At 45.9% G+C, this 263,530-nt stretch overlaps 3 protein-coding genes across 3 annotated transcripts; 1 reads left to right on the top strand and 2 right to left on the bottom strand.

Annotated features, from left to right (window-relative positions):
- Positions 1-2,521: 2,521 nt before the first annotated feature.
- On the bottom strand, positions 2,522-14,890 carry NSA2 (NSA2 ribosome biogenesis factor). The gene is made up of 6 exons (XM_082243778.1): positions 14,729-14,890; positions 8,672-8,859; positions 5,573-5,723; positions 5,180-5,359; positions 2,844-3,036; positions 2,522-2,733 (listed from the first exon to the last, which is right to left on the bottom strand). The coding sequence occupies exons 1-6, from the start codon at positions 14,729-14,731 to the stop codon at positions 2,666-2,668; spliced, it is 783 nt and encodes a 260-aa protein (XP_082099904.1). The 5' UTR covers positions 14,732-14,890; the 3' UTR covers positions 2,522-2,665.
- A 3,368-nt stretch (positions 14,891-18,258) lies between these two features.
- GFM2 (GTP dependent ribosome recycling factor mitochondrial 2) lies at positions 18,259-76,656 on the top strand. The gene is made up of 20 exons (XM_082243324.1): positions 18,259-18,368; positions 21,581-21,662; positions 22,091-22,136; positions 25,971-26,068; positions 26,275-26,400; positions 28,237-28,325; positions 30,636-30,724; positions 36,678-36,738; positions 39,595-39,780; positions 44,834-44,914; positions 53,133-53,281; positions 54,920-55,060; positions 56,486-56,585; positions 58,993-59,173; positions 59,286-59,362; positions 59,613-59,751; positions 60,149-60,322; positions 61,501-61,616; positions 71,420-71,602; positions 76,450-76,656. The coding sequence occupies exons 1-20, from the start codon at positions 18,306-18,308 to the stop codon at positions 76,573-76,575; spliced, it is 2,307 nt and encodes a 768-aa protein (XP_082099450.1). The 5' UTR covers positions 18,259-18,305; the 3' UTR covers positions 76,576-76,656.
- A 37,778-nt stretch (positions 76,657-114,434) lies between these two features.
- LOC309555456 (beta-hexosaminidase subunit beta-like) lies at positions 114,435-233,560 on the bottom strand. The gene is made up of 14 exons (XM_082257481.1): positions 233,250-233,560; positions 190,718-190,866; positions 188,525-188,590; positions 173,538-173,584; positions 171,033-171,143; positions 162,419-162,520; positions 161,285-161,417; positions 154,262-154,442; positions 151,093-151,179; positions 147,120-147,192; positions 143,541-143,715; positions 126,643-126,733; positions 124,135-124,239; positions 114,435-114,550 (listed from the first exon to the last, which is right to left on the bottom strand). Exons 1-14 carry the CDS (start codon positions 233,522-233,524, stop codon positions 114,490-114,492), a joined length of 1,656 nt encoding a protein of 551 aa, XP_082113607.1. The 5' UTR covers positions 233,525-233,560; the 3' UTR covers positions 114,435-114,489.
- Between the last annotated feature and the right edge of the window lie 29,970 nt (positions 233,561-263,530).

Below are 263,530 nucleotides of genomic sequence, written 5' to 3' on the forward strand. Positions count from 1 at the left end.
AAACATGCTCTGGCGCTAGCTTTGACAGAGTCTGGCCCCCTTCAGCCCACAAATCAATGGGTCTGGCTCCCTTCAGACCCCCTGTTGCGGTGTGGGAAGTTGGCACTGGGAGTTGTTTACTAAATACTCTCCCTTGTTCAGGAGTATGGTACATCCTTGGATTTTCACTCTCTTTAGAAGAAGCCCCAATTTACAGTGTAGATTGGAAACCGTTCCTACTACTCCTTTTCTTAACAAGGACTTGATCCCGATTTCATTTGGAAGCATCTGCTACTTCTCATAGTTCTAGACCTTTTGCCTTCCCTAGTTTCTTTGCCTAGCATTCCCATAGCTTAGATGAACTTTCTTAAAGAGGATCACCTTTCTGGACCCTTGTAATCAGAACACTTGTGAGGGGCCTTAAGCCTGCATGTTTTGTTCTAGAGGTTGTTTAGTGCTGGAAGTTATCAGTCACAGACGAGTGCAATTGGACTCCTTAGCTTTTAGGGACATTCCCCCTTCCTCAGAGCATCTGGGATATTGAGGAAACTCCCTTCTTATGGTCTCACCTACTATCGTCGATGCTCAGTCTTCTCCAACATCTGGGAGCCTGGTTTTCAGGTGTGCCAACGCCACACCCCCCGAGATCCGATATTACAAAATACTTCCAATTGTATTTTTAACAGACTAAAAAGGGAGTACTAAGAGTTCATAGTTCGGGTTTACATACACTTTAATGCAAACTTGGTGGATTTACTTTCAATTAGCTCATGCATATAAAAGTACTGTGAAATTAGTTGTAAGTGGGCCCCATGGCAGCCAATTTGTACATTTAGGTAATTATACCATCCAGGTCCTCTTCTCTGATAAGAGTTTCCAAGCAATAGACTTATTTTTCCCTATTGGTTGCTTATCATTTCTCATTGGCACTAGAATTATAATAATATACCATTACCAGTAGCTCTAGTCAATACTGCTACGCTGCAGCTTTGATCCCAATCATAATGGTGGATATTAGACGTTGAAAATGTAGTACAATGTAAGGATTGTACTGGTAACTGTTAAACCTAGTTTTAAACCCATGTGATTTATAATGTGTCATACAAATGGGATTACACTAATCCCCTTGAGTCTGAGTAGGGAGCAAAATTTGAGGCTACTACTGTATTAAAACGGCTTTGGCACATGCCTAAATACTTTTTCACAATAGTCAAACTATGAATTTTGTAATGTAGAGTTTTGTTCAAGCAGTAGAGCTTTCTTTTGGTGGTAATTTGATCACCACTGCGTTTTTTTGGGGGGGGGGAAAAAAAAAAAAAAAAAACATTTCTGCTGTAACACTTATCCAATAAAAAAAAAAAAAAAAAAAAAACATTTCTTCATAAATTTGCTACATTTTTGATTTAAAAAAATTCCCAATAAGTGTATCTTGATTGGGTTTACGTAAACTGTATAGCATCTACAAACTGCTGGAAATATACTGGGAGGGTTTTTTTTTTAAAAAAAAATATTAGTAATGGCGGCGATCAGGGACTTTTAGTGGGACTGTGTTATTGCAGCAGACAATCAGACACTTTATGGGAACCAGTGACACCAATACAGTGATGAGTGCTAAAAAAATATGCACTGTCACTGTACTAATGACACTGGCTGAGAAGGGGTTAAACATCTAGGGCACTCAAGGTTAGCTGTGTGCCAAGCCAGTGTTTGTGTTTACAATGTGTGCTGCTTTTACTAGGTGAAAAGATGAATTTAAAGCCCCGTACACACGCACAGATCGTCGTCATACAAATGTTCGTCTTTTCTCCCTGGGATGTCGGTGTCTGTTGAAAAGTGCAAAGACAGCACAAGGACAGCACAAGAATTTTGTCCGCAGACTTCAGAAGTGATGTCATGTAATGGTTAACTTTCCCTGTGTTTTTTATTTTCTGAGCATGCCCAGTCTTGCAAATCTGCGGTCTGTCGGCTGATTTCTGTACTGACAGGCGAACAATCGTCCGTTCTGGTGTCCGCAGACAAAAATTTTCATGTTTGCAAGAAAGACTCTTGTCCGCGGATTGTGTGCAGACAGCTGTCGGAGGCACCATACTAACACGCGTACAATCGGCAGATCTTTCGTCCGCCGACGTTTGTATGACGACGATCTGTGCGTGTGTACGGGGCTTTAGTCTCTGCAGGAACACAGAATCCATTCCTTCTCCCCTGTCAGAATGGAACTCTGCTTTGTATACACAGGCAGAGCTCTGCCCGACGATCGGTAGGTGCCAGCGGACATAGAGTGCCTGGCCCCTACAGAAGCGGCGTGCACGCCCCCTAAATGTGTAAGTGTGAGATCATGTACACACACACACACACACACACACACACACACAGTTCTGGCACACAGCTGCAGCCGTGTAGCAGTAAAGCTGCTTTAGGGCGGTCAGCAAGTGGTTAAGTTATTTAACAATTATCACAAATGTGACAAAACTCAGACCTAATGTAAAATAGATGTGGTACATATTTTACCTGGATTTGCATAATTAAGTCCTAGAAAACAAACTCAAACAGAAGTTCATTTTATTGTTCATACCAAATATTTCTGTATTCAACATAAAAATATAACAAAAAAGACATTCTCCCAATATGGGTAAATTTTTATTTTTTGTAAATTCAAGTCTCTCATACGGGTCATCAAAATGTATTATTATACAAGCAAAACGGCGTTGATGCATCCATCATTTTCTGGATTGTTTGTGACCTGTGCATATTTTCCTGTGAGAAGAAAAGAGTAGAACTTAGTATACAGGGTGCCTCTTATTGGTGGCGCACTACAAGTTTCACACACAGAAACTTTATTGTTAAAAAAAAAAAATCAAACTTACCCCAGATAACTTTGCCACCTTGCGTGACAAGACCCAGCTCACTGACGTTCACCTCAATCACTGTGCCTTTTGTTATGACACCTAAGCTTGTATAAAGTGGAGAGGAAGGATTCTTCTTTACTCCGAGGATAGGGAGACAAAATGTGGCTTTTAACTCTGGATGGGTCACGTGTGCCTTTTTAAAACGCAGGCCCTGTAACACAACAAATTTTAAGAAGGTATATTCACAAAATTATGATTAGCCTGACTGGACAATCAACTGATGTCCCAACCACCTTCTATACCCCCTATATGGTAAAGTTGAAATGTGATAATGTACAATATCACTGTGATTTTACATCAAAATATTAGTACTTGCAGGTTGGATTCACATCCATGCAATTCATACCACATGCACTTCCCCTGAAATAAATGATAATGTAATGTGAAGTGCATTGCAGCACTCATCTTCATTCATTTTTTAATGGAAATTGCCTAATGCCTTAGAGGAGAAGTACAACCAAATCTCGTTTGGCTGTACTTTCCCTGTGGATCACAGGATTGCAGTTCATTCTGGTGATTAGTTTATCACATCTTTGCGCTCTTGAAAAGTTATGGGTGCTGCTGGTAGAAAATTCTCCCATGTACTTGATTTTTTTGTTTAATTAATTTTTATAAAAAATTTGCAGAGTAACAATGAAACACATTTAAAGTAATCAACAGAAAAGCATAGTGATTGTACATACGGTACAATAACAGGCAGAAACTAAGAAATCACAGTCATCTAGCCGTCATATCAAACTAAGATAGTATGTGTTTGGGCAAGCATGGGGTTTCGAAGAGTATGAGCCTATAGAGGGGGGTATGGGGCGAGAATTAGATGTGACAGTGAGCAACCATAGAAAAGGAAACAGAGAACAGCAAAAAGTAGAGAGAGAGGAGGGGAGAGGAAAAGAGATCATAGTGTCAGAAAGAAAGGAAAGAGGAAGGGGGTGGGGAAAAGGAAATGGGAACACACCCTGGCCCTGGGTAAACGAGCATAAGTATGCATAGATACCTCAAGTAACAATAGTAGGGTACATTAATTGCGCATAATCAGGGGAGTAGGTAAAAGCGATCCAACAGGCCCACACCTTGTTTACTAAGTTCGACAGACCGCGGTGAGAAAGGGTGAGGTGATCCACATTGTGTAGCCAACGTTGGATAGAGGGCACTGTGGATTGAGACCAATATAGAGGGATGAGAGATTTGGCCGCATTTAAAAAAGGTGAGGCGTGATGGATCGCTTATAGACCAATGTACTTGATAACCTGTCCTTCGCTGTGCTATGAGATTCCCCCCACCAGCTGCTATGTCACTATAAGACACAGTAGTGACGTTGCAGCCAGTAGGAGGAACTCGAGAGCACAGCAGGAGACAGGGTATCCAACACACATGGAAATGTCGGATACCAGTGGCATCTGTAACCTGTCAATAGAGCGAAGATGTATAAAATGTGTTCTTTACCAGGGTGCATGCAAGTTAAATTCTTTACTCTAGTGATAAAGTTACTTTAAAAAAAAAAGGTAACTAAAAAGGCAAAAAAATTCATTTTGAATAGAAGAAGGGAGGGTTAAAACTGCAGTACCAGAAACCCCAAAAGTCAGCATAAGTATCCCCCCCCCCCCCACTATTTTATTTTACTTACCTGAGCCATCATTTGATCCAGCACAGTGCATGCCTGCAACTCCTCTCCCCTCACCTCCTGATCTCACTGGCTTTACTGTCAATCAAAGCTAGTGAGGGAACAGGGGGTGGGGGGCCGCTGTCTATGTCAATAGATGTAGACAGAGACACACATGAGTGCCCACAAAGGAATTAGCCTGCTATGGGGGCACTTAATAGGGAAGGGGAGGCCAGGAGAACCGGCGGGTGTCAAGAAGAGGGAGGTTCAGGGCTGCTCTGTGCAATTCCATCAAGGAAGTATAAACTGATTATCGAAAATGTTTTAATTTACAATCACTTTAATACTCAAAAAAAAAAAAAAAAAAATTATATATCTTGATGGATTTCTTAAAATTAATTTGCTAACAAATATTTAGAAAACAACAAGGAAATATGTTCCTTCAAGGAACTTTTCTGAACACCTTTGTGGGATGGAATGGAGGTCGATTTGAGGTAACCAGCACTCATCCAGACCTAGAATTGTTATAGTTTAAAGATTGCTTCTTTAGCTTGTGACATTTATGAAATTAAAAAAGAAAATCCAGTTCGGCTTTAACATGACTGGTTTGGTTTTAAACCCACCATTAGAAAGAAAGAGCATCCATACATTTCAACCTAGGAAGTACTTTCTGCATTAGAACTGTAACACTCACCATTGGTCTAATAAATCTTTCATACTTCGGTGGTTTTCGGGTGAACCCATCGCCAACAAAGCAGACTTTGGTGACCATTCTTTTCCAGGCCTTCTTCTTCCTCTTTCCTGTGCGGATAACTTTAAGCACTTCAGTTTCTCCCTGAGCACGCACTTTGGGCAAAGGAACTTCCCACTTGCCCTAAGAAGGAAAGCACAGTCTGAAAATGCTGGACAGTTTATATAAATATATATATCATCTCAAAGCTGGATTCCAGGAATTCAGCCATTATGTAAAAAGTGAAGGCAGACTATGAGTTAAGTCCAAGGAAGTGCATGCCATCTCTTGGACTTATCTATTTTTTATATCTGACAGGTTTATGGAGTTCAGCTTTAACAGCAAAAGTTTACTTACTGCTTTTTCTTTTCGCTTTTGCTTGATCATATTGGAGAGAACTTTGGCACGGCTTTGCCCCTCTCTGTCCAGCAAGTAAGCTGGAACAGCTCCTTCTGGTGTCTTCTCGTCATTCTTCTGTTTGGTGTTCCTCTTTTCATGCATCTTAATACTGAACACAAAGAAGAAGAAGCATAAACAAAGTCAAAACACAATTTTCACATTAATGTAAATTTAAGGCTAATTTCCAGACAGAAAAAAGACACAAATTAATCTCTGTATTCAATAATATATTCCTAAATGTAGATTTTTAAATGAAAGCATTGCAACTACTGAATTTGATCCAGTATCAAACATTTGCAGTCTCTGCATTCAGACTAGAAGAAGTGGAAGAAGCAAAGCAAGGAGCCAATCAATTGCACGCTGTGCTCACATATAAGAAGCTGAAAAGAGGAATTGTGACAATAAGGATAAACCTTTCCATCCATTTCTACATTTACAGATTGGGAAACAGCCAAGACCTGGAAGTGTAACAACTACCAAAAGGAAAAATATGATCTTCTGCCCTGCCATACAGGACTGTATGGTGTGGCAGAGCTGTGTAAATTTCAGGCCTGATTTGACAGAAGTGTTAATCCTTTGGCTAGTAAAACAGCTTCTATATATGTATTTCATCTGTGTATTTAGCCGTTTGCCTGGAGTTTAGCTTTAAACACTGCTTGCACCCTCCTATAGAGAAAGGAGTTACTACAATGTCTGTTACAAAGACACTGCGACTTTAAATTTTAACCACTGTCAAGAGGAGAACTCAACAGATATCCCTAGCATGGAAGGCTTTCGGAAAGAAACCATTAGCAACTAGCTACGAAAAGGCCACCCAGCCAATGAGCTCTGTCCTCTGAAAAGGCTCAGACATGGACTGTATGTTAAGGAAAAGTAGTGCCCACATATGTGAACCTCCCCCAATGCAACAGAGTCAATAATCAGAGAGGGAGAATATTCCCAGATTTCCATAGGCAGCATTGGACATGCCCAGGCTATGTTGTAAATCCCTCTGAGTATGATCCTAATTTTACCAACAGCTTCCAGTCCTCAAAATAACAGTAAACAATATCTTCAAGTAGTTATATATATATATATATACACACACACACACACACACACACAGGGTTCGACAATCCCCGGGCGCATTTGCAACTAGAATTAGCGACCTGGCGCCTGGGGTGCACTGCAGGAGATGTCCTGTTGCTTTGCGCCCCCCCCCCCCCTCCGAGCGCTCGAACTACAGCATCATCCAAAAATTGAGGCCCCGGCTTTTGGGCCTTCTTCACGGAGATGCTGCCAATGGGGAACTGGCGGCCTCTTGTGGTGGCCGGGAGTATTACAACACGCAGTAACTAGCAATGCAAGGATTTTCTACTGTTTGTTTTCAATGCCCACCCTTCTCCTTCCCAAGAGGTGGAGAGACAGAAGTTTTTGCAGTCTTCATCTGGCGCCTTTTTGTTAAAGGTAAGTGTGCAGGGAGTGTGGGTATTATTTGATTTTATTTTTAAATCCCATTTTACACCGCTCTCTCCTGGAAGTTCAAGGATAATGTGTTTTATATATTTATGCACTTCTGCAAAAGAGTGTTAGGGCTCTTTCACACGGGCGTTCTGATCAGATCCGCCTGTCAGTTTTTTAGGCGGATTTGATCGGATGCCCCATTCAGCCCTATGGAGCAGCGGATGTCAGCGGTGACATGTCCGCTGACACCTGCTGCCATCCGCATCCGATCCTGTCCGTGATATCCGGACAGATGGAAACCTATTTTCCATCCATCCTGGGGATCGGATGAGAGCGGACACCCATAGAGAGCAGCGGGGCTCTGACACCTCCCTCTCCGCCCTCTCCGCACACAGAGCGAAGACGGAGCTGTCATCCGCCGGCTCAGTGGGGATCGGCGGATCAATCCCCGCTGAGCAGAGCACGGTCCGCAACGGAACGCGGACTGTGTGAAAGGGGCCTTACTTTAAAAATTGCATTTTGTAATCTCCTTGCAATGTGTTGATCTTTTGTTTTGTATTAAAATCCCTTATTCACAATCAGAATCTTTTATGGAAAAAAATAAAATAAATTATTTTTCATCTCCCTGCCCTGCCACACAGCCGATGGCCCCTTTCACACTGGCTTTCTGATCAGGTCCGCCTGTCAGTTTTTGAGGCGAACCTGATCGGACCCTTTAGTCTCTATGGAGTGGCAAGCCGCCGCCATTCGATCCTGTCCGTCAAAAACAGACGGATTGTGGTTCTATTTACCATCCGTCCAGTGAATCGGATTGGAAGGCATTGGATGGAAACAGACGGTCTGTTTCCATCTGATTGCCCCATAGAGGAGAATGGGCTGTGTCTGCATAGCAGAGCGGACCTGTCATCCGCCTGCTCAGTGGGGATCAGCAGAGAGATCCCCACTGAGCATGCGGATTCTGCTTAGTGTAGGCACCCGTGTGAAAGGGGCCTAAGGTGGCATATGTTACTCTTGGTCACTGGATCTCCTATCGCCCCAACCTTGCTGCACTGTTTAAATTTAAGATCGGTTATTTTCGTCATTGAAAATAAAGCTTTGTTAAAAAAAAAAAAAACTGGCTTCTAACTTTTTTAGCTGGCTCTTAGATTCCAAACAAATTTGTCAAGCTGTATATATGTGTATTATACATACCAGCTCTGTGCAATGTTATTGTATAGAGCGGCCCCAAACCTCCTTTTCAAGGGTTCCTCTGCTAGCGCTGTTCACTCCTCTTCTGTGTCTGCACCCATAGCAAACCATTTGCTGGGGAAGAAGTGCAGGCTCACTCCCGAGCTGGGCTGTGTGCGTCCATAGACTCATACATGGCAGCATGGCTCTGCCCCCCCCTTCACAGGATTTTTTTGACAGCAGCAGGAGCCAAGGGCTCCCACTGCTGCCTCTGACTTGTGAGGAGAGGAACCGCCACTGCAGATGGGCACAGAGCTGGATTAAGATAGGTCTCCTAAGTCTATAGGTGGGCGAGGAGGTGACATGCTGGGACATTTTTTTCCCTGCATTAAGGTAAAAATTGTTCTGCCTTTAGAGCTACTTTAAGCTGTAAACTCAAGCACTTACGTTTTCTTCATCTGTATTTTCTCGGCATGGCGCTGCTTGTGGTACAGTTTGGCCTTCAGTCCGATGAGTTTCTTTGCTTTCTGTGACCTCTCATGAGCCTCACGGCTCTCCTTCTTCCTCTTCTTTTCATGGTAGTCCAAGCGATAACCGTACCGCTTACGGTGCAATTCAATGTGCTCGTTCTGAGGCTATTAAAAAGAAAAAAGAAAATAATCAGAATTTCTTTCACATAAGCAACTATAGTCTACAGCAGTGGTTCTTAAACTTTGAGTCATGAACCCCTTTAGGAATCTGATGAAAGTTATGGACCCCTTCCCCAGAAATGTTCATATGAACACAACTCTGCATGCAATAAATACTTGTACTAAGTTTGATTGAAATGTGATGGCCTCATACAGATCCGATTTACACAAATTTAGAAAAAATTAAATAATCATAAAAATACATCTCACACCTTTTCCTGCATGTATAGTGAATGTTATTTTTTTGTATGATTCTTGTAAATCCCCTGAAACCCATCCATGAACTACTTAGGTTAAGAACTCCTGGCCTAGATTTTGGTATAAATACAATTTTTAAGTGTTTTTCTTTTTTTTAAATATGCAAGTGGAATTGATCTCAGAGTAGACAGCTGCTTTGTTATAGGGAACATTATAAGCATAAGCAGTACCCTGAAAATGTACCTTTCTGGAAATCCTTTTACAAAACAAAAGTGCCCTTCCAAGTATGTGAGCGTGCCTAGGCACTCCTCAATAGGAGGCTCCTCCCTCCTGGCTGTATATCTGCAGTGTGAGATCTAAGGCACTGCTGCCCCTGACTGCTAGTCTCAGGAGGTGTATTTGAGGTCTCTGCTTACTGCATGGTAAATCAATAATGGGAAAAGATCAGCTGTAGGGAGACCACCAGCAATACTGGTGACAAGTTTGTTGCCCTCTGCTTGCCTTTTCATACACAGCTTTATGAGCTAAGGCCTGGATTACACTAAGTCCAATTTCAGATGTGACTTTAGTCGCATGACAATGGAAGTCACATTGTTTTCAATGGTGCCCGTTCACATCAATGCAACTCAGCACAGCGTCATTTTGAAAAGTTTGCCAGGAAGAGCTTTTATGGCAGAAGAGACCCTTTCAGTCCCTTGTGTCATAAGTGCTTCTCCCTACCTGTCAGTGTTAAAGGAGTTGTAAAGTCTCAAGGCTTTTCATCTTAACGCATTAAGGTGAAAAACCTTCTTAGTCACAGCTGTCCCCCAGACCCCTGGGTATTCTTACCTGAACCCAAACATTGGAGTGATGAGCACAAGCCCAGCGGCCCCAGCCGGTGTCTCAGGTCCTCATTGAATAAACTGATAGCAGCGGGACCCATTGGCTGCTGTCAATCAAATCCAGTGACACGGGAGCGGGGTCGAGTCCCAATGTCAATGGATGCAGCAGCGGGACCCGTGAGCGTGCCCGCACGTGTGTCCCCATAGAAAGCGGCTCTCCGTGGGGGCACCCAATGAAGAGGAGGACCCAGGAGTGCAGCTGGGGCACCCCAAAAAAAGGAGGATCAGGGCTGCTCTGTGTAAAACCCTTGTACAGAGCAGGTATGGATAACCTGTTTTTATTCATTATTAAAAATAAACTAACCTTTCCAATCACTCAGCCACACATGTGCAGCTCAGTGTACATTTCTGGCACTGCTCTTCTCTGTGATGCAATGTTATCATGGACAGGCCTAAGTCTGAAAGCAAGAGCAGGAGAAGGAAGTGTCTATGACCAGTGGGAGTGATGACAGCACAGCACTGGAGGGGATAGTTTTACAGCTCTGCCATAATAAAGGTAGGTAAGGGAAGACGCGGCTAAATTTGAGACTTCTTTTAACACTGCAGGAATTCCACACATGCACAGGTGTGCCACAGGGCAAACCATGACCCCATGCCTTGCGGCACAACTACATGCACACACACACAATTTCTGGTGGCAGAAAAATCATGCTGTCTTAGGCAATGGTGTACAGATGGATATATGCATACAGCCTTCCTGTTCCTTGTGTGTGTATATCAGAGCTCAACAAATCCCAGGCGCCATGGCGACTAGAAATTGTGTCCTGACGCCTGGGCTTTTGTCAGCCTATTCACTGTTTCAGGGATGCATAGTTTGTATTGCCTGATGCCCGGGACATGCAGTTCCAGGTACCAGGCAAGTAGTTTGTTTTCCACATTTAGCCCTGCTGTGGGCAAGAAGCAAGGCTCACTTGTCCGGTAGAAGCATTCGGGCAGCTGCGCTGCCGCCCGATTGCTTCCACACATGCGAGTAAAGTGCCCACGCCATGTATCCCTGGCTCCGCTTGCTCATATGCAGAGATGTATAGTAACGAAGTAGAACTACTTAAGTACTGTACTTAAGTACCGAAATGCGGTATCTGTACTTTCCTAGAGTAGAATTTTTTTCTCCTACTTCTACTTTTACTTCACTACATTTTTTCGATGATTTCGATACTTCTACTCAAGTATTTTTTTTTTGTGCTGCATAGTTACTCATTACTTTTAAAAAAATTACCAGTGCCAGAACAGTAGATGGCAGGTTGCATAAAGCTCAAAAAAATGTGTATAATGTCATTTGTAAATCAGCGCATACGAAAATAAAGGCTGTGTATAATAAAAGCTGCTATACCAAATCTTTCCAATAAAAAGAAAATATGAAGCAAACAAATAAATGGTGCTACAGCACTTAAAGTGCATCAAGAAACTACTAACAAACACAGGTTAATCATTTAAATAAATCATTTGAAATAATAAAAACAATATGATGTTCAAACTTTTGACTTATTTCTTTAATAACTACATAACACAGTACTTGTACTTCTACTTTCAGTACTTGAGTAGAATTTTTTTTTCAAAACTACTGGTACTTTTTACTTTTAGTACTTAAGTAGCAAATTTTTTGAAAAAACTACTTGCAATACTTAAGTAAAAAAAATGTTGAATACTTTAGTACTTCTACTTAAGTAACTTTTTCTGCGAGCACTTCCACTTCTACTCAAGTAATTTTTTGATCGAGCACTTGTACTTTTACTCAAGTAGAAATTTCGAGTACTTTATACAAGTCTGCTCATATGCGGACCCGGGACCAGGATAACAGGCGCCACAGGGTAGAGGGGAGGGAGGAGAGCAGACACACATCCGCTCTCCTCCCCATCTTGTTCTTGACCTGGAAACAACAGGTCTCCGTTGAGTTTCCCTGGCGATCTGCACTGCATTACAGTCAGTGGAACACAGGGGAGACCCTGCATGTCTCATTACCAATTTAGCCTCGGATGGTTTACCCCCCCCCCCTTCATGACTAGGCCATTTTTTGCGATATAGTACCGCATTACTTTAACTGAAAATTGCGCGCTTGTGTGACGCTGTACCCAAATAAAGTTGATGTCCTTTTTTCCCCCCCACAAATAGAGCTTTCTTGTGGTGATATTTGATCACCTCACCTGCGGTTTTTATTTTTTGTGCTATAAACAAAAAAAGACCAACAATTTTGAAAAAAAAATATAAATATACATATTTTTTACTTTCTGCTATAAAACATACCCAATAAAAAAAAATTAAAAAAATCTAATTTCTTCATCCACTTAGGCCAATATGTATTCCGCTAAATGTTTCTGGTAAAAAAAAAAAATCCCAATTAAAGTATATTGATTGGTTTGCACAAAGGTTATTGTGTCTACAAACTATGGGGTAGATTTGATAGAATTTTTTTTTTTTTTTTACATTTTTTCTTCTTAGTATTAGCGGTGATCAGCGATTTTTAGTGGGATTGCGGCAGAGAAATCCAACACTAAGTGACACTTTTTGGGGACCAGTGGCACTAACATAGTGATCAGTGCTAACAATATGCACTGTCACTGTACCAATGACACTGGCAAGAAAGGGGTTTACATCAGGGGCAATCAAAGGGTTAAACATGCTCCCTGGAAGTGCTTGCTAACTGTGTGGGGGATGGTCTGACCGGGGAAAGACAGAGCTGTATTCCTGCTTAGCAGAACCACGACATCTCCATCTTCCCCTCTCACAGAACTGCGGTCCTGTTTACATAGGCAGACCACCGTTCTACCACTCTCATTAACGAGTGCCAGCGAGCATCGGGTCCGCTGGACCCGCTGATTGGCTCCCGCTGTGTCCAATCACAGTGGGAGCATTTCACTGGTGGTGCGCGCCCCAGTGCACGAAATGACGCACAGGTATGTCATTAGCGCAGGAGGGCTGCCCTGCCACAGTTTATGTGGGTGGGGTGGTCCAGAACTGGTTAAAGAGAACCTGTCACCAAAAAACCATGAGATAAGGAACAAAGTCTATGAAATTTTTTTAATTGTATAAAATTAAAGTTAACACCCACCTCCCCTCCCCTTATACGAATGTACAAACGTAAACACCCGTGCTGGGGCGCCTACATATGAAAACGTTGATACTCATACACATTATATATCACCACGTATATAATGGCTTTTAACTTTTTTTTTAGCTGGCTCTTCGATTCAAAGCAAAATTAGTCAAGCCTGGTGCATGGAGAATGCTAACTTGGCGGTCCACAAAGCCCAGTAACCGCACTGTCCCTGTTTACAATCCGGAGCCAGCGGGGCTGCCAATCCCCGTCATCCCAGTACAGGGGTCCCCGGGTTACAAACATCCGACTTACATATAACACCTACATACAAACGAAGGAGACAACAGGAAGTGAGAGGAAATCTCCCCCTAGGAAGGGAAATTCACTCCTGGAAGAGTTCTTATGGGAAAAGGTTTCTCCACTGAAGTTTTATCACCAATCCTTGTTTCCACAACAACCCAAAATTCTCAAAATCCAATTGTCACAGGGACAGAAAGTAAGGTGAAATCTTCTGAACAGGGGTACAGACAGCAAAACAAATGTTACAGGGGTGTTAACCCTTCCCTATGCTATCCAAAAACATTTTATTTTGGCTGGGGCTACACTTAAGAAAAAAAAAATGTACCTGTTCCAACTTACAAACAAATTTGACTTAAAGCGAAGTTCCGGCCTCAAAATCGAAAAAAAAAAAAAAAAAAACGATTTTAGGCTATCCGCTTGCTAAGGGCCACCTGAAAAAGAAATGGATGCTCCCAATTTATTTTTTTGGTCACTTACCTTGATATAGAAGAAAATATACTCACCTTCCTTCCACTTCCTCCCTCGGCAGCCGCGGCCTGCGCCGTCACTTCCGGCTTACGATGACTCCTGGGAGCTGAACGTCATCGCTCCCAGGAGTCAATGCGCCTGCACCGGCCCTGCTCGTCACTTCCGGTGCAGGCGCAGCATTCCCTGCTAAACAACTTCTGGGCATGCCTAGAAGCTGTGCAGGGATGACGCGCCTGCCCCAAGAAGTGACGAGCGGGGTCGGTGCAGTGCATTGTGGGACTCCGACATCACCGAAGAGGCCGCGCTGGCTTCAGCTGCCCACACCTGAGATGGCAGCCCTGGAGAAGAACTTTTCAAGGTAAGTATTTCTTCTAAAAGGTAAGTGCAACCCGGGACAGATCAGAGGCTATCCATTGTAGAATGTACTAGCCCTGACTGTCCCGGGGAGATTTTTGTCTAAATTTGACCCCCAAGGCCGGAACTCCGCTTTAAGAACAAACCTACAGACCCGATCTTGTTTGTAACCCGGGGACCGCCTGTACTGGGAAGCCCATGTAATGCCTCCAGTGTTATGGAAGGAAGGATATATATATATATATATATAGATATATATATATATATATATATATATATATATCTATATATATCAGTACTGCCTCTTGTGGTACCACCAGAAGTGTGACAACACAAAAGAACAATTTAGGAGTGTTGTCACCCTGTCCCAGGTAGTCCTCTGATGGCAGGGTGAGTAGGAATTATAACTACGAGTGAGGCAGGCAAGTTGTGAAATGACTTTTAGAAGTAAAGACCTTCCCCAGCACACATCAGAAGATAGGGTCAGTCCCAGCACTGGCTGTACCCAGAACACACAGGGCCCTATGAAGGAGCAGACATGTCCGGACAGGCCTGCCATGTGTCTAGGCCCGACACTCACCATGATGTCTGTTTCTTGGACCCCTCACTCTCACTTCCAGCCTGTAGCCTCTGACTCGGCCTCCTCTCTCAGCAGATGGTAAATAAAAGCCCAGAGACCGACCGGGCCGCCGCCACCGAGCGACGATGGTATCAGAAAAGGAAAGCTCCGCCCACCCAGAAGCCATGACATCACTTCCTGTTCACCTCCAGGCCCCTCATTCCTTCTCATTACAGCAAAACCACCGTCATTTCTTATGGAAAAAATTTATTTTTCCTCCTCAAATCATTCCGCTGAAATTATTGGGCTTCTCCGCGATAATACGGGAGACTCAGGAACATTTCTATTTGGGTACATGTTTGCGGTAGGAGTGTTTTTCTAGTTGCACCCCAGGAGGCGATGTGCATTCTGGGAAGAAGGGCGGAAGTGTGTGGAAGGGGAAGATCACGTGCGGGAAGGGGTGGAGCTGGCTGTCATGGTGGAGGTCACATGTGGAGCCAGAGACATGGAGAGCCCAGCTATGGTAGTGCATTCTCCTCTGCTCTCATAGTCTGCATTGGAAGACCTTACAGGTGTACTGCTGCAGGTTGCTGATTTGTGAATGGTGTCTGCTGTGTGAGGAGGATGCTGGATACATGAGGAGTAGTGATTACAATGTAAGTGTTGTAATGGAAGCTGTGCTCATTAGACTTGTTTTGGATGGATGCATCCCTTGCTGTCACAAACTAAAGTATATGTCAACCCAGAAACTGAGAACTTCTGTCATTTAAAGTGGAACTAAAGTTCCAACATCACAGATTGTGTGCAGGCAGGCTTTTTATTGAAGGAAGAAACCATGCAATGTCTGTTAGGGGTGCTGAATATTAGGGATGCACCGAAATGAAATTCTTGGCCGAAGCCGAATAATAATAAAATGTTTGGCCGAAGGCCGAATACCGAATGCGGTGTTTCGCATTTTTTCCATTTATTTTGCCAATTTTTTGTCCTCTCTCTTGTCCTCTCGGGTGTCTCTCTCTCTTGTCCTCTCACTCTCTCTCTCTTGTCCTCTCCTGTCTCTCTCTCTCTCTTTCTTGTCCTCTCATGTCTCTCTCTCTCTCTCTCTCTCTCTCTCTCTTGTCCTGTCATGTCTCTCTCTCTCCCTAAATGTTACTGTAGGGAATGGGATTCAGTGCACACTGCAGCCTTGTACCATAGGGTTAATGTTAGTGACACTGTAGGGATTGGGAAGGATGCTGGGAATGGAAATCAGGAAGCATGCAGGCAGCCTTGTAAATTTTAATTGCAGATACAGGGCACTGGGCAGGTCAGGGTTAATGTGGTAACATCAATTACTCAGTGACAGTCAGTCAGTGTCAGTGTGGACTCGATCAGATTATAGTGACAGACAGTCTCTCATAGTGGTGGTAGTAGGAGGCTGGAGGTGGACTAGTAGGAGCCTGGAAAGGAGCACAGCCGCATACATACATTACTCACTCGTGCACTGCAGCCCGCCCCACACATTCAGTGAGTCTTACTCTCCTCCCTAGTTTTTTCAATGGCACATTCAGGAAGCCAATCACGCCGTGAGTAGCGGCACAGCGGAACCAATCAGGTGTGCAGGCACGCGTGATTGGTTCGCTGTGCAGCTAATCACGGCGTGATTGGCTTCCTGAATGTGCCATTGAAAAAACTAGGGAGGAGAGTAAGACTCACTGAATGTGTGGGGCGGGCTGCAGTGCACGAATGAGTAATGGATGTATGCTCACCGCTGAAGTGTCCCGACTTCACGGAAGTCTGTGAGTCCTCCTCCGAGTCCCTTCCCCCTGTAAATATCGTGACCTCGGCGATATGAATATCGCCTACGGCCACAGAACGATAGTCAATATCATATCGACTATCGTTCAGCCCTATTGTTCGGCACAAAATTATTCAGCCTTTTGACTTATTCGGCCGAATACCGAAAGTGCCATTTTTTTCTATTTTCGGCCAAATAATGTTCGGCCGCCGAATATTCGGTGCATCCCTACTGAATATAATCGTAGAATCGATGCATCGCGATTCACCTATCCGCAATTCTGCATCAATGCTATGAATGGCTTAATCAATTGGCGGATGACCGCATTATATGCCTTTATATAATGCCTCACAGCATTATATAACTATAGCTTGAATATGTTTTGGTAAATACCTGAAAAAATCCAAAATTGTGCCTGTGTTCAAATATATATATGGACATAACTGTACATCTTTCTGATGACAGGTTAGTAAGCATAGTTATTAGCAGGTGGGAGGGGAGAGTTTTAGGAGTTATTTAGGGATATTCTGGAATTCCACTTTAAAGCGGAGTTCCACCCTAAAATTATACTTACCTCCATCTTCATGCCTGGGGTCACCTGAAAAACAAATGGATAATCACAATTTTTTTTTTTTTACTTACCTGGTTTAGAAGAAAATATACTTGCCTTACTTCCTCTTCCTCCCCTCGGCGGCCACGGCGATTCGTCATTTCCTGGCTTGCAATGATTCCTGGGAGCTGAACGTCATCGCTCCCAGGAATCAATGCGCCTGCACCGGCCCCGACGTCAGTTCCGGTGCAGGCGCCGTCATACCTTGCTAAATAGCTTCTGGGCATGCCCAGAAGCTGTGCAGGGATGACGCTGCGGCACCAGAAGTGACGGCGGGGCCGGTGTTCCGTGAGAATTACCTACCCCCGTCACTTCCGGTTCACGGCAGTCTGTGTAACGCGAGCAGTTACATTAAAACAGCTGTGCTGCACTATGAGTCATCTCCACTCCTATCCCGGTCACTTCCCTGCTCTCGGCTACTAAATATAAAAGCGGCGGCGGCTGTATGAAAAGATAAATCACGGAGCCGCCAGCCGCTTTTATATTTACTAGCCAAGATCAGGGAAGTGACCGGGACAGGAGCGGAGATGACTCATAGTGCAGCACAGCTATTTTATGTCACCGCCGCGTCGGTAGGTTTTTTTAACGGACACCGAGATCGTTTCAGACTAGTGCGCATGCGCACTAGTCTGATCCTCAGCTCTTCCATTAGGTATCCGGGGCTGTGAGCATGCGCACTGCTGCGCTGCTCAGCTGTTCCTGGCCGGAAGTGACGAGGGGTAGGTTTTTCTCACGGGGTAGGTAATTCTCACGTTACACCGGTGCAGTGCATCGTGGGACCGAAGAAGACAGAAGAGGACGCAGAAGAGGATCGCGCTGGCTTCAAGCTGCCCACACCTGAGATGGCAGCGCTGGAGAATACATTTTCAAGGTAAGTATTTCTTCTAAAAGGTAAGTGCAACCCGGGACAGATCAGAGGCTAGCCATTGTGGAATGTACTAGCCCTGACTGTCCCAGGGGTATTTTTATTAAAAAAAGTATTCCCAGGGTGGAACTCCGCTTTAAGTGGCTGTGTGTATCATCAAAGTATGGTCAACATGGAAGGGTGTTTATACTCCACAGCACCATTGCTGAACATTTCCTTATCTTAATTGTTTGTTTGTGTAAAGTATTTACTTTAAAGAAACATTTTTGTAATCTTATATATTTTTTTTTTTTACGATGTAGGATATTTTGAACCGTTTATAAAATCCGGAGAGCATAGCAGAGTAAAGATGTGGGCAGTGCTGAAGCTTTTGCCTGGGAAGTTCTCTGGTTCCCATTATGTGTACACAGAGGTGAGTGTTGATCTTTACAGTCTGCATGGCATAACGGACCCACTGTTTAGCATGTGAAAATATGCCTTACTTATTGGTACATTTAAAGAAATGTTAAGCTGGTCATACACAGTAGAATTTTAGTTCGTAATTTTTTGTTTTGATAGTGTTAGTTTTTAATGGCACCTACAAGGAAATTTGAAGGAGCAGGATAGAATGAATTTTCAACAGTGTTTGTGGGCTTGTTATTTATATTAAAATGTTAAAGGCAAATAATGGGGTTTTTGACTTACCATAAAATCCATTTCTCTGATGTTCATTGACGGACACAGCTCCTAATAATCCTCACCATTGGTTTATACTGCCCCCTACAGGAGTAGGACACTAGGCAGAAACGAATTCTGTCTACGCCCATGGGTAGTCCCAGGGGGTATACTGCCTCTCTCTGCTATAGCCACTCTGTTTTGTTAAAAGCAGTGTCAGGAGAATTATAACTCCATAGAGGGGTGGACTGCCCATGGGTGTAGACAGAATTATTTTCTGCCTAGTGTCCTACTCCTGTAGGGGGCAGTATAACCCAATGGTTATGACTATCAGGAGCTGTGTTCATCAATGAATGAAAGAGAAATGTATTATTTATCATTCGTCAAGTTATTAAATGTAGTGAGAATTTTCATATGAATATCTCCTAGCGTATGATAAAATCCAACTCCATCTTAAAACCCCCCCCCCCCCCCCCCTCTGTTTTTTTCTTTTCTTCTTCAATCAATACACTTCTCTACATTTCTGCTAGAGCTTGTCTCCTAAATTTTAGCCATCCAGCATGGCTGTGATCAGTCTGGCTTTTGGAGTGCTGCGTCTGGACCCTGCTGGATTGGACGTTGCAGGGTACCCTGGAAGAGACTTTTGGGTGTTGGATTCCATGTACCAGACTCCATACTGGTAAAATTTAGCCACAGAGCGTTTCCACTGAGCCCTTCTGGACCAAGGTGTCATCCCAGTTTCTGTGGCAGAGGGATTTCAGGGATTTTATGTCAACCTGTTCAGCATTCCAAACACCCAAAGAAGCATCCATCCTCAAGGCTCTTCATATCTCCATTCAAGCCCATAAATTTTGCATGGTTGCTGAACCAGTTCATGGCCCAGCCTTTTAGGAAGACTGATTCTTTTTTTTGTAATCTTGTAAGGTGGCACCATTCCTGAACAGACCATTAGAGATTGGCTCAGGTGTGTTCGGGATCCTAGTCCCAACCCACCTGCCCGATCCCACCAGGAAGCCGACACTGCACATCGCTCATCACAGGCAGTGAGACATTTCCCAGGCTTTGTAGCTGCAGACCGGGAAATGTCTCACTGCCTGTGATAAACTTTGTATAATGTTGGCTTCCTGGCGTGATCGGGCAGGTGGGTTGGGACTAGGATCTCGAACACCCCTAAGCCCATCTCTACTGACTATCATCCAAGCTTATTATTTCAAGGATTAAGTTTCATTCTTTCCTGTCCAGGCACACTTACTAAATCTTGAGAACTTTTTTTTCAGCATCAAGCAACTTTATTCAAGATTTGCAAATCTGTCTTTTGCTCATCTGCTGCCAGCCTCGGCATAAGGATCTTTTGGGTGGCTCTTTGAACTACAGGCATTCCTAGTTCTCTATTGATTTTCTGAGCCTGTTGGCATTTGTTGCCCACCGCTCAGTTATATGGTCCTAAGGTTAAAGTCTTCCTGTGTTCCTAAATGGGACGAGAAAGGAAAAAAAAAAAGGATTTTTGTACTTGCCATGAGGTCCTTTTCTAAGAGTGACTGCTGCCCACAAAAGCAATGGACACTGATAGGGAGAGCCTTGGGGAAATCTAAGATGGAAAAGGATCTGGGGGTCCTAGTAGATGACAAGCTCAGCAATGTCAAGCTGCTGCAAGCAAAGCCAACAGAATATTGGCATATATTAAAAAGGGGATTCACTCCAGAGATAAAACAATAAATCTCCCACTCTACCAGATTCTGATCCGGACGCATCTGGAGTATGCCATGCAGTTCTGGGCGCCGGTCCTCAGGAAGGATGTGCTGGAACTGGAGAGAGTCCAGAGAAGGGCAACAAAGCTATTAAAGGGACTGGAGGATCTCCGCTATGAGGAAAGACTACAAGCATTGAACCTATTCTCTCTGGGGAAGAGAAACTTGAGAGGGGATATGATATCAATGTACCAATACCGTACAGGTGACCCTAACATAGGGAACAAACTATTCAGTGAAAGGGGAATATAAAATGACTCACGGCCATTCGCTAAAATTAGAAGAGAAGCAGTTTAGCCTTAAACTGCGTAAAGGGTTCTATACCATCAGAGCGGTAAGGATGTGGAACTCTCTTCCACAAGCAGTGTTATCAGCGAGGAGCATCGATTGTTTCAAAAAACTATTCGATGGGCACCTTAATGACCACAACATACAGGTGTATTTGAGGTACTATTGACATAAACACACACAAACTCATCATAGGTTGAACTGGATGGACTGGTGTCTTTTTTCAACCTCACTAACAATGTAACTATGATAGACAAAAAAAGTAAAAAATCCAGCAGGCCAGCTCAGGATAACCCTTCGCATTACCAGGATACCTAGGTTTTGTAGCAAAGCAGTACTGATAACCTGATCAAAAGCAAAGAGGGAGTGGGACTTGTGTTCCTAAATGATATTTTTTTATAGTGAATACAAAAATCCAATTTTTTTTGATATATTCACTTTCAATCCATAGATTTCTCCTGCAGTACTTTTTCTGCCAATAGATGTCCTAGATGCCCACATCATTCACACTCCTTTCCTCTGAGTCCAGGTTGTCATGCACCCACCGCTAGCCTGTGACTGGATAGTAAAAGGAGAAGTAGTACAGTGCTGATCTCATCACTCTGCTTTCTCCTCCTGTCGGCAGGCCGTTTTGTCAGCACATAAACCTGGCTTCTTGTACCCTCCAGCCCTGCTGTACAGGGACTGTATGAGTCTGGTGCCAGCTCATATTCAGGTACTTGCACTGCGTGTATTTAAAAATATATATAATGATGCATTATGTGTGTCTGGTATATGTGCCTAGAGTTCAGCTGTAAAATCTCTAATCTGGTCCCTTGTGTCTGCATCTAAATTGAAAAATTTGCTCTCAGTGGCTTAATAATTTAAGGCACTTGTGTGCAATATGTATGAAATTGTATAGAATGGCTTATGACTCCTCTTATCTCCTACACAGTGCATATGGTGCTGCAAAAGACAACTCACCCTTCATGGACGTGGAAGAACTCTCAGTGTCAGAACTTACAGCATGCCATCAGGTATCATTTTACTATTATGACGTGTGCTTATATTTACCAAATTGATTACACTGGCAGCAATTGCATTCATATGAAACCTTATTTATTTATTTTTTACCATGTGATCCATTTTGAATTGCTCAGGTTCTAAAAGGTTCATTAGCTGACTTCAAAATAAAAGTTGCTTGACCACTACGCTAACCCCCGTTTTTTCAATAATTGGAGTCACTTATCTAGTACAAGTATAGAGATCAGGAATGTTGGCGAAAAGAATGAAGTCCTGATGTGAATATTTGTTCTAGGTCAGTGACTGTTAAATGAAGAAGTCAGTATGCTACAGTTTTGTAAAGAAGTCCTATAATTGATCAATAAAGGTGATTTTCCTTGTTTATCCTTATTGGGAATGTAATAGATTGGAATCTTTGTTATAAGATAATATTTTCTTTCAGGTGACATCAAGTCTTTACGGAGCATCATCAGTCCTCCAACATCCAAGTGAGTCCTATTTGGGTATTCTATGAGAAAATTATACATTATTTTGTCTTTACAAAACTATCCTGAAATGTTTACAGATTGCCAGTTAGTAAAAGTGCATTCAGATAAAAAATACAGAGATTATAAAGTTTGTAGTTGTGTTCATATTGCTGTAAAGAACATATAGATATATTAAAGTAATAGAATAGAACTATTAAATCCCCGGTCACACCGGTGTGACTTGTCATGTGGTTTGATAATTTCAAATCGCATGACAAGTCGTACCCTATTGTCCACAATTGAATCAGTAGTTTGGTATTTGCACAGCACTTTTATATGAGATGGTGATTAGTGCCTGCAGCTTCATATTGTTATTGAACTATCCATAGTAGCTTGCAGGACCCCTTGTTGTTTGTACCGGTCAAATAGGTGCTACTTTGACTCCTTAGGAGTCGCACCGGTTTTGAAAGTAATTCCTGCACTATTGCAGGTTCAGGTGCGACTTGCATTGACATCTGTGCATAAAGTCGCACAGATGTCTTCCAAGTCACACTGATATGTGACTTTGAATTAGTGCGGCTTCAAGTGAAGTTGCATGATTTCAAAGTCAGATTGAGTTTGACCAAAGACTAAAGCGGGCCTAAACACAAAAACGGTGATGTATATTGGAGCTCCACAGTCTTTAGCTGTGGTGGCTACATTATTTGACTTTATTTGATTTGAAGTGCAAGGAAATCCCTGCAAATTAAAGTGGTTGTAAACCTCAGACATAAAATATGAACAAAGCATATCCCTCTATAGTGTGTATTTGTCTCAGTTAAGAGCACGAAGTGTCATTTATGTCTTCTGCTTCCTTCCTATCCGCATCACTTCTGACTCCAGGAGAAAAATGGTCATGGTAGAGAGCTCCAGCAGACTGAGAGCCTCAGCTCTTTTCCTATTCCTGTGAGCTGTGTGGAGGGGGGTGTGTCTCTTCCCTCCAATCAGCTCTCAGAGCTCTCCTCACTGAGCTCTGCAGAGTGTAACCACAGCTCTCCACCCATTTTTTTTAGAAACCCTCAGACAAGCTGTAAATTCTGGACTTTGAATGGATGTAGAGAAGATAAGACTGCAGATACATGGATACAACTGATGGAGGATGATTTGTTTAATCTCTGTGTATCCCTTAAGGCCATTAAATTCACTAGGCATAAATGATGGTTAACAGCCACTTTAAGGGAATTCCTTGGGGACCCCCAGATCACCAGAACTTGTGTCTCCATTGGAAGATTTCCCCTCTATTACTTTTCTGGGGACAACCTAAAATTTGGGATTTTCCTTTTCTTTCACTTTCAATGATAATTGTAAACAGCACAAGTAGGGAGGGTGAATCTCCTTAACGGGGACACAGGCAGCAAAAAAGCTGGCAAGTGTTGTAATCCATCTTTACTCTATCCAAAACTTAAAAAAAAAAAAAAAAAAAGTTTTGCCTTTTAGTTATAGTTTAAGCTCTTAGGAAAAGTGACAAGGACACTACATTTCTGGCAAGGTATAGGTATATTCTGTACTTGTTAAAATGTGCCTGTTACCCATAGACCGGGAGTGGGACTGCAAATTTCACCCTATTTTCTCTGAACAAGCCATGTGCCTTATTCCCATCAATCTGATGGTTGCCAATGCTAAAATATGCTCACAGGTGCCTGAGCCAGTGCAAGGCAAATTCTGGTGTATTCCTCACCCAGAATGCTCAGGTGTCGCGCACATCCGTAATGGCTGTTTGTGACAATACTCTTGTATTTGCCGGTAATTGATTGCTTTGCTTTTTTTTCCCCCTCCTTTTGAGCTATTTGAATGTTTACATGAGCACCTATTCAGGTCTATGGGCAGCTGTACGCAACATCTGGGTGGGTGGGGGGGTACCCTAATATATACTTTGCACAGGCTACGGCACCCATGTGTAAAACTATAGATCTCTGCTACACATGTTGTGGTGGTATACAAAACTTGTCCAATATTGGAACAAACTCTTGATAGAATATTCCTAGTGACTTAAGATCACGTGTGTTAGAATATCTGGAAAACCTGGATGCGCTATTTACACTGGAATTCCCATGACTCTGTTTAACCACTTCTGGGCCAAAAGGTTTTACACACTTAATGACCAGACTACTGACATTGCTACAGTAATCAATGCTAAAAATATCCACTGTTACTGTACTAATGACATTGGCATGGAAGGGGTTAACCTAGGGGCGATCAAAGGTTAAATGTGTCCCTAGGGGGTGCTTTCTCCCTAGGGGGTGCTTTCTAACTGTGTGGGTGATGGGTTTGCTGAATTATCAGAAACCTGTGTTCCTAAATGGGAGGAACACAGGATCCCTGTGTTCACTACTGACAGAACAGCTGTTGTCGCACCCACTGATTGGATCCCCTTGTAGCCAATCAGTGCACGCCCCCACTAGCGGTCCTGTGAAATGATGCACAGCTATGTCGTTTCGCTGGTCGGCAAGTGGTTAAAAAAGGAACGGGTAAATCACCCTTACAGTTCTAGAGATCTATAAACGTTCATCATTTTAAAATCTGGGAACAATGATTGAATAGACCTAGACTCGAAACACTGGACCTTGTTAGTTCGCATCTGTTAGTGTTAAATAAAAGCATTGGCTATGATTTCCGATCACTTATCTGGTAATGTAATGCATCAGGTTTTTCTAGATTGCATTTTCAATATATAGAAAAGTTGTTTGCTTGCTGTATTGTAGCTATATGGTCATCATTCTTCAAAACTGTCCCAGACTAGCTTTCGGGCCCGTTCACACCACATACAGTCCAGTGCAGTTTTTTTTCTGCATCAAAAACGCATGGATAGTCGGTTATATGGTTTTTAATGACATAGTTCACACTAGTGCGGTCAGTTCCAATGCGTTCCAGGTCGTGATTTATCTTTGTCTCATTTTTTTACATCACAGAAACCTGACACTTTAACAGGGTGGTGCTTGCCGATCGCCCCATGTATATGTACTGCGGGGTGGTGGCTCCTACAGGCAAAATCACGTACCTGTGCGTCTTCTTTATATCCAGGTTTTCTACGTGCCGCCGAGCGACCAGCTCCTGCTGGGATTGGACACAACAGAAGCCAATCAGTGGGTCCGGCGTACCTGATGTCCGCTGGGACCCACCGACTGTTCCCAACAAGGCAGATAGCCATTCTGTGACAAGGGAAGACAGAGATCCTGTGTTTCTGCTAAGCAGGAACACAGATCTGTCTTCCCACAGTGAAAGCACTCCTTAGGGACACATTTAACCCTTTGATTGCCCCAATGTTAACCCCTTCCATGCCAGTGTCATTAGTACAGTGCTTATTTTTTTTAGCACTGATCACTGTGGTGGTGTCCCTGATCCTCAAAAAGTGTCAGTGTCTGATTTGTCCGCAACAATGCTGTAGTCCTGCTATAAATCCCTGATCACCGCCATTGCTGGTAAAAAAAAAAATGAATAAAAATTCCATAAAAATATCCCATAATTTGTAGATGCAATGACTTTTGCACAAACCAATCCATATACGCTTATTGGGATTTTCTTTTACCAAAAACATGTAGCAGAATACATATTGGCCTAAACTTAAGAAGTTTGATTTTTTTTTTACATTTTTTTTGAGTGTGTTTTATAGCAGAAAGTAAAAAATATTGTATTTTTTTTATTTTTTTTCAAAATTGTCTGTCATTTTTTGTTCTTTATAGTGCAAAAAAAAAAAAAAACCCTGCAGGGTTGAAGTGGATAAATATACCTTTAAAAAAATAGTTTCACTTCATAAAATGTTTTTATCGTTCAAGCATGACAGGTGAACTTTTATATTTTTAATCCTTCCGTTTATAGAATTAGAAACATTGGAATTATGGCTCATATTGATGCCGGAAAAACCACAACCACTGAGAGAATGTTGTATTATTCTGGATACATCCGGGCACTGGGAGGTGAGAGAAATTTATTGTCAGATGCTTTAAATTGTTGATGCTTCAAATAGTATTTTAGCTTTAAATTAGTATTTTTGCCTAAAGTTCTGTCTTATTTACATCAATATTACATTTTTTTTTTTTTTTTTTTTTTACAAAGGCTTGTTTTGTAGTTTTGTTGAATGCTGGAAAATGACTAGTAGATTCATTGGGTTGTGTTGTTGTAGATGTTGATGATGGGGATACGGTGACAGATTATATGGCACAGGAAAGAGAGCGTGGGATCACAATTCAATCGGCAGCTGTCACATTTGACTGGAATGAACACCGGATCAATCTGATTGATACTCCAGGTAAACTTCAGGGAGTCTTAAGGCTGGATTCATGCCATGTGCATTGTGTTTAGTGTGTTGATGCTTAAGCGCCCGTTTAGACTGGCGCGACACGACTTGCTGGGGCGACCTGTGAAGTCGCGGTGCACAGCATGCACCGCGACCTCTGCGCGATTTGCAGGGACTTCATATAATTGAAGTCAATGCAAGTCGCCTCCAGGTCGCCCGAAAGTAGTACAGGACCCTTTTTCTAAGTCAGAGCGACTTGTGTCGCTCCTATTAGAACGGGTCCTTTACTATTCAATGGCGAGCGACCGACCGCGACTTGTCAGGCGACCAAGTCGCCTGACAAGTCGCGCTAGTGTGAATGGACCATGAGTTGACGTGTGCTGACGTCGTTGTTTTCACTACGTTGTGTTGCATTGTGTGTTTTTTATTTATTTTTTTTTTTTTTTTTCATTTTTTGTTTTCTTACATAGCCAGAGCCAAAATACTTTTTTTTTAATTCTTATTTTTTTTCAAAACACATTGTAGTGCATTCCAGCACATTGTGTTGCATTTTAAATTCAGCATTTATTTTCACCCAGTGCACACTAGGGATCGACCGATTATCGTCAAAGCCGATATATCGAGGGCCGATATGCACTTTCCCTGATATATCGGAATCGGCCACCAAGGTGGCCGATATTACCGATATTTCGGAAAGTGCTTGTACCGGAGTGATGCCTGCAGCTAGAGGCATCACCCCGGTACTGGTGTCCATAGTCATTACCAGACAGTCGGTTGTCTTGTAATGACAACTGATGCGGCTAAGAAGCCGCTCGGCTGTCATTACAAGGAGCGGGAGGGGATTCCCACTGCCTTCCGCGGCTCGCCCGGGTCTCCCGTCCCACCGGGATACCTGGGCAACCAGCCTGTACAGACGCTGAAGACCCGATCATTCGGCTCCCATCGGGTCTCCATGCAAAAACCCGGAAGTGATGTCGTTACATCACTTCCGGGTACTGGCACCAGATTAAAAAAAATGACCGCATTCAAAACAGCCAAACTTGGGGTTTTGAATACTTTTAAGTGCAGAGGAGGGGTTTGGGGTCTTTTAGACCCCCAGATCCCTCCACAAGAGTACCTGTCAAGTAATAAAAATAAAAAATATATATATTTTTTTAAAATGTACAAAAATATCGGCCGATATGGATATGCATTGGCCAAAATATTGGGATCGGCAAAGAAAAACCAATATCGGTTGATCACTAGTGCACACCCACACAACACATTGGTATTAACTAGGTCTATTGGAAACAATGGATCATTGCATCGGGCTTGCATTGAGCAAAGTAGTTCAATGGACCTGGTATGAACCAGTCCTGCATCCATGAGGCAAGCATGACTATGCTATGCTCTCTGTTACGGTGGGAAAAATAAATACTATGCATGCCTACTCTAATATAGTGCTATGCATTTCCCCAAAATGTAGAAGCACAGGTTAAAAATGATATATGGATTTAATACATGAATAAATCCAATAGGGAAACAGAAGCCTGTCACAAGAGAAATATAGTGACTGCCATTGCTGGCCCCCTTTTTTGAAAATGCAAGTTGCCATGCAATCTCTGGCTGTAATAGTTCTTGAGTTTCTGATCAGAGGAACTAGTATGACATTATGAAAAATGTAGCAAAGTCAAAACTGCTGTTTATATTCTGCATATTTATACAGAGTTGATGACTTAGAAAGTACTGAAACCATTGGATCAGCATGATTTAGAAATTCTTAAAAGGAGAGACCAGTTGCAGAAGCCTATATGCTTCTGTAAGTACTTTTGTTTCCCTTGTCTAAATTCTTTCTTTGACTTCTTGCAGGACATGTGGATTTCACTGTAGAGGTGGAGCGTTCGCTGAGGGTGCTGGACGGGGCAGTTGCTGTGTTTGATGCTTCAGCTGGTGTAGAGGTAACAGAAGTGATTACATTTACCAGTTCTGTTTTTTTTAACTTCACATCCACTTAGAGCAAAGGTGCCCTTTTTGTCTGTTTTGAGCAATCTTAAAATCACAATTTTCCATATCGACTACCAATGTAGATTAGGAAATAAATCCCCATACCTATTAGGGCATAAAAGATGAAAGGCTATCTTGGGTGAGGCTCCCTACTGTTTTGGGGGCTATCCCCTGCACTTACTAGATGGTGATCACCTTATGTTCTCTTATAGTACAAAGGTTTGTCTACCTTTCTCATGACTTAACCCTAGATGTTATAAGCGCATTGATGGCTGGGTACCCACCTAACAATGATGACCTACATTTTTCAACCATTATTTGTTGTAAAATAGCTTTCATTATTGTACCACTTCCATTGTTATTTGTCTTTGTTATTCTCTAATAAAAATTTATTGAAACGAAAAGATGAAAGGCTTCTCCACACCCAATCTCCTTAGTGTTTCTTGTCAGAGCAGAAGAAAGCTTGCCAGTGTTTACTTTTTGTTTCTTGTTCACTTAGGTAGGATTACCCGAAGATTGTAAGCCATATTGTTTGGCTCCATGAATTCGCCTTTTAGACTGAGGTCTCCAATTTGAAGGCAGGCAATGTCTAAGATCAGATCTTGAAGTGTTGGTGATGCTGGTTTTTTAGAAGCCAAGAATTCCATGGGGATTGTAATTTAGTTTCAGGTTCTCCTGAGGCTGCAGCAGCCTCCATATTCTCTAGGTGAGGTGGTAATTATGCATGAGCAAGTGCAAGTAGTGGCCATCCTTTTCTCAGTATCCATACTTCTACTTAATTTACAAGTTGCAAGCAAGGAGTGGGCAAAATTGTGTTGCTTAATTGCATTCGAGAACATTAAGACCATCGACCTGGCTGTGCCACCTTGATTGCAAGGCTAGTTTAACAGAATTACAAATCCTTTGGCTATGAAAAAGTGTACACACATTATACAAATTGTACACATCATTTAGCTTGTGAAATAGCTACAGTTAGCTACTCCGGTATGGTCCTTGAGTAATTCAAAATTTCCAGTGTTAACATGTGGTCACACTCATAGGCGTGTGAAAGGGAATGCCAGGTGTGCACACCCTAATCCCTGGGTTGGCAACCCGTCAATCGCAATCTACCCATGCATTGCGGCCAGATGACAGGTAAACAGTGATCCTTCCTTGCCGACCCCCAGAACCTAGACAGGAGAGGCAGCCGGGGTGGAATTTAGTGGAACTGATCTGTATTTTTTCCTGCAGAAGCTGAAAGTAGGCTTCTCCTCCTTTCACCGACATTTAGCTGCCACAGGAGGAGAATCTGTACCAATATATGCCACCACCCCTCCTGTCCCTGTCCCTTTTCTTTCTGCTGCCGGGTCCTCCTCTGTGCTCCCTTGCCCCCCCCCCCCCCACATTGTTTCAGAATGGAGAGCGGGGAAGTGGCAAAAAATATGTCACACACGCCTGAGGTGCACACCCTAGTGCAACAGGCTGCGCACACCTATGGTCACACTCCTTTAGCACCTGATAGATTATGTACAGTAATGTATGTTCGCCATTTGGATTTAAGCAAGGCTTTATCTTATTTCTTTTGCATAGTGCAGGTCCGTGACCAGACCTGAGTCTGTAGCTCTCCTTCTGTGTCTATTTGACCCATATTAGCCCTATATCCACTGAAGTAAGCTACAGGCAAGTAAGTATTTTGTGGCATAGGGACTGACCAAAGAGGGATTACTTTAATGCATTTGCCCAGCTTGAACATATATTGCAATGTATGTGAAACAAAAAATCCCTGTTTTTATGCAAACTTTGCAAGAAAGGATGTATAGCATTGTGCAGAGAGCTCAGTCAGAATTTTCAGTGTTAACCTGCAGTCACACTCCTTTAGCACCTGATGGGTTACACATATGTGTTAGCTATTTGGATTGGAGCACAAAATTATCTTCTTTCTATTGCATTGATATCTACAACTCGCCACGGTGGCAGATAGGACTTGTAGTGTTCCATTTATAGACCGTTTTAATAGATCTGTGAATGGTTGATGCAGGTGTGCGGGCAGAGCCACACTGAATTTAAAAAAAAATAAAAAAACATTGCATACACGCTTGATGTCTTGATATTATTTTCATGAAGAGATCTTGTTGCACTACAAGCAATTTGTAACCGATAGGTATTCTGGTCTTTTTCTGCAGGTTAAGCTAGTCCATGTTTGGATTGTAGGAATTGTCATCAAAGCTGCAATAGGTGCAATTTCTATAGACCCTTTATATTAAACTTTTTTTTTTTTCTTGCAGGCTCAAACCCTGACGGTGTGGCGACAAGCAGACACACATTCTGTACCAAGAATATGTTTTTTGAACAAGATGGACAAATCTGATGCCAGGTACTTGCATAGATTCAAATGTGTGTGTGTGTGTGTGTGTGTGCATGCTGGCAGCTGGATTGTATTTTTATCTTTTTTAAATGTTGTTGCATAGGTCATGTAAGACACCTTCACTGTGAAAGCCGGTCAAAGCAGTAATAAACTCAAAGCCAAAAATGAAATATATTGCAGCTTACCAATCATTAGATGTGTTGGCTGCATTTGTTTTTCTTCTTCTTTTTCCTTTTGGGATAAATGTTTTATTTGAATAAAAAAAAAAAAAAAAAGATCATTATAGGCACTCCTGCCAGTGTTAAATGGTTTGTCTCATACTTGTAAACTAACAGAAGAAAGCCGCTGCTTCTACATATTTACTTTTCCTATGCCCACATCACTCTGTTTAATTAAGCTGGCATTACAGTGAACCTGTTGCTTTTCTCTGTGTGCATAAAACTCCGGTTCACTTTCAGGTCCCTGCCGCAATTAACCACTTGGCGCCCGCGCTATAGCTGAAAGACGGCTACAGCGCGGGCTTAAAATGCCGGAAGGGCGTCCATGGAAGTCCTCCCATTCTCGCGCTGCCCACGTGCCCTGGTCTGTGATCGCCAAGTCCTTGGGACTCAGCTGATCACAGCTGAGGGTAAGGATCAATGGACCCTTTACCACGTGATCAGCATTGCCATCTGCCAGTGCCCATTAGTGCCTCATCATCTGTGTCATCCATCAGTGCCACCTAATCTGTGCCCATCAGTGCAGCCTATCAGTGCCCATCAGCTCAGCCTCATCAGCACACATCAGTGAAGGAGAGAAATCACCTGTTTGCAAAATTTTATAACCAATTTAAAAACTTTTTTTTTTTTTCTGCCTTTTTTTGTTTGTTTAGCAAAAAATAAAAACCCAGTGGTGATTAAATACCACCAAAAGAAATCTCTATTTGTGTGAAAAAATTATAAAAATTTTATATGGGTACGGTGTTGCATGACCTCGCAATTGTCATTCAAAATGTGACAGCATTGAAAGCTGAAAATTGGCCTTGGCAGAAAGTGGTATAAGTGCTCAGTAAGCAAGTGGTTAATTCTGAAGTAATTGGCATCAATCACAACCTAGAGCTGCCCAGTCTTTCATGTTTCAAGGTTAGTTTTTTTATAAAGTGTTGTAACTTTACCTGTAAATTTATCAAGCCCTCTCATGTAACTTATAACCAAGAAAGTGCTGCGCCAGATCATAAATATGTGCAAAATATATCTCAAATCAAAAGAATATATGACTCAAACAATCACATAGAAATGAAAGTGCTATGAAAAATAATATATTAAATAATCAAAGTCCAAGTGAAGGGTGATGCTGAGGTCCCAATAAATCACTATCCAAATCCCCACCTCCGTGACCGTGCTCCAATCCACCACCACCACCGCTAAATTAACCACTTCCATACAGGGCAGTTACACCCTCTTCCTGCCCAGTCCAATTTTCAGCTTTTAGCGCTGTTGCATTTTGAATAACAATTGCGCGGTCATGCAACACTGTACCTAAACCGAATTTATGTCCATTTTTTTCCCCCACAAATAGAGCTTTATTTTGGTGGTATTTGATCACCGCAAGGTTTTTTCTTTTTTGGTACACAAATAAAAAAAGACCGAAAAAGTTTGAAAAAAAAAAAACGTTTTTTGTTTGTTATAAAATTTTTTGTAAATAGATACGTTTTTTTCCTGCACTGATGAGGCCGTAATGACAGGCACTGATGAGGTGGCACTGATGGGGTGGCACTGATGGGGTGGCACTGATGGGCGGCACTGGTGGGCACTGATAAGCTGCACTGATGGGCAATAATGGGCACTGGTGGGCGGCACTGATAGATGGCAATGATGGGCACTGGTGGGCAGCACTGATAGATGGCAATGGTGGGCAGCACTGATAGAGAGTGCATCACTGGCAGGCTCCCTGAGCCCTGATTGCCATCCCTGGTGGCTCTAGTGGCACCCCCCAGGGTCTGTACTCGTAATCAATGTTCTGATTACCAGCACAGACCCCCCCCCCCCCCCCCCCTCGTGATCAGTGAGTAATTAGCAAAAAAATGCTTCAAACTCACTGATTCCTCTGGCTGCAGCACAGATCATCTCTTCTTCTCCTCACTGACAGGATCTGTGTGATGAGAAGAAGAGATCAAAGCCGTTACAGTTTACATTACATGACGGCTGGACACAGCCGTCATGTAATCAGGAGGGCCAATCACAGGGCCCTCCTGCCAAAACTTGTTGCTATGTGTCCGAGGGACGCAGGCACATCGAGATTGCACCGCTCCTTCTGCAGGACGTTCGGGAACGTCTAATCAGAAGGACAAGACTCCCACCCGGCCAGTGATGTATCTTGGCCAAGGCCAACAAGGCCCAGGCCTAGGGCGGCACTTTGCAGGGGGGGCAGCAAAAAAGCAAAGTAAAAAAAAAAACAGCCTCCTCCCGGCTTCCACACGAAAAGGGTCCCCGCTGGCTTGCGCTACACTTATAGTATAGTGCAAGTCTTATGAGGTGAATCGGGCCGGAGGGCAAGGTCCAGGAGGCAAATCAATCTGGCACTCCCATAATGTAGTCACACTGCTACCTGTCAGATTGATAATACCAGCGGGTGAGGACATTCGGACAGACCGCAGGCCGCCAACCACACTTAATACAACTGGCCCGACGGCCGCCAGTGTGGCACTGCATCCTAATGCTTCGCCTACCCTCCTCCGCCCCCAGGTATGACAGGCATCATGTCAATAATATAATTCCATTTCTTTAAACATCCTTGTCCTTGAGCGAGAATACTGAATTGCATCATATACAATTAACACTTTTATTGTGTATGATGGCAATAATATTTTGGACCTGCTCACCTACATATGTTCTATTGCAATATGTCACTGGATTAGTAAGATTACTCTTTTCTTTTAGGATATTTGAACTTGTGTTTGCTGCCACTGATTATTTCACTTATTTGTATAATGACTCTGGACTTCCTAGTCATTATACAAATAAGTGAAATAATCCTATGATTACAATCAGTGGCAGCAAACACAAGTCCAAATATCTTAAAAGAAAGGAGTAATCTTACTTATCCAGTGACATACAACTGTACTGATGGCCACTGATGAGGTGGCACTGATAAGCTGCACTGAAGGGGCTGCACTGAAGGGGCTGCACTGATGGGCACTAATGAGGCTGCACTGATAAGGCAGCACTGACATGCGGCACTGATGAGACTGCACTTATAGGGAAGGAGGCGGCACTGATAAGCTTCACTGATGGGGCTGCACTGATATGCTGCCCTGATGGGCACTGATATGTTGCATTGATGGGCACTAATAGGCTGCACTAATGGCCACAGATGAGGCTGCGCTGATGGCCACTGATGAGGTGGCAGTGATAAGCTGCACTGGTGGGGTTGCATTGATAAGGCAGCACAGATGGGCACTGATATGATGCACTGATAGGCTGAACAGGTGGCCACTGATGGGGCTGTACTGATGGCCACTGATGAGGCCGCACTGATATGCTGCACTGATGCGGCTGCACTGATGGGCAGTAATGAGACTGAACTGATAAGGCTGCACTGATAAGGCTGAATATATGGGAACTGATGAGGCTATGCTGATGGGCACTGATAGACTGTGGTTGTGGTCTGTGGTTTACAGATGATCGGGTGGGTCATAAACAGGAAGGGGTGGGTCATATTTCAATTAGAGGGTGCACACGTTTAGTCAGGCCTAGGGCAGCACAAAATCTAAATAAACCAGTGCACCCGGCTGTATATGTACAGTGGCCGGGTGGGAGGTGGTTAAAGCCTCTCGCCTTAATTTCTGACCCAGGAATCACCCAAGGTCAGATGCAGCTGTCCCCCTTAGGGGATAAAAGATGGTTAGCAGGATCTCACCAAGGGGACATCCGTGATCCGATTACATTTACCCACACACAAATTGGCCAGGTAGGAAGAGAAGGATAAAAAAAATCAAATGCTCTCCGCTTGGCTGATTTTAAATAGCTTAATAAGGTAGATAAACTTACAAACAAAAGCACTCGATAGTGCATGTAAACAGCGGTTCCATAGTAATCCAGAGAGGATATGACGTCTGCAGATAGGCTCCGCCCCTATACGCATTAGGTCGGCGCGTGAGGCGATGACTTCTTCAGCACAAAAGGTGCTTTGGGGCTGTTTCTCTGCTAAAGGTAAAGGCCTATTTTGCCGCATTGAGGGGCCAATGGATGGAGCCATGTATTGTAAAATCTTGGCTGAGAACCTTCTTCCCTCAACCAGAACACTGAAGATGGGCCGTGTGTCTTTCAGCATGACATTGACCCAAAACATACTGCCAAGGCAACAAAGAAGTGGCTCAAGAAGAAGCACATTAAGGTCATTGATCGGCCTAGCCAGCCTCTAGACCTTAATCCTATAGAACATTTATGGAGGGAGCTAAAACTTTGAGTTGCTAAGCAACAGCCAAAAAACTTTAAAGTGGATGTAAACCCTCTCCTATACCCAGTAAAGTTATTAGCCTCAGATGATGCACAGAAATGATGCACAGAAATGAAACCAATCTCCCTATATAATTTTTATTTGTATATCTGCTGTCTTCAGCTGTATAAACTGTTTAGAAAGAAACTATACATCGTGTTAGATTTTTTTTTTTCTTCCTGTTTCAGCTGTGAGAGTGTAGTCTTGGCATACACTGTGTGACAGCTGATTGGAGGAAAAGCACACACCCCCACTCCACATAGGCAGAGGAAGGAAGGAATGTGCTCAGCTGTGCTGTGAATAGACCAGCTTTCTGCTAATCTATAGCATCCACCCGACACAAATTTTCAGTTGCTTTTATCTCCCATCTTGGAGAACTTGGCAGACGTTATCATGCTGATCACAGAACGGAGCAGCATAAAGACACGGGACTTAGATGTGTAAACCCTACAGATATATGTGCCCAGGTCAACTCCGGTTTACATCCACTTTTCAGATTTAGAGAGGATCTGTAAAGAAGAGTGAACCAAAATCCCTCCTGAGATGTGTGCAAACCTTGTAACCAACTACAAGAAACATCTTACCTCTGTCCTTTCCAACAAGGGTTTCTCCACCAAGTACTAAGTCATGTTTTGCTTGGGGATCAGATATTTATTTAACTCACTGAACTGCAACTCCATTTAAAACATTTGTATCGTGTTTTTTCTGGATTTTTAGTTGATGATCTGTCTATCATTTAAAATACACCTCTGATAAAAATAATAGACCCTTCATGTCTTTTTAAGTGGGCAAAATCTGCAGTTGATCAATTAATTATTTTCCCCACTGTAAGCCTGCTTTCACACGGATGTTTCTTTTCAGCATTTTTACCTTGCTAAAAAAGCAATAAATATATTTCCTTTTAAATTCTATCAGACTCTTCGCGCCACTGCGTTGCAGGTGCAGCACATTTTTTAACACTGCACCAAAAACACAGCTCAACAATAGAAAACACACTAAAAATGTGTAAAAAAAAAAAAAAAAAAACACACTACGGTTGCGTTTTTGGTGCATTTTTTGAGTCCTATGTCCATGTTTCACAGGTGCATGCTGAGAGTCAGGTGCTTGAGGTATTTTCACACTGCTTTGTTGAAAACAAAATAGAAAAAGAAAAATCATATGCATTTTCAATACCTTTCTGGTGCGTTTTTTTTGGATGCCTGACTCCCAGCATATTTAATATGCATTTGTCTTGCATTTTTAGCAAGGTAAAAAATGCATCAGTGTGAAAGCAGCCTAAATATAAATCATTTCTTGTATATTGTTTCCTTTCAGTTTAAATTGCTTATTATATACCACCAAAGTGTTAGCACGAGCCTGCTTGAAAACAATTCAGTATTCGCTTATATAGGAGAACTTTGTTTTTCATTTTAAATTACTTTGTGGATTTCTCCATTGCTACAATGAAAGTTGACCTAAGTGGTTGAAATATATATTTCTTTTCTAGTTTTTCATATTCTGTTGAAAGCATCAAAGAAAAGTTGAAAGCCAACCCTTTGCTCTTACAGGTAAATTGGTAGCACATAATTTCTCTGATATGGAGTAGGTTATGATATTGCTTTGCCAAATTATTCTTGCATAATTCCTTTTAAAGGTGCTTCACATTCATCTTTGTTCTTAGATTCATCCAGTTTTACCCCTCTTAGTTCTCACCTTCTGACTTTAAATGGTTATTGATTTTGACAGTATTACACTGGTGGTAGGACTTGTATGGAACAGTTTCCCATACATACTGCCTTAAAGCAGACCTTACCCTCACCGTTTGCCCATGTTCTAATCCTAGCCCTTCTCCCTCCTATTTACAGATTTGGAAGTTGTTTTTTTTCATTTTTTTTTTTTGGGTGGGGGCCTGTTACCTTCTTAATACTACTTCCTCATTTTTAACCTAGGTGAGGATGACTTGGGTCCACTTCATGCCCTCCTGCAGCCTCTAGGGAAACATGTCACACATCCCCAAGAAGATTTGGGACAGTTTCCACTAGTCAGTACATCTTGCTCATGCACAGTACTTGGCAGGCTGTGGCTGATCAGGCTCCAAAATCCCAGATGGCAGCATGAGACTAAGGACCTATATTTTTATCAAAAAGTACACTAAAATTAATTTTAATGCACAGACAGACAAAATACCCAATTGTTATTAAAGTATAAAAGAAGGGGTTGCGTCACCTAATTAAAAACTACCAAACATGTGCAAGCCTTAATTTTTTTTCTAATTTTACTGTGTAAGGGAGGCTCCTTATTTGTTTTTTCAGATGCCTGTTTAACCACTCTTCAGATCTTAGAGAAATGCAAAAAGAGGTTACCCCAGCTCCACTGCTAATATACAAGTCCAGAGACTGGAGTCCGGTGCTCAAGCCAGGGTGTTCAACTCCCATAGATAAATACTCTGAACAGAAGGGCTGGCAACTCGGCGTACTCTTGAATAAAAGTACTTTATTAATGCAAGGTGCAGAGTATATGCTGACTAGCTTTGGCTATAGAGCCTTCATTGTACCATGCTTTGATGAAGGCTCTGTAGCCGAAACACGTCAACATATACTCTGTACCTTGCATTAAAAAAGTACTTTTATCAAGGGCATACCTAGTCGCCAGGCCTTCTGTTCAGACTCTTCAGATCTTGCCCAGGACTTTGCTACTAAAGTGAAAGCACTAAAAAAAAAAAATGAATCCTTGTTCATCTCTCAAGCTATAGGCATTGCAAGTTCACAACAAGGACATTAAAAACACAGCTATTTTTCTATTACTTTCTATTGCGCCAGAATCTTGGCAGATTTGCCTGCTTTCTAATGTAGACAGTCACATCAAATGAAACCCAAATTTAGAGTCTTTGTTTTAATTTTTGAGAATCTTTGAGAGTGAACAAGTTCACAGTACAATCAGACGTCCGGAATGGCTTGTTTTGAAAGCTCTTTTACCATGTAAAAAATATAAATGCCAAAATACCCTCAATGTCAATCTGGGCACAAGTACAGTATACTTTAACCTCCCTGGCGGTATTCCCGATTGTGGCTCGGGGTTAATTTTCAGTACCAAAAGCGGTAACCCCGAGCCACACTCGGGATTACCCCAGAATGTTATTCACCTTCCATGCGCTCCCCCGCCATCCTCACAGTCTCTCCCCGCTCTGTGCACGGCCGATTGCCGGCACTTTCCTTACGGCTCCCTCCCTGCGAGCGTAGCGTCGCAGGGGGGTGGAACCGGCGGCAAATTCAAAAGTGTAAAAAAACACTAAATGTCATGATACAAAGCTGTGATCCTAACGGATTACACTGTATCATGCTATTTCAGCACAGGATTGCACCTGGTGACTTTTCCAGTGCCCTGCCTGTGTTTTTCCACTGCTTTGTGCCTGGAAAATTGTGAACGACCATGGTGTCCAAAAAGCGTTTTTTTTTTTTTTTAATGCGCAAAATCGCTTTTAGACGAACTGGAAAACAGCGACAGCGAAACTGAGTTACTTGAAGAACTGAGCGATAGCGTTTCGTGGGGAAAACTGGTCATCAGGTACGGAAAGTGACGATAGCGACGATGCTGATGTCTCTTTCTGGCACATAGCTTGTGGAATTCGGGAAGTATATCAAATGATTCTTCACAATTTCAAATGGTGCTATGTGCCAGAAAGAGACATCAGAAACGTCGCTGTCGTCCCTTTCCGTACCTGATGACGAATTTTCCCACGAATCGCTATCGCTCAGTTCTTCAAGTAACTCCGTTTTGCTGTCTCTGTTTTCCAATTCGTCTAAAAGTGCTTTGCACAAAAATGCTTTTTGGATGCCATGGTCATTCTCTATTTTCCAGGCACAAAAAAATGGAAAAGCACAGGCAGGGCACTGGAAAAGTCACCAAGTGCAATCCTGTGGTGAAATGGCATGATACAGTGCAATCCATTAGGATCACAACTTTATATCATGTCATTTAGTGTATTTACACTTTTGAATTTTTCCGCCGGTTCCACCCCCCTGCGTTGCAACGCTCGCAGGGAAGGGAACCGGAAGACAGGTGCTGGCATCGGCCGAGCACATGCGGGAGGAAGACGGGGGATCGCAGGGGAAGGTGATTTTTAAAATTGAAAACAGATTTCTATGCAAAACAATGTACCACTTTCAGCACCTAGAATCTGAAATAATCATACCACCAGGGAGGTTAAGATCTGTTTGTCCATAGTTTGCAGTGTTTTAACACTTCTGCACATATTCTGTTTTTAAAAAGAAGACAACTGTAAACATTACTTTCTATCCCTCATTAATAAAAGTATGTAAAACAATAGGATTCATGCTAATTTTTTTAGGTATGCCACTATTTACTTTAGTTCAGTGTCTGGTAATCTTTTCAGTATGTAATGATCATCTCTATCTTGTGCTAAGATTCCTATAGGGGAGGGCAAATCATTTCAAGGTCTGGTTGATTTATTGAGTATGCAGTCGATCTGCTGGAGTGCGCGATCCAGTGAGGATGGTGGAAGAACATTTGAGAGGAAACCCCTGAAAGAAATAAAGGACCGGGATCTGCTGAACTCTGCCATTGAAGCAAGAAATGCCTTACTAGAACAAGTAAAGTTTTAAAGTAAATATTCAACAGAAGATAGGAATGATAGGTGTGAGCGTTTTAGTACTTCTTAGAATGTTTGATACACAAGATAATAAAACAAGAGCCCGTGTAGAATGTGATGTTACACATTCTTTAAAATTCAGTATATTCACTGAAAATGTTTTTCTTTTTCCAGGTAGTAACACATCGGCTTCTTGCTTAACATTTTTTGTAGTTTGAAAATGTATTTGCTGTGTTTTGCATTTTATAAACCTTACCCCCACTGGAACATTTTTTGTTTTCGAAGTATGATCAAAAGAACAAACAGGGCAAAGAGATCACCAATAGTACAAATGCATTACATTTAGTAGTTGGTAAAGCATAGTACAAAAAGGTCCACAACATTTTGTGAATTTGAAATGAATGTTTTTAAAGCGTATCTAAAATGTAATATATTACCAGTTCTTAACTTTTGCCTCCCATGTAAAGCATATGTGCATCAGCAAAGAGTATTGGCTTCAACTCCCACACGCCTCACATACAGTGGGGAAAATAAATATTTAGTCCCCTGCAGATTTTGTAAGTTTGCCCACTTACAAAAAAATTAAGGGTCTATCATTTTTATCATAGTTGTATTTTAACCACTTAAGCCCCAGCCCTATTTCGGACACTTTTTGTTTACAAGTTAAAACCAGTATTTTTTCCTAGAAAACTACTTAGAACCCCCAAACATTATATATATATATATATATATATATATATATATATATATATATATAATAATTTTTTAGCAAAGACTCTGGAGAATAAATTGTCGGTCATTGCAATATTTTTTGTCACGCGGTATTTGCGCAGCGGTCTTTAAAACGCCATTTTTTTGGAAAAATTTAGAAAAATCACATTTCACTGCATTTAAAAAATAGTAAACAGTAAAGTTAGCCCATTTTTTCTATATTGTGAAAGATGATGTCACGCCGAGTAAATAGATACCCAACATATTACGGTTTAAAATTTCGCCTCCCCGTGGGATGGCGACAAACTACTGTCAATAGAGATCTCAATAGGCGACGCTTTAAATTTATTTAACGGTTACCAGTTTAGAGGTTGAGTGTAGCTCTTTTTTTTTTAATTATTGCCCACGCTCTGGCGATCGCAGTGATACCTCACATGTGTGGTTTGAACAGCGATTTCATTTGCGGCTCGATTTCCGTATACGTTTTTTTTTTTGTGTGTGAGCTAACGGTGACGGGGGCGGCTAAAAATGTTTTTTTTTTTTTTTTTTATCCTATTTATTTTATTTTTTTTAACTTTATTACAGGTTTTTTAAAAAAAAAAAATATCTGATCACTTTTATTGCTGTCACAAGCAATGTAAACATTCCTTGTGACACCAATATGCAGTGACAGGTACTCTTTATGGAGGGATCGAGGGTCTTAAAGACCCTAGACCCCTCCACTACACTTCCATGTATGCAAAACGCCAAAAACGGCGTTTTTGCATACAGCTGTTTTTTAAATTTGCCGCCTTTTGCAGCACAGTAACCCGGAAGTGACGTCATGGATGCCGCCTCCGGGGTTACGTCATCGGCGACCCGATCAAAGCCGTTTCCGGCTTTGATCGGGACTCCATCCAGCCGGCGGACGTGCCGGCTGGGTGCTCGGGGCTCCCGGTGGGACGGGAGCCCCGAGCAAAGTCGCGGGAGGGGGGGGGGGACGTCCCCTCCCGCTTACCTGGGTGAGCGACGGAAAGCCGACCGTTGGCTCTAAACCACGGTACTGGGATGGTGTCTCTAGCTAGAGGCATCATTGTGGTATACTACCGCAAAGTTTGCCGACGTAGGGCTACGTCACTTTGCGGTAAGTGGTTAAATGATGGAGACAGAATATCAACCAAAAATCCAGAAAAAAAAACGCATTAAAACGAATGCTATAAGTTGCAGTTCAGTGAGTAAAATAAGTATTTGATTCCCAAGCTAAACATGACTTAGTACTCGGTGGAGAAACCCTTGTTGGCAAGCACAGAGGTAAGATGTTTCTTGTAGTTTTTGACCAGGTGTGTACACATCTCGGGAGAGATTTTGTTTCACTCTTCTTTACAGATCTTCTCCAAATCCTTAAGGTTTCTTGGCTGTCTCTTGGCAACTCGAAGTTTCAGGTCCCTCCATAAATTTTTTTAAAGATTAAGGACTGGAGACTGACTAGGCCACTCCATGACCTTAATGTACATATACACAACGTTTGACCTGCGCCAGTGAAAGAGTCAAGTACATTCGATCTTATGAAAAAAGTTTCAACTGTGGCAGTAGGTAGTCTTTTTAGGAGGTATGCAGGATAGTTCAATCCCTGGGGTTAGTGGAGATGGATGGTGGAGGTGGCTGCAGGCTTCATACAGAGCTAGAGGGACTCTGCATCGCCTGAGGAAGGAGCACGCATGCTCCGAACGCGAGAACCCCCCTGCCACTATTGGATGTAAGCCTGGATACTGAATGCTGCCATAACCACAGGAAGTGTCGGACTCCACCGGCACAGCCAGGACCACGGCCGCCACAGTGTACTTCCCGAACATCCCTGCAGTTTTGCAGATGAACCATCACCATTTGCTAATCAACGATTTCCTCTGTGTGAGTTACTACATTGTTTTTATGTAATAAATAACATTTTGAGGTGGCGCTGCTTTTCTTCTCCTACCCCTTCATGACCTTAATGTGCTTCTTGAGCCACTCTTTTGATGCCTTGGCGGTATGTTTTGGGTCACTGTCATGCTGGAAGACCCATCCATGACCCATCTTCAGTGTTATGGCTGAGGGAAGAAGGTTCTCATCTAAGATTTTACAATCCATGGCCCCATCTATTGGCCCCTCAGTGCAGCAAAGTCGGTTTGTACCTTTAGCAGAGAAACATCCCCAAAACATAATGTTACCACCTCCGTGCTTGACTGTAGGGATGGTGTACTTAGGGTTAAAGACAGCATTGTTCTTCCTCCAAACACGATGAGTCAAGTTAATTCCAAAGAGCTGAATTTTGGTTTCATTTGACCACAGCACTTTCACCCAATCCTTCTCTGAATCATTTGGATGTTCATTTGCATGATGGTACATGTGCCTTCTTGAGGAGGGTGACTCGCCATGTTTGGAGGAAGAAAAATGCTGACTATGACCTTAAGAACACTATCCCTACAGTCAAGCACGGAGGTGGAAACAATTATGCTTTGGGGCTGTTTCTCTGCTAACGGTACAGACGGACTTTGCCGCATTGAGGGGGCAATGGATGGGGCTATGTATTGTAAAGTCTTGGATGAGAACCTTCTTCAGAACACTGAAGATGGGTCATGGATGGGTCTTCCAGCATGACAGGGACCCAAAACTTACCGCCAAGGCACCAAAGGATGGACTCCAGAAGAATCCCATTAAGGTCATGGAGACCGGACCTTCATCCTTTAGAAAATTTATGGAGGGAGCGGAAACCTCGAGTTGCCAAGAGACAGCCAAGAAACCTTAAGGTTTTAGAGAAGTTCTGTAAAAAAGAGTGGACCAAAATCCCCCTTGAGATGTGTGCAAACCTGGTCACTAAATACAAGAAACATCTTACCTCTGTCCTTTCCAATAAGGGTTTCTCCACCAAGTACTAAGTCATGTTTTGTTTGGGAAGCAAATACTTATTTTACTCACTGAACTGCAATTCAATTTATGACATTTGTATCATGTGTTTTGGTTAATATTCTGTCTGTCATTTAAAATATACCTATGATGAAAATCATAGACCCTTCATTTCTTTGTAAGTGGGCAAACTTACAAAATCTGTAGGGGATGAAATAATTATTTTCCCCACTGTACAGTATGAGTCCCTGGATGACGACAGGATTTTTGTGCTGAGTGCGTGCTCAGTGTGCACTCCTAGCACAGACACCAATTTGTCAAAGATCGCTCCTGGTCTCTAAGAATGATTAGGAGCCAGTGCTCCTGATCATGTGACCATTGTTAGTCAATCACAGCTGTCATGTGATGACGCAGACCTTCCTGCTCACCGAGCATAACCCAGTTAAAGGGATGTCTAGCAGGAAGGGGTTAAATACAGTGGGTGCATTTGTTCCAGCAAGTTATCCTGCAAATACCACACTTATTTCTCCACTGAATCTATAGGAGAAGCCATGGTTGCCATACAGGCTGGACTTCAAACCTGTCTGCCTATGTTTATTTCAGTTGCAAGGTGGATTGATGGAATTAGAAGCCTACACAAGAAAGAAGTTTTTTTTTTTTTTTCTTTCCTTTCAGCTGACAGGAAGTCACAAAGGCACCACATTTTTAGCAAAATCAATGGGCATTGTATTTACTTGCTGAAATGTCTTAGCATGGAAAAAAAAAACTAAAGCAGCCACCATATCAAAGGACCGGTAAGCTGCAACATATTACATTTTTATTTTGGGGTTTGTATTTTTAGTGCGTTACTTTTTTTTTTCTATTTGTTAACAGCTCACTGGATGGATGAACAACATTTCTTTACACTGAATACCAGTAGCGTTTTATTAAGCAGGATAATTCGACAGTGTGGTTGTATAGAAGCCAATGTACCAATCGATTTTTTTTTGTTCAAAATCCCTGGCCGTACATGGATCAAAATTTGTCTGGTCCCTGCTGAACCGGCTGAATGTTGATCCATGTATGGCCGGCTTGAGATGGAAAAGCAAGGATCAGTTTATCAGAAACACTTAGAAGTGTCCATGTGTAGAAGTCCCTTATTTTATTATCTCGATTGTTTATCAACTTTTAGATTTATCTATTCTTGCGGTGTCTTTATATTAAGGTACATGGCTCAACAGCTGTAAAGAGAGAACATTTGTGTTTTTTCTTTAAAGATGCTATTTATTCAGTTTTCTAGTTATACAATGTACAAATACAGTAGCAAAAACAAGAACCGTAAAGTTCCTATAACCCTTCAGAGCCCATGTCCTGTGTAGCTCAAGGTGCACATTCATCACATAATGAAGCCTGAATATTTGTATTATACATTTTTCTTTATGGACATTTACAATACAATCCAATACTCAAATTGGACATTTTTTTTTTTTTTTAATATGCAGATTGCTGATCTGGATGACGAGTTTGCTTCACTAATGCTGGAAGATTACAGTGGGGATTTTAATCTTATACCTCTGGAAAAGGTACTTTGTATTGATTTTATTATGCTGCCATCTATGCTTCACTAACTATTGATGCAATCCCTTCAAAGATTGGCAAGATCCTTTCAACGACAAGTATAGCTTTTAAAAAGCAAACAATCATACTTGCCTATATTGCTGCAACACCGATTCCAGCTGCAGCTGTCCCCTGCTGCCTCCTAGACTGAGAACTGAACGATGAATCACCACTGATTGCTTAGTGTTCAGTCTTCAGCCTACAGAGAGATGGTGACTGTTAGTCACCGGCTCTTTGCTTTGCCCCTCCAGTGCTCACTTGAGGGCTGGGGTATGAAAGGGGTGGGAGCAGCTGGTTTAAGTATAATACACACTACTCCTTCTTCTTTTTTTTTTTTTTTTTTCTTCTTCTTTCATTCAACTCCGCGTGTTGAAGGAAAAATAAATGACAGCTCCGGTCATCGCCGCTGTATTAACTATTCAATTTCAGTATGACAAAAAATGTGGGATATCCCACACTACCTTATAGGTAATAATATATGGCTTGTCTTGTGATGGGTGGCTGCATACAACCTAATTGTGTTTCCACAATGTGATCAAATAAGGAGTGTGTGTAGTTGGCCTAATGCCCTTAGTAGTGTCAGTAAAAGAATTGTGTTGTAAGGTGCAAACAATGTCTAATGTCTTCTTCCTTAGTGTCCTTTGGTAAAAAGTAAGTGGGTCATATATAAACATCGATATCATAAAATCAAACACTAGTTCCTAGGTAAACTCTTATACAGTGATTCTAAATGTGAAACACAAATATGTACTGAAAAAAAAAACACAACTGAATGGGGTGATCGCAAAATCACAATATCGCAATATAATCGCAAAAACAAAAAAACCCTTACAAATGCAACATGTGTATGCAATTTATTAGTGAATTCATATTAGAGATCGACCGATTATCGGCAAAGCCGATTCTATCGAGAGCCGATCTGCACTTTCCCCGATATATCGGAATCGGCCATCAAGGTGGCCGATATTACCGATTTCTCTATCGCTCATTGACAGACGTAGTCTTCTTGATTCTCAAGAGCTGGGTTATGTTGTCTCCGCAGGAGTAGGACTAGGCAGAATGACAAAAACGTTCTGGCTCCACCCTAGGGGCAGTCCCTGAGGGTATATCCTCCCTCTCTCTGCTACAGGGAATCAGTTTTTTTCTGTCTAGTCAGGAGTAAGGACCTAAGTTCCTTGCTGGGATCTTTTGGTCCTGGCAAGACTTTTTTTCTTTAAGAAAAAGACATTTTTTAGGTAGTTTTCTCCAGTGTTTTTTTCCTGTAAGATCTTCAAGCAAAAATGCCGGACTGGGCGACACTTGTGGTCACCCCAGCCGGCCTACGAGCGCGCGCAGACCATGGCATTGCGCTTGGTCGGCCGCGACATATTCAAGTAAGTATGCGGGGCCGGGCGACGGGCTGGATGTTGAGATCCAGTGGTCACCCCGGTTTCTGCCTAAGAGCGCGTGCAGACCAGTGCGCTGAGTCGGCCGCGACGGAGTCCCAGCAAAGGGACTGACTTTGCGAGTTAAAAGCTCGCTTGGACGCCAGGTACCAGAGAGTCGAGGCGTCCACAAACCCCCACCCCGGTGGAGAGGGTATGGTGAAGAGAGGGTGCCTGTCGGTTCGGTATGGTGAGTAAACGTTCCCTTTTTTCCTCATTATGAGGCAGTATATATTTTGGGCCCCTCCATATATGGTCAGTATATATCTGATACTTACAAGTCCCCCTTGTAATACAGCATGTGTTTGTGGGAAGTGGACTTGGTTCAAGAGCTAACACTCTACCCAGCAGACTGTAAATTACAGCAGACATAGGAGGTATAATCCTACCTTATGTGCAGTGTATCTCTGTAGATCCATATGTCACCTCTTAGCAGAGTGCAGGTGGATGTGCTGGGAAGACGATATCGGCGGTCCGCCGCCATTTTGCCGTAGACCGAATGCATGTATGTCCTCAGGTCACGCCGGCCGCCATGTTTTTGGAGTCTTATGTCTCTTCTATGGGGGCGGCCATGTTTTGTGAGCCCAGCTACCTCGTGGAGGGCTGGGAACGCCGGAAGGCGTACACAGGGGGCGGAGCCACGCCTTCTGCCCGGGAAAAAAAGCAAACCGCTCCTTCCAGTCTGTGTAAGACAGACGCTGACTGCAGTTTGTTGGAAACTGCACTGCATCGGTTGGTGAGCCTTGGGGGTCCCTCTCTCTCTCTCTGGGATCGAGAAGCAGGTACTCTGAGGGGCGCTATTGCGCTAGGGGGAGACACACAAAAAAAAAAAAAAAAAGAAAAAGTTTTTTTGTTTTTGCTGGCAAAGGTGTCCTGTATTAACATGGACCCTGCCACTCATGTATCTCCTCCGGATCCCCTCGAGGGGTCTGCGGGATCCTCCAGCACCCCATTGACAATTGAATCTTTGTCAGCTATTATGGAAACTTTTGTGTCCCGGGTGGAAGTGGCTTGTCAGGGACAGGGCGCAAGAAAGCGACCCCCGCCTAACCCCTTATTATCTGAAACTTCGGATTCAGACTCTGAGCCTATTTCTGCAGTTTCAGGTACTTCATCTGGTATTGGTGTCTCGGGTCCTGTCTCTTCAGACAGTGAGGAGGATGTTTCGGCATCCGCCATAGCCCGAGAGGAAGCGTTGGTAAACGCACTCATTGTATCTGTTCAAGAGACTTTAAGGTTACAGGGTACTCCATCGGAAATAGCTGAAACTGAGATCCCTTTTGGGACTAAAAAGCGCATCAAAGTGGCGAAGGTTTTTCCATTGCCCAAATGTTTTGGCAATCCAATCGAAGAAGAATGGCGTCTGCCAAAACGCACTTTTAATATTTCTAAACGCATTGACAGGCGTTATCCGTTTGAGGAAACCCTTATTAAGAAATGGACAGAACCACCTGTGGTGGATTCACCTATTGCTAGATTGAATAAAGCCACGGTTATTCCTTTAGAAGACGCTCCGTCTTTTAAAGATCCAGTGGATCGCAAGATAGAAGCTATGTCTCGCACCATGTTTTCCTTGATTGGATCAGCTTTCAGACCAATAATTGCTATTGGTCTGGTTTCGCAGGCTGTAACTGAATGGACCAAGTGGTTACGCCGGGACTTAGAAGAAGTCCCTCAGGCGGTATCAGATTTGTTGGAACAAATGATACAGGGGTTACAGTTTGTATGTGATGCGGCGTTAGACGCCACTCCATTAATGGCGCGAGCATCAGTCTCAGCAGTGGTTCTCAGGCGTACACTGTGGCTAAAAGGTTGGTTAGCCGACCAAGGTTCCAAAAAAGCATTGGCTAATATCCCCTTTTCAGGAGAGCGTCTATTTGGAGCCAACTTAGATGAGATCATTAAGGATCTCACCGGTGGAAAAAGCACCTTTTTACCGCAAAATTTTAAAGGTAGAGGAACTCGTCAAAGACGAGGGCCTTCTTTTTCTGCTCACAAGAGGTTTTTTCGTCCAGCGGGTGAAAAAACTAAGTCCTCCAAAGCTCCTACAGGAGGCGTCAGGGGTCGTTGGTCGGGCAAGCAAAAGCCCGCCCCCTCCAGACCTGAAGATAAACCATCCTAAGCCTGAAGGTGCGCCCCCACCCATAACTGGGGTGGGGGGACGTCTTCGCCGGTTCCCGGATCCATGGCTTTCCAGAATCCCGGACAATTGGGTTTGCGAAGTCATAAGGTCAGGGTACAAGATCGAGTTTCGATCTCTCCCACCGGCGCGATTCTTCCCTTCCAATATCCGTCTATCCGCAGATCGTTTAGAAGATCTGAGGAGAGCAGTCACAGATTTACTACAACAAGGAGTGGTAGTCCACGTTCCTTGGACAGAACGGTTTCAAGGGTTTTATTCAAACCTGTTTACAATACCCAGGAAAGAGGGCAAAGTGCGTCCAATTCTGGACTTAAGAGCACTCAATTCTTTCGTCAACATAAGAAGATTCAGAATGGAGTCCATTCGCACGGTAGCAGCCTTCCTGCATCCAGGGGATGTCCTAGCGTCCATAGACATCAAGGACGCCTATCTTCACATTCCCATTTTCGCAGGACATCAGCGTTTTCTACGCTTTTCCGTAGAGGAGAACCACTATCAGTTTGTGGCGTTACCTTTCGGTCTCGCCACGGCTCCGCGGGTCTTCACAAAGGTGTTGGCCCCAATGTTGGCACTTCTGCGCCAAAGAGGTATATCGATTCTAGGTTACCTAGACGATCTTCTGCTTCATGCAGAGTCTCCTCAGACCTTGCTACAAAACATAGAAATTACTATGATTTCTTTACAGGAATTCGGGTGGCTGGTGAACCAGCAAAAGTCATTTCTGGTTCCCACCCAGAGGCTCGAATATCTGGGTCTAATTCTAGACACAGTCAGGACGAGAGTTTTCCTTCCGGTAGGGAAACTTCGAAAGATTCAATCAGCAGTCCAGTTGTTACTGTCCAACAGCTGGTCTTCCCTTCGGACGTGCATGAGGGTTCTGGGGTTGATGGTGGCTTCATTCGAAGCAGTCCCATTTGCCCAGTCCCATACCCGAATTCTTCAGCAAGAGATTCTTCTCAGATGGAATCGGAATCCGGAATCCCTGGACAATCAGATACGATTGAGCAAACAGACCAGAGAGTCTCTGGTTTGGTGGCTTCGGTCTCCAATGCTCAGCCAGGGAAAGTCATTTCTGCCAATATATTGGACGATAGTGACCACGGATGCCAGTCTATCCGGATGGGGAGGAATTCTTGGTCAGTTATCTGTCCAGGGACTTTGGTCCCCGGAAGAATCCAGGTTACCGATAAATGTATTGGAACTGAGAGCGATCAGACTTTGTCTGATTCACTGGACCGAGCAGCTCCAGGGCAGCCCGGTTCGGATCCAGTTGGACAATGCCACGGCCGTGGCTTATGTCAATCATCAGGGGGGCAACAAGAGTGTCCGAGCGGCCAAAGAAGTGGCTTGCATTCTTCGCTGGGCGGAACGATTTGTTCCAACAATCTCTGCGGTGTTCATTCCGGGGGTGGAGAATTGGCAGGCAGATTATCTCAGCCGTCAGACCCTGGATCAGGGGGAATGGTCCCTCCATCCAGACGTTTTCCACCAGTTGTGCCTACGGTGGGGCACCCCGGATGTGGATCTGTTGGCATCACGATTCAACAGGAAAGTTCAGAGATTCGTGGCTCGCTCCCGCGATCCTCTAGCAGAAACCGCAGACGCACTGATCGCCCCGTGGGGGCAATACCAGCTAATATATGCCTTCCCTCCTCTCGCGTTACTGCCAAGACTTCTTCGCAGGGTAGAGGAGGAAGGAATCCCAGTAATCCTGGTAGCTCCGGACTGGCCTCGTCGAGCTTGGTACGCCGACATGGTCAGACTGGTGGCGGACGTCCCATGGAGACTTCCTCTCAGGGAGGATCTACTGTCTCAGGGACCGATCTTCCATCCTGCTTTACGATCGCTGGCTTTAACGGCCTGGCTATTGAGACCCAGGTGCTGAAGGACAAAGGTTTGTCAGCTTCAGTTATTCCTACTCTAGTTGAAGCAAGGAAAGTGACTTCCAGAAAGATTTATCATCGCACATGGAAGTCCTACATTGCATGGTGTGAACCTTTGGGGTTCCGTCCTCGGTCTTATTCGATTAGTCGAATATTGGCTTTTCTGCAACAAGGGGTTGAGCAGAAACTGGCCTTGAGTACTATCAAGGGTCAGGTCTCAGCATTAGCCATCTTCTTTCAGAAGCCTTTGGCTACTCATTCCTTGGTGCGGAATTTCATCCAGGGGGTGCGACATCTGGCTCCGCCAGTGCACGCGCCGTTACCCCCCTGGGATCTTAATCTAGTGTTGTCGGTTCTTCAGAAACCTCCCTTTGAAGATATTAGGGAGATTCCTCTACCCACGTTGTCCCAGAAGGTGGCCTTCTTGGTGGCTATTACTTCTGCACGCAGGGTGTCAGAACTGGCCGCATTATCTTGTCGTTCACCATATCTGGTGGTTCATAGAGATAAGGTGGTTCTTCTTCCGAATCCATCCTTCCTACCAAAAGTGGTTTCAGAATTTCATCTGAATGAAGAAATTGTATTACCTTCCCTGTGTCCTAAGCCCAGTCATCCTCGGGAATTTGCTTTGCACTCCTTGGATGTGGTCCGGGCGATCAGGGTATACTTGAAAACGACAGTCTCGTTTCGCAAGACGGATTCACTTTTTGTGATCCCAGATGGACCCAAAAAGGGGTTGCCTGCATCTGCCGCGACCATTTCCAGATGGATCAGACAGACGGTAGTGCAGGCTTATTCTATTAAGGGTCGGGAGCCCCCGTTCCCTGTTAAGGCGCACTCCACTCGGGCACTTAGTGCGTCATGGGCCTTTCGCCATCAGGCGTCAGTGGTCCAGGTGTGCAAGGCGGCTACCTGGTCGTCGGTGCATACCTTCTCTAAACATTATAAAGTTGATGTAATGGCATCGTCTGATGCCTCATTTGGCCGCAAGGTTTTGCAGGCCGCAATTTGAGGAGACCAATGGTCTACCTCGAGGGTTTTTTTCCGTTGGAAAAATTTTTCTTTAGCCTCATTCTTTGTTTATAATGAGCCTTTAAAACTTCTAGTTTGGCACCGGTTGGGCCTTCTAGATTGGATTTGATTTTGTCAATCCCACCCCTCATTTGTGGCACTGCTTCTGGATGTCCCAGCTCTTGAGAATCAAGAAGACTACGTCTGTCAATGAGCGATAGAGAAAAATGGATTTTTGTAAGAACTTACCGTAAAATCCTTTTCTCTTAAGCTCATTGACAGACGTAGTACCCGCCCCTCTATCATTGAGTTGGGTTGGGTTAAATTCTCTGTACTGCTTTAAACAGAACTGATTCCCTGTAGCAGAGAGAGGGAGGATATACCCTCAGGGACTGCCCCTAGGGTGGAGCCAGAACGTTTTTGTCATTCTGCCTAGTCCTACTCCTGCGGAGACAACATAACCCAGCTCTTGAGAATCAAGAAGACTACGTCTGTCAATGAGCTTAAGAGAAAAGGATTTTACGGTAAGTTCTTACAAAAATCCATTTATTTCGGAAAGCGCTTGTACCGGAACAATGCCTACAGCTAGTGGCATCACCCCGATACCGGTGTCCATAGCCGACGGTCTGCTGTCTTGTAATGACAACCGATGCGGCTGAGAAGCCGCTCGGCTGTCCTTACAAGGAGCGGGAGGGGACGCCTTCCGCAGCTTGCCCGGGTCTCCTGTCCCACCAGGAGAGCCAGGCAACCAGCCTGCACGGCCGCCGAAGTCCCGATCAAAGCCGTATTTGACTCTGATCGGGTCTCCATGCAAAAACCTGGAACCAGATTAAAAAAAAATTGGCGTTTCGAATGCTTTTAAGTGCAGAGAAAGGGTTTGGGGTCTTTTAGACCCCCAGATCCCTCCACAAGAGTACCTGTCAAGAAAAAAAAAAACAATATTTTTAAATGTACAAAAATATCGGCCAATACCGATATGCATTGGCCGAAATATTGGTATCGGCAATGAAAAACCGATATCGGTCGATCACTAGTCTCCTGGGGCAACCAGCCTGCACGGCCGCGAAGACCCGATCAAAGCCGCATTCGGCTCTGATCGGGTCTCCATGCAAAAACCCGGAAATGTCATGACATCACTTCCGGGTACTGGCGCCAGATTTAAAAAAATGACAGCATTCAAAACAGCCAAACTTGGCGTTTTGAATGCTTTTAAGTGCAGAGGAGGGGTTTGGGGTCTTTACATGATGACCAAAATATCTGTATCGGCAATGAAAAAACAATATTGGTCGATCTCTAATCTATATTCTTACCAAAAACAAGTGCAACCAAAGTCTGAAATTGCCCAGCCAACTGATTAAAATTGGGTTCACACTGTGTGCGGACGCGGCTCACAGCAGGGGGTTCGGTGGCTCCCAACTCTGCATTTCAGGGATGAACGGGCCTGAATTCGGACCTGAAACGGAGCCAAAGACACACAGGACCCTTGTGCAATCTGCTCCATGGCCACCCCGGAGATGTGTGAACTGGCTACATTGAAAGCCGGTCACCATCTTCTGTCATGCGAATTGGAATACGGGGAAACCCCCATCCAATTAGCATCAGTGTAAACCCAGCCTTAATGTTTGTGGATCTTTTTATGTTTTAATCAGTCTTCACAGTGATGTTTAGAAATAGTATAATTTGTACATTAGTACCTTAGCTAACACCCAGTGTGTTTGTATAGTTACAGTCTGCAGTACGGAGAATCACTCTAGCTCGCTTTGCGGTTCCTGTGCTTTGTGGCAGCTCCTTAAAGAATAAAGGAGTTCAACCCCTTCTGGATGCAATCACTTTATATTTACCATCTCCAGATGACTGCCCTCATGACTTCATGTATGTATTAATTAAGTTAGATTCTTGGTTCACTGTAAATTGCATTTGCAACAGTAGACTTGGCAGCTTGAAATGGCCTTGTGATTGTTTGAACTTTAACAGACTGAGCACATCCTAAAAAGAAGCCATTGGTTAGCATTGCAATAGTTGCAGAATCAAGTGAAAATTAAGACATGTCTTTTAGGTTTGGTCTAAAAAAGGTTGAGTGTGAAGCCAACAGATGTAGCGGTAGTTATTCAAATTCACGAGATTTTTATGCCCTGGGGATGTAGGTGCTCCGGCCAAGAGTGCAGCCCACCCAAGTAACAGCAATTTCAAGATAATGGTGACACGCTTCTTCATAATGTTGAATAAACACAAATTTGGGCTCTCTGTGAGGGGTTACCATCTTTGTTAAGATGTTAAAGAAAAGAGTGAAAACACAAGCTACCACAATAAAATCCTGGCCCGTCAATATCTGAGAGGGATATAAAGCTGGTACAGAGGGCTCTCTTCAAAAGTTTTAACACAATAAAAGCCTTTCTCAACCTTTTTCCTACAGTGGAACTATTGAAATAAGTTATAGGCCTTGGGAACCCCTTGCCAATAATTATTATATCTACACTTCACGGTATGGTAATGTAGAGAGAATGTTTCTCACATTAATAGTCATAGGCAAAAATGTCCCCCTTACAAATGTCTAAAACATATCATTGGTGGAGCTTCAAATGACACTACGTTCAAGTGTGGACCAGCACAATTAAAAACCATGGGATTTTGAATGTTGAGCTGTTTGGAACTTTGAGCTACAAAATGCTCAGGTGTGATTTGGGCCTTAGTGCTGTAGTTTTAGTGGACAAGCACTTCTAGCTATAACCTTTAAAGCGGTAGTATACCGCTTTTTTTTACTTTTAACTACAGGTAAGCCTATAATAAGGCTTACCTGTAGGTACAATTAATATCTCCTAAACCTGCACGGCTTAGGAGATACTACCACTGCATGCAGCCGCTGACGAGTGCGGCGCATGCGCTCTGAAGGTCCGGCGGACCTTCAGAGTTCCTTGCCAGGAAATGCCGGAAAATTACTCCTGCGCGCATGTGCGGGAGTGACGTCATCGCGGCTCCGGCCACTCACAGCGCCGGAGCCGCGGAACCCGGAAGAGACGCCGTGGGATCATGTCCGCTCCCACGGCGGTGTCCAGGGGTCCGTGTCGGGGCTTCTAAGGTAAGTAATTCATAATGAGCTAGTTTGCGATGCATACTAGCTCATTATGCCTTTGTCTTGCAGGGTTTTTTTTTCTTTTTGTCATCAGTTTACTACCGCTTTAACAGAGGCATAGGGACCTGGGGAGTGGGGGCAAATGTGAGCCATATTATTAAAACTGCAATGAGTACAATAAAAATGTAGGAAATTGTGTAAAAAAAATTACTTAGATGTTGTTTTCATCCAACTATCAGCTATCTAGTCCTGTTTCCAATAACCATTTTATAGTTTCTTAGTCAGTTGGGTCTGAAATAGCATGTTTAACTGTCATACTTATAGTTTCTGGGTACATTTATTTTTATGTTTTATAAGAAGATGAGCAGTATAAAAAGACATTGTAAAAGCTTACTTTGAGATAGAACTATGTTATATATAATGTGTATAATTTCTTTAAGGTCGTGGTACAATGATGACCTGTGTGCTCTGGCATTCAAGGTTGTACATGACAAGCAGCGTGGACCCTTGGTCTTTGTCCGGATATACTCAGGAATGATGAAGTCTCAGTCTGCAATATATAATGTCAACAAAAACTGCATGTATGTTTTACTAACTATAAATCCATTTTGAATGGCTATAGTATATTAGCTGCAACACGGGGTAGAGAAAGTGCTGAGCAGCATTGAATAGAATTGTGAATGGCTGTGTTTTGCAATTTACAAATAATTATTAACTTAAAGCAGTTCTTTAGTCATGTAATGAAAAATGAAAAGCTAGCAGCTACAGAAACTGTAGGTGTGGCAATCCAGCCAGAACTGAGGGAGCAGGTACCTGTCAAATCCAAGAACCTGCTCCCCCTCCCCCCCTCCCCAAAAGAAATGATGTGCCAAATGTGAAAGGGGGACGGGGAGGAGGAAGAGTGGAACTTTCCTTTTTGGGTTAAGTCCCCCTTTTAAATATTTTAGAAAAGTTAATAATTTCATAATACAAATATGGTTAACAGGACATTTTGGCCAAAACAATTTACTAACAGCATATGAACAAGCTGCCAATATATTTTTTTTACCTTTTTTTTATTTGCCACTCATTGTCAAATTTTAATGCTATCCTAACGGCAAATTTTAAGACACCTTCATCTGCACTGGGATCTGTTTGCTAACAAAGTTCCCAGCAGTCAGAGTAGAGATGTCTTTCTTGTTGCCCAAGTCAAAGCTGACAATACAGTTGTAGCTTTTTTGCAGACAGAACTTAAAAAAAATCTAACTAGTTCCTCCATCTATAATATGCAACGTGGATGGACAAATCCTCCACTGCTGCTATTGTATTAGGACAGCCAACGCCGCCAGCTGTCAAAATACCCAAACAGTGGCTGCATCTGATTTGGCTGATAGTTTTCTGCCCTGCTACTTCGATCGAGGGATGGTTGGGCAGGAGGTGGTTGCCAGGGGCCACCCACTGAGCAAATTTTGGCTAGTTCACCAGGAACCAGATGAATTTTGAAGTGTATAGCCAGCTTAAGCAATAGTTTAATCTTTGAGCTGAAAATGCTTGCTACATTGATTCACAAACTGCAACAAACACACCCCCTGAACTTATCCAACTTCTAATTCTGAAAATTGAAAATCACCAAAACAAGTCAGTGCTAGCAGTGCCCAAAAGACAGCTGCAAGCAATAGGCATAGATACACATTACACTTTTAAAACAATATAATGGTAAAAATAACAATATAAAATCTTGTTAATTATGAAAATTGTCTCTAGTTTAGAGAAAACCGTGTTTGCAACTCCAGAAAAAAGGGAACAGGAATCTAAAATAAAGTATGCGAAAATTCTCGTACTGTCTATATACAGGTAGCAGTGTCGAAATGTATGTGTGCTACAGATGTACTATATGAATGTTTATTTGGTGGGAGGGTTTTTTTTTTTTCTTTTAAACAATGCTAGGGGTTTGCCTAATATACAGTAAGCAGACTGATAGCTTTTTCTTCATACATTTTCCTTTACATATTGTATATATTATTTAGGGAAAGGATGAGCCGTTTGCTGCTGCCATTTGCTGATCAGCAAGTTGAAATCTCTTCCTTGTCTGCTGGCAATATTGCTTTAACTGTTGGACTAAAACAGGTATACAAGAATACAGATTTACTTTCACAGCACTGTCCTACAAAAAGCCACAATCTCCTTCTGGCAAGAGACTTATGATAAAGCCATCACTAATACAATGCTTTCAGAAACGTATACAAAGGCATAACAAAGCAAAATAAAAAGTACCTTTCTCTGTAAGATGGAACTACCTTATCCATCCCTGTTGGTGTAGCCACTCCTAACCTAAGAATTGCACTATGGCAGTAGGCAGGCTGAGGTGTGCAATTGTTCATATCAGGAAAATATGAATGCTTGCCAGCATGTACAGCTAGCAGTTAGCTAAAACCTTTTAGTCCCGGTTCACACTTGTGCGATGCGGGAAGGCTGCGAATTCGCAGCCTGTTCCCACATCGCAGACGCACATCTGTCAGTTCACACTGCCATATGCGATACGCAGGGGGTGTCAATTAAATGTTAACGACAACCCCAGTTTGATCGCATATCACAGTGCGATCTGACAGTTCGCACAGGATCGGATCGCACAAGTGTGAACCACTGTGCGATCCGATCCTGATGCGGCTAGAAAAAAGGGTCCTGTGTGGGTGCAGTGCGAATTTCAGCCATACAAGTGTATGGCTGAATTCGCATCCGCACAGGAGATCGCATGTAATGAAGGAGCAGTGCGCTTCGAATTACATGCGATCCCTGCAGCCGCACTACCGGTAGTGTGAACTGGCACTTACTTTAATATACACTTTAGGCAGCTAATTTCCCCCTCCTTAGGAACCCATGCTTCTTTTTCTATCACACCCCAGCCATTTCATTCAGCTGCTGGAAGTGAAGAAAGGAAGCCCTCTGTATGCTCCCAAGTTTTCTCCCCATTGCCACATGACTACTTTACCAAATACCATGCACCAGTACTGTAACATGGGATGAAGCGAAATAACATGCTTAACATACACAGAAGTATCTGGTATTTTCCCTTGCGCTAAGCCAAGGTTGTTGAACTAAATTCCATCACAGGCCGCATCAGCAGTAGGAATGCCTTCAAAGGGCTGGTTGTATCTGGGGTGCACTATGTACAGAGTGCAGGGTTCAGGAGCATGCTAATGTATACAGGGCAGTTCCAGGGGTGCGCTACAGAGTGCATGGTTTATGAGTGTGCTATGCACAGAGTTCAAGCTTAATGAGTGCATTCCGTACACTGCAGGGTTCAGGGGTGCGCTGTGTACAGAGTGAAGGGCTTAGGGGTGCACATTGTGCAACTCTAGCTCCAACTCCCCAAAGCTTCCTCTACTCTCCTTCCTGGCCTGGCCCCAGTACCTCCCTTTTTGTAGGTGGCTCTGGCTCATCTTGCAGGGTGATTTTTCACACTCTGAAGATCTGTCCCTGCCATGCTCCTTCATGAGTGCGCGCGGGGATATGCAACAATAGGAAGCAAATGGCGAGAGCTGGAGGAGGCAGAATGGAGTTCCAGCTGCAAAACTGGGTGCAAAGGCCACATGACTAGGCTTAGCAGGCTGGATTCAGCCTGTGGGTCTTGTGTTTAATGTATGTGCTCTAAGCAGTCTAACATATGGGTGTAGATGTGTAAAGGATGCACATGTATGCACTTTAAGCTTCCTACAATGGCTATTATAAAGCTGACCATACATGGATTAAAATTCAGCCGGTTCAGCAGGAACCAGGCAAATTTTGATCTATGTGTAACCATCCCTGTTTTTGGCAGAAGTTGATTGTTAAGTTTTTTTGTGAAATGGGAATGCAGAATTGTTTGTTGATCAGCGGCTGCAGCCAGTTGACAATGCACTGCACTTGATGAAGAGCTGTGAGGTTTGAAATGATCTGTTTTATGAAGATGCTTGTAATGGCAATAAATAGGTTGACACACCATAAAAGTAAAATTTTAATATCTCAATGAACACAAGAACAATATCCAAAGTTTTGACAAAACATTTGTTTAGCTCATTACATGAAAGTAAGGTTCATAATATAACTTGGATTACAAAATATTCAGTTTTACTCAAATTAATTGATGCAACTTTCTTGTTTTAAGAAATGTTTTTCTTTCTCAGGCCTTGTGATATTTCTCTTCCATGTGGTGCCATTGCTGAAAGCATGAAATGGGAAGGGGTTTTCTTGTTGAGTAACGCCCTTTTATAATTGACTGTCTGCTGGACACGTTTAGTGAATAATCAATCTCACCTGTTGTGGAATTTCTTGTTAATTAGGATTTTGTTGTCTAAAATTTAGTTTTGCTCCTAAGACTTTCATTAGGGTGTATTTATTTTTGCAACATGGTATTGAATTAATTTGTTCGGAAAATAGCTATATATATATATATATATATATATATATATATATAATATATAATAAATATGTTAAGAAATACTAGACTGATTGACTGACTTGTTTTTGTGCTGTTACATATTTGATGCTCTGTTAGACTGCAACGGGAGACACCATTGTGTCATCTAAATCAGCAGCAGTAGCAGCCTCCCGCCGGGCCGGTAGAACAGAAGAGAAGGAAAAGAAGTCCGAACATGACTTGGTATTGGCTGGTGTGGAGATTCCTGAACCAGTCTTCTTTTGTACTATTGAACCCCCTTCTGTGGCCAAACAGGCAGGTACTTCTGAACTGGCTCTGTAATGTATTTGATTTTAAAATTCTGCTAATAAACAAGACGGAATGTACTGTCTTCGTTTTGTGTATTTCATTATCCTTTTGTTTGCATCCAGATTTGGAAAATGCACTGAAGTGTCTCCAGCTGGAGGATCCAAGCTTGAAAGTCAAGATAGATCCGGACTCTGGACAAGTAAGAATGTGTTCAGGTTCAAGCTTTTGTTTTCCAAAGTGAAAGACTCTTTAAAAATTTTATTTAAAAAAAAAACATGCCATCAAGTCAAGAAATAAGAATGTGTAATGTCTATATTTGCTTTATATTTTTTTTCCAAGGAGGTCTGCCTGCAAAAGCCAGGTTATTGATAGAATACTGCTTTTCATGTTTTCTATATAGTACTTGCATAATACAGTGCCTGACCTTTTTCCTACACTGTGTTTTTTAGATGATTCTCTGTGGAATGGGAGAACTGCACATTGAGATCATTCATGATCGTATTCGGAGGGAGTATGGCCTGGAGACCTATTTAGGACCTCTTCAGATTGCTTACAGAGAAACTATATTGAGTACTTCCCAAGCATCAGGTACTGTCAGAGTCTCCGATATTATTTCATGATTGCTTTACAACCATATTTCACTTTCATCATTGAGCATCAATTCGAACCCTTCACACCATGCTTGGGGTTAAAAGTAGTAGTGGAAGAATAAAGACTTAATTTACAACTCTGGCCATTTCATGTAGTAGTAGTATCTATTTGCTCTTGAAGACCTTTTTTAACATATCTGCAAGATGATTATTGGCAGAATAGGCCAAATGATCCGGTGACATACATTGATTTTCAGATGAAGCTAAAGAATAGACAGAAATTGATTTTTATTTTATTTTTTTATATTAAGAACATGCAAAGACCTGAAATGTGCAGGTTGATTTATCTTCCTGTGTATAGTAACTGTTTGTAATAAACCCTTTTGTCATTTTAGAAACCTTGGATAGAACCATAAATAATAATCGGCACCAGGTGACAGCTGAGGTTGAAGTGACCCCCTTGACCGATGGTGGCCCAGTTATTAAATATGCTGATAGCCTTCGTCAGAGTTTAATGAATGACTATAAGGAGGCAATAGCAAATGGTATTCATAGTGCTTCTTTAACAGGTGAGAGAAGGTGCTGTTTTGTATAATTTAGTTTTTTTTTTTTTTTTTTTTTTCATTTGTTTAGTTTTTAGAAGCAGAGCCTTCCTACCTCCTGATGACACACAGCTAGCTGGGATATGCTGATGGAAAGTATGCATGTAATACTGTTCTCTTTTTTTCTGGAAACTTGCTTGGAGTCGGTAATGCTGGCTCCCACAGCGGCTTTTACTCTCCTTCCCTTTGCTCTCCTGATTGCTGGGTCAGAGAAGTAGTACTGTTGCAACTTGGAGCTTACAAAGGAGGTTTCTCTCTTTGTCCCTGCTTTTAGAGGGATTGGTGGAATCTGAGTCACATGCCACCCCACACCCAACAGTATGTTACTTGTTCCACAAGCGAAGGGCAGATAATAATAAGCAGCTGTGGTGATTTTCCCATTACAGTGGAAAAGATGCTTTCCCTCTAGTAGTTGTAGAGATGAATTGGCAAATCAGCATGTTCCAAGGAGGATTACATTGATTGCTCCTGGTAGTTTCCATTTTTAATCTGAATTTGGAAAATGCCTGTAACTTTGCTGTGTAAAGGGTAAAATTATGAACATTTTGGGCAGTTTGAAGTGAAAGTTGTTCTATAGGCTGAAGCTTTTTTTAGTTAATGCATTCTCTGTATTAGGGTAAAAAAAAACCCATTCAGTATGCAGCTTCTCTCCCAGCCCTCCCTTATACTTGGCTGAGCCCGATCTCGATCCAGCGATGTGCACAAGAGCAGAGGCTCTCGTCCTAATCATTGGCTCAGACACAGCAGCGGGAGCCATTGGCTCCCACTGCTATCATGCAAAGCCAGGGAGGATGGAGTGGTGGGCTGGGCAAAGCCATGCTCTCTGTGTCTTATGGACACACACACACACGCACACACACAGGCATCTTGGGAGCAAGCGGCTTGCTATGGAGGCACTCGGTGGATGGAAGACCAGAGTGTAAAGCCACTGCACAGATATGGTAAGTATGACGTTTCTGTTTATTTACATATTTTAAATATGAGCAATTGCAGTCACTAAATGTGTTAAAATGGGCATAACATACTATTTTATTTTTTTTTTCAAATGAAGACTTAGGTTTAAGTATCTGATAGAAGATGTCTGACACCATGCACCATATCCCTGAGATTCAAATAACGTATATATGGTTTTTATTTTTGTCCAGGTCCTCTACTTGGTTCACCCTTGCTGGATGTTGGGGTCACAGTGCACGCGATAAATATACTACATGGAACCTCTGCGACAATGGTGTCTGCCTGTGTTTCACGCTGCATGCAGAAGGTAGAGGTCTTCAAATAAATGAAAATAATTAAAAAAAAAAAAAAATGATTTTACTAGACTGAAGCCTAGACTGGCTGTCATCATCCAAGGTAAAATAATGATTTAAATTGTATGTATAGGCAGACTTTTTTTGGGATAGAATAGGTAGAAAAAGAACCCTTTGACAAGTTGTTTTTTATTGCCATCTGTGTCCTTGCGAAGCAGATTTACTCCATTTCTGAGATTATTTGCACCTAAAGTAATGTAAAATCCAAAATTTTAGAGTTGTCACCAGAACAGGGGATGAGAGAACATTTTCTATTGGAGAGGTCTGTTTCGGAACCAACTGAGGGAAATTCCCCATACTTTGTAGAGACTTCCTGTTGTATCTCCAAGAAGTGGTATCTCCTCAACAGGACACAGGCAACATAAAATTATAGGTTTTAGCCTTTCCCGTCCCCACTTTATCCACAGCATTTATTTTCACACAGTATTTTATGTGTGGCCCAAGACAATTCCTCCTTCCAATGTAGCCCAGGAAGGGAAAACGTTGGACACCCTTGGTCTAGGTAGAAAGAGTGGCCTGTAGACTACAAGCTGAACTGTCAAGCAGTGGATAGCCAGACAGAATATTGCCTTTTTCCTTGATATTTCCATCCTGTGGTCCATTCAGGTAATGTTCTGTATTCACTATCGGTCTAGTGTGTGACGATCTGTGATGTCAGTCAACATATTTTTGATTTGTATAGCCATGTGCAGGGAAGAAAATGTCCATTTGAGCTGTACATCTCTGCAAACCCCAGGTGAGAAAGAGTAACAGCCTCAGTCTTGATTGTATTTAAACCCAAAACCAAAAAGTAATATATTGCAGCTTACTAGTCTTTGGTGTGGTGGCTGCATTTCTTTTCATTTTTCAAGCTCCTTTTGCTTTAACCACTTCCCACCCAAGGTAGGTACCTGTATGTCCTCAGGTTTCAGTGGTTATACCGGGATGATGCCTGTGCCTACAGCGGGGCTCGACAAACCCCAGGCACCAGGTCACCATAGCGACTAGAAATTGCGTCCTGGCGCCTGGGCTTGTCAGCCCATTCACTTCCGGGGTTGCAGGATGTAGCGTTCTGACAGTGTCTCTCTCTTATGCAGCCCAGAGCGTGTGCTAATAGTTCCCCCCTTCCCCTCCACAAAGATGGTAGTGGAGACAGAGATCTGGTCAGCTTCTCCTCCTCCCGCCCTCTCCTCCTATGTTGTGATCCCAGGTGCACATGGAGCCACCAGGGCTGGTCGGATTGTGACTTCAGCAGAGAGCACAGGCAGAAATACAGTAGCTACCTATATCCTAGATCCTTACAATCTGTCTCTTGTTGCAAACCTCATGCCGCTTATCTGTGCTACAGTTTTGTTTCTCCTACATGCTGTAACGTTAACCATCTCCTTGGATGCTAGGGGAGGACTGTGCTTATCTACTCTGCTTAATTTTAAGTGCTGCTTACCTAAATGATTACCTCTTTACAGCTTAACATCTGCAGACTTTTGCTTCTGGTATGAATGGCATTTGTGCCTGCTTGTATATCTGGTTAACTCTTCATAGCTACCTGGGACTATATGGCTAATGCTGCCTTCTGACATATAAAGTAAAGTGTAATTTCTGATTATAGATCAGTCTGTATTTTATTGTCCTTCCTGCTGACTACATTTAAGACTGACAGATTTTTTTTTTTTTTGCATCCATTTTAAGTACACGTCTCTATTCGGAGTAAACAGTGCAGTTTGTTGAAGAGGCCAATGATTTTGCCCTGCCTCCTTATGATCTATCCAATCTCTGCTGTGCCTGCTCCACAAGCCACCATCTATACTTTACCCGCTGATGCGCACCCACATCCACATGCGTTTTCTGTGTGAATGTTAAGGGGTGCAGGACTGGTGACAAATTGGAGTACATGCATGCACACTAGAGGCTGGAAAATTGGTGAGTTTTAACACTAACTCTCCCCTTGACAACTGCACTAATGCCCCCCTCTGCTTCTCTGGGTCTCTGAATAAAAAAGACTGCCACCCCTCTGAAAAGCAATCCACACACAGATTTCTTTTCAGAGACAACTGACAGGCAGTGAGGAGGCGATATGTAACTATAAATGCTGCAGCATTTTGATTTTATTTGAATGGGTTACGTTCAGTAGTAGCGGGTTGTAATTCTTGAGTAGGTGCCTAAATTATGACAGGCTTATAGGGGCTCCAGTGCGTTATTTTGCCCAGGGTCCCATGATGCTACTAAGATGGCCCTGGATGTGTGGGCGGGAAGTTTGAAGCCCAACAGCCAGAAAAGGAAAAAAACCTGGCTCCTTACTTTTTTAGCTGGCACCTAGATTCAAAGCAAATTTGTCAAGCCCTGGCCTACAGGCATCATCCCGGTATCATTCTTTTCAGCTGGCAATTCTCTTCTCTTTTAGGCAGAAGTGATCTGAGTGGCTAACTAGCCACTCAGATCACTTCTGCGAGTGGCGGAAAGAAGGTCGCACCTCCCTCCTGCCACCGCCTCTCCTGGGCTCTCGGATCCCCATCGCAGAGGTCGGGAGCGATGTGGCCGGCAGCATTGGCTGCCCTATACAGAGAGCGAGGGCATCGTCCTTGGAAACTGGTAGTTTCCCACTTCCGGTTCCACCCCTTTGTTTCCCTGCCCCCCAGCGGCCAGGAAAGCAGCTGATCGGACCGATCTCTGTCTGATCGGCTGCATATGGGGCTAGAGGAGAGATTTGAGGTCTAATAGACCCCAAATCTCTCCATAAACAGAACCTGACCGGCCCGTGTTGTTCCAAGCGATGTTGTTCATCCCTTGTGATAGCAATAAAGTTAGTAGTAGCAAAAATTTAGCATACAATAAATAATAAAAAAAAAAAAAAATGTAAAGCGCCGCTGTCCCACCCTGTTTACTCACAAATGGGAATGCATACATTACTCCCGCACACATATGTAAATGGCGATCGCTCCACACATGTGAGGTATTGTCGCCAATGTCCAAGCAAGAGGAAAACATTTTTAGCACCAGACCTCCTGTCCAACTCTAAACTGGTAACCTGTAAAGGCGTTTAATGCATTGCATTGGTAAATTTTAAGCACCGTATTTTGTCCCCATTCCACAGGCACACCCAAATTTAAAGTGTGACATGTTGGGTATCTATTTACTTGTAACATCATCTTTTACATTATTCAATAAAATCGGGCTAACTTTTTAATGTGTTTTTTTTTTTTTTTTTTTTAAATGCGTTTGAAAAACTGCTGGGCAAATACCGTGTGACATAAAAATTGCAACACCCACCATTTTATTCTATAGGGTCTCTGCTAAAACATATATTTCTCTTACGTCCTCCGACAGTCGCCGCCTCTTCATATTCGTCACATATGGGGTATTAGACTTTGCTCCGAAGGAGTAGCTAGGCAACAGAATATGTTAACATTAAAGCTTTTAACATATCCCACCCTCAAGGGGTGGTCCCCTCAGTCAATACCCTCCTACTTCCTGCAACCATATCTCAATTTTAATGTCTAGCTTGTCAGGAGTGGCTGGCTCTCTCTGTGCTGGGGCTTTGTGCCCCAGACTCTTTCTTCTTTTTTGGTTTTTTGTTTGAGTTTTCTCTCTACCTTTACTTAGCTGTTCTTTTTGTCAGCGTTAGTTCTTCGGATGAAGAGGATCATGCGGGCTGGGTCTCGGGCTGATCCCCCTGGTCGCAGGTCGTGGGTCAGTGGCTTCCCAGCCTGCCATCGAGCGTTCAGCCAGGTAACGCTCCTGGCACAGTGAACGACCCATCCCTGTTCGGTGCAGGGATGATTGGTGAGGTGGCTACCTCACTGGACGCTGTGCGGTTTCTTAACCCCCATTCTGTGCGTCTTGTATGCGACTCTCCCTGCCTCATGTGCAGCGGCTTGTTCGCCTGTGCGGGTCCCCCACGCCATTGTGAGGTAAGTGTATCTATGTGGGGACCTGTCTGTCTGGGGGGGTGTCAGTCTGGGACTGTGTAACCTGCCTCTATTCACACTGTTTTGTCTCCCTATCTCTCGGCTGCATGCTGTGGGCTGCAAAGGGGGGGGGGAGCTGTGTGACACTGTGTGTCAGCCTTGTCAGTGTGTGCAGCTGTGTGCTGTGAGGCATGTTTTGTGGCATGTTTGGGCACTATACAGCGATCGCTGCGGCGATCTCACATGTTGTTTTTATACATGGATGACATGTGTGTTTTACTGTACTGTGGAGCGGCGGTTTCGGCGCCAAACGGCGCCATTTTGCCTACACTCGCTCCGGCCGCATGTTCTACATGCATGGCGGCCATTTTCTTGTAGCCTCCCATAGGCTTTCATAGAGCGCCCTGGCAGCATCACTTCCTCTTCTCCAGGAACACCGATCGAGGCAGCAGCAGCGGCGAGGGTCTCCTCAGGTTATATCCTTCCTATCCATTGCCTGTGTCAGTTTTATTGTCCCTGTGGGGGTCTCATTGTGCTTGTGTGTGGTGCGGTGGGCCGCGCTTGTTAAAGGGGCAGTTAACCCTTTATTATCCGGCATTTGTTATAGGGGCAATGGATTCTCAGGAGGGCAAATTTCCTACCGCCTTGGTGGAAAGCCAGGGGACCGCTGTTTCCCCCCCAGGGGGGGATTTAGCCTCTATTGTGGCTGGCCTTGCTGCTCAGGTGCAGATGCTGGTGGCTGCTCAATCTACTAAAAGACCCAGAGTTGCTCTTTCCTCTGATTCTGAGGGTGAAGGTGATGGGGCTGTTATGGCGGGGGCCTCCTTATCGGGGTCCCGCTCCTCCCTGGATCTAGTGGGGTCTGAGGTGGAGGCTGAAGTTGAAGGGGTTGATAATTCTCCCCCTGGCTCGCCTGAAGAGCTTGCAATCATGGATGAATTGATTGCTTCCATAAAGCAAACGCTGCGTTTGCAGGATGAAGTGTGTCCCCCCGCTGCCTTGGCGGCTTATGGGACGCAGAGAAAACGCAGGACGCCGCAGGTTTTTCCCTGCAATGATGATTTTCAGCGCGCTGTTAAGGAACAATGGCGCAATCTGCGCAAACCTTTTGCTGTACCTAGTAGGTTCAAGCTGCGTTATCCTTTCTCGCCTTCCACTGATGAAAGGTGGTGTGTGCCTCCCCCAGTGGATCACGCAATTGCGGTTTTAAACAAATCCACTGCGATTCCTGCAGAGGATTCCCCTGTGTTCCGTGATGCCACGGATAGGAGATTGGAGTCTCTTGCCCGTCATACTTATTCTGTTACGGGTTCTATGCTTAAGGCTCTGTTTGCTTCTCTCATGGCGGCCCAGGCGATCGCAAGTTGGACGCAGATGCTTAGGCGCGTCCTAGTGGCCGATTCGGCCTCGCCGGCGACCCTGGACATGGTGGATCAAATCCACCAGGGTGTCATGTATCTGTGTGATGCGGACTTGGACCTAGTTCCGTTGGCTGCACGTGTGCACAGCGTGGCGGTGTTGTCTCGCCGCCTGGTTTGGTTGAAATGTTGGTCGGTGGACCAGTCTTCACGTAAGACCTTAGCCAATCTGCCTTATGATGGGTCTCGCCTTTTTGGGGAGTCCTTGGATGTGTTGATTAAGGGGATCACCGGAGGTAAGAGCACTCTCTTGCCCCATTTCCCCAAGGCTAAGGGGGCTTCTGGGAAGAAGCATGCTAATTTTCGGCCCCCTCAGGGGTCCTTTCGTGCCTTTCGGTCGCACTACAAGGGCAAACCGTTCAAAGGTCAAGGCTCTCAGAAGAAGCCCTGGTCTGGTAAACAGAAGTCCGGTCAATCCGGATCCGCAGCCCATAACAGTGCGGCCTGAAGGGGCGCCCTCACCCAGTTTTGGGGTGGGGGGACGCTTGCTCGGTTTTCTTCAGCCCTGGCTGGCCCGCGTGCGGGACAGATGGGTTCAGGAGATCGTTCGATCTGGTTACAAGATCGAGTTTCTCTCTCGGCCGGAGAGCAGATTTTTTCCCTCAAATCTTCAACTGTCTCCAGAGCGTTTACGGGACCTGCACCTGGCGGTGCGGGACCTGAGGGCTCAGGGAGTGGTAGTACCGGTGCCTCATCGGGACAGATTTCGGGGGTTTTATTCCAATCTGTTCACCGTGCCCAGAAAGGAGGGCAAGGTTCGTCCAATTCTGGACTTGAAGGCTCTGAACCGCTCTGTGCGGGTTCGCAAGTTCCGCATGGAATCCCTGCGGTCGGTGGTGGCTGCCTTGGTTCCGGGGGAATTCATGGCCTCCATCGATTTGAAGGATGCGTATCTTCACATCCCCATTTTCGAGGGTCACCAGAGGTACCTTCGATTTGCCATTGCGGAGGATCACTACCAGTTCGTTGCGTTGCCTTTTGGTCTCGCCTCGGCTCCGCGGGTCTTCACCAAGGTGCTTGCACCGGTTCTGGCATTGTTGAGGGCCCAGGGCATTTCTGTCCTGGGGTATCTGGACGACATTCTGGTTCGGTCTGCGACCAGCCAGGGTCTGGAGAAGGACCTGTCTGTCACGATGCAAACTCTGCAGGAGTTTGGTTGGACGATAAATTTTCCAAAGGCGACGCTGAGTCTGTCGGTTCGTCTTCCCTACCTGGGAATGATTCTGGACTCGGTGCAGGCGAAGGTCTTCCTGCCGGAAGACAAACTCAGAACTCTTCAGGAGGAAGTCGGGTCCCTCAGGGACGTTCCGCACTCGTCTCTGCGGACGTGCATGAGATGTCTGGGATTGATGGTCTCAGCCTTCGAGGCGATTCCCTTCGCCCAGTTTCACACGCGGGGTCTCCAAGCGGAGATCCTGTCCATGTGGGACGGGCGACCTCAATCTCTGGATCTTCAAATCTCGTTGAGTCATCGCACCAGAAGAGACCTTCTGTGGTGGCTCCAGTCCCCGATGGTGTCCGGGGGCAAGTCATTTCGTCCTATCTCGTGGACGGTAATCACCACGGATGCCAGCCTGTCGGGCTGGGGTGGTGTTCTGGGCGTTCTGTCCGCCCAGGGGACTTGGTCGGAGGGGGAGTCCTCCCTTCCGATCAACATTCTGGAATTGCGTGCGATAAATCTCTGTCTTCATCGCTGGACGGACCGGCTGCAGGGCTGCCCGGTTCGGGTGCAGACGGACAATGCCACGGCGGTGGCCTACATCAACCACCAAGGGGGCACCAGGAGTGCCCGAGCGGCTCGAGAAGTGGCCGACATTCTGTCCTGGGCCGAGGCTCATGTCCCGGCGAAACGGCGGTTCACATTCCGGGGGTGGAGAACTGGCAGGCGGACTATCTGAGTCGCCAGACCCTGGATCAGGGGGAATGGTCTCTCCACCCGGCTGTCTTCCAGATGTTGTGCGCGAAGTGGGGTCTTCCAGAGGTGGACCTGTTCGCGTCTCGTCTCAACAACAAGGTGAGAAGGTTCGTGGCAAGGACGCGCGACCCTCGGGCAGACGCGTCGGACGCTGATGTACGCGTTTCCACCGATTCAGTTGCTGTCCAGGTTCCTTCGCAGGTTACACTCGGAACGCAGCACGGTGATTCTTGTGGCACCGGACTGGCCTCGCCGGTCCTGGTACGCAGACCTCGTGAATCTGGCGGTCGACGCCCCGTGGCGTCTGCCTCTTCGAGACGATCTCCTGTCTCAAGGACCGATATACCATCCTGCTTTACAGTCGCTGGCTTTGACGGCCTGGCTGTTGAGACCGAGGTCCTGAGGGAGAAGGGTCTCTCCCCAGAGGTCGTTCATACCTTGATCAACGCGAGGAAGTCTTCCTCGGGGAAGGTTTATTACCGTACTTGGAAGGCCTATTTTGCTTGGTGTGAGTCCAGGGGATTTTCTCCCCGCACGTACTTGGTTTCCCGAGTGCTGTCCTTCCTTCAAACGGGTGTCGATCAGCGTTTGGCGCTGGCTACGATAAAGGGTCAGGTGTCTGCGCTGGCCGTTCTGTTTCAACGTCCCGTGGCTTCCAACTCCTTGGTTGGCACTTTTGTTCAGGGTGTGCGGCATCTGGTTCCTCCTAGGAGGGATCCTCTGCCCCCTTGGGACTTGAATCTCGTTCTATCTGTGTTGCAACGTGCTCCTTTTGAACAGATCAGGGAGATCTCGTTGTCTATGTTGTCCAAAAAGGTCGCCTTTTTGGTGGCGATCACTTCGGCTCGCAGGGTGTCTGAGCTGGCAGCTTTGTCCTGCAAGTCTCCGTATCTGGTTGTTCATTTGGATAAGGTGGTCTTGCGACCTAATCCTTCTTTTCTTCCGAAACGAGTTTCGGAATTCCATCTTAATGAGGATATTGTCTTGCCTTCGCTGTGCGCGAAGCCTAAACATCCAAAGGAGGTGAGATTACATTCTTTGGATGTTGTTCGAGCGATAAGGGTTTACCTTAAATCGACTGAGTCTTTTCGAAAGACGGATTCCTTGTTTGTTCTTCCAGAGGGTCCTCGGAAGGGCATGGCGGCGTCGGCCTCTACCATCGCCAAATGGATCAGGCAGACCATTGAACAGGCCTATGCTTTGCAGGGGAAGGTTCACCCTGTGCCTGTGAAGGCGCATTCTACTAGATCTCTGAGTACGTCTTGGGCCTGTCGTCATGGGGCTTCTGTAGCCCAGGTGTGTAAGGCGGCGACTTGGTCGACCGTGCACACTTTCACAAGATTCTACAAAGTAGATGTTCAGGCATCGGCGGATGCTTCCTTTGGCCGCAAGGTTCTTAGTGCGGCGGTTCCCTAGGGTCCCTTGTGGGGACCACTGGCTGTTGGGATAAGTTTTTTATCCCCTGGTTATTTGTCTTTTCCTTGGTTGTTGCTCCTGTTGAGCACCTGTTTTTTCCTGTTGCCCAGCTGGGTTCCTTCCTTTGGTAAGGTTCCTTTCTTTTATGCGGAGACTGCGTTGCCTTTCGGCGCGGATGCGTTTCCCACCCCTCATGTTTGCACTGCTTTGGGACGTCCCCATATGTGACGAATATGAAGAGGCGGCGACTGTCGGAGGACGTAAGAGAAAACTGAATTTTTGTAAAATCTTACCTGTAAAATTCCTTTCTCTGAGTCCTCCGACAGTCGCCGCCCCCGCCCCTCTTTTGGGGTTTGGTTGTATACTCTACTGCTATTCCACTAAAACTGAGATATGGTTGCAGGAAGTAGGAGGGTATTGACTGAGGGGACCACCCCTTGAGGGTGGGATATGTTAAAAGCTTTAATGTTAACATATTCTGTTGCCTAGCTACTCCTTCGGAGCAAAGTCTAATACCCCATATGTGACGAATATGAAGAGGCGGCGACTGTCGGAGGACTCAGAGAAAGGAATTTTACAGGTAAGATTTTACAAAAATTCCGTTATATATAATGTTTGGGGGTTCTCAGTAATTTTCTAGCAAAAAAAAGATTTTTACATGTAGGAGCGAAGTGTCAGAAATGGCTCGGGTGCGAAGAGATTAATCACTGAGGAAACCTGCAAAAAGTTTCTGTCCCGGGGGCGCTATGCATCTACGGAGGGAGTTATGGATGTCACTCTAGGCTTCTTTCCTGATGTGGAGTTATTTTATCTCCATTACATGGGGGGAGGCAGGGATAACTAGTAAGGAAGATGTTATTCGGTGCAGCTCAAATGAAGTGACAAAGATACTCCCTTTTCTAGAGATTAGCAGCTGTTTTTTTATATTTGCAACAAGAATACGAATGCAGCCACCACATCTGTGCACTGTAAGTTGCAATATATTACTTCTTTCTTCTTGGGCTTGGTTATCCTTTAAAATAATGTAGCATTGACCTATTTAGGTCCTTTTATTTAGGATTACAGTATTTAATCTTAAATAATTTACATATGCTGTATTTTTCTTATATTTACAATTTGTATAGGCCTTGAAGAAAGCAGATAAACAGATTCTGGAACCACTGATGAGAGTGGAGATCACGATGGGTGAGGAGTACCTTGGCAGTGTATTGGGGGATCTGGCACAGAGGAGAGGCAATGTTCAGGAGATCCAGAGCCGCTTCGATAATAAAGTCATACTAGCATTTGTTCCACTTGCAGAACTCATGGTAAGGGCTTCACCATAGGTTGGATTATAGGTTTACTCTTCTTATACTCCAGACAAATACTATGATGAGAAGAAAATGAGAACGCACTCTACTCAGGTGCTTAGTTCCTCTTGGTCCTTCTGTCTTCAGGCATCTCAAGTTTGCAAGGTGGCTACCTGGTCGTTGGTGCACACCTTCACTAAGTTTTACAAAGTGGATGTCTCAACATCTTCAAATGCTTGCTTTGGCTGCAAAGTTTTGCAGAAGGCTGTTTTAGGGGGTCTGTTCGCTCTTGGGGGGGGGGGGTTGTAGTTCTGGTTGGGATCCTGTGTTTTTGTTGAGTTCCTGTTAGCTTGGTTTGATTTTTTTTTTTTTTTTTGGCCTTGGGTTTTCCCACCCCTATTTTTTTGGCACTGCTTTGGGACGTCCCTATGGTCGAAAATATGAAAAGCTGTGTCTGTCGAAGAACGTAGGAGAAAGTGGGGGTTTTTTTTTTTTGTTAATGTATAATCACATGTGAGTTCATTGACACACATAGCAGCCATCTGGGAGTTTTGATAGTTCTGACACTGCTTGTTACAAAATTGGATGCCTACAGCAGAAGAGGGGGTTTTATACCAGCTAGAACTGCCCATAGGTGTTGCCCAAAATAGTGTCCTACTGTAAGTGGTGCTATAACCCTATGGTTTAGAATATGAAGAGCTGTATCCATCCATGAACTCAGAGAAAGGGATTTTACGGAGTAAAGAGTATGCATTAGAGTAAAAAAAAAAAAAAAACTTCTGCCTTTACAACCACTTTACGTTATTTGCCAAGCTATGCACCTAAAGCACATACATATGGTCAAGAGGTTCATGAGTTTTTAAAACTAGTGTAGAGTATCTAAGCAATGTTAGCAAATGTTGGTGCTAGATGTGGTAAATGCAGCATCTCAGCAATATCTCACCTGCAAATTTTACGCACTACAATCCTTAAAATTTACATACGAATAGTTCAATCAACAAAAACTCTCATGTGGGGGAAAATTGTTGGGGAGAGAATAGACAGACTTGGCCAAGCTCGCAGGAAGTCCATAGCTGTCAAGATAAAATCTTTTTAAAACAGCGTTGTGAAGACTGGCATGATTTAAAGCAGCGTGAAGAGGGTGGTGTACAGCAACAGGTGACTATTGCGGTCAACTAGTGCAGCTACAGTGGGTACAGGATCACAATACCTAGGCAAATGAGAAAACCTGTGCTGGTGTGACGAGCATATTGTAGGGCCAGACTTTCCAGATTCATTTTGTCCTTTATGCTATAATGGTGTAGGGAATGTTTTCATTGCACACATTAGCTTGCCTAATACAATTTCCGCATTATTTGAATGCCACAGTGTACCTAATGTTTCTTGGTGACCTTTTACACCCTTTAGACCTCTTACACACGTGATGCCTAAAAACCCAACGTTTCAGGCATTTTCTTTACTGATTTAAATGTAGCCAATTGTTTTTAACCACTTGACCTTAGGTGGACGTTTATGTCCTTAAGTTGAAGTGGAGATCTCTGAAGGATGCCTGCAGCTACAAGCAACATCCAGATATTTTTTTTTTCCAGCAGGAAATTCCCTACAATGTAAAAGCCATCCTAGCAGTTTGATTTGCTTTTACAGGCGGTGAGAGGGGTTACCTTTTTTTTTTTTTTATCTCATTTCATGGACTTTTAGACCCCAGATCTCTCCATAAAGAGGAGCGGTCATGCCCCATTCCTATTACTAGTGATGTTTGCATTACTTGTAATAGGAATGAAAGTGGAAAAAATAAAAGGGAAAGTGTGTTCCTCTTGGAAGCAAACAAATACGTAGGTCACAATATTTTTTAAATATTGTGTTTGAAAAATTGCAGCGCAAATACCATGTGACATAAAGAATTGCAGCGTCATGTTCCTCCCTAGGGTCTCTGCTAAAAAAAAAAAAAAAAAAATCATTTTTATATATATATATATATATATATATATATATATATATATATATACAGTGGGTACGGAAAGTATTCAGACCCCCTTAAATTTTTCACTCTTTGTTATATTGCAGCCATTTGCTAAAATCATTTAAGTTCATTCTTCTTCCTCATGAATGTACACATAGCACCCCATACTGACAGAAAAACACAGAATTGTTGACATTGTTGCAGATTTATTAAAAAAGATAAACTGAAATATCACATGGTCCTAAGTATTCAGACCCTTTGCTGTGACACTCATATATTAAACTCAGGTGCTTTCCATTTCTTCTGATCATCCTTGAGATGGTTCTACACCTTCATTTGAGTCCAGCTGTGTTTGATTATACTGATTGGACTTGATTAGGAAAGCCACACACCTGTCTATATAAGACCTTCCAGATCACAATGCATGTCAGAGCAAATGAGAATCATGAGGTCAAAGGAACTGCCTGAAGATCTCAGAGACAGAATTGTGGCAAGGCACAGATCTGGCCAAGGTTACAAAAAGATTTCTGCTGCACTTAAGGTTCCTAAGAGCACAGTGGCCTCCATAATCCTCAAATGGAAGACGTTTGGGACGACCAGAACCCTTCCTAGAGCTGGCCGTCCGGCCAAACTGAGCTATCGGGGGAGAAGAGCCTTGGTGAGAGAGGTAAAGAAGAACCCAAAGAACACTGTGGCTGAGCTCCAGAGATGCAGTCAGGAGATGGGAGAAAGTTGTAGAAAGTCAATCATCACTGCAGCCCTCCACCAGTCGGGGCTTTATGGCAGAGTGGCCCGACGGAAGCCTCTCCTCAGTGTAAGACACATGAAAGCCCGCATGGAGTTTGCTAAAAAACACCTGAAGGACTCCAAGATGGTGAGAAATAAGATTCTCTGGTCTGATGAGACCAAAATAGAACTTTTTGGCCTTAATTCTAAGCGGTATGTGTGGAGAAAACCAGGCACTGCTCATCACCTGTCCAATACAGTCCCAACAGTGAAGCATGGTGGTGGCAGCATCATGCTGTGGGGGTGTTTTTCAGCTGCAGGGACAGGACGACTGGTTGCAATCGAGGGAAAGATAAATGCGGCCAAGTAAAGGGATATCCTGGACAAAAACCTTCTCCAGAGTGCTCTGGACCTCAGACTGGGCCGAAGGTTTACCTTCCAACAAGACAATGACCCTAAGCACACAGCTAAAATAACGAAGGAGTGGCTTCACAACAACTCCGTGACTGTTCTTGAATGGCCCAGCCAGAGCCCTGACTTAAACCCAATTGAGCATCTCTGGAGAGACCTAAAAATTGGCTGTCCACCAACATTTACCATCCAACCTGACAGAACTGGAGAGGATCTACAAGGAGGAATGGCAGAGGATCCCCAAATCCAGGTGTGAAAGACTTGTTGCATCTTTCCCAAAAAGACTCCTGGCTGTATTAGATCAAAAGGGGGCTTCTACTAAATACTGAGCAAAGGGTCTGAATACTTAGGACCATGTGATATTTCAGTTTTTCTTTTTTAATAAATCTGCAACAATGTCAACAATTCTGTGTTTTTCTGTCAGTATGGGGTGCTATGTGTACATTCATGAGGAAGAAGAATGAACTTAAATGATTTTAGCAAATGGCTGCAATATAACAAAGAGTGAAAAACTTAAGGGGGTCTGAATACTTTGCGTACCCACTGTATATATACCGTATTTATCGGCGTATAACACGCACTTTTTCCTCCTAAAAATGGAGGGAAAAGCAGCAGTGCGTGTTATACGCCGATATTAAAAAAAAAAAACGGCCAGGAAGCATCGCCGAGAGCAGAAGGGGCGGGCCGGGCCGAGGAGAAGGAAGGACGAGCTGCCTGTCATAAGAGCAGAAGAGGCGGGCCGAGCCGAGGAGAGGAGAGAACGAGCGAGCGCAGTCATCGGAAGTCCCGCCTATGACAGACATCACACGTCTCGGCAGAGGAGGCGGGACTTCCGATGACTGCGCTCGCTCGTTCTCACTTCTCCTCGGCTCAGCCCTCCCCTTCTGCTCTTATGACAGCTCGTCCTTCCTTCTCGGCCCGGCCCGCCCCTTCTGCTCTTGGCGCTGCTTCCCGGTCTTTTTAAAAACAAATGAGGTCAGTTCCAATGGCGCTTGCGATGCTGCATATTTGGACATTGCGCTTGCGAGGCTGCATGTATGGACACTTGGTGGGCTGCATGTATGGACACTTGGTGGGCTGCATGTATGGACACTTGGTGGGCTGCATGTATGGACACTTGGTGGGCTGCATTCATTGACACTGCTGATGGGGCTGCATATATGGGCACTGGTGAGATATCATTTGATTTAAAAAAAAAAAAAAAATGTTCTGAGTTCAAAGCTGTTTATGTTAAATTTAAGCTTTTTTCCTGAAATTTCTCTCCAAATATTGGCTGCGTGTTATACGCCGATAAATACGGTATATATATATATATATATATATATATATATATATATATAAAATGTTTGGGGGTTCTGAGTAATTTTCTAGCAAATAAATTCAATTTGTCCATGTAGGAGAGGAATGCCAGAATAGACCTGGGCTGGAAGAGGTTATTGGGCCTGTACACACAGGCTCATAAACTTGCTCTGCAAATTGATCAGTGTGAAAATTTAAATTTGCATTGATGGTCAGTATTTACATGCACATACCTTAATTTTAAAAAAGCTATAATAATTTTTTTATGTGCAAATGCTATACAGCCAATTCAGGGTTTTTTTTTTTTTTTTTTTGCCAGGAATATCCAATGTTCATATATCAGTACCGTGTGCAATTACCCATATAGATACTAGATAAGTGGCCACTGAGTGTAAATAGTAAGGCGTGTACAGTATTTTGATGCTAAAATTTCCCTTTGATTTTATTTACTTCATTTGTATATTTCAAGGGGTATTCTACTGATCTGCGTACAATAACATCAGGGAGTGCCACGTTTACTCTTGAGCTGGCGAACTATGAAGGGATGGATCCTCAGGACCAGAATACCTTGCTAAAGAAGAAAGGACTTTTATAAGCTTTGCTGGGAACCAAGAAAACCAACTTTCTTGTTAAACGTGTCTGTAAAATGAATTCTCTTAATTTAATGCTGTAAGAAAAAAAAGAATCAAGCCTAACTTAAAATATTTTTTTTTTACCATGCATTTAAATAATAAAAAAAAAATCAGTTTTCACAACTTTTCTGAAAAAGCGTTTCATTTTTTTTCTCTTTCAATTTTTTATAGAAATTTTGTGGCGTATTTTCTTATTTGAACGAGAGATTGGTAAATATCAATTTCATCTCATTCAAAGTAGCTTATTTGAACTTCATTTTTCCTATTGCCTGGAAAGCCTAAAACAAAATCCACCAAAAACTAAGCCAAGAAAACAGAATGGGTGGGGTCACCCTATCAACTTGAGGGATTTTTTTTTTTTTTTACAGTAATTTGAAAAAAATCTTATTTTCTCCATCATTCAGTGGGGAACACAAGAATGCAGAAGCAGGGAGCATTTCCAAAAATAGACTAACTTGGGGAGGAACAGCCAATAACAGACCCAATGTATTGGGAACCCTCTGGAACACAGAGGTACTTGAAGGACCATAATCCATACCTGTGCCGGATGGGATGGAGCCTGGAGGGCATACCAGACTGGTGTACACAAACCTCCACCAAACTGCATGGATAACACTTGCAATGTGTCACAGGATCTGACCTACTCAACACTAATCTAGAGAAGAAAAAAAAAAAAAGGTTCTAAGAAGCATCAGGCCTGTCCCTATCCAGTGAAGCATCCTCAGCCAAACAAGGGCAGGAATCTTAGCCACACTTTTGGGTTTTCTGATTAACCCTTTCACTCTGCCTTCTTGTTGCCCTTCAAGTGGTCTTTAGTGCAGAGGCAGCATGGCTTCCCAATCACATGACAGCTCACAATGGTCACATGATCAGGAGTCCATCCGGCTGGCTCACAATCGGAAGACATGACCGAGAGCTGTCGGAGACCGTGTAGAAGCCAGGTCACGTAACCAGTTAAAGGAAAAGCTCCCACACCTTCCTAGAGATGACAACTTCCCAAATAAGTAATGTCCAATGGACACCTGGTCTGAATACCAAGTTGACAAAGGATCCCAAAGGAATGGAGTGGGAACTCTCAAGGTGAGACTGAAAAGGACAGAGTCAATGGGTAAGGAGAGGCCAGATTGACCCTACAAGCCCAGAAGGGGGGGGGGGGGGAGAACAGATGAGAAAGGGATCAATGCTTTACAGAGGGTGGGCCCCTTAAAAGTATAAGTTCACCTTTTTAAAAATAAAATGAAAGTATGAACTAAATTTTACACCCTCTCCACCCCTGTTCTCTGCTGTACTTGCCTTCGTGGGTGTAGAGCAGTCCATGAAGTGGTCTGGGGATTTAAATTCCCTGCTTTTCTCCCCAGTCTTTCTGCAGGGCTTTCTGGACAGATCAGCGCAATTCTAATGTCAGTGCTGGCACAGAGGGTTTGTACAGAACAAGTCCAGAAAACTGCCCCTTTTCCAAGGAGGTTGTCTTGAGTATTGTGCCATCGGATTGCCAGGAGATAGTGCTAGAATGGGCATACGGTCTAGTGTTTTGGGCAGCAACAGACCCTTCTAGATGCTGCAAGGCCAGGTCCTTATCGGGGGAAGGGGACAGCAGAGATTGATCTGTGCTGATCTTGCAGGTCAGGTGGTCTCACATGAGAGGGGCAAAGCTGGGTGGTACCAAACAATATGTGGGGCTCAACAGAATGAGCTTAAGGAACTCTCCTGAACAGTGTAAATCCATTCAGAGTACATACTTACATGAAATAAATGCTAGATACAAAGGGCTTAATCTGTGAGTTACATGGGGGGCTAGGTTTAGGTTACCAGAGTATGCAAAAATTCAGGAGGCTAAGTATGCAAGGACTCATCCGGATGTGCAAACCGCTGCCCACTTATAGAAGTTGGGGGCACCTTCCTGCAGAAGGCTTACTTAAGGGGTTTGCTAACCTCTGGCTTTAAGTCCAATGTCCTAAATGGGAGCAGGGTGGGATTCCTCTGCCCTCTCCACAGGTCTCCTGAGTTAGGCAGGAGTGCTACCCGTGAAATCACTGATGATGGTATCGAGAGTATACTTAGACAAGTGTAACCAGATCAGATGCCCCTTCTACTCTGTTAGTGACCGAAGCACCCAGCCAAAGTGATTTTGAATTTGCACAAAACATAAGTCCCATACAAGACCAGTTTGGATGCTTGTAACAAGTCACCACAACTAAAATAAAAGGCACCAGAGCTAGCCCTACCCCATGACTGTGGTGTTTTCTTTGAGGGAATTCACACATTCTGACACGGTTTGGCAGATTGCAGTTGTTACCACCACAGAACGCAAAGCCACCGGCTATATGCTTGTTACATTTCCACTTTGCAGCTGAATTGAGACAATAAGTAAAAGATAGGGGGGTGACCAGCGCTATGGAATATTACCAGAGACTTATTACAAATAGGAAGCTGCCACCAACCAACCCCTAGGGAATAGGGGCCAGGTAATTGTAGAAAGAGGGTAAATAGTTGGAATCGGCGCTACCTGGTATGTGGTTGATAAAAATAATAATAGTGTACCCAAACCGCAAGGTAGTAATCACTTAATAAAAATGTGCGGAGTAAAGTGCTAGTGCAAAGGTGCATATAATAGAGAAATACCGTCTGGGTAAAAATATATACTTAAAATTGCTATAAATATAGAAATAATATCACAAAGTGCTGATAAAGAATTGAATGTGGAGTGTCAAAGTAGTAGAAATTGCTTCAAATTAATAACTAATGAAGTAAAACCAATAAATTGTGAAATGTAACCTGGGGACAGACCCCTATATATGGCTGTGCTCAAAACTGAAATAAAAGTCTGTGGTGAGATGGTGAAGGTGAGTGTAGTGAACTCAAGTGCTTGTGACTCAAGAGAAAAAGGATTGGAAGACCGACACTGGTTCACCATTCGCCAACCATCACCACCACATCCCTAATGCAATGCTATAGTGAATCACTATAGCATTGCTTGTGACTCAACTCTCCACTAGAGTTCTCACTCAACCTTGGAAAGAAAGATAACCAATAGTGGCTATGAGAATGTCCATAGGGGGATTTGTATCCAGTCTGAAGCTCCTAAGTGTGGTTCCTGGAAATCCTTTCAGATAAGCGGGTCCCATCTAGGTGCTTTTCCCACCGTCCTTTCACACGGATGGCTGTAGATTCTTCCTAGGTTGATCAGGGACACACCGGCCTAGGAAGAATCTACAGCCATGCGTGTGAGAGGACGGTGGGAAAAGCACCTAGATGGGACCCGCTTATCTGAAAGGATTTCCAGGAACCACACTTAGGAGCTTCAGACTGGATACAAATCCCCCTAGGGACATTCTCATAGCCACTATTGGTTATCTTTCTTTCCAAGGGTGAGTGAGACCTCTAGTGGAGAGTCATGAGCACTTGAGTTCACTACACTCACCTTCACCATCTCACCACGGACTTTTTGTTTATTTCAGTTTTGAGCACAGCCATATATAGGGGTCTGTCCCCAGGTTACATTTCACTATTTATTGGTTTTACTTCATTAGTTATTAATTTGAAGAAATTTCTACTACTTTGACACTCCACATTAAATTCTTTATCAGCACTTTGTGATATTATTTCTATATTTATAGCAATTTTAAGTATATATTTTTACCCAGACGGTATTTCTCTATTATATGTACCTTTGCACTAGCACTTTACTCCGCACATTTGAATTGAGACAATACCTATTTTATATTTAATCTGTCTTATTACATTTTTTTTGTTTATTTTTTTGCAAATAAGACAAAAGAAAAAAAAAAAAAACCCTCCCCGCAAAAACCTAGTAAGGGCCATGAGGAAGCTTCAAAGTAGCAGAAAGCAAGAGCACATCCCAAGCCCCACCTAGTAACATCCTGAAGGCGAGAGTACCTATAGAAGGAAATTGTAGGGGAGATAGAGAGGAGAAAAAAAAGGGAGAAAGTGGAGAACCTCAGGCATTGACAGGACCAACAAGAAGGCAACCCATTTCCTGAGAGAATCCCAGAGGGACCCATTTTATATTTAGAACATGTCCTACAAGTGCAGGGTTGTATACACGGGATCTGTAAGGTTCGAAACAAGCACCTGTAAATCCAAGTCAACTGAAGGAGACTGGTGACCTGAAAAAACAGTGACAGACTGTTGGAACTCTGAAGCAAACCATGACGAGGGCCAAAGGCCTTCGAAAATTGATGGTATAAAGATGATGTTGCCAAAACCCATTTTTTTTTTTTTTTTTTTTTTTTAACAGCTCAAAGTGATATATAATGGCTCAGGATCCTTTGTTCAGGATATACCATGTTCATTTTTGAGGAATGTCACACAGACCGTGCAAAGTGTAACCATGGACCTCTGTGCTGCAGGGTGGGAGCACTACAGCCTAAAAGTATAACCCACCTGTAAAAAGCACTTTCTCTTTCATTCATTGATGGACACAGCTCCTGATCTTCATAACATTGGGTTATACTGCCCCCTACAGGAGTAGGACACTAGGCAGGAAAAGAATCTGGCTACGCCTATGGGCAGTCCCATGGGGGTATACTCCCTCTCCCTGCTATAGGTACTCAGTTTTTTTTTCTGCTTAGTCAGGAGTAAGGACCTAGTTCCTTGCTGGGATCTCTGGTCCTGGCAAATTTTTTTAGATAGAAATTTTTCTCCTGTTTTTTTCCCAGTGAGCTCTACAAATCAACTGTGGGACTGGGCGACGGGCTGGATAATCTAGATCCAGTGGTCACCCCAGTCTGGCCAGCAAGTGTGCGCAGACCTCAGCACCGCACTAGGTCTGTCACGACATAGCCCTACTAGACAGGGGAACTGGCCTGCGAGTTAAATGCCTTGCAAAGTCGCAAACGACCGGGTCTCGGTCTGAGTTGCAGTGTTCCTTCTGGACGACAGCCCCCCATTTAGATGGAGAGGAGTTCTGTCTGGAACGGTGCCTGCCTGGTTCCTGGCATGGTGAGTAGCTATCCCCAATAAAATATAAAAAAGAGAATTTCCGCGCTAATGTGACAACAAAGTGAGTGATTTTGAATAAATACAAGCAGCTGGCACAAAATCAACTAACCGTGATCCATAAATACAATATATCCAAAAAGTGCAGCGCAAGAAATAAATGAAAAATTATAAATTGATAATAAAACAAGTGAAACTCCAAAATCATGAAGGAGAAAGGGTAGTGTCCAAATTAATGAATACAGTCCCAAAAACTGGTGCAAATAGTATAAATCCACATGCAGGATATTCAAAGAAAACTCTTTCCGGTGACACCAAGGAAAAGTGTGAGAAGGGGACACCTCTGTGCACGGGTATGGCAAGCAGCTTACCAGAACTCCGTGGCTACTCAATTTAATGAGACAGCCTCTCCCAGCTAGTAGTTAAACCAGTGTGGTCAGTGGATGTCAAACTCAGGCACTTCAGAACTTCGTGGCTACTCTCAATAGGATAGCCTCTCCCGGCGAGTTGTTATACCGATATGGTTAATAGATGTCAGGCTTGGGCGATTCTCAATTTCTCCATCAAAAATAAATGAATATGTAGAAAGAAATAGAGGCCCATAGCGTAATCCCGTAATGTATAGGCAATATTTATTTAAAAGAACTACTTACAAATTGAAGATATATAACAGGCATGAAAATTGGGCTGATCATGGATAAAATTGCGGCGTCCCGCAAGTCTCCAAAACAGCGTGGAACAATCAAAACAGCCGGCTCCGTAAGGGGGCGTGTGGACGTTACGTCTGGAGTCGCCAACGTTTTGTCATCAAAAGACATCGTCTGGTTTAACTACTAGCTGGGAGAGGCTGTCTCATTAAATTGAGTAGCCACGGTGTTCTGGTAAGCTGCTTGCCATACCCGTGCACAGAGGTGTCCCCTTCTCACACTTTTCCTTGGTGTCACCAGAAAGAGTTTTCTTTGAATATCCTGCATGTGGATTTATACTATTTGCACCAGTTTTTGGGACTGTATTCATTAATTTGGACACTACCCTTTCTCTTTCATGATTTTGGAGTTTCACTTGTTTTATTATCATTTATACTTTTTCATTTATTTCTAGCGCTGCACTTTTTGGAGATATAGAGTAGCTATCCCCCCCCTGGAGGGTTTTGGGGTGAACGTGGGCCCCTCCTTGGGACGGTCAGACCCCCGGGTTCCCCTCCTTCCCGTCAGGCACCCCCCCTTCATCTGTCCCCCTACCCCTTCTCCACTTATGCTGGGGCTGTGTGGGTGGTCTGGTCCACCTCCTGGGGTGGGGGCAGGGCGCTGTGCTGGCAATGGGGGGGCTGCGCCACCGGCGACCGGACAATCGGCTGTGTGGGGGGGGGGGGTGTACCATGTGGGGGATCCTGCCAGGGCCCCCCGTCCTGCCTGGGTCTATCCCTAGGCCTAGGGATCCCTCTTGGGTCCCTGGGAGCCCCGTGGTGCTGCCATTTTGCTGTAGCTTGTGTGTTTTCTATGCACGGCAGCCATGTTTGTGTAGTCTGGTGGCCCTTTTTTCGGTGGTTTGCCTCTGAAAATAGCAGCAGCCATGACAGTTGAGTCCTGTCAGCAGCGATTTCAGTGGTGGGAGCCCCTCCTTATCCCCTGGTGCTGACTCCTGGATTCTTTCACTTCCTGATCGCCACACGTGGACTGCACACTATCCTGATGGCTGCAGGTGCCAGTAACTGTAAAGCAGGATGGAAGAGCAGATCCTCCCTGAGAGGAAGTCCCCAAGGAGCATCAGCGACCAGCCGTACCAGATCTAAATACCAACACTGGCGAGGCCAGTCTGGAGCCACTAGAATGACCAGAATCTCTTCTGCCTGAATCCTGCACAGGAGTCGTGTCAGAAGTTTGAGAGGGCTAGAATGAATTAGTCAACCCACCTTAGAAAGCCGGCTACTTATCGAGCCGCCAGGACACTTCTTGTGCCCCCTTGGTGGTTGACATAGACCATGGCCGTGGCATTGTCTGAAATAATTCATACCTGAAACCCCTGAAGACGATTGTCCAATGAGCCAGACAAAGTCTGATCACTCAGAGTTCCAGTACACTAAGTCTGGGCTCTGCCAGAGTACAGATCCCCTGAGCACGTCTGTGCTGAGGACACCTCCCCACCCGCACAGGCTAGCATCCGTGGAGACAACTGTCCAGTACAGGGGAGAAGGATTTTCCCTGTCGAAATGCCAGAGAGCAAAGCCACCGATACAGACCATGGATTCTTGACCCATTTCACCAGAATCTCTTTAGCAGAGGTCTTGTGTGGAACTGTGCAAACAGACCGGCTTGAGGGTGGACACCATCATGCCCAACACACGCGTACAAGCCCGGAGGGATGACTGTCTGCTGAACAACAGAAGCTAAATTGCCTCTTAGCCAGAGGGTTTCTCCCTCTGGGAAAAACTTCAGACATTGTGAGGCCGAGTCCAGAGTCAGACCCAGATAGTCCAGTTTTTGTGGAGAGAAACAAAGCAAACTCCTGAATGTACAAGATCCAACTGAACTCCCTCAGAGTTTTTTAGAGCAATCTCCAGTAGTCCATCAAAGCAGTCAGAGGCTCGGCTTGCAGCAGAAGATCGTCTAGGTACCCCAGTACCGCGATCCCCCGCTGACTCAAACAATGCCAGCACTGGGGCCAACACCCCTGTGAAGACCCGAGGGGCGTAGGTGAAAGCAAGCACCATAAACTGATAATGCTCCTCGTCCACGGCAAACCGGCGGAAGCGCTGGTGACCAGCACATATTAGAATGTGCAGGATGGTGACCTTGATGTTGATCGAAGCAAGAAAAAAAAATCCCCCTGACGCCACTACCATGTGAATGGACTCCACACGGAGTTTCTGTACTAGCAGTTTAGCGCCTTGAGGTCCAGAATTGAACGTACCTTGCCTTTCTTCCTGGGAACTGTAAAGAGGTTTGAGTAAGAACCCCTGAAAATGTTCCAAAGTCAGAACCCGAACAATCACCCCTTGAAGTAATAAGTCTTGCACTGCCCCAAAGAGACCCCGGAAGCGATCTGGGGACAAGAGCAGGTTAGAAGGGAAAAAAACCTTTCTGGAGGACAAGACCGAACTCGATTTCATAGCCTAACTGAAAAACTTTGTTGGCCCACTTGACCCATGGGCGGTCCATGGATCTGGAAACCAGTGAAGACATCCCCACACCCCAGATAGGGGTGAGGGCACCCTTTCATGCATAGGCAGCCTTGTCCGCATGTCTGGAAGAGCCCGCTCGTGTCTTATCAGACCAGGTCCTCTTGGAACCTCTAGTGGAGGCCCTAACTTTTGATCCCTTGTCTTGAGACCCAGAGAGACAAAGAGGCTGCTTAGGAGCTGAGGAGAATGGCCCACATCTGCGACATGGCTCCTTGCCTGCAGAAGAAGAGTACTCTTCCCCCCCCCCCCCTGTGAGACACCAACAATGTCATCCAAGGAAGCTCCAAACAGGCAATCCCCTACAAGGTGGAGATCAGATAAGGAGAAATCTAGTCTGTAAACAAGCATTTTAGCCAGACAATACGCCGAAGGACCACTGCTGATACAGACAACTTAGAAATCAAAGGAGCCGCATCCAAAGGGGCATCACAGAAAAACTGTAGCCCCTGGACCAACCGGTCCGCCAGCTCCTCAAAGACAGGGGGAAGCTGTTCTCCCTCCAGGTCCCGGCGTAAAAGCTTAGCCCACTCGGTCAGAGTTTGTGACACCAGGGCAATAGTAAATATTGGCCTAATTGCCAAACCAGCCACAGCGCACCTAAAACCAGCCACAGCGCACCTATGGAGGGCCAGAGCATTCGCCCTCTTATTAGTTGGATCTGTAAAGGTTGGAAAATCCTCACCCGAGATAAAGTTAACCCAATTTGACCTAAAAATCGAGTCCACTAGGACCTTCCACCTTTAAGGCAATAAATCCTCATAAGGATACCGCAAGCAAAACACGCCTAGCAACCACTGCGTTGTGGACAAACCCATTATTTTGTAACAAGTTGTCAAGGTAAGCGGAAAGAGGAACACCCTCACCGCTTTGGAGGGCCTGTGGGTGCCAAAAGGAACCGGTGCCTCCGACATGGAATCAGCTGCAACCTCCATTTTCAAAGTTTCACGCACTGACACAAACAGTGCATCCACCAGCGCCTATTTAAGCGCGGCTAGAGGAGCAGAGGAATCATCCTCAATATCTGAGCACTTAGAGTGCGTGGACACATACCCAGTAGGGTCGCTATATACTGAGCTCACCCCGAAAACATATCAATCAGGGGAGTCTGCCAACTGTGATCCCGCAAGGGGACGCCAACCAAGGGTCCAGAAATTGACCACCTATTGGACCCCCACAAAAAAAACAAGAAGGTCACCCTCAGAGCCCTCCATAGAGGACATAGCCTCCCTAAAATGGGGCCGCCCCCAGGACACGCAGGCAGGGTATCCTCGCTAAAACAAGGCAGGTGCCCCACACAATAATGGCGGCAAGACTGTCATTAAAAAATGAAGCGGCCCCACAGCGCCACCCGGTCCAAGGGAGGTACCAAGTTGGACCATATGGCCCAGCAGGCCGCTAGCTGCAGTCTACATTTTCGTGGGGGCCCAGCCACAATGGGGGCATCAGCTACATGCACTGGGGCCATCGCCCCCCCCCTTCCAACAGCGGTGCCCTATTTGGCTGCATGGCCTAGTAGGCCGCAGACTGCAAAGACCCAAAGTGACAGAAAATTTAGAGGGGCTGGGGGGAAGGGAGGGGAACCCGGGGGTCCGACCATTCCAGGGAAGGGCTCAAGTCCACCCCAAAACCCTCCAGGGATAATGGGGGAATAGTTACTTACCACACCAGGAACAGGGTGGGCACGGCTCCATCGTAATGTGGGTGCTGTCGGCCAGGAGGAAACGCTGCGACTCAGGCCAAAGCCAGTTCGTATGCATCCTCTCGAGACATTTAACTCGCAGGCCAGCCCCTGTCCGGTGTTGCTATGTTGCGGCGGACCTAGCGCGGATCTGCAGTCTTCACGCGCTCGCTGGCTGGACTAGGGGGACGCTAAGGATCTATATTAACCAGTTTGTCACCCAGTCCAGCACTTGATTGTAGTTCTCACAGGAACAAAATAATAAAAAGAGGAAAAAATTCTAATTAAAATTAATAAATTGCCAGGACCAGAGATCCCAGCTAGGAACTAGGTCCTTACTCCTGACTAGGCAGAAAGCCTATAGCTGAGAGTGGGTGTACACCTCCTGGAACCTCCCATAGGTGTAGTCAATCTTTTTCCTGCCTAGTTTCCTACTCCTGTAGGGGGCAGTAAAACCCAAAGGTTAAGAAGAATCAGGAGCTGTGTCCGTCAATGAGCAAAAGAGAAAACAGTTTATCATGGAAAAGGCTCAAGATGGGGGCCAACATCCAAAACTTCCAAGGTGGGCAGAGCAAGAGCAAGTGGCTATAACTTTGAGTTGGGAGTGGATACCACCCAACTTTCTGAGATGGGAATGCATACCTCCCAACTTTCTGAGATGGGAATGGATACCTCCCAACATTTGAACTTGAGAATGATGGATATTTCAGGAAGATAGCATACTATGCGCGGTGCAGCAAAAAAGCAGGTGTGACCAAAATGAATAGTGGGAGGGGATAAGGGCTGTGGTTAAACAAAACCTGGGCTTCCTTGTATCCATAAAAACTGGATTTTTGTCTTACTGTAAAATCTTTTTCTCTGATGTTCATTGACGGACACAGCTTCATATTAGGGATAGACTGATATGGTTTTTTTTCTGGGCTGATACCGATATTTTGGTCAAAACGTATCGGTATCGGCTGATATGGGCCGATATTTTGTACATTTAAAGTTTTTTTGAAAAATAAAGACATTTTTTTACACAAATCTGGTACTGAACATGTTAATTTTTGTTTAATGGCTGCCTTGCTGGCACCCTGTGGTGGGTGGGTGGCTGGCACCCTGTAGTGGATGGCTGGCTGGCACAGGGGCTGTGGGTGTGGGTGGCTGGCTGGGACTGGGCTGCTGTGGGTGGGTGTATGGCTGTGATACACTCCCGCGAGACTAGTCCCGACTCCAGACGAGGCTGTCCAAGGCGAGGGAGGTGGCCTAAGAAGGCAAAATTACGTCACGAAAATATCGGTAATATCGGGCAGTTTCGGGGCCGATACCGATATATCGGGAAAAGTTGATATCGGCCCTCCGATAATCGGCTTTGCTGATAATCGGTCGATCCCTACTTCATATCTTCTTTGACAGATGGGTTATGCCGCTCTTCTTAGGAGTAGGACACTAGGGGGAAAAGGGTTGACAAAGCTTAACTACGCCTATAGGGCAGTCCCAGGTGGTATACTCCCACTTCCTGCTCTAGCATCTCAATTTTGTAACAAGCAGTGTCAGAAGAATACATAACCCAACTCCACAGAGGGGTGGGTGCTGTGTCCGTCAATGAACATCAGAGAAAAAGATTTTACGGTAAGACAAATATCCAGTTTTCTCTTTCGTTCATTGACGGACAAAGCTTCATATCCTCTTTGACAGATGGGACGTCCCAAAGCAGTGTCAGTATGAGGGGTGGGAAAAACACAGCAATAAACATAATTCCCAAAGAGGGCTAAACTTAGCCAACCAGGTAAACCAGGAGCTCAACCAGGAACAACTGGAGCTCACCTACCAGAAAAAAAACCATCCTCAGGAGGTAGAAGTCTCTGCCACAGCGGCATGCAAAACCTTGTGGCCAAATGCAGCATCAGCAGATGCAAAAATATCCACCTTGTAGAACTTGGTGAAAGTGTGTACAGATGGCCACTTTGCAAACCTGGACCACTGACACCTAATGCCGGAAGGCCCAGGAGGCACTAAGCGCTCTCGTGGAATGCGCCTTAAGAGGAAAAGGAGGAACCTGACCCTTAATTGAATAGGTCTGCACCACCGTCTGCCTGATCCATCTGTAAATGGTCGCAGCAGATGCAGCCTGCCCCTTATGAGGACCATCCGTAAAAATAAAGAAGGATTACGGTTTTCGAATAGGCTCAGTCGCCATCAAGTACACCCTGATGGCCCGGACCACATCCAAGGAATGCAAGGTAACTTCTTTTGGATGCTTAGGACATAATAAAGGCAACACAAGGTCTTCAATTAAGTGGAACCCTGAAACAACCTTAGGAAGGAACGACTAACAGGGACAAAGGACCACTTTGTCCCTGCAAACCACCAGCTAAGGCGACCGGCAGGACAACACAGGCAGCTCAGAGACCCTGCGTGCAGAAGTGATAGCCACCAAGAAAGCCACTTTTTGTGACAAGTTAAGAAGAGGAATTTCACACATTTTCTCAAAAGGCGGTCTTTGAAGAATCAACAGTAGCAGTTTAGGATCCCACGGGGGCACCAGGGACTGAACCGGAGCAGCCAGGTGGCGAACTCCCTGCATGAAAGTATGAACCAAGAAAATTGTGGCCAACGGTCTTTGGAAGAAAATTGCCAAGGTTGAAATCTGGCCCAGGGCCAAACGCTGATCTACACCCCTTTTGTAGAAACTCCAGCAGACATGATACCGAAAAGGAACGGGGAGACCCACTGAGACTCATACCAAGTAATATATGACTTCCAAACTTGATGGTAAATCTTCTGAGAAATAGATTTCCTATCTTTTAACAAAGTAGGAATCACTGAATCCGACAACCCCCTATCCTTCAATACCTGGCTTTCAATAGCCAAGCCGAAACGCCAGCGACCGTGAAGCAGGATGGAAGATCGGTCCTTGAGACAAAAGATCTTCTCCGAGGAGGAAACCACCAAGGGGCATAGGCTACCAGTCTTACCAGGCCTGCGTACCAGGGCCTACAAGGCCAGTCTGGGGCCACCAGAATCACTGGATTCCCTTTTACCTCGATTCTCGGCAGAAGTTGCAGTGGGGGAAAGGCATAAATCAGACAATACCGGCCCCAAGGGGCCACCAGAGCATCTGTGGCGTCTGCCAGAGAATCCTAAACCTTGCAACAAACCTTGGAAACTTCCGGTTGAGACGAGAGGCCAACAGGTCCACATATGGGGTCCTCCACCGGAGACACAGTTGTTGAAACACTTCTGGGTGAAGGCACCATTCGCCTGGAAACAGTGCCTGTTGACTGAGGTAGTCCGCCTGCCAATTTTCCACCCCTGGAATGTGCATAGCAGAGAGGGCTGGAACAAGGCATTCTGCCCACCTTAGAACGCCGGCCACTTCTTTGGCCACTAGGGCCTTTTGGTGCCCCCTTGGTGATTGATATATGCCACAGCCGCCACGTTGTCTGACTGAATCCTTACCAGACACCCCTGCAGACAATCCGTCCACTGTGACAGGCAAAGAATTTCCAGGATGTTGATCGGCAGACTGGACTCCTCCCAAGACCAGAACTCCTGGGCTGGCGTCCGTGGCAACCACTGTCTAAGAACAGGGGGAGAAAAGACTTCCCTTGCCGAAGCGCCTGGGATCGGAGCCACCAAAGAAGAGACAATCTTGAACTCCGACTCAACAGGATCGTCTAGGGACTATGGATTCTTGTCCACTTGATTAGAATCTCCTTTTGCAGAAGTCTGGTATGGAACTGAGAGAATGGAACAGCCTCGAAGGTGGAAACCATCAGGCCCAGCACCTGCATTCAAGTTCTGAGTGACGACCGGCGATTGGACAGCAAGAGCCAAATGGCATGCTGCAACTTCAAGAGTTTCATTTCTGGGAGAAACACCCGGGCTGAGGCCGAATCCAGAGTCAGCCCCAGACTTATTAGACGGGGCCAAGGCTGACTTTTAAAAATTCAGAGTTTGCACCGTGAAATCCAGATCTTCCTTCAGGACAGACCAGGACTCTGCCCTCAGAAGAAGATTGTCCAGGTATCCCAGTACCGAAATACCCCGCTATCTAAGGCTAGCCCCGGGGGCCAAAATTTTTGTGAACACCCAAGGAGCTGAGGCGAGACCAAAAGGTAAAGCCACAAATTAATAATGATCTTCATCTATGGCAAAGCGAAGAAAACGCTGGTGCCCCATATAAATTGGAATATGAAGGTAAGCGTCCTTGATATCGATAGAGGCTAGAAAATCCCCCTGATGAAGGGAAGCCACAACTGTGTGAATGGACTCCATTCTGAATTTCCTGACCTGCAAAAAGTGATTTAGGGCCCTGAGATCCAGGATTGGGCGAACATTTCTCTCCTTCCTGGGAACCATAAAGAGGTTTGAATTAAAACCCCTGAAAACGTTCTGACTCTGAAACTGGTGCTATGACTCCTTGTGACAGTAAATCCTGCACCGCTCCAAGAATGCCTTAAAGCCGATCCGAGGACAGGCGCAGATTGGAAGGGAGGAACCTTGCCGAGGCAAGGATCGAAACTCGATCTTGTAACCGAACCGAATCAACTCAAGTACTCATTTGTCTTGAATAAATGAGGTCCATGGGTCCGGAAAGAAACAAAGACGTCCCCCAACCCCTAGTACGGGTATAGGCGTCCCTTCAGGCGGAGGAGGGCTTATTCGCGATCATGCGGCGCAAGGTTACAGCTGTCGCCGACTCCCTGCAAGCTAAAGGGGCTGCATCCAGGGAGGCATCACAGATAAATTGTAACCCCTTTATCAACTAATCTGCCAGCTCAGCCAATTCATGAGGGTGCTGACCCTCATTCAAATCCTGGTGTAAAAGCTTCACCCACTCCATCAAGGTCTGGGAGACCAAGGATATGGCAAACACCGGCCTCAGGATTGAACCTGCCATTGTAAAAAGTTTGTGGACTAAGGATTCAGCCTTCCTATCTGCAGGGTCCTTAAAGGACGGGGCATCCTCCACTGGCAATAACGTGACTTTCTTTACCCTAGAAACCTGAGAGTCCACCACCGGTGGCAATGTCAGTTTCTTTAGAAGGGACTCCTGAAAAGGATAACTCCTAGCGAAACGCTTAGGTATCCCAGCCATGCATTTTGGGGACCCACCCCCCCCACTGGCTAGCGACAATCTCGTAGAAATAGACAGGAAAGGGGAACACCTTAGTCACTCTGGATGGTCTGCGGGTGACAAATTGCACCGATACAGCAAACGCAGCCTCCATTTTTAAAGTTTCCCGCACTTATGCAATCAGTGCCTCTACAAGCGCCTTTTCTTGCATAGAGATGGTGAAAAAGGAATCATCATCACTATCAGAGCACTCAAAGTGTGTGGACACAGACCCCGTGGCGGCCAAATCAGCCTAAGAATCTAAAGGAGACAGAGGAAACAGGTGAAGGCGGAGGACGCTTTTTACCAGGTCTCTTTTGTAAGACCATGTCCACTTTAGATACCAGAGACTTCAGGACCGCCGTCATGGCCACCATTGCAGAGGGAGACCCCAAAGGTCCCCCCCCTCCCCTGAGAGCGGGTCAGGTGGTGAGACATGTTCCACAGGCTCCAAGGCACCCTGGGGCCGACAGTAATAAAAACTGTGTAAATTTATCAAATAAGCGGTAACCCCCCCCCGCCACTGACTCCCGTCCCAGCATCACTGCAATAGCACAAAAGGCAGGGAGATACCGCCCCAGGACTCCTCACCAAATGTGCCTCAGCAAGGAACAGGGAGAGAGGGGAAAGAGTGGCAACAGCCTGCAGCACGCCAATCCGAAAGGAAGAGCAAACGGCCGTGCTGTCACTAGAGGCCACCCGCTAAGCACCGTTCCATGCAGCTTTTTGACAACTGTACAAAAGAGGAAACATGTGGAAAGGTGAAACAATGGCAAAACTAACCTCCTTAGGCTTTAAAGAGATGCCCCATCCACCCTATTCACTCGACCTGGCTCCTTCTGACTATCATCTGTTCCCCAATCTCAAAAAACACCTGGGACAAGGAATAATGATTTGGGAGTGTACCGGGGGCAACTAATGCTGCAAATGAGTGGTTACACCAGCAGTCAGAAGAATTTTATTTGCAGGGACTTAAGCTGCAGGACAGATGTCACAAATCCATTGACTTCCTGGGGGAATATGTAGAATAGTGTGGCAATTACAGCTTCCTAGCTCAATTTTTTCTGGGTAAAGCTCAACACTTATCAGCACCCCCTCGTACCAGAGAAGCAAAGAGGAGGAAGGTGACCTCACAGCGCATCAGCGCTGAACCTGAATCACTCATGCACGTTAGAAAAGCTTTCTTGAGCGATGCTGCAGCTACTGTTGCTTAGCAACTTGCTGCTGCACCCTCCTCCTGCATAAGTCCTTCCCACACTACATCATGTTGCCCCACACCTTTCCTGAGGCAGAGTGAGGCAGCACAGCAATAGCACAAATCTTCAGGGGAGAACCTGCCTGGAACTGGAAGAACTGTATTAGGAGATGGGGATTATGTGGCAAAGGCCCCTAGACTATGGGGGATAATTGTTTGGAAGGTCCCTGGATTAGGAAAGGGGGTTGCGTTGGGAAGCCTCTGGACTTATGGGGGGCAGGCAGGCAGGCCCTTGACTAGGATAGCGATTGACTGGAGGGGAATCATGAAGGGCCTGAACAAGGACAGTGGGTGTCTGGTGGCCATGGACTAGGAAAGAGTGTACCTATAGGCCCTGGACTAGGAGAGGGAGAGCTTGGAGGCCCTGGACTTAGAGAGGGAGTGCCTGAGGCCCCATTGGATTCAGGGAGAAAGAGTCTGGACTGAGGGAGAACCTGCCTTGGATCTGGAGGGTGAGCCTGGACTCAATTGGCTGCATGTGCTGTTTGAGTGCTGGTTTTCCAGCAGGACTGTTAAGCCTCGTACACACGCAACGAATTTCCGCCGACCGGTAGTCCGTCTTTTGTCCATAGTGCGTGTCTGTTGGTTGGAATGTGCTCTAGACTGCACACGAACTTTGTCGTCCGACAAAAGATGAGGTCACTAAGTCAACGCTACAAAAGAGGAAGTGAGTTTTTGCCCGTGACCCTTCTGGGCATCTCGCGCTGATTTCGGTAGCATTTGTTTGGTTAAAGACATTTCGCTAGTTGCTAGAAGTCGCATTTTAAATATTTATTTGCCTGCCGCGAGACGAAAGTTCTTTCTTGATACAATGGCTAGTTTTCTTTACAAAATTCTTCCGGTCGTTATTTGCTTCCGATCATGCGTGTTCCGATTTTAGATTTTTGTCTGACGAAATCTGTACTAACTGCAGGAAAATCGGACGTTGTGTTGATGGACGACAAAAATTATATAGCCTGCACACCAGGATTTTTTTCGGCCGAAAAGTCGGAGTTGGCTGTCGGAAGCACCATACTAACAAGCCGAAAATCGGCAGATCGGTCGTTGGACGAAATTTCCCGGCCGAATTTCTTATCGTGTGTACAGGGCTTTAGTCTAAGGACTGGCTTCTGTTGAACAGACAGGGGTACACAGTGTGTTTGTTGCCAGTGGTTTAGACATTAATGGCTGTGTGTTGAGGGGACAGAAAATTTACACTGTTTTACAAGCTATACATTCACTACTTTGTAGTAGTAGCAAAGTGTCATTTCTTCAGTCAATTCATAAATGGTTCCTTTTAAAGGTGCTCATGTGCTCAATATATGAATCCTCTTCAAAATCAGTGCCAAGTGTCTCCACACAGTGCTCCCCTCTCAGTCCCTCACTCTGGAGTGTATATTATATATGTGACAGGCGCATTTCCCTCATATGTCCAATGAGTGAGGGACTGAGAGGGGAGCACTGTGTGGAGACACTTGGCACTGATTTTGAAGAGGATTCATATATTGAGCACACAAGCACCTTTAAAAGGAACCATTTATGAAATAAGCACGAAGCACAGAGCACTTTTTTTGGAATTGGAATAGACTGTTTTGTTACATAAAGATTTTATATAAGTTTAATTATTTTCTTATTTTGCACATCATATTGCACTTTATGGTATATGAGAAATTGTTTAAGCACGTAAACACTATATATTTGTTAAACACGTAAATGGAGTATGAGATATTACTCAGAAAATTGCATTAAAGTATAATTTAAAACACGCATATGTATTGAGCAGCGTTGGCACATATATTTTTAAGATTATTTAAAAAGGTATACCCCTTTTTGTTTAGCTGCAGCTCAAAATCATTTATTTATTTATTTTTTCACCATAAGCGCAGGTACCCACACCACACGTTAGGTACAGTATCTATTTACTTATGGTAACATCTTCTTTTACATTTTACAAAAAAAATGGGGTATATATTGTGCTTTGTTTTTAAATTAATTAAAGTGTATTTTTTCCCCAAAAAATGAATAACTCGACTCCCCTCGTTTGCAGGAAGAAAAATGCTGACTATGACCCTAAGAACACCAACGCTACAGTCAACCACGGAGGTGGAAACATTATGCTCTGGGGCTGTTTCTCTGCTAAAGGTACAGGCCGACTTTGCCACATTGAGGGGCCAATGGATAGAGCCATATATTGTAAAATTATGGAAGTGAACCTTCTTCCCTCTTTGTAGGTTCAAGGAAACAATGAATTGACTCAAGAAAAAGCACATTAAGGACATGCAGTGGCCTAGCCAGTCTCCAGACCTTAATCCTAATTTAAGAAGGGAGCTGAAACTTTGAGTTGTCAAGCGACAGCCAAGAAACCTTAAGGATTTAGAGAAGATCTGTAAAGAAGAGAAGAGAAGACCAAAATCCCTCCTGAGATATGTGTAAGCCTTGTAATCAACTACAAGAAACGTCTTACCTCTGTGCTTGCCAACAAGGGTGTCACATACCTGAGAGGAGACAATTGACGAGGTCAGCCTCTCTCATGTTTCCCGCCCAGGGTGCCGAGGGACAGGAGGGACACAGGTGCCTGTGGGTGTTGATTGCAGAACCTGCAGCAGGGAATGCAACTCCGAGGAGGCTGTGGAACCAGAGAAGCAGGAACAGCAGTTAAGTTCCTGATTTAGGTCTTCAGTTTTGTAACAAGCAGTATCGGAAGAACATTAAACCCAACTCGATAGAGGGGCGGATGCTGCATCCGTCAATGAACATCAGAGAAAAGGATTTTACGGTAAGACAAAAATCCAGTTTTCTCTTTCATTCATTGATGGACTCCAAATCTTTTTGATCCATGGGATGTCCCAAAGCAGTTTCAACATGAGGGATGGGAAGAACACAGCAAAACAACACACTTCCCAAAGGCTAAATATCCCCAACTAGGTAAATAAGGATCTCAACCAGGAACAACTGGAACTCACCTGACAAAAAACACCATCAAAGAGGACTAATCCTCTCCAACAGCAGCCTGCAAAACCTTGCTGCCAAAAGAAGCATCCGCAGATGCCAACACATCCACCTCATAAAAACGTTGTGAAAGTGTGCACAAATGACCAAGTAGCCGCCTTACAAACCTGCGTCACCGACGCCTGATGACAGAAGGCCCAGGAGGCACTAAGCGCCCTAGTAAAAATGCGCCTTGACAGGGAAAGGAGGAGCCTGAACCACTGTCTGTCTGATTCATCTGGAAGCAGACAACCCTTTTTGAGGTACATCCATGAGATCAAAGAGTCTAACTTCCTGAAAGCCTCCGTAGCTGCCAGGTGCACCCTAATTGCCCAGACCACATCCAAGGCATGCAAGGCAATTTCCTTCAGAGGTTTAGACCTGGGACACAGGGAAGGCAATGCAAAATTTTTATTCAAATGAAAAACAGACAACCTTTGAAAAGAAGAACAGACAGGGTCAAAGAACCACCTTATCCCTGTGAATCACCAGATAAGGTGAACAACAGGATAATGCCACCAGTTCTGACACCCTGTGCGCAGAAGTGATAGCCACCAAAAAACCACCTACTGGGACAGCGTAAGCAGGGGAATCTCCTGAATATTTTCAAAAGGGGGCTTCTGTAGAGCTGAAAGCACCAAATTGAGATCCCAAGGCGGCAACAGAGTCCACCCTGGAGGAACCATGTCGGACACCCTAAAGAAATGTACGCACCAACGAGTGTGTGGCCAAAGGTCTCTGGAAGAAGACTGCCAAAGCTGACACCTGGCCCTTGATGGTACTCAAGGCCAACTTCTGTTCAACCCCCTGTGAAGGAAGGTTAGGATCCGATCCATGGTGAACGAGCGAGGATGAACCCCAAGGGACTCACACCACTCAATGTATGTCTTCCACATACGATGGTAGATCTACCTGGCAGTAGATTTAACAGCTTTCAACAGTGTAGGAATCAATGATTCTGATAAACCCATATCCTTCAGCACCCGGCGTTCAATCGCCAAGCCGTCAAAGCAAGCGACTGTAAAGCAGGATGGAAGATCGGTCCTTGGGACAGCAAACCCTCCCTGGGAGGATGCTTCCAAAGCATCCTCCCAGATCGACCAGCCGCACCAGATCGGCGTACTAAGCCCGACAAGGCCAGTCCAGAGCCACTAAGATGACCAGAATCCCTTCTGCCTCAATCCTCTGTAGAAGTCTTGGTAGAAGTTCAAGAGGAGGGAAGGCGTAAATCAGCCAATACTGACCCCCCCCCCCCCCCCCCAGGGGCCACCAGCATGTCTGTGGCGTCCGCCAGAGGATCTCTTAAATCGAGCCACAAACCTCTGCACCTGTTGAGCCAAGGCCAACAGATCCACCTCGGGGTTGCCCCACCAGAGACACAGCTGATGAACACCTCCAGATGAATGGACCACTCCCCTTGGTCCAACGCCTGCCGACTTGAGCTAATCCATCTGCCAATTTCCCACCCCAGGAATGTGTACAATGGAGAGGGCTGGAACAAACCATTCCACCCACCTTAGAATGCCAGCTATCTCCAGAGCCACCAGGACACTTCTTGTGCCCCGTTGGTGATTGACCTAAACCACGGCCATGGCATAGTCTGATTGAATGCGCACTGGACAACCCTGAAGACAATCCGTCCAATGATCCAGACACAGTCTGATCGCTCGGAGTTCCAAGACATTGATCAGTAGTCTGGACTCTTCCAGCGTCCAGATCCCCTGAGCAGAATACTTCCCGAGGACGCCTCCCCAGCCGGACAGGCTGGCATCCGTGTTGACCACTGTCCAATACAAGGGGAGGAAGCATTTTTCCCAGCCGACGTTCCGGAGAATAAAGCCACCATATCAAGGACTCCCTTGTTCCCCGACTCAGCCAGTTCTGATTGTCCAGAGACTGTGGAGTCTTGTCCCATTTGGTCAGAATCTCCCTTGCAGGGACCTCGTTTTGAACTGTGCAAACAGAACCGCCTCAAAAGGTAAACACCATCAGGCCCAGCACCCGCATGCAAGTCCAGAGGAATGACCATCTGTTGGACAGCAGGAGGTGAATCACAGCCTGCAAATCCTGAAGTCTGTCCAGAGGTAGGAGCACTCTAGCTAGGGCTGAGTCCAGAGTCAGGCCCAGATAGTTCAGCTTCGTAGAGGGGCCAGAGCAGAATTCTGAACATTTAGAATCCAGCCAAATTCGCAGAGTTCATATTGAGATCTCCAGGTTGTCCCATCAGAGAAGAGGGAAAATCCGCTCACAGAAGGAGATCGTCCAAGTAGCCAAGTACCATGATCCCCCGTTAGCGTAGCAAAGCCAGCACCGGGGCTAACACTTTTGTGAAGACCCGAGGAGCAGAAGCGAGGCCATAGGGTAATGCCACAAACTGATAATGCTGCTCTCCCACAGCAAAGCGAAAAAACACTGGTGACTGGCACATTTTGGAATGTGAAGGTAGGCATCCTTAATATCGATAGAGGCGAGGAAATCTCCCTGACACAGGGATGCCACCACCGTTCGAATGGATTCTATTCTGAATGTCTGGACCCACACAAAGCAGTTCAGTGCCTTGAGGTCCTGGATTGGATGCACTTTGCCTTCCTTCCTGGGGACTCAACAGGTTTGAATGAAAACCCTGAAAACATTCCGAAGTCAGAACCAGGACAATCACACCTTGAAGAAACAGATCCTGTACCACCCCAAAACAGGCCCTTAAGCAGTCTGGGGAAAGTTGGAAAGAAAAAAAACTCCCTGGGGGGACAAAAGTGAAACTATCTTGTAGCCGGACCAAATGACTTTGTGGACCCACTTGTCTTGCACCCTAAGCAGGGGCTGACTGGCAAATTTCGGCCCAGGGGGAAAGTACAAACCTGAGGCCCATGGTGCCTCTTCCCACTCTCCTCTCTTCCTGGCCTCCTCCTGACCCCCATTGCAGGCTGAAGCTCAGTTCTAGATACTCTCTACTCACATGCCCAATCTGGGTTCCTGACCTGGCCACCAGGGTGGAGCTGGGACAGCTCAGTCAGGGCTGGCCAAGGGGAGGAGAGTCTCCAGTGAGGCATGGAACCAGCCTCAGCTCAGACACAGTTTACACCATCCATGTTGGGGGGGGGGGGGGGGCTGCGCTTTGTCCTTGTCTTCATCTCGCACTCAGTTGGTCAGCGGTGGGGACTTTTTACTTCTCTTCACCAGGAATTGTTTAGGCATGTCTGTGGCAGAAGCAGTGCAGCCTTCTTACGGGGTATCAGAGCGGCCCAGGGGGCAATTGCCCCCCTGCCCCAGTCCTCCCTTGACCCTAAGAGGCTTAGAGCCCTTGCCAGTCGACCCTGGGGAACAAAAAAACTTCTTATGAACTGAGAAGGAAGGCCTACGTCTGTGACGAGGTTCCTTGCCCTTAGTAGCCTGCAGAAGAAAAGTTCTCTTCCCCCCCGTGAGACCTTTTAATGGTGTCATCCAGGAAGTTCAGTCAAGGCCTGTTTTCAAGTTTGATCCGAAGACCAGCACTTGAGCCAAAGACAAGCTGAAGGACCACTGCCAAAACAGAGGTGAGCCATCAGGGAAGCCGCAGCCAAAAGAAGCGTCACAAATAAACTGCAGCCCCTGCAGCTGGTCCGCCAGCTCAGCAAAGGCAGGGGGAAGCGGTTCCCCCTCCACGTCACGGCGTAAGAGCTTAGCCCACTCGATCAGAGTTCGCAACACTAGGGCAATGGTGAACACCAGCTCATTGCCGAACCAGCCAGAGTGTACATATTGCGGGCCACATCCTCCGTCTTCTGGTCAGCCAGGTCCTTAAAGGCTGGAGATTCTTCAACCCAAATCATGGTTGCCTTGTTTAATCTGGAAACTGGAGAGCCCACCACCAGGTGGCACAGTCGACATCTTAAGAAGGGACTCCTCATAGGGGTAACGCCTAGTAAATCACATAGGGGAGTTTTTTGTGGGACTTTGAATGAGGCGTGTGATTATCTGGCCATAGACTATACAAATATATGTTATGAGGTATCTATATGTGCATATCATCAAAACAAAAACATAAGTACACATGCAACTTGATTTATTGTGAATTTATTTTATCTGCACATCTGTTATTCCAGCATGTACACACCATGGGGATACTCCAAGTTGGGTTTGTCACTTGGGTTTCTTTTTCTATCTTGGTACTCATCTATCTGGTATACTCAATATTTGTTTACTATACTACCATACAACTCTATATACAAACGATTGTTATTATTACTCTCCTCATATTATATTATATATATATATATAATTAATTCAATTCTAGATATTATATCGAATGTTTATTGAGACAACTACCATTCTCTCTACTATCAAGACTCTATCACTGTACCTCTATTGTTGCCCCCCATGCTTGCCTGGTATGTCTCCCTCAGCTCCCGGGTCAGATGGTACACAGGGGTCCTCCCTTGGTGAGTCCTTTGAGGCAAAAGCTTCATCTCATTGTAAGCAACCCTATATAATTAATACTCTTTTCAATGGACAGGTATACCACTATATGCATTACTTCATGATATTTTCTTTTTCATAGTTAACCATTTTGCACCAGCTCCTGAGGAAGTGTTGTTTAACACGAAACACGTAGAGAAATCATGATGCAATTTCTGTGGACTATGTACTATTTGTTACAAATCATTTTATGCTGTTTTTATACTCCATTTGAATATGTATTTTTTATATGCTCTGGTCATTGGGACTATTGTATGTCATCTATTGTCCCCACGATGTTATTACATGTGCATTCACAATAAATCAAGTTGCATGTGTACTTACTCATGTTTTTGTTTCGATGGTATGCACATATAGATACCTCATAACATATTTGTATAGTCTATGGCCAGATAATCACACGCCTCATTCAAATACCCACAAAAAACCCCCCCTTGTCTCACATGATATTAGGGATGGAGATACAAAAGTTTTTGTAACCTCATTTAAAGTCCCGACTTTCCCTCTCTTCCTTCCAGTAAATCACATAGAAACCCCACCGGGACGCTTTGGTCATCCCCACTCTTTAGTGGACATTTCTGTCAAAATAGGCAGGGAAAGGAAACACCTTTGCCACTCTGGATGGCTTGTGAGTGCCAAAGCTTCAGCTGTGTCCTTCATCTTTAGGATACAATCAGTGCATCCACCAGCGCCTTTTCGTGCACGGTCACAGTCGTGGAGGAATCATCCTCACTATTAGAGGATTCCAGGCGCGTGGTTGCAGACACAGCAGGGTGCCCCACGTCATGGGGGGCCGAATCAGATTCAGGATCTGATGAGACAGATGAGGAAGGGGAAGGCTGGGGGCGATTTTTGCTAGCCTGTCGCCCGAAGCCACCTCCACCCGGAACACAAAAGGGACTCCAGGACCGCCGTTAGCACATGCATGGATGATTAAGACCTGGAGGGACCCACGGCCTCTGAGAGGGGATCAGATGGGGAAATGTGCTTCAGGGACTCCATTAGAGAAAAAGGGGGACCCACACAAAAAAAAAAAAGTGTATAGCACCGCTAGGGACACCCCCACCGCGCTGGCAGCACCACAGGGTCCAGTAAAGAGCATTACCACTGCTATAGCAGAGAGAGGGAGAGAAAACCCCACAAAAAAAAAGACTCACTACCACTGATCAGGCACCTACAGTACCAGGCAAACTGCACACCATGCGGTGATTAGGAAGAGGAAAAAAAAAAAAAAAAAAAACAGTATTCAGGACTAGGTGATGAGGAGGGGCTCCCACTGCTGGAATCACCATCATACAGCTTAGAAAACATGGCCACTGCTATTTTCAATGAGGAAAACCACAAGAAAATGGCTGCCAAAGCTACACAAACATGGCCGCCGATATATACAGCACAAAAGGCTACAAGAAAATGGCGGCTCCTGGGGGCCCAGGGGGAGGGGACCCCAGAAGCACTGAACATGATCTCAGCAGGAAGGGGGGCCCTGGCAGGAGCCCCCCAGCACTTACAGCCCTCTTCCAAAGGTTGATCATCTGGTCGCCGGCGGCGTTCTCCTCCCTCCCACTCCCATCGCCAGCTCAACACCCCAGACCGACCTAAAAGGTTTGACCACCCCATGAGAGGGAGGAGGCAGAAGGAAACAAGTCCACAGAGGACCACTGAGAAGGGGGGAGGAAGCTTCATGGGAAGGAGGGGAACCCAGGGGTCTGATCGTCCCAGGGAGGGGCCCACGTCCACCCCAAAATCCTCCAGGGTTAGAGAGGACAGCTACCCACCATACCAGGAACCGGGAGGGCATCAGAATAGGGAAGGCGCTGTCGGCCAGGAGGAATGCAGGCTGAGGCCAGGTCGTATGCGCCCACGTCCAGTGGGGCTATGGCGCGGCTGACCTAGTGCGGAGCTGAGGCCTGTGTGTGCGCTCGCTAGTCAGACTGCGGGGAACCCCCTGGATCTAGATTATCCAGTCAGTCCCCCAGTCTGGCAGTTGACAGATTCGCACAGAAACAAAACAAAGATAGGAAAAAAATTCCATTTAAAAAGGAAAAAATTGCCAGGACCAGAGATCCCAGCAAGGAAGTAGGTCCCTTCTCCTGACTAGGCAGAAAAAAACAAAATGCCTATAGAGGATACTCCCTGGGTCTGCCCCATAGGTGTAGTCAAGCTTTTTCCTGCCTAGTGTACTCTTCCTGTAGGGGGCAGCATAACCCAACTGTCAAGAAGATAAAGAGCTGTGTCCGTCAATGAACTAAAGAGAAAGATAGTTGTTACAATATGTCAACTTGTTCATTCCATGCCTAGAAGACTTGGTGCTGTCCTTAGAAATCATGGAGGTCATACAAAAAATACTAGACGTACCGGCCCGTACATTATTATTATTATTATTATACAGGATTTATATAGCGCCAACAGTTTGCGCAGCGCTTAACAAAATGAGGGCAGACATTACAGTTACACTACAATTTGGAACAAAAGGAATCAGAGGGCCCTGCTCGTTAGAGCTTACAATCTAAAAGGGAGGGTCAATTGATACAAAAGGCAATAGCTGTGGGGGATGCGCTGATGGAGCAAGAGAAACAGTGTTATTAGTTAGTGGCCGGGTAGGCTTCTTTAAAGAGAAGGGTTTTCAGGGATCGTCTAAAGATGGATAGATTAGGGGACAGTCGGACAGATTGGGGTAGAGAGTTCCAAAGAATGGGAGAAGCTCTGGAGAAATCCTGGAGGCGAGCATGGGAAGAGGTGACAAGGGAGCTAGAGAGCAGGAGGTCTTGGGAGGACCGAAGAGAGCGGCTAGGTTGATATTTTGAGATCAGGTTAGTGATGTAGCTGGGGGCAGAGTTGTGGATGGCTTTGTAAACTGTTGTTAGCACTTTGAATTTTATTCGTTGGGTGAGTGGAAGCCAATGAAGGGATTGGCAGAGAGGGTTGGAGGACACTGAACGGTTGGTAAGGTGGATAAGTCTTGCAGCTGCATTCATTATGGATTGAAGGGGGGATAATCTATGTAAGGGTAATCCAATGAGGAGGGAGTTGCAATAGTCGAGGCGAGAGATAACCAGGGCGTGAATTAAGAGCTTGGTGGCGTCATTGGTTAAGAAGGGCCGTATTCTAGCGATGTTGCGGAGGTTAAGGCGGCATGATTTGGACAGGGATTGGATGTGAGCCTGAAAGGACAGTGCAGAGTCCAGGGTTACCCCTAGCACCCTGGCATGTGTGGAAGGACTAATAGTTATTCCATTGATCTTGACAGAGAATTCTGGGGAAGAGGCACGTAGAGGAGGAAATATTATGAGCTCGGTTTTAGATAGATTCAGTTTGAGGAAGTGGTGAGACATCCAGGCTGATATGTCTGTTAGTAGATCAGTGATGCGGGAGGAGACTGATGGGGTGAGCTGAGGGGTAGAGAGGTAGATTTGGGTGTCATCAGCATAGAAATGGTAGTGGAAGCCATGGGAGGCTATTAGCTGACCCAGGGAGGAGGTATAGATTGAGAATAGTAGTGGTCCAAGGACAGAACCTTGGGGGACCCCAACAGTAAGAGGAGTTGCAGAGGAGTAAGTGGAATTGTAAGTGACACTGAAGGTGCGGTGAGATAGGTAAGATTCGAACCAGTGGAGAGCACAGTCACGGAGACCGAGCAAACTGAGTTTTTTGAGAAGGAGGGGGTGGTCAACAGTATCAAAGGCAGCCGAGAGGTCCAAGAGTAAGAGTATCGAGTAGTGACCATTGGTTTTTGCTGTTAGTAAGTCATTTGTAAGTTTTAGGAGAGAAGTTTCTGTGGAGTGTTGCCGGCGAAATCCAGACTGAAGGGGATCAAGGAGGTTATTCTCAATGAGGTGCTTGCTCAGGCGGTTGTAGACTAAACGTTCAAGGAGCTTGGAAGCAAAAGGGAGTAAGGAGATGGGTCTTAAGTTATTAAGATTGGAGGGGTCTAGCGAGGCTTTCTTTGGTATGGGAGTTACTAGCGCATGTTTTAGAGAGCTGGGGAAGATCCCAGTGGAGAGGGAGAGGTTGAAGATATGAGTTAAAGAGTGTAGGATAGAGTCAGAGGGTGACCGTAGTATTTGAGAAGGAACAGGGTCCAGGGGGCAGGAAGTTAGGTGGGCATTAGAAAAAATTTTAGTAACTTCCTCTACAGTAGTTGGGTTAAACAAAGGAAGTATTGATTGTGCAGGAGGACAAGGTGTGTAAGGTGAGGGAGATATCTTTAGTGTAAAAATCTCTTCACGAATTGTATCGATCTTATTTTTGAAGTGATTGGCAATCTCTTGGGCAGTGAGTAAGTTAGTGGGTGGAGGCAATGGAGGACGAAGTAGAGCGTTGAAGGTAGAAAAGAGTTGACGGGGACTGTGTGAGAGGGTGTTAATGAGAGTGATAAAGTAGGTCTGTTTGGCAGTGTGTAGGCAGGAACTGTATTTTTGGAGGGCAGATTTATATTGACTGAAATCTTGCTGTGACTTAGTCTTACGCCACAGACGCTCAAGAGCACGACTACGTTTTTTGAGGCTTCTGGTATTGTCTGTCTGCCAGGGTTGAAGCGGTCGGGGCCTGATTCTGTTTGTAGTGAGGGGGGCCAAAGCATCCAGGGTAGATGACAGTGAACTGTTGTAGACAGAAGTGGCCATGTTGGGGCAGGAGAGGGATGAGATTGTGTTGAAGAGACCATCTGTAGCAGAAAAAAGAAGTGAAGGGTTCAGATGGCGAAGGTTTCTACGGGTAATTGTTCGGTAGTTGGAAGGTAAGGAGGAGGACAAGGAGAGACTGAAACTAATGAGGTGGTGATCAGAGAGAGGGAATGGAATATTGGAGAGGTTGTGAGGGGTGCATAGGTAGGAGAACATGAGGTCAAGGCTGTTGCCATTAGAGTGAGTAGAAGCATGTGTCCATTGTTTTAGGTCAAAAGAGGAGGTTAAGCTCAAAAGTTTAGAAGTAGCAGGAGTGTTAAGATTAACAGGGATGTTGAAGTCTCCAAGAATGATTGTGGGAATTTCAGAAGAGAGAAAGTAGGGTAGCCAGGCAGAGAAGTCATCAAGGAAGCCTGATACCGGTCCAGGAGGCCGATAGATCACAGCAATTCTCAACGAAACTGGAGAAAATAGACGAATACAGTGAGCTTCAAATGAGGAGAGAGACAGAGAAGGCGGTGGATGAAGAACCTGAAGAAAGGTGCTTTGAGGGGAAAGCAGAATTCCAACCCCACCTCCTTTCTGTCCACTAGGCCTGGGAGAGTGAGTCCACAGGAGGCCACCATGGGAGAGGGCAGCAGGAGAAGGAGAGTCAGAGTCTTGAAGCCAGGTCTCAGTAATTGCAAGCAGGTTGAAGGAGTTTGTGATAAATAGGTCATGGACAGAGGTGAGTTTGTTGCAAACAGAGCGGGCATTCCAGAGGGCGCAGGAGAAGGGGAGGTTGGCTTGAGGCAGAAGAGGAATAGAAACCAGATTGTGTGGATTTCGGCTGGTGTCAGAGGATAGGGGGTGATGGGTATGTCTGCCAAAGGTAAATGATGGGGGTCCAGGATTTGGGGAAATATCTCCAGAGGTTAGGAGAAGCAAAAGGGTGAGGGAGGTGATATGGGAGTATGATTTATGAGGGGGGACACATCTCAGTGTCCTGTAGATATTATTGGTGTGTGGGTTCAGAATCAGCAGGAGTTGATGAGTGCAGTATAAAGGTGAAGATAGGAGTGAGGGTGATATATACAAGCTGTGGGGCGGAGATGAGGGGTGAAGGAGAGAAAGTTTTAGGAGAGAGGATGCAAACATGAGAAGGAGAATTAGGGATTGCATAATACAGGGTGGTGAGATTGAGATGTAAACTGAATGTGAGATGGAAAAGCAGTATAGAGTCTCAGATCACCTGTCTGTTGGCTTGCAGTTGTATGCTTTGTGCATTCGCTAAAGTGCTGAGCAGAAGTGTAATACTTAATCCAATATTAATACTTTATCCAAGATAATAGTTGCCAATGCAATCCCAGCCTGTGCAACCCCCTGCCTGTGCATCCCCTAGAAAGGGCTTAAATTTATACTGAGTTGGGTGGAGGTATTGCCAATTAATCAATTAGGATTGCATAGGAGGGACACATGGCTGACAGAATAAACTTCTCACACCAAAAACAGACTACAAGGAATAGCAAGAGGGCAGAATGGCAGAGTAATAAAGATAAGGAGAGCTCATAATTTGGGTAGAAACAAGAGAAAGCAAAAACAAACATCAGTGTTCAATGGACAGAGGTAAAAGATTTTGAAAGCAGCATAAGAAAGCAGCATATGATTACCATTAAGCACATTAGAGAAATGATTCTGTTTCAGTTAAAGGTGGATTTTGAAAGCAGCATAAGAAAGCAGCATATGATTACCTGTGGAGGAATAAAGAGCTTTTTAGAAAGTGCTGAGCAGAAGTGTAATACTTAATCCAATATTAATACTTTATCCAAGATAATAGTTGCCAATGCAATCCCAGCCTGTGCAACCCCCTGCCTGTGCATCCCCTAGAAAGGGCTTAAATTTATACTGAGTTGGGTGGAGGTATTGCCAATTAATCAATTAGGATTGCATAGGAGGGACACATGGCTGACAGAATAAACTTCTCACACCAAAAACAGACTACAAGGAATAGCAAGAGGGCAGAATGGCAGAGTAATAAAGATAAGGAGAGCTCATAATTTGGGTAGAAACAAGAGAAAGCAAAAACAAACATCAGTGTTCAATGGACAGAGGTAAAAGATTTTGAAAGCAGCATAAGAAAGCAGCATATGATTACCATTAAGCACATTAGAGAAATGATTCTGTTTCAGTTAAAGGTGGATTTTGAAAGCAGCATAAGAAAGCAGCATATGATTACCTGTGGAGGAATAAAGAGCTTTTTAGAAAGTGCTGAGCAGAAGTGTAATACTTAATCCAATATTAATACTTTATCCAAGATAATAGTTGCCAATGCAATCCCAGCCTGTGCAACCCCCTGCCTGTGCATCCCCTAGAAAGGGCTTAAATTTATACTGAGTTGGGTGGAGGTATTGCCAATTAATCAATTAGGATTGCATAGGAGGGACACATGGCTGATAGAATAAACTTCTCACACCAAAAACAGACTACAAGGAATAGCAAGAGGGCAGAATGGCAGAGTAATAAAGATAAGGAGAGCTCATAATTTGGGTAGAAACAAGAGAAAGCAAAAACAAACATCAGTGTTCAATGGACAGAGGTAAAAGATTTTGAAAGCAGCATAAGAAAGCAGCATATGATTACCATTAAGCACATTAGAGAAATGATTCTGTTTCAGTTAAAGGTGGATTTTGAAAGCAGCATAAGAAAGCAGCATATGATTACCTGTGGAGGAATAAAGAGCTTTTTAGAAAGTGCTGAGCAGAAGTGTAATACTTAATCCAATATTAATACTTTATCCAAGATAATAGTTGCCAATGCAATCCCAGCCTGTGCAACCCCCTGCCTGTGCATCCCCTAGAAAGGGCTTAAATTTATACTGAGTTGGGTGGAGGTATTGCCAATTAATCAATTAGGATTGCATAGGAGGGACACATGGCTGACAGAATAAACTTCTCACACCAAAAACAGACTACAAGGAATAGCAAGAGGGCAGAATGGCAGAGTAATAAAGATAAGGAGAGCTCATAATTTGGGTAGAAACAAGAGAAAGCAAAAACAAACATCAGTGTTCAATGGACAGAGGTAAAAGATTTTGAAAGCAGCATAAGAAAGCAGCATATGATTACCATTAAGCACATTAGAGAAATGATTCTGTTTCAGTTAAAGGTGGATTTTGAAAGCAGCATAAGAAAGCAGCATATGATTACCTGTGGAGGAATAAAGAGCTTTTTAGAAAGTGCTGAGCAGAAGTGTAATACTTAATCCAATATTAATACTTTATCCAAGATAATAGTTGCCAATGCAATCCCAGCCTGTGCAACCCCCTGCCTGTGCATCCCCTAGAAAGGGCTTAAATTTATACTGAGTTGGGTGGAGGTATTGCCAATTAATCAATTAGGATTGCATAGGAGGGACACATGGCTGACAGAATAAACTTCTCACACCAAAAACAGACTACAAGGAATAGCAAGAGGGCAGAATGGCAGAGTAATAAAGATAAGGAGAGCTCATAATTTGGGTAGAAACAAGAGAAAGCAAAAACAAACATCAGTGTTCAATGGACAGAGGTAAAAGATTTTGAAAGCAGCATAAGAAAGAAGCATATGATTACCATTAAGCACATTAGAGAAATGATTCTGTTTCAGTTAAAGGTGGATTTTGAAAGCAGCATAAGAAAGCAGCATATGATTACCATTAAGCACATTAGAGAAATGATTCTGTTTCAGTTAAAGGTGGATTTTGAAAGCAGCATAAGAAAGCAGCATATGATTACCTGTGGAGGAATAAAGAGCTTTTTAGAAAGTGCTGAGCAGAAGTGTAATACTTAATCCAATATTAATACTTTATCCAAGATAATAGTTGCCAATGCAATCCCAGCCTGTGCAACCCCCTGCCTGTGCATCCCCTAGAAAGGGCTTAAATTTATACTGAGTTGGGTGGAGGTATTGCCAATTAATCAATTAGGATTGCATAGGAGGGACACATGGCTGACAGAATAAACTTCTCACACCAAAAACAGACTACAAGGAATAGCAAGAGGGCAGAATGGCAGAGTAATAAAGATAAGGAGAGCTCATAATTTGGGTAGAAACAAGAGAAAGCAAAAACAAACATCAGTGTTCAATGGACAGAGGTAAAAGATTTTGAAAGCAGCATAAGAAAGCAGCATATGATTACCATTAAGCACATTAGAGAAATGATTCTGTTTCAGTTAAAGGTGGATTTTGAAAGCAGCATAAGAAAGCAGCATATGATTACCATTAAGCACATTAGAGAAATGATTCTGTTTCAGTTAAAGGTGGATTTTGAAAGCAGCATAAGAAAGCAGCATATGATTACCATTAAGCACATTAGAGAAATGATTCTGTTTCAGTTAAAGGTGGATTTTGAAAGCAGCATATGATTACCTGTGGAGGAATAAAGAGCTTTTTAGAAAGTGCTGAGCAGAAGTGTAATACTTAATCCAATATTAATACTTTATCCAAGATAATAGTTGCCAATGCAACCCCCTGCCTGTACATGTGCTTTCCTGAGCAGGGGGACCTTGTGGGCGCTGCAGGATTTCAGTCCATCACGGCATACTGTGTTACCAATTGTTTTCTTGGTGAATATGGTGCCAGCTACCTTGAGATCATTGACAAGATTCTCCCATGTAGTTCTGGGCTGATTTCTCACCATTCTCATGATCATTGAAACTCCACAAGGTGAGATCTTGCATTAAGCCCCAGACCGAAGGAGATTGGCAGTTATTTTGTGTTTCTTCCATTTGCGAATAATTGCACCAACTGTTGTCACCCTCTTACCAAGCTGCTTGGCGATAGTCTTGTAGCCCTTTCCAGCCTTGTGTAGGTCTACAATCTTGTCCCTGACATCCTTGGACAGCTCTTTGGTCTTGCCCATGGTGGAGACATTGGAATCTGATTGATTTATTCCGTCTGTGGACAGGTGTCTTTTTTAAGGAGAGTGCTCCTAATCTCATCTCGTTACCTGAATAGAAGACACCTGGGAGGCAGAAATCCTGCTGATTGATAGCGGATCAAAATACTTATTCCACTCATTAAAATGCAAATCAGTTTATAACTTTTTTGAAATGCGTTTTTCTGGATATTCTTGTTATTTTGTCTCTCACTGTTAAAATAAACCTACCAATAAAAATTATAGACTGATTCTTTTTTTTATAAGTTGACAAACATACAAAGTCAGCAGGGGATCAAACACGTTTTCCCCTCAGTGTATGTGTGTGTGTGATATATATATATATATACACACACACACACACACACAATATAATATATATATATATATATATATATATATATATACACACACACATACATATACAGGGGTCAAGTCCTGGGGAATAAAGAATGGGAACTCACCCAAAATTACCATACCCAACCTCAAAAATAAAAAAAAGTGTGCGTTTGTGTATATTTACCTCTCTGTCTCTCTCTCATGTCTCTCCTCTCTGTCTCTCTCTCTCTCATGTCTCTCCTCTCACATGTCCCTCCTCTCTGTCTCTCTCTCTCTCTCTCTCATGTCTCTCCTCTATCTCTCTCAGGTTTCTCCTCTCTGTCTCTCTCTCTCATGTCTCTCCTCTGTCTCTCCTCTTTGTCTCTCTCTCTCATGTCTCTCCTCTCTCTCTTTCATGTCTCTCCTCTGTGTCTCTCTCTCTCTCTCTCATGTCTCTCCTCTCTTGCTCTCTCTCTCTCATGTCTCTCCTCTGTCTCTCTCTCTCTCTCTCATGTCTCTCCTTCCCTCCTCTCATTCGTCTCTGTCTCTCTCTCATATGTCTGTCTCTCCCTCCTATGTCTCTTTCTCTCCTTCCCTCCTCTGTCTCTCTCTCATGTGTCTCTCTCTCTCTCATGTGTCTCTCTCTCTCGTGCGTCTCCCTCTCTCCCTCATATGTGTCTCTCTCTCTCATGTGATTCTCTCCCTCCTCTCATGTCTCTCCTTACCAGGGCAGCCAGTTTTAGAAATTGTGGGGCCCCTTACACAGCTTTAGGCCTGGGCCCCCCCTGGGCTGACCACTAACATTCCCCAGGGCCCGCCCACTGGCTGTCTCACTGAGTCCTTCAATGCACTCACCTTACGAGAGAGGAGGACATTGTGGGGAGGACACACTGCTTTACAAAAGCTCTGTCGCTTCAGGAGCTTCCATCTTTTCACAGGCAGTCTCTGTCCCTCATATCTCCTCATAGCCTCTATCCCCTCAGCCTCCTCTCCCCTGACAGAACTTTTCCCTGCCATGTCTAAGTAGGGTTGCCTCTCAGGAGACCCAGGAGAGGGTCAGAGACAGTGGGCATACTACAGGAGACGGCCAGAGACTGCAGACATACTACAGTAGATGGTCAGAGACTGCGGGCATACTACAGAAGACGCCCAGAGACTGCAGACATACTACAGTAGATGGTCAGAGACAGCGGGCATACTACAGAAGATGGTCAGAGACTGCAGGCACACTACAGAAGACGGTCAGAGACTGCGGGCATACTACAGAAGACGGTCAGAGACTGTGGGCATACTACAGAAGACGGTCAGAGACTGCAGGCACACTACAGAAGACGGTCAGAGACTGCGGGCATACTACAGAAGACGGTCAGAGACAGCGGGCATACTACAGAAGACGGTCAGAGACTGCAGGCACACTACAGAAGATGGTCAGAGACTGTGGGCATACTACAGAAGATGGTCAGAGACAGCAGGCATACTACAGAAGACGGGCATAGACTGCGGGCATACTACAGAAGATGGTCAGAGACAGCGGGCATACTACAGGAGACAGTCGGAGACTGCAGACATATTACAGGAGATGGTCAGAGACTGCGGGCATACTACAGAAGATGGTCAGAGACAGCGGGCATACTACAGGAGACAGTCGGAGACTGCAGACATATTACAGGAGATGGTCAGAGACTGCGGGCATACTACAGAAGATGGTCAGAGACTGTGGACATAGTACAGGAGATTTTCAGACTGGTTTAGCAGACTTGTCCTGTTTGCTCACGGTGTCTATCTTCTCAGTGTGGTATGTCCTCTGTGGCAGTGCTGAGCCGGCGCCGTGTCTTTCTGCCATGCCACTGCCAGGTTGGTCACATCACAGAAGCAGGGAGGACCTGTGTGAGTTGTCACATCTGCACATAGATCTGGGCCTGTACAGATCATTGGGGTGCAGTGTTAGCAGACCCTCCACATTGGGCTTATACAGACCACAGAGAGGGGCAGCCCCTCCTTTTTCCTGGCTGCAATACTGCCTGCATATGCTGCTCCATCCTCTGCCAGTCTGCCTGCCCCACTGTGACCTCCGGTGCAGTCTCCTCCCACCAGCCTGACAGGATGACATCCTGAGGAGACTGCACCAGAGGTCACAGCAGGACAGGCAGACTGGCAGAGGATGGAGCAGCATATGCAGGCAGTATTGCGGCCAAGAAGATCTACAGCGGGACTGGAGCTCCGGCGAAAAAGATCCTGCCGTGCTCGGCCACGCCCCCTTCAGTCCTCCTTAACTATTTAAATAAGGCTCCGTGCTTGGCCCGCTCCTTCTCAGACAGACAGTTGTTGGCAATGGCAACCTCGCAACGGCCGAGCCCCCTACAGGTGTAGTACCCACCTGATGGCAGCCCTGCTACTTACCTCCCTCTCATCTGCAGAGTCGTATCTCTTGTGTCCTGTCACAGGCGGAGTACATTTGGTATCACTCCGCCTGTGACAGAAGCCGGCGCTATACAGGAAGCATCGGCTCTGCTTCCTGTAGTGCTGGTGTTCTAAGTAGCCAAGACGCTCCCCTACAGGGCCTCGGGGTCACTGCTCCGTGCCCTTTCATGCCCAAGACCCCAAATTTGTATCAGCTGTAGGGGAGTGCCTTGGCTACCTGCAATACAATTTTGGGGTCTCCAGCACCTTTGGTTCGCCCGTGACACCGCGGCGGTGTGTGCGTCCCACCTCAGCCCCTCCTCCTCTCAATCAGCTGTTCGCTAAGTCAGAATTTCCTTGGACCTTGAAAATGTCTTGTGCGCATGCGCACCGGGGCTCGCACCAGCCGGAAGTGACGAGGTCCGGAATTTTCATGGGTCCAACAAAATTTTAGAACACTGGCTCAGTTTACAGCAATGCTTGGGGATGGAGGGTCGGGAACCTGCAATCTGGGTTTACCTACCCGCCATCCCAGAGCAGGAGGTGTGCGGGCGCTTGGGAGGGAATGGCGTTCCTGTTGTAGAATAAGTACAGGAACGCCGTTCCCATGCGTTCCCGCAGGACTCGAGCCCTGTGTATATATATAATCACCATTCATAAACAAAGGATTTAAAGGAAAGAGATGCTTGCCTGATTGAACTTGGAGGGAGGTAGGAGCATGGGCAGTACAAAATCATGTACACAGGGGCCACCTCAGGAAAGGGTGGGATGACACTGGGTCTAAAACCCAAAATGTCCCCTTCTCCTAAAACCAGACCACTTTGACCTTTGACTATAAGTTGAGTAGCTGAACCATAATGTTAAGATGAGAAAAAGAACAGGCATGTATTTTAGTCACTGGATTTTATTATATTTTTACATTCCGTAACCACTTGCTGACCACCCCGCGTATATACAATGCAGGGCGGCAGCTCTTACAGACGAAATCACGTACCTAATTGGACACAGTGGGAGCCAATCAGTGGGTCCGGCGGACCCGATGTCCGCCTGGACTCGCCGATCGTTCCCGACTGAGGCAGAACGGCGTTCTGCCTATGTAAATAAGGCAGATCACTGTTTTGTGACAAGGGAAGACAGAGATCCTTTCTTTCTGCTAAGCAGGAACACACATCCCATAGTTTGTTGATGCTAAAACTTTTGCGCAAGCCGATTAATATAACAGTTATTGGGAATTTTTTTTACCAAAAACATGTAGCAGAATACATATTGGCCTAAACTGATGAAGAAATTTGTTTTTTTTTTACATTTTTTTTTATTATGTGTGTTTTATAGCAGAAAGTGAATTTTTAATTTTTTTTCAAAATGGTCGGTTTTTTGTTTATAGCGCAAAAAATAAAAAACCAAAAAGGTGATCAAATTCCACCAAAAGAAAGTTCTATTTGTGGGAAAAAAAAGGACATCAATTTTGTGTACAGCGCCACATGACCGTGCAATTGTCATTTAAAGTAAGGCAGTGCCGTATCAAAAAAAATGGCCTGGGCATGAAAGGGGGTAAACCTTCGGAGCTAAAGTGGGTAATTATCGCCTGCCTGGCTGGACCACTAACTAATTACCGCATGCAATTCATTTTTCTTCTGGAGTTCAGTGCCTTTTCATGCCATATTTTAGCCTTTTGTGGTAAATCCTGCAAAATAGCATAATGAATTAACAGTTTCGGGATCACATGCGATATTTAGGTAAAATGTGTCTGGACACAAATACCGTATGGAATCCGCTTTAGTGACTGGAGCCCAATGTCACAGCAAATAAACTACATAACTATTGATAGCCAAAAAAAAAAAAAAACACACGCAAAGCTACTATAAAGATTTATTTTTAATAAAATGTAATCATAACATTCATCTTAAGAACAAAGAAAAAACATTCTTAGAATCACAGTTTTCAATCTTTACAGGAAAAAAATATAAAATAAAAATCACGTTGACCTGTCAGTGCATTTTGGCCCAGCTGTCCTGATTCTTGAGTCATAACGCTGGTAAAATTGTCTAGTAGTTAATTTCCTTTTCACAGAATCCGATATAGAGCGGCTCTGCTCCTATTCCACGTCTGGAAAGAGAAGAAAAATCACAATCTGAGCCTGTATAGAGGCTGCTTGGTAATGTTCATAATATATTTTATATCTATACATGAACAGTGTCTGCTCTTATGCAATATTTCAGATGCCAGAAAATCTAGTTCTGCTTTGTTGCCATGTGCTGTATACTATTACCATTGTTTTCTTTATTGAATGTTTACAGAAGAGACATGCATGGCCCATGACCTGAACACAATGTGCTGTGGATTCACATCTACAACCCAAATCGTAAAAGAGAAACTAACAGGAATATGTAAAATTATAAATCTGCACTCCTGAACGGTTATAACAGTGCAGCTTTAATTCTCAGAAATAGCCCGACTTGTATTTACTTGTATTCTTTCAGAGCAGATCTCACAGGCTGAGAAAGTTCAGGCTGTGTATGTTGAGGTAACAGCAAATTCTATTACCTTTAATAAGCATCCCTGCAAGTCTGAATGCCGTCCATGTTTGTGTTCCTGTGTAAGGCAGGTTTACACTTTTCTGTATGGGGTCAGTATCAGATAAGTGAGCACCTGATCCAACCACCTTGTGACAACAGAATATTTATAATAAAATTCTACAGTTCCATGTTATCAGCAATCAATAGACCACTATTGCAATGATCTTTTTCTGCTGAGGGAGGCAAGACACTTAATGAATAAGCTCTGCCCTGCACCAAGATGACCGCTGGAGCTACAGGAAATCCCGATGTGTGAGGTCACAAAGCTTGGAATTTCAAAGTAAGCCTAATTTGGAAGCTGGTAAGGGTGCCAATCATAGGGATGAGCCCAAAATTGAAGAAGCTGTAGAACCACGCTCTGAACCACATGGAGTGATTGATCTCTGCATATCACAGTGCTCTAGCATCTTGGGCTTAAAAAAGGTAAAACATTTTTCATGCAAACATCTAGACCAACCTGCAATTACAAATCAGGGGGAGTTTCCCAAGTTAGACATGACTTCTAGTATCACATCTGCTTTAAGAGTGCTTCACTGCAGATCAAAAGTTTTTTTTAGGCAGCTGTATCTTCAAAATGCTCAGACTGTTCTCTGAGGGCCCATTCACACTTCTGTGTTGTGTCAACGAGTGCTAAAATACATGTGTGTGTGTGTAAAGCCTCGTACACACGCACCGATTGATGGCCGTAAATTTTCGGCCAACGTCCGATTGTTGGCTTATTAGTATGATGCTTCCGACAACCGACTGCGACTTTTCGGCCGAACAAAATCTGTTGTGCATGCTATAAAATTTTTGTTGCCCGTCACCAGAACGGCCGATTGTTCGTCAGTCAGTACAGATTTCGGCAGACAAAAATCAGATGAGCAAGACTGGGCATGCTCAGAGAAGAAAAAACACAGGGAAAGTCAACCATCACATGACATCACTTCTGAAGTTGGTTTCTGTCGGCCAACAAAAGTCCAGTGCAAGTCTAGAGCACATTTCAACCAACACAACAACACTGGACAAAAGACGGCCGATCGGTCGGCCAACAATCGGTGCGTGTGTACGATGCTTTAGGATAGGTGGTGAGCTGCATTTGAAAAATGTGCGTTTTCTCATCTGCTCTGGTGTAGCATTGGCAGCCTATTCATAATGCATGGAATGGCTTAACGCAATACACATGAATGCTTGCCATACCCTGTGTTAATGCAGATGCATTAATGCACTGCAACAGACCATTTTAGTGTAAATGGGCCTTAAAAATGTATAGTACATGTAACAGCAGCTCTGGGACTCAAGAAACAAGGAGCTTCCTAGTCAGCTCCATTTAATATGGTACTATTGTTTTCCAATCTAAAACAGTGGTCCTGAACTCCGGTCCTCAGGACCCACTAACAGGCCAGGTTTGCAAGATAACTGAAATACATCACAGGTGATATAATTTGCTGCTCAGTGATTGCAGTATTCTAGTCTGCATCTCCCCAAGGTAATACTTTAAATATGACCTGTTAGGGAGTCCTGAGGATTGGAGTTGAGAACCACTGTTCTAAAACAACCCATTCAGTTGAAAATCAAAATAAAAAGCAAAATATTTTTGTATAGATATTTAAAAAAAAAATGTATACAGTAATCCCCCGCTACATCACGGTTCAGTTTTTGCGGTCCCGGTAATTCGCGTTTTTTTTTGTAATGTTATTTTACTATTAAATCATTAAAAATGAAAGATTTTTGTGTTTTTCATAGCTCTTGCTCTGTCTCTAAGTATCTTTTATGTGTTTAAATGAGTTTCTATTGTTTTAAAAGTGTGTTTAAAGACCTTAAAATGCTTCTACACGTACAGTGACAGTAAAAAAATCATGCCTACACTGCATTTTAATAGGGTTTTTCTATTTCGCGGAATTTCACTTTTCGCGGCTGGGTCCGGAACGTAACCCCCGCAATGGAGGGGGGTTTACTGTACCTTTTTTTCCCCTTTTATAAAAAGTGATCACATTCCCTCTGTTCTCAGCTGAATATGAGCTGGGGGAAGGAGAAGCAGCATTACACTGAGCTTCCCAGTAAATAGCTGTGCACCGGAGGCATGTTAGGACAAGCCTGATTGGAGGAGAGCAGCCTGGATTTCCAAGAATAGCTAGAGAACGGAGCACAGTGTATTCTCCCGCTTAGTGTGGTCAGTGTGGTTAGTGTGGCCAGTTTCTAATAGGAAAGCAGAGGGACTGGCAGGAACCAGGGATTTTACACAAATGAAGCAATACAAAGAACAGGATACTTTCTCTTACGTCCTCCGACAGTCGCCGCCTCTTCATATTCGTCACATATGGGGGTATTAGACTTTGCTCCGAAGGAGTAGCTAGGCAACAGAATATGTTAACAATAAAGCTTTAACATATCCCACCCTCAAGGGGTGGTCCCCTCAGTCAATACCCTCCTACTTCCTGCAACCATATCTCAGTTTTAATGTCTAGCTTGTCAGGAGTGGCTGGCTCTCTCTGTGCTGGGACTTTTTGTCCCAGACTCTTTCTTCTTTTTAATATTTTGTTTGAGTTTTCTCTCTACCTTTACTTAGCTGTTATTTTTGTCAGCATTAGTTAGTTCTTCGGACGAAGAGAATCATGCGGACTGGGTCTCGGGCTGATCCCCCTGATCGCAGGTCGTGGGTCAGTGGCTTCCCAGTCTGCCATCGAGCGTTCAGCCAGGTAACGCTCCTGGCACAGTGAACGACCCATCCCTGTTCGGTGCAGGGATGATTGGTGAGGTGGCTACCTCACCGGACGCTGTGCGGTTTCTTAACCGCCATTGTGTGCGTCTTGAATTGCGACTCTCCCTGCCTCATGTGCAGCGGCTTGTTCGCCTGTGCGGGTTCCCCACGCCATGTGAGGTAAGTGTATCTATGTGGGGACCTGTCTGTCTGGGGGGGGTCTCAGTCTGGGACTGTGTAACCTGCCTTTATTCACACTGCTTGTCTCCCTATCTCTCGGCTGCATGCTGTGGGCTGCAAGGGGGGGGGGGGAGCTGTATGACACTGAGTGTGTCAGGCTGGGCAGTGTGAGGAGCTGTGTGCTGTGGGGCATGTTTTAATGGCATGTTGGGGCATATACAGCGATCGCTGCGGCGATCTAACAGGTATCCATATAATGGGATATAATTGTGTGTGTTTTTATGCACTGTGGAGCGGCGATTTCGGCGCCAAACGACGCCATTTTACCGGCGCCCGCTCCGGCCGCATGGTTTACATGCACGGCGGCCATTTTCTTGTAGCCTCCATAGGCTTACATAGAGCGCCCTGGCAGCATCACTTCCTCTCTCCTGGAAGCACCGATCGAGGCAGCAGCAGCAGCGGAGTCTTCTCAGGTTTTATCCTTCCATTCCTGTGTTCCATTGCCTGTATTCAGTCTGTGAATTCCCTGTGGGGGTCTCATTGTGCCTGAGTGTGGTGCGGTGGGCTGCGCTTGCCGCGCTTGCTGAAAGGGGGCAGTTAACCCTTGGTTGTCTGGCTTACAGGGGCAATGGATTCTCAGGAGGGCAAGTTTCCCACAGTATTGGTGGAAAGCCAGGGGACCGCTGTTTCCCCCCCAGGGGGGGATTTAGCCACTATTGTGGCTGGCCTTGCTGCACAGGTGCAAATGCTGGTGGCTGCTCAATCTACTAAACGGCCCAGAGTTGCTCTGTCCTCTGATTCTGAGGGTGAAGGTGATGGGGCTGTTCTGGCAGGGACCCCCCTATCGGGGTCCCGCTCCTCTCTTGATCTAGTGGGGTCTGAGGTAGAGGCTGAAGTTGAGGGGGTTGATAATTCTCCCCCTGGCTCGCCTGAAGAGCTTGCAATCATGGATGAGTTGATTGCTTCCATTAAGCAAACACTGCGTTTGCAGGATGAAGTGTGTCCCCCCGCTGCCTTGGCGGCTTATGGGACGCAGAGGAAACGCAGGACGCCGCAGGTTTTTCCCTGCAATGCTGATTTTCAGCGCGCTGTTAAGGATCAATGGCGCGATCTGCTCAAGCCTTTTGCGGTACCAAGTAGGTTCAAGCTGCGTTATCCTTTCTCACCTGCCGCTGATGAACGGTGGTGTGTGCCTCCACCAGTGGATCATGCTATTGCGGTTTTGAACAAAGCCACTGCGATTCCTGCAGAGGGTTCCCCTGTTTTCCGTGATGCCACGGATAGGAGACTGGAGTCTCTTTCCCGTCATACTTACTCCGTTACGGGTTCTATGCTTAAGGCTCTGTTTGCGTCTCTCATGGCGGCCCAGGCGATCGCAAGTTGGACGCAGATGCTTAGGCGCGTCCTAGTGGCCGATTCGGCCTCGCCGGCGACCCTGGACATGGTGGATCAGATCCACCAGGGTGTCATGTATCTGTGTGATGCGGACCTGGACTTGATTCCGTTGGCTGCACGTGTGCACAGCGTGGCGGTGTTGTCTCGCCGCCTGGTTTGGTTGAAATGTTGGTCGGTGGACCAATCTTCCCGTAAGACCTTAGCCAATCTGCCTTATGATGGGTCTCGCCTTTTTGGGGAGCCCCTGGATGTGTTGATTAAGGGGATCACTGGGGGTAAGAGCACTCTCTTGCCCCATTTCCCCAAGGCTAAGGGGGCTTCTGGGAAGAAGCATGCTAATTTTCGGCCCTCTCAGGGGTCCTTTCGTGCCTTTCGGCCGCACTACAAGGGCAAACCGTTCAAAGGCCAAGGCTCTCAGAAGAAGCCCTGGTCTGGGAAACAGAAGTCCGGCCAATCCGGACCTGCAGCCCATAACAGTTCGGCCTGAAGGGGCGCCCTCACCCAGTTTTGGGGTGGGGGGACGCTTGCTCGGTTTTCTTCAGCCCTGGTTGGCCCGTGTGCGGGACAGATGGGTTCTGGAAATCGTTCGATCTGGTTACAAGATCGAGTTTCTCTCTCGGCCGGAGAGCAGATTTTTTCCCTCAAATCTTCAACTGTCTCCAGAGCGCCTGCGGGATCTGCACCTGGCGGTGCGGGACCTGAGGGCTCAGGGAGTGGTGGTTCCGGTGCCTCATCGGGACAGATTTCGGGGGTTTTATTCCAATCTGTTCACCGTGCCCACGAAGGAGGGCAAGGTTCGTCCGATTCTGGACTTGAAGGCTCTGAACCGCTCTGTGCGGGTTCGCAAGTTCCGCATGGAATCCCTGCGCTCGGTGGTGGCTGCCCTGGTTCCGGGAGAATTCATGGCCTCCATCGATTTGAAGGATGCGTACCTTCACATCCCCATTTTCGAGGGTCATCAGAGATACCTTCGATTTGCCATTGCGGAGGATCACTATCAGTTCGTGGCGTTGCCCTTCGGTCTCGCCTCGGCTCCGCGGGTCTTCACCAAGGTGCTTGCACCGGTTCTGGCATTGTTGAGGGCCCAGGGCATTTCTGTCCTGGGGTATCTGGACGACATTCTGGTTCGGTCTGCGACCAGACAGGGTCTGGAGGAGGACCTGTCTGTCACAATGCAAACTCTGCAGGAGTTTGGTTGGACGATAAATGTTCCAAAGTCGACACTGAGTCCGTCGGTTCGTCTCCCCTATCTGGGAATGATACTGGACTCGGTGCAGGCGAAGGTCTTCCTGCCGGAAGACAAACTCAGGACTCTTCAGGAGGAAGTCAGGTCCCTCAGGGACGTTCCACGCTCGTCTCTGCGGACGTGTATGAGATATCTGGGATTGATGGTCTCGGCCTTCGAGGCGATTCCTTTCGCGCAGTTTCACACGCGGGGTCTCCAAGCGGAGATCCTGTCCAGTTGGGACGGGCGACCTCAATCTCTGGATCTTCAGATCTCGTTGAGTCATCGCACCAGGGAAAACCTTCTGTGGTGGCTCCAGTCCCCGTTGGTGTCCGGGGGCAAGTCTTTTCGTCCGATCTCGTGGACGGTTATCACCACGGATGCCAGCCTGTCGGGCTGGGGTGGTGTTCTGGGCGTTCTGTCCGCCCAGGGAACTTGGTCGGAGGGAGAGTCTTCCCTCCCGATCAACATTCTGGAATTGCGGGCGATAAGGCTCTGCCTTCATCGCTGGACGGTCCGGCTGCAGGGCTGCCCGGTTCGGGTGCAGACGGACAATGCCACGGCGGTGGCCTACATCAACCACCAAGGGGGCACCAGGAGTGCCCGAGCGGCTCGAGAAGTGGCCGACATTCTGTCTTGGGCCGAGACTCATGTCCCGGCGATAACGGCGGTTCACATTCCGGGAGTGGAGAACTGGCAGGCGGACTATCTGAGTCGCCAGACCCTGGATCAGGGGGAATGGTCTCTCCACCCGGCTGTCTTCCAGATGTTGTGCGCGAAGTGGGGTCTTCCAGATGTGGACCTGTTCGCGTCTCGCCTCAATTACAAGGTGAAGAGGTTCGTGGCAAGGACGCGCGACCCTCGGGCAGACGCGTCGGACGCGTTAGTGGCCCCGTGGCATCAGTACAGGCTGATGTACGCGTTTCCACCGATTCAGTTGCTGTCCAGGTTCCTTCGCAGGTTACACTCGGAACGCAGCACGGTGATTCTTGTGGCACCGGACTGGCCTCGCCGGTCCTGGTACGCAGACCTCGTGAATCTGGCGGTCGACGCCCCTTGGCGTCTGCCTCTTCGAGACGATCTACTGTCTCAAGGACCGATTTACCATCCTGCTTTACAGTCGCTGGCTTTGACGGCCTGGCTGTTGAGACCGAGGTCCTGAAGGAGAAGGGTCTCTCTCCAGAGGTCGTTCATACTTTGATCAACGCGAGGAAGTCTTCCTCGGGGAAGGTTTATTACCGTACTTGGAAGGCCTATTTTGCCTGGTGTGAGTCCAGGGGGTTTTCACCCCGCACGTACTCGGTTTCCCGTGTGCTGTCTTTCCTTCAGACGGGTGTCGATCAGCGTTTGGCGCTGGCTACGATAAAGGGTCAGGTGTCTGCGCTGGCCGTTCTGTTTCAACGTCCCGTGGCTTCCAACTCCTTGGTTGGCACTTTTATTCAGGGTGTACGGCATCTGGTTCCTCCTAGGAGGGATCCTTTGCCCCCTTGGGACTTGAATCTCGTTCTATCTGTGTTACAACGTGATCCTTTTGAACAGATCAGGGAGATCTCGTTGTCTATGTTGTCCAAAAAGGTCGCCTTTTTGGTGGCGATCACTTCGGCTCGCAGGGTGTCGGAACTGGCGGCTTTGTCCTGCAAGTCTCCGTACCTGGTTGTTCATTTGGACAAGGTGGTCTTGCGACCTAATCCTTCTTTTCTGCCGAAACGAGTTTCGGAATTCCATCTTAACGAGGATATTGTTTTGCCTTCATTGTGCACGAAGCCTAAGCATCCTAAGGAGGTGAGATTGCACGCTCTGGATGTTGTTCGGGCGATAAGAGTTTATCTTAAATCGACTGAGTCTTTTCGTAAGACGGACTCCTTGTTTGTTCTTCCAGAGGGTCCTCGGAAGGGCATGGCGGCTTCGGCCTCTACCATCGCCAAATGGATCAGGAAGACCATTGAACAGGCCTATGCTTTGCAGGGGAAGGTTCCTCCTGTACCTGTGAAGGCGCACTCTACTAGATCTTTGAGTACGTCTTGGGCCTGTCGTCATGGGGCTTCTGTAGCCCAGGTGTGTAAGGCGGCGACTTGGTCGACCGTGCACACTTTCACAAAATTCTACAAAGTAGATGTTCAGGCATCGGCGGATGCTTCCTTTGGCCGCGAGGTTCTTAGTGCGGCTGTTCCATAGGGTCCCTTGTTGGGGACTCCTGGCTGTTGGGATAGCTTTTTGTATCCCCTGATTTTTTTGTCTTTTCCTGGGTTGTTGCTCCTGTTGAGCACTTAATTTTGCTGTTGCCCAGCTGGTTTCCTTCCTTTGGTAAGGTTCCTTTCTTTGATGTGGAGACTGCGTTGCCTTTCGGCGCGGATGCGTTTCCCACCCCTCATGTTTGCACTGCTTTGGGACGTCCCCATATGTGACGAATATGAAGAGGCGGCGACTGTCGGAGGACGTAAGAGAAAACGGAATTTTTGTAAAATCTTACCTGTAAAATTCCTTTCTCTGAGTCCTCCGACAGTCGCCGCCCCCGCCCCTCTTTTGGGGTTTGGATGTATACTCTACTGCTATTCCACTAAAACTGAGATATGGTTGCAGGAAGTAGGAGGGTATTGACTGAGGGGACCACCCCTTGAGGGTGGGATATGTTAAAGCTTTATTGTTAACATATTCTGTTGCCTAGCTACTCCTTCGGAGCAAAGTCTAATACCCCCATATGTGACGAATATGAAGAGGCGGCGACTGTCGGAGGACTCAGAGAAAGGAATTTTACAGGTAAGATTTTACAAAAATTCCGTTTTCTTATACAACAAGTACATGGTACAGCAGGCACATATCAGGAATATGAAATGTTGGAGTAACAAACACTTTAAGTAGAAGTGTTCAAACCATAGATCAATTATGTGGATAAATCAGGTCAAAGTAAATATAAGAGGGACCTGGGAGGAAAAAAAAAAAAAAGCAATGTGTAATTCAGGCCAATATCTCCCTAAAATATAAAATATTATTAGGGGTGGTCTGACTTGTAAATCTCTCTAAATCCTTTAACCATTTCCAGAAGGCCTGCCGCCCAACTGCGCAAAACCATGTGCATGTATGTGATTTTACGTATGCCCCGCCAAAGCGCCACTCCTGTGATTGGACACAGCGGGAGCCAGTCAGCGGATCCGTCGGCCGTGATGGCCGCCGGGACTCGCCGATCGTTCGGAGAAAAGGCAGATTGGTGGTCTGCCTATGTAAAAAAGGCAGGTCGCTGTTCTGTCAGGGAGTAAAAGATCTTGTGTAAGCTGAAACACAGATCTCTCTTTTTGTCCAGTGTATCCACCGTTGGAAAGCACTCCCTAGGAGAACACTTAACCCCTTGATCACCCCTGGTGTTAACCTCTTCCCTGCCAGTGTCATTCACACAGTGACAATGCATTTTTTTTTTTTTCTAAGCACTGATCATTGTATTGGTGCCACTGGTCCGTCCCAATGTCACAGTCCCGCTTGAAAAAAAAAAAAAAAAATCAGATTAGTCAATGCAATGGTCAGCCTTATTTTATGGTGTGAATGTGGAGTCACACCATAGTATGATGGTTTAACAAATTATTTAGAGCATTAAAATCAGGACAGCACACTTTCCCTTGACGCATTTTCTTGAAGGACTTACCCGACCATACGACACCTGTGTAGAGCCAGCCTGTTATAAGCATCTTCCACGGAGGTCACTTTTGCACTGCTCCAAAGTCTTTCTGCAACCGCACTTGCTCTAGGCCTGTGTGAGAGGAGAGAAGAGGAGATTTAATTCTGTTTCTATAGCATGACAAAACAGGAATTTACCATTCTGCTATGTTAACCTAACTACACTATTTAAAGGTCCAATCAAAGAGAAAAAAAAAATTGGCACCATGATGTCTCAAATAAAACAAGCGATTTTATTTAATCTATCCAATAAAAAGGGATCAGTCATTGGTATGGATTCCTTTTATCCTAAAATCATATGTTTTTTTCTCTTTTATTGGATGTTTGTATGCCTGAAGTAACGGGACTATCCGAGCAAAGGAGGCTATGTCATACTGCTTATCATTAAAAAGTGTTACTAAACCCAGGAGCCCGCATTCACTATATCTGGCATTCCACAGTACACAGAACATGAAAAAGCAACTATTTTAGTAAATATAAACTGCTAAATACCTTTTCTCATCAGCAGTATATAGAAGTTTTGTGACTTCTATCAGTGCCTGGTTAAAGCTTGTAGGAGGAGTTTTTATATTGCACTGGCTGTTCTATCAGGATGGGACCCCTGACCCTCCTCTGCCTGGACAGTGCTGATTGGCCCTGTACTGATCACATATACTCTCCCAGTTAGTGTCTCCACTAACTGTCTTTCAACAGACGGGGGCGGGTACAGGGCGTCCTCCACTGGTAGCAACCTAGTATTTAACCTAGAAACCTGAGAGTCCACCACCCGTGGCACTGTCCTTTTCTTTAAGAGGGACTCCCACTGACTACGACAATCTCTTTGAAATAGGCAGGAAAGGGAAACACCTTAGTCACCTTGGATGGTCTGCAGGTTCCAAATTGCACCGGCGCAGCTTCAGCTGTGTTCTCTATTTTTAAAGTTTCCCACACTGATACAATCAGTGCCTCCACAAGCGCCTTTTCTTGCACAGAAGTAGTGGAAGAGGAATCATCCTCACTGTCGGCGCACTCGAAGTGAGTGGACGCCGACCCCGTGGGGTGACTCGTGTCCGCGGCGACCAAATGATCCTCAGAATCTGAGGAAGCAGAGGAACCAGGTGAAGGTGGGGGGCACTTTTTACTAGGTCTCTTTTGGAGAACCATGTCCACTTTTGACACCAAAGACTGCAGGACCGCCAGAGGGTCCTGCAGCTTCTGAGAGTGGGTCTGGTGGTGACACGTGTTCTAGGGGCTCCATGACACCCTGGGGACCGTTCATAAAAATATAGAATTTTAGGGCACGCTGTAAAAGCACCCCCATCGTTGTCACCAGTGGTACTACAGGTTCCAGCAGCGCAGAATGAGCAGAGAACAGGGAGATATACCGTCCCAGGACTCTCCACCAAACGACTCAGCAGGGAGAGGTAGAGAGAAAAAAAAAAGCGCCAACAGCCTGCAGCACACCGATCCAGAGGAAGAGGAAATGGCCGAGCTGACACTAGAGGCCCCCCCGCCGAACACCGATCCCCCCCAGGCTTCAAGAAAATGGCTGCCAGTATAACAAATCGGAGCCACCAAAAACATACTGACAGCAGCAAGGGGGGCCTACACAGGACCCCTCCCCCGGGGTACGAAAAACCCCACAAACAGCCAAAGCGCGCTCACTCCTCCCCTCCAGCGACAGTTTACCCACACCACACAGAGAATTTTGTAAATAAAAAAAATGACATTTCTCCTTATCCCTAAAAAGGGAACAGGAAGGTGGGTGTGTGCTAGAGGTACGTTAGTGATCAAGGGGGGGGTTGCTTCTAGGTAGGAAGGACCTATCGACCCTGGGAGGGACCCGCATCTACCCCGACTTTTCCCGAGGGAGAGGAGGGCACTACTCACCACACCTTTGGGACTGGGCTGGCACCACTCTGGGATGAACACCTCTCCATCTTGGAAAGGGGGGGGGGTGCTGCAGCAGCCAGAGGTAGGCTACGATTCAGGCCGCGACCAGGTTGTATGCGTTCTCGCGAGGTGTTGCACTCGCAGGCCAGCCCCTGTCCAGTGGGGCTATGTAGTAGCGGACCTAGAGCGGCGCTAAAGCCTGCACGTGCTCCGCTGCAGTTGATAGTAGTTCTCACAGGAACAGACAAAAGGAAAAAAGAGCAGCATAACCCATCTGTCAAAGAAGATATAAAGCTGTGTCTGTCAATGAACGAAAGAGAAAAAGGATTTTTTTTTCCACCAAAGCAGATTTGGATTTTCAGTGCGTTCATGTGGCCAGTGCTGGCCAACGAGCATTATGCTGTTACAGTGTCTCCGGTGCTGCATAGTGATGTTTCACAGTGGTGGACTGTTTGTAGCCATTGAGAGGGTGGCAGAAGATGGGGATCACATTTGATGCATGTCTGTTCACCTTTTCCTTGTCTGGTGTGAATAAACCCTTTAAACACTGGAAAATGTGTAGATTCATGAATTCTAAACAACAAAATGTAACCAACAAACATACCATAGTCGTGGTATGAGGTTTGTAGCGTCCACAAATTCACCCCATAAACAAGCTTCACCACCAATCACAAGCTGCTTCTGCTCTTTGGTCCCTGCAAAAACAAAGCACAAGTATGTCTAAGGTCAAATGCAATAGAACAGCAATGTGAAACAATATACTGTACAATCAGCGCAATACAAAAAGAAAAATTATGTGTAATCATGTAAAGTAAACACAAAATTAGTGATAGCCTTATCCAAGGCTATTTGATAATTGCTGCCCACACCTATCCGAGTGTATCCACCTATACCGCTTAAATATTTAAACACCATATACCATACTTAGTGTAACGCAATAATACTAAAACTCTATAATCCATATTCTACACAACTCAAAAAATGCAGTGCATATAATCCACCACTGTCTATCTTCAAGTGACAGTTCAAAACAGTAATAGAAAAATCCAGTGACTTCGGTGACCGCCACCCTCAGCTGAAATGCCTCCTTACCTCCAGATGACCCCACTACAGGGTCACCCTTGGCTGTTATGATATCCCACAGGGAGCCTCAGGGGTAGTCCTCCACAGGATATCTGTGAATTGGCCTCCTCAACCTTTCATGTGCAGCCTCCGAATAATGACCCCACTACAGAGTCCCCATCACTCATGGAGACGTATACAAGTTTGCCACAGCGATGTTTATCCACAGGGAAACTCAAAGTTGACCTCCTCTTAGGGTCTCAATTGTTCATATATAAAACCATAAAAATAAAAGAAAACCATAGTGCTCTTTGCTTCTATTATTTATTAAAACATATCACTGGATTGTAAAAAATTCTCATAGCCGTATACAAAAAATCATGCACTATATATATATATATATATATATATATATATATATATATATACACACACACACACACACACACACACACACACACACACACACACACACATATATATACATACATATACACATACATACGTGATGTGTGCTCCTTAAGTGTTCCCGAGCCTGTGATTAGATCCAGCACTTACCAGGTCCAGGCCAATGATTTTTTTTTTAGCCTGGACCTGCTGATTGGTTCTGGCAAATCACAGACTTGCATGCATCTTTGTATACAAAACATAGGCACAGGAAATGACATCTCTCTCGTGGAGCCCTTTTCAATTGCAGAGAGAAGAGATTACCGCTACTGTGAGTAAAAGCAAACTTATTGACCAAAACATCTAACGAAAGCTACCCTAGTGAAGAGGCCTGCAGGATTCTGAGCATGTTAGATGACTATGATGGGGAGTCCTTACTGTACGAATCAGAATAGATGTCCCTGCTAAGGTCAGGCGTACCCAATCCCGGTGCCCGGGTTGCGGAGGTGCTACAATTGCATGATGATTCACGTATGCTAGTACTAGTGCGGCACTACCTTTTGGTGAACTGGCAAGCACCAGTGGCCTAGTACATCCTGGTCTTATACATACCAGCACCACAGTAACAGTTTGTGATGTGGAGAGTCCGATAAGTGCAGTCGCAGCTGGTGTGGTGGCTAGTAGTGTCCTGCAGCCACAAAGAATTCAAACACAGGTCCATAGAGTCCTTCCTGATGCCTGATGTGCTTGCTAAACCAGATTGGCAGCCTACAGATTCTGCAGCACCCATACTTCTCCCATTTACTGCCCAACCCGGATTTCAGGTAGAAAAATAGCAAAATTTGAATTCCCTTGATTTTTTTTTTTAATGGAAAACTTGTATCATTTCATTGTGGACCAAAGCAATTTATATGCCAAGCAATTTATCGTTGCTAACCCAGATTCGGTCCTTTCCAGATCATTCAAAAGGAAACATATCACAGTTTCCAAATGTAAAACTTTTTTGGGTCTAACCCTAAATAAGGGCATTCCTAAAAAGAATGCAAAAGAAGAGAGGTAACGTCTTTGCCGTCCCCCTTGCTCCCGATCGTGGGAAACCCGGATTTCTCCCCGGGCCTCCATGACCCGGCATTCCGTAGGCTGCAAGCCAACGGGGTCTACCAGGCCAGACATTTTCTCAGCGGGGACTGTTGGATGTCTCGCCAGACGCTATCGAGGGACGTGTTTGCCACCCTGTCGTTCTGGCAGAAGGTACAACTTGCCCATTTTCTCCAATCGCTGCCGCCGGCGAAATCTTTTGCCAGACGCCTCACGCCGTTTGAAGAGCTGTGCACATCGGATGCTCCGGTGCGCCATGCTATTTCCCTGCTATATCGTATCGTGACATCCCCTGGACAGTCTTCCAGGCCCCCCTACATCTCTCGATGGGAGCGTGATTTGGACATTTCCCTTTCGGACTATCAGGTAGAACGTATCCTTTTCTTCACCTTCAAAACCTCCACATGCTCTAAATACCAGGAGATGGGCTATAAGCTCTTGACCAGGTGGTACTATACCCCGGTTAAACTTCGCAAGATGTTCCCTTACTGTTCGGATCTTTGTTGGCGATGTGGTATGGAGGTAGGCTCTCTCCTCCACATCTTTTGGTCTTGCAAAAAATTGCAATCTTTTTGGTCAGAGGTCCTCCGTATTATCCAAAAGTTCACAGATCATACCCTTACTCTGCAACCAGCCCTATTCCTTCTTCACCATCACAGCTTCCCAAGGGCGTCTTATCGGAAGTCGATCTTGCCGATACTGCTGACAGCAGCAAAGAGCTGTATTCCTCTCCTGTGGAAGCAAACACGCCCTCCTACCGTGGCGATGTGGTTGCATAAAGTTGCGTTTATTAATGAGATGGAAGACCTGTTGGCGGCCGAACGGGGCACTAGGGAAGGGTTCCTCAAGCGTTGGTTTTATTGGCACGAGTTCAGCTCGACCACAGAATACCGGGACCTTGTCGCTTAGCTGATCCGCTCACACTGGATGGCCTTCTCCCCTAATCGCCCCCCTGCCCCCCCCCCTTTTTTTGTCCTTTTTTCATGTGTTTGACCTGTCTTCCCTCTCCCCCTCCCCTCCTCCCGGTCGTCCCCCCCTTCTAACGTAGCACTTCCTGCTCTTTGCTCTTTACTTCCTTTACCTGTTCCTTTTTCATATTTTTCTCTTTTTCTTTTTTTTGAAAAATACCCCCGTTCTTGTAAGGCATGCATGACACTACGACCTCTTGTGGTCTCTCGGATTGGTGACCCCGTCGGATGCTCCCCGCACTCCGGTGTGCCGGCCATGTGACAGATGCCGGTAGGAGTGTGGGTCTGTCTGGGAACCTACTGTCCTGAGACGTACCTTAGTGCTTTGCATGTTATCGTTTCTCACATACGGCTATGTTTATATGATTTACGCCTCATGTTACGCTGTTTTCTTGTTACTTGGCTGTATTTCAATTCACTGCCTTAGATGACTTGTATGCCTTTGTCTTCTCATTAAACATTGAATTTGAAAAAAAAAAAGAAGAGAGGTTTTCCCTTCCTAAAAATAATGAGTCGTAGTCATATTGGGCTGAAGACCCGATCCATTATATGCCAGTGTTCTCTGCTGCCATGGCCAGGTGTAGATATGAAAAACGGATTTTTGTAAGATCTTACCGTAAAATCCTTTTTCTCTTAGCTCATTGACAGACGTAGTCCTCGGTGATTCAGCACCTTAGGGTTATGCTGCCTCCACAGGAGTAGGACTAGACAGGAAATAATAAATGCTCTGGCCACACCCTAGGGGCAGTCCCCGAGGGTATATCCTCTCTCTCCCTGCTACAGCACATCAGTTATGTCACAAAGCAGTGTTTAGAGAATTTAACCCAACCCAACTCCAAAACAGAGGGGCGGGTACTACGTCTGTCAATGAGCTAAGAGAAAAGGATTTTACGGTAAGATCTTACAAAAATCAGTTTTTCTCTATCGCTCATTGACAGACGTAGTCCTCGGTGATTCAGCACCTTCGGGACGTCCCAAAGCAGTACCACAAATGAGGGGTGGGAAAATGGAAAATTAAATCCAAATCTAGAAGGCCCAACCGTTGCCAACTAGAAGTTTACAATGCTCATCCTCAATGATGAGACTCAACAGAAAAAAAAAAAAAATTTTTCAACAGAAAAAAACCCTCGAGGTAGACCGCCGGTCTCCTCAAATTGCGGCCTGCAAAACTTTGCGGCCAAATGAGGCATCCGCCGATGCCATCACATCAATCTTATAAAATTTTGTAAAGGTATGTACCGACGACCAGGTGGCCGCCTTACATACCTGGACCACTGACGTCTGATGGCGGAAGGCCCAAGAAGTACTGAGCGCTCGAGTGGAGTGCGCCCTAACAGGGAACGGAAGACTCCGACCCTTAATAGAATAAGCCTGTACCACCGTCTGTCTGATCCATTTGGCGATAGTTGCGGCAGATGCAGGCAACCCCTTTCTGGGGCCATCCGGGATCACAAAAAGTGAATCCGTCTTACGGAACGATTCCGTCGCCTTCAGGTATACCCTGATTGCCCGAACCACATCTAAGGAATGCAACGCATGTTCCCGATGATGATTGGGCTGAGGACACAAGGAAGGTAGTACAATATCTTCATTCAGATGAAAATCTGAAACCACCTTAGGAAGAAAGAATGGCTTAGGATGAAGCACTACCTTATCCCTATGAATCACTAAGTATCGGGACTGGCATGATAATGCAGCCAGTTCTGACACCCTGCGTGCAGAAGTGATAGCCACCAAGAAGGCCACCTTCTGGCATAAAGTAAGCAAGGGAATCTCCCTGATGTTTTCAAAGGGAGGCTGTAGAACCGTCAAAACCAAATTAAGATCCCAGGGCGGTAAGGGCGCGCGGACTGGTGGAGCCAGGTGCCGCACCCCCTGGATGAAATTTCGCACCAAGGACTTGGTAGCTAAAGGTTTCTGAAAGAAGATTGCTAATGCTGAAACTTGACCTTTGATGGTACTCAAGGCTAGTTTCTGCTCAACCCCTTTCTGCAGAAAGGCCAGTATTCGGGTCACCGAATAGGTACGTGGAGGAATCCCTAAAGATTCGCACCACGCGATATAAGTCTTCCATGTGCGATAATAAACCTTGCTGGAAGTCGCTTTCCTTGCTTTAATAAGGGTAGGAATAACTGAAGCTGACAACCCTCTGTCCTTCAGTACCTGGGTCTCAATGGCCAGGCCATTAAAACCAGCGACTGTAAAGCATGATGGAAGATTGGTCCTTGAGACCGCAGACACTCCCTGAGACGAAGTTCCCAAGGAACGTCCGCGACCAGTCTGTCCAAGTCGGCCAGACCGGCTAGACGAGGCCAGCCTAGAATTTCTAGGACCACTGGCGTTGACTGGATCTGACCCAGACAGCCCTAGAGCTATCTGGTCCCGATCATCAGTCTGCTCCTTCTCTGTTCCCACACATTTATCAGACACCTGATTCCTATCCGGAACGGTGATTTCTTCTGGTTGAACCTCCGGGACCGAAGTCACCTGGCTAGAGGCTTCTCGGGCTGTCTGTTCAACCGGATCCGTTTCTTGTGGGGAACTGAGACTAATCTTTGGAAAAGGTAAAGAAAAAGATCTGTTCAGGGAACGGTAACTGCCACTCCCTGTAGTACTTAAATGTTGGAAGGGAAGAATCGCACCGGTAACAGTGATCGATGCTCGATCTAATGCCCTGAATACCGGTGAAGACGTCCCCCCACCCTCAACCCGGGTGGGGGCGCACCTTCAGGCTGTGTAATTCTTTGCTTCGGGTTTGGCTGAGTCGGTCTTTTGTTTGTCCGACCAGCCCCTTTTGAACCCGCCTGGAGAAGCCTTGCCTTTCCCGCTTGTTCCAGCCGGGCGTGCGAACCCTTTATGGGCGGTAAAGAAAGGTCCTCGCTTGTTACGAGGTCCTTTAGCTCTTGCCGTTTGTGGCAAGAAAGTGCTCTTGCCCCCAGTGGCATTCTTGATGATCTCATCTAGAGTGGCACCAAATAGGCGATTCCCCTGAAAGGGGAGATTCGTCAAGGTCTTTTTAGAACCTAGGTCTGCTGACCAGCATTTTAACCACAGCACACGTCTGAGGATTACCGCTGACATAGATGCTTGCCCTAATAGGGGAGTAGTATCCAAGGCTGCGTCACAGACGAACTGTAGTCCTTGTATAATCTGTTCCATTAATTCAGATGTTCCCTGGGGGATATCTTTCCCCCTCAGGTCTTGGCGTACCAGTCTCGCCCATTCCGTTAGTGTCTGGGAAACTAGACCAATAACAATTACTGGTCTAAATGCTGACCCTATCAGGGAGAAGATAGTGCGGGACTCCGCTTCCACCTTTCGATCCACTGGATCCTTAACTGCTTGCCGCCCGCCCGCCGTCATATGACGGCGGAGCGGAGCGACCATTATCCTGGGCCGCCGTCATATGACGGCGGCACTTTAAGCAGGGCAGGCGCGCGATCGCGTGCGCGCCGCCCTGCACTGCCGGTGTCGGGGTGTCCCCGGGACACCCCCCGTCACCGGCAGGGGGGAAACAGCCAATGGGCGTGGCTGTTTCCCACGTGATCGGCTGTGTTCCAATGACACAGCCGATCACAATGAAGGCGCCCACTAGATGACCGCGCATGCGCGATCGGGAGCGCGCAGCGCGGTCATGTCGGTGGCACTGTGTTCCGTAGGAACACAGCTGTCACCGGCGGTAGTAAACAGTCACTGACAGTGACTGTTTACTATGTGATCGGCTGTGAATCCATTCACAGCCGATCAGAAAATGTAAACAAAGAGCAGTAACTCAGTGTTACTAGCTCTTCTCTCCTCATACAGTTTCCAGTATGAGGGGAGAAGAGCTAGAAATAGTGAGTTACTGCTCTGTACACATGTAACAAAGTAAAATCACACTAAAAAATGTCCCCACACAGTCCTCAGCCCCCCCCAATGTCACCTGTCACCCAACAGTCACCTCATCAGTGCCCAGAAATTGACACCCATAACGTTCACATGTGAGCGTAGCGATCGCAGGCAGAATCACTGCGATTCTGCCCACGATCCGGAAATCATTGCAAATCGCGGGACGCCTGTGCGTTGCCCATTTTTTGCAATAGCACCCCAAACGCTGTGCGATGTTGCCGCCATTTCCGCCTGCCGAATCGCGGTAACATCGCGCAAACATCGCATGACGCCCAAAAAAGGTACAAGAGTTTCTTTGGAGCGTCATGCGTTGTTTGCGCGATGTTACCGCGATTCGGCAGGCGGAAATCGCAGCAACATCGCACAGCATTTGGGGTGCTATTGCAAATCACGGGCAACGCACAGGCGCCCCGCGATTTGCAATGATTTCTGGATCACGGTCAGAATCGCAGTGATTCTGACCGTGATCGCTACGCTCACATGTGAACATAGCCTAAAGTTCACCGGTCACCAGAGACTGCCATCAGTACCGCCGTGCACCATCGCCCGTCACCTGTCACCCATCAGTGACCATCGCCCGTCACCTGTCACCCCATCAGTCATCGTCATCTGTCACCCCATCAGTCATCGTCACTTGACACCCCATCAGTGATCGTCACTTGTCACCCCATCAATCATCGTCACATGTCACCCCGTCAGTGACTGTCATCTGTCACCCCATCAATCATCGTCATCTGTCACCTCATCAATCATCATCACCTGTCACCTCATCAATCATCGTCACCTGTCACCCCATCAATCATCGTCATCTGTCACCTCATCAATCATCGTCACCTGTCACCCCATCAGTCATCGTCACCTGTCACCCCATCAGTCATCGTCACCTGTCACCCCGTCAGTCATCGTCACCTGTTTGCCATATACATGCAATCACTTACTGACCGCCTAACGACTATATGCGTCGGCCATTAAAAGCTAAATACTGGGGTTATGGCAGCAGATAGCCCCCATAACCCCGGTATTTTTTGAAACGGCGGGCGGTCGGCTTTCAGATAAGGGTGGTCCCAGTGGCGGATTCGCTGCGGAATTACCCTTACGGTGCAGGGAAAGAGGTGCCCCCCCCCCTCCTGCCGCGTCCCAGACGTTTTCCCAGCTTACCGGACCCGCCCGCAGCGGGGAAAACTATCCGGTCCCGGATCCTCAGAGACAGGAAGTCGAGTGAGGGCAAGATGGCCCTCACTCAACTCTATGGTCTTGGAGGACCGGAGCTACGTCAAAAGACGTTGCCTAGCAACCGGTTTAAAGGGCCGCTTTTTTTTTTTGCTTTTTTTTTTCCCTCTTTCAACAATTTATTTTTTTTTTTTCTTTTTTAGTGTAGTTGTGAGGTGTGAGGTCTTTTTGACCCCAGATCTCACAATAAAGAGGACCTGTCATGCCTATTTCTATTACAAGGGATGTTTACATTCCTTGTAATAGGAATAAAAATGATCAAAACATTTTTTTTTTTTAAACTGTGTAAAAATAAAAAAATAATAAATAAAATAAATAGGAAAAAAAAATAAAAAATTAAAGCGCCCTGTCCCCGTTAGCTCGCGCGCAGAAGCAAACGCATACGCAAGTCCCGCCCACATATGTAAACGGTGTTCAAACCATACATGTGAGGTATCGCCGCGATCGTTAGAGCGAGTGCAATAATTTGAGCCCTAGACCTCCTCTGTAACTCTAAGCTAGTAACCTGCAGAAATTTTTAAAATGTTGCCTATGGGGATTTTTAAGTACCAATGTTTGGCGCCATTCTGTGAGCATGCGCAATTTTGAAGCATGACATGTTGGGTATCTAATTACTCTGCGTAACATTATCTTTCATATTATGGAAAAAATTGGGCTAAATTTACTGTTTTCTTATTTTTTAGTTCAAAAAAGTGAATTTTTTTCAAAATAATCGCATTTGGAAGACTGCTGCGCAAATATGGTGTGATAAAAAATATTGCAACGATCTCCATTTTATTCTCTAGGGTCTCTGCTAAAAAAAAATATATAATGTTTGGGGGTTCAAAGTAGTTTTCTAGCAAAAAAAATTATTTTAGCTTGTAAACACCAAGTGTCAAAAATAGGCCCAGTCTTAAAGTGGATAAATGGACAACTTTGTGTAAAGCGCTACTTGGATGTGAGGCCTATGTATGTGGCCAGGCTGTGAAAAAGTGTTACACATGTGGTATCGCCATACTCGGGAGGAATAGCAGAATGTATTTTGGGGTGCAAGTTTTGCTATGTACATGCGATGTGTTAGAAATATTGCATAAATGGACAGCTTTGTGTAAAAAAAATGTGTTTTAATTTTCTTTCCACATTTTCCAAAAACATGTGGAAAAAAATGACATATTCAAAAGACTCATTATGCCTCAAAAATTATACGTTGGGCTGTTTGCTTTCCAAAATGGGGTCATTTTATGGGGGTTTCCATTGTCCTGGTGCTCCAGGGCCTTCAAAAGTGCGATAGGTTGTCAGGAAATTATATGTGTAATTTGTGCTCCTAGAATGCCGGACGCTGCTACTCGGATGTTAGGCCTCTGTATGTGGCCAGGCTGTGAAAAAGTCTCACACATGTGGTATTGCCATACTCAGGCGGAGTAGTAGAATGTGTTTTGGGGTGTAGTTGCAAGTATACATGTGCTGTGTGAGAGAAATAACCTGTTAATACGGCAATTTGTAAAAAAAAATAAATAAAAAAAAATAAATCTTCATTTTGCAAAGCATTGTGGGAAAAAATTACAACTTCAAAAAACTCATCATGCCCCTTATTAAATACCTTGGAATGTCTACTTTCCAAAAAGGGGTCATTTGGGGGGTATTTGTACTTTCCTGACCTTTTAGTGTCTCAAGAAATGAGATAGGCCTTCAGTACATCAGGTGTGATCAAGTGTGATCAATTTTCAATGAATAGCACCATAACTTGTGGACTCTATAACTTTCACAAAGACCAAATAATATACACTTATTTGGGTTTTTTTTACCAAAGATAAGTAGCAGTATAAATTTTGGCCAAAATTTGTGAAGAAAAATGACTAATTTGCAAAATTTTATGACAGAAACAAAGAAAAATGCGTTTTTTCACGATATTTTCAGTCTTTTTTTATTTATAGCACAAAAAATAAAAAACCCAGTATTGATCAAATACCATCAAAAGAAAGCTCTATTTGTGCGAAAAAAAGGACACAATTTTTGTATGGGTACAGTGTTGCATGACTTAGTAATTCTCAGTCAAACTGTGAGAGCGCTGAAAGCTGAAAATCGGTCTGGGCAGGAAGGGGGTGAAAGTGCACTGTAGGCAAGTGGTTAAAGGACGAAGTGTCCTCCACTGGGATAACCGTGGCTTTATTCAGCCTGGAAATAGGTGGGTCCACCACCGGTGGTACCGTCCATTTCTTAATGAAGGATTCCTCAAACGGATAACGTCTATCAATACGCTTGGAAATAGTAGAGGTACGCTTTGAATGTTCCCATTCTACCTTAATCTTATTATCAAAACACTTGGGTACAGGAAAAACCTTCACCGTTTTGATGGGCTTGTTAGTACCAAAGGGAATCTCTGTTTCAGTTGCCTCTGCCGGTAAAACCTCAAGTCTTACGGTTTCCCGCACCGCCACAACTAGTGCGTCCACCAATGCTTCTTCCCGAATTATGGCGGAAGAATGAACGTCCTCCTCACTGTCTGAGGGAACTTTACCTGAGATAACAGCCCTTGCAGAGGGACCTGCAACTGCAGTGACCATCTCTGAATCTGAGTCAGAGGTGTCAGATGATATAGGGGTAGGCGGGGGTCGCTTTCTTGACCCACGTCCCTGGCAGGCCGTCTCCACCCGAGCCACCAAAGACTCCAAAACTGATGTAAATGCGTCTATACTCTGTGCACCGGCGGGTCCCGTGGTCCCCTCGAGGGAAACAGGTGGGGGTGCTTGTGTGGCAGGGTCCATGATAATTCCAGTTACTATCCGGAAATTTCAATCCAAAAATAAAACTTTTTTTTTTTTTTTTTTTTTAGACCCCCCAGCGCCACAAAGCCCCTCAGTGTTAGCTGCTTAGGGACCCCTATCGAGCGAGAGAGAGAGAGAGAGATCGACCCCCAGGCTCACCACTTGATGCTCAGAGTTTTCCACTGCACTTGTCTCAGCCCTGTCTGAAACCGACAGGAAGTCTCTTGGCTGGCTGCCCGGGAAGAAAGGAGGCGGCTCCGCCCTCTGCACGCCTTCCGGCGCCTCCCCAAGCTCCACGAGGTGTTTGGGACACATCAAACATGGCCGCCCCCATGCTGGAGACACGAGGCTACGCCAAAATGGCGGCCTCGTGCGATCCAGCAAAACAATGGCGGCGGCTGCACGCAATAGCGGCGTGATCACAACACCTTCTCTACATGGGGATTTAGCCTAGTTGGCGGTACCGAACCCTGGCGGACCGTAGGGCCATCGGAAGGCCTGCTATTGCTGGAGACCTGATTAGGGAGACAGTCTACATATCCCTGGCTTCTGACTGGTAGGATACTTTTTATATCATAGCAAGATTCCAGTACTGCCGCTGATTACAATCTTTTAAACATTTTTACAATTAGATTGTCAGCTCCCAAACCAAGCCTCCTGGCTTTTTGCACGCAAAAATCACACTCAAAATAGGGGGATCTGTGCCATGTTTATAGGATAGAGGGAAAAACTCATCCTTACCATACAGCGAGGGCCCGCGTTCACCACAAGACCCGTCAGAGGGAAAGGGGGAACATACTACTCACCATACCGGAACCAGGCGGGCGCCAACTCCTGACAGTACCCCTCTCCACCGGGGTGGGAGGGCTGTCGACCAATCCGGATGCCATGACTCATGGTCCTTGGCGTTTCAGCGAGACGTTTAACTCGCAGGGTCAGTCCCCGTCCAGTGGGACTATGTCGCGGCCGACCCAGCGCGGAGCTATGGCCTGCACGCGCTCGTAGGCTGAACTGGGGTGACCACTGGATCTCAACACCCAGCCCGTCGCCCAGTTCAGCTTTCTTGCTTGAAGATCTCACAGGAACTCTGGAGAAAAAAAGCTATCTAAAAATCTTTTTAAGCAAAAAAATCCTGCCAGGACCGAAGATCCCAACAAGGTATCTAGGTCCTTACTCCTAAAGCCCCGTACACACGTACCGATGGTCGGCTTACAAATGTTCCTCTTTTCTCCCCGGGATGTCGGTGTCTGCTGAAAAGTGCAAAGACAGCACAAGGACAGCACAAGAATTTTGTCCGCCGACTGCAGAAGTGATGTCATGTAATGGTTAACTTTCCCTGTGTTTTCTATTTTCTGAGCATGCCCAGTCTTGCAAATCTGCGGTCTGTCGGCCGAATTGTGTACTGACAGGCGAACAATCGTCCGTTCTGGTGTCGGCATACAAATATTTTCATGTTTGCACGAAAGACTTTTGTCCGCGGATTGTGCGCAGACATCTGTCGGAGGCACCATACTAACACGCGTACAATCGGCAGATCCTTCGTCCACCGACGTTTGTATGCCGACGATCGGTACGTGTGTACGGGCCTTTACTAGACAGAAAAAAACTGATGTACTGTAGCAGGGAGAGAGAGGATATACCCTCGGGGACTGCCCCTAGGGTGTGGCCAGAGCATTTTTTATTTCCTGTCTAGTCCTACTCCTGTGGAGGCAGCATAACACGAAGGTGCTGAATCACCGAGGACTACGTCTGTCAATGAGCGATAGAGAAAACTTAATGCGATTTATACATTTCAACAATGAATGCTGTCATCCTTGGGGAGATACTGGATAGGATCGGTTCCTAGTAAATCACTTTAAACCAAAAATTTGCAAACTTGTATACACCTCAACAAAATGTCTGCGTAGATGTCCCTCATTAATTTTTCTGGCCACCTTTTTGAATCTAAAATTGCCAGGGCTTCTCCCAACAGCTTTTAAATACCCAACTTAGAAAGGGGAAGAAAGACTGCTTGAGAAATGATGAATTACTCACAGTGAAGCGGAAGGACAAAAAGGGAATGTTTTCATCCTGTCTTCCATTCACGCAGACAGGACAGTCCAAATCACAACGGCAACTGGTGTTGTTGAGAAGCCCCTCTGTGTCCACCACTAAAACCTTAACATGGGAGGGGTGCATGGTCAGATAATGGCGCTGTACACATTTTCCAGTAAAGCCAGACACTGGTACAAGATGGCATCTGTATATTTCTTTCAATTGGCCGTGTACAGCGTTTTTGTACTATACAAAGCGTCAGGAAGAACTGGAAACTTCCTAAAATTTCGAGAGGAAATCATCATGCCCCTTTTGTACCCAGAAGGTGCTGTGGCCCAAACTCCCAAGCCAGATTCAGTGAGCCAGCTGCATGAGAGGCAATTTCCAGATGCCATTCCTGGTTCCAGAACTCAAAAGTCACGCCAAAAAAAGATGTGTCTTTAGCAGATACAGAATAAAAAGAGACAGCCGCTTGTTTTGTCCATCCTGTCCTGGCCAACCTGGTCTCTGCCTCAAGGACTGCTTCCCTTGCTACCACACACTAGTGGAGTATTAGTGTAGGGTACAGCACCGCACAGTCTAGGGCACACATTCACACAGTGTCTCGAAAGAGGTCAGGAAACTAGCTATCACATTTTGAGAGACCCTTGCATGGAAAGTTTACAAGTTACAAAAAAGTAAAAGAAAAATCACAAAAATAGTTGTCGTGTTCTGTTCTTACTGCGTTTTGTTAACCAGTTTGCTTTGAAGAAACGCCATTCAGCTGCAGCACTGATCTGTTTATTCTGACAGCAGCAGGGTGTGCTTTCAGAATACATACGTCAGTGATTGCAACGCTGTAGGAGGAGATTTCTCCCAGGCAGTTGAAAAAAAAAAAAAAATGAAAATTGCCTATATGCCAATCATTAGAAGTGGGTGGATGTAGGGCGGTATATTCTAACGGTGGGCATCACACACACTTTTTCTTGCAGAGATTTCTTCATCCAGGTCAATCGATGTGAATGGAGGAATCGGTTAGGGTCTGTTCTCGTTCAGCCCAACGAGTGCATAAAAACAAAACAAAACAAAAAACATTACAATATACAGTCGTGGCCAAAAGTTTTGAGAAAAACACAAATAAATTTTCACAAAGTCTGCTGCTTCAGTGTGTTTTAAATCTTTTTGTCAGAGGTTAGTATGGTATACTGAAGTATAGTTACAAGCATTTCATAAATGTCAAAGGCTTTTATTGATATTTAAATTAAGTTTATGCAAAGAGTAAATATTTGCAGTGTTGACCCTTTTTCAACACCTCTGCAGTTCATCCTGGCATGTTGTCAATCAACTTCTGGGCCTCATCCTGGCTGGTGGCAGCCCATTCTTGCATAATCTATGCTTGAAGTTTGTCAGAATTTGTAGGGGGTTTTGTTCACCTGCTTCGAGGACTGAACACAAGCTCTCAATAGGCCTAATGGTCTAGGGAGTTTCCAGGCCAAGAACCCTAAAATTTTGATGTTCTGTTCCCCAAGCCACTAAGTTATCACTTTTGCCTTATGGCAAGGTGCTCCATCATGCTGGAAAAGGCATTGTTCATCACCAAACTGTTCTTGGATGGTTGCGAGAAGTTGCTCTCTGAGGAATTTTTTGGTACAATTCTTTATTCAGGATTATTTTCTTTGGCCAAATTGAGAGTGAGCCCACTCCCTTGGTGGAGAAGCAACCCCACACATGAATGACTTCTCAGGATGCTTTACTGTTGGCATGTCCCAAGACTGATGGTATGCTCACCTTTTCTTCTCTGGACAAGGTGACTGAGGCAGCAGACTTTGTGAAAATTAATATTAGTGTCACGCTCAGAACTTTTGGCCACAGCTGTATTCCTGAATTAAGCTTCTAAAAACAGTGTTCTGAGCACTGCTCTGAAGCTCAATGTTACACAACAGTGACTGCAGTAAAAAAAGCAAAAAAGAGCCAATGCGGCCATTTTGACAATAGAGATTTGATGGCAAAACAGGTGGGTAGAGAGGGACAGGGCACATTCCCTGTATATTTTATTGGAGTTTTAAAAAAAAAAAATTTAGGGTGTACATCCTTAGGCCACAACTGATTAATGGGACGATTGGCTGTAGAATTAAAATACTATTCTTGGTTAACAGGGTTATGGAAGGCAAACTTTTAAAAAGTGGTTGTAAACCTCAGACATGAAATGTGAACAAAGCATATTATAGCGGCAAGTAAAAGCAAGTATAGTGGGTACTAGTCTCTATTAAGATCACTAAGTGACATTTCTGTCCACGGCTTTGTTCTTCTGCTAACAGCATGAATCACTTCCGAAAAGTTTTCCTAACACCAAGAGAAAAAATAGTGACAGGGGGAGGGAGCTCCGACTGATTGACAGCCTCAGCTCAGTTTCGGTGTCTTGTGTGATAGGGAGGCTCCCTTTTCGGACAGCTCAGAAAAACTTTAAAATTCAGCACTCTGAACAGATTTAGAGAAGGAAGGGCTACAGATACACAGGTACAACTTATGTAGGATGATTTGTTTCATCTCTGTTTATCACCTGAGGCCAGTCACTTCACTGGGTATATGTGAGGGTTTACAACCACTTTAAAATTACATCAGATGCTCCTTTGTGTTTTACATGCCATGGTGTTTTACAGCCAAACTAATATTAGTGATAACAAGATACAGGTTAAAATGTATTATTTTGTAAAACCCCCAAAAACTGATTTCACAACAATCGACGGGCTAGATCACTTGCCAGCTTTTTCTGTTGTCGAGACACCAGTAGTTTGATCACCTTTCAATAGAATCTGAATTTATCCCCATTCCATAAGAATGGTGTGTTATTGCCATCATCCTGCACCACAATAACTGTGAAGTTGGGCAGAAATGGTCTCTCCTCTGGAGTCTGAGCGCAGTTTGTGACTCAACTTGTCAGCAATCACGCTAAACTGGAATATCAGAGTTGGATTTAGGCTCCATTCACACTTGTACAACTTGTCCTGTGACTTTGGACACAATTCGCAGCCTATGTATTTCAATGGAACCGTTCAAATCTATAGCGACTTTAAAAGATTTCCTGCACTACTTTGATGCGACGCGAGTGCTATAGACTGCAATGTACACTGTCAAAAATCCCATCTTAAAAGGTTATCAATGTGATAGTTGTGCAACAGTCAAATCCAAAGTCACACCCATCCAAAGTTGCAATGGAAATTGCACGACTTTTGAGTCGCACAAGTGTGAATGGAGCCTAAAAGTCAAATTGAAGATTCAGTTTATATTCGCCAAATTAATTTCAGGTGTGTCAAAACAAAAAAAGGTTTGAAAAGTCTTGAAGCTTTAAAAAACAAAGCAGCCAAGCCACAATTCTTAATCTAGCCATATAGCAATATACTCAGGTACTCTTATACCATGGTATACATGAGTTGTAAGTTAATGACTTCTAGCTATCAATCATGTTATTCTCCTAGCCCGTTGTACCATTTATTGAATGACTGTATATCCTTGTGTGTTTTTGGATGGCTTTACATAACAAACTTCTTCTTACTGACCCTTCTTCCTTTTTGGCAATACCTTTCTTTATCCTTGGTGCCCAGTCACGCCCGCCCTTGTCTTTCTTTACCCAAAAATGTAAAAAGGCAAAAAAAATAAAAAAATATCATCCACAGCCTTAAAAAGCCTGTTCCCTGCCAGCAGCTGCAGAGAAGGACTTTACCTCTCTGTGGGGAAGCAGTGGTCTTGTTGCAGAGTTCCAAAACACCTCTTGCGGAGTCAGAGAAAGAGCTCCTCAATGAGTTTTGCTGATTCTACAGCTATAGGTTGGACTCAGTAGGGGGTGCCAGACATCGTTCCCCTGAAAGCACCCCAGAGTCTCACTCTGCAGTATGCTGGCAAAGGGACAGGCTGCTTTCTTTCTAAAGCAGCTTCAGCCTAAGTAGAAACAAACTAGGACATTGAACACCTTTTGTTTTGCTGCATCTGGAATTCATGTAGCCAATTTAAAACTGAAGGTTCAATAAATTGGGCTTTAAAGTAAATGAAGAAACTGGTCAAGGTCAACACACAGCAATTATTCTCACACGTGAATAGTAAAAACACATACTAACCATTAAAGTTTAGTGGCTCAACTCCGTAGTAGTTCCGCCAGTCCTGGCCAAGACTAATGTAATCTAGGTACCAGGGAGCTGAGAGGATGGCAGAAAACCCTGCAGCCGTCACTTTGTACAATTCTTCGAAATACTTTGGATTCTTGTACACTTCCACTACCGTGTCTGGATTAATCTGCAAAGATTGCAATCGATGAGGGTTTTTAAAGCGGAACTTCACTCTCTCAATGAACAATGACTATTTTATTCCTTATATTGCTAGCATTAGTTACATGTGGGGAAAATTGATCATATTTGCTTGTTTTAAACTTCTTATTTTTTTTTACATTTCTTCAGTTACTTTCTGGTTTCCAGGCCTTTTAAAATGATGTCTACATCCCAGAAGTCTTCAGTATGACTAAGCACAGTCTCTCTCAGCTAAGCACATACTCTCCTGCTTGCATGTCCGAGATAAGGGAAGGTGGATTTCAAGTAAACGCTACATGAATCTGCCCTTACTCAGAATGGCCATGGCAAGAAATGGTAGGGGGCATTTTTTTTTAAAGTGATTTCTCAAAAAAACAAAACAAAAACATGGAGACATGGGTGAATGGGGGAGTTTGCTTTAAATATCAGAAATGAATGAAATAATTGTGACAAAGAGTAGTTCCACTTTAAGGTGTATATATAGAAGGCTTCATTAGTATGCAAATTCTTCACTAAGGCCAATATCACACTGGCAGCAACAGGATTGCAAGGGAAGACAAAAGGAACCAAATGTTTCTAGGATGCCACTTCCTCACTGCCCAAAACGCCATAGCATCCTGCTCACAATCGAGTGATTGACACCTTACTGGTCCGGCCAAGGAGGAAGTGACATCACAGGAACAGGTATGTGGTTCCTTCACCCACTCTATGGGATCCTGTCCCTGATGGGTTGCTGCCAGTGAAACAATCGCTACTGTCATACCGGCAGAATTTACAGTGTTTAGTGTTAGAATAAAAGGTTTCCCAATTCTATTACCAGTATAACTATTTAGGTTATTAAACATGGTTATTGTTGAGGCAAGAATGGTAGCTTTCTTGTATAGGAGCAAGAAAACTGGATTTTTGACTTACTGTAAAATCCTTTTCTCTTAAGTTCATTGACAGACACAGTTCTCTCTGATTCATATCAGTAGGGTAATACTGCCCCCTACAGGAGTAGGACACTAGGCAAAAAAAAGCTCTGGCTACGCCTATGGGCAGTCCCGGAGGGTACACCCTCTCTCTTCCTGCATAGGATGTCAGTTTTGTATCAAAGCAGTGTCAAAAAAGGAACACCAACCCAACTCAAAATAGAGGGGCGGGTACTGCTTCTGTCAATGAACTTAAGAGAAAAGGAGTTTATGGAAAGTCAAAAATCCAGTTTTCTCCATTGTTCATTGACGGACGCAGTTCTCTCTGATTCATATCAGTAGGGACGACCCAAAGCAGTGCCATAAAATGAGGGGTGGGAACAGCAGAAAAGAACAAGTCCCCAAGGCCAAACATAGCCGACCAGGCAACATAGGACTCATCAGAACAAAAGATGAGGCCCACCTGAAACAAACAGGAAACACCCTCAAGGAAGGCCAAAAGCCCTCCAAAACAGCACCCAGCAAAAAACCTTGCGGCCGGAAAGAGGCATCTGCAGATGCCAGCACATCCACCTTATAAATAGGGGTAAAGGTGTGAACAAACTACCAGGTAGTACTCTTGCAACCTTAAGCACAGATGCCTCTATGGCAAAAAGCCCAGGAAGCACTAGGCGTCTGAGTAGAAAGCGCCAAAACAGGGAAAGGTAGGACCTGACCCATAATTGAAGAAGCCTGCACCACCGACTGTCCAATCCACCAGGAAATAGTCGCAGCAGACGCAGGCAGCCCTGTTATTGGGCCATCCGTGAGCACAGAGAGCGAACCTGACTACGGGAAGACACAGTAGTCACCAAGTACCCCAACTCCATCCAGAGTATGCAGCGCACATTCCATAGGATGAGGGGGCTTAGGACACAAGATGGCAACACAATGGCCCCGTGCAAGTGAACACTAGAACCCACCTTCGGAGGGAAGGACGGATCCGGACGAAGTACCACCTGGCCCCATGAACCAACATCTAGGGAGAACTACAGGACAATGTCACTAGTGCCGACACCCTGCGTGCAGAGTGACAGCAACCAAATTGAGGGTTCCATTAACTTGCAGTACAGAGCAAAAATGGTCCACCATAGCTTCAGGACTTGGGGGGGGGCAGTCCCACCAGATATGGAGCATAGTACCCCTGATGAGCATCAGATGAGCATCTCCAACAAGTGTCAGGTAGGGATGGGTCCATGTATTTTATGATAGAGGGACATCTGTACCATCTTGTCACTAGTTGAAATCCCTTTTCTTGTACCTTGGTGGCGGAAGAGAGTTTGTGGGTCAGAATAAAGCATTTTTGCCAGTCAATGAGTGAAATAATATGTCGAACTTTCCACTTTAAGTATATATTTTCATTGAACAAGAAGAGGTCCCTGCTGATGCAGCACTATTTTTCTAGGATGTTTAACCCAGGCCATAAACCTCCAGGCCAAAAAAACAGTGGTGCAGCAATCAAGAATAACTGCACTCTATTGATGGATGAAATACTGTAAAAATGTAGGTGGAAATCTCAAGAAGAGAGACAAATGCTAGTATAAGAGAAAGTAGTAAGGCTTTTACTAATAAAAAAAAAAAAAAAAAAGTTTGCAACAATCAACAGGGCTTAAAACCTAACTCCAGCTTTCATTTTAAAATGGTTTGTCTGAACCGAACTGGTCCAAACTGTATGCAGCATCAGCTACATACAGTAACTGTTCCATTACGGTTATGCTAGAGGTGCTGCACGAGGACTTCCTATCTGGCTCCTGGAACAAAATCAAGTCAGGCTGAGCACTGCTCAGCTATTCATAGGAAGATTTGTATTTTCTGAATGAATACAAGGCTCCCTGCGATTGGCTGGATTGGAGAGGCAGTCGGATGATGCCACCACAATCTCCACCTTGGCCAATCAGAGGAAGTCTTGTACTCCTTCAGAAAAATACAAAGCTTCCTATGAATACTCGATTTTGTTCCAGGAGTGGGAGCGGGATGGGAGGTCGCAGTCCCACTGCCGAACACAGCGCTGTATACTGTATGTAGTGGAGTTTAAAAAAAGGGACAGAAAGCTGGAGTTCGGTTTTAAAACCAGGCCCTCAAGATCTCAATGTCTCACCGCCTCAGTTTTAGTAACGCCACCCCATCATCCCACTAACCAATGAGGTGGCCTTACAGGTCAATAAAGGGTCCCATTGGATAGTGGTACACCAGGGAAGGCAACAGATTCTAAATGGATTTGAGGCAAGGCTGTGTTCTGATTTAAGAAAACCAGGGATATACAAGTGTAAATTAAGAAACACAATTTAACATGAAAAACCTTTAACAGATACAGAGCTCTGAACCGAATAGGAAAGGTCTGTTGTGAGGCACATCAGGAGCAAATAAAAGTGTGATATGGAAAAATACAGCGCAGTCAAAACGACAGACAAATATTGTATAATTTGAATTAAAAAAAATGTACCTGGTTATCGTTATCAAATACTTCCTGCCAAACCATGTAACCCTTTCCCAATTTGGACATTATACCGAGAACTCTGGGGAAGAAAGAGAGAGAAGTAAATGGGGGACACAAACGAGAACATTGAAATCATACTACTGAAATGACAGCTGAGGACCTTGATATGAAAATCTGTGACCTACAGACACAAGGGGCTACATTATCAGTACAAGGTGTTCCACACATACAAGTTTCCTAGACCAAAATTTATTACATCCAACCCTGTTCCATCTGGGTTTCAGTTTTCTTGGAAATTGACTGGGATTATTATACAATGGCTGGTCATCATCTGTTTATGTACTTCTTACAAAGTCTTACAGAACCAGCTGTCTATTTCTCACACCAGTAAGCCAATCTAATGCATGCAATAGAGTGGCCTTTCTTGTTCAGAAGAATTCTTCCCACCGATCACCATATTAATGTTATCTTAAGGGTTCCTCTATGTTAAAGTAATTCTAAAGCCTTAAAGTGGCTGTAAACTTCAGACATGAAATATGAACAAAGCATATTCCTCTGTAGTGTGTACAGTACTTGTTTCAATCCAAAGCACCAAGTGTTATTTCTGTCTGCTGTTTCATTCCTCTCCTATCAGCATGAATCACTTCTTTTTTTTTTTTTCACTTCTGACAAGTTTTCCTGACACCAAGATATAAAAGGTGACAGAAGAGGAACCTCCAGCAGAATGCAGAATATTTGAAAGGGGGCTAGTATAAGCCCCCCTTTCTTATGGGATGGGGGAAGGGTGAGATAAAGCTAGGTTAGCTTTAGTGCAGCCATGTTAGTTAGGGGGTACATTAGGCAGCTATAGTCAGTGAGGTGAACTGTTGACCTTAGGCTTGTTTTCCTGGCTTTCCTTGCTCAGGATTTTCCGCCTTAGGTGGTAGCTGGGCAGACTAGGAGAGTAACTAGTTTTAAACTTCAGTTTTTAGTTAGCCTAGTTAGTTCAGCGAATGAGCCCCTCTCCACGCCCACACTCTCCCACCTATGGGAGGAAGGTTACCTCAGGAATGGGGCTATTTAATGGACCGTCCGAGCCCTCACAGCTCAATCTCTTCAAAAATCTTTTTCCCCTCCCTCCCTCCCTCCCTTTGGTTTGTCGCGGCTTACAATATTATACTGGTTGGGTCACCTCTGTATCAGAGGGGGACGTTTTGTCTTTTGTGATTGGAAAAAGTAGTGTTGATGGATGATTACAGATTGATGGTTAATTTTATTATTGTACAATCCGAGTTGTTTATGACTGGGTTGGTTGTTATGTGATTATGTTGAAGAAAAATATTATTGGTTGATTATTTAAAGTTTGTACCAGTTAATAAAACAAGCCGCGGCCTTTTCTATCCAGCAGTGTGTCCGAGTGCCTTATTTATTGTTTAATTTTTATTAATAAGTATTACAATGTGTAAGGATGAATAGGATGTTTTTTATCCTCAGGTTTGTTATGCCTATAGTAAAGGTAGGTACTTATGCAAGACTAACTCCTTCCTGCCATCCCATGACAGCCTCAGCTCTGTTCCTGTGTGAGGGGGGTGTCTTTTCCCTCCAATTAGCCGTTTGACCCTATGGATGAGTAGGTTTAAGACATAGGGACGGTAGCACAATGTCTTCATTCAAATGAAACCCCTAGGAAGGAACACCTGACAGGGTCGCACCACCACTTTGTCCCTATGAATCACCAAGTAAGGTGACCGACAGGACAACGCAGCCAACTCCGACACGCAACGTGCGGAAGTAACAGCTACTAAGAAAGCCACCTTCTGCAACAGAGTAAGCAGAGAAATGTCTTGAATATTTTCAAAAGGAACAAAAATAAAAGAAAAAAGTAAAAAATTTAATTTAAATAGGAAAAAATGCCAGGACAGCAGATCCCAGCAGAGTGCCTTTACTCCTGACTAGGCAGAAAAAAAACTGGAGCCCTAGAGCAGGAAGTGATGGTATACCCTCTGGGATTGTCCCAGGGGCCTAACCAAAAAGATTCCGCCTAGTCCTACTCCTGAAGAGAGAGGAGCATAAGCCCCACTGGTCTGAAGAATTGAAGCTGTGTCTGCCAGTGAACGAAAAGAGAATTTTTTTTTTTTTTATTGGTCTTATATAATAGTCTATTTTTCTGAGATACTGAATTCTGGGTTTTCACTGGCTGTAAGCTATAATCAAAATTAAAAGAAAGAAACGCCTGAAATAGATCACTGTGTAATGAATCTAATAGAGGAGTCACTTTTTAAATTGAATTACTGAAACAAAGTAACTTTTTGTAATTTGATATGCTAATTTTTGGTGATGCACCTATACACTGTACACACACACACACACATATATATATATATACACATACACACGCACACACAGTATGTGTATCCATCTATATGGTTTGGGGGTTCTATGTAATTTTCTTTAAAGAAAAAAAAAAAAAAAAGTAGGATTTTTACATGTAGGTGGGTAGAGTCAGTATTGGCCCGGATGCGAAGTGGTTAAACAAGTACAGCTTAGGTGGAGGAGGATTTGTTTAACCACTTTCCGACCAGCCGCCACAGATATGCTGCGGCAGGCTGGCTCCCACAGGGAAATCGCCGTACATGTATGGCGCTCGCTCTGGGGAGGCTTGGGGGCGAGCTCCCGTCCCCGCTCGTCAGCCGGAAAGCCAGTGCGTGTGTCAGACGGCATTGATTGCCGCCTGACACCCTCGATCTCTCCCCGCTGACAGAGAAGGACGGTCGGCTGATGTAAACACAGCCACCTGTCCTTCTCCTTGCAATGATCACAGCGACCATGTGATCCGGCTATATAGGATCGCATGTCTCTATGATCATCTCACAAGCCCAACCCCCCCACAGTTAGAATCACTCCCCTAGGCTTACATTTAACCCCTTGATCATCAACAGTATTAACCCTTTCCCTGCCAATAGTATTAACCCCTTCCCTGCCAATGGCATTATTACAGTAACAGTGCATATTTTTAGCACTGATTACTGTAGTAATGTCACTGGTACCCCCAAAAGTGTCAAAAATGTCAGTTAGGGGTCCGATCTGTCCGCCGCAATGTCGCAGTCCCACAAAAAAAAAAAAAAAAATAGCAGATTGCCGCCATTAAAGTAAAGTACAGCAAAAAAAAAAAAAAAAAAAAAACAATAAAAATGACATAAATCTTTCCCGTTGTTAGTAGACGCAATAACTTTTGCGCAAACCAATCAAAATACGCTTATTGCAATTTTTTTTTTAGCCAAAAAAATGTAGCAGAAGACAAATTGGTCTAAAATGTTAATAAATTTTGATTTTTACATTTTTTTTTGAGAATGTCATAAAAGAATGAGAAAAATATTGTTTTTTTTTTTTTTCAAAATTGTCGCTCTTTTTTTGATTATAGTGCAAAAAAAAAAAAGAAGAGAAAACCAAAAGAAAGCTCTATTTGTGGGGGAAAAAAAAGGACGTAAATTTTGTTTGGGTACAGCGCCTCATGACCGCGCAATTGTCCGTTAATGTAACGCAGTGCCGAATCGCAAAATAGGGCCTGGTCATTAAGGGGGCAAATCCTTTCGGGGGGCTAAAGTGGTTAATCTCTGCCTCACCCTAGGCCAGTCCCTTCCCTGGGTATATGAGAGGGTTTACAACCACTTTAATGCTCCAGTTCTTCTTTGCTACATTCCACGTAGGCGGGCCCTTTTTATGCTCTGTGTGGGAAGTGGTTTTTGTGTTCATTTTTGATTTGTATATGGAACAAGAATGTGTTATATTAACACTTTGTCTTTTTTTTTTTTTTTTTTTTAAGCTTTGTAATAGGTTTACCAAAAATGTAACAAAAAATTACTATTAAAAAAAAATTGGTTAGAGTTCAAATTTAAAGTTAGGAGAGCCTTTAGAATAGGAATAGCATTCCGCACCAAGTGCGCCCACCCTCAAAGAAAAGCATCATGCTATGTTAACAAGGCTCTGAGACAACACTTACTGTTGAACATAGTACGATTCCAGTTTGCAGTAATCTGTTCCAAAGACATGCTCAGCCATAAACTTTGTAATATCAGGATTGGATTTCCTAAAGTATTAAGCAGACAGTTATTGGTTTGTAATAACATTTTTACACAAAACTGCGTTCTAATGCTTTGTATAGTGCTGTCCTGACACGGAGAGAGCTACCAGGGAGGAGGAAAGCACAGAGTGATGAGCTTATCAGTGTCCTGGTGTTCCTTCATTATCCAATCACAGTTTGAGATGTTGCATAGATCAGGCAGTTCAATTTCTAAAATAGTCTGCAGAGAAATTTTGATGGGTGCAGGGTTTGGCTGTGCTCTTGTCAAGATCCACAAACCTCAGAACACCACATATTTGACAAGTAAAAAAAAAAAACAGTCTCCATGGGGTTAATTTACTTAAACTGATGTACACAGAATCTGGTGCAGCTGTGCATGGTAACCCTTCTAGATTTTTTTTGTCAAAGCTTGGGGGCCCAGTTCACACTGGTGCGACATAAAGCTTGGGGCCCAGTTCACACTGGTGCGACATAAAGCTCGGGGCCCAGTTCACACTGGTGCGACATAAAGCTCGGGGCCCAGTTCACACTGGTGCGACATAAAGCTTGGGGCCCAGTTCACACTGGTGCGACATAAAGCTTGGGGCCCAGTTCACACTGGTGCGACATAAAGCTTGGGGCCCAGTTCACACTGGTGCGACAAACCTTGGGGCCCAGTTCACACTGGTGCGACAAACCTTGGGGCCCAGTTCACACTGGTGCGACAAACCTTGGGGCCCAGTTCACACTGGTGCGACAAACCTTGGGGCCCAGTTCACACTGGTGCGACAAAGCTTGGGGCCCAGTTCACACTGGTGCGACAAACCTTGGGGCCCAGTTTACACTGGTGCGACAAAGCTTGGGGCCCAGTTCACACTGGTGCGACATACGCTCCGACTTGGCACATGTCGCAGGACATGTATAAATCAATGGTTCCCTATGAAAGCCATTTTAACTGGTTCAACACAAGTTGGTCTGACTTTGAAAAAAGTTCCTGCACCACTTTGGTCTGATTTCAGCCCATTGAATATCATTGAAGTCAGATTAACGTCGGATCATCAACTTAAATGGTCCGACTTTGGCATGTGACCTGTGCTCTGAGGAGCTTGAAGGGGAACCCCACACCATACCAGACCCCTTGGTTTGGTATGGATTTTAAGGGAAACCCCCCCCCCCCCCAAGATGCATACCAGACACAAAGGGCCTGGTATTACTGGATCCAAGTCTGATCACTTTCAATGAAGTCGCATAGAAGTGGGCCATGAAGTCGTCAGGCAAAGTCGGATCGGATGTAGTCTGACTTCCATGTCAGAGGAGTGTGAACCCGGCCTAATTGAACAAGCCTGATTTCGAAGTTAATTAGTTACTATGCACAGCTGTACCACATTCTGTGTGCACCAGTTTTAGTCAATCTACCCCCATGTGTCTATCACTTAAAAGATGAGTTTCAAGCAGTGTTCAAGTATGCTGAAAACACTCCAGTCAAGCAGGAAAATTTTGAATCCTATATCTGATGACACTGCCTACCAGCTAAAGCCCCGTACACACGTACCGATCGTCGGCCGAACGATCGGCCGTCTTTTGTCCAGGGCTGTCGGTGTCTGTTGAAAAGTGCAAAAGACTGCACAAGAATTTTGTCCGCCGACTACAGCCGACTGCAGAAGTGATGTCATGTAATGGTTAACTTTCCCTGTGTTTTTTCTTTTCTGAGCATGCCCAGTCTTGCAAATCTGCTGTCTGTCGGCCGAATTCTGTACTGACTGGCGAACAATCGGCCGCTCTGGTGTCGGCATACAAAAATTTTCATGCTTGCAAGACAGATTCTTTTCGTCCGAAAGTGCGCTGTCGGCGGCAATCATACTAACAAGCCGAAAATCGGCCGATCGTTCGGCGGCCGAACATTTTCGGCTGACAATCGGTACGTGTGTACGGGCCTTAACTTTATACACACATTCTTCTCCCACACTAGACTACCTTGCTATCCATTTCCCTCTTTAGGAGGAAGAGCTTCGAAAAAAGGTGACGTACACTGCAGACTGGTAATTTCCACTGATTACATTCCTATGTCTAATCATTAGAAATTGCAAACAATCATGCCTCAATATAGTTAATAAAGAACTCCAGCTAAGTACACCCTTTTATTTTATCCATATATTACATGAAAATGAAATACTTCTTTAAGAATTAAAGAATTCTGCCTCTACAAACGGGCTGCCACATGCCAGCTGAAAGGGTAAAAACAGCCACATTATAGGAGTATACACAAAGAAGGAGTGTGTACAAGGTCAGGAAAGAGGTTACTTAAGCTAAAAGAATCTAAGGTAGGGGTTCCACCAGCATGGTGAGGTTTACTGCTACTAAAAGCAGGAGGTTGGGCAGTTTCACTGATTCTGCTAAACTTTAGTCTCTGAAAAGTGCCGTCACCTTTCCTATGCTAGAAGGGTAGCAAGGCAGAAGGAGCAAATGCATTTCTGAACAGATCTTATAGGGGCGAAATACTAAACATGTAAAGTACTTAGCAGTCTGACTGGAGTTGCACTTTAACCTTTTTAACCACTTTAAAAACTTATTTTTTTTACCTTAATGCATTTTTTGCTTTAAAAAAATAAATGTTCCACTACTTTTTCTTACACCCCCTATTCCCCCCCCCCCCCCCCTACACACACACACATACACACACACTTAACTGCCTGCTCTCGTTCTCCAGCACTCTCCCTGAGCTGCTGCTGTCAGTGAATGCCTGTAAAGAGGGAGGGGGCGTGGCCTAGCAGTGCGCATCTAAGGCTGCACACGACCTGGCTTAGGAGCATGCCCACATGGGTGCTCCCTCAACAAATGGCTTGCTGAGGGGGCAACCGGCGGAAGGAGGAGCACAGAGCAGGTAAGTAGAACCGCTTTTATTTTCATTCTAAAAAAATTGGCTTTAATCACTTTAATCTCACATATGAATAGACCATAAAAACACTGCCCCCTTGATAATACACATGGCAGTATACAAGTCCACCAGGCGGTACTAATTTTTGTGACAGAGATTACAAACTGGCTGCTGCCTACTAACCAATTTACCTGGTATTTATGAAATACCTCACACACAAAACAGTTCACTCACCAGCAAGAAAAGTCCACCTCATCCCCTCCTAAATGAATATATTTGTCAGGAAACAATTTGCCAATTTCTTCAAATAATTTATACATAAACGTATAAGTGCCATTGGTAATTGGGTTCACGGGTCCAAAATTTCCACTTGGCTCTCCATCTTTGTAACAGGGAGTCAAAAGATCTTTTTGTCCTAGGGTACGGAAAAAATAAAATAAATAAATAACACACAAAACATTTACTTTACAAAGTCAGAAATTACTAAACTGTGATATACAAATCTTACTTGTTAAACATCATCTAAGCATTCTTCCAGAGGGTCCCTTTTAGAGTGTATGGACACAGCATACAAAGTTGAAAGATAATTTAAAGTACAACAAAGTGGAAATCTGATTGGAAATGGCACCTTTACATTCTATTTGCTATGGCTTTTAAATACTAAGATCATTTAATAGGAGAGTTGAAAAAACTGAATTTTTGTAAAATCTTACCTGTAAAATTCCTTTTTCTAAATCCTCCGACAGTCGCCGCCGCCAAGTCATCACTGTTGGGTATTGACTTCCGCTCCACAGGAGTAGCTAGGCATATAGACTTAGTCAAAAGACAAAAGGTATTAGCATATACACACCCATGGGGGCTGTCCCATCTGGTCAATACCCCCCTGCATAACCACTCCCAACTCAGTTTGGTAGCATAGCAGTAGGTAATAAGAACCCCTAAAGAGGGGCGGGGCGGCGACTGTCTGAGGACTCAGAGAAAGGAATTTTACAGGTAAGATTTTACAAAAATTACGTTTTCTCTTACGTCCTCCGACAGTCGCCGCCGCCTCTAAGTCATCACTGTTGGGATGTCCCAAAGCAGTATAGACATGAGGGGTGGGAGACGCAACAGTAAAAAAGGCAACGCAGTACCCACATCAGAGAAAGGAATCTTACATGCACCGTAAGAGAAACAACTGGGCAACAGAAAAAAAAAACAATGCCCAGGAAAGCAAATGCCAAACAGCCAGGGACCCAGAAAAAAACACAAGGGTCCATCATGGCACTGCCGCACTGAGAACCTTGCGGCCAAATGAGGCATCAGCTGATGCCAGAACGTCTACTTTGTAGAATTTGGAAAAAGTGTGCACCGACAACCAAGTCGCAGCCTTGCACACCTGGGCCACCGAGGCCAATAGGCCCAGGACGCACTCACAGATCTGGTAGAGTGCGCCTTAACAGGGAAGGGTGGAACCCGTTCCTTCAAGGCGTAAGCCTGTTCAATGGTCTGTCTGATCCATTTGGCAATAGTCGCTGCGGATGCAGCCATGCCCTTCCGAGGTCCCTCAGGAAGGACAAAGAGGGAATCCGTTTTACCAAAAGATTCCGAAGACGACAGGTAAACCCTGATCGCCCTGACAACATCCAAGGAGTGCAGAGCAACCTCCTTAGGATGCTTAGGCTTTGTACAAAGCGAAGGCAGGACAATGTCCTCATTAATGTGGAACTCAGAGACCACCTTAGGAAGAAAGGAGGGCTGCGGACGCAAAACCACCTTATCCCGGTGAATCACCAAGTATGGAGAACGGCAAGATAACGCTGCCAGTTCGACACTCTGCGAGCCGAAGTGATCGCCACCAAAAAGGCAACCTTCTTAGACAGCAGAGGCAACGAGATATCCCGAATGTTTTCAAAGGGAGCACGTTGTAACACGGACAGAACCAAGTTCAAGTCCCACGGAGGTAAGGGCTCCTTCCTGGGAGGAGCCAAATGTCGCACACCTTGAATGAAGGTGCGAACCAGAGAATGAGACGCCACAGGGCGTCGGAAAAGAATAGCCAGGGCGGACACCTGGCCCCCGATCGTGGCCAGCGCCAGGCGCTGGTCCACTCCCTCCTGGAGAAAGGCCAACACTCTCTACACCGAGGACGAACGAGGGGAGAACCCCCTGGACTCGCACCAGGCGAAGTAAGCCTTCCAGGTACGGTAATAAATCTTTCCAGAGGAGGTCTTCCTAGCCTTGACAAGAGTAGGGATGACCTCAGAGGAGAGACCCCTGTCCCTCAGGACCTGGGTCTCAACAGCCAGGCCGTTAAAGCCAGCGACTGTAAAGCAGGATGGAAGATCGGACCCTGAGACAGGAGATCTTCCCGCATGGGCAGCCACCACGGAGGCGCCACTGCCAGATGAACAACGTCGGCGTACCAGGACCGGCGTGGCCAGTCTGGAGCCACCAGAATAACCAGGTGCGGTTCCGAGGCTAGCCTGCGGAGAAACCTGGATAGCAACTGAATCGGAGGAAAGGCATACATCAGACGATACTGATGCCAAGGGGCCACCAACTGCCAGAGGATCGCGCGTTCTTGCCACAAACCTTTCCACCTTTCGGTTTAGTCGAGATGCGAACAGATCCACGTCCGGGGATCCCCACCTCGCACACAGCATTTGGAAGACCTTCGGGTGCAGGGACCATTCCCCCTGGTCCAGGGTCTGGCGGCTCAGATAGTCGGCCTGTCAATTCTCCACACCCGGAATGTGAACTGCTGAGATCGCCGGGAAATGAGTCTCGGCCCACGATAGAATGTCGGTCACCCCCCGGGCCGCACGAGCACCCCTGGTGCCCCCTTGGTGGTTGATGTATGCCACCGCGGTAGCATTGTCCGTCTGTACCACTGGAAGAGACAGAGTTTTATCGCTCGCAATTCCAGCACATTTATCGGGAGGGAGGACTCCTCCAACCAAGTGCCCTGGGCAGACAGGTTGCCCAGGACTCCACCCCAGCCCGACAGGCTGGCATCCGTGGTAATCACCGTCCACACCAACGGACGGAAGGACTTGCCTTCCTCCACCGACGGGGACTGGAGCCACCACAGAAGAGCCAATCTGGTCTGACGACTCAAGGAGACACTCAGATCCAGGGACTGAGGCAGTCTGTCCCACCTGGCCAGGATCTCCGTCTGGAGAGCCCGCGTGTGAAACTGAGCAAAGGGTATTGCCTCGAAGGTTGATACTATCAACCCCAGAGACCTCATACAGGTTCTGAGTGAAGAGGACGGGTTGTCCCTGAGGGACCTGATCTCGTCCTGCAAGGTCTGGAGCTTGTCCTCCGGCAAGAACACTTCTGCCTGAGCAGAGTCCAGAATCATTCCCAGATAGGGAAGACGAACCGATGGAGACAACGCCGATTTTTGAACGTTGATGGTCCATCCGAACTCCTGGAGCGTCTGTACCGTGGTGGACAGATCGCGCACTAGGTCCTGGCTGGCACGTGCCCTCAGAAGGAGATCGTCCAGGTAGCCCAAGACCGCAATGCCCTGTGCCCTCAGTAGGCCCAGAACCGGCGCCAGCACTTTGGTAAAAACCCTGGGTGCCGAAGCGAGACCGAAAGGTAACGCCACGAACTGGTAGTGGTCCTCTGCGATAGCAAACCGAAGGTACCGCTGATGACCTTCGAAAATGGGGATGTGCAGATACGCATTCTTCAGATCTATCGAAGCCAGGAATTCCCCTGGGCTCAGAGAGGCCACCACCGAACGGAGAGACTCCATACGGAACTTCCGAACACGCATGAAGCGGTTCAGCGATTTTAGGTCCAGAATAGGACGCACTTTGCCCTCCATTCTGGGCACAGTGAACAGATTCGAATAAAACCCCCGAAACCTGTCCCGATGAGGTACCGGGACAATCACCCTCTGAGCAAGAAGGCCCTGCACCGCTTGATGCAGGTCCTGCAGCGCCCCGGAGGCAAGTGAAGATTTGAGGGAAAAAATCTGTCCGCCGGCCTGGAAAGGAATTCGATCTTGTACCCCGATCGAATGATTTCCTGAACCCACCTGTCCGATATCCGGAGCAGCCAAGGTTGGAGGAAACCGCGCAAACGTCCCCCCACCCATGAATCTGACCCGCCGAGCCGGCATTACCCGACTTCTGCTTACCCGCCCAGGGCTTCTTCTGGTTGCCCTGGGCCTTGAAGGGCTTGCCCTTGGATTGGTTCCCGAAAGGCACGAAAGGACCCCAGAGTGGATCTAGGCGCAGAACCCCGCTTGCCTCGAAAAGACTTGTTCTTCGGGTTCTGGGGCAGCATAGTGCTCTTGCCCCCCGTGACGCCTTTCACCAGGGTATCCAACGCCTCGCCAAAAAAGGCGAGAGCCAGCATAGGGAAAATCAGCAACTGTTTTCCGTGAGGACTGGTCGGCCGACCAGCTCTTCAGCCATATCAGTCGCCAGTTAAGCACCGCGACACTAGAGAGGCGAGCCACTAAAGGGGCCTCATTCAAGGCCGCATCACACAAATACATGACTCCTTGGTGGATCTGATCCACCATTTCCAGCCAGGCAGACGGAACACCATCAGACACGAGATTGCTCCTAAGCATCTTAGTCCAATCAGTCACCGCCTGAGCCACCAAAACGGACGCGAAAACGGGTTTGAGCAACGAACCCGCCACCATGTAGGAATGGCGGGCTAGAGACTCCAAACGCCAGCCCGTGGGATCCCGGAAAAACGGGATATCCTCAGTAGGAACCAAGGTAGCCTTGTTTAACACGGCCACAGTGTGATCCACCTGCGGAGGCACACACCATCGTGATTCCGTAGCCGGCGCAAAAAAGGATGAAGCAATTTGAACCGACTAGGTACCAGGAATGGACGTTTCAACGTGCGCCACATTTCATTAACAGTAATGAAATTCAGCTGGGCAGGGAAAAACCTGCGCCGACTTGCGGGTCCTGTGCGTCCCAAATGAGGACACAACGCACGGAGGACTGGGCTCATCCTCCAAATGTAAAGTTTCCTTAACAGAAACAATTAACTCATCCATGGTCGCCCGTTCTTCAGGTGACCCTGGGGAGGAGGTATCAACCCCCTCCACCTCAGCCTCCCCCTCAGACCCCGGGGGGTCCAAGGATGAGCGGGACCCTGAAAAGGGCACGCTCGCAGCAGCAGCCATATCCCCATCTGAATCAGAGGAGAGAGACAATCTGGGGCTCTTTTTTTGCAGCACGTTCAGACATCAGCATTTCCATATTAGACACCAAAGTCGCCACCACAGCAGCCAAATCAGGTCTCAGCGGGGCCACAGGAGAACTGGGCGCCCCCACCAGAGCTGGGGGGGAATTTGCTATCCTGAGAATCCATTGCTCAAGGTTACAGAAAAAAAAGATCGCTGCGGAATGCGCAGCCCACCGCTACAGCTACAGTGACAAAGACCCCAAAAGGAGAAGAGAAAACTGAGCCAAAAGCGATAATACAGAGGAAAATTGAGAGCGATAACCTGCAGAGCCCGCAGAGTGTTGCTACCGATGTCCTGCTGCAGAGGGAAAGGAAGTGCTGCTGAAGTAGGCTGAACTATAGACTGCCAGACTTCGGGAAAATGGCTGCCCCATAGGAATGCATTGGAGGCTACGCCAAAATGGCCGCCGAACATGCGGTCGGACCGATCGTCCACCTCCCACAAAAAAATGGCGGTGGATGGCGCCAAAATAGCATGTAGTATCGCCCCCAGGGAAGCTACACATGCCGGCCCATATCCAAGATGGCGGACCGCGCGAATACACGCCGCTGCGGTCGCCACACAAAAACGTCTGCACCCCCAACAATGCACCGAAGGGACACAGGGAAGGGGACCCCCAGAAAACATACAGTATCTGCACAAGCGATCCCGACAGGGACCGCATAGGGAGTCACACAGGCACAGACATGGGGAACACACAGCAACACAGACTGCCACCCCAGACAGAGGCCCCACACAGAAGTACTTACCTGTACCAGATGGCATGGGATGCCTCTATGAACGGAAACCCGCTGTCCTCATCTGACAGGGAGTGCCGTGAGCCAGAGACATGACACTGCAGCATCGCAGATGTGTCCTGTGAGGTAGCCATCTCACGGCTGCATCCCTGCAGCGAGCAGGGATGGGTCATTCGTAATGCCAGGGCGAACCATAGCTGAACGCTCGATGGCGGGCTGGGGGTCCATCTGACCCTTCTGCCCTGGAGAACCTGGAGAACCAGGGCGGTCAGTCCGAATCCCAGCACCGCATGATCCATCTTCATCTGAAGAAAACGACTAACACTAGAAGCTGACAAAATAAACAGCTAGTAAAGTAAGAAAAAAACTGACATTTTCAAAGAAAGTCAAATAAAAGATTAGGAAGGCTGAGACTGAAGCCCCAGCACAGGGAAGCCTGACTACTCCTGACGCTAGGCAGATTAAAACTGAGTTGGGAGTGGTTATGCAGGGGGGTATTGACCAGATGGGACAGCCCCCATGGGTGTGTATATGCTAATGCCTTTTGTTTTTTGACTAAGTCTATATGCCTAGCTACTCCCGCGGAGCAGAAGTCAATACCCAACAGTGATGACTTAGAGGCGGCGGCGACTGTCGGAGGACATAAGAGAAAAGTAAATCATAACAATTTCGAAAGGATACGTTCAATAAAAAAATTAAAAAAATCAAGCACTTTTTTTTTAACCAGCAAAAAAAAAGTGCATTTATGATTTTCTTTTTTAAAAAAAAGTATTGCAACCGCGCTCAGCAGATCACAGGTGCAGTGTTAGGCTTCTGTAGACTCTCAGTACAGCTGTCTGCCTGTACCTCTCTTACAGGTAGACAGTTACAGAAGAGCAGAAAGAATCCGTGAACTACGGTGTGTTCAGCAGCCCCCTCACAGTTCAATGAGAACTACAAGCCATCTGCCGAAGTGCCAGACGGGTCTTGTAGTTCATTCATTCACAGATAGCCCCATTATTCATTCACAGCTATGTGGGCAGAGGGGTGCAGGGCTGCTGCTTTAGTAAAGGTGAACTTGGCCTTTATTCAAAAGTACCCAACTACTGTATAATGATTGAAAAGTTAATGCATTTGGCAAATGTTTAGAATCTTTATCTGCATTTAGGTAACATATACACATATATATATAAATAAAAATTAGGACAGTAATGTAGGCAGGGAAATAAAGTTGAAGAAATTATTAATCTAATAAAATGCACATCATACTTAAAATCATAAAGCAATAGTATGTAGAAGCTTGCTGTAATTTGCACAAACCATACTTACCTTTACCCCATGAGTAAGTGTGTCCTGGAGTATCAAACTCTGGTATTACCCGAATTCCTCTTAGTCTAGCAAACTCGATCACCATGCGTATATCAATGAAATTATAAATATGTGTGGATGCCTGATAAGCTCCCTGGAATCAAAATATGTGTATTAGCAAACAGTCCACTTCATATTATGCATGTAGTAACGCAACTATTTGTAATATGTGCAAAACCTACAAAAAAAAAAATAAAAAAATACACTCACATGAACTTCAATGGCATATCCCAGTCTTGAGTTGGCCCAATATGGAGTTCCCTTCACTGGAACTAAGGGGCCAAGCCCAACCTCTGGAAAACAACCCTACACCATAATCCCCCCTCCACCAAATGATTTGGACCAGTGCACAAAGCAAGGTCCATAAAGACATGGAAGAGCGACTTTGAGATGTAGGAACCTGACTGGCCTGCACAGAGTCCTGACCTCAATCAGATAGAACACCTTTGGGATGAATTAGAATGGAGACTCCAAGCCATACCTTCTCATTCACATCAGTGTCTGACCTCACAAATGCGCTCCTGGAAGAATGGTTAAACATTCCCATAGACACACTCCTAAACCTTGTGGACAGCCCTCCCAGAAGAGTTGAAGCTGCTACAGCTGCAAAGGGTGGGCCAACTCAGTATTGAACTCTACAGACTAAGACTGAGATGAGATAGATAGATTATATATATATATATATATATATATATATATATATATATATATATATATATAGATATATATATATATATATAATTTATTTTTTCCCCCTTTATTATGTTCATCCTGCAGAAAAAAGAAAAAAAATGTTTTTTTTTTTTAAAATCAGGTAGGCATGAAAAATTACACATTCGCATTTTCCACTTGCAGTCAGCAGGTGGTGAGCTCCAAGCAAGCCTGAAAAGCAACACAGGGAGGAAGATGTAGATTTGGTTGTTTAGGTCTCATCTGGCATCAAAGGCTCAGAAACCGTTCCAGACATTGTACCCACTTGTAGATACCTTTGATGTACATACCAGACAATCCATGACAGAACAGAAAAAAAAGCACTACCAATAGGAATAATTGGCATGACTCTCTCTACAAGAAACCCAGTGTAAAATCACCCACCTTGTTACTCAGTTCAGGGAATGCTTCGCTTTGGTAAGGGAAAGACTGATCATCAACTATATGCCAGTGAAGGACATTCATTTTGTTAAATGCCATGGCTTCCTGAAACAGAAAATAAGATTCATTTTAAGAAAAGGAGAAAAAAAATGATTTGGCAAAGTTTTTCCAGCATTTTTAAAATCTTAAACATGGGGGGGGGAGTATCTTTTAGCCTGTGAAGGGACATTGAATGTTGTGGAGGAAAAGGTTTTTCCTCAGTTTCCCGCCATCAATCCCAGCGGTTACCTTCCCAGTACAGGTGGTGTGTTTGTGTCTCTGTCCGCCCCCCCCCCCCCCATATACATTATAAAACTCAGGGCAGATACAGCAGGGCAGGGTAAAGTCCTGCAGCATTATGGGAATGGACCTTGCTTTTTATTGGTTTACTCTGAAATTAAAAAACTGAGAAGGTACAGTCATCCACATCTTCAATTAAAAATAAATAAATAAATAAATTACATCATGGGGATCCCTTATACAAAACTGATGTTGCTTTGAAAGGGTCTTTCAGTATTGTTGTGTGTTAAAAATGCTGTCAGCAGTGATTTGTAGGTGTTTAAATTGATGGGGTGCATGGAAAAGCAAGACTGGCCATTGGTATTTCTGGTCTTTGGTAGACTTAAGGTGATACAACACAGAGATATGCTTGTCACTGAGTCACTAATAGCAGCAGGTTAAAGAAGAAGTACACTTTCAGACAAGTATACATATTTTTTGCCCCTTCCGCTGAAATAACAGATCCCACCATTTGCAGGAGCTGGCACTCAGCTGCAGAAAGGAGAGGATTTGTCCTATGGGGAAGACTCTCACCAAGTGAAGTATGCCTTCTATGCCCAGTGATGGACCTTGTGAGAAGTAGACTTCCTATAATTATCATAGGAAACACAGACTCCGATGCCCCTGTACCACAGAACCTGGGCTTCAACCGCCAAGCTTTCAAAGCAAGCAGCTGTCAAGCTCTGAAGACGTCTAGCCAATGACGAAACGCACGTTGTGACGTCACTTGAGCCCGGAGGAACGCAAACCAGAAGTGCCACTTTCCACACCGTAGCTCACAATAGTGACGCCGTTTTATCGAATTTTATCCTGATTTTCTTTGTAATTTTACTGCTTTTATTCCTATTGGGACTTTGTAAATGGCTCACCCGGATATTGTGCAATAAAACCATTTGGAAAATGGTACTACACTATCCAGACTCTCCTTTCTTTCATAAACATCCCTGACTGGAAGTTGGCGACAGGAGGAGTGTTGCTATAGGAGAAAGCACCCACTTGGAGGGAACCTACCCAGACCCTGGGGGTCACAAAGCTCTGGTGGTCCTAGTGTCGTAAGGCACATAGGGCCCACGCAATCTGGCGAGTGTGAAATCTCTCTATTTTTGTCACAGTGGAGCACAAGGATTGACACCAGGGATAGAGTGGAAGATTTAATACAGCAGCACCGAGCACTTTTCGTTGTACACTTTTTATTTATCTACCTGAATATTCACTATCAATGAGTCACGTCACTTTAATACAATGATCTTTTTTATATAGGAACTTTGACACAAACTTATAAATTTTTGCACTATATATGAATTCGCAAATTAATCTATACTGTATATTAATTTATATTTAAAGTGTACCTATTTTTCATATTAATATTTATAATTGATCACTGGGTTATGTATGCACATTTATAAGTCTGATTTTACAGTGTTAAGACCACTGGATTAAATATTTTTGGCAAGCGCTATAGGTAATCACATATCATTTGATTACTTCACCCTCATTGAGCACTCGCACTTTCACTATAGCAGCTGCATTTTCGCATTTTCATAATATATATATATATATATATATATATATATATATATATATATATATATATATATATATATATATATATTTATTTATTCAGAAACTCTAGGGTTCTCCATTTGGCGCGGGAATATACTCTGTATATTTTTTTCTATAAGCAGCTGTCAAGCAGGATGGCAAATTGATCCTAACCAAATCACAAAAAGTCGGCCACAAGGTGAAAGTGAAAAAAATGTTCCATAAGACAAGCAACACTAAAGTGTTTCAGTCTATAAAGATCTTATTCATTGCAAATTGGTCCCATCGACAGAAGATCCTGATGATCTGGCAGAGCCACCAGGGTCTGTTAGAAATCTTACCATCTGATCCCATGGAGTCACCAGACTATCCATTGCTTCACCTATAGGATCCTTCTACCTGGAGACAACCCTAACTGGCTTGTTGCTGAACCAGCTTGGGAGGCCAGGAAGTTCAGATCCAGCGTCTCCTCCGCGTAACACTTGTCTTGGAACTCCTCCAGGGAGAATAGCCAGCAGCAACTAGGCCTGGGGCAAAGAAAGCCTGACTGCCAAGTGCATGCCTGACAAGGCTTGATCATAAAGTTATTCCCAGGACAGGTTTAGATCCAACTCTCTAGCCATGGTAAGACTTTGGTTTCTCCCTGATGAATGATGTACACCACAGTCGTTGCATTGTCTGTCAGAATCCAGATCAGAAAGTTATACAGTGCCTTGAAAATTTTCCACATTTTGTCATGTTACAACCAAAAAAACGTAAGTATTTTATTGGGATTTTTTGTGATAGATCAACACAAAGTGGCACACAATTGTGAACTGAAGAGGGAAAAGATAAATGGTTTTCAACATTTTTTTACAAAAAAAAAAAAAAATATGTAAAATAAAAAGTGTGGCGTGCATTTGTATTCAGCCCCCCTGAGGTAACACTTTGTAGAACCACCTTTGGCTGCAATTACAGCTGCAAGTATTTTTGGGGCTGTCCCTACCAGCTTCTACATCTAGAGACTTACATTTTTGCCCGTTTTTCTTCACAAAATAGCTCAAGCTCTGTCCGATTGGATGAGAACATCTGGGAACAGCAATTCAGGTCTTACTACAGATTCTCAATTGGATTTAGGTCTGGACTTTGACTGGGCCATTCTAATACATGAATATGCATTCAAACCATTCCAATGCAGCTCTGAGCATGTTTAGGGTCATTGTCCTGCTGAAAGGCGAACCTCTGCCCCAGTCTTAAGTCTTCTGCAGGCTAACAGGTTTTCCCCTATGATTGCCCTGTGTTTGGCTCCATTCATCTTCCCAACAACTCTGACCAGCTTCCCTGTCCATGCTGAAGAAAAGCATCCCCACAACCTGATGCTGCCACCACCATGTTTCACAGTGGGGATGGGAGTGTTCAGGGTGATGTGCAGTGGTAGTTTTCTGCCACTCGCAGTGTTTTACTTTTATGCCAAAAAAGATCAATTTCGGACTCATCTGATCAGAGCACCTTCTTACACATATTTGCTGTGTCCCCCACATGCCTTCTTGCAAACTGCAAACAGGTCTTCTCATGCCTTTTTTCTTTCCACACTTCCATAAAGGCCAGATTTGTTGAGTGCAAGACTAATAGTTGTCCTGTGGACAGATTCTCCCACCTGAGCTGTGGATCTCTGCAGCTCCTCTAGACTTACCATGGGCCTCTTTGCTGCTTCTCTGAATAATGCTCTCCTTGCCGGGCCTGTCAGTTTAGGTGGACGGCCATGCCTTTGTAGGTTTGCAGTTGTGCAATTCTCTTTCCATTTTTGGATGATGGATTGAACAGCGCTGCGTGAGATGTTCAAAGCTTGCAATAATTTTTTTTATAACCTAACCCTGCTTTAAACTTCTCCCCACCATTTTCCTGACCTGTCTGGTGTGTTCCTTGGCCTTCATGATGCTGTTTGTTCACTAAGGTTCTCCGACAAATCTCTGAGGGCTTCACAGACCAGCTGTTTTTATACGGAGATCAAATTACACAGATGGACACTATTTACTAATAGGATATGTTCTGAAGGCAAATTGTTCCACTAGATTTTAGTTAGGGGTATCAGAATAAAGGGGGCTGAATACAAATGCACACCACATTTTTCACATATTTGAAAAAAAAAAAAAAAAAATTGAAAACCCATTTATCATTTTCCTTCCACTTCACAATTATGTGCCACTTTGTGTTGGTCTATCACACCACCCCCCCCCCCCCCCATAGGAAAAAAAAAAAAAAAAAAACACATTTACATTTTTGGTTGAAACATGAAAAATGTGGAAACTTTCAAGGGGTATGAAAACTTCAAGATACTTTATGTACGGATATGAGAGGCATATAAAAATATGAGAGGTTTGCAGCAACCATTTGCTCTGTGTGTTCTTAAACCACTTAAAGACCAGCCGCCGCAGATCTACTGCGGCAGACGGGCTCTCCTGCGAAAACCGCCGTATGGGTACGTCGGCTCGCAGGAGTGGGTCTCGGGCACGCATTAGCACGATCACGCGCCCACTCCCTAGCCCTGCAGCTAAGCAATGGGTCCAGTGGCCGCGATCGCTGCCGGGAACCTGGCTGATTGAAACAGAGCTCCTGCGTTCCTGTTATTGCGGAAAAACGAAAAAACGGGAGCCCCGTTTCCATCCACCAAGTCTTTGCCCCCCCCACAGTTGGAATCACCCCCTAGGTACACATTTAACCCTTTGATCACCCCTGATGGTAACCCCTTCCCTGCCAGTGTTATTATTACAGTAACAGTGCATATTTTTAGCACTGATTACTGTAGCAACGTCACTTGTCCCCCCAAAAGTGTCAACAAATGTCAGTGTAGCACCCTCCTAGGTAGGTGCTAGGCAGGTAAAACGTAGTTGCTCTATCTGCTTATCAGGAGAGCCTGGTCAGTAGTTAGGCCTGCTGGGTGTGCTCGATGTGCGATTCATGTGGGCTGAGGGAGTGTCCCCACTGTATCCAATGAGGAGGCTCTTTGGACAGTGGAGTAAACCTGGCCAATGACGCACAGGCTTTTGCACAGAGAGAGGTGCATCCTGGAATAGGGTATAAAAGCCAGGAGCACATGTGGCATGGGGTCTTTGGGTGGGAAGCCAAGTCCCAGAAGGAGAGTGATGGCTGTCTCCTCTTCTGAAGGTGTAGAAGGTGGTCACAGGCAGTCGACCTAGTGGACCAACAAAGTGTGGCTGAACTCAGAGGTTCAGTGAAGCTGACTGAGGAGGTAAAGGCAGAGCAACTCTGGAAAAACAGTGTCGGTGCCGAAGGGTCTGCCCAGGAAGGGGACCATTCCAGCGGCTAGAGTCAGCACACAGGCAGAGAGAGTAAAGGGGGTGCCAAGTTGTTAACCCTGAAGAGTATATTAAAGCGGGAACAGTTAATCTCTCTTCACTTCAGTGGCAAGGTGAAGCAGTGGCCTTGCCACATTCTACAGTCTGTTGTCCTCAGGATTTGTGCATAGTTAACGTTGGGAGTATCCCACTCATCCCTTCTCCTATCTCAGTTCTAAATAAAACACAAAAAACACATCCCCTGGACTGATTGTTGACAGCCAAGGACTGTATTTAATGTTCATCTGCTTTCATTTGCTAAGGGTAACCCAGGGGAACCCAAGAAGTGTAATTCTCAGCGGCTCTCTAAGGGGCAGTGCTACATCAGTTAAGGGTCTGCAATGTCGCAGTCCTGCTAAAAATCGCAGATCGCCGCCATTACTAGTAAAAATAAAAAATGACAAATCTTTCCCCTAGTTTGTAGACATGATAACTTGTGCGCAAACCAATCAAAATACACTTATTGGAAATTTCTTTTACCAAAAACGTGGTTAAATACAAATTGGTCAAACATGATGAAAAATTAGATTTTTAAATTTTTTTTTATTGGGAATGTTATATAGCAGAAAGTGAAAAATACTGCTTTTTTTCAAAATTGTCGCTCTTTTTTTGTTTATAGCGCATAATCAAAAACCGCAGAGGTGATCAAATATCACTAAAAGAAAGCCCTGTTTGTGGGGAAAAAAAACAAAACAAAAAAAAAAAAGGGGTCAATTTTATTCGGGTACAGCGTCGTACGACCGCGCAGTTGTTAAAAGTAACGCAGTGTTGAATTGCAAAAAACAGCCTGGTCATTAAGGGGGAAAATCCTTCCAGTCCAGCAGTGATTAAGCAAGGGATCAAACCCAGCAATGGTTAGAGCTCTTAAGGGATTTTGACCAGTCAGACATGGTTTCACAAAGTAACGTGAAGAATTGAGTGAAGAGCTCCAGAAAGGCCTCCCAACCACTTACCGGTTGGGTCCTTAAAGCGGTAGTATACCGCTTTTTATCACTTTTAACTACAGGTAAGCCTATAATAAGGCTTACCTGTAGGTACAATTAATATATTTTCAGTGCATGCAGCTGATCACGCGAGTGGCGCATGCGCTCTGAAGGTCCGGCGGACCTTCAGCTTCCCTTGCCGAGAGCTTGCCGGAAAATGACTACCGCACGCATGCGTGGGAGTGACGTTATCGCGGCTCCGGCCAATCACAGCGCCGGAGCCGCCGAACCCGGAAGAGGGATCATGTCAGCACCCGCAGCGGTGTCCGGGGGTCTGTGACGGGGCTTCGTTCTAAGGTAAGTAATTTATGCGATGCATACTAGCTCATTATGCTTCTGTCTTGCAGTTTTTTTTTTTTTTATTTTAGGTTTACAACCGCTTTAAAAGACAGACACATCCTCCACTAAAATAGTGAAAAGGAGAAGTGCGGTAATATAAGATGCAGTACTTCAAAAGCTAAGCTGAGGATGACCATGTCAGAGAGATGCAATCGAATAAATGAGGCTCCAGCGATGTAGGAAGAGTCTCGGAAAAAAAAAAAAAAAAAAATGGAAAAAAAAAAAAAAAGAATGAAAAAAGAAAAAAAAAAAAAAAAAAAAAAAGGAAAAGAAGAAAAAGAAGGACATTCATTCTTCTAGGGAAATAGCTTAAAAAAAAATAGACATGCTATTAGTGGGAGAAGTTATCTTGGGATGATGCAATGCTTTCTAGGCCGAACTGCAGTGCTTTCCAGGTTCCTTCAGGAAAACGAAAAATGCACATTTTTTTCTGCAAAAATATTTGCATTTATTATTTTTCTTAAAAGATGAATTTATCCCTTTAATTCATCAACTGTTATTCCCAAAGGATGTTTTAGTCTAAAGTGGTCACTTCAGGACAAAAAAAAAAAAAACACACACACCTTACTCGCATTCTTTAATAAAGAAATTCAGGAGCCGCCATTGCTAAACACCTGCTGAGAATGCTACTATGTTTTGGTCAGTAACTTAGAAAGCGCTGAAGCCAGAGGATCAGCATTTTCAGGAGTTCAGCAAAGGCAGCCCACATTATATAGTAAAAATGGTGGTATTTCTGCGCTAATCAATGAAAATGATTATTAAAAGAAAATTATTGTGATGAGCTGCTGCACAAAGGAATCATAGAAAAACCACAGTGATATAAAATCGAAAAATGTGCTGCGCTACAATTATAGTATAGGTAATACCAAATCACCAGAATGAGTGTAAATAAATTAGTACAAATAATCAGTGGTATCATAAAATAATAAATGACATATGTGCATATAGTGAAATTAATCTCATATATCGAAACAATCTGTGCACAAAAGAAAATGTGAAATCAAAAAGGATGTTTTAAATCCCAATGAAGTCCATAGCAATAAAACGTAGGGGTGGTTTCAGGAAGGTCAGCCAAAAAAGTCCCAGAGGTTACATCCGTATGACACTTTACGAGGATAGGGAGGATGTTCCGTGAGAAAACCATACCCGTGAGAAAACCATACCCTTGTCACTTCCGGTTCTGCTACGGAGGGTATGGATTTCTCACGGTAGTTAAACTTGCGGCGCTTACATTAAAACACTTCGGGTGCAACATAAATCATGTCCTCTCCTATCGCTGTAACATCCCTCATCTCCGGTAATAAATATAAAAGCGGATCACGGAGCTGCGATCGCCGTCACATTTACGTCTCATACACCCGCCGCCGCTTTTATATTTATTACCGGAGATGAGGGACGATACAGCGATAGGAGAGGACATGATTTATGTTGCACCCGAAGTGTTTTAATGTACCCGCCACAAGTATAACATTAGAAACAGTGCCGTGATAATTTCATGCCCACCGAGCATGCGCACTTCTCAAATTCTTTCTTCTTCAATCACGTATCCGGGGCTCTGAGCATGCGCACTACTGCCCCTCTTCAGCTGTTTCAGACCGGAAGTGACGAGGGTATGGTTTCTTCACGGGGTATGGTTTTTTAACGTTACAGAGGACACCAACGTGCAGATCACCAGAAAAAAGAGAGAAGGGTTGAGGAAGTGACCCCGGACAGCCCGGTGTGTGAGCAAGAGGAGGACTGACTGACTGACAGCGAGTCTATAAGGAGACATCCTGTGGCCAATCTTGGTACTACACATAAGCTCAATTTGGTCAACTCATTAGTTTGAGAGACCATTTTTCTCTGGTAAGCAGCCATTTGGTTTTTTCTGGTGATCTGCACGTTGGTGTCCTCCCTATCCTCGTAAAGTGTCATATGAATGTAACCTCTGGGACTTTTTTGGCTGACCTTCCTGAAACCATCCCTACGTTTTTATTGCTATGGACTTCATTGGGATTTAAAACATCCTTTTTGATTTCACATTTTCTTTTGTGCACAGATTAGCCCACATTATGTAGTCTGTACTAGAATTTTTTTTAACAGTAAGTTCATGTCACTCACCAAAGTTTTTAGGATAATCTTTAGAGGCAGATAATGTCTGGAAGTGTCCAGTAGTATTCCTCTGTGGGCAAACCTTGGAAAGTCAGTAATCTGAGTTTTGTTTATTAGGAACTAGAGGAAGAGCAAGAAAATATGTTTTATACACATTTGTATTAGTAGAAAAAAAGTATGTCAAGGAGACAGTAAAACCTTTTATAAATCATTTTCATATCTGCATTACCGTTTTAGTGAAAACCTATGTGCAGTTTATAATTTTTTTTTTTAATCCTAAGAGTTCTATTGCTGCTTACAATAAAGGAGAAGTGTGGACTTAAAAAAAAAAAACACACACACACACTAAATTGTCAAAGGTTTTGGGACACCTGCCCTTTACACGCACATGAACTTTAATGGCATCCCAGTCTTAGCCTGTAGGGTTCAATATTGAGTTGGCCCACCCTTTGCAGCTATAACACCTTCAACTCTTCTGGGAAGGCTGTCCATAAGGTTTAGGAGTGTGTCTATGGGAAGGTTTGACCTTTCTTCCAGAAGTGCATTTGTGAGGTCAAGCACTGATGTTGGACGAGAAGGCCTGGCTTGCAGTCTCTGCTCTAATTTATCCCAAAAGAGTTCTATCAGGTTGAGGTCAGTCAAGTTTCTCCACCCCAAAATACACTCATCCACTTCTTTATGGACAATGCTTTGTGCACTGGTACAAATCAGTTGGTGTGGTGAAGGGGGGTATTATGGTGTGGGGGTTGTTTTTCAGGGGTTGGGCTTGGCCCCATAGTTCCGGTGAAGACATTTTTTCGTTAATTTCATGCTCCCGACTTTGCCGGAACAGTTTGGGGATGGCCCCTTCCAGTTCAAACATGACTTTGCACCAGTGCACAAAGCAATGTCCATAAAGACATGGATGAGCAAGTTTGGGGTGGAGGATCTTGACTGGCCTGCACAGAGTTCTGACCTCAAATCAACTGAACTCCTTTGTGATGAATTAAAGAAGAGACTGCGAGCCAGGCCTCCTTGTCCAACATTAGTGCCTGGCCTCACAAATGAGCTTCTGGAAGAATGGTCAAACATTCCCATAGACACACTTCTAAACCGTGTGGACAGCCTTCCCAGAAGAGTTGAAGCTGCAAAGGGTGAGCCAACTCAATATTGAACCCTTAAGACAGACTGGGATGCCAATAAAGTTTATGTGCATGAAAAGGCAGCCGTCCCAATACTTATAACAATAAAGTGGGCATACTCACCTCCATGCTGCAGCAGTGGTGTAATGCTGCAGCTGTCCCATGTCAGCTCTAAGACCGAGAACTAAGCGCTCACATGACCGCTGATTGCCAAGTTCTCATCTGCTCAGAGCAGTGAATGTCAACAATGGGCAGGGAGCAGCAGACTTCAGCTCTTAGCAGAGCACTGAGAGGTGGAGCCAGCTGCCAATCAGGCAGCCAGGTGGATTCCAACAATATAGTCAGACCTTTCCAGAGCCTGGAGCAGACCTGCACCACCCGTTACTGTTCCTAAACTGGTGAGCAGAGTTGTATAAAGTACTCGAAACCCATACTTGAGTAAAAGTACAAGTGCTCGATCAAAAAGTGACTTGAGTAGAAGTGGAAGTGCTCGATCAAAAAGTGACTTGAGTAGAAGTACTAAAGTATTCAACATTTTTTTTTTAAATTTTGCTACTCAAGTACTGAAAGTAAAATTACCAGTAGTTTTGAAAAATAAAATTGCTACTCAAGTACTGAAAGTAAAAGTACAAGTACTGTGTTATGTAGTTATTAAAGAAATAAGTCAAAAGTTTGAACATCATATTGTTTTTTATTATTTCAAATACAGCATTTATACATACAGTAGCTTTTATTTTCGTATGCACTGAGAATACACATGTTTTGAGCTTTATGAAACCTGCCATCTACTGTTCTGGCAGTGGTCATTTTTATAATTGTAACAAGTAACTATGCAGCACAAAAAAAAAAAAAATAATCGGAGTAGAAGTATTGAAATCATTGAAGAAATGTAGTGAAGTAAAAGTGGAAGTAGGAGAAAAAAAAAAAATCTACTCTAGGAAAGTACAGATACCGACTTTCGGTACTTAAGTACAGTAGTGAAGTAGTTCTACTTAGTTACTATACATCTCTGCTGGTGAGTGGTAGTGTCTGCCTGAGCTGTGCACCAATCTGTTTTTTCTTTTTGTGCCTGTTATCTTCACTGTAGATTTCACAGCAACCTACATAGGAACTCAATACCTGGTGAGACATCTAGACCCTGAACACTAAAGTGATACCAGTGCACACTGCACAGGGACTGCTTTAAGAAATAAGGTTCCCCGCAATGAAGTACAATTAAACAATTATGGGTCTCATAAGCCTTTTCTCATGTTTGCGAGTCAAAAAAAAAAAAAATTATAAAAATATAAAAACAGCCAATGGCAGCCTTTGTATTTCTTTCTCACGGAAAACGAAACGCACACACACCCCATCCATAAACCTTTGGGAAGAGTTCTACATAATTAATACTTACTGCTCCAGTGCGGTCTTTATAAACTAACTGGCTGAATGTCTCAAGACCTTAAAAAGAAAAAAAAAAAAAAAAGCACATCTATATTTAGCTTCAGAAATCCACAAAAAGTGCAAAAGTCAGGTGTTTTTCCTTGTATGTCAATCTTACAAAAAACATCTAAACCAGAAGGGCAGGAACTAATAGGACTACATGCTGCCTCTTCACTGATGAGGACAGCCCAGCCTTCCAGGCAAAGTACAAAGCCAAATTATGGCATCTCACTCCTTTCATAATTACTTCATAATGCAGATTGAATAAATAGAGTAAATCCCTTATGTCTTTATAGTAGGGGTTAGTGACACAAATGTCTGCAAAGAAATCTTGCCATGGAAACTATACAGACATGGTAGAAACTGGCAGGTCCAGGGGCGTAACTACAGGGGTTGCAATCGCTACCGGGCCCCATGCTCCAGGGGGCCCGGTAGCAAACCAGTGGGTGAACTTCTAGGATCTCAAAGGTCACACTTGCGACCGGGCCCTGGCATTTCACCACTGTGGGGAGGCCCCAAGATTGCAGGAAGGGGGCCCACTGCAGAACTTGTGAAAGGATCCTGATGCGGGACCAGAATAAAAGGCCATGCAATGAGATTAAAGAGCCCCAGGATTAGTGGGAAGAGCCCCGGGCTTGAAGGGAAGGGCCCCGGCCAGGGGTCTGGGGGGCCCTTCATGGTTTCTTGCATCGGGGCCCTGAAGGTTCTAGTTACGCCTCTGGGCAGGTCCTTCAACCTATGGGCACCCACCCAAAACTCAAATGTCACATTTGATGGAACTGATGAGCAATGAAATAAAATGTTAAAGCATGTTACTGGTTAATGAAGTAATACGTTACACATTTGTTGACAGCGTACCTACCAAGATGTGGGGGGAGGGCAGACAATACAAAGTCTGCTAGGAAAAAAAAAACTGGGCCTGAGCTACCATGCTAAAAGTATAACTAAAGGCAAAAACTGATATATATATATATATATATATATATATATATATATATATATATATATATATATATATACATACATATATATATATACATACACATACACGGTATATTTTTTTTTTTCTAAGCAGAGACCCTAGAGAATAAAATGGAGATCATTGCAATATTTTATGTCACACGATATTTACGCAGCGGTCTTTCAAATTAAATTTTTTAAGAAGAAACACTTTCATGAATTATAAAAAAAAAAAATAAAAAAAATAAAAAAAACAGTAAAGTTAGCCCAATTTTTTTTCTATATTGTGAAATATTATGAGTAAATGGATACCCAACATGTTACAGTTTAAAATTGCGCACACTAGTGGAATGGCGACAAACTACGGTATCTTAACCACTTAAGCCCTGGAAGATTTTACCCCCTTCCTGACCAGGGGCTATTTTGCAATTCGGCACTGCGTGACTTTAACGGACAATTGCGCGGTCGTGCGACACTGTACCCAAATGAAATTGACCTTTTTTTCCCCACAAACAGAGCTTTCTTTTGGTGGTATTTGATCACCTGTGCGATTTTTTGATCATGCGCTATAAACAAAAAAAGAGCGACAATTTTGAAAAAATAACTATTTTTCACATTTTTTTTTATATGGAATTCCCCCCCAAAAAATGTAAAAATCTAAATATTTTTTTAACATTTTAGGCCAATTTGTTTTCTGCTACATATGTTTGGTAAAAAAAAAAAAAAAAATCGCAAAAAGCGTATTTTGATTTGTTTGCGCAAAAGTTATTGCGTTTACTAACAAAGGGAGAGATTTTTGTCATTTTTATTTTTTTTTTAACGAGTAATGGCGGCGATCTGCGATTTTTTTTTGCGGGACCCTTGACTGACATTTTTGACACTTTTGGGGGTACCAGTGACATTACTACAGTAATCAGTGCTATACATATGCACTGTTACTGTAAAAATGACACTGGAGGGGAAGGGGTTAACTTTATTGGAGAGGGAGGGGTTAAGTGTGTCCCTAGGGGCGTATTTCTAACTGTGATTGGATGTGGCTAGTGGTGTAACAGCACAGATCAACAGTCCTACATAGCAGGATCGTATGATCTGTGCTTTTACACAGGAAAGAATGACAAACAAAGCCGCCTGCCTTTCTCCCTCTCCACCCGACGATCGCGAGTGACCGGCGGACATCGGGTCCGCCGGGCACACGCGCGGGCTTCTTAGGGCACGAGTGGGAGTGCGCCTCCGGCGGCACGCGCTCGCCCCTTATTGGCTCCCAGGCTAGTGATGTATCAGTACGTCACTTTGCCTGGGAGGGGCTGACCGCCGCCGTATATAGTCGGGCGGCGGTCGGCAAGTGGTTAAAATCTCCGTAGGCGACGCTTTAAACATTTTTTAAACGGTTACCAGTCTAGAGTTATAATGGAGGTCTTTTCCTAGCATTATTGCTCTCACTCTGGCGATTGCAACAATACCTCACATGTGTGGCTTGAACACAGTTTACCTATGCGGGTGCGACTTGTGTATGAGTTCGATTCTGCGCGCGAGCACTGAGGGACGGGGTGCTTTAAATTAATTATTTTTCTTAAATTTTTTTTTTTTTTTTTTTACAAAATTTTAAATACATTTTTTTGATCACTTTTATTGCTGTCACAAGGAATGTAAACATCCCTTGTGATAGTAATAGGCAGTGACAGGTACTCTTTATGGAGGGATCTGGGGTCTAAAGACCCCAAACCCTCCTCTGCACTTAAAAGCATTCAAAACGCAGAGTTTGGCTGTTTTGAATGCGGTCTTTTTTCTTCTTCTTTTAAACCTGGCGCCTTTAAGGCCTTTAAGGGTCCAGTACCTGGAAGGGATGTCATGACATCACTTCCGGGTTTTTAAATCTGAGACCCGATCAGAGCCTAATATGGCTTTGTTCGGGTCTTCGGCCAGCTGGCAGACGTGCTGCGGAAGGCGGCGGGAGAGGGGTGGGGGCACGTCCCCTCCTGCTACTTGTAATGACAGCCAAGCGGCTGCTCTGCCGCATCAAGTATAATTACAAGTAAGCCGACTGTGGGCTCTAATCTGTAATAGAGGGAAGCGCACGCAGACCTCGGGCAATATCGCTGAAACTTTACGATCTTTTGAAGGATGTCAGACCTGTGTGCCATAAAGGAGTCCTGATAATTTTCTCACTGCTTTCTTTGGATGAGGGTCCGGCATAGACATGGCATATGTGTTTCGTGGCCAAAGCTGCTTCATCAGGAGCAATACATAATCAAAATAGAAAGTCCGTAACAGTGGTCCTTTGGGGAATACAGTGAGCTGAAGGGATGATCCCGTGCTTCATAGGCGGCTCACAGGCACCCTCTTAGTATATCCACTAATTCTGTTTCAGACAGATTTCAGACGATGCTGTCTGAAACAGAATTAGCACAAAGACGCTACACTGTGAATGCAGCCTTAGAGGGAAATCTTCCAATGGAGACAATAGTCCTGGGACTAGTGGCAGCGTTGGTGGTGGTGGTGAGGGGGGTGGGTATAGTGGCATTGGTGGTGAGGGGGGTGGGTATAGTGGCAGCGGTGGTGGTGGTGGTGAGGGGGGTGGGTATAGTGACAGCAGTGGTGGTGAGGGGGGTGGGAATAGTGGCAGCGGTGGTGGTGAGGGGGTGGGATTATTGGCAGCGGTGGTGGTGAGGGGGTGGGATTAGTGGCAGCGGTGGTGGTGAGGCGGTGGGATTAGTGGCAGCGGTGGTGGTGAGGCGGTGGGATTAGTGGCATCGGTGGTGGTGAGGGGGTGGGATTAGTGGCAGCGGTGGTATCACCCCCCCACCACTACCTCTTACTGACCCCCCACCGCAGATCTCATTCCTATCTGTTGTAGAGGTGATGGGGGGGGGGAATAGGGAGGAGATCTGTGGTGGGAGGGGGGGGTCAGTAAGAAGCAGAGGTGGTGGGGGTTGGGATCAGTTGCAATAACAATTTGTCACTTACCTTATCAGTCAGTTGATTTCCCCTCAGTATACACGCGCCTTCAGGGAGCTCCTCCCCTTTAACGCTATTGGTGACAGGTGGTCAGCTGACATTTTTTTCTCTTCAGTGTCTACCTCCACCTCTCTACACAGCTTCTCTCTCTCTCTCCCTGGAGAGGATAGGCGGGGCTCCAGACTCAACACTGCAGTGGCCAGCTCTGCCTCCCCTTTGCAGTCAGCCACACCCCAGTCCACGGGGGGGGGAACGAACAGATGAATGGGGAAAATGAACGGACAAACGGGCCCCCCAACAGTGGTGGAACTCCAGGGCCCAGACACTATGGCAACTGTTGTGACTCTGGTAGTTCCGCCACTGTACTGTGATGTCTAGGAAGTTGACATGCCTGTTAGAGTAATCCATTTTAAGTTTGATAGATGGATGAAAGGTGTTGATCAATGAGTAAAATGGTTTTAGATTTTCCTCACCTTCTGTCCAAATGATGAAGATATCATCGATATAGTGATAATATCTGTATGGCTTTTATTGTATTTTGTGAAATCGGTACTGCTTGGATCTTGATGAAGGGGACATACCCCAAAAGCTTGTCCTGAAAATTGTATGTTAGCGCAAATAAAAAAAGTATTACGGACAGTACTCAATGCACAAGATTAAAAATAGAATTTTTGTAAAATCTTACCGTAAAATTATTTTCTCTTACGTCCTCTGACAGTCGCCGCCCATTCATACAGTCTTCACGATTGGGGTATTGGCCTTCTCCGCAGGAGCAAGCTAGGCAGTAATTTTGTTAATACAACATTAACATATAGACACACCCACAGGGGGCCGTCCCTCTGGCCTATATCCTCCAGCCAGTACCACTCTAATCCAGTTCTTTGCTGCCTAGCGTCAGGAGTAGGCTAGGATTTCCCTGCTGGGACCTAGTGTCTGTTTTTTTCTTTTTTTATTTCTGAAATGTTGTCCAGGTTCCTCCGCAGGTTAGCCTCGGAACAGATGCTGGTAGCTCCAGACTGGCCGCGTCGGTCTTGGTACGCAGACATTATGCAGATGGTTGTCGAACCTCCCTGGCGGCTTCCACTAAGAAACGATCTTCTGTCTAAGGGACCGATCTTCCATCCTGCTTTACAGTCGCTGGCTTTGAAAGCCAAGTCTTGAGAGACAGGGGTACCCCGTCGGCTGCCATTCCTACCTTGCTAAAAGCTAGAAAAGCTTCCTCTGGGAAGATTTATCATCGTACCTGGAGGGCATATTTTGCCTGGTGTGAGTCACAAGGTCTTCACCCACGCTCCTTTTTCAGTGGCGAGGGTTTTGGCCTTCCCACAGACTAAGGTGGATCAACGCCTGGTGCTGACCACGATAAAAGGCCAATTGTCGGCCTTGGCCATTCTTTTTCAGCGCCCTTTGGCATCTAATTCCTTGATTTGCACCTTTATAAGAGAAAGAGAAATTACAATCCTAAGGCCCCTTTCACACGATCAGACCAATCAGGTCCGCCTGTCTGTTTTTCAGGCAGACCTGATCAGGCCACCCTTTTGGGAGGCGGATGTCAGCGGACATGTGTCCGCTGGCATCCAATCTGACAAGATCCGCTGATCCAGTGAGTCGGATGAAAACAGACAGGCTGTCCATTTTCATCTCAACTTCCCATAGAGGAGAGTGGGACTCTGACAGGTCCGTCTCTACACAGTGAGCGGAGATGGACCTGTCATTCACATGCTCAGCGCAGGGATCAACGGAGCGATCCCCGCTGAGCTAGTGGGGTCCGCCGAGTGAGAAAGGGGGCTAAAACACAGTTAGAACTGGTCAGCATAAAGGTCAAGAAGAAAAAAAAAATCCACTTTCCCAAAAATAATAAGAACATGTAATAATAATATATTCTTTCGTTTCCAAGTATGCACGGCCTTGGGCCCCTGTCACACACACGGACAGTTTGTCTGTTTTTCATCCATCCGTTGACAGATGAAAAACGGACATCAATGCATTCCTATAGAAAAACAAACAGGTGACAACGGGTGATCATCCATTTCCATCCGTTTTCATCCACTTCAATCAATATCCGTTTATTTGAACGGATGAAAGCCCTATTTTTCTTCCGTTAAAAAAACGGATCGGACGAAAAACGGATGTAAACGGACAAACGGTCCGTTTTTCATTCATTTTTGCATTGGTAGTGGATGTAAAAAAAAAAAAAAACGGATGATTGGGATACCTAGGCAGTACTCGCCTTACTCAGACAGTACATCTCGCCTAATTCAGACAGGAATTGCAGTACTGGGGTACCTGGACGACCTTCTTCTGTGAGCAGGATTGCGTTCCGTCTTACAGAGTGATCTGGAAATCATTGTGCGAACTTTACAAGAGTTCGGCTGGATGCTGAATTTTCAGAAACTAGCTCTGACTCCGTCCAAAAGGTTGGATTATCTGGGATTGACTCTGGATTTGGTCTCGGCTCGAGTGTTTCATATGGAGGAAAACTGCAAAAGCTACAGCATGTGATTCAGCTGCTGTTGTCCAACCACTGGTCATCTCTCAGGACTTGCATGCAAGTGCTGGGGTTCATGGTTTTCACTTTCGAGGCGGTTCCGTTTACTCAATTTCACACAAGACCTCTGCAGAGGGAGATCCTGGCAAAATGGGATAGGAATCCTGGTGCTAAGACCTTGGTAAACACTCTGGGAACTGAGGCGAGACCAAAGGGTAACGCCACAAATTGATAATACTCCTCTGCGACCACAAAGCGAAGAAACCGCTGGTGTCCAGCATAAATAGGGATGTGTAGATATCCTTGATATCTATGGAGGCTAAGAAATCCCGACAGTGCAGCGACGCCTTTACCATGCAGATGGATTCCATCCAAAACTTCCGTACCTGCACGAAGCGGTTCAGGGCCTTGAGATACAGGATGGGACACACCTTGCCTTCCTTCTTGGGCACGGTGAAGAGGTTTGAATAAAGTGAATCAGTGAATTAACCACTTCCCGCAAACTGAAGTACCTGTAAATCGGCTTGAAGAAGTGGTTGTACCGGGTGAAGGCTGCAGTTAAAGGCATCTCCCTGGTACCGTTTTTTAGAGCTGGTGGTCGACTTTCTGGAGAGAACAACCGACGGCTCAGCAGCTGCTCGGCCGTTATCCCAGTGAGCAAGAGGGAACATCCTTCTGTCCTTCTCACCCCCCTCCGCAGCTCTGCCCGGGTCTCCTGTCCCACCGGGAGACGCGAGATACCAGCCCACGTGTCCGTCGGCTGGTTCGTGTCCTGAACAAAGCCGGATTTGGCTTCGATCAGGTCTCCGATCATGTAACCCGGAATCAACGTCACTTCCGGTTTACTCGGCTGCCAACAGCGCCGATTTCAAAAAAGTGTCCGTATTCAAAAATGCAGATTTCGGCATTTTGAATACTTTGAATGCAGTGGAGGGGACCCCAGATCCCTCCATAAAGAGTACCCGTTACTGCTTATTATGGTCACAAGGGATGTTTACATTCCCTGTGACAGCAATTAAGCCCCCATTCACACTGGGGCGACGCTACTTCGCACCGCGACCTCCGAGGTCGCGGTGCGAGCAGCGCGCCGCTACCTCGGAGCGGCCGCCACGGACTTCGTAACATTGAAGTCTATGGCGGTCGCCTCCTGGTCGCCCCAAAGAAGCTCCGGACCCTTTTTCTGAGTCGGAGCGACTTGGGTCGCTCCTATCAGAACGGGTCCGCAGCTTCCCTATGGGAGGCGACCTGCGGCGACCTGTGAGGCGACCAGGTCGCCTCACAGGTCGCCCCAGTGTGAAGGGGGGCTCATACAGATCACATTTTATTTTATTTTTTTTAAAAACATTGTTAAATAAAAAAAAAATAAAATAAATAGGAATAGCAAAAAAAATAAAAAAACGGAATTTTTGTAAAATCTTACCTGTAAAATTCCTTTCTCTGAGTCCTCCGACAGTCGCCGCCCCTTCATATTCATCACCAATGGGTTATGTCCTCTTATCCGTAGGAGTAGCTAGGCAATAGAATATGTTAGTACAAAAGACTTTTAACATATCCCCACCCCCAGGGGGTGGTCCCCTCAGTACATAACCCTCCACTTCCTGTAACCAAACCAGTTTCAGTGAAATAGCAGTAGAGAGTACATGAAAAAACCCCAAAAGAGGGGCGGGGGCGGCGACTGTCGGAGGACTCAGAGAAAGGAATTTTACAGGTAAGATTTTACAAAAATTCCGTTTTCTCTTACGTCCTCCGACAGTCGCCGCCCCTTCATATTCATCACCAATGGGATGTCCCAAAGCAGTGTAAACATGAGGGGTGGGAAGAACGCAGCCGCGCCCAAGGCAACGCCGTCTCCCCATCAGAGAAAGGAACCTTACCAAAGGAAGGAAACCAGTTGGGCATAAGAACAAAACACTCGCTCAACAGGAGCAAGAAAACCCAGGGAAAAAACAAAAGTCCGGTGCCACAAGAATCACCGCAGTTGGTTCCGAGTGCAACCTGCGAAGGAACCTGGACAGCAATTGAAGCGGTGGAAACGCATACATCAGTCGGTACTGATGCCACGGGGCAACCAACGCGTCCGACGCGTCTGCCCGAGGATCGCGCGTCCTTGCCACGAACCGTGGAACTTTGTTGTTCAGACGAGACGCGAACAGGTCTACCTCCGGAAGACCCCACTTCGCGCACAACATCTGGAAGACATCCGGGTGAAGGGACCATTCCCCCTGGTCCAGGGTCTGGCGGCTCAGATAATCCGCCTGCCAATTTTCCACTCCCGGAATGTGAACTGCTGATATTGCCGGGACATGCGTCTCGGCCCAAGACAGAATCGCAGACACCTCTCGAGCCGCCTGGGCACTCCTGGTGCCCCCTTGGTGATTGATGTAAGCCACCGCCGTGGCATTGTCCGTCTGCACCCTGACCGGACAGCCGTGGAGACTGTCCGTCCAACGACGAAGACAGAGGAGTATCGCTCGCAGTTCCAGAACGTTGATCGGAAGGGAGGATTCCTCCTTCGACCACACACCCTGGGCGGACAGAACGCCCAGAACACCACCCCAGCCCGACAGGCTGGCGTCCGTGGTGATCACCGTCCACGAAAGGGGACGAAAAGACTTGCCCCCCGACACTGAGGGGGACCGAAGCCACCACAGAAGATCCCTTCTGGTCTGAGAACTCAAGGATATCTGAAGATCCAGAGAGTGCGGTCGCCCGTCCCACTTGGACAATATCTCCGCTTGGAGACCCCGAGTGTGAAACTGAGCGAAGGGAATCGCCTCGAAAGCCGAGACCATCAATCCCAGACACCGCATGCACGTCCGAATGGACGAGAACTGATTGTCCCTGAGGGACCTGACTCCCTCCTGAAGAGTCCTGAGTTTGTCGTCCGGTAGGAAGACCTTCGCCTGGACAGAGTCCAGAATCATTCCCAGGTATGGGAGGCGGACTGACGGGCACAATGTTGATTTTGGGAAATTGATCGTCCAACCAAACTCTTGCAGAGTCTGCAACGTGACGGACAGATCCTTCACCAGACCTTGGTTGGTCGCAGACCGAACCAGAATATCGTCCAGATATCCCAGGACCGATATGCCCTGGGCTCTCAACAAGGCCAGAACCGGAGCCAGCACTTTGGTGAACACCCTCGGAGCCGAGGCGAGACCGAAAGGCAAAGCCACAAATTGGTAATGATCCTCCGCTATGGCGAATCGAAGGTACCTCTGGTGACCCTCGAAAATGGGGATGTGAAGATACGCATCCTTCAAGTCGATGGAAGCCATGAACTCCCCCGGAACCAGGGCAGCCACCACCGACCGCAGGGATTCCATGCGGAATTTGCGCACCCGCACAAAGCGGTTCAGCGCCTTCAAGTCCAGAATTGGACGTACCTTGCCCTCTTTCCTGGGCACGGTGAACAGATTGGAATAGAACCCCCGAAATCTGTCCCGATGAGGCACCGGGACCACCACACCCTGAGCCCTCAGGTCCTGCACCGCTAGACGCAGGTCCCGCAAACGCTCCGGGGATAACAGAAGATTTGAGGGAAAAAATCTGCTCTTCGGCCGAGAGAGAAACTCGATCTTGTAACCAGATCGAACGACTTCCTGAACCCACCTGTCCCGAACCCGGGACAGCCATGGCCGAGAGAAAGCGAGCAAGCGTCCCCCCACCCCAGACTCGGGTGAGGGCGCCCCTTCAGGCCGCACTGTTGTGGGCCGCAGAACCGGATTGGCCGGACTTTTGCTTACCAGCCCACGGCTTCTTGTGGGAGCCTTGACCCTTTGACGGCTTGCCCCTATAGTGTGACCGAAAGGCACGAAAGGACCCCTGATGGGGTCGAAAGGAAGCATGCTTCTTACCAGGAGCCGCCTTGGGCTTGTGGGATTGGGGCAAGAGCGTGCTCTTACCACCCGTGACTCCCTTAATTAGTGCATCTAAGGATTCGCCAAAAAGGCGAGAACCATCATAAGGCAGATTGGCCAAAGTCTTACGGGAAGATTGATCCACAGACCAACACTTCAACCAAACCAGGCGGCGATTTAACACCGCCACACTGTGTACACGTGCAGCCAACGGAACCATATCCAGGTCCGCATCACACAAGTACATGACACCCTGGTGGATTTGATCCACCATATCCAAAGTCGCCTGGGGGGCAGAATCAGCCACCAGGACCCGCCTAAGCACCTGCGTCCAGCTCGCGACCGCTTGGGCCGCCATAAGAGAAGCAAATAAGGCTTTTAACATAGAACCCATAATAGAATAGGTGTGACGGGCAAGAGATTCCATCCTCTTGTCCGTGGCATCCCGGAACACCGGGGTGTCTTCAGCCGGAATCGCAGTGGATTTGTTCAAAACCGCTATCGCATGATCCACCGGCGGTGGAATACACCAGCGCTCATCAGTAGCAGGCGTAAAGGGATAGCGTAGCTTAAACCTACTAGGTACAGCAAATGGCTTGCGTATATTACGCCACTGTTCTTTCACAGCGTTTTGGAAATCATCAGTGCAGGGGTACACCTGCGACGTTTTGCGCCTTTTCTGCGTCCCATAAGCAGCCAAGGCAGCTGGAGGACATGATTCTTCCTCTAACCGCAGTGTTTGCTTGATAGAAGCAACCAATTCATCCATGAGTGCAAGCTCCTCAGACGAGCCAGGGGGAGAATTATCAACCCCCTCCACCTCAGCCTCCATTTCTGACCCGATAAGGTCCAGGGAGGAACGGGACCCCGATAAGGAGACCCCAGCCACATCAGCCCCAGCACCATCACCCTCTGAATCAGAGGAAATTGAAACTCTGGGCCTTTTTGTGGATTGAGCAGCCACCAGCATTTGCACCTGAGTCGCAAGGCTAGCCACAATCGCAGCCAAATCCCCCCCAGGGGGGGTGAGTGCAGACCCCTGGCTTCCCACTAAAGTTGTAGGAAATTTATTTTCCTGAGAATCCATGCCCCTGAAGCAGTAAAATAAATGGGTGACCGCCCCTTTAAGAGAGCGCTGCGATCGTAGCCCACTGCACACAAACACCCCACACAAGGGACCCCCACAGGGACAATTAAACTAAGGCAGGATACAGGGAATAGAGGGAAATGAACCTGGAGATCGCTGCTGCTGCTGCTGCCTGCGGTGCTCCTGAAGGAAAGGAAGTGCTGGTATACAGGGCGCTCTATTAAAGCCTATGGAGGCTACAAGAAAATGGCCACCATGCATTCAAAACATGCGGCCGGAGCGATCGCAGCCAAAATGGCGCCGTTTGGCGCCGAAACCGCCGCTCCCACACCCCATGAGGGTGAAGTAAAAAAAACATCCAAATTGCCCAGCAAAAGGAAGCATGTTAAACCGCCGCAGCGGCGCTGCAATGTGCCCCAAGCATGAGAAACTCAAGCCCCACAGCACACAGCCGTTCACATACAGACTGACACAGAGTGCAGCACAACCCCCCCCTCCTGCAGCCCACAGCATGCAACATGAGGGATAGGGAGACAGTAACATTGTGAACACAGGGTAAGGTAACACAGTCCCAGACTGACACCCCCCAGACAGACAGGTCCCCACATACATACACTTACCTCTAACATGGCGTGGGGAACCCGCACAGGCGAACAAACCGCTGAACATAAGGCAGGGAGAGTCGCATCTAGGACGCATCAGAAGGTGGGTTGAGAAACCGCACAGCGTCCGGTGAGGTAGCCACCTCACCTGGCATCCCTGCACGACACAGGGATGGGTCGTTCAGAAAACTCAGGAGCGATACCTGACTGAACGCTCGATGGCGGGCTGAGAAACCACTGACCCACAACCTGCGACCAGGGGGGTCAGCCCGAGACGCAGCCCGCATGATCCTCTTCTTCCGAAGAACTAACTAACGCTGATAAAATAACAGCTAACAAGAAAGAGAGAAAAAACTCAAATAAAATCCAAAGAAAGGAAAGAGAGCTGAGACAAGGTGTCCCAGCACAGAAACATCCAGCCACTCCTGACAGCTAGACAAATGAAACTGGTTTGGTTACAGGAAGTGGAGGGTTATGTACTGAGGGGACCACCCCCTGGGGGTGGGGATATGTTAAAAGTCTTTTGTACTAACATATTCTATTGCCTAGCTACTCCTACGGATAAGAGGACATAACCCATTGGTGATGAATATGAAGGGGCGGCGACTGTCGGAGGACGTAAGAGAAATACATTTTTAAAGTGCACCCGTCGCCATGAGGTCGCGCAACAAAGAAAATGCATATGTAAGTCGTACCTGCAAATGTAAACGGTGTTCCAACCGTACATGTGAGGTATCGCCACGACGCCAGAGCAAGAGCAATAATTCTACCAAAAGACCTCTGTAGCTATAAACTGGTAACCATTAATTGTTTAAAGTGTCGCCTATGGAGATTTTTTAATAACCGTAGTTTGTCGCCATTCCACGAGTGTGTGCAATTTTACCTGTAACATGTTAGGTATCTATTCACTCAGCATGACATCTTTTTACAATATACAAAAAAAGGTAAGAAAAAAATCGATTTTCTCTATCGTTTATTAACGAATGAAATCTTCTGATCTTCACATCAGTAGCGACGTCCCCAAAGCAGTGCCATAAAACGAGGGGTGGGAACAGCATAAAAATAAGTCCCCAAGACAAACCATAGCCAACCAGGCAACATAGGATTTATCAGAAAAATAAGATGAGACCCACCTGAAAAAACATTAAACACCCTCAAGGGAGACTAAGAAACCCCCTTAAACCGCATGTGTCAGCAGCGATCTCAATCCAGAAAGAAAGATCTGAAGATCAGCACCAGGGAATAGGGAGGGACACCCAGATAAACACCTCCAGGAACTCCCATTCAGTGATTCCTAGCAGAAAACCCCCGCAATTGTTGCTGGCTGTACCAAGATTGCCACTGATTCTTGCAGAGCACATGGGCTACAAGAAAATGGTGGCCCTGTGCGGCCTGCGGAGCTACTGAGGACCCTCATGGGGACCCCCGAGCCTCCTGGATGGATATGATTGGAATGTGGGCCCTGGAGTGACAGGCAGAACCCCCCCCCCCCCCGCACGATCGGTCTTCCGTCGCCGGCGGCTCACCCCTGCCCCCACCTGCGGCCTGAAGCTCCTGGGAGTAGTTAAAAATGTTCCAATAGCCCCAGTAGTGGGGGGGGGGGCAGGTTGGTGGGGGGTTACCCCGGGATTGTAAAGGGTCCAACTGTCCTAGGGAGGGGCCTCGCGTCCACCCCAAAACCGGCCAGGGGAAGAGGGCGGAACATTTATTCACCATACCAGGAACAGGCGGGCGCCATCTCCTGACAGAACCCCTCTCCGCCGAAGTGGGGGGGGGGGGGCTGTCGGCCAAATAGGAACGCTGTGACTGGGGCCTAGATCCGGTCGTTTGCGACCTGGCGAGACGGTTAACTCGCGGGGCCAGTCCCCGTCCAGTGGAACTATGTTGCGGTCGACCCAGCGGTCTGCGCATGCTCGTTGGCCGGCTGGGGTGACCACTGGAACTATATATCCAGCCCGTCTCCCAGATCCAGCATACTTGCTTGTAGATCTCACAGGGAAAAAAAAAAAAAAAAAAAAAACTTTGCCAGGACCAGAGATCCCAGCAAGAAACTAGGTCCTTACTCCTGACTAGGCAGATAAAAACTGACATCCTATAGCAGGGAAAGAGCGGGTATACCCCCTGGGACTGCCCAAAGGGCGTAGCCAGAACGTTTTTCTGCCTAGTGTCCTACTCCTGTAGGGGGCAGCATAGCTCTACTTATCTGAAGATCAGAAGACTGCGTCAGTCAATAAAACGATAGAGAAATACGGATTTTAACTTGTAAACAACATGTGTCAGAAATAGGCTTGGTCCTTAAGTGGTTAAAAAGGAACTTCGAGCTAAAAATGAAGATTTTCATCTGGTCAAGACTGCTTTAAGTAGATTAACAAGGAAGTGTTCAGCAACCATGCTCCATTTATCAACAAGAGCAGATGCCTTTCAAGTGAAGCCCCAACATTCACCTTCAATGACTTAAGCCCCGTACACACGTACCGATTGTCGGCCGAAAGATTGGCCGTCTTTTGTCCAGTGTTGTTTTGTTGGTTGAAATGTGCTCTAGACTGCACACAAATTTTGTCGGCCAACAACAACCAACTTCAGAAGTGATGTCATGTTCTGGTTTACTTTCCGTGTGTTTTTTCTTCTCTGAGCATGCCCAGTCTTGATCATCACATTTTTATCGGCCGAAATCTGTACTGACTGAGGAACAATCGGCCGTTCTTTGTTGGCCAACAAAAATTTTATAGCCTGCACACCAGATTTTGTTCGGCCGAAAAGTCGCAGTCAGTTGTCGGAAGCATCATACTAACAAGCCGACAATTGGCCGATCGGACGTTGGCCGAATATTCACGGCCGACAATCGGTGCGTGTGTACGGGGCTTTACTGGTGTATCTGTGCCGCTACAGTACAATACCGGATTATAGGAGGTGGAATCTGTAATTACAACACTAGGAGATGCAGGAACAAGGACTAATCCAGGTTACTAAAAACTGGAGATTGCAGATGAATATGGAAGTGCTTACCCCTCAGAGCACCCCAGACTTGACTTGCTTGAAGAACAGCCCCATCTTCATTAACTGACAACTTATCTACAATGAAAAAAAGAAGAAATAGTTTGAAAAAGAAAAATCATAAATGATGGAATAAATGAAAACAGGATCCTCTTCAAATGTTTGAGTGGATGGAGATAGGGTTGGTGTGTTGCTTACAGCCGACCCAAATAAGACAGCAACCTCTGTTTTTAACAAATTTTAGACCGAACACGTAGGCACTTAGGCTCCATTCACACCTGAGCGTAACGTTTTCAGGCGTTTTTCGCAGGCGTTTAGACGCAGGCATTGACATCTGACCAAAAACGCTTGCAATCTGCCAAGAAAGAACTTTGAGCTTCAGGTGACAAAATGCTCATATCTGAACAGGGCCATTGATTAATTAATGGAATTTGGCTTGTTGGGGGTTTTACGATCTGAAAAACGCTCAGGTGTTAACAGGGCCTTAAAGAATGTAAACCCAAAATGTCATATTGCCGATATGTGCCTGCTGTACCATGTACTTGTATGAATGTATGTGCTGCCACCCTCCTTTCCATTTTAACCACTTCCCGCCCGTCATATAGCAAAATGACGGCTGCAAAGTGGTTGCTCTATCATGGCTAGGCGTCATATGATGACCAGCAGGATAGATCGATCTGCGCGTCACATCTCCGATCCCAGTAAAGAGCCTATGATGTAGGCTCTTTACCATATGACCAGCTGTGTCCAATCACAGCTGGTCATATAGTAAATAGGAAGTGCCTTTGATCGGCTTTCCTCAGTTCGCGCCTGACAGGCGCAAGTAGAGGAGAGCCGATCGGCAGCTCTTCTGACAGGGGGGGGGGGGTCTGTGCTGGTAATCAGAGCATTGATTACAGTGCAGACCCTTGGGGGATGCAACTAGAGCCACCAGGGATTGCCCACCCATGGCCACCAGGGATACCCACCCATGCCACCAGGGATGCCAATCAGTGCTTAGGGAGCCCATCAGTGCCCTCAGTGCTGGCCATCATTGCCATCTATCAGTGCCACCCACCAGTGCCTATCATTGCTATCTATCAGTGCTGCCCACCAGTGCCCATCATTGCCCCCCATCAGTGCCGCATATCAGCCTGCAGCACTGATCACGCAGGAAAAAATCTGACAGGGCGGTCGTGCAGAATTCAAATCAGTCGATCTACTTCTGTAAAACCTCCGTGCCCATACATGGTTGGAAATTCAGCCAGCCCCTGCTGGACCAGACAAATTTCAATCTATGCATGTCTGGCTTTAGCCAGGTGGTAAATTATTGGCTGCACAGTGACTGAATCCTATCCGATGCACTTACTATTCATGTTTGGCACGGTGGTTGCTGAATACAATAGGCAGCAGTGGAGATTTCTCCATCCACACTGTTAGGTGGATACATGGTAAAGCTGCACGATTCTTGATAAAATGAGAATCACAATTTTTTTGCTTCGACTAAAGATCACAATTCTCTCACGATACTCGGCGTAACATCTTTCACATTATACAAAATATTGGGCTAACTTTACGGTTTATTTATTTATTTTTTTTTTTATTCACTGAAGTGTATTTTGTCCCAAAAAAATGCTTTTGAAAGACCGCAGCGCAAATACAATGTAACATAATATTATTGCAACAACTGGCATTTTATTCTCTAGGGTCTCTGCTAAAAATATATATAATGTTTGGGGGTACTAAGTAATTTTCTAGCAACAAATACTGATTTTAACTTGTAAGCAACAAGTATCAGAAAAAGGCCTGGTCTTTAACAGACAAAGTTCATCCCTTTGATCTAAAAGAACCAAATGATACAATGTTCCTATTTATCCCAGCGCTGAACAATGTTGTGATAAACTTTGCCGCTGCCTTTATTTTTTGGACAGTGCTGAGCAGAGAATGGCTCTGCACCGGTTACATGAATCGTGGAAATGCTGGATTAAGACCGTGAGAGGGGGTTGAATTGAGATAGCAAATTTTTTAATTGATTAATCATGCAGCTCCAATCCATTGATAAGAGAATCTATCAATTTCTCTCATTCAGCATCGGGAGACTGAGCAAGAGAAATTGAGCGTTGTATGGTTAGCTTTAGTTTAGATAAAAAGACAAAAAAAAAAAACACATAAAACAAGTAATACAGTTTGCTTAGTACTAAAATTCAAATAAAAAAAAATACTCACATGACTCATCTGAACGGATGCTGGGATACTTGTGACATTCATTGTCCTTTGAGGTGAGGATGACCTGAAGTTGTACTAATTGTCCTGTCCTTGGATTACCTGCAGGTACATCTTCCAGTCGCAGGAAACCAAATATGTAATCAAAGTACCTGAGAACAAACATTGGAAGGTTTAAATGTGTGCATTCTAAAAACCTTTTGGTGATTTTTAATTTTTTTTTAATCATTGCTTACAATGAATGATGTATATATGTGTGTGTAGCGTATTATGATTATGACACATTAAAATGAATATGTTGCGCAAACAATACAGCAGCACAATACGGGCGCAACAATATTAGGAGACAGTGTGCCACATCCTTAATTGGTATATCGAATCATTGGGAGAAGTTGAATGGACTTTATAGGCACAAATAGGGGTGAAGTAAAAAACTTTTTTATTGATTGACATATAAAAAACAAAGGGAAAGCCCCTGACAAAAGGGGAATACTTATTTAACATACACAATATACATAAAAAGCACCAAAATGTACCTAGACGATAAGACCTATGTATATATCAATAATAAAATGAGTGATTGCATGACACATGAGACATGGTGGTATCAGAATTCTATACATTACATCCTACAAGGCTCGAAGGTAGTGCCAAGAAAATGACGCTATATAAGTCTTCGAGTATAGTTGGTACAGCCCTGGTGGTTTATCCCCATCTGGGGGAATCGGTCCGCTGTCTGTCTGAGTCTGATGTTTCGATGTCTCTTCTCTGGTCACAGCCATTGGTACCTGTCCTAAGCATACATATATCTCGCTTACTTTGTCTGTAGTGACACCAGCTGATAGACTCACCACAGCCGACCCCCCCGTTACTATCTATGATCTATATACTTTTTGTGCCCAAATACATTGGCCATTGTGAATTACTATTCACCTCTACAGGGAGTCTGTATACCAGTAGCAGCTTGATTCCTCAAGCGAAACATGTAGGGCATCTGGCTACATGAACTATCCCTTATTTCAGGGCTGTACCAACTATACTCGAGGACTTATATAGCGTCATTTTCTTGGCACTACCTTCAAGCCTTGTAGGATGTAATGTATAGAATTCTGATACCACCATGTCTCATGTGTCATGCAATCACTCATTTTATTATTGATATATACATAGGTCTTATCGTCTAGGTCAGTGATGGCGAACCTTGGCACCCCAGATGTTTTGGAACTACATTTCCCATGATGCTCATGCACTCTGCAGTATAGGTGAGCATAATTGGAACTGTAGTTCCAAAACATCTGGGGTGCCAAGGTTCACCATCACTGGTCTAGGTACATTTTGGTGCTTTCTATGTATATTGTGTATGTATAAATAAGTATCCCCCTTTTGTTAGGGGCTTTCCCTTTGTTTTTATATGTCAATCAATAAAAAAGTTTTTTACTTCACCACCCCTATTTGTGCCTATAAAGTCCATTCAACTTCTCCCAATGATTTGATATGACACATTAAACATTCGCATCTGCTCTGCCATGCACAAAGATGCATTTACAATCAGTTTACAGCTTTGTTATCCCCTTCCTCTTATAGTCCAAGAGGAAAGTCATTCTGAAAATGCTACTTGTCTGGCTGTCTCTGGGTTCAATATTTAAATTCAGAGGCCAAGAGTAAAGTCAAAACTCCTGATCTAGTAACTTATGCAGTCAGCTAGAAGTGTATTCCATTTAAGAAAATAGGTGGAGAGATGGGGGGGAAAAAGCATTGGAGAAAAGTATTCCAGAGTCTTCCCATATAGAGGCTGCACAGAAAAAAAAAAAAAAAAAAACACACAAAATTACAAACCAGGCAGATTTTAAATTACATTTAAAGTGGAATTCCAGGGAAATCAATAAAATCTACCATTGCTTTCTTCATACAAATATTCACCTTTGACATTAGGCCCCTTTCACACCGATTCTGTGCGCTTCTCCCCCAAGTGCGGGTGCAGCACAGTGTACCCGCAGTATTGGTGCAGATTAGCTGCACTTTGCCATAGACTTCTATTGTGTCCTGTGTCCTGCGGTTTCAGTTTGCTTTCTGAAGTGCCCTAAAAGTCCTGCATGCAAGACCACAGGACATCATAGAGGTCCTGGGGCTCCCTCTCCTCATTGGCTGAGACAGCAGCAGGTGCCAGTGAGCCAATGAGGAGAGGGTGGAGGCAGGGCCGAGCTGCGGCTCTCGGTCTCTTATGGACGCATAGAGCAGGGCTCGGAGTGAGCATGCACCAGTGCCCCCATAGCAAGCAGCTTTCTATTGGGGGCACGAGACAGGAGCGCCAGCAGGGGACCCAAGAAGTAGAGGATTGGGGCTGCTCTGTGCAAAAGCACTGCACAGAGCAGGTAAGTAAAAAAATAATAAAAAAATAACAAACATGTTCTAAAGAGACTCTTTAATACCACTAAGTTCCGGGTCACACTTGTGCGATGTGGGAAGGCGGCGAATTCGCAGCCTGTTCCCGCATCGCAAACGCACATCTGGCAGTTCACACTGCCATATGCGATACACAGGGGGTGTCAATCGCATATCGCAGTGCGATCTGACAGTTCGCACAGGATCGGATCGCACAAGTGTGAACCACTGTGCGATCCGATCCTGATGCGGCTGAAAAAAAGGGTCATGTGCGAGTTTTGTGCGGGTGCAGTGCGAATTTAGCCATACAAAGTGTATGGCTGAATTCACACTGCACATCCGATCGCATGTAATGAAGAAGTGCGCTCCGATATTACATGCGATCACAGCACACGCTATAGTGTGAACCGACACTCAGGCCCCTTTCACACCAGCGGACCGATCAGACCACACATTGTTCTCAATGGAGCAGTGGACAGGTGTCCGCTGACACCAGCCGGCATCCGGTCAGCTAAAAAACAGATGGATGGGGATACCTTCCCCCATCCGTCCGGCAGATTGAATGACAGTCAGATGGAAACGGACGGGCAGTCCATTTCCATCTGACCGCCCCATAGTGAACAGCGGGCTGTGTCCGCTCTGCATAGTGGAGCGGACACAGACCTGTCATCTGCTTGCTCAGCGGGGATCAGGGGAGAGATCCCCCGCTGAGATGGTGGATCCACTTGATGGATTCCACTTTGCCTGAAAGAGGCCTAAGATCACCACACGTTAGTCTAATTATACAACCTCCTTTAGATCGAATAGTGGAGATAGATCCTCATATTAAATAATTTTGGCAAGTCTAAAAAGAGAGCATACAAAGATTGCATGGTTGGACTGTAACATGTATTTTTTTACTGTATTTTTCAAATCTTGGCATTCTGAAAATCCCTCTTGTATGCATGCTCTCCAGAGCAGACAATGCTAAGATTCTCACAGATGTCGGCCCCTGCATCTCTTTTCCTGTCCTGGTGACACATGTACGCCTGGCACAAGTATCCTCATTAATGATAATGAGCTGACAGTGCGTGTGTAAACAGCTCCTTTCAGGATGAGGGACATCATTTTTTTGAAAGCTGGCAATCTTGCCTTGTAAAACCCACATCCTAAAGGTCCTACATCACTTCCAGCTGTGACGTAAAAGCTACTGTTTAACCCACCAGCCACCCAATATAATGGCCTACCAGGGAATTGTGGTCACGTGACCAGAGTACATAAATTTCAAAAAAAGTATTTAAAATGTGATTTTTTAATCATTAGTGACCCGTTCTGACAGTTGAGGTTTTACAACTACATTAATCCTTTCACTGGCAGATCTGTTTTTTTTTTTTTTATGCACACTTTATTGAAAAAACATTTTAAGACTGAAAATGACTTAAAGAGGTTGTAAACCTCCGAATTTTAAAAAAAAATAACAAAAAAAAAAAAAACACATAATGAGCTAGTATGCATCGCATACTAGCTCATTATGAATTACTTACCTTAAAACGAAGCCCCAAAGTGCCGACTGCTCACCTCTCTCTCATGGGCGACATGTTCTTTTGCCCTCCTTCCGGGTTTGCGGCATCCGGCCATCTGATTGGCTGGAGCCGCGATTACGTCACTCCCGTTTTTTTTTTTTTTTACGGACATGGATGACACTTGTGTCATCCGGTCTGTATGTCCATTTATCATCCCATCCGTTTGCGGATGATAAATGGAGATAATGTATGTCAATGGGATTGCGGATGTCACCGCTGACATCCGTTTTTGCATCCGTTCCGTTTTTTTAAAACGGAAGAAAAATAGGGTTCTCTTCCGTTCCAAAAAACGGAACTGATAGGAAAGGACGCAAATCGGATGTTAGCGGATGGTCATCCGCTGACATCCGCAATCCCACTGACATGCATTATGTCCATTTTTCATCCGCAAAAAGAATGGGATGAAAAACGGACATACGGAGCGCCCGTGTGAAAGGACCCTAATACCTATTTTTTTATCAGCAGTATATAGCAATTAGTGCAATCTTGTGACTTGTATCAGTGAGTGCTGGTAGTTTGCAGGAGAACCTTTCATTTCTCCCACGATTGTCCCATCAGGCTTCAAGACCCTTAATTCTCTGTCTGAACATGTCTGGACAGTGCTGATTGGCCCTGTGCTGATCATATGTACCCTCCCAAGAGAAAAAAAAATCATCCAATCAATCAAGATGTGACATCCCACCCACTGTTTTCTTTTTTAGTTACTGGGCATGGAGGAGGGGGGGGGGGGGACTAGGCTGTCATTTAGGATCTGTATACACGCCCACATGTGTGATGTAAATACCTTGTGACCTGAATAGCTCAGCTAAAAACCAGGAAGTGTTCTCTGAGGCATAGAGACCAAACTGAGCATGTGCAGCTGAACTACACCTACTGTGCTTATCTGGACTTGTCCAGAGTGAAGGTCCAGGAGGGGGAGGATCTGTGCATACAGGATCACACAGCCTTTTTACACAATGCAGAGGATTAATCACTTAAGTTACACATTGAATATACCAAGCATGCTATTCTGCATCTACAGACAGATTTTACCGTTGTAGGTTTGGTAACACTTTAAAAAAAAAAAAAAAGTCTCTGCCAGCCCGTTTCATAAATCCTTCCTACACTGTGGAATTGTCAATGTAAACCGATGTCTCTAAATACCTTATCTCCGATCTTTCATGGCCGGTCATGTGACTGCTCTCCTCCTCCAATCTAAAGCTACAGCCAGAGGAGGAGAGCGGCTGGCGGAGGTCACGTGACCGGCCATGAAAGAACAGAGATAAGGTATTTAGAAGCATCAGTTTACATTGACACCAACACAGTAGGATGGATCCATGAAACCGAAGGGCTGGCAGTGATTTTTCTTTTTTTTTGTTATAACTTTAGAATACGCTGGCAGGGCTGTCCCAGGAGAGGCAGGGCGCACCAGGATGATTTGTAGAATCGCAATGCAGCCATTCTCTGCATCGATGCACAATCGTTCAAGGCTTCATCGCAATTCATTGATTCCAAGATTATTTTCAACACCCTCTAATAAAATACCCAACATGTTAAAGGGGAGCTCTGCCTAAAAAGGGAATGCTCCGCTTTTTCGCACACCATCCCCCTGCACTTTTTTTTTGGGGGGGGGGGGGAGCAAGTACCTGGTTTTAACAGGTACCCGCTTTCACATCCAGGTAAGATCGCCACGTGATCTCCAAGTATTTCTCCTCTTGCAAGCTGCCTTCTGGTACAAACACTGGTCCCATAAGATGGCAGGACCATTCAGAAAAACGCAAGGTGACTCACGCATGCGCAGAAGGAAACCCACTCTGAAGCCTGAAAGCTTCACTGCCGGGTTCCCTTAGCGAAGATGCTGGCGCTTGCAGTGTAAACCGATTGGCGAATCGGCTCGGGGTGCCGACATTGCTGGATCCCAGGACAGGCAAGTGTCCTTATATTAAAAGTCAACAGTTACAGTATTTGTAGCCTTCTGTGTGTAGCAGCCTCCCCAGCACCCCCTAATACTTACCTGAGCCCCCTCTCTGTCCAGTGATGTCCAAGAGTCACTCAGCCACCCTGGGACTCTCCCCCTCCAGATTGGCTGAGATACAGCCACGGTGCCATTGACTCCCGCAGCTGTCAAAGTCAGTAAGCCGATCAGGAGATAGAGGGGGTGGAGCCGAACGGCAGCTCTGTGTCTGAATAGACAGATGGAGCTGCAGCTTGGCTCGGGTGCCCCCATAGCAAGCTGCTTGCTGTGGGGGCCATCAATAGGAGGGAGGGTCCAGGAGCCCGAATGAGGGACCCAAGAGAAGGAGGATCTGGGCTGCTCTTTGCAAAACCAACTGCACAGAGGAGGTAAGTATAACATGTTATAAAAAAAAACAAAAAAAAAACCCCACATACACACACCACACTTTACAATGAATCACTTTAAGCCTTAAAATTGCCTGCACCTATCAAACAATGACAAACTTCAATACCCTAAATTTTCCATAGACATGCTTCAAAAGCTCCAACAGGTAATTCATTTAGCATTAACCATGAATAATGGGCCTAGAATTATTGCTCTCACCCCAGCATGTGCTTGCATTCATATGTGTATATATACAGTATGTAGGGGTGGGGCGCACTTTTTTTGCTTAGGTGTAACTATTTCTTTTATACTTTAGGCTTTAATCACCTAAGGGGGGGGGGGGGGGGGTCTCTTTCAGGGGACTTTGACAGTCAAGCCTGGAAGTAATGTAATACACCTTACAAGGTAGGAGAGATCAGTGAACAGATGTTCACTAGTCTCCCTCCCTACTACCTGACATTGCAGGTGGGACAGCTGTCAATGTCCAGGGCTGATCATTTACATGTAGTTACTTGCGAGCGGCCATGATTAGCTGCGGGAGCGGTCAACCTCCTATTATTCACTGGGACTCCTGCCCACAGCTAATCTCTGGGAACGTTTGCTAGTTCTCCTGCATGTAATCACTAACGGCCCAATTTGCAAGCATGACTGGGGCCTTATAGAATGTCTCTTGTATTATAAAGAACCTGCCTGCTCACAATTTGTTGCTTTAGTTTAGTTCTGCTTCAAAACTTGGCGTATCATACTCTGTACCCTGACAAAGGTGTGTCACTTTTGTGGCAGGTTAGGCAATTAAATCAAGTTTACTTTCATATTTACTGCACACACCTGGAGATTTCGCAACTAATTGAAGGCTGTAAAGCAATGAGCCAAGTGACAGAAAACCTTTTCTCAGCACCTTTATTCAGTATACCTTACATGTACAGTACATAGCTCATACTGTATGTGGTTCCAACACTTCACCTGTGACCAGCAAATCAGCAAAGTCATCTGATCACAGAGATCAACAGAAAATCCCACATAGTCTGATGACAGTTACGGTTACTGACTGGTCTAACTGGTCTGTCTGTACAACAGGAAAGTTGAGTTTTCTTAGATCAAGGCCTGAAGATGTAGAACAAAAGTAACTGTCATGTGACATGTATGGAAACTACAGGGTACTGAGCGTGACTATGCTTGAGGTCAGGTCACATGCAATCACCTTGTTAGATGGGAGAAGCAAACTGTCATCCAGCAGCAGTTATAGAACTACAAGTCTTGTTTTTTGGAGAATGGCCATCACCAGTACAATTAATCGACTTAACAGTAGGGAATACAGAATGCACACACTGGAGCACACTATAACTGGCCATACACAGGTTATATTTCACCGGGCTCAGCCAAAATGTGAGCCGTGGGTGGCTCTGCTAACACCCAACTCAACCAACTTTAATTAAGAAGTTGAAGGAGTCAGGTAGACAAAAGTGAAGCCAATGTTAAGGTACTCTGAAAGCTGCGGGTCCTGGCTGTCAGATTACAATAGCTGGCAGTGGGAGACTCCTCTGTGCATCTTTCTTGTCTAAGTGAGAATGATGTTCGCCCCCACCCACCACCAATGTGCCACAGGGTTTTAGGAAGAGCCATGTGGCACATTTGCACATGTGTGGCTGGTCCCCATGCATGCACAAAGATGCACGGTTATTGAAATCCTAAACAGTTCCATGTCTGCGTATATGCAGAAATTACACCTCCATGTGCAGAGTCCTTAGGCACACCTGCGCAGGTACCAAAAGTACCGGTTGCTCGCCCCCCCCCCCCTCCTCCCGTTTCTGTGTGAATGAGCCATTACAGTGTCATCTCCATTGAACTGCTGATAAGTACACACAGCAATACAACATCCACACTGTGCACAAGTCGCTGACATGCATTAGGATCCTGTGTGTGGTCTGTACACTTGCAGTGTTCTTGGCCCTGTTGCTAGGACACAGATGGCTTCAATAGGCTAGATTTGCACTGTATGTATTTAAACATTGTCACAACTAAAGGCCCGTACACACGCACCGATTGTCGGCTGTAAATATTTGGCCAACGCCCGATCGGCCGATTGTCGGCTTGTTAGTATGATGCTTCCGACAACCGACTGCGACTTTTCGGCCGAACAAAATCTGGTCTGTATGCTATAAAATTTTTGTTGACCAACACCAGAACGGCCGATTGTTCCTCAGTCAGTACAGATTTCGGACGACAAAAGCCAGATGAGCAAGACTGGGCATGCTCAAAGAAGAAAAAACACACGGAAAGTAAACCAGCACATGACATCACTTCTGAAGTTGGTTGTTGTTGGCCGACAAAATTTGTGTGCAGTCTTGAGCACTTTTCAACCAAGTATGAAGGGGGAAGGGAAGGGGAATGCCGCTCAGGTGTGCGTCCAAAATGGTACTGGCTGGATCCGCCATCCGGAGAACATGCATGAGGAATTGTGGAGCCGCACACAAGCAGGTGAAATCAAAAAGAGTGTCTTTATTCTTCAAAATCATCCAGGACAAACAGACGGTGTGAGGAACAGAATATGTCCAAGGTAGAGGTGTTTCACGGCTCGAATGGCCGCTTACTCATTACCACAGTGTAGGATAGCGGAAATCGGTCAATATTTGAAGATAAATGAACCAGGAAATTGATAATTGCGAATCCTCGCAACTGTGTATCATTATCTAATCACATGAAACATCCGATTGTTCCGCGATCCAGCACCGGGACATGTCAAAACACATATGAAACAACTTAACAATTGTGTGAAAACAGTGATTAAAAACAATACATTCAAAGAAGATCTACAAATGAATGTGAATTTGTAAAAACAATAACAAAGTTGGCGCAAAAGAATAAGACATACACATGCCGATTTAGTATGAGAAACCATATACACAATTTAGATGCAAGATAAAAAAGCAAATAGAATCACATAGAACTACAAATGATCTTGTGTATTTCATTGCTGCGTGGTTTCTTAATAGTACAATATGAGGACCAGGGAAAACAGAATGTAAGATGTAAATGAACTATAATTATATGTGTGCACATATATGTATAGTATAGTATTGTCTCTATATACAAGTGCCATATAAATTTCCCAAGAGGGATGAAAAATAAAAAATAAAAATAATGAAATATAAATAAATCAAATGTGTGTATGGAACATGTATAAAATATTGATGATGATGTGGTAAGTGAAACGAATGTGAATATGCCTGTGTGCTGGAATGATGTTAAAAAATGATGAATGTGTGTGATGGATATCAGTGAAAAAAGACCAAAGTGATAAACAAAAATGAAAGTAAAAGTAAAAATAAAAATATGAAGACTGTGTGGAAAGAATGTGTTTGTGGAAAATGTAAAGAAAATGAATATAAGTGAATGAAAATGGTGTGTGATGAAAAAAATGAATGCGTGAAGGAGTGTGTAAAAAAATGTTGTTATAAATGACTACATTTTCCTTGAAGACATCATATAAATGTGACTATATCAAAATCCGAATGTCTGTAAGTATAATTATAAACGTAATAAACGAAAAATAACAATATACAGACATAGGATTTGAGAACATTGTTAAGACATGTTAAAACGCATTTAAGCATATATCGGCATGTGTATCGTCTAAATGCTCGATGTGTGCATTATCGTTAGGATAAAGTCCCAAAAGAGCAATGACAAATAATAATAAAGTAATAAAGTAATAAAACACAACCAACACAACAACACTGGACAAAAGACGGCCGATCGTTCGGCCGACAATCGGTGCGTGTGTACGGGCCTTTATATGCATACACGTGTAAAAATACTGACCACACATCCAGATTCTTATTTTCCTGTACACAGTGTAAGCTTACTGATCTTTATGTGGCTGCGTGCACGAACCCATGGAAAAAAAAACGTTACAGCTGTGATCAGATCCATTAAAAAGGGTTACTGTAAAAAAAAAAAAAAAAAAAAATGAGATAGAGAGAGATATAGATATATATATATATATAAACATTTTTTTTTTTTTTTTGTGGGCATAAGTTCCTAAAGAGGAGTTTCAGAATTACAGTCTTGAAGAGGTGAACTTATCTGTTATAGAGAGGGGGGGCAGTTGGGGGAATTAGACAAGCAGAAAGTCCTCTTTCGGGTAAAGTTGAGCTTTAACACAGCTATCACAATAAGACACACTATCGACCTGTTGCATCTCAAATGTGAAGTAAACGCCATAAGGGTGTTTATGTGTTTACAGTGACATGAATAGAGGAGTCTGGGGTATGGTAGGCCCTGGTGCAGACCTATACATGCACTTTTGTATGCACGTCACCTGTAGGGCAGCAAATTCATGTCAATGTGGCACCCTCCCAGTGAAAAACGCTTGTAAAGACACCCCCAACCCATTTTATTTTAAAAATGCACGGTGCCGAATAGCATGGTGCTGAGATGCTATGTGATTTTGTGTGTGGATGCTGACGTGTGTGTGTGTGTGTGTGTGTGTGGGGGGGGGGTTGAGAAATACTGGCACTCCTAGAAATCTTTTAATCACTTCTGGACCGGAAGATTTTCCCCCTTAATGACCAGGCCATTTTTTTGTGATCCGGCGCTGCGTTACTTTAACAATTTGACAATTGCGCGGTCGTGCGACACTGTACCCAAATAAAATTGATGTCCTTTTTTCCCCACAAATAGAGCTTTTTTTTGGTGGTATTTGATCACCTGTGCGTTTTTTTTTTTTTTTTTTTTTGCGCTATAAACACAAAAAAGAGCGACAATTCTGAAAAAATAATATTTACTTTCTGCTATAAAAAAAACATTCCCAATAAAAAAAAAATCTAATTTAAAAATCAAATTTTTTCATCATTTTAGGTCAAAATGTATTCAGCTACATATTTTTGGTAAAAAAAAAAAACCCAATAGGTGCATATTGATTGGTTTGCGCAAAAGTTATCACGTCTACAAACTAGGGGATATATTTAGGTCATTTTTATTTATTTATTTTTACTAGTAATGGAGGCGATTAGCGATTTTTAGCGGGACTCCAACATTGCGGTAGACAGATCGGACACCTGACATTTTTGACACTTTTTGGGGGGGGGGGGGACCAGTGACATTACTACAGTAATCATTGCTAAAATAAATATGCACTGTTACTGTACTAATGATACTGGCAGGGAAGGGGTACTGATGATACTGGCAGGGAAGGGGTTAACATCAGGGGCGATAAAAGGGTTAAATGTGTGCCTAGGGAGTGCTTTCTAACTGTGTTGGGGTTGTATTCACTAAATGAACATAGAGACCTTATTCCTAAATAAGAGGAATACAGGATCCCTGTGTTCATTACTGACAGAACAGCGGTCTGCCGTGTTTACAACAGCAGACCGCCATTCTGTGTCCATGGGAAGCGATCACAGGTGCCCGGCGGAAATTGCGACCACCGGACCCACTGATTGGCCCCCCCTGTGCCAATCAGCGTGTCCCCCCTAGCAGTCCCGCGTAACGATGTACAGTTACGCCGTTTCTATGGACAGAGCCGATCTGCCGCAGTTTATGTACTGCTAGCGGTTGGCAAGTGGTTAATGAGCAGTGCGAGTTTGTGCAGGTCAGAGTGCATTTACAACCCACACAGGTGTGAACCTAGCGTAACGCCAGCCCAACTCTACATGTCAGCTACATTTTGGAGTGACGCAACACAAAGTGATGCTAATGTGACCACGTGATCAATGCCACCCACTGCGACGTACACAACTGACACCGAGCACTGACAGGAGTTTGTGAGGCTGCAGATGAAACGCTGGCTTTTGTTGCCAGTATAAACTCAGCCTAATAATCTACCCCGGATTCTCCATGACAGCAGGGACAGTGCTAACAGGTCCGTACACTTCTATATGACACCGCCCAGACCTTACATCTGTGTATGTGTGCCGATACCAGGAAGTGACAATGGAGGGTCAGTCCGACAATGATCCTTGGGCTGCATTCACTAATCACGAGACAAAGCACACACAACTGTGCATTTTACTACACGTTTTAGAAACATTTTAGAGTCGTAGGTCGCAGTTGTGTTACCATCGATAATGGCGCCTCAAGCACATGTAGCAGACGTGCAATTTGTCACACGCTACAAAAATGGCAAAAATACACACTAAAAACACCCAACGCTCCATGATCGAAAAGGTTCTGGAGCTACTTTGGGACATTTGTCACACAAAGAGCAGCCTATTCAAGGTAATGGCAGCCCAGGGCGTGACTAGGGTTGCCACCTCATGTCATGGTGTTCTTTTGGTGATGTGCAGTGTTTGAGCGCCAAACATATCTTTTGGTATTATGGCCAAAAAGTTCAAACTTGGGGGCGTGCCCGGAAGCGGTCATGTGAGGACACGCTGAGCTGACCTCCGCTGGGCTCCACACCTCCATACACCGAGCGCCCACGCCCGCCGGGGATCTGAGAGACTGTGAGGCGGGGAGCCGGGCGGTTGGAGGAGAATCCCCCGCTGACCGCGAGTGTCCGACCCGCCGCTCTTGCGGACCGAGTCGGGCTAGCGGCCGACCGAGGGAGCTGTAGCCCTAGGTGCCAGCAGATCGTCCACTTCGGTGGAGAGGACGGAGCGACGGACGGGACACCACAGCGGTTGGAGGGAGACAGGAGACCGGTACAAGGGCAATATCTGAGGAGAGCAGCCGACTGAGGCTTAAGGAGCTGCGGTGCCCTATTACACTAGAGGCGCCCCGCACGGCCGGGGAGGAATCTGGAGTTAGGCTTGTGGAGTATACGGATGGAGGAGTGAGCCATCCGGAGCCATCCAGAGCGCAAAGACACCGAGCTGATGGGACAGAGACAGAGAGGTATGGACTAATGCAGAGTTGAATGAGGATGACCAGCTGAGGTGAGAGGAGAGGCAATAGTCTTCCACTGTACAACGAAACAAGCAAAGGAGTCCAGCTTCATCCCCCTTCCCCCTGAGAATATCACACCAAAATTTAAAGCCTTCACAGCACAAGAGATACAACCTGAGGAGAGGTGAAGGAAGAAAAAGCCAAACCGGGAGCTGTGAGTATTGTGGAAGATATCAAGCGGTAATAAGTATACATTGGTGTAATAGAACTGTATGCTATATATCGGCTGGAAAGAATGGAATAGTCTGCCCAACCAAAAATAACAGGAGAAGGGGTACCCTAAGGAAGAGAGGGAAAGGGACGGGAGGTTATGTAGGAGAAAGAGAAAGGATGACACTTACTAAGAGAAGAAAAGGAAGAAGGAGTACAGGAAAAGGACAGTCAAACAAAACAGAGGGAGAGATTGACCGTTTCTTTTCTAACAGCCAGAAATCCGCTAAAAGTGTAAAAATGGCAGCAGCAAGCCCAGAAGCTAGTGAAACATCAAACTTAGTGGACACTTCACCTCCTATAGTAAGAGCGGCTAATAACCTAAGGAATAGCCAAGGTGAAACACCAATAACCTGTATACCTATGCAAGCGGTCATACAAAACTCGGAACTTAAAGCTTTGTTACAGGCACTCCCGACTAGAGCCGACATAGAACAGATGATTAATAAAATAGAGGAGAAACATCAGCAAGAAATACAAGAAGTTAAAAAAGATATACAGGTGATTGCAACCCGGTTAGGAGAAGAAGAGGCCTCAATTAGCGCAATAAAAGAAAGGCTGACAGCGTTAGAAGCAAAACGAGATACCCAGGAAGAAACGCAGGCTGTATTACAATTACAGCTAGAGGATATAGAGAACAGAAGCCGCCGTAGTAACCTGCGGATACGTGGAATAGCTGAAACTATTGGCAATGAAAAATTAGTGGAGGCGACAAAAGAAATATTTAAACAAGTTTTAAAAGACAAATACCCAGGAAACCTAGAAATAGAGAGAGTCCACAGATCTCTTGGCCCCAGAAGTAGAGAAGAAAGGAGACCTAGGGATGTGATCTGCAGAATACATCACTATATACATAAAGAAGAGATTTTGAGATCAGCATGGGAAAACCAGGAGATAATTGTGGAAGGAAAACCAGTAAAGATTTTTGCAGATATTTCTGGGGGAACATTACGGAGAAGGGCGATCTTAAAGCCCTTATTGGAACTGGCCAAGAAAGCGGGATGTACTTATAGATGGGGGTTCCCCTTCTCCGTGACGTTTCGCAGAGATGGAAGATATTTCAAACTCCAGTCGTATCGAGATAGATTGGCATTTTTTCGCTTTATAGAGGCTGAACCTATACAGGTGGAGAATTGGCTGCGCCACATACCCAGAGAAGGACCCTTTAGGTATCCCCGACAACAGGAGAAAGAGAGAGACTCATGGGGCGAAGAAGAGATAGGAGAAAGAAGAACAACATAGAAGAACTATGATAGGAATGGGACTCTTGTAAATGCTTATTATGCTTTATTGATATATTAGTAGGGAAGGGAGACTCTCCTCTTCCCTTTCTTTCCTTTTTCCCCTTCTTTTTTTCCTTTTTTTTTTTTTTTTTTGCACACCTTATGAGGCGAAGGTGGGGCTGGGATTTTTTTTTTTTTTTTTTTACCCCCTCTAAATCTTGCACACGAAGCACAAAGGAAAATACTTTTTTTTTTTTTTTCTCTCCTCATATTTCATGGGAGGAAGGTGGGGTTGGGATTTTTTACCATCTCTAAATTTTGCACACGAAGCACAAATGAAAATACTTTTTTTTGGGATTTATTTTTTTTTTTTTTTCTCACACACGAAGCACAAAAGAAAATACCCTTTTTTTTTTTTTTCCCCTCCTCACACTTTATGGGAGGAAGGTGGGGTTGGGATTTTTTACCATCTCTAAATTTTGCACAGGAAGCACAAATGAAAATACCTTTTTTTTTTTTTTTTTTCTCACATTTTTTGGGAGGAAGATGTGGTTGGGATTTTTTTTCTCTTCTTCCCCCTCTAAATTTTGCACACAAGCACAAAAGGAAATACCCCTTTTTTCGATTTTTTTTTTTTTTTTTATTTACTCCCTCTAAATTTTACACATGTAGCACAAAAAACACCGGTGTTTTTTTTTTTTTTTTTTTTTTCCCTTCTCTTATTATTTAAGGGGAAATATAGCAATGATACATTAAGATGTGATAGTATGAGAAATTGTATGATCTAATAGTACTTATACAAAGGAAGGGGGAGGGAGGGGGAGAGTTACAAAGGAATCAACTGTTCTTCTCTGGCCACTACACATATTGAGTGAAGGAGAATTATTCACTAGAAAGGAGAGGAGAACTGGGAGGGATCCTAGAAGTAGTGGGTGATTAGAATCAATATAAATTGAAAAAGTATGGAGGGGGGGTGTGGGGGAATAGCGGAGAGTCACGCCGGGGTAGTCCCCTATTTAGGAAATCCACACAAAGTGCACTCTAGAGCGCAGTGTGAGATAAGGATAGGCTTACTATCCAAATTGGAGAGGAGAGGAGCCGGAACTTCGGAGAACCGGAATCTTCTCGTCTCCAATTGGGGAGGGGTTTTGTTAAATTTTTTTTTTTTTTTTTTTGCTATTTGTAAACTGAACAGAGATGGAGGATCTAAAAATTATGTCGCATAATGTCAGGGGACTAAATGTCCCAGAAAAAAGACGGGTATTATTAAATGACTTAAAAAAACGAAGAATTAGTATTGCATTTATACAAGAGACGCATTTTAGGACAGATAAAATACCTTATCTTAAAAATAGTTTCTTCCCATATACATACCATTCCACGAATGTGCAAGCAAAATCGAGAGGGGTATCTATATTGATAGCAAAAAGCGTCCCATGGATTCTGCAAGACAGTAAACAGGACCCAGAGGGAAGGTTCCTATTTGTGAAGGGATTAATAGGAGAAGCACGGGTAACACTAGCAACATTATATGCGCCTAATAATGGACAGGACAGATTTATATCAAAAACTCTGGCTAATCTCGAGAGTTTCTCAGAGGGTCAGCTGATTCTGGGAGGGGATTTTAATGCCCCTCTGATACCTGCAGTAGATACCTCATCCGGGACTACAGCAGTCTCTTTCGGAATGAATAGACGTATATTGAAAACTTTGTACAAATATCAGCTGATAGATGTATGGCGCCTACAACACCCCTCTGAGAAAGGATACACGTTCTATTCAGCGCCACATAAGAATTATTCTAGAATTGATTATTTCGCGATACCCCACGCTCAGCTTCAGGCAGTGAAAAAAACGGATATTGATAATATCACATGGTCAGACCATGCATCTATAACAATGGTGTACGGTCTTACAGGGAATTCACTAAGGAATAAGCAATGCTGGAGGCTGAACGAGAGCTTATTGCAAAGAGAAGAAGTGTTAAAGGAGGTTGCACAAGAATTAAAAATCTTTTTTGAGATTAATGATCAAGCGGACTGCCGGATGGGCACCCTTTGGGAAGCACATAAGGCAGTAATAAGAGGGATTTTTATTAAGAACGGGGCACATATCAAAAAAGAGAGAAATGAACAAATGACACAGTTGTTAGATAAACTTAAAGAGCTAGAGACAAAACATAAACAGTCAGCATCAGATAGAATACTGATGGAGTTAACAGCGATTAGGAAGCAGATCACGGACCTGCTACAATATAAGGCCAAAGCAGATATACAAAGATGCCGCAAATTAAATTATGAGACAGGAAATAAATGTGGAAAATTATTGGCTAGGACTGTCAGGGAACAGAGATTGAGGTCATACATACCGCATATAGTAACAGCCGAGGGGAATAAAAGGACCTTACCAATACAAATAACGGAGGTATTCGAGAAATACTATGCCTCATTGTATAACTTAAAAGGAGAGCCTCCCATACAAAGAGAAATTGAAAAATATTTAAACCAGTCACAATTACCTAAGTTATCAGAGGAAGAAAGGGACTCCCTAGAAGCAGAAATAACCATAGAAGAGGTACAGCAAGCAATGAACTTAATGAAGCCAGGGAAAGCGCCAGGGCCAGACGGCCTAACGGCACAATATTATCAGTCATTGTTTCATATTCTGGGCCCATACCTGGTAAAGTTATTTAACGCAACAGAACTAGACGGGACATTAACTAGAGATACACTGACGGCACATATCTCATTAATCTTAAAAGAAAGTAAGGATCCAGCGGCTTGCAGCAGCTATAGACCAATATCTCTATTAAATGTGGACTTGAAGATATTCACAAAGGTACTGGCAGATAGGATGGCAAGAATATTACCAAAATTAATACACCTAGACCAGGTAGGCTTTATGACATCAAGAGAGGCAAAAGATAACACAACAAGAATACTCAACTTGATACAAATAGTAAAGGAAGAGAAGACCCCGTGCGTAGTGCTGAGCGCGGACGCAGAGAAGGCCTTTGACCGGGTGGGGTGGCCTTTCTTGTTTTCCGTGCTCAAATATATTGGGTTGGGTAACTTAATGATAGACAGAATAACTAGAGTCTACACAAATCCAATTGCTAGGGTGAAAGCCAACGGGATACTATCAAAGACATTCCCAATAAAAAATGGCACAAGGCAGGGGTGTCCGTTATCACCCCTTTTGTTTGCCCTTACATTAGAGCCTTTCCTCTGTAAAGTCAGAGGGAATCCAGATATAGAAGGAGTAAGAGTAAAGGGGAAACAATATAAGATAGCCGCTTACGCGGATGACATGTTATTTTCTTTAACTAACCCGAGTATCTCATTGCCGAATCTGATAAAAGAATTTAAGGTATATGGGGCCTTATCAAATTTAAAAATCAACTTTGGGAAATCAGAGGCAATGGGGGTAGAGATGCCCACGGCCCAGGTGCAACTATTAAAAAATAGCTTTGGATTCAAGTGGAATGAGACGGCGGTGAGATACTTGGGAACATATATACCGGCGAAAATAGAACGGGTGTATGATCTCAATTTCTTGCCTATGATAGCAATAACTAAGACTTTGTTAGAAAAATGGCATGGGGGGATGCAGTCGTGGTTTGGTAAATGTAATTTATTGAAGATGATAATATTGCCAAAATTTGTATATCTGTTTCGAGCGCTACCGGTGAAGATACCAGGTAGATTCTTCAAGGTAATACACTCATTATTTGTGAAATACATCTGGTTACATAAAAAGTCACGAATAGCACGGAAGATTTTGACTCTACCCAAAAAAAAGGGGGGCCTAGCCTTGCCAGATGTACGAGCATATTACCAGGCGGCTCACATAAGTAGGATTCTGGATTGGTGGCACCACTCAGAGACTAAACTCTGGGTGATGCTGGAACAAGCACAAACAGAGGTAGACTTGAAAAGAGCGATATGGTACTATCAGGACCTTCCGAAAAGACTAAAACAGCATTTCATAATTGGAAATACTTTGCGGATCTGTACGGGACCAAATGTATTCCATAAATTGACGACAGATAGATCCCCCTTATTTCCAATATTAGGTAACCCCCGATTCCCTCCAGGACTAGATCATAGACAATTTACAATGTTAAGGGAAAGGGAGCAGGAACAGGCGTCGTCTTTTTTAACACAAAAAAAATGGCCTTCGATGATCAGACTGACTGAAAGGGAAGGGCCATATAAGGTATCATTTTGGCAAGCTGCCCAACTACATCATTATCTAGTCTCCATATCGGGCCCAGAGGATTATGACAGATCACTAACGAGATTCGAGCAAGCCTGCGTAAAGCCAGGAAATCTCTCACGTACTTTATCAATTGCATATGGCCTACTGACAAATCCAGAGGAACAACCTGAGTTACCATGGGTAAGGAGGTGGGAGGAGGACTTGAACTGTAATTTTACAGGGGAGCAGATCCGGAAGATATTGAGGTTTGCCCTAGGGTCATCTAGATGTACCAGAGTACAAGAGATGAACTATAAGCTGGTAACAAGATGGTATGTTACACCTGAGAAAATACATAGATGGTTCCCAAGTGAATCTGATCTTTGTTGGAGATGTGGAAAGGAAAGGGGCACTCTGTACCATATCTTCTGGACCTGCTCTAAAATAAAAACCTTTTGGATAGGGGTGAAGGATATAGTCCAGAAATTTGTAGAACATGAAATAGGAGAGAACCCGTCCTTCTTTCTATTAAACTTATCAGAGATACCAGCAAACAAATATGAAAGATCTATAATTCCCCATTTGATAAATGCGGCAAAGGCATGCATTCCAGGGGCCTGGAAAAAAACTCAACCTCCCTTAGTGTCCGAGTGGATACGAAGGATAGAAGATAACAGGAGATTGGAGGAACTGATTGCCGCGGCACAGACTAGACAAGAGAAACATAGGAAAACCTGGGAATTGTGGAACCATTTTATATGTTCTGAAGAAGGGAAACTATATTTCACAAAATAAAATGAGAAGAAAAGTGAGATAGCGAAAGAGAGAGCGTATTTCCCCATCTCTGCTCACGAGAATAATAACATTTTTTTTTTTTTTTTTTTTTTGTGTTGGGTGAAAGGGTGGGGAGGGGGGGGGGAATATATAATTTGGGAAAACAGCAGATAGAGATGTTATATACCATAATATATATTATGAAGAAGATGTATATGATGTTGGAAATATTATGTATAACCTTGTGAATTCCTAAATAAAAAAAAAAGATAAATTGAAAAAAAGTTCAAACTTGGTTTCATCAGAACAGAACACATTTTCCCACGTGCTTTTGCAAAATTTAGCCGGGCTTGGATGTTTCTCTTCGTAAGAAAAGGCTTCTGTCTTGCCACTCTACCCCATAGTCCAGACATATGAAGAACGGGAGATTGTTGTCACATGTACCACACAGCCAGTACTTGCCAGATATTCCTGCAGCTCTGTTAATGTTGCTATAGGCCTCTTGGCAGCCTCCCTGACCAGTTTTCTTCTCGTCTTTTCATCAGTTTTGGAGGAACGTCCAGTTCTTGGTAAGGTCACTGTTGCGCTATAATTTCTCCACTTGATAAGGACTGTCTCCATTGTGTTCCATGGTATATCTAATGCCTAGGAAATTCTTTTGAAACCCTCTTCTGACTAAGGCCCCTTTCACAAATACGATCGCGTTCAGTTCAGTCACGTCAAAATGTATCAGTTTTTCGTCCATTTTTCGTCCATTCCGTTTTTTGACGGATGAAAAAACTGAATTTTTGTAAAATCTTACCTGTAAAATTCCTTTCTCTGAGTCCTCCGACAGTCGCCGCCTCTTCATATTCGTCACAATGGGGTAATTTACTTCTGCTTCATAGGAGTAGCTAGGCAACAGAATATGTTAATATTAAAGCTTTTAACATATCCCACCCCCAGGGGGTGGTCCCCTCAGGCAATTACCTCCCTGCTTCCTGCATTCCTCTCCAGTTTCAGTAGAATAGCAGTAGAGTATACCAAAAAACCCCAAAAGAGGGGCGGGGGCGGCGACTGTCGGAGGACTCAGAGAAAGGAATTTTACAGGTAAGATTTTACAAAAATTCAGTTTTCTCTTACGTCCTCCGACAGTCGCCGCCTCTTCATATTCGTCACAATGGGGACATCCCAAAGCAATGTAAACATGAGGGGTGGGAAACGTAACCGCGCCTAAGGCAACGCAGCCTCCCATCAGAGAAAGGAACCTTACCAAAGGAAGGAAACCAGCTGGGCAGCATGAAAAAAACTTGCTCAACAGGAGCAACAACCCAGGAAAAAAGCAAACAACCTAGGGATAAAAAACATATCCCAAACAACCAGGGGTCCAAAGAAACAAGGGACCCTAAGGAACTGCCGCACTAAGAACCTTGCGGCCAAAGGAAGCATCTGCAGATGCCTGAACAACCACTTTGTAGAACTTCGAGAAGGTGTGAACAGACGACCAAGTCGCCGCCTTACACACCTGGGCCACAGAAGCCCGATGATGACAGGTCCAAGACGTACTCAGAGACCTGGTAGAATGCGTCTTCACAGGCACGGGGGTAACTGTCCCCTTCAGAGCATAGGCCTGTTTAATGGCCTGTCTGAGCCAATTGGCGATGGCGGAAGCCAACGCCGCCATCCCCTGCTGAGGACCTTCCGGCAGAACAAACAAGGCATCCGTCTTGCGAAAAGATCCAGTCGACTTTAGGTAAACCCGAATCGCCCGAACATCCAAGAAGTGCAAATCCACCTCCTTCGGATGTTTAGGCCTCGTACAGAGCGAAGGCAAGATAATGTCCTCAATGAGGTGAAATTCCAAAATCCTCTTCGGAAGGAAGGAGGGGTTAGGTCGCAAGACCACCTTATCCAAGTGAACGACCAAATACGGAGACCTGCAGGACAGAGCAGCCAGCTCCGACACCCTGCGAGCCGAAGTGATCGCCACCAAAAAGGCAACCTTTTTGGACAACAAAGACAACGAGATCTCCCTGAACTTTTCAAATGGAGCACGTTGTAATACGGACAGAAACAAGGTTCAAGTCCCAAGGAGGCAGAGGCTCCCTCCTAGGAGGAACCAGGTGTCGCACCCCTTGAACAAAAGTGCTAACCAAGGAGTTAGACGCCACAGGACGCTGAAAAAGCACGGCCAGCTCAGAAATCTGACCCTTGATCGTAGCCAGCGCCAAACGCTGGTCAGCACCCGATTGAAGGAAGGCCAACACCCAAGACACCGAGTACGCGCGAGGGGAACACCCCCTGGACTCACACCAGGCAAAATAGGCCTTCCAAGTACGGCAATAGACCTTCCCCGGGGAAGACTTCCTCGCGTTGATCAAAGTGTGAATGACCTCAGGGGAGAGACCCTTATTCTTCAGGACCTCGGTTGCAACGGCCAGGCCGTCAAAGCCAGCGACTGTAAAGCAGGATGGAATATTGGTCCTTGAGACAGAAGATCCTCTCGAAGAGGTAGACGCCATGGAGCGTCGATGACCAGATTTACGAGGTCCGCGTACCAGGACCGGCGAGGCCAGTCCGGCGCCACAAGAATCACCGTGTGCGGTTCCGAGTTCAACCTGCTAAGGAACCTGGCCAGCAGTTGAATCGGTGGAAATGCATACATCAGTCGGTACTGATACCACGGAGCTACCAACGCGTCTGACGCGTCTGCCCAAGGATCGCGCGTTCTTGTCACGAACCTTCTTACCTTGTTGTTCAGACGAGACGCGAACAGGTCCACATCCGGAAGACCCCACTTCGCGCACAACATCTGGAATACATCCAGGTGAAGGGACCACTCTCCCTGGTCCAGAGACTGACGACTCAGAAAATCCGCCTGCCCGTTCTCCACCCCCGGAATGTGAACCGCCGTAATCGCCGGGACGTGCGTCTCGGCCCAAGACAGGATGTCGGCTACTTCCTGAGCCGCTCGGGCACTCCTGGTGCCCCCTTGGTGGTTGATGTAAGCCACCGCCGTGGCATTGTCCGTCTGCACCTGAACCGGACGGCCCTGCAGCCTGTCCGTCCAACGGCGCAGGCAGAGATTTATCGCCCGCAATTCCAGAATGGTGATCGGGAGGGAGGACTCTCCCTCCGACCAAGTCCCCTGGGCGGACAGAACACCACCCCAGCCCGACAGGCTGGCATCCGTAGTGACGACCGTCCATAAGAGAGGACGAAAGGACTTGCCCCCCGACACCGTCGAGGACTGGAGCCACCACAGAAGACCCCTTCTGGCGCGAAGACCCAATGAAATCTGGAGATCCAGAGACTGTGGTCGCCCGTCCCACCTGGTCAGGATCTCCGTGTGGAGGCCCCGCGTGTGAAACTGGGCGAAAGGAATCGCCTCGAAGGCCGAGACCATCAATCCAAACATCGCATGCACGTCCGGAGTGACGAGCACGGAGCGTCCCTGAGGGACCCGACTGCTTCCTGAAGAGTCCTGATTTTTTCGTCCGGTAGGAAGACCCTCGCCTGGACCGAGTCCAGAATCATTCCCAGGTAGGGAAGACGAACCGACGGACACAGTGTTGATTTTGAAAAATTTATCGTCCAACCGAACTCTTGCAGAGTTCGCATCGTGACAGACAGGTCCTTCGCCAGACCCTGGCTGGTCGTAGACCGAACCAGAATGCCGTCCAGATATCCTAGGACAGAGATGCCTTGGGCTCTCAACAAGGCCAACACCGGTGCAAGCACCTTGGTGAACACCCGTGGAGCCGAAGCGAGACCAAAGGGTAGCGCCACGAATTGGTAATGATCCTCCGCAATGGCGAATCGAAGGTACCTCTGGTGACCTTCGAAAATTGGAATATGAAAGTACGCATCCTTCAAGTCGATGGAGGCCATGTATTCCCCCGGAACCAGGGCAGCCACCACCGACCGCAGGGATTCCATGCGGAACTTGCGAACCTGCACAAAGCGGTTCAGAGCCTTTAAGTCCAGAATAGCAAACGTCCCCCCACCCCAGAACTGGGTGAGGGCGCCCCTTCAGGCCGCATTGTTCCGGGCAGTGGAGACAGACTGACCGGACTTTTGCTCACCCGTCCCCGGCTTCTTGTGGGAGCCTTGACCTTTGAAAGGCTTGCCCTTATAGTGTGACCAAAAAGGCACGAAAAGACCCCTGAGAGGGCCGAAAGGAAGCATGCTTCTTACCCTGGGGAACCTTAGCCTTGTGGGTTTGTGGCAAGAGCGTGCTCTTACCACCCGAAATCCCTTTAATCAGGGCATCCAAGGATTCGCCAAAAAAGGCGAGATCCCGTAAACGGTAGATTAGCCAAGGTTTTGCGCGAAGATTGGTCCACAGACCAACATTTCAGCCAAATCAAGCGGCGTGACAACACCGCCACGCTGTGCACCCATGCAGCCAACGGGACTAAATCCAAGTCCGCATCACACAAATACATGACACCCTGGTGGATTTGATCCACCATAGCCAGTGTCTCCTGTGATGCGGAGTCAGCTACCAGGACGCGCCGATGCACCTGCGTCCAATCCGCGACAGCCTGAGCTGCCATAAGAGAGGCAAAAATAGCCTTTAGCATGGAGCCGGTAACCGAATAAGTAAGACGGTGCTAGTGACTCTAGCCTCCTAACCGTGGCATCCCGGAACACCCGGGTATCCTCAGCCGGAATCGCAGTGGACTCATTCAAAACCGCCACTGCGTGATCCACTGGAGGCGGCATACCCCAACGCTCTTCTTAATATTGCGCCATTGTTCTCTAACAGCGCGCTGAAAATCCTCAGTGCAAGGAAAAACCTGCGAAGATGTGCGTCTTCGCTGCGTCCCACAAGAGGCCAAAGCAGTAGGAGCACAAGGCTCATCCTGTAAACGCAGTATTTGTTTGATAGGAGCAACCAGGCTATCCATGAGTGCAAGCTCTTCAGACGAGCCAGGGGGAGAATTTTTTTTTTTTAAAACAGTGAGGTTTATTGAAATTTTTGGTACAATACAAAAATAAACCGTGCATTGAAACTGCAATCAGGTTCATAACACATTGGGGTACAAAAATACAAATATACAAAATGATCATCACCGAAAAACAGAACAGACATAGTGAAAACAAAGCAGTAGTCAGTGGCTCTCCGTCGATCCAACACTCGAACAGAAAATATTGGTGTACCAGGGGCGGTCAACGTAAAGTAGTTACCCACTGCATTACCGAGCCGTATCAGGGCACTGCACCCATTTGTCCCAGATCTTGTTGAACTTCCGAGGGCACCCCCTATGTTTATATAAGAGTTTATGAAATGGGATGACACTATTAACTTCCTTAATCCACAAACCTAGAGTAGGAGGAGTAGGTCTCATCCACCTCCTGGCTATCAGTTTACGTACTATAAACAAAGTTTCCTGAAGAAATATGACAGTGGATTTGGGCATCTCTCCATCTGGGTAAACCCCCAGGAGACACTCCTTAGGGGAGAGTTGCAGAGGAGACCCCATCTTGTCATGCAGGAATGTGACCACCTGTTGCCATAGAGTCTGTAATTGGGGACAGCTCCACAAGAGATGAAAGAAGGAGGCGTCAGGGTCTCCACACATAGGACAAGAAGGGACCAAGTCTGGGTGATATTTGGACAGTCTAAGTGGGGTGAGATAAGCCTGGTGTATTATAAAGGTCTGAGTTAGGCGATCCGACAGTTTTGGCGACACTCTGCGGCACGTCTCCAGGGCATCCTCCCATTCCTCATCCTCCATGGCCCCCACACTGCGCTCCCAGCGGGTCTTAAGTGCAAAAGCCAAGGTGGCCGAGGAAGGTGTGTGAAGTTCAGAGTAGAACATGGAAATAAGGTGACTGGGTTCTGTACTTTTAACAATCTCAAGGGTGGTAACCGATTCTAGCTCAGGAGGGCCGTCAGGGAATTGAGATCTATAGGCATGGGAGAGCTGCAAGTATCTGTAGTGCATGGGGCCCTGGATCGCAAACTGATCCTGCAAGGCCTCGTAAGACCGCAGACCAGTGGCCGTGGAGATATGGCTAAGGAGAAGAATACCCCTCCCGCTCCATATCGACAGGTCAGGGATGGAAAGGAACTCGCGTAATGCGCTATTATGCCACAGAGGGGTGAATGTGTGAAATGGAGGGCACCGAAGCCTGGACGCTACCACCTCCCAGATCCGACAATAGTGGTATAGAAGAGATCTGGGGCACAAGGGCTCCGGCGAGCCCCTGACACCCCTAAGGATAACTAGGAGGGGGTCCCCGAGGGGATGAGCCCACCCAGGGCAGAGCAGGGTCAAAAAGCGTTCTCTATCCGTTTTATCTATGTGAAAGAACTGGGACAACTGAGCTGCCAGATAGTACAGATTAAAATCCGGCAGGGCCAATCCCCCCAGATTTGTAGGATTCTTGAGTTTGCGCCAGGAGATCTTGTGTCGGTTAGCACCCCAAACAAAGGTCTTGAGGAGTGATTCCATCTGCTTAAACAGCTTGAGTGGCAGGTAAATAGGAGAGTGCCATACAACATAAAGTATTTTGGGAAGGAGAATCATTTTAATTAAATTGACTCTACCCATCACCCCCAGAGGTAATTTGGACCATACTTGAATTTTAGCCTTAAGCAGAGGGAACAGGGGTTGAACGTTATCCGGGACATAATCTGCTGAGTTAGCTGTCACTTGAATCCCTAAGTATTTAATGCGGGATACACATTGTAGGGCCAGGTTTGCGGGGGCAATTGCCTGCGGGCTCTCGTCAAGCGGGAGAATTTGTGACTTATCCCAGTTTATCTGAAAACCGGAGAATCGTCCATATCGTTCAATTAAAGAAAGGGCCGTGAGTAGGGATTCTCGAGAGTCTTCCAAATATAACAAAGTGTCATCTGCATACATGCTGATCTTCTCCTCCAGCGGTCCCTTACGTAGGCCTCGAATCCCGGGATGTGCTCTAATGGCCATCGCCAGAGGTTCCGCGGCCAGGGCATACAGCAGGGGGGAGAGGGGGCACCCCTGTCGAGTGCCACGGGATAAAGGGAAGGCGGTCGACTGCCAGCCATTTGCCAGGACCCTAGCTACCGGGGCGCTATATAGAAGTTTGACCCACTTAATAAAATTAGGTCCAAAGCCGTATCGGTCCAGACAGGTCCACAGAAACGGCCACTCTACCGAGTCAAATGCTTTAGCCGTGTCCAATGAGACCACCACCCTGCCACCCATTCCGTCGTGCTGTGCCTGGAGATTCATAAATAACCGGCGAAGGTTAAATGAGGTGTTCCTCCCAGGCATGAACCCGGCCTGGTCCGAGTGTATGAGTGAAAGGATCACCTTGTTAAGGCGGAGGGATAAAATTTTCGCAAGGATTTTAGTGTCTACTGGGAGCAAAGAGATGGGACGGTAAGACTCTGGGGCGTGTACATCCTTGCCCGGCTTGGGAATGAGCACAATCAGCGCCTCCCGCATAGAAGGGGGAAGGGTTGCATCTTTGAATAGAGATTGAAACAAAGCCAATAATTTAGGAGAAAGGAGTTCCGAATATTGGGAGAAAAATTCAATCGGGAGGCCGTCTAGGCCGGGGGCCTTAGATCTAGGGAACTTAGACACGGCTGCTGCAATCTCTTCCACAGAGATGGGTGCCTCGAGGGTCGCCAACTGGTCGGGTGTCAAAGTGGGAAAGTCAATAGAGTCCAAAAAGTCATGCATGTCAGTGCAGTCAACGGGAGCCCTAGAGGTGTAAAGAGTACTAAAAAATGAGCGGAAACACTGTGTCACCGCAGCAGGATCAGCGATCTCATTACCCAGGTCATCCTTCAAAGTAATAACTACCGGGGGCCTATCCTCACAATGAACTAAGTATGCGAGGAGTTTCCCCGCCCGCTCACCATGTGCAAACAGATTCTGCTTCTGAAAAAACATCTTAGATTTCGCCCTCTCATAGTCAAGTTGGGAAAGGACTTTAGAGGTCAATTTATACTGAGATTCATGTGCCGGAGTCGGGTCCCCCATAAAGGCCTGTTCAGCTTCAATTAGATTTGTCGTTGCCCTGGAGATCTCCTCAGCAGCCCGCGCTCTAACAGCCTTGATTTTGGAAATCATAGTGGATCTGGCGAACAGTTTAAACGCCTCCCACACCGCAGCCGGGGAGGCAGTGCCCTCATTGTCCGAGAAGAATTGTGTCCAGGTCCCCTCAATGTCGTTCCCATCAGACACCAAGGGGAGCCAGGCGGGATTCAGGCGCCAGGCCGGGGGAGGTCTATTGCAGGGCAAGGACAACAGTATCCAATAAGGGCAGTGATCAGACAGAGTCCGTGGGGCGAAGCCTGCCGTCAGTAACCTGGGGAGCAGGGTTCGAGACAGCAATATCAGATCAATGCGTGACATAGAATGGTGTGCAGCCGAAAAACAGGAGTACGCACGCTGAGCGGGGTATTTGCTGCGCCAAGAGTCGGCCAAACCAAAGCTCTCCAACAATCGGGAGAACCTGGTCGGGGACGACCCCGGCGGCGCCTGGGAGGCGCCACCGGACCTATCCAGACCCGAGTCCATCACATTGTTAAAGTCACCCAGCCAGATCACCGGGGCCCCTGGGCTCTGTGCCATAAACGCCAGTCCCTCCATAACAATCACAGCAGAGTAAGGGGGGGGCACATAGAAAGCCATCAGTAGCATCAATTCCCCATAGACTGACGTTTTGAGAAAAACATATCTACCCATTGGGTCGACCCGAGATCCTAGGAGCTGGAAATGTACCGATTTGGCCACCAGTAGCGCCACACCCCTGGAGTGTGAGCTATAAGCAGAGTGCTGCACCCAACCAACCCAGGGTCGTTTGAGGGACTGTTGTACACGGCCCTCCAAATGTGTCTCCACCAGAACTATAATATCAGCCCGTACACGGCGTAGGACATTAAAGACAGCTGTTCGTTTAATCTTATCGCGCATACCCCTGACATTCCACGTCAACAATTTCAATGCGGCCATGGCAGGGGTAATACGGAGCGCGGAGCGGAGGCTCCCAGGATCTCAGGCAGCAAGACCACGGAACCAACAAGTCCACGGTCATATACCAGCGGTGATAAACGGCAGCAAAAGAGCAAATAATTATTACTTGAGGTCAATGTGCATAAAATAAAAACAGCATAGAGATTGTACCAAATATAAACCATAAGCAATGGTAACACCCCAATCCCCCCTCCCTGCCCTGCACCAACCCCAACTTGTGCGGGCATGTTCCCAAACAAGTGCCTCAACCAGAACAGGCCCACATGCGACTGGGAAAGAGCAAAATCAGGAGGCCAGGGACCCCCAGGGTATTCAGCAAAAATACAGCAAAATACAATCAGAATAAGCAAGGGGGCCCGGGGGCCCAGGTCCAGCAGAAGTCGCAGGGGGCAACAGGGGAGTTGGGCACAAACACACGCCTTAGCGGGTGTAGGGGGCGAAAACCAACAGGTGTATCGCTGGGTAGCAAAGCCTATGGGCAGGTGGAAGTCCATAGGAAGAGAACAGAGAAAGCAGTTCCATCTGTGGAGCTAGGGCGCTCCGCCGGTCAAACACAGGAGCAATAGTGCAGGAAAATGAGGGGGGAGGGGGGGGGGGGGAAGGGGGATGCAAAGTCTTGAGTTCCACAGGATCTACAAAACCCCCCTCCACCCGTGCAGCAGCTCAAGGTATAGGCCATCAGGGAGAAAGTATCATGAAGTCGCCAGGGCAAGGTGGTCAGGCTCTAGCTTCCAGTCCTTCCAGCCAGGAGATGGCGGCTTCTGGATCCTCAAAGAAGTGGGCTCGGTCCTCGCCCTCCACTCTAAGACGGGCCGGATACAACATGGAGTATTTGATATTCTTGATACGCAGTCTGCGTTTGACCTCCAAAAAGCTCTTGCGGCGCCTCTGGACCTCAGCAGAAAAGTCGGGGAAAATCGCTATTTTGTGATTTCCAAAGGGAATGTTCCCCTTAACCCTGGCCAGGCGCAATATGGCATCTCGGTCCCGATAGTTCAGGAATTTAGCGATGAACGTGCGGGGGGGTGCACCCTGAGGGGGGGGGGCGCCCTGAGAGGCGATGTGCACGCTCCACAACAAAAGTGGGTGAAAAGGATTCTCTGCCATAAGTCTGAGTGAGCAATTGTTCCAAATATGATGAGGGGTCAGCACCTTCAGAGCCCTCCGGGAGGCCAATGAACCGCAGGTTACATCGGCGCAGCCTATTCTCCATGTCATCTTGTTTTTGGAGGATAAGGTGTACTTGTTGCTGCAGCCTGTCTGAGGAGCTTTGCAATGGGGGGAGGGAGTCTTCCACCTCACTAATTCTGTGTTCAGCCTCACCAACTCTGTCCCTTAGCTTCTGCATATCCTGGCGCATCAAAGATATATCTACCTTCACCTCCTCGATTTTAGATGTCAGCATGGTCTGGCAAGTGGCAATCGCTTCCAAAACCTTGGATGTAGCAGGGCTCTCAGGCTCCTCCACCACGAGCGACGGGCCGGCGCCATCTTGGATCGGGGCCTCCTTCTCCAGCCTCCGGAATGCAGCCAGTTTTGCCGCAGCTTCAGAGCCTTTCTTCGGCGGAGACATGCGGAGGTCAGTGCCGCGGATGTGCGGGAGGTGAAGGAAGGATTATCGTGCCCGAAGGGCTGCAGGATTAACGGTGAAGGATATCGGTCCGGCGGAGCTCCTCTCACACACGTCCTCTCACATGCTGCGCCAGGCCACGCCCCCGCCAGGGGGAGAATTATCAACCCCTTCAATCTCAGCCTCCACCTTGGACCCCAACAGGTCCAGGGACGAACGGGAACCCGATAAGGAAACCCCCGCTATAGCAGCCCCATCACCATCACCCTCTGAATCAGAGGAATTGAGACCCTGGGCCTTTTTGTGGATTGAGCAGCCACAAGCATGTGCACCTGAGCAGCAAGGTTAGCCACAACAGTAGCCAAATCACTCCCTTCGTGGGAGGCAGCAGCAGTCCCCTGGCCCCCCACCAAAGTGAGAGGAAATTTGCTTTCCTGAGAATCCATGCCCCCAACAAAAAAAGTGTGTTAACGAAAAAAGGGAGTACTGCCCCTTTAACAGCGCGGCAAGCGCAGCCCACCGCAACACAAGCACACACTGACCCCCACAGGGATAATACAGAAACTTAGGCAAGGAATACAGGGAGAAAGAAATTAAACCTGGAGAAACCACTTAGCTGCTGCACCGATCGCTGTAGCTCAGGAAAGGAAGAGATGCAATTGCAGATCGCTCCTATAAGCCTATTGAGGCTCCACAAAAATGGCCGCCGGTGAGGGACAAAAAGTAAAGACAGAGCATGCAGCGCTGACATGTGGCCCGAGCGATCGCCGCCAAAATGGCGGCGTTTGGCGCCAGAAGACCCAGCTCCTGTCTCATAAAGACGGCCAAGCACTGTAGTTATAATAAAAAATGGCGGACCGCCATAGCGGCCGCCGCATGCATGCACCAACACATGTAATAACAGCATGCTTCATACATCACAGTCTGCCACATAAAAAAGGCGGGCCGCCGTAGCGGCCTCCGCATGTATGCACTAACATGTAATAAAAACATGCCCCCATACATATACAGCCTGTCACACATATCTTCATACCAGTAACACTGAGCAGTGTACAGCAGCCCCCCTCCTTGCAGCCCACAGCAGCATTAGGTCAGACAGGGAGCCCAGCAGTATGAACAGGCATGCAGGTTACACAGTCCCAGACTGACACCCACCACATAGACAGGTCCCCACAGAAAAGTACACTTACCTCCATGCATGGCGTGGGGAACCCGCACAGGCGAACAAGCCACTGCACATGTGACAGGGAGAGTCGCATCCAGGACGCAGAAAAAACTGGGGTTGAGAAACCGCACAGCGTCCAGTGAGGTAGCCACCTCATCATAGCATCCCTGCAGCGAACAGGGATGGGTCGTTCATTGTGCCAGGAGCATTACCTGACTGAACGCTCGAAGGCAGGCTGGGAAGCCACTGACCCACAACCTGCGACCAGGGGGATCAGCCCGAGACCCAGCCCGCATGATCCTCTTCATCAGAAGACTAACTAAAGCTGACAAAAAGAAACAGCTAAGTAAAGAGAGAGAAAAAAACTCAAATAAAAACCAAAAAAGGAAAGAAAGGCTGAGACAGAATGTCCCAGCACAGAAACCTCCAGCCACTCCTGACAAGCTAGACAATGAAACTGGAGAGGAATTCAGGAAGCAGGGAGGTAATTGCCTGAGGGGACCACCCCCTGGGGGTGGGATATGTTATAAGCTTTAATATTAACATATTCTGTTGCCTAGCTACTCCTATGCAGCGGAAGTCAATTACCCCATTGTGACGAATATGAAGAGGCGGCGACTGTCGGAGGACGTAAGAGAAATAGGGCATTCATACGTTCAAAAAAACGGACATTGACGGAAGCGGATGAAAACGGATGTTAACTGATGATCATCCGTTGTCATCCGTTTTTACATAGAGATGCATTGATGTCCGTTTTTCATCCGTCAACGGATGGATGAAAAACGGACAAACGGACAGCATGTGTGAAAAGGGCATAATGCCTCGTACACACGCAACGATTGTCGGCCAACGTCTGATCGGCCGATTTTTGGCTTGTTAGTATGATGTTTCCGACAACCGACTGCGACTTTTCGGCCGAACAAAATTTGGTGTGCAGGCTATAAAATTTTTGTTGGCCATCAACAGAACGGCTGATTTTCTGTCAGTCAGTACAGATTTCGGCAGACAAAAATCAGATGAGCAAGACTGGGCATGCTCAGAGAAGAAAAAACACACGGAAAGTAAACCAGCACATGACATCACTTCTGAAGTTGGTTGTTGTTGGCCGATAAAATTAGTGTGCAGTCTAGAGAACATTTCAACCAACACAACAACACTGGACAAAAGACGGCCGATCGGTCGGCCGATAATCGTTGCGTGTGTACGAGGCTTAATACTTTAACAATGAGATCCCTCTGATGTTTTGGAAGCTCTCTGCAGACCATGGATTTTGCTGTAGGATGAGACTTAAGAAAAAGTCAGGAAAGGCCTACTAGAACTGCTGAACTTTATTTGGGGTTTATCAGAGGCACTTAAAATGATGGCAGGTGTGTACTGACTCCTATTTAACATGAGTTTGTATGGGATTGCTTAATTCTGAACACAGCTACATCCCCAGTTATCAGAGGATGTGCACACTAAACGGATGGATGAAAAACGGACAAAACGGACAGCATGTGTGAAAAGGGCCTAATGCCTCGTACACACGTACCGATTGTCGGCCGTAAATATTCGGCCGACTGTAGGCTTGTTAGTATGATGCTTCCGACAGCCGACAGCGCATTTTCGGCAGAACAGAATCTGTCGTGCAGGCATTAAAATTTTTGTTGGCCAACACCAGAACGGCCGATTGTTCGCCAGTCAGTACAGATTTCGGCCGACAGACAGCAGATTAGCAAGACTGGGCATGCTCAGAAAAGAAAAAAGACAAGGAAAGTTAACCATCACATGACATCACTTCTGCAGTCGGCTGTTGTTGGCCGACAAAATTCGCGTGCCGTCTTTTGCAGTTTTCAACAGACAGGACAGCCCTGGACAAAAGACGGCCGATCGTTCGGCCGACGATCAGTACGTGTGTACGGGGCTTTATGCAACCACATTATTTTATTTTTTTATTTTTACTTACCCCCTAAAAAATGTCAGTTTGTTTTTCAATTGAGTTGTACAGTTTACCGGTCGCATTAAAGGTGTAAAAAGTTCTGAGTGCCGGTTCACATTTCTGCGATCACAGAGATCGCATGTAATTCGTAAAAATTAAAAAAGAAAAAACTGCGCTAAATATCTAGAGCAAAAATAGCAGCAACTTGTATGCGACAAACATCAAAGAAACAATATATAGAAAAAGCTGCGCTAAGTGACAGTGACCATAAGTGATACATTTAAAAAAGAATGTCCCAAATGAAGTCCCAAAAAAATATGAGTGAAAGATAAACAAATACAGTCCAAAATTAATTCACACTCCACAGATGCAATCAATGCGTGTAGATACTGCTTACCAGAAGTAGCAGTAAGATGAGCCTAAAGTGTATGGAACCAAGCCAGATGGAAGTCTGCAGAGGATTCCTCCCCGACGGTGTCCAACAGAAGTAAGAGTATGTGAGCAAATCAATCAGACAGATCACAGATGAATGGAAGAAATGAGAAGAGCCACCACCATAATCCCATTCAAATTACCAGATAGGTGCAGGTAAATCATGTGTAAATTGATCACTGGAACTGGGTTGTGATCCCACAAGGACCATCACCAAAATTCCCCGCTTACCGGATATGAATATTATGGTAGCATAAATCAAATCAGGATGACACTGTTGAATAGCAATCCAATAGGAATAATCGCTCCCTCATCAGTAAGGCTGACCTGCATGAGAACTCCGATGATCACATGGAAATAATGATAAAGGAAATTCCCATAGCGTAAAACCATTTATTAAAAATCACAAATAAAAGGAATGCACTTAATGAATTAATTTTGGACTGTATTTGTTTATCTTTCACTCATATTTTTTTGGGACTTCATTTGGGACATTCTTTTTGACCTGTATCACTTATGGTCACTGTCACTTAGCGCAGCTTTTTCTATATATTGTTTCTTTGATGTTTGTCGCATACAAGTTGCTGCTATTTTTGCTCTAGATATTTAGCGCAGTTTTTTTCTTTTTTGATTTGTACTTGACTTGCTAATTGCTGCTATATCGTTTAGTTTTCGTCCGTTAATATGGACATTTTTGAATATAGAGCCACGAAGGTGGTAAACACTGAAGGGGTCTTTGAGGTTTTTTCGGCCAACAATGATGACATCAGTGGCTTATTTGTTCGCTTAAAGAACCTCATGGTCTCGGAAATCCATACCCAGTGGGATATTGCTTTTCTCGAGACCTATATAAAAAATTCGATGGTTCCTAGAAGTCTCCGATGGGAGGCCCCCTTGAACTACTTTATACCTGCCTGGAAAGAATGAATAGGAACGATTTCAACCTATCGTTTACTATGAACTGGGATGCCAACCGCATCACGTTCCTAGATGTCGAGATCTTCAGAGGTGAGGATGGCACCCTACGCAGTAGCCTGTATCGTAAGCCTACTGCGGGGAATACCATCCTCCATGGTTCAAGTTTTCATCCTGAACCACTAATCCGATCGATTCCCATTAGTCAATACTTGCGCTTAAGACGCAATTGCAGCGACTTGCAATCTTTCCAAGTCGCTGCAAATGACTTGCGCGATAGATTAACACGAAGAGGATACTCCAAAATGTCTCTTAAAAAAGCATATAAAAGGGCCCTTCTCAGTGATAGACAGGAACTCTTAAATCCTTCCAAACAAAATAACAACAAGGATAGCAACTACATTAGGATAATCACCCCATACATGTACCAACACAATAAAATAAAAAAATTGGTGACCAAACATTGGCACTTATTAACCTTGGATCCTATTTTAGGACAATACTTACCTAGCATACCAGAATTTACCTATAAAAGAGCTCCAGCTCTCCGTGACAAGCTTGTCCGGAGTGAGTATAACAACAGCGAGCTAATGTGTTGCAAATACAAGGGTACCTATATATGTGGTTCATGCCACTATTGTGGCTATATGCTGACCAAAAAATTTCCTAACCTACCTAATGGCCAAATCTTCAAGGCACGACATTTTGCGAACTGTCGCACGATCGGTGTTGTCTATCTACTCCTATGTACATGCGGATGCTTCTACATAGGAAAAACAAAACAGGAGTTCTGGCGACGCGCATACCGTCACATCCTCAGTATGCGCAAACCAGACCCTGAGCTTCCACTAGGACGTCACGTTGCATGTGTCCATGGGGGCAAATTCCCCAAAATTAAATTCCTTATTTTGGATCGTGTCCATCCCAGCTCCAGGGGAGGAGACTGGAACAAAAGTCTCCTCCAGCTTGAGCTGAGATGGATACATTCATTAAAAGCCACTGAACCCCCTGGCTTGAATGGAGCAATGTCCTTCAAGCCATTCTTGGAGGGTTTTGCTTCAGGGGGAATGGAGATTTAGCTTTATTTCCACCTTAATGTATTCTTTGTGTCATTTCTTCTCTTCCATTATTCCCCCATAGTTCCCATTCATACCATCTTTAAAATATCAAATGTCTATTATATGAATTATATGAATTAGTATGTGTAATTTCTTACTTAGTATTGTCAAAGGAGTGGCTAACCACTGGCTGTTTTTCGCTGCATATGTGTATTCACTGTTAATTATCCTTAGCCAGTTCTTTTTACTGGAGTATTTATTCATTCATTTATAGGTGGTTCCAGATAACCTTGGGACCATTTTTCAAAAAGTTTTTTATTAACAAACATGACAACACTTTATGACCACAATATATACAATATTGGATGCTTTTTCTATTTTTTCTATATTGTCCCCTTCTTTCCTATCCCCTGTGGCCCCCCCGGCACGGGGAGACAGGGCGCCTCATTGGCGCTCGCTGTCTTTGGCTGGCCCTGCCCACTGCAACTTGTTGCAGATCGAGGCTGGGCTAACTAAGCGAAAACCGGATGTGGACTTCCACTTCCGGTTTCGTGACCCGTGCCGGTGGAACGCGGACGCCATTTCCGGTTCCGCCAGCGCTGTGATGCTTTGATCATGCGCCATTCATACGGCGGGGCGGTCCTGGCGTCCGCGATCCGGGAAGCCCCACAGCCTAGTGCCAGCTGATGACAACTGGATCTAATCGAAGGTACTATTTAAACCCACCCACTTCATTTTGTATTTCTTTATCATTTGAATGGTGCTGGCTGATCCCCAGGTGTGGTATCCGCTATTCCATCACCGCACAGGTAACCATTATCTTTCCATATTTTTTCCCCTAAGATATATTGGAACTCATCCTTCTGATGATCCGATTGTCTGACCTTAGAGTCTTTAAAAACTTTTTTGGCAAACAATATATCCCTCATTCATTATATATCTCTCCCTCCAGTTGGTCCACACGGTCAGTCTCCTGGCGCTACGGCCTTTATTGGGACTTCAGGTGGCTACACTGTATTTGAAGACAGGGGGCTCACATATAGAATCATCCTGCGTTGTTACTCCAATATACTGGTTTGGTTTAACCTATGGGATAGACCTGCCTATAATAGTGAATCCACATCGGAGGTGAACCAGCTATGTTTTTAGCTACCCTACAGGCTTTATATCTATCTCAAGACAAACCATGTAAGTGTTCTATCTTATGTTTCAATAGACAAATCAACATTTAACATACCTGTATAGTGCTATACCAATGACAATACTTATATATATATTTTGCTACATTGTGCAAAGATATAATTATATTCCTGTTATTTTCTATTGTTAGAACACTTCCTATTGTTTGAACCTCCCCTGAAGAAGGAAATCTGACTTTCCGAAATATATTGGGTATTGGTTCCTGCCATCTCATGGTTACGGTCATGTTCTTGATGATATTCAAATGCCTGTAATGTTTTTATGCCTTTTTACACTTATATGTTCCGCACATTAATAAACTATATCATTTTTGCATAACCTTTGTATTCATATTTGTGTGCCTAAAAAATCCCGAACCCAGGGGACCTCTTCCTGTGTAAGTCGGGGAGGTAGAACTAGAGGAATGGCACCGATATTTCAATGAAGCTGGTGTTGCTTTTTTTAAATTCCTCACTGTTCGTAAAAAGGCTAAATTATCGCGACTGGATGAGGAAATTAAGCTGGTTAAATCCAAATTTTCCCCCTAATGCAGAGTGAAGATTATAAATCTGCTTCTGCTGATCTACTTAAGATTTTAGAAAAAGAGGAGAGGGAACAAAAGATAAAAAAGAGGAAAAAGTATAATAGAGATTTATCCGACTATCAAAATAGTGCAGTATTCGAATGGCAAAAAAAGCTTTTCGAACAGATGAGGGAAGAGGGAGAGGAAGTTATGGAAGTCTCTAACCCTATCCCATCAACCTCTATACCCAATGTGCCTACTAAAAAGGCTAAGAATAACAAAAAACCTAAAAATAATAACTTTAAGGCCCCCTTCCCTAATATCCAGAGACGTCCTTCATATAGATCACCAGTTAGGACACAGGCTCCACCTAGGGGTAAACCTCAATCAGGTCAAGATAGAGGGGGTAGTCAATATCCTCCCCATAATCAATCTTGGAATGGGAACACAAGGGGACCTAGGGATATGTCATGAAATGGACCACGTTGGGGGTCCGGGCCCTAATAATTATGAGTCTTTTCATAATCAGGGACCTCAATGGAGACCTTACCCTAATCAGTCTACAGGTTTGGGTTATAACTAAAACCCCATGGCAGAGGCAGGGACCACCATATCCTAGACCTAATCGTAATTGGGACGAGCAGGACTTTGCTCCTGACTCATATTCTGACTATGAGGAGGATTATCCTCATCAAGGTCAGCGCCAATTAGGGTATCAATATAATGTCCCAACCAGGAACCAGTGTTTCCCGTTAAGGAAATCCTTGTGGGATCACAACCTAGTTCCAGTGATCAATTTACACATGATTTACCTGCACCTATCTGGTAATTTGAATGGGATTATGGTGGTGGCTCTTCTCATTTCTTCCATTCATCTGTGATCTGTCTGATTGATTTGCTCACATACTCTTACTTCTGTTGGACACCGTCGGGGAGGAATCCTCTGCAGACTTCCATCTGGCTTGGTTCCATACACTTTAGGCTCATCTTACTGCTACTTCTGGTAAGCAGTATCTACACGCATTGATTGCATCTGTGGAGTGTGAATTAATTTTGGACTGTATTTGTTTATCTTTCACTCATATTTTTTTGGGACTTCATTTGGGACATTCTTTTTGACCTGTATCACTTATGGTCACTGTCACTTAGCGCAGCTTTTTCTATATATTAATTCGTAAAAATTACATGCGATTTCCGTGCGGTGCAAATTCAGCCATACAGGTTGTATGGCTGAATTTGCACCGCAATCGCGCCTAACTCACACAGGACCCTTTTTTTGGTCCGCAGCAGAATCGGATCGCATGGTGGTTCACACTAGTGCGATCCGATTCTGTGCGAACTTTCAGATCGCACTGCGATATGCGATCTGATCTGGGGGTTGATCTGGGGGTGTCATTAACTTTTAATTGACACCCCCAGCGTATCGCATATGGCAGTGTGAAATGCCGGTGGTGCGGATGCGATGCGGGAACAAGCTGTATATTCACAGCGTTCCCGCATTGCAGAAATGTGAACCGGTGTTCCGTGAAAATTACCTACCCGTGAGAAAAACCTACCCCTCGTCACTTCCGGTGCTCGGCACTGTATGTAACGCAGCGGTTACATTAAAACAACTGTGCTGAAATACGAGTCATCTCCGCTCCTGTGCCTGTCACTTCCCTGATCTCGGATAGTAAATATAAAAGCGGCGGCGGCTGTATGAATACATAAATCACGGAGCCGAGAGCCGCTTTTATATTTACTTGCCGAGAGCAGGGAAGTGACAGGCACAGGAGCGGAGATTACTCGTATTTCTGCACAGCTGTTTTATGTAACCGCCGCGTCGGTAGGTTTATTTCACGGTACACCGTGATCGTTTCATACTAGTGCGCATGCGCACTAGTAAGCTCCTCTGTTCTTCCATTAGGTATCCGGGGCTCTGAGCATGCGCACTGCTGCGCTGCTCAGCTGTTTGTGGCCGGAAGTGACGAGGGTAGGTAATTCTCACGTTACACCGGCACTGAAATTATTTATCTTTGTCTCTTTTTTTTTAGATCACAGAAATCTAACATTTTAATATGGGCGTGTAGATTTTTTATATCCACTGTTTGGGGGGAGAGGTGATCACATGTCCTATGTGCACCGGACACACACATACAGTATCTCACAAAAGTGAGTACGCCCCTCACATTTTTGTAAATATTTTGTTATATCTTTTCATGTGACAACTAGGGATGCACCGAAATCGAAAATGCAGGATGCCCTTGGCTGAAAACCAAAACCGAAACCAAAAATGACTTTTTCCCCAAATAATTTTAAAAATAGGTAGAAGAGGGGCATACGCCAAAAACAGGCAGCGACGTATACCTGTCGCTGCCACCCTGTCACAGTATATGTACCGTGATGGGTTGGCAATAGGTTAATTTAATTACCATTGGTATTAGTATTAATTATGCAGCATGAGGGGGTTAATGTATTGTCACTGCTGGTCACTGCTGCATTAGTGACCGACCAGTGGCAGTTAATTAACCCCTTTGTGCTGCATTAGTGCAACCAGTATCAGTGTTAATTAACATGTACTTCAGAGACTGGGTCACAGGACAGTATTCCAACATGATAACAACCCCAAACACACCTCCAAGATGACCACTGTCTTGCTAAAGAAGCTGAGGGTAAAGGTGATGGACTGGCCAAGCATGTCTCCAGACCTAAACCCTATTCAGCATCTGTGGGGCATCCTCAAATGGAAGGTGGAGGACCGCAAGGTCTCCAACATCCACCAGCTCCGTGATGTCGTCATGGAGGAGTGGAAGAGGACTCCAGTGGCAACCTGTGAAGCTCTGGTGAACTCCATGCCCAAGAGGGTTAAGGAAGTGCTGGAAAATAATGGTGGCCACACAAAATATTGACACTTTGGGCCCAATTAGGACATTAGGGGTGTACTCACTTTTGTTGCCAGCGGTTTAGACATTAATGGCTGTGTGTTGAGTTATTTTGAGGGGAGACCAAATGTACACTGTTAGAGCCGGTTCACACTGCCGCGACCACGAAAGTCGCCTCATAAGGGGCGACTTCTAGCGCGACTTCAGCGCGACTTAGCGCAACTTGTGAATTATTTTACACGAGACGACTTTCTAGGATTTTGTATTTGGCCAATCAGAATATGATGTGTTGTGACCTAATTTCCCTTTCCTTTTTTTGCTGGCATTTATCGGGCATTTTTTGGGCGTCTTTGGAGGCAGGCATGTCTTTAGTGTCTGGGGGGTCTAAAAAGTGTACCTGTGAAGTTTCATCTCTGTAGCATGTCCAGAACCAGAAAAAAAGAGCATTTTTCTTATAATTTTTATGAGCACATGAATATGGCTTCTCTCCACCTGGGCGTTTTTCTTGCAGGCATTTATCGGGCATTTTTGGAGGCAGGAATTACTTTTTTTTGGATTTAGTGTCTGGGGGGTCTAAAAAGTGTACCTGTGAAGTTTCAGCTCTGTAGCATGTCCAGAACCAGAAAAAAAGAGCATTTTTCTTATAATTTTTATTAGAACAGGAATATGGCTTCTCTGCACCTGGCCGTTTTTTCTTGCAGGCATTTATCGGGCATTTTTGGAGGCAGGCATGACTTTTTTTGGATTTAGTGTCGGGGGAGGGGGGGGTCTAAAAAGAGTCCCTGTGAAGTTTCATCTCTGTAGCATGTCCAGAACCAGAAAAAAAGAGCATTTTTCTTATAATTTTTATGAGCACATGAATATGGCTTCTCTCCACCTGGGCGTTTTTCTTGCAGGCATTTATCGGGCATTTTTGGAGGCAGGAATTACTTTTTTTGGATTTAGTGTCTGGGGGGTCTAAAAAGTGTACCTGTGAAGTTTCAGCTCTGTAGCATGTCCAGAACCAGAAAAAAAGAGCATTTTTCTTATAATTTTTATTAGAACAAGAATATGGCTTCTCTGCACCTGGCCGTTTTTTCTTGCAGGCATTTATCGGGCATTTTTGGAGGCAGGCATGACTTTTTTTGGATTTAGTGTCGGGGGGGGGGGTCTAAAAAGAGTCCCTGTGAAGTTTCATCTCTGTAGCATGTCCAGAACCCCAAAAAAATATAATTTTTCTTATAATTATTAATACAGCAGTGTGGCGGCTTATCTACACCTTGCATTTTTTCTTGCAGGCATTTATCGGGCATTTTTGGAGGCAGGCATGACTTTTTTGGATTTAGAGTCTGGAGGGGTCCAAAAAGTGTCCCTGTGAAGTTTCATCTCTGTAGCATGTCCAGAACCAGAAAAAAAAGAGCATTTTTCTTATAATTATTAATACAGCAGTGTGGGTTCTGGACATGCTACAGAGCTGAAACTTCACAGGGACACCTTTTGGACCCCCCAGACACTAAATCCAAAAAAAGTCATGCCTGCCTCCAAAAATGCCCGATAAATGCCTGCAAGAAAAACGGCCAGGTGGAGAGAAGCCATATTCCTGTTCTAATAAAAGTTATAAGAACAATGCTCTTTTTTTTCTGGTTCTGGACATGCTACAGAGCTAAAACTTCACAGGGACACTTTTTGGACCCCCCAGACACTAAATCCAAAAAAAAGTCATGCCTGCCTCCAAAAATGCCCAATAAATGCCTGCGAGAAAAACGGCCAGGTGTAGAGAAGTCCTATTCATGTGCTACTAAAAATTATAAGAAAAATGCTTTTTTTCTCTTGTTCAGGACCATTTTTATGGAAAGTCGGATCACAAGTCGCATCAATTAAGATAAGGAGGCGACTCCCATTGAAGTCTATGGGACAAGTCGGATCACAAGTCGCCTCAAAGTAGTACAGGACCCTTTTCTGAAGTCGGAGCGACTTCAGTAGTGCCAATTAAGACGGCACTGGTTGATTAACATTGCTTTTGTTATGTCAAGCGACTTGGGGCGACACAAGTCGCCTCGCAAGTCGCGCTAGTGTGAATGGGCTCTAATACAAGCTGTACACTCACTACTTTATACTGTAGCAAAGTGTAATTTCTTCAGTGTTGTCACATGAAAAAAATATAATAAAATATTTACACCGGACACACACATATATTGGGGGGGGGGTGTTTGGGGGGGAGTGATCTCACCTATGTACACCGGACACACGCATATATATATATATATATATATATATATATATATATATATATATATAGGGGGGGTGATCACCCCCTATGTACACCGGACACACACACACATAAACATTATATATATATATATATATATATATATATATTAATTTATTTGGGGGGGGGGGGGGGTGATCTCACCTTCGGAAGGCATCCTGCAGCACCAGGCACTCCGGCCCCGCGGTGGACCCCTCTCCATGGACTATGGAGAACTCAGCCGGGGGGATGAACATGTAGATGGGGGAGAGTTGCACCTCCTGGGGAAGCGGCCACAGAGAGCCGTACGGGGAGAGATCAGGGGCACCCAGCGGCGGCATTTCCTTCCTCTTCTTCGGGGATTCATACAGCCGGTACGCCTGGCTGCCAGCGGCCAGGATCAGACACAGCACGGGAAACAACCGCATCCCTTCCATCATTTACTGTACTAACTACAGGTACACCGACCGGTGTGGTCATGGGAATCCAACCCAGATACGCCCCTTTTGTCATTACTAGAGATTAGATAGTAATACAAGTCCCGCCCAGACACGCCCCTTCTCATTACTAGAAGATTAGATAGTAATGTAAGTCCCGCCCAGACACGCCCCTTCTCATTACTAGAAGATTGGATAGTAATGTAAGTCCCGCCCAGACACGTCCCTTCTCGTTATTAGAAGATTAGATAGTATTGTAAGCCCCGCCCAGACACGCCCCTTCTCGTTATTAGAAGATTGGATAGTAATGTAAGTCCCGCCCAGACACGCCCCTTCTCGTTACTAGAGGATTAGATAGTACACGCCTCTTCTCATTACTAAAAGTTTGGGTGGCCATGTGATTGCCGCCCAGACACGCCTCTTCTCATTAGTAGAGGGAATAGGTGGTCATATAAATCCCACCTAGACACGCCCCTTAATATTAGCGGGTGTTGCTTTCCTCGATAGAGATTGGAGAAGTGACCCCGGCTGTATAGAATAATGTTATAGATCTACATATAGAAGACGTGCTGCAGTGTTGAGTGATTACAATGAGATGATTGTTTGTCATATCCAGGACCAGGTGTGGTAGTGCTCCTTCTAGTGCAAACCTCTCACATTTCTGACACCTTTCTGAGGGGGAATGCGCCTGACGCCTCCCCACTTTCTGAGGGGGGAACGCGCCTGACGCCTCCCAACTTTCTGAGGGGGGAACGCGCCTGACGCCTCCCAACTTTCTGAGGGGGGAACGCGCCTGACGCCTCCCAACTTTCTGAGGGGGGAACGCGCCTGACGCCTCCCAACTTTCTGAGGGGGGAACGCGCCTGACGCCTCCCAATTTTCTGAGGGGGGAACGCGCCTGACGCCTCCCAACTTTCTGAGGGGGGAACGCGCCTGACGCCTCCCAACTTTCTGAGAGGGGAACGCGCCTGACGCCTCCCAACTTTCTGAGGGGGGAACGCGCCTGACGCCTCCCAACTTTCTGAGGGGGGAACGCGCCTGACGCCTCCCAACTTTCTGAGGGGGGAACGCGCCTCCCAACTTTCTGAGAGGAGAACGCGCCTGACGCCTCCCAACTTTCTGAGAGGGGAACGCGCCTGACGCCTCCCAACTTTCTGAGAGGGGAACGCGCCTGACGCCTCCCAACTTTCTGAGAGGGGAACGCGCCTGACGCCTCCCAACTTTCTGAGGGGGGAACGCGCCTGACGCCTCCCAACTTTCTGAGGGGGGGAACGCGCCTGACGCCTCCCAACTTTCTGAGGGGGGAACGCGCCTGACGCCTCCCAACTTTCTGAGGGGGGGGAATGCGCCTGACACCTCCCAACTTTCTGAGAGGGGAATGCGCCTGACGCCTCCCAACTTTCTGAGGGGGGAATGCGCCTGACGCCTCCCAACTTTCTGAGGAGGGAATGCGCCTGACGCTTCCCAACTTTCTGAGGGGGGAACGCGCCTGACGGCTCCCAACTTTCTGAGGGGGGAACGCGCCTGACGCCTCCCAACTTTCTGAGAGGGGAAAGAGCCTGACGCCTCCCAACTTTCTGAGAGGGGAAAGAGCCTGACGCCTCCCAACTTTCTGAGGGGGGAACGCGCCTGACGCCTCCCAACTTTCTGAGAGGGGAACGCGCCTGACGCCTCCCAACTTTCTGAGAGGGGAACGCGCCTGACGCCTCCCAACTTTCTGAGGGGGGAATGCGCCTGACGCCTCCCAACTTTCTGAGAGGGGAATGCGCCTGACGCCTCCCAACTTTCTGAGGGGGGAATGCACCTGACACCTCTCAACTTTCTGACAGGGGAATGCACCTGACACCTCCCGACTTTCTGGGATGTGAATTCACACCTCCCAACTTTCTGAGAGGGGAATTCACACCTCCCTACTTTCTGAGAAGGGAATTCACACCTCCCAACTTTCTGAGAGGGGATTTCACACCTCCCAACTTTCTGAGATAGGAACATACACCTAACAACTTTCTGAGATTGGAGTGCATACCTCCCAACTTTCTGAGATGGGAATGCACCCCTCCCAACTTTCTGAGATGAGAATTCACACCTCCCAACTTTCTGAGATGGGAACGCACACCTACCAACTTTCTGAGATGGGAATGCACACCTCTCAACTTTCCGAAATGGGAATGCACGCCTCCCAACTTTCTGAGACTGGAATGCACGCCTCCCAACTTTTTGAGTTGGGAATGTACACGTCCCAAAGTTCTGAGATGGGAATGCACGCCTCTCAACTTTCTGAGATGAGAATTCACACCTCCCAACTTTCTGAGATGGGAACGCACACCTCCCAACTTTCTGAAATGAGAGTGCAACCCTCCCAACATTTTTAAGATGAGAATGCACACCTCCCAACTTTCTGAGATGAGAATTCACACTTCCCAACTTTCTGAGATGGGAACGCACAACTCCCAACCTTCTGAGATGGGAACGCACACCTCCTAACCTTCTGAGATGGGAATGCACCCCTCGCAACTTTCTGAGATGAGAATGTACACCTCCCAAATTTCTGAGATGGGAACGCACATCTCCCAACTTTCTTAGATGGGAGCGCACATCTCTCAACTTTCTGAAATGGGAATGGATACCTCCCAACTTTTTGAGAGGGAAATGCATACCTCTTAACTTTGTGAAATGGGAATGGCTACCTTCCAACTTTTTGAGATGGGAATGCACACATCCCAACTTTCTGGGATGGAATGGACACCTCCCAACTTTCTGAGAGGAAAAATGAAGACTGGCGCTGACTTGACGCTAGCTGGATGCCAGTCAACACTGATTAACGCTGGCCTGCTGCCTGTTAACGCTGAACTGAATTCTGACTGCTTTCCTGGATAAACAAGTCCTCTTTAAGCTCCCTTAAGCACTCCTTGCTGAGGTAGCTACTTGTATACACTACTGCACAGCTGAACACTTCAGGGCCCACACCGGCACCCCCTTTCACTCTAATCTTCAGGGCTTAGACTCTGGCACACCCTTTCTAAGCCTTCTCTACTGGTTAGCTGGCTCCCGGATCCCTTTTGACCTCCTGGAGTGGTCCCCTCTCCTAGGGAGACCCCTGGGCAGTTTCAAGTACTCACAACACTGTTTTTCCTGGAAACTTCTGCCCAGCAGCTCCACTCGGTCCACAGCACTCTGGATCCCTCTCTGCAGCCCAGCTCAACCTTTGTCCTTTAGGCCGACCGCCCAAGACACCTTCTCTAGCTCAGACAGGAGGAGAGACAGCCGTCAGCCTCCTCCTGGGACTCTGCTTCCTGCCAAAGATGCTCTGTCATGTCCTCACCTCAGACTTATACCCCATCCCAGGATGCATTGCGGCAGACTCTGCCCACTGAGATGGATATAAGCACCAGGGCGCTATTGGCCAGGTTTCCTCCACTGCCGAACAAGAACCCTCATTGGACACAGTGAGGAGACTCCCCAGACCCAACAGACACCCCTAGAAACACATGACAGCCTAGCTGAATTATCAGGCCTCCCTGATAAGCAGTCAGGGCCATATAAATGCTTTTTCCTATCCCCTACCTAGGAGGGTGCTACATCCACCCCCCCCCCCCCCACCAAAAATGAGCCATGTCCTCATTGGCTCTGAGAGAGCCGCCTCCTACCAAAAAATCTGCCAAAAAATCAGGAGTATCCCACAAACTTGGAAAGGGGGAAAAGGTTAATAAATTAATGTACAAATAAATTAGATGCAAAAATATATAAAGACATCTCTGTACTGTACACATATACATGGATCTGTTAAGTGCATAAAAGGATGCACCCCCCAACTCCGTTTGGTGGGGATTAAGCAAATTTACACCCCCCCACCAGACTTCCTGGATGCACCGCCCATCACTGCGACGGCCACCTGTTTCTTTTCATCTAATTGAAAACTCTGAAGTCTCTCCAAACAACATTTGTAATCCGAGAGATCCTGGCCCGTTGGCCCAAGGGATCTGTTAAAGTGAAGTTCTTTTTTTTTAGGACCCTGGCCCAGTGGCCCAAGGGGTCCCAGTGGCCCAACGACTTAACCGGAACATTAACTGTGAAACTCAGCATTATATATTTTTTTCTCTGTGATGGCTAACCAGCCTTATTTGTAGTCTTTGTGTGAAGAAATTGACTTCTTTAAAGAGGAAGTAAACCCTCCTCAGGAAGTTGTACCTATAGGTAAGCCTAAGATAAGGCTTACCTATAGGTACTGTAAATATCTCCTAAACTTGCACCGTTTAGGAGATATTTACCTTTAATGCAGCCAGTGACGTCACTGGCGCATGCGCTCTGAAGGAACGGCTGATCGTGCCGTTCCTTCAGAGCCCCGTGCCGTGACAGTCGGCTCGCGCGCGCGTGCGCGGGAGTGACGTCACCGCGGCTCCGGCCAATCAGATGACCGGATGCCGCGATCCCGGAAGACGGGCGACATTTCATGTCGCCCGTCATACAGGTAAGAGAGCGGCACGGCGGGGGCTCGTTCTAAGGTAAGTATTTCATAATGAGCTAGTATGCGATGCATACTAGCTCATTATGTCTTTTTCTTGCAGGTTGTAAAAAAAAAAAAAATGTTTTAAACGAGTTTACAACCTCTTTAAATATAGTACTCTGGGTGGGGGACCCTGAAAAGGGCTCCCTGGCTGTCCCACACTCAGATGGACCAAGCCTGGCCCAACCCATCCGGACGACGAACTTCCCCCCGTCAATGTATATAGATCATCCATATAGCCACTGTGCCTTTACAGCATTGAATTTTTCTTTGAGGTCATTTCTGACCCGAGTCCCGAAAGGGCTTGGGGACAAACAGAAAATCCCAAATGGTTCCATCACACCAGAAGTCTCTTTTTGCTTCAATATTTAACATGACCTCCCTAGGAGCATACAGATAATCGTATCCATACTCCATTGCTACCTTGCGTTGCATCCATCTTTGCATCTGTGAGAGTCTGGGGAGGGTGTTCCTATTACCCCTCCCAGGCAAAGAAAAAGGGGTCTCCTCTCTTCTAATCAGGGATCTGTACACCTCATTCTGATCCCAAACCAGGGCATAGTTTGTGGGTGGGGTTAGGTTACATAGTTTGTGAGGTTGAAAAAAAAGACAGTCCATCCAGTTCAACCTATGATGTGTGTGTGTTTGCTGTTAACCGTACATTGAATACCCCTGTATGTTGTGGTCTTTAAGGTGCCCATCTAATAGTTTTTTGAAACTATCAATGCTCCCTGCTGATACGAGTGCTTGTGGAAGAGAATTCCACATCCTTACTGCTCCGACAGTGAAGAACCCCTTACGTATTTTAAGGTTTGTGACGAGACCCTTGCTCGCTCGCTTCGCTTTCCCGACACTCCTCTGTTTCTAGTGAGTCAGCTTGCAGATCGCAACGTCTGATGTTTCGGTCAACCAAGGCTCGGGATCCGAACTACAGCTATTTGCCGTTCAGAATCCATTAGAACAAACACCAGGCAGGCTGTATTTAAGTTCAAACAGGAAGACATTTATTGGAAGTACACAATACACTTTTATACAGAATTTGGAACATCCTACCCCCAACAACCGCTTTCCCATTGGTCCATTGCAAAGTACATGCCGTTCTCCTTCAGGTCCTCCTTAGCAATGCAAATGAGGACTTAAAAATGAGTCAGCAGGGATTGGTCCGATTAGAAGGACTGTTATGTGTAATGAGACAGAAACCCCCAGGGGACAATCAATGTACACAATAGCCAGACACAGAACAATGGTTCCATAACGAGCCCCCAATACACATGACTGAGTGTCAATACATCCCTTAACAGACAACAGGTGAGTTCATTAGCACACCCGACAATAGGTGAATGGAAAGCCACCTCAGACAAAAGCAACATTGTTAGACAGTCAGTCTCCTCATTAAATTAAATTCCAGTGACGGTGAACACCGTCACATATCTTCCCCTGGGAAACAGTCAAACAGCCACAGTGGGACCCCGAACGGGTCAATTCGAGGATGTTGGAAAAGTAGTCTTACGGTTCCAGGTCTGTCTGCCGGGATAACCCCTCCGCATTCCCATGTATATTCCTGGTGTAGGGGGGTGGGGCCTTTTTGTAATTGAGAAATCTACACGTATTTGTCTTCCATCAAGTTCCATTCCATTTGCACGTTCTTTTGCCTCCTTTGCGTCTTCAACATTTTCAAAGTAGACAAACGAGAAACCCCTGGAACGTCGAGATTGCTGATCATACACAATGGATACATCAGCTATTGGACCATATTTTGAAGATACTTCTCTTAGATCTCGCTCCGTTGTGTAAAGACTTAGGCCAAACATGCCCAAACAGCAGTTAGGATCAGGATTTGCTGAACTTACTCTACTTCCTATATGCCGCCTTCAATTTGACATGGGAGAGCGACTGTGGCTGTGACGTCTGGTGGTCCCGGCCATGGCGGCCTCTGGGGCATAAGAGGAAGTTAAATGGCCCAAATCGTTCCCCAAAAGTACTTCTGCGGGTAAATCGCGTAGTAATCCCACTCGCACATATCGCTCCCCTGAGCCCCAATCCAAGAGGACTTGGGCGGTGGATAAACGTAGCACCTTGCCCCCTGCTACCCTGACTGCAACAGTCTGGCCGGTCCGAGCCGACTGGGGAATCATGTGAGGTTGGATGAGGGTAATCGTAGCCCCGGAATCGCGGAGTCCCTGGGCCGGCTGCCCATGAACCCATACTGCCTGGCGATGGTGCTGCCGATTATCTCCGGCAGCAGTTTGGACAGGATCCGCTTTGAAAAGTTCGCCGCACTCTTCCTGAACATCTCGATGGTTGGGCTCATTCTGGAAGCAATGAGCCGCTGGTCGGGATGGATGATTAGTCTCTCGATACCTCGTGGATTGGGTAGGGCAATATAGTTGCAGATGACCGGTTCGGTTACAAGTATAGCACTTAAGTCCGGTAGGAGGGTTGGGTCGGGCTGGGGGTCTAGAGGCAGACCACTGAGGTACTGAAGTCGGCTTAGAGGCTGGTAAACTGGGCCGAGATAGTGGATAGCGCTAGTTTCCACCTAAGAGTCCAGATATTCATCGGCCAAAGTAGCCGCTTGCTGTACCGTCTGTGGTTGCTTATCTCGCACCCAATCCCGTACTACCGGAGGGGTGTGGTTAAAGAACTGTTCTAATAGTACTAGCTGGGTGATGTCCTCTATGGTATGAGCGTGGCTTCCCTGGAACCAGCTCTTAAGGTTCCGCTGCAGACTATGTGCCCACTCCACGTATGTTGTGTTGGTTTGTTTCCGGGATTCTCGAAAACTTAATCCGGCTGGCTTCGGGTGTAATGGCAAATCGGGCTAGCAAAGCTTCTTTTACCCGGTCGTAGTCTTTAGCGTCCTTGTCCTCCAGGGCCCGATATGCATCCGCCGCTCTGCCAGTTAAGACGACCCAATCTTGGGACAGTACTTCATGTATCTGGCATAGTCTCTTAAAGTCCTGCAGGAATGCTTCAATTTCCTCCTCTCCTTCCTTAAATAGTTTGAACGCCCAAAAGGGCAACTTAAGGAAAGTCGCTGCATATTTAGGCATTTTCTCCGATTGCCGTATTTCTGCCATTCTCTGCTCATGTTGCCGCTCTCGTTCCCTCTCTTGTCGTTCTAGTTCTTTCTCTTGTCGCTCATCCTGCAACTGGATGTCTCTAATGGCATTCTGTATGGCGGTCTCTGATGGGTTAGCACCATATAATGCCAACCGCTCTCGAACTCGTTGCTGAAACAAGTCTTCAACTGACCGGGGTCCTGCATCACCCTCCCTCTGATCCATCTCGGCTAGCTCACTGATCAGGGTGGCCTTGTTCTTTGTCCCACCAGTCCCTCCACGGCTCTCAAGTAAGTCTTTCAGTGTGGCTTTCCTGCATGCTGCATAGCTGGTCATTGACTGTGGTGGTTTGGAGTGTCCCAGTAACTGGAGAGCAAATCCCACCGCTGCCAACCAATGTGACGAGACCCTTGCTCGCTCGCTTGGCTCTCCCGACACTCCTCTGTTTCTAGTGAGTCAGCTTGCAGATCGCAACGTCTGATGGTTCGGTCAACCAAGGCCCCCCCGGATCCGAACTACAGCTATGTGCCGTTCGGAATCCATTAGAACAAACACCAGGCAGGCTGTATTTAAGTTCAAACAGGAAGACATTTATTGGAAGTACACAATACACTTTTATACAGAATTTGGAACATCCTACCCCCATTAACCGCTTTCCCATTGGTCCATTGCAAAGTACATGCCGTTCTCCTTCAGGTCCTCCTTAGCCATGCAAATGAGGACTTGAAAATGAGTCAGCAGGGATTGGTCCGATTAGAAGGACTTTTATGTGTAATGAGACAGAAACCCCCAGGGGACAATCAATGTACACAATAGCCAGACACAGAACAGTGGTTCCATAACGAGCCCCCAATACACATGACTCTGAGTGTCAATACATCTCTTAGCAGACAACAGGTGAGTTCATTAGCACACCCGACAATAGGTGAATGGAAAGCCACCTCAGACAAAAGCAACATTGTTAGACAGTCAGTCTCCTCATTGAACTTCCTGGAATGACCATATTAGGAGTTGTACTTCCTGGTCAGAGACCTCATGGCAAATGGGAACAAATCTCAATATTTCTACATGGAGACCTTGCTGACATATATGAAGCAATCCAAACCATCACTCATCTGTCCTTAAATTCCATTGACGGTGAACACCGTCACAAGGTTAAACCGTTTTTCCTCTAGTTAGTGAGTGGCCACGTGTCTTACTGTATTCCCTTTCTCTAAAAAGTTTGTTCCTTATGCTAGGGTCATCACCAGTACAGTATTTGTACATTGATATCATATCCCCCCTCAATCTTCTCTTCTCCAGAGAGAATAAGTTCAGTGCTTGTAGTCTTTTCTCATAGCCGATGCGCTCCATTCCCCTAATTATTTTTGTTGCCCTTCTCTGGACTCTCTCCAGTTCCAGCACATCCTTCCTGAGGACCGGTGCCCAGAAATGGACAGCATATTCCAGATGTGGCCGGACCAGAGTCTTGTAGAGTGGAAGCAAATCTCATTATTTCTGGAGTGAATCCCCTTTTCTATACATGCCAGTATTCTGTTGGCTTTGCTTGCAGTGGCTTGGCATTGCATGCCACTGCCAAGCCTGTTGTCCACCAGTATCCCCAGGTCCTTTTCCATCCTAGACTCACCCAGAGGTTTCCCCCTCCCCCAATGAGTAGCTTGCTTTCATGTTTCCGACGCCCAAGTGCATTACTTTACACTTTTCAACATTAAACCTCATCTGCCATGTAGTTGCCCTCCCCATTATTTTGTTCAGGTCCGCTTGTAAGGTTTCCACATCCTGCATAGAAGATATTGGCATGCTTAGTTTAGTATCATCTGCAAATACTGAGATTGTACTAGATATCCCCTCCTCTAGATCATTTATGAATAAATTAAACAGAATTGGTCCCAGGATAGAACCTTGGGGGACCCCACTTTCCACACTTGCCCAATCCCAGTACTCCCCATTTATCACCACCCTCTGGACTCTCCCCTGGAGCCAGTTCTCTATCCAGGTACTCACCCTATGGTCCATACCTACATTCCTTAGTTTTTACAGTAAGGGTTTGAGGGGAACGGTGTCAAAGGCCTTTGCAAAGTCCAGATACACCACATCCACAGGCTTACCTTTTATCTAGGTGGCAGCTCACTTCATCGTAGAAGGTTAATAGATTGGTTTGGCAAGAACAATTTTTCATGAATCCATGCTGATTACTTCTAATAATACTGTTTTTGCGGTGCATAAAAAAATCAAAAGGCAACTGGTTTGAAAGAATGCTTGCTACAGTATCTCACAAACGTGAATACACCCCTCACATTTTGGTAAATATCTTATTATATCTTTTAAAGTGACAACACTGAAGAAATTACACTTTGCTACAATGTAAAGTAGTGAGTGTACAGCTTGTATACCTGTGTAAATTTGCTGTCCCCTCAAATAACAACACAGCCATTAATGTCTAAACCGCTGGCAACAAAAGTGAGTACACCCCTAAGTGACAATGTCCAAATTGGGCCCAATTAGCCATTTTACCTCCACAGTGTTATGTGACTCAGTGTTAAAGAGTCTCAGGTGTGAATAGGGGGCAGGTGTGTTAAATTTGGTGTGATCACTCTCATACTGGTCACTGGAAGTTCAACGTAGCTCCTCATGGCAAAGAACTTTCTGAGGATCTGAAATTAAAGAATTGTTGCTCTACATAAAGATGTTCTAGGCTACAAGAAGATTGCCAAGACCTCAAACTGAGCCACAGCACAGTGGCCAAGACCATACAGCGGTTTAACAGGACAGGTTCCACTTTACACAGGCCTCACCATGGTTAATCAAAGAAGTTGAGTGCATGTGCTCAGCATCATATCCAGAGGTTGTCTTTGGGAGATACAGGTATGAGTGCTGCCAGCATTGCTGCAGAGGTTGAAGGGGTGGTGGGAGGGGGTCAGTCTGTCAGTGCTCAGACCATACGCCACAACACACTGCATCAAATTGGTCTGCATGGCTGTCCTCTCAGAAGGAAGCCTCTTCCAAAGATGATGCACAAGAAAGCCTGCAAACAGTTTGCTAAAGACAAGCAGACTAAGGACATGGATTACTGGAACCATGTCTTGGAGTCTCATGAGACCAAGATAAACTTATTTGGTGCAGATGGTGTCAGGCGTGTGTGGTAGCAACCAGGTGATGAGCACAAAGACAAGTGTGTCTTGCCTACAGTCAAGCATGGTGGTGGGAGTGTCATGGTCTGGGGCTGCATGAGTGCTGCCAGCACTGGGGAGCTCCAGTTCATTGAGGGAACCATGAATGTCAACATGTACTATGACATACTCAAGCAGAACTTGATCCCCTCCCTTTGGAGACTGGGCAACAGTCTCGGGGGATCCGCCGATCCCCCACTGAGCAGGAGGATGACAGCTGTGTCTCCGCCCTGTGTGCGGAGACACAGCTGTCAGATCCCCATGCATCTCTATGGGGGAATCGGATGGGAACGAACTGTCTGTCCGTTCTCATCCGATCCGATGGACGGATGGAAAATAGGGTTTCCATCCTTCCAGATTCGACGGATCGGATGTAAGCGGACATGTCTCCGCTGACATCCGATGCCCCATAGAGATGCATGGGGTGACCATTCAGATCTGCCAAAAAAAAACTGTTGTAGAAGAAGTCTTTTGTGGGCCTGAGCATAGGGCACGGCCTCGAAAGAGGACACCATCAGGCCCAGCACATGCATAGACGACCGGAGAGACACCAGATCGCAAGCCAACAGAGACAGAAGTGCCTCCTGAAATTTCGCCGAAGGGAGAAACACCTTTGCCGCAGCAGAGTCCAGGATCATGCCCTGGTACTCCAGTCTGGTCGTTGGACCCAGTGCAGATTTCTGAAGGTTGAGATTCCAACCGAACTGCTGTAGAGATTGAATGGTCACCTCCAGATCCTGTTCCAATTGCACAGCAGAATCTGCTCAGAGCAGATCGTCCAGCTAACCCAGAATGGCTATGCCTCTCTGCCAAAGTAAAGTCAGTATAGAGGCTAACACCTTGGTGAAGACCCTGGGAGCAGAAGCAAGCCCAAACGGCAATGCTACAAATTGAAAATGGTCCTGGCCACCCGCAAAACGGAGAAACCTTTGATGGGCCTGACAAATGGGAACATGGAGATAGGCATCCTTGATATCAATCGAAGCCAACAGGTCCCTCTGATGCAGGAACGCCACCACTGAACGCAGGGACTCCATGCTAAACTTCTGGACGCGCACAAAATGGTTCAACAGTTTGAGGTCCAGGATTGGAAGCAATTTGCCTTCCTTCGGGGGAAGGGTAAACAGGTTTGAATAAAAAACCTCAAAAGCATTCCAGATGAGGAACTGGGACAATCACACCTTGTGACAGCAAATCCCGAATTGCATCCTGCAACCCAGCAAGACTGTCTAAGGACAGTTGAAGATCGAAAGGAAAAAATCTGTCCGGAGGAAGGGAACGAAACTCTTTATCTTGTACCCGGACTGAATCCCCTTGTGAACCCACCTGTCATGCAAGAGAGATCCAGGGATCCGGAAAGAAACTGAGACGTCCCCCCACCCCTAAAATGGGTGGGGGCACCCTGTCAAGCAGAAGGGGTCTGTTTGGGGGGTGCTGGGACTTTCCGGTACCTCTACTACCGGAAGTCTGTTTGGTTTGCTGCGACCTGGCCGCACGAAAAAGACGCTTCTGGGCAGTAAAGGAAGGGCCTCGCTTACGCGAAGGGGCCTTGTTTTTAGATGAATGGGGAAGGAACATGCCCTTACCCCCCAGTAACCGTCTTGATCAATTCATCCAAAGAAGAACCAAAAAGGCAATCCCCCTGAAATGGAAGATCAGCCAACAGCTTTTTTAGAAGCCTGGTCGGCCGACCAAGACTTCAAACATGCGTCTGATAAGCACGCTAACCACCAATGCCCTGGCCGCAAGCGGGAGAACATCCAGGTTAGCATTGCATACGAATTGCAGAGTTTGTGTTAATTGGTCAGTGAGTTCCAGCGTAGCCGACGGTAACCGGGTTACCGTTAGTGCCTCTCTCAGGGCCTTCACCCATTCACCGTTATTGCCGCTCTCAGGGCCTTCACCCATTCTAACATAGTCTGAGAAACCATAGTCTGAGAAAACCAGGGCAGGCCTGAGAATAGATCCCACCACCGTATACAGGTGGCTAGATAAGACCTCAAGGCGTCCATCAGCCAGATCAGACAGAGACGAGGATTCTGCCACTGGTAAAACCGTGGACTTGTGAATACCACATATCTGGGGGTCCACCTGAGGAGGAACTGTCCCATTTGCGTAAGATCTCTTCCTCAAACGGATAGCTTCTAGCCAAACATTTGGGAAATCGCAGGCGTGCGATTAGGTCGCCGCCACTGCTCTTCCACCAAGGTGTATAAAACCTCTGGGAAGGGAAAAACCCTCGCTGATTTTTTGGCCCCGAGGGATCCAAAGGAAACAGAGTTCCCTTGCGACTTAGAAATCGCATCCGTGAGTTTAAGAGTGTCCCTCACCGAGGATATTAGAGCATCCACCATCACCTTTTCCTGTGCTAAGGCAGATGTAGAAACATCCTCCTCCGCTTCAGAAACATCTGAATGCGGAGACGCATCCTCCAGAAGAGGGTCCGCATCGCCAGCGACCATGTCAGCCTCAGAATCCAAGGCCTAGAGGAGACAGGCGAGGAGCGAGGGAGTTTCTTGGAAAATGCTGCTGCAATAACCTTGACCATTTTCCTGGTAATTTTTGTATTATAAATAATAAAGACACATCATGAGTATCAGATGCTGGCCCCAGAGATACATCAGGGGTCGCAGATAAACCTGAGTCATCCATGTTATAAAGATGGCCTAGCAAATATGTGAGCACTACACGGAGCAGATAGGGATAAGTGGAAACGCTGGAACCTGCACCGCAATGGGTTAAGCAGGGGACACTTGCAGGCAGGAGTGATGGCCTCCTGTAGCAGGGGAAATATGAAATGTACCACATGTTCCAGCAAGTCCGCCGCCCCCACCCCCACGCGTGTACCGCGCCTTTAAGAGGCGACCGTTGCACACAGAAAGATACCAGGGAATACCGGAAACCCCCCTGAAAATGCAGCAGTAAAGGCCAGCAATAGCACACCCCAATGCTAGTTACCACACCAGGAGCAGCACGTCTTCACAGCGCGGTAGTGTAAAAGGAAACGCCCATCGCTTCCGCGCCCACCAGAGGTAGTAGCTTCCCGTGCGAACATGTGGGGTCGTGCCTAATAAGGCCCGCCTAGTCACAGGCCTGTGAAAAGTGCAACCACAACACCCCCCCCCCCCCACCCTGCCTAGCACCCTCAGGTGCCACACATAGGGGACCCCCACTAATAGTGTCCTGGGGCCCAAATCCAGGATAGGGGGAGGTCATGGCAGGAGAGGAAGGTCCCAGGCGACCCTTCATAGCAAAGGGGGTGATATGCGGAGTGGGTACCTGAGAGACCTACTCACCTTGAAAGACGCCCACCTCCACCTCAGGCCCGCTAACCAGACAGGGGGACTGTTCTTACCTGACCACACTGCTGAGGAGGGGCATTCAACCTGACAGACTGCCTTTGCACTGCAGTGAGGATCCAGTCAACCAAAGGCCATGCTGCGACGCTGGCATGCCAGGTGTGTGCGTCCCAGCGGGATGTCACCGCAGGGCAGTCCCCATGCATTGGACTATAGTCGCTATGGAGACCCTGCACGGAGCTACAGTCTGCAAGCGCTTGCTGGCACAGAGACCTGGACGGACGAGCGGCAACCCACCAGCACGGCTCCCGACAGCTACTGTTTTTGGCGTGTACAGTCCGCACAAGCCCATTGTGCCGATACATGTGAGTGTAATTCCACTTTGAATGTGAATGAATTAAAGTATAATAGCAGTGTACACTTAGATGCTTCATTATCTTTATTCACATATGTCCATGGGATGGTGAGAGATTGATTCAGGAAGTGGCATCCCTTACACTGGTCTTACTGAGGATTCAATATTGGTTTAATGCTTCCGTGAGGTGAGAGGCCATCTGGTGGCTAAACGGTGGTGGTGTCACTTGCACTTTATATATGGAAACATCTATCAAGCACCTTTATTGAATTTTAATCCACAGTTATATTTATGTTTTAGTGGACTTTTATGCACTTCACTTTGTATGCACTTTATGGATATTATATATTGCACTTAAGAGGAATATATATTTATTGATTTCTTTGATGCACATTGTCACTTTATTTGATTTAATATAGCGCTGTATACATATTTATCTTTATTTTTTATCCTGAGAGACCGTAAGGCTCTCATATAGCCAGTCCAAAACCCAGGCGGCAGATCCATCAGGAACCAGAGTCAGCAGCATCAAAAATAAAATAAAAAAATGCAAGAGAAAAAAATAAAAGTAAAATTCCTTTCTCCAAGTCCTCCGACAGTCGCCGCCCACTCATGCAGTCTTCACTAATGGGGTATTGACTTCCTCTCCACAGGAGTAGCTAGGCATAAGACTTGTTAAAACAAAAGCATTTACATAGACACACCTATGGGGGCTGTCCCACTGGTCCAATACCCCCTGCATCAGCCACCCCAACTCAGTTTGGTAGCAAGCAGTTAAGTGTATAAGAAACAAGCAAATAATTGGGGGAGCAAACCCTGAACATGTATATCTAAAGCCGGTGCAGCTATGGACCAAGCAACATGTATATTAAAAAAGAATAGCGCAACCATGCAAAAGAAATGACTATTAAATATGGAGACAATCCATAAATAAAAATGGGGGTTTAGTCCCACCATATGGCCATATCGTGCTCAAGCCCACCACTGCGTCAAAGTACCCCATTATCAGTGGGTCCTACACTATCCATAGAAAAGGGGTGAATCCAGCCTCTCCAACCCTTGGAGACAACACTCCTTGCTGGGATGGATGTGCTAATGCACTACAAAGGACTCCTCCTGTATCTACTTGATGGTGGACTCTGATAGAGTACAGGTGTGTGTGGGGGGTGGGATGCTCTACCTCAGAAGTCTGGTCAGACCGAATACATAATAAACAAGCAAAAAATTGGGGGAGCAAACCCAGCAAGGAGTGTTGTCTCCAAGGGTTGGAGAGGCTGGATTCACCCCTTTTCTATGGATAGTGTAGGACCCACTGATAATGGGGTACTTTGACGCAGTGGTGGGCTTGAGCATGATATGGCCATATGGTGGGACTAAACCCCCAAGTGTATAAGAACCCCAAAAGAGGGGAGGCAACTGTCGGAGGACTCAGAGTAAGGAATTTTATGGTAAGATTTTACAAAAATTCCATTTTCTCTTACGTCCTCCGACAGTCGCCGCCCACTCATACAGTCACTCATTGCAGCCAAAAGGAGGCATCAGCTGATGCCAGAACATCAATTTTGTAGAATTTGGAAAAAAGTGTGCACTGACGACCAAGTCGCAGCCTTGCACACCTAGGCCACAGAGGCCTGATGCCGGAAAGCCCAGGACGCACTCACTGATCTGGTAGAGTGCGCCTTGACAGGGAAGGGTGGTACCCGTTCCTTCAACAAAAAGGCATGAACAATGGTCTGTCTGATCCATTTTGCAATGGTCGCCGCAGACGCAGCCATACCCTTCCGAGGTCCCTCAGGAAGGACAAAGAGAATCCGATTTGCGAAAGGATTCAGTCGATGACAGGTAAACCCTGATCGCCCTGACAACATCCAAAGAATGCAAGGCAATCTCCTTAGGATTCACACAGAGCGAAGGCAGAACAATGTCCTCATTGAGGTGAAAATCCGAAACCACCTTTGGAAGAAAGGACGGGTTAGGTCGCAAGACCACCTTATCCCTATGAACCACCAGTAAGGGGAGCGGCAAGACAACGCCGCCAACTCCGACACTCTGCGAGCAGAAGTGATCGCTACCAGAAAGGCAACCTTTTTAGACAGCAGAGGTAACGAAATTTCCCTGAACCAAGTTCAAGTCCCATGGAGGTAAGGGCTCCCTTCGAGGAGGGGCCAAGTGACGCACACCTTGAATAAAGGTGAGAATCAAGGAATGAGACGCCACAGGGCGCTGGAAAAGAACAGCCAGTGCGGATACCTGGCCCTTAATCATGGCCAATGCAAGGCGCTGGTCCACACCAGACTGGAGGAAAGCCAACACTCTCGCCACAGAGTATGAACGAGGAGAAAAGCGCCTGGACTCACACGGCAAAATAAGCTTTCCATGTACGGTAATAAATCTTACCAGACGAGGCTTTTCTAGCCTTGATTAAAGTAGGAATGACCTCTGAGGAGAGACCCCTGTCTCTCAGGACCTGGCTTTCAACAGCCATGCCGTTAAAGCCAGCGACTGTAAAGCAGGATGGAAGATCGGTCCTGTCCTTGAGACAGCAGATATTCTCGCATTGGCAGCCGCCATGGAGGTTCGACGGCCAGGTGAACGATGTCCACGTACCAGGACCGGTGTGGCCAGTCTGGCGCCACCAGAATCACCAGTGTTTGTTCCGAGGCCAACCTGCGAAGGAACCTGGACAACAACTGAATTGGAGGAAAGGCATAGATCAGACAATATTGATGACAAGGCACCACCAGCGCATCCGAGGCGCCTGCCAGAGGATCGCGCGTTCTTGCCACGAACCTTTCCACCTTGTGGTTTAGCCGAGACACGAACAGATCCACATCCGGAGATCCACTTCGCACACAGCATCTGAAATACCTCCGGGTGCAGGGACCATTCCCCCTGGTCCAGGGTCTGACGGCTCAGATAATTGGCCTGCCAATTCTCCACACCCGGAATGTGAACTGCCGATATCGCCTGGACAGGAGTCTTGGCCCAAGACAGAATACTGGTCACTTCCTGGGCCGCCCGGGCACTCCTAGTGCCCCTTTGGTGGTTGATGTACGCCACCGCAGTGACATTGTCCGTCAGCATCCGTACAGGACGGCCCTGAAGACGATCTGACCAGTGGAACAGGCACAGCCTGATCGCTCTCAATTCCAATATGTTTATCGGAAGGGAGGATTCCTCCTCCGATCAAGTGCCCTGGGCAGATAGGTTGCCCAGGACGCCACCCCAGCCCGACAGGCTGGCATCCGTGGTAATCACCGTCCAAAGCAAGGGCCGGAAGGATTTTCCTTCCGAAACAGCCGGGGACTGAAGCCACCACAAGAGATCTATTCTGGTTTGGAGACTCAGAGACACTCTCAGGTCCAAGGACTGAGGTAGTCTGTCCCACCTGGCCAGGATCTCCGCTTGGAGAGATCGCGTGTGAAACTGTGCAAATGGTATCGCCTCGAAGGCCGACACCATCAACCCCAGGGACCGCATACAGGTCCTGAGTGATGAAGATTCGTTGTCCCTGAGGGACCTGACCTCGGACTGTAGGGTCCGGAGCTTGTCCTCCGGTAAGAACACCTTTGCATGAGCAGAGTCCAGAACCATGCCCAAATACGGGAGACGAACAGAAGGAGACAAGGTCAACTTCTGAACGTTGATGGTCCAACTGAACTCATGGAGCGTCTGGACCGTAGTGGACAGATCGCGCAACAGGCTCTGACTGGCACTCGACCTTAACAGGAGATCGTCCAGATATCCCAAGACCGCAATACCCTGTGCCCAGAACAGGCGCCAACACTTTGGTAAAGACCCTTGGTGCCGAAGCGAGACCAAGAGGTAACGCCACAAACTGATAGTTATGTTCCGCGATAGCGAAATCGGAGGTACCTCTGATGACCCTCGAAAATGGGGATGTGTAGATACGCATCCTTCAGGTCGATAGAGGCCAGGAATTCTCCCGGACTCAGGGAGGCCACCACCGAGCGGAGCGATTCCATGTGAACGCGCATGAAGCGGTTCAGAGCTTTTAAGTCCAGAATCGGACACACCTTGCCCTCCTTTCTGGGCACAGTGAACAGATTCGAGTAAAACCCCCGAAACCTGTCCCGATGAGGCACCGGACGATCACCCCCTGAGCGAGGAGATCCTGTACCGCTTGATGCAGGTCTTGTAACCGCCCTGGGGTCAAATGAAGATTTGAGGGAAAGAATCTGTCTACCGGCCGTGAAAGAAATTCGATCTTGTACCCTGATCAAATGATTTCCTGAACCCACCTGTCCGGAACTCGGAGCAGCCAAGGTTGGAGGAAGCCGCGCAAACGTCCCCCCACCCCTGAAATTGGTGAGGGGGGCCCCTTCAGGCAGAGGCGGACTGAGCCGCTGCACCAGCTTGGCCGGATTTTTGCTTGCCGGTCCAGGGCTTTCTCTGGCCACCCTGGCCCTTGAAAGGTTCCCCTTGTACTGTGCCTTGAAGGCACAAAAGGACCCCTGATTAGGTTTAAAGGCGGGACCTTGCTTGCCGCGGAAAAACTTGCCCTTACGATTCTGGGGCAGCAGAGTGCTCTTGCCCCCAGTGACTCCTTTAACCAATTCATCCAGGGAGTCTCCAAAAAGGCGAGACCCCGCATAGGGAATATCAGCTACCGTGTCAGGTAAACTCCAATAGTTTGGCTAATCAGCGAATTCGCGCATTGGCGCGAATACGCATGCGCGGCCAACTCCGGGCAAGATCAACTAAGAACGTGCGTGCGCCAATGCGCAAACACGCACGCGGGACATGACGGCGCTTGGCGCCAAACGGCCTATTTAAACTCAGCAATGACAGGCACTAGTCGCTGGATGATCTTTAGCTCCCTGTGTCCCTTGTGCCTTGTTTTGCCTTTATCTTGGATTTTCTGTTGCCGACCCGGATTGCTTGACCACCGACTCTTCCTGATACCTCTGGCTTTTGACCCTTTGGCTTGTCCCTGGACTTTCCCTGTTTTCTCCAGTGTCTGACCTGGCTTGGCTATTGACTCCGCTGTACCAGTCTCCTGTGGGCTATCCAACTCACCTTGTTCCTGCAGCACACCTGCCTGGCTTGTCAAGTGTTCCAGACCCGCCTTGGACCTATCACCCATTGGCCTCAGCCACCATCTGGCCATCCCAGCCGGCATCCCGTGCTACTTCGGGCACAGCACTCCCTGTCTCACCTCCAGGGGTGTTCTGCACCTAGCCGCAAGGGGAGCCCTCTCTACACTCCGGCTTCGGATCAGGTACGTGACAGTATCATCCAGCCATGACAGAAGCCGAGAGAGGTGCCTCCCTGCTGGAAGCCTTATGCCAGCAAGTTGCAGCTTTAACCCAGGCTGTGAAGAATCTTCAGGAGGGTTACTTCCAACTGGAAGGTCGCCTGCAGTACCTGTCTACACCGCCTCCGGCGGCTCCTGCAGATCCATCGGCTGCAGCCTCTAACCCTGCTCCTTCAGCTTCGGGACAACCAGCTTCTATTCCTACCATGATAGCTCCTCCTCCTGAACCCAGAGTACCTCTGCCTGAACGCTTCTCTGGTGATCGCAGGAAGTTTAAATCATTTAAAAACGCCTGCTCACTATATTTGGCTCTGCAACCCACAACTTTTTCCTTGGAGGCAGTTAAAAGTAGGGTTTATCATCTCCCTGCTGTCTGATGAACCCCAGTCCTGGGCCCACCATTTGCTGGAACAGAAGGATCCTGCTCTGGACTCTGTTGAGGTTTTCTTTAAAGCAATGGCCCAGCTGTACGATGACCCACAAGGCACAGCCACTGCCGAAGCAACACTTCATAAATTACAGCAAGGCCGACGCCCCGTGGAAGATTACACCGTAGACTTTCGTAGGTGGTCTGCAGACACAGGCTGGAACGAGGCCGCCCTCAAACATCAATATCGGCTAGGCCTGTCGGAAACTCTCAAGGATGAGTTAGCACGGGTTGAGACCCCCACCACTTTAGAGGAGCTCATTCAACTGGCCATCCAGTTAGACAGACGTTTTCGGGAACGCCGGTCTGAACGTGTTCAGTCCTTTCAGCCTGCTTGGATTCTACCCAGGGTGCCACCACCTCCTACACCTTTACCGACTGCGGCCAGCCCAATGTCACCCGAGGAGCCCATGCAGATCGGGGTGGTTCGCTGAGCCTTAACCCCTGTGGAAAGACTTTGTCGCAGGCAACTGAATTTATGTCTGTACTGTGGGGACAATGGACATTTCCTTCGTGACTGCCCAGTCAGACCAAGTCAGCCTCTTATTTCCCGTCATATGCATCTTCAGACCCCTGGGTCTTCCCCCACTCACCTGGTCCTCCTTGTTTCTTTGCAGGTGGCAGGAGGGGAGATCAAGCTGCCAGCCATTATTGACTCTGGAGCCTGCAGCTGTTTCCTGGATATCTCATTGGCAAGAGATCATCACTTACCTCTCCAGACCAAGAGCCGTAAGCTAGAAATCCACCTTGCAGATGGCACAACTCCCAGATCCGGGCCCATCATCCAGGAAACCTTACCTATTCTTGCCACAACCGGCCCTGGCCATCAAGAACTTCTTCACTTTGACGTTCTTCCTTCGCCCATGTTCCCTGTAATTCTGAGAATCCCCTGGCTCCGGGCACACAACCCACTCATAGACTGGTCAACAGGGGAAGTATCTTTTAAGTCAGCATAATGCCGTCAACATTGTGTGGCTCCTGAGATCCCGCCTCCTGCTGGTTGTTTTTCTATTCAGCCTGTTTCCAATATCGGCCAAGATGTTCCCTCTGTGTACCACAACTTCCTTGATTTCTTTGATAAGAAGAAAGCGGACTCATTACCACCTCATCGTCCCTACGATTGCCCGATAGAGTTGTTACCTGATGCCGAAATTCCTTTCGGCCGTATCTTCCCGCTCTCAAAGACTGAGCTTGAAGCCCTACGGCAATACATTGACGAGAACCTCAAGAAAGGGTTCATTCGTCCTTCTTCCTCTCCGGCCGGAGCCGGCATCTTTTTCGTAGAAAAGAAGGACCATACCCTAAGGCCTTATGTGGATTACAGAGAGTTAAATAAAATCACTATAAAGAACCGGTAGCCGCTTCCTCTCGTTCCTGAGCTTTTCCAGAGATTCCGCTCAAGTCTTCACCAAATTAGATCTACGAGGTGCTTATAACTTGGTACGGATCCGTGAAGGCGATGAATGGAAGACTGCTTTTCGAACCCGTTTCGGGCACTTCGAATACCTGGTTATGCCATTTGGGCTCTGCAATGCCCCTGCCACCTTCCAGCATCTAGTAAAACGACATTTTCAGAGAATTCCTGGACAATTTCCTTATCGTTTACATGATATTTTGTTTTTTTCTGCCAACTTGGAGTCACACAGAATACACGTGCAAAAAGTATTGGCCACTCTCAGAAAACACGGCCTTTATGCAAAGGCGGAAAAATGTGAATTTGAGAAGTCATCAATACAGTTTCTAGGTCTGATCATTTCCACGGATGGAATAGCAATGAACCCTCAGAAAGTGTCTGCCATCTTGGAGTGGCCTGCTCCCACGGACAAAAAGGGTATCCAGAGGTTTGTGGGTTTCGCGAATTTCTATTGCAGATTCATTAAAGACTTTTCCCGCATCATTGCCCCAACACACCCGCTTCCTCTGGTCTTCAGAGGCTCAAGAAGCGTTTGACAAGCTTAAGGCTGTGTTCACCAGTGCCCCCGTGCTACAGCATCCGAACCCGGCCTTGCCTTATGTCCTTGAAGATGATGCCTCAGAGGTAGCCACGGGAGCAACCCTTTCGCAACGCCAGGGACCTAAAGCTCTGCTCCACCCAGTAGCTTTTTTTTCTCGAAAGCTCACTCAGCCTGAGAGGAACTATGACGTAGGGGACCGAGAACTGCTGGCCATCAAAGCAGCACTTGAAGAGTGGCGGTACTTGTTGGAAGGCGCAGCCCATCCAATTATGATCTTTACAGACCATAAAAATCTCGAGTATCTCAGATCTGCCAGACGCTTGAGACCACGACAAGCCAGATGGGCCCTATTCTTTTCAAGATTTCATTTTCATCTTATGTACCGGCCAGGATCCAAGAACGGGAAAGCAGACGCCCTCTCACGGATGTTCCCTGAAACTCCTATGGATGTCACCCCTAGCACAATTTTGTCTGCCCAAAATTTTCTGTTAATCCAGCCGGATCTCAGGACCACCCTTGAACGGGCCTCTGCCCAATGCACTGCCCCTGAGACTTCTACACTCCAGAAACAGGGTAATTTTTTCTTACATAAAAATAAAATTTTTGTACCTCAGGAAGCCAGACTCACGGTCCTTAAAGCATGCCATGACCACCAATTAGCCGGTCACTTTGGGGTCCGTAAGACCCTGGAACTCATCCAACAGTCCTATTGGTGGCCCAATGTCAGACAAGACTGTAAGAAGTATGTGAGTTCCTGCACGACCTGCCTTCGGAGTAAGGGCAGCCATGTCCAAGCCTGGGGTCTATTGAGACCACTTCCTGTTCCTAAGCAACCTTGGGAAATGCTATCCATGGACTTTATAGTGGACCTACCTTCTCCAGAGGGATTTTCTACCATCATGGTGGTAGTAGATCGCCTATCTAAAATGGCTCACTTTGTGCCCATGGTTGGCACTCCTTCGGCCGTGGACACAGCGCATACCTTTATCAAAGAAATTGTGAGGTTACATGGTTTGCCCAGCAGCATCGTGTCCGACCGAGGAGTACAATTTACCTCCAGATTCTGGAGGGCTCTTTGCAAAATCTTCAATATCGAGGTCTGTCTATCATCAGCGTATCACCCGCAAAGTAACGGCCAAACAGAAAGGACAAATCAGACCCTTGAACAATACCGCCGCTGTTTCTCTACATTCTCACAGGACAATTGGGTAGCCTTGCGTTCGCATACAACAACTCCATTCACGCTTCCACACATCAGTCTCCGTTCTTTGCGAACTATGGGTTCCACCCATCTTTTCTGTCCAGCTCGATGCCCGAAACTACGGTACCTGCTGTGCAAGATAGGATAACCTTCCTCCAAGAAAATTTCCTACTCCTACAAAGGACTATGCAAAAAGCACAAGAAGACTACAAACAGTCTTATGACAAAAGGAAGAAAGACAGTCCTGCCTTGAAAGTGGGAGATAAGGTGTGGCTGTCCACCCTTAACCTAAAGTTGCCCTGCCCATCTAGGAAGTTGGGGCCAAGGTTCATTGGTCCCTTCCCTATCAAGAAGATAATTAACCCTGTGGCCTTTGAACTGTGCCTCCCTAATACGTACAGGATCCATCCAGTGTTCCACGTGTCCCTGCTCAAACCAGCCAATCCTGGTCCCTTTCCTAATAGAGACGATTTGCCTCCACCTCCAGTTCTAGTTCATGGCGAAACGGAGTATGAAGTTGAATCCATTCTGGATTGCCGTAGAAGAGGAAGGCAAACCCAGTATCTGGTGAAATGGAAAGGCTACCCTCCGGAGGAAAGTTCTTGGGAACCTGCACAAGACATACATGCTCCCAGGCTGTTACGGGACTTTTTTAAAAGATTTCCTGGAAAACAAGCCCTTTTGGGCATCCGGAGGCTGCCCCTCGGGGGGGGGGGGGGCACTGTCAGGTAAACTCCAATAGTTTGGCTAATCAGCGAATTCGCGCATTGGCGCGAATACGCATGCGCGGCCAACTCCGGGCAAGATCAACTAAGAACGTGCGTGCGCCAATGCGCACACACGCACGCAGGACGTGACGGCGCTTGCCGCCAAACGGCCTATTTAAACTCAGCAATGACAGGCACTAGTTGCTGGATGATCTTCAGCTCCCTGTGTCCCTTGTGCCTTGTTTTGCCTTTATCTTGGATTTCCTGTTGCCGACCCGGATTGCTTGACCGACTCTTCCTGATAGCTCTGGCTTTTGACCCTTTGGCTTGTCCCTGGACTTTCCCTGTTTTCTCCAGTGTCTGACCCAGCTTGGCTATTGACTCCGCTGTACCAGTCTCCTGTGGGCTATCCAACTCACCTTGTTCCTGCAGCACACCTGCCTGGCTTGTCAAGTGTTCCAGACCCGCCTTGGACCCATCAACCATTGGCCTCAGCCACCATCTGGCCATCCCAGCTGGCAACCCGTGCTACTTCGGGCACAGCACTCCCTGTCTCACCTCCGGCTTCGGATGAGGTACGTGACATACCATCTTTCTGGACAGCCGACCAGCTTTTCAACCATATCAGGTGACGGTTAAGCACCGCGACACTGGACAGGCGCGCAACCAATGGGGCCTCATTTAAGGCCGCATCGCACAAATACATGACCCCTTGTTAAATCTGGTCCACCATCTCCACGGTAGTGGGTGGGGCAGAATCAGCCACGAGAGTGCGTCTTAGCACCTTAGTCCAATCCGCCACAGCCGGAGCCGCCATGACAGAAGCGAAAATAGGCTTTAGCATGGAACCCGCCACCACGTAGTTATGGCGTGCAAGAGATTCCAGCCTCCTATCCATAGGATCCCTAAATACCGGAGAATCTTTGTGGGAACCAGAGTAGCCTTGTTCAATCTGGCCACAGTGTGATCCACTGGAGGAGCCACACACCAGCGTGCAACCGTAGTAGACGCAAAAGGGTAGAGAAGCTGAAACCTTTTAGGCACCGTGAAGGTGTGTTTTAAATTGCTACGTGTATGGTGTGAAAAATCGGCGCTAATTCAAATCATAAATAAATGCGATACACTCTGTGACAATAACGATGTCCACCACTGTGGATAGTGCTCTATATGATAAAACCTGATGGAAAAATGTCAAAGTAAAATCAATCCTCAATGTATAACTGTAAAAGCGAGCCTATACACAAAAGATCTTCAGTGGATGACTGAAAAGACTGTGCATAAATAAAGTCCTCAAAAAAAAAAATATATATATATATATAATGCAATCACAAAATCAATGAGCAATGGCGCAATGTTTTAAATTGCGCCATTGCTCATTCGCTGTGTAATGAAACTCAGCGGGACAAGGAAAAACCTGCACCGTCTTGCGGGTCCTGTGTGTACCAAAAGAGGACAATACCCAGGGGATTGGGCTCATCCTCTAAATGTAGTGTTTCTTTAAAGGCAGAAATCAGTGCATGCATAGCTGCGCGTTCCTCAGGCATCCCAGGGGGGGAATTCATCCACCCCTGTAACCTCCGCCTCCCCCTCAGACTCTAGCGGGTCCTGAGACCCTGAAAGGGGCACGCTACCTACAGCAACCATGTAACATTCAGAATCAGAAGAAAAAGAAATCCTAGGCCTTTTTCTAGCAGCACGTTCAGTCATCAGCACATCCATTTTGGACACCAAAGTCGCCACTACCACAGCCAAATTAGTCAGGGTAGAGGATTCAGAAGAACTGGAATCCCCCACCAAGGCTGGAGGGAATTTGCTGTCCTGGGATTCCATTGGAAAAAAGTTTTTTTTTTTTTTTTTTTTAAAAAGGTACTGGCCCTTTAAGCGCGCCGCAGACCCGCAGCACACCGCTACAATGACTGTGGAACACAGACCCCCCGCAGGGACAAACTGAAAGCCAGGAAGATTGCACAAGGGAGGAAAAGAAGGACAGCAGAACAGAGCCCCACAAGTGTGTTACCACCGCCGTCAGTCGCTCCTGAGTGAGGGAAGGAAGTGATGTCACTGCCAGAGACTGAACTGAGGCTGCAGGCTAAAGGGAACATGGATGCCTATGTAAAGTAATGGGAGGCTTCGGTAAAATGGCCACCGACATGTGCTCGGAACGATCGTTTGCCACACACAAGATAGCGCCACACGGCGCCAAAATACACTACATACAATGCTGTATAAGCGCCCATAGTGAAGCCGGAAGCCAGACATGCTGCACACACCTAAAATAGCGGACCGGCGGTTTTTAACCCGGCAGCGGTCACCGCACGTGTCTGTACCTCCAAGCACCCTAAAGTGACACAGGAGAGGGATCCCAAAACCCCACACAGTGCTGGCTGTGAGAAAAAAAAACCCTGCAGGGACCGGGATCAGGGAGCCCAAAAAGACACAGACATAGGGGACACCACAGACACACAAGACTGCCGACCCCAGACAGAGGCCCCACACAGAGTGTACTTACCTGTACCCAATGGCGTGGGGTGCCTCATATCAACGGGAAACCACCCGCCCTCAGATGCCGTCAGCCAAAAAGCGCAGGACACTAGTAGTACAAGGACGAACCGTGAATGTGTCCGGTGAAGTAGACACCTCACCGGCTGCATCCCTGAGGACAGGGATGAGTCGTTTGTGAGGCCAGGGCGAACACATAGCCTATTAAACGCTCGATTGCGGGCTGGGATTCCATCTGACCCTCTGTCCTGGAGAAGCAGGACGACCAGTCCGATTCCCAGCTCCGCAACGCAGTCTTCATCCGAAGGTCCAACTAACGCTGACAAAATAAACAGCTAGTAGTGCAAAGAAAAAATGACATTTGCAGAAAATAAAAATCATAAAATAGAAGAAGGCTGAGACTGTATCCCCAGCATAGGGAAGCCTATCTACTCCTTAACTAGGCAGAAGACAAACTGAGTTGGGATGGCTGATGCAGGGGGTATTGGACCAGTGGGACAGCCCCCATAGGTGTGTCTATGTAAATGCTTTGTTTTTTATCAAGTCTTATGCCTAGCTACTCCTAAGGAGAGGAAGTCAATACCCCATTGGTGAAGACTGTATGAGTGGGCGGCGACTGTCGGAGGACCTAAGAGAAAAAAAGGTTCCCTTTAAGACGTTTGTCCTAGCTTCCTTTTTTAAACGTCCCAGCAGGAAGCTGTTTGGCCACTCCTAAGACCAGGCAGCTAAAACTTGAAATGCAGTCATGAGGCCGAGGGTAATAGCCTTGGGGTACCGCCCCCTGGGCATGTCAAAGCCTTTTGCTCTGCCTGGTCACTCCTAGTGGGAGGGGCTTATTACCCAACCATCTATGAATAAAGCAGCAGCTACGTCCGTCGGTGGACGAAAGAGAAAAAATTAAAATTTTTGTAAGAATGTACCGTAAAATTCTCCTCAGAGTCCTCTGACAGATGCTGCCTCTTCCAAGTTTCATCACTATTGGGTAATGGCACCCTCTGCAGGAGCAAGCTAGGTAGTGAAACTTCATTAAAAAGCTTAACTAGACACACCTTAGGGGCTGTCCCTCTCGACATTACCCTCAGACACTTAGAGCTTACTAATCAGTTTCGCTGCAAGCAGTACAGGAAGACAAAAACAACCCCAAAATAGAGGGGTGGTGGCTGCGTCTGTCAGAGGACTCAGAATTTTTGTAAGAACTTACCGTAAAATTCTTTATTTTCTCTTACGTCCTCTGACAGACGCAGCCTCTTCCACGTTTCATCACTATTGGATGTCCCAAATCAGTGCAGGTGTGAGGGGTGGGAAAAGACACAACCAACAGAACGGTAACGTGCCAACAAGACCAGAACAAAACAGGGCAACAAAAGCTAAACCAACAGGAGCTAACCCCAAAACAACAAATTCACCCCAAGAAGAGAAAACACGTCTCTTCAATAAACCGCAGCCCTCAAAACTTTGCGGCCAAAGGCCGCATCCGAGGATGCCATCACGTCGATCTTGTAGAATTTGTGAAAGTGTGCACAGACAACCAGGTCGCCCCTTTGCACACCTGAGCCACAGAAGCCTGATGGCGAAAAGCCCAAGAGGCACTCACGGCTCTAGTAGAATGTGCCCTCACAGGGAAAAGAGGAACCTGACCCTTGAGTGAATAGGCCTGAACAATAGTCTGTCTGATCCATTTAGAAATGGTTGCAGTGGACGCAGCCAAACTCTTCCGAGGTCACTCAGGAAGGACAAACAGGGAATCAGACTTCCTGAAGGATTCCGTGAAGGACAGGTAAACCCTGATAGCCCGAATCACATCCAACGAATGAAAGGTAAATTCCTTGGAATGCTTAGGCTTCGCACAAAGCGAAGGCAAAACTATCTTCATTGAGGTGGAAGGCAGACACCACCTAAGGGAGAAAAGACTGGTTGGGCCACAGAACAACCTTATCCCTATGAACGACCAGGTAAGGCGAACGGTGGAGCCGCCAATTCAGACACTCTGCAAGTAGAAGTGATAGCCACCAGAAAGGCAACTTTCTGGGACAACACAGGCAGAGGTATTTCTCTGATGTTTTCAAAGGGAGGTCGTTGCAAAACGGGAAAAACCATATTCAAATCCCACGGAGGCAAAGGAGCCCTCCACGGAGGAGCCAGATGATGCACCCCTTGAAGAAAGGTGCGAATCAGGGAATTAGTCGCCAAGAGACGCTGGAAGAAAATGGCCAAGGCCGACACCTGACCTTTAAAACGCGCCCAACGCCAAACGCTGTTCCACACCCTTCTGCAAGAAAGCTAGGACCCTCGCCACTGAAAAGGAGCAAGAAGGCAACCCCCACGACTTACACCAGGCAATGTACGCCTTCCAGGTACGATGATAAATCTTCCTGGGAGGTAGCCTTCCAAGCTCTCAGCAAGGTAGGACTAATAGCATCAGAGAGCTCTGTCTCTCAACACCTTGCCTTCAAACGGCCATGCCGTTAAAGCCAGAGGCCATAAAGCAGGGTAGAAGATCGGTCCTTGAGACAGCAGATCTTCCCTCAGAGGTAGCCGCCAGGGAGGTCGACAACCATCTTGACGAGGTCTGCGTACCAAGACCGACGAGGCCAGTCTGGGGCAACCAGAATCACTTGTACCCGTTCCAGCTCCAACCTGCGGAGGAACCTGGACAACAGTGGAATCGGGGGAAAGGCATAAAATCACCCGATACTGGTGCCAAGGCACCACCAACGCGTCCGTGGCATCTGCCAGAGGATGTCGAGCCCTGGCCAAGAACCTTTCCATCTTTTTGTTGAGACGAGACATGAACAGATCCACATCCGGAGTCCCCCACCGGGCACACAGTAGCCGAAACACCTCCGGATGCAGGGACTATTCCCCTTGATCCAAGGACTGACGACTCAGATAGTCCACCTGCCAGTTCTCCACTCCAGGAATGTGAAGAGCAGAGATAGCTGGAACGTGTGACTCGGCCCAAGACAGAATCTCGGCCACTTCCTTGGCCGCCCGGGTACTCCTGGTGCCCCCTTGATGATCGATGTAAGCCACAGCCATGGCAATGTCGGACTGCACCCGAACCGGGAGGCCGTGAAGGCGAGGCATCCAAGGAGCAGGTAGAATTAGATCGCCCTGAATTCCAGGACATGAATTGGAAAGGAAGATTGACAGATCGCCCCACAAGGTCGGGTGATAACCCACTCAACAGGAATTCATCCAGATATCCAAGGATCGCAATCCCCCCCCAGCGGGAACAAGGCTAACACCCCGGTCAAACCTTGGTGAAGCCTCAGGGTACCCGGGCACCGGGAACAGGGGTGAATAAGACCCTGAACCCTGTCCTGCTGAGGAAACTACACTACCACTCCCAACGCAAGCGGAGCCCGCACCGCCTCCCTGGGAGCCCACAAACGATCCAGGAGATAAACGGAGACATGGTGAAAAAAAACCTGTCTGCCGGGCGAGACCGAAATACAGGCTTGAACCCTGAACGAATTCATTTGTGAACCCATGAGTCCTGAACCAGAGACCCCCAGGGTTCTGGAAGGCAACGCAGACTGTCCCCCACCC

The sequence above is a fragment of the Pelophylax lessonae genome (genome assembly GCF_965119305.1).
Source record: "Pelophylax lessonae genome assembly, chromosome: 1".
In the NCBI taxonomy this organism is placed as follows: Eukaryota; Metazoa; Chordata; class Amphibia; order Anura; family Ranidae; genus Pelophylax; species Pelophylax lessonae.

Bases quoted from the DNA above. Each gene is read 5' to 3' on its own strand.
- NSA2 (XM_082243778.1), bottom strand. The intron at 5,724-8,671 runs GTAAGTGCTTGA...CTTTGTGTTCAG, and splicing joins AAAATACAGATGAAGAAAAC to TATTAAGATGCATGAAAAGA. The intron at 2,734-2,843 runs GTAAGTTTGATT...TTCTTCTCACAG, and splicing joins AGGTGGCAAAGTTATCTGGG to GAAAATATGCACAGGTCACA.
- GFM2 (XM_082243324.1), top strand. From the start codon at position 18,306: ATGTGGGCAGTGCTGAAGCTTTTGCCTGGGAAGTTCTCTGGTTCCCAT. The intron at 36,739-39,594 runs GTAAATTGGTAG...TCTTGTGCTAAG, and splicing joins CCAACCCTTTGCTCTTACAG to ATTCCTATAGGGGAGGGCAA. The intron at 71,603-76,449 runs GTAAGGGCTTCA...GTATATTTCAAG, and splicing joins TTCCACTTGCAGAACTCATG to GGGTATTCTACTGATCTGCG.
- LOC309555456 (XM_082257481.1), bottom strand. From the start codon at position 233,524: ATGATGGAAGGGATGCGGTTGTTTCCCGTGCTGTGTCTGATCCTGGCC. The intron at 126,734-143,540 runs GTTAGTATGTGT...TTGTTTTTGCAG, and splicing joins TGAGCCACTAAACTTTAATG to GGACCAAAGAGCAGAAGCAG. The intron at 124,240-126,642 runs GTATGTTTGTTG...CCTCTCACACAG, and splicing joins AACCTCATACCACGACTATG to GCCTAGAGCAAGTGCGGTTG.